Here is a 275000-nt window from a genome sequence, read left to right as displayed (position 1 = left end):
CCAGCTGGATGAGGGTCCTGAGGCTTCAGTGTGTTAGTAGAACAGGTTAGTGAACTCAGCCCCAGGACCAGCTGGATGAGGGTCCTGAGGCTTCAGTGTGTTAGTAGAACAGGTTAGTGAACTCAGCCCCAGGACCAGCTGGATGAGGGTCCTGAGGCTTCAGTGTGTTAGTAGAACAGGTTTGTGAACTCAGCCCCAGGACCAGCTGGATGAGGGTCCTGAGGCTTCAGTGTGTTAGTAGAACAGGTTAGTGAACTCAGCCCCAGGACCAGCTGGATGAGGGTCCTGAGGCTTCAGTGTGTTAGTAGAACAGGTTAGTGAACTCAGCCCCAGGACCAGCTGGATGAGGGTCCTGAGGCTTCAGTGTGTTAGTAGAACAGGTTTGTGAACTCAGCCCCAGGACCAGCTGGATGAGGGTCCTGAGGCTTCAGTGTGTTAGTAGAACAGGTTTGTGAACTCAGTCCCAGGACCAGCTGGATGAGGGGACTCTTTTCTTTGCTCAGCTCTTGGCATTGCAGGGCTTGGTAATGATATGAGAGGGGGTCACTGTATTTTAGATGTTTCCAAAACTTAATTGCTCTTTTTTGAGTTTTTATTATTAGTGGATATTGGCCTAATTCTGCCCTGCATGCATTGTTTGTAGTTTTCCTCTGGACACGTAGGAGAATCTTACAGAACTCTGCATGTAGGGTTTCAATGGGGTGTTTGTCCCATTTGATGAAATCTTGTTTTGCAAGTGGACCCCACACCTCGCTGCCATAAAGTGCAATTGATTCAATGACACATTCAATTAGTTTTAGCCAAATTTTAATAGGTATTGCACTTTGAAATAGTTTTTTAATGGCGTAGAATGCCCTGCGTGCTTTCTCTCTCAGTTCATTCACTGCCTCATTAAGGTGTCCAGTTGAGCTTATTTTTAAACCTAAGTAATTGTAGTGTGTACAGTACTCTATATATTTAAACCTCAGTAATTGTAGTGTGTACAGTACTCTATGTATTTAAACCTCAGTAATTGTAGTGTGTACAGTACTCTATATATTTAAACCTCAGTAATTGTAGTGTGTACAGTACTCTATATATTTAAACCTCAGTAATTGCAGTGTGTACAGTACTATATATATTTAAACCTCAGTAATTGTAGTGTGTACAGTACTATATATATTTAAACCTCAGTAATTTTAGTGTGTACAGTACTCTATATATTTTGTACCAATTGAGAACGTTGGTCTAATTCCCTGAGATCTGGATCTTCTCTGGAAAATCATCATTTTAGTATTTTGGGGTTTACTGCCAGGGCCCAGGTCTGACAGTACTGCTCTAGCAGGTCCAGGCTCTGCTGTAGGCCATGTGCTGTGGGGGTTTACTGCCAGGGCCCAGGTCTGGCAGTACTGCTCTAGCAGGTCCAGGCTCTGCTGCAGGCCATGTGCTGTGGGGGTTTACTGCCAGGGCCCAGGTCTGGCAGTACTGCTCTAGCAGGTCCAGGCTCTGCTGTAGGCCATGTGCTGTGGGGGTTTACTGCCAGGGCCCAGGTCTGGCAGTACTGCTCTAGCAGGTCCAGGCTCTGCTGTAGGCCAGGTGATGTGGGGGTTTACTGCCAGGGCCCAGGTCTGGCAGTACTGCTCTAGCAGGTCCAGGCTCTGCTGTAGGCCATGTGCTGTGGGGGTTTACTGCCAGGGCCCAGGTCTGGCAGTACTGCTCTAGCAGGTCCAGGCTCTGCTGTAGGCCAGGTGCTCTGGGTGACAGCAGGCATAGGTCATCTGCGAAGAGTAGGCATTTAACTTCTGAATTGTGGAGACTAACACCAGGGGCTGAGGATTTTTCTAGAATAGTGGCCAATTCGTTGATGTAAATATTGACTCAGATTGCAACCCTGGCAAAGGCCTTGTCCCTGGTTAAAGAATTATGTTATTTTCTTGCCAAGTTGATAAAGAAAGCGTACATTTTGGCATTAGTTTAGAACTCATTACATTGATAATACTACAGAAAACCTTCCCCAGGTTACTGTTCACACAAATGCCTCTGTAATTGTTAGGGTCAAATTTGTCTCCGTTCTTAAAGGTTGAGGTTATGAGTCCTTGATTCCAGATGACAGGGAAATAACCTACACTCAGGATCAAATCAAACAGCTTTAATAGTTTAACAGTTTAACAGTTTAACAGCTTTAATAGTTTAATATTTTAACAGTTTAATAGTTTAATAGTTTAATAGTTTAATAGTTTAATAGTTTAATAGTTTAATATTTTAACAGTTTAACAGTTTAATAGTTTAATAGTTTTAATAGTTTAATAGTTTTAATAGTTTAATAGTTTAATAGTTTAATATTTTAACAGTTTAATAGTTTAATAGTTTTAATAGTTTAATAGTTTAATAGTTTAATAGTTTAATAGTTTAATAGTGTAATAGTTTAATAGTTTAATAGTTTAATAGTTTAACAGTTTAATAGTTTAATAGTTTAATAGTTTAATAGTTTAACAGTTTAATAGTTTAATAGTTTAATAGTTTAATAGTGTAATAGTTTAATAGTTTAATAGTTTAATAGTTTAATAGTTTAACAGTTTAATAGTTTAATAGTGTAATAGTTTAACAGTTTAATAGTTTAATAGTTTAATAGTTTAATAGTTTTAATAGTTTAATATTTTAACAGTTTAATAGTTTAATAGTTTAATAGTTTAATAGTGTAATAGTTTAATAGTTTAATAGTTTTAATAGTTTAATAGTTTTAATAGTTTAATAGTTTTAATAGTTTAATAGTTTTAATAGTTTTAATAGTTTAATAGTTTAATAGTTTAATAGTTTAATAGTGTAATAGTTTAATAGTTTTAATAGTTTAATAGTTTAATAGTTTAATAGTGTAATAGTTTAATAGTTTTAATAGTTTAATAGTTTAATAGTTTAATAGTTTTAATAGTTTAATAGTTTTAATAGTTTTAATAGTTTAATAGTTTAATAGTTTAATAGTTTTAATAGTTTAGTTTTAATAGTTTAATAGTTTTAATAGTTTCGTTTTAATAGTTTAATAGTTTTAATAGTTTTAATAGTTTAATAGTTTAATAGTTTAATAGTTTAATAGTTTAATAGTGTAATAGTTTAATAGTTTTAATAGTTTAATAGTTTAATAGTTTAATAGTGTAATAGTTTAATAGTTTTAATAGTTTAATAGTTTAATAGTTTAATAGTTTAATAGTTTAATAGTGTAATAGTTTAATAGTTTTAATAGTTTAATAGTTTAATAGTTTAATAGTTTTAATAGTTTAATAGTTTTAATAGTTTTAATAGTTTAATAGTTTAATAGTTTAATAGTTTTAATAGTTTAGTTTTAATAGTTTAATAGTTTTAATAGTTTCGTTTTAATAGTTTAATAGTTTTAATAGTTTAATAGTTTTAATAGTTTAAGGTTAGCTAGCCAGCTATTTTCGTCCCCCACGACGCCATCTTCCAAACCTAGCCAACTATTACCGACGAGCAGCATTGTAGAAACTAAATACATTACAAAGGAACGTCGTGATTAGTGCTATGTTAGCTAGCTACATAGTTGCCTTTGTATCATGATAAGGTGTAGTACTGAAACTATCAAGGTTACCTAGCCAGCTACACTTTCAAACAAAGTCAACAACGCAGCCACTGCTAGCTAGCCTACTCCATCAGCCAGCAGTACTGTATCATTTGTCATTTTAGTCAATAAGATTTTTGCAACGTAAGCTTAACTTCCTGAACATTCGAGATGTGTAGTCCACTTGTCATTCCAATCTCCTTTGCATTAGCGTAGCCTCTTCTGTAGCCTGTCAACTATGTGTCTGTCTATCCCTGTTCTCTCCCCTCTGCACAGGCCATACAAACGCTTCGCACCGCGTGGCCGCTGCCACTCTAACCTGGTGGTCCCAGCGCGCACGACCCACGTGGAGTTCCAGGTCTCCAGCAGTCTCTGGAACTGCCGATCTGCGGCCAACAAGGCAGAGTTCATCTCAGCCTATGCTACCCTCCAGTCCCTCGACTTCTTGGCGCTGACAGAAACATGGATTACCACAGATAACACTGCTACTCCTACTGCTCTCTCCTCGTCTGCCCACGTGTTCTCGCATACCCCGAGAGCATCTGGCCAGCGGGGTGGTGGCACTGGAATCCTCATCTCTCCCAAGTGGACATTCTCTCTTTCTCCCCTGACCCATCTGTCTATCGCCTCCTTTGAATTCCATGCTGTCACAGTTACCAGCCCTTTCAAGCTTAACATCCTTATCATTTATCGCCCTCCAGGTTCCATTGGAGAGTTCATCAATGAGCTTGACGCCTTAATAAGTTCCTTTCCTGAGGATGGCTCACCTCTCACAGTTCTGGGTGACTTTACCCTCCCCACGTCTACCTTTGACTCATTCCTCTCTGCCTCCTTCTTTCCACTCCTCTCCTCTTTTGACCTCACCCTCTCACCGTCCCCCCCTACTCACAAGGCAGGCAATACGCTTGACCTCATCTTTACTAGATGCTGTTCTTCCACTAATCTCATTGCAACTCCCCTCCAAGTCTCCGACCACTACCTTGTATCCTTTTCCCTCTCGCTCTCCTCCAACACTTCTCACTCTGCCACTACTCGGATGGTATTGCGCCGTCGCAACCTTCGCTCTCTCTCTCCCGCTACTCTCTCCTCTTCCATCCTATCATCTCTTCCCTCTGCTCAAACCTTCTCCAACCTATCTCCTGATTCTGCCTCCTCAACCCTCCTCTCCTCCCTTTCTGCATCCTTTGACTCTCTATGTCCCCTATCCTCCAGGCCGGCTCGGTCCTCCCCTCCTGCTCCGTGGCTTGACGACTCATTGCGAGCTCACAGAACAGGGCTCCGGGCAGCCGAGCGGAAATGGAGGAAAACTCGCCTCCCTGCGGACCTGGCATCCTTTCACTCCCTCCTCTCTACATTTTCCTCTTCTGTTTCTGCTGCTAAAGCCACTTTCTACCACTCTAAATTCAAAGCATCTGCCTCTAACCCTAGGAAGCTCTTTGCCACCTTCTCCTCCCTCCTGAATCCTCCTCCCCCTCCCCCCCCCTCTGCGGATGACTTCGTCAACCATTTTGAAAAGAAGGTCGACGACATCCGATCCTCGTTTGTTAAGTCAAACGACACCGCTGGTCCTGCTCACACTGCCCTACCCTGTGCTTTGACCTCTTTCTACCCTCTCTCTCCAGATGAAATCTCGCGTCTTGTGACAGCCGGCCGCCCAACAACCTGCCCGCTTGACCCTATCCCCTCCTCTCTTCTCCAGACCATTTCCGGAGACCTTCTCCCTTACCTCACCTCGCTCATCAACTCATCCTTGACCGCTGGCTAAGTCCCTTCCGTCTTCAAGAGAGCAAGAGTTGCACCCCTTCTGAAAAAACCTACACTCGATCCCTCCGATGTCAACAACTACAGACCAGTATCCCTTCTTTCTTTTCTTTCCAAAACTCTTGAACGTGCCGTCCTTGGACAGCTCTCTTGCTATCTCTCTCAGAATGACCTTCTTGATCCAAATCAGTCAGGTTTCAAGACTGGTCATTCAACTGAGACTGCTCTTCTCTGTGTCACGGAGGCTCTCCGCACTGCTAAAGCTAACTCTCTCTCCTCTGCGCTCATCCTTCTAGACCTATCTGCTGCCTTTGATACTGTGAACCACCAGATCCTCCTCTCCACCCTCTCCGAGTTGGGCATCTCTGGCGCGGCCCACGCTTGGATTGCGTCCTACCTGACAGGTCGCTCCTACCAGGTGGCGTGGCGAGAATCTGTCTCCGCACCACGTGCTCTCACCACTGGTGTCCCCCAGGGCTCTATTCTAGGCCCTCTCCTATTCTCGCTATACACCAAGTCACTTGGCTCTGTCATATCCTCACATGGTCTCTCCTATCATTGCTATGCAGACGACACACAATTAATCTTCTCCTTTCCCCCTTCTGATAACCAGGTGGTGAATCGCATCTTTGCATGTCTGGCAGACATATCAGTGTGGATGACGGATCACCACCTCAAGCTGAACCTCGGCAAGACGAGCTGCTTTTCCTCCCGGGGAAGGACTGCCCGTTCCATGATCTCGCCATCACGGTTGACAACTACATTGTGTCCTCCTCCCAGAGTGCTAAGAACCTTGGCGTGACCCTGGACAACACCCTGTCGTTCTCCACTAACATCAAGGCGGTGACCCGATCCTGTAGGTTCATGAGTACGACCCTGCCTCACACAGGAAGCGGCGCAGGTCCTAATCCAGGCACTTGTCATCTCCCATCTGGATTACTGCAACTCGCTGTTGGCTGGGCTCCCTGCCTGTGCCATTATACCCCTACAACTCATCCAGAATGCCGCAGCCCGTCTGGTGTTCAACCTTCCCAAGTTCTCTCACGTCACCCCGCTCCTCCGCTCTCTCCACTGGCTTCCAGTTGAAGCTCGCATCCGCTACAAGACCATGGTGCTTGCCTACAGAGCCGTGAGGGGAACGGCACCTCCATACCTTCAGGCTCTGATCAGGCCCTACACCCAAACAAGGGCACTGCGTTCATCCACCTCTGGCCTGCTCGCCTCCCTACCTCTGAGGAAGCACAGTTCCCGCTCAGCCCAGTCAAAACTGTTCGCTGCTCTGGCACCCCTATGGTGGAACAAGCTCCCTCACGACGCCAGGACAGCGGAGTCAATCACCACCTTCCGGAGACACCTGAAACCCCACCTCTTTAAGGAATACCTAGGATAGGATAAAGTAATCCTTCTAACCCCCCCCCCCCCCTAAAGATTTAGATGCACTATTGTAAAGTGGTTGTTCCACTGGATATCATAAGGTGAATGCACCAATTTGTAAGTCGCTCTGGATAAGAGCGTCTGCTAAATGACTTAAATGTAAATGTCATATTTTTAATAGTGTAATAGTTTAATAGTTTAATAGTTTAAATAGTTTAATAGTTTAAATAGTTTAATAGTTTTAATAGTTTAATAGTGTAATAGTTTAATAGTTTAATAGTGTAATAGTTTAATAGTTTAATAGTTTAACAGTTTAATAGTTTAATAGTGTAATAGTTTAAATAGTTTAATAGTTTAATAGTTTAATAGTTTAACAGTTTAATAGTTTAACAGTTTAATAGTTTAATAGTTTAATAGTTTAATAGTTTAATAGTTTTAACAGTTTAATAGTTTAATAGTTTAATAGTTTAATAGTTTAATAGTTTCATAGTTTAATAGTTTAATAGTTTAATAGTTTTAATAGTTTAATAGTTTAATAGTGTAATAGTTTAATAGTTTAATAGTTTCATAGTTTAATAGTTTTAATAGTTTTAATAGTTTTAATAGTGTAATAGTTTAATAGTTTAATAGTTTAATAGTTTAATAGTTTAATAGTGTAATAGTTTAATAGTTTAATAGTTTAATAGTTTAATAGTTTAATAGTTTTAATAGTTTAATAGTTTTAATAGTGTAATAGTTTAATAGTTTAATAGTTTGAATAGTTTAATAGTTTTAATAGTGTAATAGTTTAATAGTTTAATAGTGTAATAGTGTAATAGTGTAATAGTGTAATAGTTTAATAGTTTTAATAGTGTAATAGTATAATAGTGTAATAGTCTTAATAGTTTAATAGTTTTAATAGTTTAATAGTTTAATAGTTTAATAGTGTAATAGTCTTAATATAGCCGATTGAAATGTTGCACTAGAGAGTTAGCTTTACATTTGAGGACCTGATGTTTCTTATAGAGCTCCTGCCTTCTTTACTGTGAGTGAATGTGGTATCCAGAAAGTTATCTAAGAGCGTTTGGATATTTTGGTGACAGGTTGCTTTCTGGTATTCTTCTGTGCTGTTTTGGGCCCATCTGTATGAATTTCTAATATTGTACAGCTTACTGGGCTGTGAATGTGTGGTTGTTTCCATGTCTGTTCTTTTGAGGAACAACGTAATTTGGCTGTGATCAGACAGAGGTGTTAGTGGCTTGACAGTGAATGAGCTGAGAGAGGAAGGGTCCATGTCTGTGATCATATAGTCTACTGTACTGTGGCCAAGAGGTGAGCAGTAGGTGAATCTCCCCAAAGAGTCCCCCCGTAATCTACCATTGACAAAGTACAGACCCAGGCTTCTACAGAGCTGCAAAAGATCCCTTCCGTTTTTGTTGACGGTGCTGTCACTGTTGTTTCTATGGGGGAGATTAAGACAGTTAGAAACAGTATGGCCTGTAATAAAGCTGTCCCCTCGTGTGCTCGTTAGATCAGGTAGTGTTCCTGTGCCGCATTTGTGTCCCCACAGATGAGCACATTTCCCTGGGCCTGGAAATGGCACGTCTCTTCCTGAAGGCTGGGGAATATCTCCTCTGAGTAATATGGGGATTCTGAGGGGGGGAAATATATTGCTCAAAGGAACACATCTTTTTCTGTCAGTACAAGTTCTTTTTTCAGTTATAACCAAATGTGATATTTACCAAATCTGAGGGAATCTATTAGTATCTGTAGTTTGGATTTGTAGCAAATGATCAATCCTCCAGAGTCTCTGCCTCTATTGACAGAGCTGTGTTTCTGTGACGGCACAATGACCTCTCTGTAGCCTGTGGGACAGTGAGTGACAACGTCAGCCTTACACCATGTCTCCTGCAGAATGATGACGTCAACATCTTTCAGATTTTTGTTGAACTCCAGTGTTAAACTCTTCAGTCTGAAGGTTGATGAGTTTAGACCCTGAATGTTCCACATGCTAACTGATAGGTTGATGAGTTTAGACCCTGAATGTTCCACATGCTAACTGATAGGTTGATGAGTTTAGACCCTAAATGTTCCACATGCTAACTGATAGTGATTTCATGTTGCAGAAAGAAAGAAATACAGTAACTATTAACTAATAAATTGTTAAGAGATAAACAGGATAACAGCAACAACAACAAAATCTGTTATATACACAACAGTTCAAAAGTGTGGGGTCATTTAGAAATGTCCTTGTTTTTGAAAGAAAAGCACATTTTTTGTCCATTAAAATAACATCAAATTGATCAGAAATACAGTGTAGACATTGTTCATGTTGTAAGTGACTATTGTAGCTGGAAACAGCAGATTTTTAATGGAATATCTACATAGGCGTACAGAGGCCCATTATCAGCAACCATCACTCCTGTGTTCCAATGGCACGTTGTGTTAGCTAATCCAAGTTGATCATTTTAAAAGGCTAATTGATCATTAGAAAACCCTTTTGCAATTATGTTAGCACAGCTGAAAACTGTTGTCCTGATTAAAGAAGCAATAAAACTCTCCTTCTTTAGACTAGTTGAGTATCAGGAGCATCAGCATTTGTGTGTTCAATTACAGGCTCAAAATGGCCAGAAACAAAGTCCTTTCTTCTGAAACTTGTCAGTCTATTCTTGTTCTGAGAAATGAAGGCTATTCCATGCGAGAAATTGCCAAGAAACTGAAGATCTCGTGCAACGCTGTGTACTACTCCCTTCACAGAACAGCACAAACTGGCTCTAACCAGAATTTAAAAGAGGAGTGGGAGGCCCCGGTGCACAACTGAGCAAGAGAACAAGTACATTAGAGTGTCTAGTTTGAGAAACAGATGCCTCACAAGTCCTCAACTGGCAGCTTCATTAAATAGTACCTGCAAAATACCAGCCTCAACGTCAACAGTGAAGAGGAGACTCCGGGCTACTCACTCAGTTTTGTGTTGGATTTCCAGGTTTCTTTTGCAGGTTTTGGATTGTCTTACAGACACAGAACCCTACTGCCTCTTCTCTGTCTCTCTCGATCAGGACAGAATGCTACGGTAGGTTTAGCATTGGAGTGCTCTCGATCAGGACAGAATGCTACGGTAGGTTTAGCATTAGAGTGCTCTCGATCAGGACAGAATGCTACGGTAGGTTTAGCATTGGAGTGCTCTCGATCAGGACAGAATGCTACGGTAGGTTTAGCATTGGAGTGCTCTCGATCAGGACAGAATGCTACGGTAGGTTTAGCATTAGAGTGCTCTCGATCAGGACAGAATGCTACGGTAGGTTTAGCATTGGAGTGCTCTCGATCAGGACAGAATGCTACGGTAGGTTTAGCATTGGAGTGCTCTCGATCAGGACAGAATGCTACGGTAGGTTTAGCATTGGAGTGCTCTCGATCAGGACAGAATGCTACGGTAGGTTTAGCATTGGAGTGCTCTCGATCAGGACAGAATGCTACGGTAGGTTTAGCATTGGAGTGCTCTCGATCAGGACAGAATGCTACGGTAGGTTTAGCATTGGAGTGCTCTCGATCAGGACAGAATGCTACGGTAGGTTTAGCATTGGAGTGCTCTCGATCAGGACAGAATGCTACGGTAGGTTTAGCATTGGAGTGCTCTCGATCAGGACAGAATGCTACGGTAGGTTTAGCATTGGAGTGCTCTCGATCAGGACAGAATGCTACGGTAGGTTTAGCATTGGAGTGCTCTCGATCAGGACAGAATGCTACGGTAGGTTTAGCATTGGAGTGCTCTCGATCAGGACAGAATGCTACGGTAGGTTTAGCATTGGAGTGCTCTCGATCAGGACAGAATGCTACGGTAGGTTTAGCATTGGAGTGCTCTCGATCAGGACAGAATGCTACGGTAGGTTTAGCATTGGAGTGCTCTCGATCAGGACAGAATGCTACGGTAGGTTTAGCATTGGAGTGCTCTCGATCAGGACAGAATGCTACGGTAGGTTTAGCATTGGAGTGCTCTCGATCAGGACAGAATGCTACGGTAGGTTTAGCATTGGAGTGCTCTCGATCAGGACAGAATGCTACGGTAGGTTTAGCATTGGAGTGCTCTCGATCAGGACAGAATGCTACGGTAGGTTTAGCATTGGAGTGCTCTCGATCAGGACAGAATGCTACGGTAGGTTTAGCATTGGAGTGCTCTCGATCAGGACAGAATGCTACGGTAGGTTTAGCATTGGAGTGCTCTCGATCAGGACAGAATGCTACGGTAGGTTTAGCATTGGAGTGCTCTCGATCAGGACAGAATGCTACGGTAGGTTTAGCATTGGAGTGCTCTCGATCAGGACAGAATGCTACGGTAGGTTTAGCATTGGAGTGCTCTCGATCAGGACAGAATGCTACGGTAGGTTTAGCATTGGAGTGCTCTCGATCAGGACAGAATGCTACGGTAGGTTTAGCATTGGAGTGCTCTCGATCAGGACAGAATGCTACGGTAGGTTTAGCATTGGAGTGCTCTCGATCAGGACAGAATGCTACGGTAGGTTTAGCATTGGAGTGCTCTCGATCAGGACAGAATGCTACGGTAGGTTTAGCATTGGAGTGCTCTCGATCAGGACAGAATGCTACGGTAGGTTTAGCATTGGAGTGCTCTCGATCAGGACAGAATGCTACGGTAGGTTTAGCATTGGAGTGCTCTCGATCAGGACAGAATGCTACGGTAGGTTTAGCATTGGAGTGCTCTCGATCAGGACAGAATGCTACGGTAGGTTTAGCATTGGAGTGCTCTCGATCAGGACAGAATGCTACGGTAGGTTTAGCATTGGAGTGCTCTCGATCAGGACAGAATGCTACGGTAGGTTTAGCATTGGAGTGCTCTCGATCAGGACAGAATGCTACGGTAGGTTTAGCATTAGAGTGTTCTCGATCAGGACAGAATGCTACGGTAGGTTTAGCATTGGAGAGCTCTCAATCAGGACAGAATGCTACGGTAGGTTTAGCATTGGAGTGCTCTCGATCAGGACAGAATGCTACGGTAGGTTTAGCATTGGAGTGCTCTCAATCAGGACAGAATGCCCACGGTAGGTTTAGCATTGGAGTGCTCTCAATCAGGACAGAATGCTACGGTAGGTTTAGCATTGGAGTGCTCTCGATCAGGACAGAATGCTACGGTAGGTTTAGCATTGGAGTGCTCTCGATCAGGACAGAATGCTACGGTAGGTTTAGCATTGGAGTGCTCTCGATCAGGACAGAATGCTACGGTAGGTTTAGCATTGGAGTGCTCTCGATCAGGACAGAATGCTACGGTAGGTTTAGCATTGGAGTGCTCTCGATCAGGACAGAATGCTACGGTAGGTTTAGCATTGGAGTGCTCTCGATCAGGACAGAATGCTACGGTAGGTTTAGCATTGGAGTGCTCTCGATCAGGACAGAATGCTACGGTAGGTTTAGCATTGGAGTGCTCTCGATCAGGACAGAATGCTACGGTAGGTTTAGCATTGGAGTGCTCTCGATCAGGACAGAATGCTACGGTAGGTTTAGCATTAGAGTGTTCTCGATCAGGACAGAATGCTACGGTAGGTTTAGCATTGGAGAGCTCTCAATCAGGACAGAATGCTACGGTAGGTTTAGCATTGGAGTGCTCTCGATCAGGACAGAATGCTACGGTAGGTTTAGCATTGGAGTGCTCTCAATCAGGACAGAATGCCCACGGTAGGTTTAGCATTGGAGTGCTCTCAATCAGGACAGAATGCTACGGTAGGTTTAGCATTGGAGTGCTCTCGATCAGGACAGAATGCTACGGTAGGTTTAGCATTGGAGTGCTCTCAATCAGGACAGAATGCTACGGTAGGTTTAGCATTGGAGTGCTCTCGATCAGGACAGAATGCTACGGTAGGTTTAGCATTGGAGTGCTCTCGATCAGGACAGAATGCTACGGTAGGTTTAGCATTGGAGTGTACTAGGCAGGTAGCCAAGTGGTTAGAGCGTTGGGCTAGTAACCGAAAGGTTTCTGGATCGAATCCCTGAACTGACAAGGTAAAAATCCAACTGACTAGGTATCCCCCCTTTCCAACTGACTAGGTATCCCCCCTTTCCCTGTACAACTGACTAGGTATCCCCCTTTCCAACTGACTAGGTATCCCCCTTTGCAACTGACAAGGTATCCCCCCTTTCCCTTTACAACTGACTAGGTATCCCCCCTTTCCCTCTGACTAGGTATCCCCTTTGCAACTGACTAAGTATCCCCCCTTTCCCTTTCCAACTGACTAGGTATCCCCCTTTCCAACTGACTAGGTATCCCCCCTTTCCCTTTACAACTGACTAGGTATCCCCCCTTTCCAACTGACTAGGTATCCCCCCTTTCCCTTTCCAACTGACTAGGTATCCCCCCTTTCCAACTGACTAGGTATCCCCCTTTCCTTTCCAACTGACTAGGTATCCCCCCTTTCCCTTTCCAACTGACTAGGTATCCCCCTTTCCCTTTCCAACTGACTAGGTATCCCCCTTTCCCTTTCCAACTGACTAGGTATCCCCCTTTCCCTTTCCAACTGACTAGGTATCCCCCCTTTCCCTTTCCAACTGACTAGGTATCCCCCTTTCCCTTTCCAACTGACTAGGTATCCCCCCTTTCCCTTTCCAACTGACTAGGTATCCCCCTTTCCCTTTCCAACTGACTAGGTATCCCCCCTTTCCCTTTCCAACTGACTAGGTATCCCCCTTTCCCTTTCCAACTGACTAGGTATCCCCCCTTTCCAACTGACTAGGTATCCCCCCTTTCCCTGTACAACTGACTAGGTATCCCCCTTTCCAACTGACTAGGTATCCCCCTTTCCCTGTACAACTGACTAGGTATCCCCCTTTCCAACTGACTAGGTATCCCCCTTTCCTTTCCAACTGACTAGGTATCCCCCCTTTCCCTGTACAACTGACTAGGTATCCCCCTTTCCAACTGACTAGGTATCCCCCCCTTTCCTTTCCAACTGACTAGGTATCCCCCTTTCCAACTGACTAGGTATCCCCCTTTCCAACTGACTAGGTATCCCCCCTTTCCCTTTCCAACTGACTAGGTATCCCCCTTTCCAACTGACTAGGTATCCCCCTCTTTCCTTTCCAACTGACTAGGTATCCCCCTTTCCAACTGACTAGGTATCCCCCCTTTCCCTTTCCAACTGACTAGGTATCCCCCTTTCCAACTGACTAGGTATCCCCCTTTCCCTTTCCAACTGACTAGGTATACCCCTTTCCCTGTACAACTGACTAGGTATCCCCCCTTTCCAACTGACTAGGTATCCCCCTTTCCAACTGACTAGGTATCCCCCTTTCCAACTGACTAGGTATCCCCCCTTTCCAACTGACTAGGTATCCCCCTTTCCCTTTCCAACTGACTAGGTATCCCCCCTTTCCAACTGACTAGGTATCCCCCCTTTCCCTTTCCAACTGACTAGGTATCCCCCTTTCCCTTTCCAACTGACTAGGTATCCCCCTTTCCAACTGACTAGGTATCCCCCTTTCCCTTTCCAACTGACTAGGTATCCCCCTTTCCAACTGACTAGGTATCCCCCTTTCCCTGTACAACTGACTAGGTATCCCCCCTTTCCAACTGACTAGGTATCCCCCCTTTCCCTTTCCAACTGACTAGGTATCCCCCCTTTCCAACTGACTAGGTATCCCTCTTTCCCTGTACAACTGACTAGGTATCCCCTTTTCCCTGTACAACTGACTAGGTATCCCCCCTTTCCCTGTACAACTGACTACGTATCCCCCCTTTCCCTTTCCAACTGACTAGGTATCCCCCCTTTCCAACTGACTAGGTATCCCCCCTTTCCAACTGACTAGGTATCCCCCCTTTCCCTTTCCAACTGACTAGGTATCCCCCCTTTCCAACTGACTAGGTATCCCCCCTTTCCCTGTACAACTGACTAGGTATCCCCCCTTTCCCTTTCCAACTGACTAGGTATCCCCCTTTCCAACTGACTAGGTATCCCCCTTTCCAACTGACTAGGTATCCCCCTTTCCCTTTCCAACTGACTAGATATCCCCCTTTCCAACTGACTAGGTATCCCCCCTTTCCCTTTCCAACTGACTAGGTATCCCCCTTTCCCTTTCCAACTGACTAGGTATCCCCCTTTCCCTGTACAACTGAGTAGGTATCCCCCCTTTCCAACTGACTAGGTATCCCCCCTTTCCAACTGACTAGGTATCCCCCTTTCCAACTGACTAGGTATCCCCCTTTCCAACTGACTAGGTATCCCCCCTTTCCCTGTACAACTGACTAGGTATCCCCCTTTCCAACTGACTAGGTATCCCCCCTTTCCCTTTCCAACTGACTAGGTATCCCCCTTTCCCTTTCCAACTGACTAGGTATCCCCCCTTTCCCTTTACAACTGACTAGGTATCCCCCTTTCCCTTTCCAACTGACTAGGTATCCCCCCTTTCCAACTGACTAGGTATCCCCCCTTTCCCTTTACAACTGACTAGGTATCCCCCCTTTCCCTTTCCAACTGACTAGGTATCCCCCCTTTCCAACTGACTAGGTATCCCCCCTTTCCCTTTCCAACTGACTAGGTATCCCCCCTTTCCCTTTCCAACTGACTAGGTATCCCCCCTTTCCCTTTCCAACTGACTAGGTATCCCCCTTTCCCTTTCCAACTGACTAGGTATCCCCCTTTCCCTTTCCAACTGACTAGATATCCCCCTTTCCAACTGACTAGATATCCCCCTTTCCAACTGACTAGGTATCCCCCCTTTCCCTTTCCAACTGACTAGGTATCCCCCTTTCCCTTTCCAACTGACTAGGTATCCCCCTTTCCCTGTACAACTGAGTAGGTATCCCCCCTTTCCAACTGACTAGGTATCCCCCCTTTCCAACTGACTAGGTATCCCCCTTTCCAACTGACTAGGTATCCCCCTTTCCAACTGACTAGGTATCCCCCCTTTCCCTGTACAACTGACTAGGTATCCCCCTTTCCAACTGACTAGGTATCCCCCCTTTCCCTTTCCAACTGACTAGGTATCCCCCTTTCCCTTTCCAACTGACTAGGTATCCCCCCTTTCCCTTTACAACTGACTAGGTATCCCACTTTCCCTTTCCAACTGACTAGGTATCCCCCTTTCCAACTGACTAGGTATCCCCCTTTCCCTTTCCAACTGACTAGGTATCCCCCCTTTCCAACTGACTAGGTATCCCCCCTTTCCCTTTACAACTGACTAGGTATCCCCCTTTCCCTTTCCAACTGACTAGGTATCCCCCCTTTCCAACTGACTAGGTATCCCCCCTTTCCCTTTCCAACTGACTAGGTATCCCCCCTTTCCCTTTCCAACTGACTAGGTATCCCCCTTTCCCTTTCCAACTGACTAGGTATCCCCCCTTTCCCTTTACAACTGACTAGGTATCCCCCCTTTCCAACTGACTAGGTATCCCCCCTTTCCCTTTCCAACTGACTAGGTATCCCCCCTTTCCAACTGACTAGGTATCCCCCTTTCCCTTTCCAACTGACTAGGTATCCCCCCTTTCCCTTTCCAACTGACTAGGTATCCCCCCTTTCCAACTGACTAGGTATCCCCCTTTCCCTTTCCAACTGACTAGGTATCCCCCCTTTCCAACTGACTAGGTATCCCCCTTTCCCTTTCCAACTGACTAGGTATCCCCCCTTTCCAACTGACTAGGTATCCCCCCCTTTCCAACTGACTAGGTATCCCCCGTTTCCAACTGACTAAGTATCCCCCGTTCCCTTTCCAACTGCCTAGGTATCCCCCGTTTCCCTTTCCAACTGACTAGGTATCCCCCCTTTCCAACTGACTAGATATCACCTTTCCCTTTACAACTGACTAGGTATCCCCCCTTTCCAACTGACTAGGCATCCCCCTTTCCAACTGACTAGGCATCCCCCTTTCCCTTCCCAACTGACTAGGTATCCCCCTTTCCCTTTCCAACTGACTAGGTATCCCCCCTTTCCCTTTCCAACTGACTAGGTATCCCCCCTTTCCCTTTCCAACTGACTAGGTATCCCCCCTTTCCCTTTCCAACTGACTAGGTATCCCCCTTTCCCTTTCCAACTGACTAGGTATCCCCCCTTTCCCTTTCCAACTGACTAGGTATCCCCCCTTTCCCTTTCCAACTGACTAGGTATCCCCCTTTCCCTTTCCAACTGACTAGGTATCCCCCCTTTCCCTTTCCAACTGACTAGGTATCACCCCTTTCCAACTGACTAGGTATCCCCCCTTTCCCTTTCCAACTGACTAGGTATCCCCCCTTGCTCTTTCCAACTGACTAGGTATCACCCCTTGCTCTTTCCAACTGACTAGGTATCCCCCCTTTCCAACTGACTAGGTATCCCCCTTTCCCTTTCCAACTGACTAGGTATCCCCCCTTTCCCTGTACAACTGACTAGGTATCCCCCTTTCCAACTGACTAGGTATCCCCTTTTCCCTTTCCAACTGACTAGGTATCCCCCGTTTCCAACTGACTAAGTATCCCCCGTTCCCTTTCCAACTGACTAGGTATCCCCCGTTTCCCTTTCCAACTGACTAGGTATCCCCCCTTTCCAACTGACTAGATATCCCCCTTTCCCTTTACAACTGACTAGGTATCCCCCCTTTCCAACTGACTAGGTATCCCCCCTTTCCAACTGACTAGATATCCCCCTTTCCCTTTCCAACTGACTAGGTATCCCCCCTTTCCAACTGACTAGGTATCCCCCTTTCCATTTACAACTGACTAGGTATCCCCCATTTCCAACTGACTAGGTATCCCCCCTTTCCAACTGACTAGGTATCCCCCTTTCCCTTTCCAACTGACTAGGTATCCCCCCTTTCCCTTTCCAACTGACTAGATATCCCCCTTTCCAACTGACTAGGTATCCCCCCTTTCCAACTGACTAGGTATCCCCCTTTCCCTTTCCAACTGACTAGGTATCACCCCTTTCCCTTTCCAACTGACTAGGTATCCCCCCTTTCCAACTGACTAGGTATCCCCCCTTTCCCTTTCCAACTGACTAGGTATCCCCCCTTTCCCTTTCCAACTGACTAGGTATCCCCCCTTTCCAACTGACTAGGTATCCCCCTTTCCCTTTTCAACTGACTAGGTATCCCCCCTTTCCCTTTCCAACTGACTAGGTATCCCCCCTTTCCAACTGACTAGGTATCCCCCCTTTCCAACTGACTAGGTATCCCCCTTTCCCTTTCCAACTGACTAGGTATCCCCCTTTCCAACTGACTAGGTATCCCCCCTTTCCAACTGACTAGGTATCCCCCTTTCCCTTTCCAACTGACTAGGTATCCCCCTTTCCCTTTCCAACTGACTAGGTATCCCCCTTTCCAACTGACTAGGTATCCCCCCTTTCCAACTGACTAGGTATCCCCCCTTTCCAACTGACTAGGTATCCCCCCTTTCCAACTGACTAGGTATCCCCCCTTTCCCTTTACAACTGACTAGGTATCCCCCTTTCCCTTTCAAACTGACTAGGTATCCCCCTTTCCCTGTACAACTGACTAGGTATCCCCCTTTCCCTGTACAACTGACTAGGTATCCCCCCTTTCCAACTGACTAGGTATCCCCCCTTTCCAACTGACTAGGTATCCCCCTTTCCAACTGACTAGGTATCCCCCCTTTCCAACTGACTAGGTATCCCCCCTTTCCCTTTACAACTGACTAGGTATCCCCCTTTCCCTTTCCAACTGACTAGGTATCCCCCCTTTCCCTTTCCAACTGACTAGGTATCCCCCTTTCCCTGTACAACTGACTAGGTATCCCCCTTTCCCTGTACAACTGACTAGGTATCCCCCCTTTCCAACTGACTAGGTATCCCCCCTTTCCAACTGACTAGGTATCCCCCCTTTCCCTTTCCTACTGACTAGGTATCCCCCTTTCCCTTTCCAACTGACTAGGTATCCCCCCTTTCCCTTTCCAACTGACTAGGTATCCCCCTTTCCCTTTCCAACTGACTAGGTATCCCCCCTTTCCCTTTCCAACTGACTAGGTATCCCCCTTTCCCTTTCCAACTGACTAGGTATCCCCCTTTCCCTTTCCAACTGACTAGGTATCCCCCCTTTCCAACTGACTAGGTATCCCCCCCTTTCCAACTGACTAGGGATCCCCCTTTCCAACTGACTAAGTATCCCCCGTTCCCTTTCCAACTGACTAGGTATCCCCCGTTTCCCTTTCCAACTGACTAGGTATCCCCCCTTTCCAACTGACTAGATATCCCCCTTTCCCTTTACAACTGACTAGGTATCCCCCCTTTCCAACTGACTAGGTATCCCCCCTTTCCAACTGACTAGATATCCCCCTTTCCCTTTCCAACTGACTAGGTATCCCCCCTTTCCAACTGACTAGGTATCCCCCTTTCCATTTACAACTGACTAGGTATCCCCCATTTCCAACTGACTAGGTATCCCCCCTTTCCAACTGACTAGGTATCCCCCTTTCCCTTTCCAACTGACTAGGTATCCCCCCTTTCCCTTTCCAACTGACTAGGTATCCCCCTTTCCAACTGACTAGGTATCCCCCCTTTCCCTTTCCAACTGACTAGGTATCCCCCCTTTCCAACTGACTAGGTATCCCCCTTTCCCTTTCCAACTGACTAGGTATCCCCCCTTTCCCTTTCCAACTGACTAGGTATCCCCCCTTTCCAACTGACTAGGTATCCCCCTTTCCCTTTTCAACTGACTAGGTATCCCCCCTTTCCCTTTCCAACTGACTAGGTATCCCCCCTTTCCAACTGACTAGGTATCCCCCCTTTCCAACTGACTAGGTATCCCCCTTTCCAACTGACTAGGTATCCCCCCTTTCCAACTGACTAGGTATCCCCCTTTCCCTTTCCAACTGACTAGGTATCCCCCTTTCCCTTTCCAACTGACTAGGTATCCCCCCTTTCCAACTGACTAGGTATCCCCCCTTTCCCCAACTGACTAGGTATCCCCCTTTCCCTTTACAACTGACTAGGTATCCCCCCTTTCCAACTGACTAGGTATCCCCCTTTCCCTTTCCAACTGACTAGGTATCCCCCCTTTCCCTTTACAACTGACTAGGTATCCCCCTTTCCCTTTCCAACTGACTAGGTATCCCCCCTTTCCCTTTACAACTGACTAGGTATCCCCCTTTCCCTGTACAACTGACTAGGTATCCCCCTTTCCCTGTACAACTGACTAGGTATCCCCCCTTTCCAACTGACTAGGTATCCCCCCTTTCCAACTGACTAGGTATCCCCCTTTCCAACTGACTAGGTATCCCCCTTTCCCTTTCCAACTGACTAGGTATCCCCCCTTTCCCTTTACAACTGACTAGGTATCCCCCTTTCCCTTTCCAACTGACTAGGTATCCCCCCTTTCCAACTGACTAGGTATCCCCCTTTCCAACTGACTAGGTATCCCCCTTTCCCTTTCCAACTGACTAGGTATCCCCCCTTTCCAACTGACTAGGTATCCCCCTTTCCCTTTACAACTGACTAGGTATCCCCCTTTCCCTTTCCAACTGACTAGGTATCCCCCCTTTCCAACTGACTAGGTATCCCCCCTTTCCCTTTCCAACTGACTAGGTATCCCCCCTTTCCCTTTCCAACTGACTAGGTATCCCCCCTTTCCAACTGACTAGGTATCCCCCCTTTCCCTTTCCAACTGACTAGGTATCCCCCTTTCCCTTTCCAACTGACTAGGTATCCCCCCTTTCCCTTTCCAACTGACTAGGTATCCCCCCTTTCCAACTGACTAGGTATCCCCCTTTCCCTTTCCAACTGACTAGGTATCCCCCTTTCCCTTTCCAACTGACTAGGTATCCCCCCTTTCCAACTGACTAGGTATCCCCCTTTCCCTTTCCAACTGACTAGGTATCCCCCCTTTCCCTTTCCAACTGACTAGGTATCCCCCTTTCCCTTTCCAACTGACTAGGTATCCCCCCTTTCCCTTTCCAACTGACTAGGTATCCCCCTTTCCCTTTCCAACTGACTAGGTATCCCCCCTTTCCCTTTCCAACTGACTAGGTATCCCCCCTTTCCCTTTCCAACTGACTAGGTATCCCCCTTTCCCTTTCCAACTGACTAGGTATCCCCCTTTCCCTTTCCAACTGACTAGGTATCCCCCCTTTCCAACTGACTAGGTATCCCCCTTTCCCTTTCCAACTGACTAGGTATCCCCCCTTTCCCTGTACAACTGACTAGGTATCCCCCTTTCCCTTTCCAACTGACTAGGTATCCCCCTTTCCCTGTACAACTGAGTAGGTATCCCCCCTTTCCAACTGACTAGGTATCCCCCCTTTCCAACTGACTAGGTATCCCCCCTTTCCCTGTACAACTGACTAGGTATCCCCCCTTTCCAACTGACTAGGTATCCCCCTTTCCCTTTCCAACTGACTAGGTATCCCCCTTTCCAACTGACTAGGTATCCCCCCTTTCCTTTCCAACTGACTAGGTATCCCCCCTTTCCAACTGACTAGGTATCCCCCCTTTCCAACTGACTAGGTATCCCCCCTTTCCAACTGACTAGGTATCCCCCCTTTCCCTTTACAACTGACTAGGTATCCCCCTTTCCCTTTCCAACTGACTAGGTATCCCCCTTTCCCTTTCCAACTGACTAGGTATCCCCCCTTTCCAACTGACTAGGTATCCCCCTTTCCAACTGACTAGGTATCCCCCTTTCCCTTTCCAACTGACTAGGTATCCCCCTCTTTCCAACTGACTAGGTATCCCCCCTTTCCCTTTCCAACTGACTAGGTATCCCCCCTTTCCAACTGACTAGGTATCCCCCCTTTCCAACTGACTAGGTATCCCCCCTTTCCCTTTCCAACTGACTAGGTATCCCCCCTTTCCCTTTCCAACTGACTAGGTATCCCCCCTTTCCAACTGACTAGGTATCCCCTTTCCCTTTCCAACTGACTAGGTATCCCCCCTTTCCCTTTCCAACTGACTAGGTATCCCCCCTTTCCCTTTCCAACTGACTAGGTATCCCCCCTTTCCAACTGACTAGGTATCCCCCTTTCCCTTTCCAACTGACTAGGTATCCCCCTTTCCCTTTCCAACTGACTAGGTATCCCCCCTTTCCAACTGACTAGGTATCCCCCTTTCCCTTTCCAACTGACTAGGTATCCCCCTTTCCCTTTCCAACTGACTAGGTATCCCCCCTTTCCCTTTCCAACTGACTAGGTATCCCCCCTTTCCCTTTCCAACTGACTAGGTATCCCCCTTTCCCTTTCCAACTGACTAGGTATCCCCCCTTTCCCTTTCCAACTGACTAGGTATCCCCATTTCCCTTTCCAACTGACTAGGTATCCCCCCTTTCCCTTTCCAACTGACTAGGTATCCCCCCTTTCCAACTGACTAGGTATCCCCCTTTCCCTTTCCAACTGACTAGGTATCCCCCCTTTCCCTGTACAACTGACTAGGTATCCCCCTTTCCCTTTCCAACTGACTAGGTATCCCCCTTTCCCTGTACAACTGAGTAGGTATCCCCCCTTTCCAACTGACTAGGTATCCCCCTTTCCCTTTCCAACTGACTAGGTATCCCCCTTTCCCTTTCCAACTGACTAGGTATCCCCCCTTTCCAACTGACTAGGTATCCCCCTTTCCCTTTCCAACTGACTAGGTATCCCCCCTTTCCCTTTCCAACTGACTAGGTATCCCCCTTTCCCTTTCCAACTGACTAGGTATCCCCCCTTTCCCTTTCCAACTGACTAGGTATCCCCCCTTTCCCTTTCCAACTGACTAGGTATCCCCCCTTTCCCTTTCCAACTGACTAGGTATCCCCCCTTTCCCTTTCCAACTGACTAGGTATCCCCCTTTCCCTTTCCAACTGACTAGGTATCCCCCCTTTCCCTTTCCAACTGACTAGGTATCCCCCCTTTCCAACTGACTAGGTATCCCCCTTTCCCTTTCCAACTGACTAGGTATCCCCCCTTTCCCTGTACAACTGACTAGGTATCCCCCTTTCCCTTTCCAACTGACTAGGTATCCCCCTTTCCCTGTACAACTGAGTAGGTATCCCCCCTTTCCAACTGACTAGGTATCCCCCCTTTCCAACTGACTAGGTATCCCCCCTTTCCCTGTACAACTGACTAGGTATCCCCCTTTCCAACTGACTAGGTATCCCCCCTTTCCCTTTCCAACTGACTAGGTATCCCCCCTTTCCAACTGACTAGGTATCCCCCCTTTCCAACTGACTAGGTATCCCCCCTTTCCAACTGACTAGGTATCCCCCCTTTCCCTTTACAACTGACTAGGTATCCCCCTTTCCCTTTCCAACTGACTAGGTATCCCCCTTTCCCTTTCCAACTGACTAGGTATCCCCCCTTTCCAACTGACTAGGTATCCCCCCTTTCCAACTGACTAGGTATCCCCCTTTCCAACTGACTAGGTATCCCCCCTTTCCAACTGACTAGGTATCCCCCCTTTCCCTTTACAACTGACTAGGTATCCCCCTTTCCCTTTCCAACTGACTAGGTATCCCCCCTTTCCCTTTCCAACTGACTAGGTATCCCCCTTTCCCTGTACAACTGACTAGGTATCCCCCTTTCCCTGTACAACTGACTAGGTATCCCCCCTTTCCAACTGACTAGGTATCCCCCCTTTCCAACTGACTAGGTATCCCCCCTTTCCCTTTCCTACTGACTAGGTATCCCCCTTTCCCTTTCCAACTGACTAGGTATCCCCCCTTTCCCTTTCCAACTGACTAGGTATCCCCCTTTCCCTTTCCAACTGACTAGGTATCCCCCCTTTCCCTTTCCAACTGACTAGGTATCCCCCTTTCCCTTTCCAACTGACTAGGTATCCCCCTTTCCCTTTCCAACTGACTAGGTATCCCCCCTTTCCAACTGACTAGGTATCCCCCCCTTTCCAACTGACTAGGGATCCCCCTTTCCAACTGACTAAGTATCCCCCGTTCCCTTTCCAACTGACTAGGTATCCCCCGTTTCCCTTTCCAACTGACTAGGTATCCCCCCTTTCCAACTGACTAGATATCCCCCTTTCCCTTTACAACTGACTAGGTATCCCCCCTTTCCAACTGACTAGGTATCCCCCCTTTCCAACTGACTAGATATCCCCCTTTCCCTTTCCAACTGACTAGGTATCCCCCCTTTCCAACTGACTAGGTATCCCCCTTTCCATTTACAACTGACTAGGTATCCCCCATTTCCAACTGACTAGGTATCCCCCCTTTCCAACTGACTAGGTATCCCCCTTTCCCTTTCCAACTGACTAGGTATCCCCCCTTTCCCTTTCCAACTGACTAGGTATCCCCCTTTCCAACTGACTAGGTATCCCCCCTTTCCCTTTCCAACTGACTAGGTATCCCCCCTTTCCAACTGACTAGGTATCCCCCTTTCCCTTTCCAACTGACTAGGTATCCCCCCTTTCCCTTTCCAACTGACTAGGTATCCCCCCTTTCCAACTGACTAGGTATCCCCCTTTCCCTTTTCAACTGACTAGGTATCCCCCCTTTCCCTTTCCAACTGACTAGGTATCCCCCCTTTCCAACTGACTAGGTATCCCCCCTTTCCAACTGACTAGGTATCCCCCTTTCCTTCAACTGACTAGGTATCCCCCCTTTCCAACTGACTAGGTATCCCCCTTTCCCTTTCCAACTGACTAGGTATCCCCCTTTCCCTTTCCAACTGACTAGGTATCCCCCTTTCCAACTGACTAGGTATCCCCCCTTTCCAACTGACTAGGTATCCCCCTTTCCCTTTACAACTGACTAGGTATCCCCCCTTTCCAACTGACTAGGTATCCCCCTTTCCCTTTCCAACTGACTAGGTATCCCCCCTTTCCCTTTACAACTGACTAGGTATCCCCCTTTCCCTTTCCAACTGACTAGGTATCCCCCCTTTCCCTTTACAACTGACTAGGTATCCCCCTTTCCCTGTACAACTGACTAGGTATCCCCCTTTCCCTGTACAACTGACTAGGTATCCCCCCTTTCCAACTGACTAGGTATCCCCCCTTTCCAACTGACTAGGTATCCCCCTTTCCAACTGACTAGGTATCCCCCTTTCCCTTTCCAACTGACTAGGTATCCCCCCTTTCCCTTTACAACTGACTAGGTATCCCCCTTTCCCTTTCCAACTGACTAGGTATCCCCCCTTTCCAACTGACTAGGTATCCCCCTTTCCAACTGACTAGGTATCCCCCTTTCCCTTTCCAACTGACTAGGTATCCCCCCTTTCCAACTGACTAGGTATCCCCCTTTCCCTTTACAACTGACTAGGTATCCCCCTTTCCCTTTCCAACTGACTAGGTATCCCCCCTTTCCAACTGACTAGGTATCCCCCCTTTCCCTTTCCAACTGACTAGGTATCCCCCCTTTCCCTTTCCAACTGACTAGGTATCCCCCCTTTCCAACTGACTAGGTATCCCCCCTTTCCCTTTCCAACTGACTAGGTATCCCCCCTTTCCCTTTCCAACTGACTAGGTATCCCCCCTTTCCCTTTCCAACTGACTAGGTATCCCCCCTTTCCAACTGACTAGGTATCCCCCCTTTCCCTTTCCAACTGACTAGGTATCCCCCTTTCCCTTTCCAACTGACTAGGTATCCCCCCTTTCCAACTGACTAGGTATCCCCCTTTCCCTTTCCAACTGACTAGGTATCCCCCCTTTCCCTTTCCAACTGACTAGGTATCCCCCTTTCCCTTTCCAACTGACTAGGTATCCCCCCTTTCCCTTTCCAACTGACTAGGTATCCCCCCTTTCCCTTTCCAACTGACTAGGTATCCCCCCTTTCCCTTTCCAACTGACTAGGTATCCCCCCTTTCCCTTTCCAACTGACTAGGTATCCCCCTTTCCCTTTCCAACTGACTAGGTATCCCCCCTTTCCCTTTCCAACTGACTAGGTATCCCCCCTTTCCAACTGACTAGGTATCCCCCTTTCCCTTTCCAACTGACTAGGTATCCCCCCTTTCCCTGTACAACTGACTAGGTATCCCCCTTTCCCTTTCCAACTGACTAGGTATCCCCCTTTCCCTGTACAACTGACTAGGTATCCCCCCTTTCCAACTGACTAGGTATCCCCCCTTTCCAACTGACTAGGTATCCCCCCTTTCCCTGTACAACTGACTAGGTATCCCCCTTTCCAACTGACTAGGTATCCCCCCTTTCCCTTTCCAACTGACTAGGTATCCCCCTTTCCAACTGACTAGGTATCCCCCCTTTCCTTTCCAACTGACTAGGTATCCCCCCTTTCCAACTGACTAGGTATCCCCCCTTTCCAACTGACTAGGTATCCCCCCTTTCCAACTGACTAGGTATCCCCCCTTTCCCTTTACAACTGACTAGGTATCCCCCTTTCCCTTTCCAACTGACTAGGTATCCCCCTTTCCCTTTCCAACTGACTAGGTATCCCCCCTTTCCAACTGACTAGGTATCCCCCTTTCCAACTGACTAGGTATCCCCCTTTCCCTTTCCAACTGACTAGGTATCCCCCCTTTCCAACTGACTAGGTATCCCCCCTTTCCCTTTACAACTGACTAGGTATCCCCCTTTCCAACTGACTAGGTATCCCCCCTTTCCAACTGACTAGGTATCCCCCCTTTCCCTTTCCAACTGACTAGGTATCCCCCCTTTCCCTTTCCAACTGACTAGGTATCCCCCCTTTCCAACTGACTAGGTATCCCCCCTTTCCCTTTCCAACTGACTAGGTATCCCCCCTTTCCCTTTCCAACTGACTAGGTATCCCCCCTTTCCCTTTCCAACTGACTAGGTATCCCCCCTTTCCAACTGACTAGGTATCCCCCTTTCCCTTTCCAACTGACTAGGTATCCCCCTTTCCCTTTCCAACTGACTAGGTATCCCCCCTTTCCAACTGACTAGGTATCCCCCTTTCCCTTTCCAACTGACTAGGTATCCCCCTTTCCCTTTCCAACTGACTAGGTATCCCCCCTTTCCCTTTCCAACTGACTAGGTATCCCCCCTTTCCCTTCAACTGACTAGGTATCCCCCCTTTCCCTTCAACTGACTAGGTATCCCCCTTTCCCTTTCCAACTGACTAGGTATCCCCTTTCCCTTTCCAACTGACTAGGTATCCCCCCTTTCCCTTTCCAACTGACTAGGTATCCCCCCTTTCCAACTGACTAGGTATCCCCCTTTCCCTTTCCAACTGACTAGGTATCCCCCCTTTCCCTGTACAACTGACTAGGTATCCCCCTTTCCCTTTCCAACTGACTAGGTATCCCCCTTTCCCTGTACAACTGACTAGGTATCCCCCCTTTCCAACTGACTAGGTATCCCCCCTTTCCCTTTCCAACTGACTAGGTATCCCCCTTTCCCTTTCCAACTGACTAGGTATCCCCCCTTTCCAACTGACTAGGTATCCCCCCTTTCCCTTTCCAACTGACTAGGTATCCCCCCTTTCCCTTTCCAACTGACTAGGTATCCCCCTTTCCCTTTCCAACTGACTAGGTATCCCCCCTTTCCCTTTCCAACTGACTAGGTATCCCCCCTTTCCCTTTCCAACTGACTAGGTATCCCCCCTTTCCCTTTCCAACTGACTAGGTATCCCCCCTTTCCCTTTCCAACTGACTAGGTATCCCCCTTTCCCTTTCCAACTGACTAGGTATCCCCCCTTTCCCTTTCCAACTGACTAGGTATCCCCCCTTTCCAACTGACTAGGTATCCCCCTTTCCCTTTCCAACTGACTAGGTATCCCCCCTTTCCCTTACAACTGACTAGGTATCCCCCTTTCCCTTTCCAACTGACTAGGTATCCCCCTTTCCCTGTACAACTGAGTAGGTATCCCCCCTTTCCAACTGACTAGGTATCCCCCCTTTCCAACTGACTAGGTATCCCCCCTTTCCCTGTACAACTGACTAGGTATCCCCCTTTCCAACTGACTAGGTATCCCCCCTTTCCCTTTCCAACTGACTAGGTATCCCCCTTTCCAACTGACTAGGTATCCCCCCTTTCCAACTGACTAGGTATCCCCCCTTTCCAACTGACTAGGTATCCCCCCTTTCCCTTTACAACTGACTAGGTATCCCCCTTTCCCTTTCCAACTGACTAGGTATCCCCCTTTCCCTTTCCAACTGACTAGGTATCCCCCCTTTCCAACTGACTAGGTATCCCCCCTTTCCCTTTACAACTGACTAGGTATCCCCCTTTCCCTTTCCAACTGACTAGGTATCCCCCCTTTCCAACTGACTAGGTATCCCCCCTTTCCCTTTCCAACTGACTAGGTATCCCCCCTTTCCCTTTCCAACTGACTAGGTATCCCCCCTTTCCAACTGACTAGGTATCCCCCCTTTCCCTTTCCAACTGACTAGGTATCCCCCCTTTCCCTTTCCAACTGACTAGGTATCCCCCCTTTCCCTTTCCAACTGACTAGGTATCCCCCCTTTCCAACTGACTAGGTATCCCCCTTTCCCTTTCCAACTGACTAGGTATCCCCCCTTTCCAACTGACTAGGTATCCCCCCTTTCCAACTGACTAGGTATCCCCCTTTCCCTTTCCAACTGACTAGGTATCCCCCCTTTCCCTTTCCAACTGACTAGGTATCCCCCTTTCCCTTTCCAACTGACTAGGTATCCCCCCTTTCCCTTTCCAACTGACTAGGTATCCCCCCTTTCCCTTTCCAACTGACTAGGTATCCCCCCTTTCCCTTTCCAACTGACTAGGTATCCCCCCTTTCCCTTTCCAACTGACTAGGTATCCCCCTTTCCCTTTCCAACTGACTAGGTATCCCCCCTTTCCCTTTCCAACTGACTAGGTATCCCCCCTTTCCAACTGACTAGGTATCCCCCTTTCCCTTTCCAACTGACTAGGTATCCCCCCTTTCCCTGTCCAACTGACTAGGTATCCCCCCTTTCCCTTTCCAACTGACTAGGTATCCCCCTTTCCCTGTACAACTGACTAGGTATCCCCCCTTTCCAACTGACTAGGTATCCCCCCTTTCCCTGTACAACTGACTAGGTATCCCCCTTTCCAACTGACTAGGTATCCCCCCTTTCCCTTTCCAACTGACTAGGTATCCCCCCTTTCCAACTGACTAGGTATCCCCCCTTTCCAACTGACTAGGTATCCCCCCTTTCCAACTGACTAGGTATCCCCCCTTTCCCTTTACAACTGACTAGGTATCCCCCTTTCCCTTTCCAACTGACTAGGTATCCCCCCTTTCCCTTTCCAACTGACTAGGTATCCCCCCCTTTCCAACTGACTAGGGATCCCCCGTTTCCAACTGACTAAGTATCCCCCGTTCCCTTTCCAACTGACTAGGTATCCCCCGTTTCCCTTTCCAACTGACTAGGTATCCCCCCTTTCCAACTGACTAGATATCCCCCTTTCCCTTTACAACTGACTAGGTATCCCCCCTTTCCAACTGACTAGGTATCCCCGTTTCCCTTCCCAACTGACTAGGTATCCCCCTTTCCCTTTCCAACTGACTAGGTATCCCCCCTTTCCCTTTCCAACTGACTAGGTATCCCCCCTTTCCCTTTCCAACTGACTAGGTATCCCCCTTTCCCTTTCCAACTGACTAGGTATCCCCCTTTCCCTTTCCAACTGACTAGGTATCCCCCCTTTCCCTTTCCAACTGACTAGGTATCCCCCCTTTCCAACTGACTAGGTATCCCCCCTTTCCAACTGACTAGGTATCCCCCCTTTCCAACTGACTAGGTATCCCCCTTTCCCTTTCCAACTGACTAGGTATCCCCCCTTTCCCTTTCCAACTGACTAGGTATCCCCCTTTCCCTTTCCAACTGACTAGGTATCCCCCCTTTCCCTTTCCAACTGACTAGGTATCCCCCTTTCCAACTGACTAGGTATCCCCCCTTTCCCTTTCCAACTGACTAGGTATCCCCCCTTTCCCTTTCCAACTGACTAGGTATCCCCCCTTTCCCTTTCCAACTGACTAGGTATCCCCCCTTTCCAACTGACTAGGTATCCCCCCTTGCCTTTCCAACTGACTAGGTATCCCCCCTTTCCAACTGACTAGGTATCCCCCTTTCCCTTTCCAACTGACTAGGTATCCCCCCTTTCCAACTGACTAGGTATCCCCCTTTCCCTTTCCAACTGACTAGGTATCCCCCCCTTTCCAACTGACTAGGTATCCCCCGTTTCCAACTGACTAGGTATCCCCCTTTCCAACTGACTAGGTATCCCCCCTTTCCAACTGACTAGGTATCCCCCCCTTTCCAACTGACTAGGTATCCCCCCGTTCCCTTTCCAACTGACTAGGTATCCCCCGTTTCCCTTTCCAACTGACTAGGTATCCCCCCTTTCCAACTGACTAGATATCCCCCTTTCCCTTTACAACTGACTAGGTATCCCCCCTTTCCAACTGACTAGGTATCCCCCCTTTCCAACTGACTAGGTATCCCCCTTTCCCTTTCCAACTGACTAGGTATCCCCCCTTTCCAACTGACTAGGTATCCCCCTTTCCATTTACAACTGACTAGGTATCCCCCCTTTCCAACTGACTAGGTATCCCCCTTTCCCTTTCCAACTGACTAGGTATCCCCCCTTTCCCTTTCCAACTGACTAGGTATCCCCCTTTCCAACTGACTAGGTATCCCCCCTTTCCAACTGACTAGGTATCCCCCTTTCCCTTTCCAACTGACTAGGTATCCCCCCTTTCCCTTTCCAACTGACTAGGTATCCCCCCTTTCCAACTGACTAGGTATCCCCCTTTCCCTTTTCAACTGACTAGGTATCCCCCCTTTCCCTTTCCAACTGACTAGGTATCCCCCCTTTCCAACTGACTAGGTATCCCCCCTTTCCAACTGACTAGGTATCCCCCTTTCCCTTTCCAACTGACTAGGTATCCCCCCTTTCCAACTGACTAGGTATCCCCCTTTCCAACTGACTAGGTATCCCCCTTTCCCTTTCCAACTGACTAGGTATCCCCCCTTTCCAACTGACTAGGTATCCCCCTTTCCCTTTCCAACTGACTAGGTATCCCCCTTTCCCTTTCCAACTGACTAGGTATCCCCCTTTCCAACTGACTAGGTATCCCCCCTTTCCAACTGACTAGGTATCCCCCTTTCCCTTTACAACTGACTAGGTATCCCCCCTTTCCAACTGACTAGGTATCCCCCCTTTCCCTTTCCAACTGACTAGGTATCCCCCTTTCCCTTTCCAACTGACTAGGTATCCCCCTTTCCCTTTCCAACTGACTAGGTATCCCCCCTTTCCAACTGACTAGGTATCCCCCTTTCCCTGTCCAACTGACTAGGTATCCCCCTTTCCCTTTACAACTGACTAGGTATCCCCCCTTTCCAACTGACTAGGTATCCCCCCTTTCCAACTGACTAGGTATCCCCCCTTTCCCTTTCCAACTGACTAGGTATCCCCCTTTCCAACTGACTAGGTATCCCCCCTTTCCAACTGACTAGGTATCCCCCTTTCCCTTTACAACTGACTAGGTATCCCCCCTTTCCAACTGACTAGGTATCCCCCCTTTCCAACTGACTAGGTATCCCCCCTTTCCAACTGACTAGGTATCCCCCCTTTCCAACTGACTAGGTATCCCCCTTTCCCTTTCCAACTGACTAGGTATCCCCCCTTTCCAACTGACTAGGTATCCCCCCTTTCCAACTGACTAGGTATCCCCCTTTCCCTGTACAACTGACTAGGTATCCCCCCTTTCCAACTGACTAGGTATCCCCCCTTTCCAACTGACTAGGTATCCCCCCTTTCCAACTGACTAGGTATCCCCCCTTTCCAACTGACTAGGTATCCCCCTTTCCAACTGACTAGGTATCCCCCCTTTCCAACTGACTAGGTATCCCCCCTTTCCCTTTCCAACTGACTAGGTATCCCCCCCTTTCCAACTGACTAGGTATCCCCCCTTTCCCTTTCCAACTGACTAGGTATCCCCCCTTTCCAACTGACTAGGTATCCCCCCTTTCCCTTTCCAACTGACTAGGTATCCCCCCTTTCCAACTGACTAGGTATCCCCCTTTCCCTTTCCAACTGACTAGGTATCCCCCCTTTCCAACTGACTAGGTATCCCCCTTTCCCTTTCCAACTGACTAGGTATCCCCCCTTTCCCTTTCCAACTGACTAGGTATCCCCCCTTTCCAACTGACTAGGTATCCCCCCTTTCCAACTGACTAGGTATCCCCCTTTCCCTTTCCAACTGACTAGGTATCCCCCCTTTCCAACTGACTAGGTATCCCCCCTTTCCAACTGACTAGGTATCCCCCCTTTCCCTTTCCAACTGACTAGGTATCCCCCTTTCCCTTTCCAACTGACTAGGTATCCCCCTTTCCCTTTCCAACTGACTAGGTATCCCCCTTTCCCTTTCCAACTGACTAGGTATCCCCCCTTTCCCTTTCCAACTGACTAGGTATCCACCCTTTCCAACTGACTAGGTATCCCCCCTTTCCAACTGACTAGGTATCCCCCCTTTCCAACTGACTAGGTATCCCCCCTTTCCAACTGACTAGGTATCCCCCTTTCCCTTTCCAACTGACTAGGTATCCCCCCTTGCCCTTTCCAACTGACTAGGTATCCCCCTTTCCCTTTCCAACTGACTAGGTATCCCCCCTTTCCAACTGACTAGGTATCCCCCCTTTCCAACTGACTAGGTATCCCCCTTTCCCTTTCCAACTGACTAGGTATCACCCCTTGCCCTTTCCAACTGACTAGGTATCCCCCCTTTCCCTTTCCAACTGACTAGGTATCCCCCCTTTCCAACTGACTAGGTATCCCCCCTTTCCAACTGACTAGGTATCCCCCCTTTCCAACTGACTAGGTATCCCCCCTTTCCAACTGACTAGATATCCCCCTTTCCCTTTCCAACTGACTAGGTATCCCCCCTTTCCAACTGACTAGGTATCCCCCTTTCCATTTACAACTGACTAGGTATCCCCCATTTCCAACTGACTAGGTATCCCCCCTTTCCAACTGACTAGGTATCCCCCTTTCCCTTTCCAACTGACTAGGTATCCCCCCTTTCCCTTTCCAACTGACTAGGTATCCCCCTTTCCAACTGACTAGGTATCCCCCCTTTCCAACTGACTAGGTATCCCCCTTTCCCTTTCCAACTGACTAGGTATCCCCCCTTTCCCTTTCCAACTGACTAGGTATCCCCCCTTTCCAACTGACTAGGTATCCCCCTTTCCCTTTTCAACTGACTAGGTATCCCCCCTTTCCCTTTCCAACTGACTAGGTATCCCCCCTTTCCAACTGACTAGGTATCCCCCCTTTCCTACTGACTAGGTATCCCCCTTTCCCTTTCCAACTGACTAGGTATCCCCCCTTTCCAACTGACTAGGTATACCCCTTTCCAACTGACTAGGTATCCCCCTTTCCCTTTCCAACTGACTAGGTATCCCCCCTTTCCAACTGACTAGGTATCCCCCTTTCCCTTTCCAACTGACTAGGTATCCCCCTTTCCCTTTCCAACTGACTAGGTATCCCCCCTTTCCAACTGACTAGGTATCCCCCCTTTCCAACTGACTAGGTATCCCCCCTTTCCCTTTCCAACTGACTAGGTATCCCCCCTTTCCAACTGACTAGGTATCCCCCTTTCCCTTTACAACTGACTAGGTATCCCCCCTTTCCAACTGACTAGGTATCCCCCCTTTCCCTTTACAACTGACTAGGTATCCCCCTTTCCCTTTCCAACTGACTAGGTATCCCCCTTTCCCTTTCCAGCTGACTAGGTATCCCCCCTTTCCAACTGACTAGGTATCCCCCTTTCCCTGTACAACTGACTAGGTATCCCCCTTTCCCTGTACAACTGACTAGGTATCCCCCCTGTCCAACTGACTAGGTATCCCCCTTTCCAACTGACTAGGTATCCCCCCTTTCCAACTGACTAGGTATCCCCCTTTCCCTTTCCAACTGACTAGGTATCCCCCCTTTCCCTTTCCAACTGACTAGGTATCCCCCTTTCCAACTGACTAGGTATCCCCCCTTTCCAACTGACTAGGTATCCCCCTTTCCCTGTACAACTGACTAGGTATCCCCCCTTTCCAACTGACTAGGTATCCCCCCTTTCCAACTGACTAGGTATCCCCCCTTTCCAACTGACTAGGTATCCCCCCTTTCCAACTGACTAGGTATCCCCCTTTCCCTTTCCAACTGACTAGGTATCCCCCTTTCCAACTGACTAGGTATCCCCCCTTTCCAACTGACTAGGTATCCCCCTTTCCCTGTACAACTGACTAGGTATCCCCCCTTTCCAACTGACTAGGTATCCCCCCTTTCCAACTGACTAGGTATCCCCCCTTTCCAACTGACTAGGTATCCCCCCTTTCCAACTGACTAGGTATCCCCCCTTTCCAACTGACTAGGTATCCCCCCTTTCCCTTTCCAACTGACTAGGTATCCCCCCTTTCCAACTGACTAGGTATCCCCCCTTTCCAACTGACTAGGTATCCCCCCTTTCCAACTGACTAGGTATCCCCCCTTTCCAACTGACTAGGTATCCCCCCTTTCCCTTTCCAACTGACTAGGTATCCCCCCTTTCCAACTGACTAGGTATCCCCCTTTCCCTTTCCAACTGACTAGGTATCCCCCCTTTCCAACTGACTAGGTATCCCCCTTTCCCTTTCCAACTGACTAGGTATCCCCCCTTTCCCTTTCCAACTGACTAGGTATCCCCCCTTTCCAACTGACTAGGTATCCCCCCTTTCCAACTGACTAGGTATCCCCCTTTCCCTTTCCAACTGACTAGGTATCCCCCCTTTCCAACTGACTAGGTATCCCCCCTTTCCAACTGACTAGGTATCCCCCCTTTCCAACTGACTAGGTATCCCCCCTTTCCAACTGACTAGGTATCCCCCTTTCCCTTTCCAACTGACTAGGTATCCCCCCTTTCCCTTTCCAACTGACTAGGTATCCCCCCTTTCCCTTTCCAACTGACTAGGTATCCCCCCTTTCCAACTGACTAGGTATCCCCCCTTTCCAACTGACTAGGTATCCCCCCTTTCCAACTGACTAGGTATCCCCCCTTTCCAACTGACTAGTTATCCCCCCTTTCCCTTTACTAATACCAGAAAGACAGTCACTACCCAGTCAGGCTCAACCAAACTCAGCAATGTAATCTGATTACTTTCAGAGGCATTAGAAGACAAAACATATCCTTTATTCATAGTGGTCTCTGATTGGTGTGTCACCATAGTGGTCTCTGATTGGTGTGTCATCATAGTGGTCTCTGATTGGTGTGTCACCATAGTGGTCTCTGATTGGTGTGTCATCATAGTGGTCTCTGATTGGTGTGTCATCATAGTGGTCTCTGATTGGTGTGTCATCATAGTGGTATGTCATCATAGTGGTCTCTGATTGGTGTGTCATCATAGTGGTCTCTGATTGGTGTGTCATCATAGTGGTCTCTGATTGGTGTGTCACCATAGTGGACTCTGATTGGTGTGTCATCATAGTGGACTCTGATTGAAGAGTCTTTACTGAAGACTCATCTCTTCAGTAGGTCCTATGATTGGGTATCCCCCTTTCCAACTGACTAGGTATCCCCCCTTTCCAACTGACTAGGTATCCCCCTTTCCCTTTCCAACTGACTAGGTATCCCCCCTTTCCCTTTCCAACTGACTAGGTATCCCCCTTTCCAACTGACTAGGTATCCCCCCTTTCCAACTGACTAGGTATCCCCCTTTCCCTGTACAACTGACTAGGTATCCCCCCTTTCCAACTGACTAGGTATCCCCCCTTTCCAACTGACTAGGTATCCCCCCTTTCCAACTGACTAGGTATCCCCCCTTTCCAACTGACTAGGTATCCCCCTTTCCCTTTCCAACTGACTAGGTATCCCCCTTTCCAACTGACTAGGTATCCCCCCTTTCCAACTGACTAGGTATCCCCCTTTCCCTGTACAACTGACTAGGTATCCCCCCTTTCCAACTGACTAGGTATCCCCCCTTTCCAACTGACTAGGTATCCCCCCTTTCCAACTGACTAGGTATCCCCCCTTTCCAACTGACTAGGTATCCCCCCTTTCCAACTGACTAGGTATCCCCCCTTTCCCTTTCCAACTGACTAGGTATCCCCCCTTTCCAACTGACTAGGTATCCCCCCTTTCCAACTGACTAGGTATCCCCCCTTTCCAACTGACTAGGTATCCCCCCTTTCCAACTGACTAGGTATCCCCCCTTTCCCTTTCCAACTGACTAGGTATCCCCCCTTTCCAACTGACTAGGTATCCCCCTTTCCCTTTCCAACTGACTAGGTATCCCCCCTTTCCAACTGACTAGGTATCCCCCTTTCCCTTTCCAACTGACTAGGTATCCCCCCTTTCCCTTTCCAACTGACTAGGTATCCCCCCTTTCCAACTGACTAGGTATCCCCCCTTTCCAACTGACTAGGTATCCCCCTTTCCCTTTCCAACTGACTAGGTATCCCCCCTTTCCAACTGACTAGGTATCCCCCCTTTCCAACTGACTAGGTATCCCCCCTTTCCAACTGACTAGGTATCCCCCCTTTCCAACTGACTAGGTATCCCCCTTTCCCTTTCCAACTGACTAGGTATCCCCCCTTTCCCTTTCCAACTGACTAGGTATCCCCCCTTTCCCTTTCCAACTGACTAGGTATCCCCCCTTTCCAACTGACTAGGTATCCCCCCTTTCCAACTGACTAGGTATCCCCCCTTTCCAACTGACTAGGTATCCCCCCTTTCCAACTGACTAGTTATCCCCCCTTTCCCTTTACTAATACCAGAAAGACAGTCACTACCCAGTCAGGCTCAACCAAACTCAGCAATGTAATCTGATTACTTTCAGAGGCATTAGAAGACAAAACATATCCTTTATTCATAGTGGTCTCTGATTGGTGTGTCACCATAGTGGTCTCTGATTGGTGTGTCATCATAGTGGTCTCTGATTGGTGTGTCACCATAGTGGTCTCTGATTGGTGTGTCATCATAGTGGTCTCTGATTGGTGTGTCATCATAGTGGTCTCTGATTGGTGTGTCATCATAGTGGTATGTCATCATAGTGGTCTCTGATTGGTGTGTCATCATAGTGGTCTCTGATTGGTGTGTCATCATAGTGGTCTCTGATTGGTGTGTCACCATAGTGGACTCTGATTGGTGTGTCATCATAGTGGACTCTGATTGAAGAGTCTTTACTGAAGACTCATCTCTTCAGTAGGTCCTATGATTGAGTGTAGTCTGACCCAGTGTTGTGAAGGTGAACGACAAGGCACTGGAGCGAGGAACTGCCCTTGCTGTCTCTGCCTGGCCGGTTCCCCCTCTCTCCACTGGGAGTCTCTGCCTCTGACCATATTACGGGGGCTGAGTCACTGGCTTACTAGTGCTCTTCCATGCCGTCCCTGGGAAGGGTGCATCACGTCATGCCAGGATTTGTTTTTCTTCCCGCTATACTTGACTTAAGTCACTGACGTGATCTTCCTGTCTGGTTTTGTGCCCCCTTGGGCTCATGCAGTGGAAGGAGATATTCGTGGACTATACTCAGCCTTGTATCAGGATAGTAAGATGGTGGTCTGTTGATATCCCTCTAGTGGTGTGGGGTCTATACTCAGCCTGGTCTGTTGATATCCCTCTAGTGGTGTGGGGTCTATACTCAGCCTGGTCTGTTGATATCCCTCTAGTGGTGTGGGGTCTATACTCAGCCTGGTCTGTTGATATCCCTCTAGTGGTGTGGGGTCTATACTCAGCCTGGTCTGTTGATATCCCTGTAGTGGTGTGGGGTCTATACTCAGCCTGGTCTGTTGATATCCCTCTAGTGGTGTGGGGTCTATACTCAGCCTGGTCTGTTGATATCCCTCTAGTGGTGTGGGGTCTATACTCAGCCTGGTCTGTTGATATCCCTCTAGTGGTGTGGGGTCTATACTCAGCCTGGTCTGTTGATATCCCTGTAGTGGTGTGGGGTCTATACTCAGCCTGGTCTGTTGATATCCCTGTAGTGGTGTGGGGTCTATACTCAGCCTGGTCTGTTGATATCCCTCTAGTGGTGTGGGGTCTATACTCAGCCTGGTCTGTTGATATCCCTCTAGTGGTGTGGGGTCTATACTCAGCCTGGTGGTCTGTTGATATCCCTCTAGTGGTGTGGGGTCTATACTCAGCCTGGTCTGTTGATATCCCTGTAGTGGTGTGGGGTCTATACTCAGCCTGGTCTGTTGATATCCCTCTAGTGGTGTGGGGGCTGTGCTTTGGCAAAGTGGGTGGGGTTATATCCTATCTGGTTGGCCCTGTCCAGGGTTATTGTCAGACGGGGCCATAGTGTCGTCGTCCCCCCCTCTCAGCCTCCAGTATCTATGCTGCATTAGTCTATGTGTCGGGGGGCTAGGGTCAGTCTGTTATATCTGGAGTAATTCTCCTGTCTTATCTGGTGTCCTGTGTGAACCTAAGTATGCTCCCTCTAATTCTCCCATCTCTCTCTCTCTCTCTCTCTCTCGCTCTGCAATTAGCATGCTGACTACATGAATGCCCACTTGAGCTGTTGAGAATGTAATGTTAATTTCTCTACCATAAGCCGCCTCCAACGTCATTTTAGAGAATTTGGCAGTACGTCGAACCGGACTCACAACCGAAGAACATGTGTAACCATGGCAGCCCAGGACCTTCACCTCCGTCTTCTTTACCTGCAGGATCGTCTGAGACCAGCCACCCGGATATCTGACGAAACTGTGGGTTTGCACAACCAAAGAATTTCTCCTCAAACTGTCAGAAGCCGTCTGAGGGAAGCTCATCTGCGTGCTCATCATCCTCACCAGGGTCTTGACCATACTGCAGTTCGGCGTCATTACCGACTTCAGTGGGAAAATGGTCACCTTCGATGGCCACGGTCTCGCTGGAGAAGCTCTTCACGGATGAATCCCAGTATCAATTGTACCGGGCAGATGGCAGACAGTGTGTATGGCGACGTGTGGGTTATGGTATGGACACACATAAGCTACGGACATGTCGCATGGATCTGTACACAATTCCTGGAAGCTGAAAATGTCCCAGTTCCTCCATGGCCTGCATACTTACCAGACATGTCACCCATTGAGCATGTTTGGGATGCTCTGGTTGCTTTGCATCGTCGTGTACGACAGCGTGTTCCAGTTCTCACAGCCATTGAAGAGGAGGTGGGACAACATTCCCACAGGCCACAACCAACAACCTGATCAACTCTATGCAAAGGAGATTTGTCTTTGCTACATGAGGCAAATTATGGTCACACCAGATACTGATTGGTATCTGTGATCAACAGATGTATATCTGTATTCCAATGTGAAATCCATAAATTAGGACGTAATTAATTTATTCAAATTGACTCATTTCAAATGGAACTGTAACTCAGTAAAATCTTTGATAATATTGCATGTTACATCTATATTTTCTGTTCAGTGTAATAAAAACATGTTGAAAAACAGCTGAAAAGTCAATGTAAATATTCAACCCCTTGAATAGTCAATGTAAGTATTCAACCCCTTTGTTATGGCCAACCTAGCAAGCTTAGTTCAGGAGTAAACACATGCTTAACAAGTAATAAGTTGCATGGACAGTTTCTAACATGCTTCTTCTGTATGAGGAGTCATCATTATTTCTGTACCCAACACATACAATTATCTGTTAGGTTCCTCAGTCGAGCAGTGAATTTCAAACACAGATTCAACCACAAAGACCAGGGAGGTTTTCCAATGCCTCGTGAAGAAGGGCACCTATGGGTAGATGGGTAAAAAAAAAAGCAGACATTTGAATATCCCTTTGAGCATGGTGAAGTTATTAATTACACTTTGGATGGTGTATCAATACACCCAGTCACTACAAAGATACAGGACTCCTTCCTAACTCAGTTGCCGGATCAGAAGGAAACAGCTCAGAGATTTCACCGTGAGGCCAATGGTGACTTTAAAACAGTTACAATGTTTAATGGCCGTGATTGGAGAAGACTGAGGATGGATCAACAACATTGTAGTTACACCACAATAGTAACCATAGTAAACAATAGTAACCTAATTGAAAGAACGAAAACAAGGCACTAACGTAGTACTGCAACAAATGTGGCAAAGCAATTCATTTTTTTGTCCTGAATACAAAGTGCTATGTTTGGGGCAAATCCAAGCTTTTACCACATTTTGTTACGTTACAGCCTAATTCTAAAATTGATTAATTCTACATATAATACCCCATAATGGCTAAGTGAAAACAGGTTTAGACATTTTTGCAAATGTATTAAAAACAAAAATGCCATATTTACTTAAGTATTCAGACCCGTTGCTATGAGACTGTAAATTGAGCTCAGGTGCATCCTGTTTCCATTGATCATCCTTGAAATGTTTCTACAACATGATTGGAGTCCACCTGTGGTAAATTCAATTGATTGGACATGATTTGGAAATGCACACACCTGTCTATGTAAGGTCCCACAGTTGACAGTACATGTCAGAGCAGAAACCAAGCCACAAGGTCGACTGAATTGTCAGTAGAGCTCCGAGACAGGATTGTGTCGAGGCACAGATCTGGGGAAGGGTACCAAAAAATGTCTGCAGCATTGAAGGTCCCCAAGAACACAGTGGCCTCCATCATTATTAAATGGAAGAAGTTTGGAACCACCAAGACTCTTCCTAGAGCTGGCAGCCCGGCCAAACTGAGCAGATAAGGGCCTTGGTCAGGAAGGTGACCAAGAACCCGATGGTCACTCTGACAGAGCGCCAGAGTTCCTCTGTGGAGATGGGAGAACCTTCCAGAAGGACAACCATCTCTGTAGAACTCCACCAATCAGGCCTTTACGGTAGAGAGGCCAGACGGAAGTCACTTCTCAGTAAAAGGCACATGACAGCCCGCTTGGAGTTTGCCAAAAGGCACCTAAAGACTCTCAGGCCATGAGAAACAAGATTCTCTGGTCTGATGAAACCAAGATTGAACTCTTTGGCCTGAAGCCTGGGGTGAAGGATCACCTTCCAACAGGACAACGACCCTAAACACACAGCCAAGAGAACGCAGGAGTGGCTTCGGGACAAGTCTGAATGTCCTTGAGTGGTCCAGCCAGAGCCCAGACTTTAACCCCTATCGAACATCTCTGGAGAGACCTGAAAATAGCTGTGCAGCAACGCTCCCCATCCAACCTGACAGAGCTTGAGAAGTTCTGCAGAGAAGAATGGGTGAAACTCCCCAAATACAAGTGTGCCAAGCTTGTAGTGTCGTACCCAAGAAGACTCAAGGCTGTAATCGCTGCCAAAGGTGCTTCAACAAAGTACTGAGTAAAGGGTCTGAATACTTATGTAAATTTAATATTTCAGTAAAAAAAAAAAAAAAAACATGTTTTTGCTTTGTCATTATGGGTGTAGATTGAGGTTAAAAAAAACGATTTAATCCATTTTAGAATAAGGCTGTAAAGTACTAAAATATGGAAAAAGTCAAGGGGCCTGAATACTTTCTGAATGCACTCTAGTGGTGGCTGTGAGATGAATTCACATTTCAGCAGAACATTAACCTACAACACAAGGCCAAATCTACACTGGAGTTGCTTACCAAGAAGACAGTGAATGTTCCTGAGTGGCCGAGTTACAGTTTTGACTTAAATCTGCTTGAAAATCTATGGCGAGACCTGGAAATGGTTGTCTAGCAATGATCAACAACCAATTTGACAGAGGTTGAATGTTGCACAATCAACGTGTGGAAAGCTCTTAGAGACACAGCTGTAAATCGCTGCCAAAGGTGCTTCTACAAAGTATTGACTCAGGGTTGTGAATAGTTAAGTAAATTAGATATTTCTGTATTTGCCAACATTTATAAAAACATGTTTTCACTTTGTCATTTTGAAGGGGTGTAGAGAGACATTTTTTTGATAAATGTTTTATGCTGTAACCCAACAAAATGTGGAATAATTCAAGTGGTATGAATACTTTCTGAAGGCTTCTACACACTGCTACATTATAGCCCTCTGCACTCATAACACACTTAGAAAGGCTAATCAGGTAAAAAACAGAAAGGTCTGGGAAGGCTTTACACTAGATGTTGGAGCATTGCTGTGGGGACTTCCTTCCATTCAGCCACAGGAACATTAGTGATGTCGGGCACTGATATTGGGCGATTAGGCCTGGCTCGCAGTCGGCGTTCCAATTCATCCCAAAGGTGTTTGATGGGGTTGAGGTCAGGGCTCTGTGCAGGCCAGTCAAGTTCTTCTACACCGATCTCGACAAACCATTTGAGTATGGACCTCACTTTGTGCACGGGGGCATTGTCATGCTGAAACAGGAAAGGGCCTTCCCCAAACTGTTGCCACAAAGTTGGAAGCACAGAATGGTCTAGAATGTCATTGTATGCTGTAGCGTTAAGATTTCCCTTCACTGGAACTAAGGGGCCCGGACCATGAAAAACAGCCCCAGACCATTATTCCTCCTCCACCAAACTTTACAGTTGGCACTATGCATTGGGGCAGGAAGCGTTCTCCTTGCATCCGCCAGTACCCAGATTCATACATCGGACTGCCAGATGGTGAAGCGTGATTCATCACTCCAGAGAACGTGTTTCCACTGCTCAGCCGATGCTTGGCATGGTGATCTTATGCTTGTGTGCTGCTGCACAGCCATGGAAAACCAAGCTGATGTTGCTTCCAGAGGCAGTTTGGAACTCAGTAGTGAGCGTTGCATCCGAGTTGTTGGTTGAGAGAATGTTTGCAAAGCTGTCATCAAGTTAACCTGTTAGGGCTAGGGGGCAGTATTGACACAGCCGGATAAAAAACGTACCCGATTTAATCTGGTTACTACTCCTGCCCAGTAACTAGAATATGCATATAATTATTGGCTTTGGATAGAAAACACCCTAAAGTTTCTAAACTGTTTGAATGGTGTCTGTGAGTATAACAGAACTCAAATGGCAGGCCAAAACCTGAGAAGATTCCATGCAGGAAGTGGCCTGTCTGACAAGGTGTGTTTTATCTTGGCTCTTTTTATTGAAGACTGAGGATCTTTGCAATAACGTGACACTTCCTACGGCTCCCATAGGCTCTCAGAGCCCGGTAAAAAGCTGAAGGATATCGAGGCAGGCTCTGGCTGAAACACTTTATCGCTTTTGGCAAGTGGCCGCTCAGAGTACTATGGGCTTAGGCGCGTGCCCGAGTCGACCGAATGCTTTCTTTTCTTTTGTCTGTTTACCTAAACGCAGATTCCCGGTCGGAATATTATCGCTTTTTTACGAGAAAAATTGCATAAAAATTGATTTTAAACAGCGGTTGACATGCTTCAAAGTACGGTAATGGAATATTTAGAAATCTTTTGTCACGAATTGCGCCATGCTCGTAACCCTTATTTACCCTTTCGGATAGTGTCTTGAACGCACGAACAAAACGCCGCTGTTTGGATATAACGATGGATTATTTTGGACCAAACCAACATTTGTTATTGAAGTAGAAGTCCTGGGAGTGCATTCTGACAAAGACAGCAAAGGTAATAACATTTTTCTTATAGTAAATCTGATTTTGATGAGTGCTAAACTTGCTGGGTGTCTAAATAGCTAGCCCTGTGATGCCGGGCTATCTACTGAGAATATTGCAAAATGTGCTTTCACCGAAAAGCTATTTTAAAATCTGACATAGCGAGTGCATAGAGGAGTTCTGTATCTATAATTCTTAAAATAATTGTTATGTTTTTTTTGTGAACGTTTATCGTGAGTAATTTAGTAAATTCACCGGCAGTGTTCGGTCGGAATGCTAGTCACATGCTAATGTAAAAAGCTGGTTTTTGATATAAATATGAACTTGATTGAACAAAACATGCATGTATTGTATAACATAATGTCCTAGGGTTGTCATCTGATGAAGATCATCAAAGGTTAGTGCTACATTTAGCTGTGGTTTGGCAAGCGTCCCACCTAGCCCATAGAGGTTAAAGGATGGCCACTTTGAAGAATCTAAAATATATTTGGATTTGTTTAACACTTTTTTGGTTACTACATGAATCCATATGTGTTATTTCATAGTTTCGATGTCTTCACTATTATTCTACAATGTAGAAAATAGTAAAAATAGTAAAAATAAAGAAAAACTATTGAATGAGTAGGTGTGTCCAAACTTTTGAATGGTACTGTATAGTGTATGAGACATTCTTCTTGGCAATACATTACTATGAAAAAACTATTTCTCATTTGGAAGAATGTATCAATATATACAGTAGTATATATATTTATGGTACTGTGTAGAATGTATAAATATACCGTTGAAGTTGGAAGTTTACCTTAGCATACACCTTAATAGTTTTGGCAAGTCGGTTAGGACATCTACTTTGTGCATGACACAAGTCATTTTTCCAACAATTGTTTACAGACGGATTATTTCAATTATAATTCACTGTACCACAATTCCAGTGGTTGACTGTGCCTTTAAACAGCTTGGAAAATTCCAGAAAATGATGTCATGTCTTTAGAAGCTTCTGATAGGCTAACTGACATCATTTGAGTCAATTGGAGGTGTACCTGTGGATGCATTTCAAGGCCTACCTTCAGTGAAGATGCTGGAGGAAACAGGTACAAAAGTATCTATATCCACAGTAAAACGAGTCCTATATCGACATTAGCTGAAAGGCCGCTCAGCAAGGAAGAAGCCACTGCTCCAACACCGCCATAAAAAAGCCAGACTACGGTTTGCAACTGCACATGGAGACAAAGATTGTACTTTTGGAGAGATGTCCTCTGGTCTGATGAAACAAAAATAGAACTGTTTGGCCAGAATGACCATCGTTATGTTTGGAGGAAAAAGGGGGAGGCTTGCAAGCCGAAGAACACCATCCCAACCGTGAAGCACGGGGGTGGCAGCATCATGTTGTGGGGGTGCTTTGATGCAGGAAGGACTGGTGCACTTCACAAAATAGATGGCATCATGAGGAGGAAAATTATGTGGATATATTGAAGCAACATCTCAAAACATCAGTCAGGAAGTTAAGGCTTGGTCGCAAATGGGTCTTCCAAATGGACAATGACCCCAAGCATACTTCCAAAGTTGCGGCAAAATGGCTTAAGGACAACAAAGTCAAGGTATTGGAGTGGCCATCACAAAGCTGTGACCTCAATCCTATAGAGAATGTGTGGGCATAACTGAAAAAGCGTGTGCGAGCAAGGGGGCCTACAAACCTGACTCAGTTACACCAGCTCTGTCAGGAGGAATGGGCCAAAATTCACCCAACTTATTGTGGGAAGCTTGTGGAAGGCTACCTGAAACGTTTGACCCAAGTTAAACAATTTAAAAGGCAATGCTACCAAATACTAATTAAGTGTATGTAAACTTCTGACCCACTGGGAATGTGATGAAATAAATAAAAGCTGAAATAAATCATTCTCTCTACTATTATTCTGACATTTCACATTCTTAAAATAAAGTGGTGATCCTAACTGACCTAAGACAGGGAATTTTTACACGGATTAAATGTCAGGAATTGTGAAAAACTGAGTTTAAATGTACTTGACTAAGGTGTATGTAAACTTCCGACTTCAACTGTATTTATGTTACTGTATAGAATGTATCAAAAACAGATAAATTGCCTAATTTCACCTTTTTTATTCAAATTATTGTAAATAACTATACATCCATATTTCTATCTGTAGTGTAGTTAATAAACGGTGTTCTATCTGTAGTGTAGTTAATAGACTGTGTTCTATCTGTAGTGTAGTTAATAAACTGTGTTCTATCTGTAGTGTAGTTAATAAACTGTGGAAGACGTGTGGAAATATGGATGTATAGTAATTTACAATAATTTGATTAAAAAAGGTGAAATTATGCAATTGATCTATTTCAACTGCTGACTTTCATACATTCTTCCAAATGAGAAACACAATGTAGACCAGTCCTGACCAGTCCTGACCAGTCCAGACCAGTTCAGACCAGTTCAGACCAGTTCAGACCAGTCCTGACCAGTCCTTACCAGTCCTGACCAGTGTTGGTGCTTGGTACAGGTAAACCTATTGACATAGCAGCTAAGAGAAACATTTTAACTCAGATTCTGCAAGTTACATGCTTTAATTTGATCAATAACATACCAGTGTTTTCATATGACCTTTCTCTGCCTACTATTTTCTAAACCAGCAGACCATATCAGACCAGACCAGACCAGACCAGACCAGATCAGATCAGACCATATCAGACCATATCAGACCAGACCAGACCAGACCAGACCATATCAGACCAGATCAGACCAGACCAGACCAGACCAGACCAGTTCAGACCAGTTCAGACCAGACCAGACCAGACCAGACCAGACCATATCAGACCAGATCAGACCAGACCAGACCAGATCAGACCAGACCAGTTCAGACCAGTTCAGACCAGACCAGACCAGACCAGACCATATCAGACCAGACCAGACCTCCTAATACATGGGTCCATTCAACTCTCCAGTCTGTCTGGGTCCATTCAACTCTCCAGTCTGTCTGGGTCCATTCAACTCTCCAGTCTGTCTGGGTCCATTCAACTCTCCAGTCTCTCTGGGTCCATTCAACTCTCCAGTCTGTCTGGGTCCATTCAACTCTCCAGTCTGTCTGGGTCCATTCAACTCTCCGGTCTCTCTGGGTCCATTCAACTCTCCAGTCTGTCTGGGTCCATTCAACTCTCCGGTCTGTCTGGGTCCATTCAACTCTCCAGTCTGTCTGGGTCCATTCAACTCTCCAGTCTGTCTGGGTCCATTCAACTCTCCAGTCTGTCTGGGTCCATTCAACTCTCCGGTCTGTCTGGGTCCATTCAACTCTCCAGTCTCTCTGGGTCCATTCAACTCTCCAGTCTGTCTGGGTCCATTCAACTCTCCGGTCTGTCTGGGTCCATTCAACTCTCCAGTCTGTCTGGGTCCATTCAACTCTCCAGTCTGTCTGGGTCCATTCAACTCTCCAGTCTGTCTGGGTCCATTCAACTCTCCGGTCTGTCTGGGTCCATTCAACTCTCCAGTCTGTCTGGGTCCATTCAACTCTCCAGTCTGTCTGGGTCCATTCAACTCTCCAGTCTGTCTGGGTCCATTCAACTCTCCAGTCTGTCTGGGTCCATTCAACTCTCCGGTCTGTCTGGGTCCATTCAACTCTCCAGTCTGTCTGGGTCCAGTCAACTCTCCAGTCTGTCTGGGTCCATTCAACTCTCCAGTCTGTCTGGGTCCATTCAACTCTCCAGTCTGTCTGGGTCCATTCAACTCTCCAGTCTGTCTGGGTCCATTCAACTCTCCAGTCTGTCTGGGTCCAGTCAACTCTCCAGTCTGTCTGGGTCCATTCAACTCTCCAGTCTGTCTGGGTCCAGTCAACTCTCCAGTCTGTCTGGGTCCAGTCAACTCTCCAGTCTGTCTGGGTCCATTCAACTCTCCAGTCTGTCTGGGTCCATTCAACTCTCCAGTCTGTCTGGGTCCATTCAACTCTCCAGTCTGTCTGGGTCCAGTCAACTCTCCAGTCTGTCTGGGTCCATTCAACTCTCCAGTCTGTCTGGGTCCAGTCAACTCTCCAGTCTGTCTGGGTCCAGTCAACTCTCCAGTCTGTCTGGGTCCAGTCAACTCTCCAGTCTCTCTGGGTCCATTCAACTCTCCAGTCTGTCTGGGTCCATTCAACTCTCCAGTCTGTCTGGGTCCATTCAACTCTCCGGTCTCTCTGGGTCCATTCAACTCTCCAGTCTGTCTGGGTCCATTCAACTCTCCGGTCTGTCTGGGTCCATTCAACTCTCCAGTCTGTCTGGGTCCATTCAACTCTCCAGTCTGTCTGGGTCCATTCAACTCTCCAGTCTGTCTGGGTCCATTCAACTCTCCAGTCTGTCTGGGTCCATTCAACTCTCCGGTCTGTCTGGGTCCATTCAACTCTCCAGTCTCTCTGGGTCCATTCAACTCTCCAGTCTGTCTGGGTCCATTCAACTCTCCGGTCTGTCTGGGTCCATTCAACTCTCCAGTCTGTCTGGGTCCATTCAACTCTCCAGTCTGTCTGGGTCCATTCAACTCTCCAGTCTGTCTGGGTCCATTCAACTCTCCGGTCTGTCTGGGTCCATTCAACTCTCCAGTCTGTCTGGGTCCATTCAACTCTCCAGTCTGTCTGGGTCCATTCAACTCTCCAGTCTGTCTGGGTCCATTCAACTCTCCGGTCTGTCTGGGTCCATTCAACTCTCCAGTCTGTCTGGGTCCAGTCAACTCTCCAGTCTGTCTGGGTCCATTCAACTCTCCAGTCTGTCTGGGTCCATTCAACTCTCCAGTCTGTCTGGGTCCATTCAACTCTCCAGTCTGTCTGGGTCCATTCAACTCTCCAGTCTGTCTGGGTCCAGTCAACTCTCCAGTCTGTCTGGGTCCATTCAACTCTCCAGTCTGTCTGGGTCCAGTCAACTCTCCAGTCTGTCTGGGTCCAGTCAACTCTCCAGTCTGTCTGGGTCCATTCAACTCTCCAGTCTGTCTGGGTCCATTCAACTCTCCAGTCTGTCTGGGTCCATTCAACTCTCCAGTCTGTCTGGGTCCAGTCAACTCTCCAGTCTGTCTGGGTCCATTCAACTCTCCAGTCTGTCTGGGTCCAGTCAACTCTCCAGTCTGTCTGGGTCCAGTCAACTCTCCAGTCTGTCTGGGTCCAGTCAACTCTCCAGTCTGTCTGGGTCCAGTCAACTCTCCAGTCTGTCTGGGTCCAGTCAACTCTCCAGTCTCTCTGGGTCCATTCAGCTGAAGGCACAGCTCATTTGACCTACAGATACACAGACCAGTCGTAGAACCATGACTGACACACATGACCTCTACTTTAACAACACAACAAAACCTCCCTCTCATACAACAACAAAACCTCCCTCTCATACAACAACACAACCTCCCTCTCATATAACAACACAACCTCCCTCTCATATAACAACACAACCTCCCTCTCATATAACACAACACAACCTCCCTCTCATATAACACAACACAACCTCCCTCTCATATAACAACACAACCTCCCTCTCATATAACACAACACAACCTCCCTCTCATATAACACAACACAACCTCCCTCTCATATAACAACACAACCTCCCTCTCATATAACAACACAACCTCCCTCTCATATAACAACACAACCTCCCTCTCATATAACACAACACAACCTCCCTCTCATATAACAACACAACCTCCCTCTCATATAACAACACAACCTCCCTCTCATATAACAACACAACACAACCTCCCTCTCATATAACAACACAACCTCCCTCTCATATAACACAACACAACCTCCCTCTCATATAACACAACACAACCTCCCTCTCAGATAACAACACAACCTCCCTCTCATATAACAACACAACCTCCCTCTCATATAACACAACACAACCTCCCTCTCATATAACAACACAACCTCCCTCTCAGATAACAACACAACCTCCCTCTCATATAACACAACACAACCTCCCTCTCATATAACAACACAACCTCCCTCTCATATAACAACACAACCTCCCTCTCATATAACAACACAACCTCCCTCTCATATAACAACACAACCTCCCTCTCATATAACACAACACAACCTCCCTCTCATATAACAACACAACCTCCCTCTCATATAACAACACAACCTCCCTCTCATATAACAACACAACCTCCCTCTCATATAACAACACAACCTCCCTCTCATATAACACAACACAACCTCCCTCTCATATAACAACACAACCTCCCTCTCATATAACAACACAACCTCCCTCTCATATAACAACACAACCTCCCTCTCATATAACACAACACAACCTCCCTCTCATATAACAACACAACCTCCCTCTCATATAACACAACACAACCTCCCTCTCATATAACAACACAACCTCCCTCTCATATAACAACACAACCTCCCTCTCATATAACAACACAACCTCCCTCTCATATAACAACACAACCTCCCTCTCAGATAACAACACAACCTCCCTCTCATATAACAACACAACCTCCCTCTCATATAACACAACCTCCCTCTCATATAACAACACAACCTCCCTCTCATATAACAACACAACCTCCCTCTCATATAACAACACAACCTCCCTCTCATACAACAACACAACCTCCCTCTCATATAACACAACCTCCCTCTCATAACACAACACAACCTCCCTCTCATACAACAACACAACCTCCCTCTCATATAACAACACAACCTCCCTCTCATATAACACAACCTCCCTCTCATAACACAACACAACCTCCCTCTCATACAACAACACAACCTCCCTCTCATATAACAACACAACCTCCCTCTCATATAACAACACAACCTCCCTCTCATACAACAACACAACCTCCCTCTCATATAACAACACAACCTCCCTCTCATATAACAACACAACCTCCCTCTCATACAACAACACAACCTCCCTCTCATATAACACAACACAACCTCCCTCTCATATAACACAACAGCCAGATGAAGAAAAGAGAACAGAGTTCTTCTCATCTTAGTCAGTCCCATTGTTTCAAACACCCTCTCATCTAAGGAGAACAGAGAGACTGTGGATAAAGGACCAGAAGTCTTCTCCTCTCCTCTCCAGACAGGCAATGTGTTCCATCGTAGACCACTGGCTGCTCAACACTCAAACACCTTCTTAGAGATGAACCTACACCACAGAGGACAGGATAGAGAGGAGACAGAACGGGGTGAGGGGGGATAGAGAGGAGACAGAACGGGGTGAGGAGGGATAGAGAGGAGACAGAACGGGGTGAGGAGGGATAGAGAGGAGACAGAACGGGGTGAGGGGGGATAGAGAGGAGACAGAACGGGGTGAGGGGGGATAGAGAGGAGACAGAACGGGGTGAGGGGGGATAGAGAGGAGACAGAACGGGGTGAGGTAGAGAGGAGACAGAACGGGGTGAAGGAGGGATAGAGAGGAGACAGAACGGGGTGAGGAGGGATAGAGAGGAGACAGAACGGGGTGAGGGGGGATAGAGAGGAGACAGAACGGGGTGAGGGGGGATAGAGAGGAGACAGAACGGGGTGAGGGGGGATAGAGAGGAGACAGAACGGGGTGAGGAGGGATAGAGAGGAGACAGAACGGGGTGAGGGGGGATAGAGAGGAGACAGAACGGGGTGAGGAGGGATAGAGAGGAGACAGAACGGGGTGAGGGGGGATAGAGAGGAGACAGAAAGGGGTGAGGAGGGATAGAGAGGAGACAGAACGGGGTGAGGGGGGATAGAGAGGAGACAGAACGGGGTGAGGGGGGATAGAGAGGAGACAGAACGGGGTGAGGTAGAGAGGAGACAGAACGGGGTGAGGGGGGATAGAGAGGAGACAGAACGGGGTGAGGGGGGATAGAGAGGAGACAGAACGGGGTGAGGTAGAGAGGAGACAGAACGGGGTGAGGGGGGATAGAGAGGAGACAGAACGGGGTGAGGGGGGATAGAGAGGAGACAGAACGGGGTGAGGGGGGATAGAGAGGAGACAGAACGGGGTAGGGGGTAGAGAGGAGACAGAACGGGGTGAGGAGGGATAGAGGAGACAGAACGGGGTGAGGTAGAGAGGAGACAGAACGGGGTGAGGGGGGATAGAGAGGAGACAGAACGGGGTGAAGGAGGGATAGAGAGGAGACAGAACGGGGTGAGGGGGGATAGAGAGGAGACAGAACGGGGTGAGGAGGGATAGAGAGGAGACAGAACGGGGGTAGGGGGGATAGAGAGGAGACAGAACGGGGTGAGGGGGGATAGAGAGGAGACAGAACGGGGTGAGGGGGGATAGAGAGGAGACAGAACGGGGTGTGGGTGTGTAGTATAGATGTGTGTAGTATAGATGTGTGGGTATAGATGTGTGTAGTATAGATGTGTGTAGTATAGATGTGTGTGGGTATAGATGTGTGTAGTATAGATGTGTGTGGGTATAGATGTGTGTAGTATAGATGTGTGTGGGTATAGATGTGTGTGGTATAGATGTGTGTAGTATAGATATGTGTAGTATAGATGTGTGTAGTATAGATGTGTGTGGGTATAGATGTGTGTAGTATAGATGTGTGTAGTATAGATGTGTGTGGGTATAGATGTGTGTAGTATAGATGTGTGTGGGTATAGATGTGTGTAGTATAGATGTGTGTGGTATAGATGTGTGTAGTATAGATGTGTGTAGTATAGATGTGTGTAGTATAGATGTGTGTGGGTATAGATGTGTGTAGTATAGATGTGTGTAGTATAGATGTGTGTAGTATAGATGTGTGTAGTATAGATGTGTGTGGGTATAGATGTGTGTAGTATAGATGTGTGTAGTATAGATGTGTGTAGTATAGATGTGTGTGGGTACAGATGTGTGTGGGTATAGATGTGTGTGGGTATAGATGTGTGTAGTATAGATGTGTGTAGTATAGATGTGTGTAGTATAGATGTGTGTGTGGGTATAGATGTGTGTGTGTATAGATGTGTGTAGTATAGATGTGTGTGTGGGTATAGATGTGTGTGTGTGTATAGATGTGTGTGTGTGTTTAGAAGTGTGTAGTATAGAAGTGTGTGTGTATAGAAGTGTGTAGTATAGATGTGTGTGTGTGTTTAGAAGTGTGTAGTATAGAAGTGTGTGTGTGTATAGAAGTGTGTAGTATAGAAGTGTGTGTGTGTATAGAAGTGTGTAGTATAGAAGTGTGTGTGTGTATAGAAGTGTGTAGTATAGAAGTGTGTGTGTGTGTGTGTGTACCTGGAGAAGGAGTTGTCGGAGATGAGTGTGTAGTATAGATGTGTGTGTGTATAGATGTGTGTGTGTGTGTATAGGTGTGTGTGTGTGATGAGATGAGTGTGTATTCTCCAGTGTTTCTGACCATCAGCTCTCCTGTCATGGTCTCTTTGTGGGAGTGACAGCGAGTCAGAGGGATCAGAACCTGGAATACAGAGACAGGACAGAATACCTTAACCTTAGAACAACAGATTATTAAACCTAAACCTAACCCATTATTAACCCTATAATTTAGAACACAATTAATCCTAACCATATACATTATAACACATTAATCCTAATCCTAACACTATACTTTAGAACACATTAATCCTAATCCTAACCCTATACTTTAGAACATATTAATCTTAATCCTATACCTGAGAACACATTAATCCTAACCCTATACCTTAGAACACATTAATCCTAACCCTATACCTTAGAACACATTAATCCTAATCCTAACCCTATACCTTAGAACACATTAAACCTAACCCTATACTTTAGAACATATTAAACTTAATCCTATACATTAGAACACATTAATCCTAATCCTAACCCTATACCTTAGAACATATTAATCTTAATCCTATACCTGAGAACACATTAATCCTAACCCTATACCTTAGAACACATGAATCCTAACCCTATACCTTAGAACACATTAAGTCTAATCCTATACATTAGAACACATTAATCCTAATCCTCACCCTATACTTTAGAACACATTAATCCTAATCCTAACCCTATACCTTAGAACACATTAAGACTAATCCTATACCTTAGAACACATTAATCCTAATCCTAACCCTATACCTTAGAACACATTAATCCTAATCCTCACCCTATGCCTTAGAACACATTAAACCTAATCCTCACCCTATGCCTTAGAACACATTAAACCTAATCCTATACTTTAGAACACATTAATCCTAACCCTATACCTTAGAACACATTAATCCTAACCCTAACCCTATACCTAAGAACACATTAAATGAGAACTAGTTCTCAACTTGCCTACTTGGTTAAATAAAGGTGAAATTAAAAATAAAACATTTAAAAAATTAAGCCTAATCCTAACCCTATACCTTAGAACACATTAATCCTAATCCTAACCCTATACTTTAGAACACATTAATCCTAATCCTAACCCTATACTTTAGAACACATTAATCCTAACCATATACCTTAGACAGAGATGGCCGCCTCGCTTCGCGTTCCTAGGAAACTATGCAGTATTTTTTTTTTTTATGTGTTATTTATTACATTGTTACCCCAGGAAATCTTAGGTTTTATTACATACAGTCGGGAGGAACTATTGGATATAAGAGCAACGTCATTTCACCAACATTACGACCAGGAATACGACTTTCCTGAAGCGGATCCTCTGTTTGGTCCACCACCCAGGACCATGGATCGGATCCCAGCCGGCAACCCAAAACAACGGCGCCGTATAAGGGGCAGACGGAGCGGTCTTCTGGCAGGCTCCGTAGACGGGCACATCGCCTACCGCTCCCGAGCATACTACTCGCCAATGTCCAGTCTCTTGACAACAAGGTAGACGAAATCCGAGCAAGAGTTGCCTTCCAGAGAGACATCAGAGACTTTAACGTTCTTTGTTTCACGGAAACATGGCTCACTCGAGACACGTTATCTGAGTCGGTACAGCCAGCTGGTTTCTTAACGCATCGCGCCGACAGAAACAAGCATCTCTCTGGTAAGAAGAAGGGCGGGGGTGTATGCCTTATGATTAACGAGACGTGGTGTGATCATAACAACATACAGGAACTCAAGTCCTTTTGTTCACCTGACCTAGAATTCCTCACAATTAAATGCCGACCGCATTATCTAAGCAGACACCTCGACTGTCACGTCCTGACCAGCAGATGGAGCTAGTGTTTTAGTTTTGGTCAGGACGTGGCATGTTTGTGTTGGGTATGTTTGTATTGTTGATTGGGACTTCCAATTGAAGGCAGGTGTGTTGAGTTGCCTTTGATTGGAAGTCCTATATAGGTGTGTGTGTTTTTCTTTGGGGTTGTGGGTGGTTGTTTTGCACTGCGTTTTTTAGCCTGCAAACTGTTGCTGCTGTCATGTTTATTGTTTCCTGTGGATGCTTTACTCCTTTTGTTGGGTAATTAAAAAATGAGTATTCACATACCTGCTGCGCCTTGGTTCATTTCAGAAGACAGCCGTTACAGAACCACCCACCAAAGGACCAAGCAGCAGAAGAGGAGGAAGCCACAGGAGAGGAAAATGGAGGAATGGACCTGGCAGGACGAAAGAAAATTCTGGGCGGACAAGTTAAGGGAGCTAAGGAAACCCGAGAGGCACCCCAAAGACATTTTTTTGGGGGGGCACACGGGTAGCTTGGCCAGGCCAGGTAAGAGCCGTAAGCCAGCTACCCGTGACTACAGGGAGGTGCAATTGAGGTGGAGGGCGCCATGTTACGCTGTGGTACGCACCATCTCGCCGATACGGACGCACAGCCCAGTTTGCCCAGTACCAGCGCCCCGCAGGTGCCAGGGCAAGGGGAGCATCGAGCCGGAAGGGGTGATGCCAACCCTACAATCAAGACCGGCAGCGCGCCCTTTCGGTCCGGTGTTTCCCGCCAGACGCACTAGCATGGAGGTGCATGTCTCCGGGCTGGCACGTCCTATACCAGCCCCACGCATCAGGAGTCTAGTGTGTCAACCCAGCCTCGCCAGTCAACAGTCACCAGAGCTGCCCGCCAGTCAACAGTCGTCAGAGCTGCCCGCCAGTCAACAGTCGTCAGAGCTGCCCGCCAGTCAACAGTCGCCAGAGCTGCCCGCCAGTCAACAGTTGTCAGAGCTGCCCGCCAGTCAACAGTCGTCAGAGCTGCCCGCCAGTCAACAGTCGTCAGAGCTGCCCGCCAGTCAACAGTCGTCAGAGCTGCCCGCCAGTCAACAGTCGCCAGAGCTGCCCGCCAGTCAACAGTCGCCAGAGCTGCCCGCCAGTCAACCATCAACAGAGCTGCCCGCCAGTCAACAGTCGCCAGAGCTGCCCGCCAGTCAACAGTCGTCAGAGCTGCCCGCCAGTCAACAGTCGTCAGAGCTGCCCGCCAGTCAACAGTCGCCAGAGATGCCCGCCAGTCAACAGTCGCCAGAGCTGCCCGCCAGTCAACCATCACCAGAGCTGCCCGCCAGTCAACAGTCGTCAGAGCTGCCCGCCAGTCAACAGTCGTCAGAGCTGCCCGCCAGTCAACAGTCGTCAGAGCTGCCCGCCAGTCAACAGTCGGCAGAGCTGCCCGCCAGTCAACAGTCGTCAGAGCTGCCCGCCAGTCAACAGTCGTCAGAGCTGCCCGCCAGTCAACAGTCGCCAGAGAGGTCAGACTGCGCTGAACTGCCGGAGTGGCCAGACTGCGCTGAACTGCCGGAGTGGCCAGACTGCGCTGAACTGCCGGAGTCGCCAGACTGCGCTGAACTGCCGGAGTCGCCAGACTGCGCTGAACTGCCAGAGTGGCCAGACTGCCCTGAACAGCCAGAGTGGCCAGACTGCCCTGACCTGCCGGAGTGGCCAGACTGCACTGAACTGCCGGAGTGGCCAGACTGCCCTGAACTGCCAGAGTGGCCAGACTGCCCTGAACTGCCGGAGTGGCCAGACTGCCCTGAACTGCCAGAGTGGCCAGACTGCCAGGTTCTGCCAGAGGTGCCCGCCTGCCCGGATCTGCCAGGGTGCCCTGCCTGTCCTCCGGCCCAGCCCGAGGGGTCCTCCTGTCCTCCGGCCCAGCCCGAGGGGTCCTCCTGCACTCCGGCCCAGCCCGAGGGGCCCTCCTGCCCTCCGGCCCAGCCCGAGTGGCCCTCCTGTCCTCCGGCCCAGCCCGAGGGGCCCTCCTGCCCTCCGGCCCAGCCCGAGGGGCCCTCCTGTCCTCCGGCCCAGCCCGAGGGGCCCTCCTGCCCTCCGGCCCAGCCCGAGTGGCCCTCCTGTCCTCCGGCCCAGCCCGAGGGGCCCTCCTGCCCTCCGGCACAGCCCGAGGGGCCCTCCTGTCCTCCGGCCCAGCCCGAGGGGCCCTCCTGCCCTCCGGCCCAGCCCGAGGGGCCCTCCTGTCCTCCGGCCCAGCCCGAGGGGCCCTCCTGCCCTCCGGCCCAGCCCGAGTGGCCCTCCTGTCCTCCGGCCCAGCCCGAGGGGCCCTCCTGCCCTCCGGCCCAGCCCGAGGGGCCCTCCTGTCCTCCGGCCCAGCCCGAGGGGCCCTCCTGCCCTCCGGCCCAGCCCGAGGGGCCCTCCTGCACTCCGGCCCAGCCCGAGGGGCCCTCCTGCCCTCCGGCCCAGCCCGAGGGGCCCTCCTGCACTCCGGCCCAGCCCGAGGGGCCCTCCTGCCCTCCGGCCCAGCCCGAGGGGCCCTCCTGTCCCCCGGCCCAGCCCGAGGGGCCCTCCTGTCCCCCGGCCCAGCCCGAGTGGTCCGTCTGCCAGGGTCAGCCCGAGTGGCCCGTCTGCCCGGCGCAGCTATCGGCGCCATCAAAGTGGGCGACGCCGAAGGTGGAGCGAGGTCCACGGCCTGCACCTGAGCCACCTCTAGGATAGGTGGGTTGGGGAGGGAGGGTGTAGCACAGTGCCGTCGGTGACGGCAGCCACCCTCCCTTCCCTCCCTTATTGTTTAACCTGTTAGGGCTAGGGGGCAGTATTGACACGGCTGGATAAAAAACATACCCGATTTAATCTGGTTACCACTCCTACCCAGTAACTAGAATATGCATATACTTATTACATATGGATAGAAAACACCCTAAAGTTTCTAAAACTGTTTGAATGGTGTCTGTGAGTATAACAGAACTCAAATGGCAGGTCAAAACCTGAGAGATTCCTTTACAGGAAGTGGCCTGTCTGACCATTTCTGGAACTTCTTTGCCATCTCTATCTTTTACTAAGGATCTCTGCTCTAACGTGACACTTCCTACGTCGTCCATAGGCGCTCAGAGCCCAGGAAAAACCTGAATGTCGTCATCCCAGCCCCAGGCTGAAACACATTATCGCCTTTCTCAAGTGGCCGATCAAGGGACTCTGGGCTTAGGCGCGTGACCCCGACCGCCCCCGCCTTTGGGATTTTTTCCTCTGTTTGCCGAAAAGGAGATTCCCTGTCGGAATATTATCACTTTTCTACGAGAAAAATTGCATAAAAATTGATTTTAAACAGCGGTTGACATGCTTCGAAGTACGGTAATGGAATATTTATAATTTTTTTGTCACGAATTGCGCCATGCACGCGACCCTTCTTTACCATTTCGGATAGTGTCTGGAACGCACGAACAAAACGCCGCTATTCGGATATAACGATGGATTATTTTGGACCAAACTAACATTTGTTATTGAAGTAGCAGTCCTGGGTGTGCATTCTGACGAAGACAACAAAAGGTAATCAAACTTTTATAATAGTAAATATGATTATGGTGAGTGCTAAACTTGCCGGGTGTCTAAATAGCTAGCCCGTGATGCCTGGGCTATGTACTTAGAATATTGCAAAATGTGCTTTCACCAAAAAGCTATTTTAAAATCGGACATATCGAGTGCATAGAGGAGGTCTGTATCTATAATTCTTAAAATAATTGTTATGCTTTTTGTGAACGTTTACCGTGAGTAATTTAGTAAAATGTTAGCGAATTCCCCAGAAGTTTGCGGGGGGTATGCTAGTTCTGAACGTCACATGCTAATGTAAAAAGCTGGTTTTTGATATAAATATGAACTTGATTGAACAAAACATGCATGTATTGTATAACATAATGTCCTAGGGTTGTCATCTGATGAAGATCATCAAAGGTTAGTGCTGCATTTAGCTGTCTTCTGGGTTTTTGTGACATTATATGCTAGCTTGAAAAATGGGTGTCTGATTATTTCTAGCTTGGTACTCTGCTGACATAATCTAATGTTTTGCTTTCGTTGTAAAGCCTTTTTGAAATCGGACAGTGTGGTTAGATTAAAACGAGAGTCTTGCCTTTAAATAGCTGTAAAATAGTCATATGTTTGAGAAATTGAAGTAATAGGATTTTTAAGGTTTTGAAAATCGCACCACAGGCTTCAAGTGGCTGTTACGTAGGTGGGACGAATTCGTCCCGCCTAGCCCAGAGAGGTTAACCTCTTGGGGCTAGGTGGGACGCTAGCGTGCCACCTGTGGTGCACTCCATCAACAGCAGGTGCATTTCAAGAGCGGCAAATTTGAATCCAAATAAATGTCAAAATTCAAATTTTTCAAAAATACAACTATGTTACACCATTTGAAAGATAAACATCTCCTTAATCTAACCACGTTTTACGATTTCAAAAAGGTTTTACGGCGAAAGCATAAATTTAGAGTATGTTAGGACAGTACATTTACAAGAGTTGTGTGTAATGTTTTGTCAAGTCAAAGACAGGGTCACCAAAACCATAAAACCAGCTAAAATGATACACTAACCTTTTACAATCTCCATCAGATGACACTCCTAGGACATTATGTTAGACAATGCATGCATTTTTAGTTCTATCAAGTTCATATTTATATACAAAAACAGCGTTTTACTATGGCATTGATGTTGAGGAAATCGTTTCCCTCCAATAACCGGCAGTCAAGTCAGCGTCACAAATTAAATAATTAAAATTAGAAAACATTGGTAAAATATTATATTGTCATTTAAAGAATTATAGATTTACATCTTTTGAACGCAATCAACTTGCCAGATTTAAAAATAACCTTACTGGGAAATCACACTTTGCAATAATCTGAGCACTGTGCCCAGAAAAATACGCGTTGCGATACAGACTAGACGTCATGTTGGGGAGATCTAAAATCGAAAATACTATGTAAATAATCCATTACCTTTGATTCTCTTCATCAGATGTCACTTCCAGGTATCACAGGTCCATAACGAATGTAGTTTTGTTCAAAAAAGCTCATCATTTATGTCCAAAAATCTCCGTCTCGTTAGCACATGATGTAAGCCAGCCGGACTTCTCGTCATGAACGAGGGGAAAAAATATATTTCCGTTCGTTCAAACTTGTCAAACGTTGTATAGCATAAATCATTAGGGCCTTTTTTAACCAGAACATGAATAATATTCAAGGTGGACGAATGCATAGCCTTTTATAACGTATTGGAACGAGGGTACCCAACATGAAGTAGCGCGCCAGGTGTCTAATGGGACATCACCGTTCCATGGCTCTTGTTCGGTCAGATCTCCCTCCAGAAGACTCAAAACACTTTGTAAAGGCTGGTGACATCTAGTGGAAGCAATAGGAAGTGCCGAAATATTCCTAAACCCCTGTGTTTTTCAATGGGATAGGTTTAAAGTCAATACAACACATCAGGTATCCACTTCCTGTCAGAAAATGTCTCAGGGTTTTGCCTGCCAAATGAGTTCTGTTATACTCACAGACACCATTCAAACAGTTTTGGAAACTTTAGAGTGTTTTCTATCCATATATAATAAGTATATGCATATTCTAGTTACTGGGTAGGATTAGTAACCAGATTAAATCGGGTACATTTTTTTTATCCAGACGTGCAAATGCTGCCCCCTAGACCCAACAGGTTAAGGGTTATTGTTTATGGGTTTTTTGTTGGTGTTTTTCTGTTGGTAGGTGCATTCCGGGGTCTGCACCTTGAGGGGGGGTACTGTCACGTCCTGACCAGCAGATGGAGCTAGTGTTTTAGTTTTGGTCAGGACGTGGCATGTTTGTGTTGGGTATGTTTGTATTGTTGATTGGGACTTCCAATTGAAGGCAGGTGTGTTGAGTTGCCTTTGATTGGAAGTCCTATATAGGGGTGTGTGTTTTTCTTTGGGGTTGTGGGTGGTTGTTTTGCACTGCGTTTTTTAGCCTGCAAACTGTTGCTGCTGTCATGTTTATTGTTTCCTGTGGATGCTTTACTCCTTTTGTTGGGTAATTAAAAAATGAGTATTCACATACCTGCTGCGCCTTGGTTCATTTCAGAAGACAGCCGTTACATCGACGGCCCTGAAAGAACTTCATTGGACTCTATGTAAACTGGAAACCACATATCCTGAGGCTGCATTTATTGTAGCTGGGGATTTTAACAAGGCTAATCTGAAAACAAGGCTCCTCAAAATCTATCAGCATATCGGTTGTGCTACCAGGGTTGGCAAAACCCTAGACCACTGTTATTCTAACTTCCGCGACGCATATAAGGCCCTCCCCCGCCCTCCCTTCGGAAAATCTGACCACGACTCCATTTTGTTGCTCCCAGCCTATAGACAGAGACTAAAACAGGGATCACCCGCCCTCAGGTCTGTTCAACGCTGGTCCGACCAATCGGATTCCACGCTTCCAGATTGCTTCGATCACGTGGACTGGGATATGTGCCGCATAACGTCGAACAACAACATTGATGAATACGCTGATTTGGTGAGCGAGTTTATTAGCAAGTACATCGGTGATGTTGTACCCACAGCGTCTATTAAAACATTCCCCAACCAGAAACCGTGGATTGATGGCAGCATTCGCGCAAAACTGAAAGCGAGAACCACTGCTTTAAATCAGGGCAAAGTGACAGGAAACATGACCGAATATAAACAGTGTAGCTATTCCCTCCGCAAGGCAATCAAACAAGCTAAGCGTCAGTACAGAGACAAAGTGGAGTCGCAATTCAACGGCTCAAACACGAGAGGTATGTGGCAGGGTCTACAGTCAATCACGGACTACAAAAGAAAAATCAGCCCCGTCACGGACCACGATGCCTTGCTCCCAGACAGACTGAACAACTTCTTTGCTTGCTTTGAGGACAATACAGTGCCACTAACACTGCCCGTTACCAAAACCTGCGAGCTCTCCTTCACTGCAGCCAACGTGAGTAAAACATTTAAACGTCTTAACCCTCGCAAGGCTGCAGGCCCAGACGGCATCCCCGGCCGCGTCCTCAGAGCATGCGCTAACCAGCTGGCTGGTGTGTTTACGGACATATTCAATCAATCCTTATCCCAGTCTGCTGTTCCCACATGCTTCAAGAGGGCCACCATTGTTCCTGTTCCCAAGAAAGCTAAGGTAAATGAGCTAAATGACTACCGCCCTGTAGCACTCACTTCCGTCATCATGAAGTGCTTTGAGAGCCTAGTCAAGGACCATATCACCTCCACCCTACCTGACACCCTAGACCCACTCCAATGTGCGTACCGCCACAATAGGTCCACAGATGACGCGATCGCCATCACACTGCACACTGCCCTAACCCATCTGGACAAGAGGAATAGCTATGTAAGAATGCTGTTCATCAATTACAGCTCAGCATTTAACACATTTTACATTTTAGTCATTTAGCAGACGCTGTTATCCAGAGCGACTTACAGTAGGGAATGCATACATTTCATAAATTTTTTCTCCATACTGGTCCCCCCGTGGAAATCAAACCCACAACCCTGGCATTGCAAACACCATGCTCTACCAACTGAGCCACACGGGACCAACACTATAGTACCCTCCAAACTCGTCATTAAGCTCAAGACCCTGGGTCTCGACCCCGCCCTGTGCAACTGGGTCCTGGACTTCCTGACGGGCCGCCCCCAGGTGGTGAGGGTAGGTAACAACATCTCCACCCCGTTGATCCTCAACACTGGGTCCCCACAAGGGTGCGTTCTCAGCCCTCTCCTGTACTCCCTGTTCACCCATGACTGCGTGGCCATGCACGCCTCCAACTCAATCATCAAGTCTGCAGACGACACTACAGTGGTAGGCTTGATTACCAACAACAACGAGACGGCCTACAGGGAGGAGGTGAGGGCTCTCGGGGTGTGGTGTCAGGAAAATAACCTCACACTCAACGTCAACAAAACAAAGGAGATGATCGTGGACTTCAGGAAACAGCAGAGGGAGCACCCCCTATCTACATCAACGGGACAGTAGTGGAGAAGGTGGAAAGTTTTAAGTTCCTCAGCGTACAGATCACGGACAAACTGAAATGGTCCACCCACACAGACAGCGTGGTGAAGAAGGCGCAGCAGAGCCTCTTCAACCTCAGGAGGCTGAAGAAATTCGGCTTGTCACCAAAAACACTCACAAACTTTTACAGATGCACATTCGAGAGCATCAGCTGCTCCGCCCATAACCGTAAGGCTCGCCAGAGGGTAGTGAGGTCTGCACAAGGCATCACCGGGTGCAAACTACCTGCCCTCCAGGACACCTACACCACCCGATGTAACAGGAAGGACAAAAAAATCATCAAGGACAACAACCACCCGAGCCACTGCCTGTTCACCCCGCTATCATCTAGAAGGCGAGGTCAGTACAGGTGCATCAAAGCTGGGACCGAGAAACTGAAAAACAGCTTCTATCTCAAGGCCGTCAGACTGTTAAACAGACATCACTAACATTGAGTTGCTGCTGCCAACATACTGACTCAAATCTAGCTACTTTAATAATTAAAAATTGATGTAATAAATGTATCACTAGCCACTTTAAACAATACCGCTTTATATAATGTTTACATACCCTACATTACTCATTTCTTATGTATATACTGTACTCTATACCATCTACTGCATCTTGCCATCTTGATGTAATGTATCACTAGCCACTTTAAACAATGCCACTTTATATAATGTTTCCATACCCTACATTACTCATCTCTTATGTAAATACTGTACTCCATACCATCTATTACATCTTGACTATGCTATTCGGCCATCACTCATCCATATATTTATATGTACATATTCTTATTAATTCCTTTACACTTGTGTGTATAAGGTAGTTGTTGGGGAATTGTTAGGTTATATTACTTGTTAGATATTACTGCACGGTCGGAACTAGAAGCACAAGCATTTCGCTACACTCGCATTAACATCTGCTAACCATGTGTATGTGACAAATAAAATTTGATTTGGATTTGAATTGATCCTAATCCTAACCCTATACCTTAGAACACATGAATCCTAATCCCAACCCTATACTTTAGAACACATTAATCCTAATCCTAACCCTATACATTAGAACACATTAATCCTAATCCTAACCCTATACCTTAGAACACATTAATCCTAACCCTATACCTTAGAACACATTAATCCTAATCCTAACCCTATAATTTAGAACACATTAATCCTAATCCTAACCCTATACCTTAGAAGACATTAATCCTAATCCTAACCCTATAGCTTAGAACACATTAATCCTAATCCTAACCCTATACATTATAACACATTAATCCTAATCCTAACCCTATACCTTAGAACACATTAATCCAAATCCTAACCCTATACCTTAGAACACATTAATCCTAATCCTAACCCTATACTTTAGAACACATTAATCCTAATCCTAACCCTATACTTTAGAACACATTAATCCTAATCCTAACCCTATACTTTAGAACACATTAATCCTAACCCTATACCTTAGAACACATTAATCCTAACCCTATACCTTAGGACACATTAATCCTAATCCGAACCCTATAATTTAGAACACATTAATCCTAATCCTAACCCTATACCTTAGAACACATTAATCCAAATCCTAACCCTATACTTTAGAACACATTAATTCTAATCCTAACCCTATACTTTAGAACACATTAATTCTAATCCTAACCCTATACATTAGAACACATGAATCCTAACCCTATACTTTAGAACACATTAAGACTAATCCTATACTTTAGAACACATTAATCCTAATCCTAACCCTATACCTTAGAACACATTAATCCTAATCCTAACCCTATACCTTAGAACACATTAAACCTAATCCTAACCCTATACATTAGAACACATTAAACCTAACCCTAACCCTATACTTTAGAACACATTAATCCTAACCCTAACCCTATACTTTAGAACACATTAATCCTAATCCTAACCCTATACTTCAGAATACATTAATCCTAATCCTAACCCTATACTTTAGAACACATTAATCCTAATCCTAACCCTATACTTTAGAACACATCAATCCTAATCCTAACCCTATACTTTAGAACACATTACCTGTTAGGGCTAGGGGGCAGTATTTACACGGCCGGATAAAAAACGTACCCGATTTAATCTGGTTACTACTCCTGCCCAGTAACTAGAATATGCATATAATTATTGGCTTTGGATAGAAAACACCCTAAAGTTTCTAAAACTGTTTGAATGGCGTCTGTGAGTATAACAGAACTCATATGGCAGGCAAAAACCTGAGAAGATTCTGTACAGGAAGTGCCCTCTCTGACCATTCCTTGGGCTTCTTGACTCTTTTTATTGAAAACTTAGGATCTTTGCTGTAACGTGACACTTCCTACGGCTCCCATAGGCTCTCAGAACCCGGGAAAAAGCTGAATGATGTCTTTGCAGCCCCTGGCTGAAAAACATTAGCGCCTTTGGTAAGTGGTCTATCAGAGGACAATGAGACTGAGGCGCGTGCACGAGGCGACCCCATGTTTTTATTTTCTCTCTCTTTGTACTAAAACACAGATTCCCGGTCGGAATATTATCGCTTTTTTACGAGAAAAATGGCATAAAAATTGATTTTAAACAGCGCTTGACATGCTTCGAAGTACGGTAATGGAATATTTAGAATTCTTTTGTCACGAAACGCGTCACCCTTCTTTACACTTCGGATAGTGTCTTGAACGCACGAACAAAACAGAGGATATTTGAACATAACTATGGATTATTTTGAACCAAACCAACATTTGTTATTGAAGTAGAAGTCCTGGGAGTGCATTCTGACGAAGAACAGCAAAGGTAATAACATTTTTCTTATAGTAAATCTGACTTTGGTGAGTGCCAAACTTGGTGGGTGTCTAAATAGCTAGCCCTGTGATGCCGGGCTATCTACTTAGAATATTGCAAAATGTGCTTTCACCGAAAAGCTATTTTAAAATCGGACATAGCGAGTGCATAGAGGAGTTCTGTATCTATAATTCTTAAAATAATTGTTATGTTTTTTGTGAACGTTTATCGTGAGTAATTTAGTAAATTCACCGGAAGTTTGCGGGGGGTATGCTAGTTCTGAACGTCACATGCTAATGTAAAAAGCTGGTTTTTGATATAAATATGAACTTGATTAAACAAAATATGCATGTATTGTATAACATAATGTCCTAGGTGTGTCATCTGATGAAGATCATCAAAGGTTAGTGCTGCATTTAGCTGTGGTTTGGGTTTATGTGACATTATATGCTAGCTTGAAAAATGGGTGTCTGATTATTTCTGGCTGGGTACTCTGCTGACATAATCTAATGTTTTGCTTTCGTTGTAAAGCCTTTTTGAAATCGGACAGTGTGGTTAGATTAACGAGAGTCTTGTCTTTAAAATGGTGTAAAATAGTCATATGTTTGAGAAATTGAAGTAATAGCATTTCTAAGGTATTTGAATAATGCGCCACAGGATTCCACTGGCTGTTACGTAGGTGGGACGATTTCGTCCCACCTTCCCTAGAGAGGTTAATCCTAATTCTAACCCTATACATTAGAACACATTATTTTAAACACTAATAACTGACCTGCTCCAGCAGTGTGTGTTAAATATACCTTAGAACACATTAACCTGTTGGGTCTAGGGGGCAGCATTTGCACGTCTGGATAAAAAAAATGTACCCGATTTAATCTGGTTACTAATCCTACCCAGTAACTAGAATATGCATATACTTATTATATATGGATAGAAAACACTCTAAAGTTTCCAAAACTGTTTGAATGGTGTCTGTGAGTATAACAGAACTCATTTGGCAGGCAAAACCCTGAGACATTTTCTGACAGGAAGTGGATACCTGATGTGTTGTATTGACTTTAAACCTATCCCATTGAAAAACACAGGGGTTTAGGAATATTTTGGCACTTCCTATTGCTTCCACTAGATGTCACCAGCCTTTACAAAGTGTTTTGAGTCTTCTGGAGGGAGATCTGACCGAACAAGAGCCATGGAACGGTGATGTCCCATTAGACACCTGGCGCGCTAGTTCATGTTGGGTACCCTCGTTCCAATACGTTATAAAAGAGTATGCATTCGTCCACCTTGAATATTATTCATGTTCTGGTTAAAAAAGGCCCTAATGATTTATGCTATACAACGTTTGACATGTTTGAACGAACGGAAATATATTTTTTCCCCTCGTTCATGACGAGAAGTCCGGCTGGCTTACATCATGTGCTAACGAGACGGAGATTTTTGGACATAAATGATGAGCTTTTTTGAACAAAACTACATTCGTTATGGACCTGTGATACCTGGAAGTGACATCTGATGAAGAGAATCAAAGGTAATGGATTATTTACATAGTATTTTCGATTTTAGATCTCCCCAACATGACGTCTAGTCTGTATCGCAACGCGTATTTTTCTGGGCGCAGTGCTCAGATTATTGCAAAGTGTGATTTCCCAGTAAGGTTATTTTTAAATCTGGCAAGTTGATTGCGTTCAAGAGATGTAAATCTATAATTCTTTAAATGACAATATAATATTTTACCAATGTTTTCTAATTTTAATTATTTAATTTCTGACGCTGACTTGACTGCCGGTTATTGGAGGGAAACGATTTCCTCAACATCAATGCCATAGTAAAACGCTGTTTTTGGATATAAAAATGAACTTGATAGAACTAAAAATGCATGCATTGTCTAACATAATGTCCTAGGAGTGTCATCTGATGGAGATTGTAAAAGGTTAGTGCATCATTTTAGCTGGTTTTATGGTTTTGGTGACCCTGTCTTTGACTTGACAAAACATTACACACAACTCTTGTAAATGTACTGTCCTAACATACTCTAAATTTATGCTTTCGCCGTAAAACCTTTTTGAAATCGTAAAACGTGGTTAGATTAAGGAGATGTTTATCTTTCAAATGGTGTAACATAGTTGTATTTTTGAAAAATTTGAATTTTGACATTTATTTGGATTCAAATTTGCCGCTCTTGAAATGCACCTGCTGTTGATGGAGTGCACCACGGGTGGCACGCTAGCGTCCCACCTAGCCCCAAGAGGTTAATGCTAATCCTAACCCTATACATTAGAACACATTAATCCTAATCCTAACCCTATACCTTAGAACACATTCATCCTAATCCTAACCCTATACTTTAGAACATCAGTGTGTGTTAAATATACCTTAGCCTCGTCCAGAGGTGTGTGCGTGTCCTCTCTGTACAGCACACTAAATGAGATGCTCTTGGGCTGTGAGGTGAACAGCCAGTGTATGGAAGCACCAAGGGTAGACCCAGTAATGGGGATGGAGCTGTAACAACCAGACCTGACGAACAGCTCCCTCAGATCGTCACCAAACACACTGATCTCCTCCACACTGAACGGAACACACAGCCTGGACGAGGACGACACACGCATCATAACAACAACACATTAATAACAAAACACCACAGACAGATTCACAGACAGATTCACAGACAGATTCACAGACAGATTAACAGCCAGTACATGCAGCCAGATTCACAGACAGATTCACAGACAGATTAACAGCCAGTACATGCAGCCAGAATCACAGACAGATTCACAGACAGATTAACAGCCAGTACATGCAGCCAGATTCACAGACAGATTCACAGACAGATTAACAGCCAGTACATGCAGCCAGATTCCCAGACAGATTAACAGCCAGTACATGCAGCCAGATTCACCGACAGATTAACAGCCAGTACATGCAGCCAGAATCACAGCCAGATTAACAGCCAGTACATGCAGCCAGAATCACAGCCAAATTAACCTCTTGACGGTCGCCTAGGATAGGGGGCGCCACAGCGCATTTTGAAAAAAATGTGTGCCCATTTTAAACGGCCTACTACTCAAACTCAGAAGCTAGGATATGCATATAATTAATATTTGTGGATAGAAAACACCCTAAAGTTTCTAAAACTGTTTGAATGGTGTCTGTGAGTATAACAGAACTCATATGGCAGTCAAAACCCCGAGACAGATCGAAACAGGAAGTGGAATTCTGAATTGCGGACTCAACTTCATCACGTTGCCAATTAATCACACCGTCAGCTATGGTTCATTGAGCACTTCCTATTGCTTCCACTAGATGTCCCCAGTCTTTACAAAGTGATTTGAGTCTCCTACTGTGAAAACTGACAGAATGACACGCTGTGGAACGTGGTCACACGGAGAGGGCCATCACCATTATGACGCCGGCGCCCCTGGCTACCCTCCCCTTTCGAAACGTTTAGAAAGACAATGCAATCGTCCCCCTTGAATCTTATTGGAGCTCTGGTTGAAAAAGGCCCTGAAGACTTATGTTATACAACGTTTGACATGTTTGAACGAACCTAAATAAGAAAAAAATGCATTTTGTTGAAAGAGTAGCCCCGCGCACGTCGGAACTTTTGGTGCAGCCTTCAGAACGCGCTAACAACAACAAGCTAATGGAACATAAAGGATGAACTTTTTCGAACGAAAATACATTTGTTGTGGACCTGGGATTCCTGGAAGTGCCTAAGGATGAAGATAATCAAAGGTAAGGGATTATTGACAATAGTATACAAGACTAGATGTGATATGCGATTGTTCCAAGATGGCGCTGACCTGTAACGGTAGTCTATTTTTCTGAGTATCGCATCCCCTTTTATCGCAAAGTGTGATTACCCAGTAAAGTTATTTTTAAATCTGGCATTACAGGTGCTTTCAAGAGATATTCATCTATAAATCTTAGAATGACAATATTACATTTTAAAAATGTTTTCGAATAGTAATTTAGTAAATTGTAGCGCTGTTTCATCGGATGCATTTGAGGGAAAATAGTTAGTCAACGTTACGCACCGATGTAAAATGCTGTTTTTATATATAAATATGAACTTTATCGAACAAAAGAATGCATGTATTGTGTAACATGATGTCCTAGGAGTGTCATCTGATGAAGATTGTCAAAGGTTAGTGCTGCATTTAGCTGTTTTTTGGTTATTTGTGATGCATGTGGTTGGTCGGAAAATGGCTATGTGGCTACTTTTACGATATACTCCTCTAACATAATCTAATGTTTTGCTTTTGCTGTAAAGCCTTTTTGAAATCGGACAACGTGGTTCGATTCAGGAGAGGTGTATCTATAAAACGATATCATTTGAAAAAAAAATTGAATTAATTTTTTTATCACATTTTGTTATGCTAATGGCGATAGGATTTTTCGCTGGATGTCCGTCCCGCATACGGGGACGGAGGCCGCACAGGGGTTAACAGCCAGTACATGCAGCCAGAATCACAGACAGATTAACAGCCAGTACATGCAGCCAGAATCCCAGCCAAATTAACAGCCAGTACATGCAGCCAGATTCCCAGCCAAATTAACAGCCAGTACATGCAGCCAGATTCCCAGCCAAATTAACAGCCAGTACATGCAGCCAGATTCCCAGCCAAATTAACAGCCAGTACATGCAGCCAGATTCCCAGCCAAATTAACAGCCAGTACATGCAGCCAGATTTCCAGACAGATTAACAGCCAGTACATGCAGCCAGAATCACAGACAGATTAACAGCCAGTACATGCAGCCAGATTCCCAGACAGATTAATAGCCAGTACATGCAGCCAGAATCGCAGCCAAATTAACAGCCAGTACATGCAGTCAGATTCCCAGCTAGATTCACAGCCAGAGGCAAAGATGAGAGAAAAAAAAGAAGCCGCAGAAAGATAACTCCAGGGAGAGCCAGAAAGATGGGCTTGTTTTCGTCTCAAATGACACTACGTCTTTCCCCTTCTTTTGACTAGATCTTTATGGGAGGTGGTTCTGGTCATACAGGGTAACCAAGTCAAATACCTCATTCACATTACCCATAAATCACTCTGTTACGTTGCGCCAGATGTCATTCACCTGAAACAGGAAGTTTCCAAACCACAGAAGATGAAAATGTGGTTTCGACGATCGGTTAATGGGGATAGCTGGCAACTTGTAAATAATTAGCCACTCCTATAAGTGAGTACTTTTTAATAATATGTTAAACATAATACACATTGCCTGCTAAGCAATGTTCCCTCTCCTCAGACTGCCACACAGAAGAGTCCCGTGTGGCTCAGTTGGTAGAGCATGGTGTTTGCAACGCCAGGGTTGTGGGTTCGATTCCCACGGGGGACCAGTACGGGGGAAAAAAAATAAAAAAAATAATGAAATGTATGCATTCACTACCGTAAGTCGCTCTGGATAAGAGCGTCTGCTAAATGACTAAAATGTAAATGAAATATCAGCCCATGCAGAGAAGCACGAGAATAAACTTCACTCAAGAGTCTACAGTTTTCTCCTTTGACAGTATCAACGTTTAGCTCTACTTTGGGAATTGTGCTCAAATCAACACAATATCAGCCACTTTTAATGTAACATAACAAACTACGCAAACTTAGTATACAAAACTAACTGTGCAAGAGATTTTCTTGTAGGCAGAGCACATTGGAGTCTATTGCATTGACAGGCAAAACAACACTACACAGACAGGTGCACCATAACCAATCAGAGCTGCAGCCTATATGCAAATAGCCATTGTTATATATGGATCTGTGCCATTAACTTTGAACTGGACTGCGTTTACAGTATGAGTGGTCGCGACTAGATGCGCTTGTTTGAGAACAAAGCGAGAGCTGCATGTAGCCACCTGTGCACATTTGTGACCGACCAGACCGATCTTTTGTAGCAAAATTTGAAATGTTTATTTTTTATTTTTTATACATTGGATAAAAGTAGACACTCCGAGCTAGAAAGTGGTATATCATACACTACAGTTAAGGAACAATGGGAAAGTAATAATGCTTTGACAGTTGATAAACTTGTAACCTCACTTTGAGAAAATGGCCTTTGAATGTTTTGGTACTACTACTGGAGACCTCTTCTTTGTCTACACCCATTCAGCATCGTTCACACCTTCCTAAGCTTTAGCCCCACCCATCTCTTTAAGGATTCAAACAAAGATTTCAAGACTAAAGGTTTATACTATGGGTGTGTTCGTAATTTGAATCTAGAGTGCCAGAATGTGCTCTAGTATAGTAGTATAAACCAGCCTTTAGTCTTGAAAGTACAATATAGCTATAGCCTAGCTACAGTGAGTGGAAAAAAAGTATTTGATCCCCTGCTGATTTTGTACGTTTGCCCACTGACAAAGAAATGGTCAGTCTATAATTTTAATGGTAGGTTTATTTGAACAGTGAGAGACAGAATAACAACAAAAAAATCCAGAAAAACGCATGTCAAAAATGTTATAAAATTATTTGCATTTTAATGAGGGAAATAACCAAACATAGAGAATAATAAGGATCTCTACGGTGGAGGTCACTAAGTACAGTATAGCCATAGCCTAGCTATGTACAGTACCAGTCAAAAGTTTGGACACACCTACTCATTCCAGGGTTTTTCTTTATTTTTACTATTTTCTACTTTGTAGAATAACGTAACGTTCGTCGTATGTGGTAGTTGAAGTGGACCAAGGCGCAGCGTGGTAAGTGTTCATGATTACTTTATTCATAAACACACTCAAACAAAAGCGAAAACGCACAGTTCCGTCAGGTACGGACACTAAACAGAAAACAACCTCCCACAAAACCAGGAAGAAAACAGGCTGCCTAAGTATGATTCCCAATCAGAGACAACGATAAACAGCTGCCTCTGATTGGGAACCACACTCGGCCCAAAAACATAGAAACAGAAAACATAGACTTCCCCACCCGAGTCACACCCTGACCTAACCAACCATAGAGAATAATAAGGATCTCTATGGTCAGGGCGTGACAGACACACCTACTCATTCCAGGGCTTTTCTTTATTTTTGTACTATTTTCTACATTGTAGAATAATAGTGAAGACATCAAAACTATGAAATAACACATATGGAATCATGTAGTAACTGTCATGCCCTGATCTGTTTCATCTGTCCTTGTGCTCGTCTCCACCCCCCTCCAGGTGTCGCCCATCTTCACTACTTATCCCCTGGGTATTTATACCTGTGTTTTCTGTCTGTCTGTGCCAGTTCGTCTTGTTTGTTCAAGTCAACCAGCGTTTTCTCAGCTCCTGTTTTTCTCCTCTTTTTCTCGTCCTCCTGGTTTTGACCCTTGCCTGTCCTGACTCTGAGCCCGCCTGCCTGACCACTCTGCCTGACCCTGAGCCTGCAGTCCTGTACCTTTGCTCCTACTCTGGATTATCGAACCCTGCCTGCCTTGACCTGTCGTTTGCCTGCCCCTGTTGTTGCAATAAACATTGTTACTTCAACACAGTCTGCACTTGGGTCTTACCTGAAACGTGATTGTAACCAAAAAAGTGTTAAACAAATCAAAATATATTTTAGATTCTTCAAAGTAGCCAACCTTCGCCTTGATGACAGCTTTGAACACTCTTGGCATTCTCTCAACCAGCTTCATGAGGTAGTCACCTGGAATGCATTTCAATTAACAGGTGTGCCTTGTTAAAGTCAATTTGTGGAATTTCTTTCCTTCTTAATGTGTTTGAGCCAGTCAGTTGTGTTGTGACAAGGTAGGGGTGGTATACAGAAGATAGCCCTATTTGGTAAAAGACCAAGTCCATATTATGGCAAGAACAGCTCAAATAAGCAAAGAGAAACGATAGTCCATCATTATTTAATTTATATTTTATTATTTCACTGTAGAGCCTCTAGTCCTGCTCAATATGACTTAACCAACCATGTTGTTCCACCTCCTACATATGCGATGACATCACCTGGTTTAAATCTAGAATCGGCTTCCTATATCGCAACAAAGCATCCTTCACTCATGCTGCCAAACATACCCTCGTAAAACTGACCATCCTACCGATCCTCGACTTCGGCGATGTCATTTACAAAATAGCCTCCAATACTCTACTCAGCAAATTGTATGCAGTCTTGTATGCAGTCTATCACTGTGCCATCCATTTCGTCACCAAAGCCCCATATACTATCCACCACTGCGACCTGTACGCTCTCGTTGGCTGGCCCTCGCTTCATACTCGTCGCCAAACCCACTGGCTCCAGGTCATCTACAAGACCCTGCTAGGTAAAGCCCCGCCTTATCTCAGCTCACTGGTCACCATAGCAGCACCCACTCGTAGCAGGTATATCTCACTGGTAACCCCCAAAGCCAATTCCTCCTTTGGTCGCCTTTCCTTCCAGTTCTCTGCTGCCAATGACTGGAACGAACTGCAAAAATCACTAAAGCTTCAGACTCATATCTCCCTCACTAGCTTTAACCTCTTACATCTAGACGTTCCGCTAGCGGAACACCTGCTCCAATATCCAATGATGGGCGTGGCGCGAAATACAAATTCCTCTAAAATCCGAAAACTTCTATTTTTCAAACATATGACTATTTTACAGCTATTTAAAGACAAGACTCTCATTAATCTAACCACACTGTCCGATTTCAAAAAGGCTTTACAGCGAAAGCAAAACATTAGATTATGTCAGCAGAGTACCAAGCCAGAAATAATCAGACACCCATTTTTCAAGCTAGCATATAATGTCACAAAAACCCAGAAGACAGCTAAATGCAGCACTAACCTTTGATGATCTTCATCAGATGACACACCTAGGACATTATGTTATACAATACATGCATGTTTTGTTCAATCAAGTTCATATTTATATCAAAAAACAGCTTTTTACATTAGCATGTGACGTTCAGAACTAGCATACCCCCCGCAAACTTCCGGGGAATTTACTAACAATTTACTAAATTACTCACGATAAACGTTCACAAAAAGCATAACAATTATTTTAAGATTTATAGATACAGAACTCCTCTATGCACTCGATATTTCCGATTTTAAAATAGCTTTTTGGTGAAAGCACATTTTGCAATATTCTAAGTACATAGCCCAGCCATCACGGGCTAGCTATTTAGACAGGGGGATACCTAGTCAGTTGTACAACTAAATGCCTTCAACTGAAATGTGTCTTCAGCATTTAACTCAACTCCTCTGAATCAGAGAGAAACCCCTACTAAAGGACACCAATAAGAAGAAGAGACTTGCTTGGGCCAAGAAACACGATCAATGGACATTAGAATGGTGGAAATCTGTCATTTGGTCTGATGAGTCCAAGTTTTAGATTTTTGGTTCCATCCGCCTTGTCGTTGTGAGACGCAGAGTAGGTGAATGGATGATCTCCTCATGTGTGGTTCCCACCGTGAAGCATGGAGGAGGAGGTGTGATGGTGCTTTGCTGGTGACACTGTCTGTGATTTATTTATAATTCAAGGCACACTTAACCAGCATGGCTACCACAGCATTCTGCAGTGATACGCCATCCCATCTGGTTTGCACTTAGTGGGACTATCATTTGTTTTCAACAGGACAATGACCCAACACACCTCCAGGCTGTTTAAGGGCTATTTGACTAAGAAGAAGAGTGATGGAATGCTGCATCAGATGACCTGGCCTCCACAATCACCTGACCTCAACCCAATTGAGATGGTTTGGGATGAGTTGGACCACAGAGTGAAGGAAAAGCTGCCAACAAGCGCTCAGTATATGTGGGAACTCCTTCAAGACTGTTGGAAAAGCATTCCAGGTGAAGCTGGTTGAGAATATGCCAAAAGTGTGCAAAGCAGTTATCAAGGCAAAGGGTGGCTACTTTGAAGAATCTTGTTTAACACTTTTTTGGTTACTACATGATTTCATATGTGTTATTTCATAATTTTGAGGTCTTCACTATTATTGTACAATGTAGAAAATAGTAAAAAAAAAACAAAAAAAAAACCTTTGAATGAGTAGTCTTGTCCAAACTTTTGACTGGTGCTGTAATTCTGGCCACGGTGGTCATGGTGAATGTTGGTCTGACTCACGTGAGTTCTCCACTCCTCAGCAGACAGATCTCTGCATCCTGAACTGCTCCAGTCTGGTCATGTAGGTCCTCTGGTGTGGTGTCTGCTGTACTGGCACCACCGTTACTGGGCAAAACAAACAAACAAACAAACAAACAAACAAACAAACAAACAAACAAACACAGTATCAAAAATAGCATCATGTGTTCTGAGTGTGTATGTCTGTATGTGTGTGTGTGTGTGTGTGTGTGTACTCACGGCTCTGCTGCCCCCTGGGGGTTGGTGTGAGGAGAGCAGGTAGTGAAGGAGAGAGAGTGACTGTTGGAAACACCAATTACTTCCTCTTCTGTTATGATGTCATACGCAGCGTCATCTGCCCTTGGCACTGCCGGGTCTGAGAGTGAGAGAGAAGGAACATAACATTAGACCAATTAGGATCTGGCTAAAAAAAAAATACTTCAGTTATAGAACCCATTGCCCTTTATGGTAGCGAGGTCCGGTCACCAACCAAGAATTCACAAAATGGGACAAACACCAAATTGAGACTCTGCATGCAGAATTCTGCAAAAATAATCCTCTGTGTACAACGTAAAACACCAAATAATGCATGCAGAGGAGAATTAGGACGATACCCGCAAATTATCAAAATCCAGTTAAAAGCCAATAAATTCTACAACCAACTAAAAGGAAGTGATTCCCAAACCTTCCATAACAAAGCCATCACCTACAGAGAGATGAACCTGGAGAAGAGTCCCCTAAGCAAGCTGGTCCTGGGGCTCAGTTCACAAACAGACCCCACAGAGCCCCAGGACAGCAACACAATTAGACACCAACCAAATCATGAGAAAACAAAAAGATAATTACTTGACATATTGGAAAGAATTTACAAAAAAACTGAGCAAACTAGAATGCTATTTGTCCCTAAACAGAGAACACAGTGGCAGAATACCTGACCACTGTGACTGACCCACACTTTTAAGGAAAGCTTTGACTATGTACAGACTCAGTGAGCATAGCCTTGCTATTGAGAAAGGCCGCCGTAGGCAGACCTGGCTTTTCAAGAGAAGACAGGCTATGTGCAACACTGCCCACAAAATGATGTGGAAACTGATCTGCATTTCCTAACCTCCTGCCAAATGTATGACCATATTAGAGACACATATTTCCCTCAGATTACACAGACTCACAAAGAATATCTATTGGGTGAAATAGATGTGTGACCTGTTGCCACAAGAAAAGGGCAACCAGTGAAGAACAAACACCATTGTAAATACAATCCATATTTATGTTGATTAATTTTCTCTTTTCTACTTTAACTATTTGCACATCGTTACAACACTGCATATGTCTTTATTCTTTTGGAACTTCTGTGAATGTAATGTTTACTGTTAATTTTTATTGTTTATTTCACTAAGTGTTAATTATCTATTTCACTAAACATATGTTTCCCATGCCAATAAAGCCCTTAAATTGAAATTGAAACGAGTGAGAGTGAGAGTGAGTGAGCGAGAGAGAGGAGAGAGAGAAGATAGAGGAGAGAGGGTAGAGAGAGGAGAGGAGATAGAGAGGAGAGAGAGAGAGAGAGGAGAGAGAGAGAGAGAGAGAGAGGAGAGAGAGAGAGAAAGAGAGGGGAGAGAGGAGAGAGAGAGAGGAGAGGAGAGGATAGGAGAGGAGAGGAGAGGAGAGGAGAGAGAGGAGAGAAGATAGAGAGGAGAGAGAAGATGGAGAGGAGAGGAGAGGAGAGGAGAGGAGAGGAGAGGAGAGGAGAGGAGAGGAGAGGGCGAAAGAAAGAAAGAAAGAATATGAGCAAAAGAGAGATATTGAGTGAGTATGAAATAATGTTTGTGTAACCATCCGTCTAATTTAAGAGTGTGTGTCTGAGTGTGTATGTGGTCTCACCTGTGTTGCTGGGTTGCATGGTTCTGCCAGGTTGGGGCAGAGGGTTGAAGGGTGTGTGTGGTGCAGTACAGGTATCTTCCTGAGGATAGCGCTCTACCACAGCAATGTGCTGGCTGTAGCAGACTGAGCAGCAGCGCTCTCTGGCGCCCCCCTCCATCAGGCTGACTGTGTTACTGCAGCAGTAGTAGCAGAACCCATGGCCACACAGTCTAGGGAGAATACAGAATACAGAGAGAGACAATGAGACAGTGAGAGTTACCTGCAGGTGTGTCTGTGAAGCCACCAGCTGAACGGACTGCTGCAGGAGAGACAGTGAGAGTTACCTGCAGGTGTGTCTGTGAAGCCACCAGCTGAACGGACTGCTGCAGGAGAGACAGTGAGAGGTACCTGCAGGTGTGTCTGTGAAGCCACCAGCTGAACGGACTGCTGCAGGAGAGACAGTGAGAGTTACCTGCAGGTGTGTCTGTGAAGCCACCAGCTGAACGGACTGCTGCAGGAGAGACAGTGAGAGTTACCTGCAGGTGTGTCTGTGAAGCCACCAGCTGAACGGACTGCTGCAGGAGAGACAGTGAGAGGTACCTGCAGGTGTGTCTGTGAAGCCACCAGCTGAACGGACTGCTGCAGGAGAGACAGTGAGAGTTACCTGCAGGTGTGTCTGTGAAGCCACCAGCTGAACGGACTGCTGCAGGAGAGACAGTGAGAGGTACCTGCAGGTGTGTCTGTGAAGCCACCAGCTGAACGGACTGCTGCAGGAGAGACAGTGAGAGTTACCTGCAGGTGTGTCTGTGAAGCCACCAGCTGAACGGACTGCTGCAGGAGAGACAGTGAGAGTTACCTGCAGGTGTGTCTGTGAAGCCACCAGCTGAACGGACTGCTGCAGGAGAGACAGTGAGAGTTACCTGCAGGTGTGTCTGTGAAGCCACCAGCTGAACGGACTGCTGCAGGAGAGACAGTGAGAGGTACCTGCAGGTGTGTCTGTGAAGCCACCAGCTGAACGGACTGCTGCAGGAGAGACAGTGAGAGTTACCTGCAGGTGTGTCTGTGAAGCCACCAGCTGAACGGACTGCTGCAGGAGAGACAGTGAGAGGTACCTGCAGGTGTGTCTGTGAAGCCACCAGCTGAACGGACTGCTGCAGGAGAGACAGTGAGAGGTACCTGCAGGTGTGTCTGTGAAGCCACCAGCTGAACGGACTGCTGCAGGAGAGACAGTGAGAGTTACCTGCAGGTGTGTCTGTGAAGCCACCAGCTGAACGGACTGCTGCAGGAGAGACAGTGAGAGGTACCTGCAGGTGTGTCTGTGAAGCCACCAGCTGAACGGACTGCTGCAGGAGAGACAGTGAGAGTTACCTGCAGGTGTGTCTGTGAAGCCACCAGCTGAACGGACTGCTGCAGGAGAGACAGTGAGAGTTACCTGCAGGTGTGTCTGTGAAGCCACCAGCTGAATGGACTGCTGCAGGAGAGACAGTGAGAGTTACCTGCAGGTGTGTCTGTGAAGCCACCAGCTGAACGGACTGCTGCAGGAGAGACAGTGAGAGGTATTGCTGCAGGTATCTCTCTCTGTCTGCTCTACCGCTCTCAACTTCTGCTCAAACTCCAGAGCATCAGACTTCTGCCACAAGGCATCCTTCTCCCTGGAAATACACACACAGTTTAATTCACACACACAGCCATACATGGATCTTCACGGGTCCTCCTGTACCCAAATACTCCAGACCCGATCCAGGACCCGACTGGGTCTGCATCCAAAATATTGTCACAGGTCTGGGTCGGATCTGATCTGATTGTCACAGGTCTCGGGTCTGGCTCATTTTAACTGACTTCTTCAGAAAGGCACGTACAGATCCGAACGCGACTGCTGCAGCAGAGAGAAACGTTATCATTGATGCTGCTGCTCTTGGCTTTTCATGAGAGAGGAGCGTGGCAAATGATTGGTGTTGGCCAATCATTTACCTTTATTTAACAAGGCAAGTCAGTTAAGAACAAAATCTTATTTTCAATGACGGCCTAGGAACAGTGGGTTAACTGCCTTGTTCAGGGGCAGAACGACAGATTTTTACCTTGTCAGCTCAGGGATTCGAACTTACAACCTTTCGGTTACTAGTCCAATGCTCTAACCACTAGGCTACCCTGCCGCCCCATGAGTCAAAGCTGCCGTAGGCTACAGTTCTACAGCCTCCGTGTGATAAAAGTTAGGAGAAATCTAATCAATGGAAGATTAGAAGCATTAAAAGTTAAAGGAGAAGGACAGGCTACAACCAAGAGCCAACAGGTCGGCATTATACTTTATATTCTGAATGGAGTTGTTGTTATCTGGAACTGTAGGATTAGTTAGCCTAGCTAGCTAACGGTAGCTAGCTTAACTAGCTTCTCCCGGTTGGATGCAGTCAAGACAAATACTTCGTAATCATATTTGATGATAAATAACCTAGCTATGGCAGCTACACTACATGGTCAAAAATATGTGGACACCCCTTTCAAATGAGTGGATTCAGCTATTTCAGCCACACCTGTTGCTGACAGGTGTATAAAATCAAGCACACAGCCATGCAATCTCTATGGACAAACATTGGCAGTAGAATGGTCTTACTGAAGAGCTCATTTACATTCAAAGTGGCACCATCATAGGATGCCACCTTTCCAACAACTCAGTTCATCAAATGTCTGCCCGGCTAGAGCTTCCCTGGTCAACTGTAAGTTCTGTTCTTGTGAAATGGAAACATCTAGGAGCAACAACGGCTCAGACGTGAAGTGGTAGGCCACACAAGCTCACAGAACGGGACCGCCGAGTGCTGTAGCATGTAAAAATCATCTGTCCTCGGTTGCAAAACTCACTACCGAGTTCCAAACTGTCTCTGGAAGCAACGTCAGAACAAGAACTGTTCATCGGGAGCTTCATGAAATGGGTTTCCATGGCCGAGCAGACGCACACAAGCCTTAGATCATACACAATGTCAAACGTCGGCCGCCATTGGACTCTGGAGCAGTGGAAACACGTTCTCTGGAGTGATGAATCACGCTTCACCATCTGGCAGTCCGATGTATGAATCTGGGTACTGGCGGATGCAAGGAGAACGCTACCTGCCCCAATGCATAGTGCCAACTGTAAAGTTTGGTGGAGGAGGAATAATGGTCTGGGGCTGTTTTTCATGGTTCGGGCCCCTTAGTTCCAGTGAAGGAAAATCTTAACACTACGACATACAATGACATTCTAGATGATTCTGTGCTTCCAACTTTGTGGCAACAGTTTGGGGAAGGCCCTTTCCTGTCTCAGCATGACAATGCCCCCATGCACAAAGCGAGGTCCACACAGAAATGGTTTGTCGAGATCGGTGTGGAAGAACTTGACTGGCCTGCACAGAACCCTGACCTCAACCCCATCAAACACCTTTGGGATGAATTGGAACGCCGACTGAGAGCCAGGCATAATCGCCCAACATCAGTGCCCGACCTCACTAACGCTCTTGTGGCTGAATGGAAGGAAGTCCCCACAGCAATGTTCCAACATCTAGTGTAAAGCCTTCCCAGAAGCGTGGAGGCTGTTATAGCAGCAATGTAGCAACATCTAGTGGAAAGCCTTCCCAGAAGAGTGGAGGCTGTTATAGCAGCAATGTTCCAACATCTAGTGGAAAGCCTTCCCAGAAGAGTGGAGACTGTTATAGCAGCAATGTTCCTACATCTAGTGGAAAGCCTTCCCAGAAGCGTGGAGGCTGTTATTGCAGCAATGTTCCAACATCTAGTGGAAAGCCTTCCCAGAAGAGTGGAGGCTGTTATAGCAGCAATGTTCCTACATCTAGTGGAAAGCGTTCCCAGAAGAGTGGAGGCTGTTATAGCAGCAATGTTCCAACATCTAGTGGAAAGCCTTCCCAGAAGAGTGGAGGCTGTTATAGCAGCAATGTTCCTACATCTAGTGGAAAGCGTTCCCAGAAGAGTGGAGGCTGTTATAGCAGCAATGTTCCTACATCTAGTGGAAAGCCTTCCCAGAAGAGTGGAGGCTGTTATAGCAGCAATGTTCCAACATCTAGTGGAAAGCCTTCCCAGAAGAGTGGAGACTGTTATAGCAGCAATGTTCCTACATCTAGTGGAAAGCCTTCCCAGAAGCGTGGAGGCTGTTATAGCAGCAATGTTCCTACATCTAGTGGAAAGCCTTCCCAGAAGAGTGGAGGCTGTTATAGCAGCAAAGGGGGACCAACTCCATATTAATGCTCATGATTTTGGAATGAGATGTTGGACCAGCAGGTGTCCACATACTTTTGGCCAGGTAGTGTATTTGTGTACTATAGTGTAAGTCAGCTTGGTTGGTTGTCTCTCATCTCTCTCTCCCCAGTATGGCCCCTCCCCTCCTGCTAGAGCAGTTTCATCTCTGGTTAGTAAAGCAGCTTCACCCAGAACAGAACAGGCTATAATAATCTATATGGAATTGTTTTAATAATCTATATGGAATTGTTTTAATAATCTATATGGAATTGTTTTAATAATCTATATGGAATTGTTTTAATAATCTATATGGAATTGTTTTAATAATCTATATGGAATTGTTTTAATAATCTATATGGAATTGTTTTAAGGTCATACCAAGGGTCATTTAGCTAGTTGAGTTTGAATTGTAAGACCCCTCGTAGTATAATATATATATATATATATATATATATATATATATATATATATACAACTTTTTTGACCCATGAAGACCTCTAAAACACACACACACACACACACACACACACACACACACACACACACACACACACACACACACACACACACACACACACACACACACACACAGGGGACGCCACACACCACAGTTACAAATAATTACTGATGATAGATCGAGATCGATTGATCAGCAAATCAGCTGACTGATTGATTGATTGATTTGTTGATTGACTGATTGATTTGTTGATTGATTGATTACCTGATGAGTTCTATGAGTCTTTCCTCCAGATTGAGCTTGGTGCGGTACAGGTCGTCCAGTTCAGCTGAGGTCCGAAGCTCATAGCTCTGTTTGTCCTGACAGGCTTTCCGTAGTCCCTCACCCAGCTCCTCACAGGACCTCTGAGACACAACCAGGCTCTCTTCACTCCTGATACCACAGAGACATTGATATAATACTACAACTATATAATACATGAGTATAATACAATCCTTACACCTAAAGACAGCACACACACAACAGAGACATACTGTATAATGTCTTCACTGTGACTGACAGGAAAAAGACTCACATGGTCACAAAAGACACACAGAACTATATTGACCGACCGCCTTGATTCAGTCTTATGTAGCAAAATTTGAAATTGTGATTTTTACATTGGATAAAAGCAAAGAGACAGAGCTACAAAATGGTATATCATATACTGCATTTAAGGAACAATGGGAAAGTAATTCTGCTTTGACAGTTGATAAACTTGTAACCTCACTTTTGAGAAAATGGCCTTTGAATGTTTTGGTACTACTACTGGAGAGCTCTTCTTTGTCTCCACCCATTCAGCATTGCCTACACTCTCTTAAGCTTTAGCCCCACCCATCTCTTTAAGGGTTGATCCGAGCGTTCTGTACTAACAAGAGCAGTCAAGCACCCAAGCTAACTTACTAGCGTCCGAGCGTTCGTAAATTCATCAGTTATTCTGCACTCTGGTAGTCAGACGAGAGAACAGAACTCAAATGGCAGGTCAAAACCTGAGAGATTCCTTTACAGGAAGTGGCCTGTCTGACCATTTGTTGAACTTCTTTTCCATCTCTATCATTTACTAAGGATCTCTGCTCTAACGTGACACTTCCCACGTCGTCCATAGGCTCTCAGAGCCCGGGAAAAAACAAAATGTCGTCATTCCAGCCCCAGGCTGAAACACATTATCGCCTTTCTCAAGTGGCCGATCAAGAGACACTGGCTTATGCGCGTGACCCCGACCGCCCCCGCCTTTGGGATTTTTTCCTCTGTTTGCCGAAAAGGAGATTCCCTGTCGGAATATTATCGCTTTTCTACGAGAAAAATGTCGTAAAAATTGATTTTAAACAGCGGTTGACATGCTTCGAAGTACGGTAATGGAATACTTAGAATTTTATTGTCACGAATTGCGCCATGCGCGTGACACTTCTTTACTATTTCGGATAGTGTCTGGAACGCACGAACAAAACGCTGCTATTCGGATATAACGATGGATTATTTTGGACCAAACCAACATTTGTTATTGAAGTAGCAGTCCTGGGTGTGTATTCTGACGAAGACAACAAAAGGTAATGAAACTTTTATAATAGTAAATATGATTATGGTGAGTGCTAAACTTGCCGGGTGTCTAAATAGCGAGCCCGTGATGCCTGGGCTATGTACTTAGAATATTGCAAAATGTGCTTTCACCAAAAAGCTATTTTAAAATCGGACATATCGAGTGCATAGAGGAGGTCTGTATCTATAATTCTTCAAATAATTGTTATGCTTTTTGTGAACGTTTATCGTGAGTAATTTAGTAAAATGTTAGCGAATTCCCCGGAAGTTTGCGGGGGGTATGCTAGTTCTGAACGTCACATGCTAATGTAAAAAGCTGGTTTTTGATATAAATATGAACTTGATTGAACAAAACATGCATGTATTGTATAACATAATGTCCTAGGGTTGTCATCTGATGAAGATCATCAAAGGTGAGTGCTGCATTTAGCTGTCTTCTGGGTTTTGGTGACATTATATGCTGGCTTGAAAAATGGGTGTCTGATTATTTCTGGCTTGGTACTCTGCTGACATAATCTAATGTTTTGCTTTCGTTGTAAAGCCTTTTTGAAATCGGACAGTGTGGTTAGATTAACGAGAGTCTTGTCTTTAAATGGCTGTAAAATAGTCATATGTTTGAGAAATTGAAGTAATAGGATTTTTAAGGTTTTGAAAATCGCGCCACAGGATAGCAGTGGCTGTTACGTAGGTGGGACGAATTCGTCCCGCCTAGCCTAGAGAGGATAAACAATCTCTAACTAAGACCACTGTTGTTAGAATAATAGATATGTGTTAGGATAATGACTTAAGTGTTCCACTCTGTTATTATAGAATAGGGGGAAAAGTTTGATAATTATGAGAAGATAAAACCAGGATGGGGGTAGATCTGGTAGTAGTGTAATACTATGATGTTATATTCTTTAGTAGGGATGTAAACATTTACATTTTAGTCATTTAGCAGACGGTCTTATCCAGAGCGACTTACAGTAGTGAATGCATACATTTCATTTCATGCATAATTTATTTATTATATATATATTATTTTTGTACTGGCCCCCCATGGGAATCGAACCCACAATCCTGGCGTTGCAAACACCATGCTCTACCAACTGAGCCACAGGGAAGCCAGTGTGAAGTTGCAGAGTAGATAATAGAAAAACATTAGAGGGTTTCAAACCAAGAGGGGAGGGGAGGTGAAAGCCTTGAAGAATGTGACAACTTTTATGGTTCTTTGTGGTTAGTGGAAAAGTACTGGTTGATTGAGAAGGTAGTGAAAAAAAACTCGCTTAAAAAAATGGACTTTGCATTAATCAAAAGAGAGTTTGGAAAAGGCTTGATTCTTAAACCAAACGGGATTGAATGGTATCTGGTATTACCGTCCATATAATCGAACATAGTGAAAGTCTAATTACAAAAGTATCTATGTTAGTGTTGGCGGCACTGGGTAACAGATGATTGAAAGGAGTTGAACGGAGACGGACGGGTCCGTAATGATTCGTAGTAGTTGAAGCCATTACTAAAAATAAACTACCCTGTGTTGAAAAAGTATTCAGGAAGAGGTATTAACACCTAAAACCTATGGGACAAAGGAGTACTATGAAAACGTAATATAGAAGGCGAAATATAAAGGAATAACGATCGAAAGTATAGTAGGAGGGAAACCTAAAATAGAGCGTGTGAGATATGGGATATTAATAACCGAGTCAAAAGTCATAAGAAGCGTGAAATCGTATGCGTTTAAGACCTAATAGTCGATTGTCTACAAGTAGAGATAGATATATTAATCAGCCAGACACATAAACGTTAATTCGCTCGCGCGTGAGACTAATATTCGATAAAAGATCACCTCTATAGATACGTTTCAATAAATTAGGTCAGAGACATAATGGTATGACTATAGATCGCCTATCGAAATACGTTTCAGGGAGATAGTCGAGATCTTCCGGAGGCACACAAATAGGTCTGACTATTCCGAGAGGGAGGAATTAAAGGTTAATGATTTGAGTAGGTCAGAGAGGTGAGACCTAATGTTCTATAAAAAGTCGTAAAAATAATTATTCTGAATTCCTAAGGGAAGTAAAAACGGGAAGAGTTAACTAATAATAGATAGTAAAACCTCCAAAGAGGTCCCGGAATTAACCGGGGATGAGAGATATAGAATCTGATATAGAATCTGAGAAAAAGGAAGTAGCCAAGAAAGAAGAAGGAAGTAGCCAAGAGTATCTAATGGCCACTCTAGGAGAGATAGCCGAGAAGGGTGGAGGGGAGAAAAGACAAAGGACCCATAAGAGAGATGTAGTAAGTGCTGTAGGGGGAATAGTACACCCAAAGACAGAAATAGAGGGGTTTAGGGGGGAAGGATTGGAAGGATGGAAGGATTGACCGAAAGTTTTAAACGAAATACCGGGGAGCTGGAACGAAAAGTTAGACAGATAGTGGGAAAAGATTGGGCAGCCGTGAAGGGAGACTGGACCCCAGGACAGGGGGACAGAGTTGTTCTGCAGTGGACTGCAGAGGGAAATTATCAAAATAAACTCAATCAGCTATGCAAAAATCTTAGGGATTATTATCACAGGTATGATGATTTTTTCAAAAATCCAGGAATGTGGACAGGGGGACAGTGAGACAGTTAGTCAATATTTGGAAAGATTGAGGGATGTGTTTAATACAAATAGTGGACTGATCCAACCTGGCCCTGGGAGAGGAAGAGATGGGCCATATCACCAACAGCTAAAAATAGCTTTCTTTAGTGGTATGAGACCTGAAATTTGCCGAGCAATAAAAAAAAGACTCTGGTTGGGTGGGGAACAGCTGCATTGGCCGAAGTAAAGAGGTATGCGATTCACCATGAACAGAATGAAAGGGAGAAGAAAAGGAAGAGAGACAAGAAAGGAGCAGAGTACCTTAAAGAAAATGGACAGGGTCTGATAATAGGTGTTATAATTGCGATAAAACAGGACATTTTGCGTGTGAGTGTAAGGGACCGTGTTCAAGATGTAATAAAAAGGGACATATCTCACGGGACTGTAAGGCACCTCCGAGAGAAGGAAGGCGAGAACAGAAAGAAGGAGAGCATCTGATAGTAACTCTCGAGATAATCGTAGATAAGCATAAAGGAGGCTTCAAGGAAAAGAAAAGTAAGAAAGAACAGACAGGAGCGGAATATTTGATCGCCACTCTTGGGGAAATTGCAGGAAAGAGCGGGAAGATTTTTAAAGAGAAAGGGGGAAACAAGGAGAGTAGAAAATGGATAGAACCAGACGATAGAAAATGTTACAATTGCAATAAGACAGGACATTTCGCCCGGGAGTGTAAGGCACCCTGTAAACACTGTGACCGAGCGATGAAACAACACAAAAATTGCAACCCTAAGCATTAGCATTGGTGGTTCAGAGGTAGAATTCACGCCTGCCATGCGGGAGGCCCGGGTTCGTTTCCCAGCTTATGCACCAGTGGATTAAAATTTGAGTTACTGATTGTCATTCAACTATTGGTATATTTTGCCTACTGGAAAGAATAGGTGAGTTAGTCGCGCGCGCTTGGCTATATATTGGCTGTAAAGCGATTCAGGTCTGGATAGTTGAATCTTAAAAGTTTTGTGATAGTTTTTGGTTATTGATTCTTGGATTGATTGTTTAGTAACACCGGTGAATTGAACAGGAAGTTAATGTTGTAAAGCAAGCTTGGGTCAAATTAGTCAAGTAGTATGTTAAATAGGGGAGTTTCAACGATTCGAAGTACAGTATAGTATCTAAGGGTAACACATGTTCAATTAAGTACACATAATCATTGAGGAAGTTTAAAACTAATGATTAATGATTTGAGGGGGTTACAGTGGAATTATTATTAGGTTTTGTTTATAGTCAACGTTTGGGTTTTTGAATCGGTGTAGTATAATGAAATGCTGACCAAGTGGTTGTTATTTTCTGGGAAAAGGTGTGCTTCATTGTCTCTCTTAGGAATGTTTCCTAGAGCCACGATATCTTAAAGGGGTATACACACATTGCATTTTAGAAGTTTTATTTTCTGAGTTTTAATATTTTGATAAGGGAATGTTCTGCGAACCTGGGATACAACATGTAGAAAATGTTTGACGGTTTTTCTTTAATTTGTCTAAAAAAGTAAGAAACACATTGTTAAAAGTGTGGTATGACTTTTGACCTCTATCATGGCATTCCTTTGTGGTCTGACCAGCCTCATGGGAGGGCCATTTTGATAGTGAATTTAAGGTCATTCGTGATACTGATTTTAAGGAAATTTGTATAACTGATAATTATGATGGAGTTTAACCTGTTAGGGCTAGGGGGCAGTATTTACACGGCCGGATAAAAAAACATACCCGATTTAATCTGGTTATTACTACTGCCCAGAAACTAGAATATGCATATAATTATTGGCTTTGGATAGAAAACACCCTAAAGTTTCTAAAACTGTTTGAATGGTGTCTGTGAGTATAACAGAACTCATATGGCAGGCAAAAACCTGAGAAGATTCTGTACAGGAAGTGCCCTCTCTGACCATTCCTTGGGCTTCTTGACTCTTTTTATTGAAAACTTCGGATCTTTGCTGTAACGTGACACTTCCTATGGCTCCCATAGGCTCTCAGAACCCGGGAAAAAGCTGAATGATGTCGAGATAGCCCCTGGCTGAAAAACATTAGCGCCTTTGGTAAGTGGTCTATCAGAGGACAATGACACTGAGGCGCGTGCACGAGGCGACCCCATGTTTTTATTTTCTCTCTCTTTCTACTAAAACACAGATTCCCGGTCGGAATAAATGAGGAAAAGATTTTGGTTGTTCCGCTTCCGGATATCCGACAGTGGAAAGACTGTCTGCTCCATTGGTTATGAAACATGAGATGTCAGGAGAACAGGCATGCATTCCAATCCTGAACTCCAGGTTATGTCTAGATAAGCTGTGGAATGATTCTGTTGAATGTAGTTGTCACCCCCACAGAAAGCTGAGGCCATAAAAGAGATTACTCCCACCTTTGAAGACTTGGTAGAGGGGGGTGTAATTAGAGAAAGTGATGCATAGTGCAATTCTCCAAGGTTTTGGCAAAGAGAGCAGCCCCAGATGGGAATTCTTGCACAAGAGGAATGGTAACTACTTCTGGTAAACCTATTACACATGCTCAGTTGATTTTGAACTTATTAGATGCTGTACTTTTACCAGAAAAGTTAGCTATTTGTAAGTGTGAGGTTCCTATTAAAGAGACGGATAAAATTAGCAATGGCAACAGAAAGGCAGATGAAGAAGAGAAAAAGACAAGCTTTAAACCACAGACACACACACAGCAATATTTGAAAGAGGAAGTAAACAGAAAAAACCCTACTAAAAGATAGTCAGTCTAAAGCACCAGTAAAGGAGATTTCTAAATGGGAAAATAATTAGGAGCGGTGAATAAAGATGATATTTGGTATCAGGGTAATTTACCGATATTACCAAAGTCTCTGTTTTGGTATGCAGCAATGTTGATACATGGGCAGAGCCATGTATCAACAGGGGGGATGATGGAAATAATTAGGAAACATTTCGTAGCATACGTGATAACAAATTACTTAAAAATTTTTTTTTTACAAAATGTGTTATTTGTATAGAATAATCATCAAGGTAGAGGAAGAGCACCACTGGGGGAATACCCCCAGGTAGAATATCCATTCCAACTATTGGAAATGGACTTCATTGATATATTTTATAACCTATCCTGAAGTGAGGGAAAGAAGTGGTGTTTAGCAATAATAGATAAGAAGTGTTCCCAACTTACTTGGTGGACATGATTATGGTAAGTAAAATATTAGGTCAAGATATTATCCCTAGAGTTGGTTTACTAGGATCTATTTATTTAAATAATGGAATACATTTTAGCTAATCAGGTAGAGCCTATAGAATGCCAGAGTTAGGGAGATTAGAACAAGCAGACATAGATGTTGAAGATATACTAGCAGAACACATGAGAAGACTGAACAACTGTGCATTAGATCACAAACTGTTCCTGTACATGTAGTTCAGTACTGACCTGTAGCCGTGCCTGTAGTTCAGTACTGGCCTGTAACTGTGTCTGTAGTTCAGTACTGGCCCGTACCTGTGTCTGTAGCTCAGTACTGCCCAGTACTGGCCTGTAACTGTGTCTGTAGTTTAGTACTGGCCCGTACCTGTGTCTGTAGCTCAGTACTGCCCAGTACTGGCCTGTAACTGTGTCTGTAGTTCAGCACTGGCCCGTATCTGTGTCTGTAGCTCAGTACTGCCCAGTACTGGCCTGTAACTGTGTCTGTAGTTCAGCACTGGCCCGTATCTGTGTCTGTAGCTCAGTACTGCCCAGTACTGGCCTGTAACTGTGTCTGTAGTTCAGTACTGGCCTGTAACTGTGTCTGTAGTTCAGTACTGGCCTGTAACTGTGTCTGTAGTTCAGTACTGGCCTGTAACTGTGTCTGTAGCTCAGTACTGCCCAGTACTGGCCTGTAACTGTGTCTATAGTTCAGTACTGGCCTGTAACTATGTCCGTAGTTCAGTACTGGCCTGTAACTGTGTCCGTAGTTCAGTACTGGCCTGTAACTGTGTCTGTAGTTCAGTACTGGCCTGTAACTGTGTCCGTAGTTCAGTACTGGCCTGTAACTGTGTCTGTAGTTCAGTACTGGCCTGTAACTGTGTCCGTAGTTCAGTACTGGCCTGTAACTGTGTCTGTAGTTCAGTACTGGCCTGTAACTGTGTCCGTAGTTCAGTACTGGCCTGTAACTGTGTCCGTAGTTCAGTACTGGCCTGTAACTGTGTCCGTAGTTCAGTACTGGCCTGTAACTGTGTCCGTAGTTCAGTAATGGCCTGTAACTGTGTCCGTAGTTCAGTACTGGCCTGTAACTGTGTCCGTAGTTCAGTACTGGCCTGTAACTGTGTCCGTAGTTCAGTACTGGCCTGTAACTGTGTCCGTAGTTCAGTACTGGCCTGTAACTGTGTCCGTAGTTCAGTACTGGCCTGTAACTGTGTCCGTAGTTCAGTACTGGCCTGTAACTGTGTCCGTAGTTCAGTACTGGCCTGTAACTGTGTCCGTAGTTCAGTACTGGCCTGTAACTGTGTCCGTAGTTCAGTACTGGCCTGTAACTGTGTCCGTAGTTCAGTACTGGCCTGTAACTGTGTCCGTAGTTCAGTACTGGCCTGTAACTGTGTCCGTAGTTCAGTACTGGCCTGTAACTGTGTCCGTAGTTCAGTACTGGCCTGTAACTGTGTCCGTAGTTCAGTACTGGCCTGTAACTGTGTCCGTAGTTCAGTACTGGCCTGTAACTGTGTCCGTAGTTCAGTACTGGCCTGTAACTGTGTCCGTAGTTCAGTACTGGCCTGTAACTGTGTCCGTAGTTCAGTACTGGCCTGTAACTGTGTCCGTAGTTCAGTACTGGCCTGTAACTGTGTCCGTAGTTCAGTACTGGCCTGTAACTGTGTCCGTAGTTCAGTACTGGCCTGTAACTGTGTCCGTAGTTCAGTACTGGCCTGTAACTGTGTCCGTAGTTCAGTACTGGCCTGTAACTGTGTCCGTAGTTCAGTACTGGCCTGTAACTGTGTCCGTAGTTCAGTACTGGCCTGTAACTGTGTCCGTAGTTCAGTACTGGCCTGTAACTGTGTCCGTAGTTCAGTACTGGCCTGTAACTGTGTCCGTAGTTCAGTACTGGCCTGTAACTGTGTCTATAGTTCAGTACTGGCCCGTATCTGTGTCTGTAGCTCAGTACTGGCCTGTAACTGTGTCCGTAGTTCAGTACTGGCCTGTAACTGTGTCTGTAGTTCAGTACTGGCCTGTAACTGTGTCTGTAGTTCAGTACTGGCCTGTAACTGTGTCCGTAGTTCAGTACTGGCCTGTAACTGTGTCTGTAGTTCAGTACTGGCCTGTAACTATGTCCGTAGTTCAGTACTGGCCTGTAACTGTGTCTGTAGTTCAGTACTGGCCTGTAACTATGTCCGTAGTTCAGTACTGGCCTGTAACTGTGTCCGTAGCTCAGTACTGGCCTGTAACTGTGTCTGTAGTTCAGTACTGGCCTGTAACTGTGTCTATAGTTCAGTACTGGCCCGTATCTGTGTCTGTAGTTCAGTACTGGCCTGTAACTGTGTCCGTAGTTCAGTACTGGCCTGTAACTGTGTCTGTAGTTCAGTACTGGCCTGTAACTGTGTCTGTAGTTCAGTACTGGCCTGTAACTGTGTCTGTAGCTCAGTACTGCCCAGTACTGGCCTGTAACTGTGTCCGTAGTTCAGTACTGGCCTGTAACTGTGTCTGTAGTTCAGTACTGGCCTGTAACTGTGTCTGTAGTTCAGTACTGGCCTGTAACTGTGTCCGTAGTTCAGTACTGGCCTGTAACTGTGTCTGTAGTTCAGTACTGGCCTGTAACTGTGTCTGTAGTTCAGTACTGGCCTGTAACTGTGTCTGTAGTTCAGTACTGGCCTGTAACTGTGTCTGTAGTTCAGTACTGGCCTGTAACTGTGTCTGTAGTTCAGTACTGGCCTGTAACTGTGTCTGTAGTTCAGTACTGGCCTGTAACTGTGTCTGTAGTTCAGTACTGGCCTGTAACTGTGTCTGTAGTTCAGTACTGGCCTGTAACTATGTCCGTAGTTCAGTACTGGCCTGTAACTGTGTCTGTAGCTCAGTACTGCCCAGTACTGGCCTGTAACTGTGTCTGTAGTTCAGTACTGGCCTGTAACTGTGTCTGGTGATTTATGGTCTGGTTGCTGAGCTGATAGCGGAGCGCCTGGATCTCCTGCTGTGCCTCCTTCTGAGCCCTGACCTCTCCTTGCTCTTCTTCCCCCAGCCTCACCTTCTCCTCCCGCGGTTTTCCTGCTGCAGGGAGGTCATGCTGGTGTTCAACTCCTCCTGAAACCTGGCGGACAGCGCCTCCCATCGCTCTCGCGCCGCCTCATTCTGGGCGGTGAGCCTGCAGATGTGGACCCCGAGCTCTGCTGTCTCTCTGTTGGCGTGGTCCAGGGCCTCCCGGATGTCTCCATGCTCCAGGGCCAGGCCCTCGTAGCGTCTCTTCAGGCTGTGGAGTTCCTCCCTGGCGGAGGCCAGCTCCAGGACTAGGCCTTGTGAAGCCTTAGCCTTGCGGCGCTGCTCCTGCCCCAGAGCCTCCTCCCTCTCCTGGGCCAGCAGCAGCACCTCTACCTGCTGTCTGTCGAGCCTCTCCACCTGACTCCTTATCTGCAGCTCTGCTCCCAGCTGCAGCCGGGCTCTCAGCTCCACAACCTCCCTCTGCAGCCGCAGCACTTCCCCCTGGCTCAGCTGCAGGGTCTGGGGACAGGGGGAGAGGTCCTGGGTCTGGGGACAGGGGGAGAGGTCCTGGGTCTGGGGCTCAGACTTAGAGGAAAGGTGCTGGTTCTTCTCCATAGACAGTCCCTCTGCAGAACCAGCCTTATGTAGATTACTATGAGAACACTCTGCAGTCTCTTTCTCTGTCCCTAGCTTCTCCTTCTCTCCATCCATCTCTCCCTTCTCTCTCTCCTGCCCCACCCCAGTCAGTCTGTCAGTGTTCTCCTCCTCCAATTGTCTGATCTTCTCTCTACTCTCCGTCAGTTCTCTGTCCCTGGACCTCAGCTGCTCCCTCAACTCCTGAAGCTGCTTCTCCATCGCCTTCCATTCCTGCACCTCCCTCTTCTCTCCCTTCCTTTTCTCCTCCCTCTCCGGCACCTCCCCCTTCCTCTCCTGTTCCTCCCTCTCCTCCTGCACCTCCCTCTTCTCCTTCCTCTCCTGTTCCTCCCTCTCCTCCTGCACCTCCCTCTTCTCCTTCCTCTCCTCTCCCTCCCTCTCCTCCTGCACCTCCCTCTTCTCCTTCCTCTCCTCTCCCTCCTTCTCATCCTGCACCTCCCCCTTCTCCTCCCTCTCCTCCTCCTCCTGCAGAACCTGGGTCTGTTGTAGCGCTGCTTCCCTCTCCTCCTCCTCCTCCTGCAGAACCTGGGTCTGTTGTAGCGCTGTGTCCCTCTCCTCCTGCAGAACCTGGGTCTGTTGTAGCGCTGCGTCCCTCTCCTCCTCCTGCAGAACCTGGGTCTGTTGTAGCGCTGCGTCCCTCTCCTCCTCCTCCTCCTGCAGAACCTGGGTCTGTTGTAGCGCTGCGTCCCTCTCCTCCTGCAGAACCTGGGTCTGTTGTAGCGCTGCGTTCCTCTCCTCCTCCTCCTGCAGAACCTGGGTCTGTTGTAGCGCTGCGTCCCTCTCCTCCTCCTGCAGAACCTGGGTCTGTTGTAGCGCTGCGTCCCTCTCCTCCTCCTGCAGAACCTGGGTCTGTTGTAGCGCTGCGTCCCTCTCCTCCTCCTGCAGAACCTGGGTCTGTTGTAGCGCTGCGTCCCTCTCCTCCTCCTGCAGAACCTGGGTCTGTTGTAGCGCTGCGTCCCTCTCCTCCTCCTCCTGCAGAACCTGGGTCTGTTGTAGCGCTGCGTCCCTCTCCTCCTCCTGCAGAACCTGGGTCTGTTGTAGCGCTGCGTCCCTCTCCTCCTGCAGAACCTGGGTCTGTTGTAGCGCTGCGTCCCTCTCCTCCTCCTCCTGCAGAACCTGGGTCTGTTGTAGCGCTGCGTCCCTCTCCTCCTCCTCCTGCAGAACCTGGGTCTGTTGTAGCGCTGCGTTCCTCTCCTCCTCCTCCTGCAGAACCTGGGTCTGTTGTAGCGCTGCGTTCCTCTCCTCCTCCTCCTGCAGAACCTGGGTCTGTTGTAGCGCTGCGTTCCTCTCCTCCTCCTCCTGCAGAACATGGGTCTGTTGTAGCGCTGCGTCCCTCTCCTCCTCCAGCCTCGCCTTCTCCTGCACATCAATATCAAAGTAACGTTCACTTTTTACACTTCGCATGTCACTAACATGAAATACAATACTAGGTGCATACAGCTCAAATGTATTAATAATGACCCATGTCCTAGTAGCAGACAAACGTTTGGTACCTGGCTGTCTAGTTTAGACAACAGATCCATGTCGTTGAGGTTGGCTGTCACAGCTTCCTGGTTGTGAGCCAATAGCTTCCCCTGCAGCTCTCTGACCTTGTCCCTCAGCCCCTCTGCCTCCTGGTCTAGCTCTCTGACTTGCTGTAGCAATTTCGCATGTCTCGCCTCTGATTGGTGCAGCAGCTCCTGCTGTCTGAGCTCTGAACGGTCAACCTGGATGCGTAGGTCGTCTGCTGCAGTGCAGGGTGTGGGGACTCCAAGTAGCTCCTCCCCCAGCTCCCCTAACTCCTCCCCCAGGTCAGCCAGCAAACTGGAACCGTATTCTTGAGCTTTGAACTCCTGCAACCAGAGAGACCGTCAATCAGTCAGTCAATCAATCAATCAATCAATCAATCAATCAATCAATCAATCAATCAATCAATCAATCAATCAATCAGTACGTACCCCTGAGTAGCTGACCAGGCTGTTGACACTGGAACAGCGAGTGGGAGGTTTCCAGAGGTGGGCGGAGTTAGACCCCAGAGTCCTCCTAGAGTTACAGACACAACAGAGTGAACTACAGTCATGTATATCACAACAGAGTGAACTATAGTCATCTATATCACAACAGAGTGAACTACAGTCATCTATATCACAACAGAGTGAACTACAGTCATGTATATCACAACAGAGTGAACTATAGTCATCTATATCACAACAGAGTGAACTACAGTCATCTATATCACAACAGAGTGAACTACAGTCATCTATATCACAACAGAGTGAACTATAGTCATCTATATCACAACAGAGTGAACTACAGTCATCTATATCACAACAGAGTGAACTACAGTCATCTATATCACAACAGAGTGAACTATAGTCATCTATATCACAACAGAGTGAACTACAGTCATCTATATCACAACAGAGTGAACTACAGTCATCTATATCACAACAGAGTGAACTATAGTCATCTATATCACAACAGAGTGAACTACAGTCATCTATATCACAACAGAGTGAACTACAGTCATCTATATCACAACAGAGTGAACTACAGTCATCTTTATCACAACAGAGTGAACTAAAGTCATGTATATCACAACAGTTAGACCCAGAGTCCTCCAATAGACAGAAAGACAAGATCAACTACAAGACAAACATACTGGATCACCAGTAGACAGACCCATACATCACCAAGGAGGTAATGGACTGGATCACCAGTAGACAGACCCATACATCACCAAGGAGGTAATGGACTGGATCACCAGTAGACAGACCCATACATCACCAAGGAGGTAACGGACTGGATCAGCAGTAGACAGACCCATACATCACCAAGGAGGTAATGGACTGGATCACCAGTAGACAGACCCATACATCACCAAGGAGGTAACGGACTGGATCAGCAGTAGACAGACCCATACATCACCAAGGAGGTAATGGACTGGATCACCAGTAGACAGACCCATACATCACCAAGGAGGTAATGGACTGGATCACCAGTAGACAGACCCATACATCACCAAGGAGGTAATGGACTGGATCACCAGTAGACAGACCCATACATCACCAAGGAGGTAACGGACTGGATCAGCAGTAGATAGACCCATACATCACCAAGGAGGTAATGGACTGGATCACCAGTAGACAGACCCATACATCACCAAGGAGGTAATGGACTGGATCACCAGTAGACAGACCCATACATCACCAAGGAGGTAACGGACTGGATCACCAGTAGACAGACCCATACATCACCAAGGAGGTAACGGACTGGATCACCAGTAGACAGACCCATACATCACCAAGGAGGTAACGGACTGGATCACCAGTAGATAGACCCATACATCACCAAGGAGGTAACGGACTGGATCAACCACAAGACAGACCCATACATCACCAAGGAGGTAACGGATCAACCACAAGAGGCAAGCATTCAAAAACCAGGACCAACAACAACTGAAATGTGTGTAAAATGAGCTCAACCAAAAGCTCAGGGAGGAAACAACACAAGGAATTAATGGAAGAGTTCCTTACAATGAACTGCAATGAACTGTGGGAGTCGATGAGAACAATCACCAACATGAACCCTGCAAAACATCCTTGCACACAAGATGAGCTGACCGAAGCCATTGAACAAATAGTTTTTTATGCAAGAGTTGATGTACGAGACTTCTGTGTTGAGTGGGATAATGTGATTGACTCCATTGTTATGGATGATTTTGTTCATAGGTTGGAAATCAACCCTATAGTATTCACTAGTGTCTTTAAACAACCTGTATGAATAAGGCATACGGTCCTGATGGCATCTCTGCTTTTCTTCAGAAAACATGTGCAGAGGAACTGACTCCGGCTTGGTGCCCTATCTTTCAGAGGAACTGACTCCGGCTTGGTGCCCTATCTTTCAGAGGAACTGACTCCGGCTTGGTGCCCTATCTTTCAGAGGAACTGACTCCGGCTTGGTGCCCTATCTTTCAGAGGAACTGACTCCGGCTTGGTGCCCTATCTTTCAGAGGAACTGACTCCAGCTTGGTGCCCTATCTTTCAGAGGAACTGACTCCAGCTTGGTGCCCTATCTTTCAGAGGAACTGACTCCGGCTTGGTGCCCTATCTTTCAGAGGAACTGACTCCGGTTTGGTGCCCTATCTTTCAGAGGAACTGACTCCGGCTTGGTGCCCTATCTTTCAGAGGAACTGACTCCGGCTTAGTGCCCTATCTTTCAGAGGAACTGACTCCGGCTTAGTGCCCTATCTTTCAGAGGAACTGACTCTGGCTTGGTGCCCTATCTTTCAGAGGAACTGACTCCGACATGGTGCCCTATCTTTCAGAGGAACTGACTCCGGTTTGGTGCCCTATCTTTCAGAGGAACTGACTCCGGCTTGGTGCCCTATCTTTCAGAGGAACTTTGGTGCCCAATCTTTCAGAGGAACTGACTCTGGCTTGGTGCCCTATCTTTCAGAGGAACTGACTCCAGCTTGGTGCCCTATCTTTCAGAGGAACTAACTCTGGCTTGGTGCCCAATCTTTCAGAGGAACTGACTCCAGCTTGGTGCCCTATCTTTCAGAGGAACTGACTCCGCCTTGGTGCCCTATCTTTCAGAGGAACTGACTCCGGCTTGGTGCCCTATCTTTCAGAGGAACTGACTCCGGCTTGGTGCCCTATCTTTCAGAGGAACTGACTCCGGCTTGGTGTCCTATCTTTCAGAGGAACTGACTCCGGCTTGGTGCCCTATCTTTCAGAGGAACTGACTCCGGCTTGGTGCCCTATCTTTCAGAGGAACTGACTCCGGCTTGGTGCCCTATCTTTCAGAGGAACTGACTCCGGCTTGGTGCCCTATCTTTCAGAGGAACTGACTCCGGTTTGGTGCCCTATCTTTCAGAGGAACTGACTCCGGTTTGGTGCCCTATCTTTCAGAGGAACTGACTCCAGCTTGGTGCCCTATCTTTCAGAGAAACTGACTCAGGCTTGGTGCCCTATCTTTCAGAGGAACTGACTCCAGCTTGGTGCCCTATCTTTCAGAGGAACTGACTCCGGTTTGGTGCCCTATCTTTCAGAGGAACTGACTCCAGCTTGGTGCCCTATCTTTCAGAGGAACTGACTCCGGTTTGGTGCCCTATAGCTGAAGGCTCCGGGCTGCAGACCGCCGCTGAAGGCTCCGGACTGGGGAGCTTCGCTGGAGGCTCCGGGCTGAGGAGCGTCGCTGGAGGCTCCGGCCTGAGGAGCGTCGCTGGAGGCTCCGGGCTGAGAAGCGTCGCTTGGAGGCTCCGGGCTGAGGACCTTCGCTGCAGGCTCCGTGCCATGGATCCTCACTATTGGTTCCGCGCCATGGACCATCACTGGAGGCTTTGTGCCATGGATCATCACTGGAGGCTCCGGGCCATGGATCATCCCTACAGGCTTCTTGCCATGGATCATCCCTACAGGCTCCGGGCCATGGATCATCACTGGAGGCTCCGGGCCATGGATCATCACTGGAGGATCCGGGCCATGGATCATCACTGGAGGCTCCGGGCCATGGATCATCACTGGAGGCTCCGGGCCATGGATTATCACTGGAGGCTCCGGGCCATGGATTATCACTGGAGGCTCCGGGCCATGGATCATCACTGGAGGCTTCGTGCCATGGATTATCACTACAGGCTCCAGGCCATGGACCATCACTGGAGGCTTCGTGCCATGGATTATCACTACAGGCTCCAGGCCATGGATTATCACTGGAGGCTTCAGACCATGGATCATCACTGGAGGCTTCGGGCCATGGATCATCACTACAGGCTCCGGGCCATGGATCATCACTGGAGGCTTCGTGCCATAGATTATCACTGGAGGCTTCAGACCATGGATCATCACGGGAGGCTTCGGGCCATGGATCATCACTACCAGCTCCGGGCCATGGATTATCACTGGAGGCTTCCTACGGGGAGCTGGAACCGGTCTCACCGGACTGGGGAGGCGCAATGAGGACCGAGTGATCAAAGCAGGCACCGACCGTACTGGGCTATGGAGGCGAACTGGAGGGAGAGTGGGAGGAGCAGGCACAGGACTTCCTGGATTCTGGAGGCATACTGGAGGGAGAGTGGGAGGGGCAGGCACAGGACTTCCTGGATTCTGGAGGCGTACTGGAGGGAGAGCGCGAGGAGCAGGCACTGGACGTACTGGATTATGGAGGCGTACTGGAGAGAGAGTGCGAGAGGCAGGCACATGCTCACCACAATAAGCACGGGGAGTTGGCTCAGGGCTCACTCCTGGCCCAGCCAAACTACCCGTGTGCCCCCCCCCCCCCCCCCTAAAAAAATATATTTTGGGGGCTGCCTCTCGTTCTTAGGCTCCAATATCTGTCAATGACTTGCCCCCAAGTCCAGTTTCTCCTGTCCATCCATTCCATGTGTGACCAGGTGTCCATCTCTGCCTGGGCACACCGCTTGATCCAGTCATGGTGGGTAGATCTGTAACGTTGGTCATAGAAAGGGGACCAAGGCGCGGCGTGTGAAGTGCTCATAATTTACTTTAATGAAAACACGAAATCAAAACAACAAAACCGACCGTCAACTGTTCCGTCAGGTTACAAGGAACAAAACAGAAAACAACTACCCACAAAACCCAAAGGAAAAACAGGCTGCCTAAGTATGGTTCCTAATCAGAGACAACGATAGACAGCTGCCTCTGGTTAGGAACCATACTCGGCCCAACACAAAGAAATACAACACATAGAATGGCCACCCCACACCCTGACCTAACCACATAGAGAAACAAACCCTCTCTCTCAGGTCAGGGCGTGACACTAGGGGCTTTTTCTTTGTATCATTTAGTAACCCAAATATCTACTATTTGTTATGTAATTCTGTGTGATTATTTAGTTAGTTAGTAAATAAATAATTATGCCAATTTGTATCGCTGATTCATGATTTAGGCTAGGGTACGTGCAGATATTCAAGGGTTTGCGACGTTCAGTAATGAGAACTGATGAGGTAATAATAATAATACATTAATGAAAATGACTAATCGATCAGCTATTAAAATATCTGAAGAGTTATATTCAGAAAATTATAACTGTGTAAATCTCAACATTTTCCGTGGTGCCCCCAACTTCCTAGTTAATTAATGTTTGCATGAATAGTTTAATCACGTAATAATTAAACCTAGAGAACTGATTTGATATAAATAAGTCTTCACATTTAATGGTAGACCAGACACGACACTTATAAGTAAGCATTTCACGGTAAGGTCTACCTACACCTGTTGTATTCGGCGCATGTGACAAATACAATGTCATTTGGATTAGATGTTTTGATGTACCTTTAGCTGGTACCATTCTATTGGAAACTAGGAAGTGATCACCAGGAGATACCGTGGGGTGATTACTGACCACTCCTATTAAGGGTAAACAAAAGTGTATTTACCTGGCGAATGTGGGCCAATCAGCATCGAGGTCGTGACCTCTGGATGCCACGTCAAACTGGACCTCGTTGAGAACATACAGGTGACTGATGATGTCACTGCTGAGGTGAGACTTCAGGAAGGGACTGCGAGAAAAGTACCACTCACTGGAACACACACACACACACACACACACACACACACACACACACACACACACACAAACACACACACACACACACACACACACACGCTATTAGAAAAGAAAGAGACTGACAAATGGGATGACATTTGTCTTTGGTGGGATATGAGAGAGGAAGACAGACTACAGTGTACTCTTACATTAAGGAAGTAAAACTAAACTAGAGGAAGGGAAACATCACAGTTATAAAATACTTTATATACACAATAATAAACTGGGTGGTTCGAGCCCTGAATGCTGATTGGCTGACAGCCATTGTATATCAGACCGTTATACCACGGGTATGACAAAACATTTATTTTTAGTGCTCTAATTAAGTTGGTAACCAGTTTTATAACGGCCACGGCTAAGGCACTCCGCGTAGCGTCGAGCGAGAACAGCCCTTAGCTGTGGTATATTGGACATATACTGCTTCAATACACTGTACTAGGTCATCTTTTTATCCAGCTGGGCAAGGGAGCCAGATGGTGTGTTTTTGTTTGCGTGTGTGTGTGTGTGTGTGTGTGTGTGTGTGTGTGTGTGTGTGTGTGTGTGTGTGTGTGTGTCTGTCTGTGTCCGTGCGGTGTGTGTGTGTGTGTGTGTGTGTACCTGGTAACCTTGTGGTTGAGTAGACACTGTTGTAGGGAATCAGCTAGACGCTGATGGACCAGAGAATAGCTGAGAAACGATCTACCTTTACCCAGGGACGTCTTTAACTGTAACACAACAGAAGACAGGATGGATTCATGATAAGAGTTCAAGTTCAAAGCTTATAGGAATTGTTTAGTACAGACATCAAACTCTGTCTCAGAACTGGAAGGTCCTACAATAGCACATCTATATACATATATACACATCCTGCCACCAGGCAGCCAGAACAGTCCAGTCATTTTTTATTTATTTTTTATTTCACCTTTATTGAACCAGCTAGGCTAGTTGAGAACAAGTCCTTTATTTAACCAGCTAGGCTAGTTGAGAACAAGTCCTTTATTTAACCAGCTAGGCTAGTTGAGAACAAGTCCTTTATTTAACCAGCTAGGCTAGTTGAGAACAAGTCCTTTATTTAACCAGCTAGGCTAGTTGAGAACAAGTCCTTTATTTAACCAGCTAGGCTAGTTGAGAACAAGTCCTTTATTGAACCAGGTAGGCTAGTTGAGAACAAGTCCTCATTTACAACTGCGACCTGGCCAAGATAAAGCAAAGCAGTTTGAAACATACAACAACACAGAGTTACACATGGAGTAAACAAAACATACAGTCAATAATACAGTAGAAAAAGTATATATACAGTGTATGCAAATGTAGTAAGATTAGGGAGGTAAGGCAATAAATAGGCCATGGTGGCGAAATAATTACAATTTAGCAATTAAACACTGGAGTGATAGATGTGCAGAAGATGAATGTGCAAGTAGAGATACTGGGGTGCAAAGGAGCAAGATAAATAAATAAATACAGTATGGGGATGAGGTAGATTGGATGGGCTGTTTACAGATGGGCTGTGTACAGGTGCAGTGATCTGTGAGCTGCTCTGACAGCTGGTGCTTAAAGCTAGTGAGGGAGATAAGTGTTTCCAGTTTCAGAGATTTTTATAGTTCGTTCCAGTCATTGGCAGCAGAGAACTGGAGAACTGGAGTCATGTGTAACCTAGTCAACATGTGATTCAGGTTCAATTCCCTTGAGCACCAGATGGACAGGAGGATTACACTGAGTGGACAGCATGCCTCTAACCTGGTCACAACATTACCACAACCTTAACGTAACCTGGTCACAACCTTAACCTGGTCACAACATTACCACAACCTTAACGTAACCTGGTCACAACCTTAACCTGGTCACAACATTACCACAACCTTAACATAACCTGGTCACAACCTTAACCTGGTCACAACATTACAACAACCTTAACATAACCTGGTCACAACATTACAACAACCTTAACATAACCTGGTCACAACCTTACCACAGCCTTAATATAACCTGGTCACAACCTTACCACAACCTTAATATAACCTGGTCACAACCTTAACCTGGTCACAACATTACAACAACCTTAACATAACCTGGTCACAACCTTAACCTGGTCACAACCTTACCAAAACCTTAATATAACCTGGTCAGAACATTACCACAACCTAGTCCAAATGTTAACATAACATGGTCACAACATTACAACAACCTTAACATAACCTGGTCACAACATTACCAAAACCTTAATATAACCTGGTCACAACATTACCACAACCTAGTCCAAATGTTAACATAACATGGTCACAACATTACCACAACCTTAACGTAACCTGGTCACAACATTACCACAACCTAGTCCAAATGTTAACATAACATGTTGAATAACCTATTCACTTCACAACATTAACCAAACTATGCACCTACTATACTAACCCTGGTAATATGACTGGTAAATAGACCAGGCTGGGAACCTGTAACCCTGGTAATATGACTGGTAAATAGACTGGGAACCTGTAACCCTGGTAATATGACTGGTAAATAGACCAGGCTGGGAACCTGTAACCCTGGTAATATGACTGGTAAATAGACCAGGCTGGGAACCTCTAACCCTGGTAATATGACTGGTAAATAGACCAGGCTGGGAACCTGTAACCCTGGTAATATGACTGGTAAATAGACTGGGAACCTGTAACCCTGGTAATATGACTGGTAAATAGACCAGGCTGGGAACCTGTAACCCTGGTAATATGACTGGTAAATAGACCAGGCTGGGAACCTGTAACCCTGGTAATATGACTGGTAAATAGACCAGGCTGGGAACCTGTAACCCTGGTAATATGACTGGTAAATAGACTGGGAACCTCTAACCCTGGTAATATGACTGGTAAATAGACCAGGCTGGGAACCTGTAACCCTGGTAATATGACTGGTAAATAGACCAGGCTGGGAACCTGTAACCCTGGTAATATGACTGGTAAATAGACCAGGCTGGGAACCTGTAACCCTGGTAATATGACTGGTAAATAGACCAGGCTGGGAACCTGTAACCCTGGTAATATGACTGGTAAATAGACCAGGCTGGGAACCTGTAACCCTGGTAATATGACTGGTGAATAGACTGGGAACCTGTAACCCTGGTAATATGACTGGTAAATAGACCAGGCTGGGAACCTCTAACCCTGGTAATATGACTGGTAAATAGACCAGGCTGGGAACCTGTAACCCTGGTAATATGACTGGTAAATAGAACAGGCTGGGAACCTGTAACCCTGGTAATATGACTGGTAAATAGACCAGGCTGGGAACCTGTAACCCTGGTAATATGACTGGTAAATAGAACAGGCTGGGAACCTCTAACCCTGGTAATATGACTGGTAAATAGACCAGGCTGGGAACCTGTAACCCTGGTAATATGACTGGTAAATAGACCAGGCTGGGAACCTGTAACCCTGGTAATATGACTGGTAAATAGACCAGGCTGGGAACCTGTAACCCTGGTAATATGACTGGTAAATAGACCAGGCTGGGAACCTGTAACCCTGGTAATATGACTGGTAAATAGACCAGGCTGGGAACCTGTAACCCTGGTAATATGACTGGTAAATAGACCAGGCTGGGAACCTGTAACCCTGGTAATATGACTGGTAAATAGACTGGGAACCTCTAACCCTGGTAATATGACTGGTAAATAGACCAGGCTGGGAACCTGTAACCCTGGTAATATGACTGGTAAATAGACCAGGCTGGGAACCTGTAACCCTGGTAATATGACTGGTAAATAGACTGGGAACCTCTAACCCTGGTAATATGACTGGTAAATAGACCAGGCTGGGAACCTGTAACCCTGGTAATATGACTGGTAAATAGACCAGGCTGGGAACCTGTAACCCTGGTAATATGACTGGTAAATAGACCAGGCTGGGAACCTCTAACCCTGGTAATATGACTGGTAAATAGACTGGGAACCTGTAACCCTGGTAATATGACTGGTAAATAGACTGGGAACCTGTAACCCTGGTAATATGACTGGTAAATAGGCTGGGAACCTGTAACCCTGGTAATATGACTGGTAAATAGACCAGGCTGGGAACCTGTAACCCTGGTAATATGACTGGTGAATAGAACAGGCTGGGAACCTGTAACCCTGGTAATATGACTGGTAAATAGACCAGGCTGGGAACCTGTAACCCTGGTAATATGACTGGTAAATAGACCAGGCTGGGAACCTGTAACCCTGGTAATATGACTGGTAAATAGACCAGGCTGGGAACCTGTAACCCTGGTAATATGACTGGTAAATAGACCAGGCTGGGAACCTGTAACCCTGGTAATATGACTGGTAAATAGACCAGGCTGGGAACCTGTAACCCTGGTAATATGACTGGTAAATAGACTGGGAACCTCTAACCCTGGTAATATGACTGGTAAATAGACCAGGCTGGGAACCTGTAACCCTGGTAATATGACTGGTAAATAGACCAGGCTGGGAACCTCTAACCCTGGTAATATGACTGGTAAATAGACCAGGCTGGGAACCTGTAACCCTGGTAATATGACTGGTAAATAGAACAGGCTGGGAACCTCTAACCCTGGTAATATGACTGGTAAATAGACCAGGCTGGGAACCTGTAACCCTGGTAATATGACTGGTAAATAGAACAGGCTGGGAACCTGTAACCCTGGTAATATGACTGGTAAATAGACCAGACTGGGAACCTCTAACCCTGGTAATATGACTGGTAAATAGACCAGGCTGGGAACCTGTAACCCTGGTAATATGACTGGTAAATAGACCAGGCTGGGAACCTCTAACCCTGGTAATATGACTGGTAAATAGACCAGGCTGGGAACCTGTAACCCTGGTAATATGACTGGTAAATAGACCAGGCTGGGAACCTCTAACCCTGGTAATATGACTGGTAAATAGAACAGGCTGGGAACCTGTAACCCTGGTAATATGACTGGTAAATAGACCAGGCTGGGAACCTGTAACCCTGGTAATATGACTGGTAAATAGACCAGGCTGGGAACCTGTAACCCTGGTAATATGACTGGTAAATAGACCAGGCTGGGAACCTGTAACCCTGGTAATATGACTGGTAAATAGACCAGGCTGGGAACCTCTAACCCTGGTAATATGACTGGTAAATAGACCAGGCTGGGAACCTGTAACCCTGGTAATATGACTGGTAAATAGACCAGGCTGGGAACCTCTAACCCTGGTAATATGACTGGTAAATAGACCAGGCTGGGAACCTCTAACCCTGGTAATATGACTGGTAAATAGACCAGGCTGGGAACCTGTAACCCTGGTAATATGACTGGTAAATAGGCTGGGAACCTGTAACCCTGGTAATATGACTGGTAAATAGACCAGGCTGGGAACCTCTAACCCTGGTAATATGACTGGTAAACAGACCAGGCTGGGAACCTGTAACCCTGGTAATATGACTGGTAAATAGACCAGGCTGGGAACCTCTAACCCTGGTAATATGACTGGTAAATAGACCAGGCTGGGAACCTGTAACCCTGGTAATATGACTGGTAAATAGAACAGGCTGGGAACCTCTAACCCTGGTAATATGACTGGTAAATAGACCAGGCTGGGAACCTGTAACCCTGGTAATATGACTGGTAAACAGACTGGGAACCTGTAACCCTGGTAATATGACTGGTAAATAGACCAGGCTGGGAACCTCTAACCCTGGTAATATGACTGGTAAATAGACCAGGCTGGGAACCTGTAACCCTGGTAATATGACTGGTAAATAGACCAGGCTGGGAACCTGTAACCCTGGTAATATGACTGGTAAATAGACCAGGCTGGGAACCTGTAACCCTGGTAATATGACTGGTAAATAGGCTGGGAACCTGTAACCCTGGTAATATGACTGGTGAATAGAACAGGCTGGGAACCTCTAACCCTGGTAATATGACTGGTAAATAGACCAGGCTGGGAACCTGTAACCCTGGTAATATGACTGGTAAATAGACCAGGCTGGGAACCTGTAACCCTGGTAATATGACTGGTAAATAGACCAGGCTGGGAACCTGTAACCCTGGTAATATGACTGGTAAATAGACCAGGCTGGGAACCTCTAACCCTGGTAATATGACTGGTAAATAGACCAGGCTGGGAACCTCTAACCCTGGTAATATGACTGGTAAATAGACCAGGCTGGGAACCTGTAACCCTGGTAATATGACTGGTAAATAGACCAGGCTGGGAACCTGTAACCCTGGTAATATGACTGGTAAATAGACTGGGAACCTGTAACCCTGGTAATATGACTGGTAAATAGACCAGGCTGGGAACCTGTAACCCTGGTAATATGACTGGTAAATAGAACAGGCTGGGAACCTCTAACCCTGGTAATATGACTGGTAAATAGACCAGGCTGGGAACCTCTAACCCTGGTAATATGACTGGTAAATAGACCAGGCTGGGAACCTGTAACCCTGGTAATATGACTGGTAAATAGACCAGGCTGGGAACCTGTAACCCTGGTAATATGACTGGTAAATAGACTGGGAACCTGTAACCCTGGTAATATGACTGGTAAATAGACCAGGCTGGGAACCTGTAACCCTGGTAATATGACTGGTAAATAGACCAGGCTGGGAACCTGTAACCCTGGTAATATGACTGGTAAATAGACCAGGCTGGGAACCTGTAACCCTGGTAATATGACTGGTAAATAGAACAGGCTGGGAACCTGTAACCCTGGTAATATGACTGGTAAATAGACCAGGCTGGGAACCTGTAACCCTGGTAATATGACTGGTAAATAGAACAGGCTGGGAACCTCTAACCCTGGTAATATGACTGGTAAATAGACCAGGCTGGGAACCTGTAACCCTGGTAATATGACTGGTAAATAGACCAGGCTGGGAACCTGTAACCCTGGTAATATGACTGGTAAATAGACCAGGCTGGGAACCTGTAACCCTGGTAATATGACTGGTAAATAGACTGGGAACCTCTAACCCTGGTAATATGACTGGTAAATAGACCAGGCTGGGAACCTGTAACCCTGGTAATATGACTGGTAAATAGACCAGGCTGGGAACCTGTAACCCTGGTAATATGACTGGTAAATAGACCAGGCTGGGAACCTCTAACCCTGGTAATATGACTGGTAAATAGACTGGGAACCTGTAACCCTGGTAATATGACTGGTAAATAGACTGGGAACCTGTAACCCTGGTAATATGACTGGTAAATAGGCTGGGAACCTGTAACCCTGGTAATATGACTGGTAAATAGACCAGGCTGGGAACCTGTAACCCTGGTAATATGACTGGTGAATAGAACAGGCTGGGAACCTGTAACCCTGGTAATATGACTGGTAAATAGACCAGGCTGGGAACCTGTAACCCTGGTAATATGACTGGTAAATAGACCAGGCTGGGAACCTGTAACCCTGGTAATATGACTGGTAAATAGACCAGGCTGGGAACCTGTAACCCTGGTAATATGACTGGTAAATAGACCAGGCTGGGAACCTGTAACCCTGGTAATATGACTGGTAAATAGACCAGGCTGGGAACCTGTAACCCTGGTAATATGACTGGTAAATAGACTGGGAACCTCTAACCCTGGTAATATGACTGGTAAATAGACCAGGCTGGGAACCTGTAACCCTGGTAATATGACTGGTAAATAGACCAGGCTGGGAACCTCTAACCCTGGTAATATGACTGGTAAATAGACCAGGCTGGGAACCTGTAACCCTGGTAATATGACTGGTAAATAGACCAGGCTGGGAACCTCTAACCCTGGTAATATGACTGGTAAATAGACCAGGCTGGGAACCTGTAACCCTGGTAATATGACTGGTAAATAGAACAGGCTGGGAACCTCTAACCCTGGTAATATGACTGGTAAATAGACCAGGCTGGGAACCTGTAACCCTGGTAATATGACTGGTAAATAGAACAGGCTGGGAACCTGTAACCCTGGTAATATGACTGGTAAATAGACCAGACTGGGAACCTCTAACCCTGGTAATATGACTGGTAAATAGACCAGGCTGGGAACCTGTAACCCTGGTAATATGACTGGTAAATAGACCAGGCTGGGAACCTCTAACCCTGGTAATATGACTGGTAAATAGACCAGGCTGGGAACCTGTAACCCTGGTAATATGACTGGTAAATAGACCAGGCTGGGAACCTCTAACCCTGGTAATATGACTGGTAAATAGAACAGGCTGGGAACCTCTAACCCTGGTAATATGACTGGTAAATAGACCAGGCTGGGAACCTGTAACCCTGGTAATATGACTGGTAAATAGACCAGGCTGGGAACCTCTAACCCTGGTAATATGACTGGTAAATAGACCAGGCTGGGAACCTCTAACCCTGGTAATATGACTGGTAAATAGACCAGGCTGGGAACCTGTAACCCTGGTAATATGACTGGTAAATAGGCTGGGAACCTGTAACCCTGGTAATATGACTGGTAAATAGACCAGGCTGGGAACCTCTAACCCTGGTAATATGACTGGTAAACAGACCAGGCTGGGAACCTGTAACCCTGGTAATATGACTGGTAAATAGACCAGGCTGGGAACCTCTAACCCTTGTAATATGACTGGTAAATAGACCAGGCTGGGAACCTGTAACCCTGGTAATATGACTGGTAAATAGAACAGGCTGGGAACCTCTAACCCTGGTAATATGACTGGTAAATAGACCAGGCTGGGAACCTGTAACCCTGGTAATATGACTGGTAAACAGACTGGGAACCTGTAACCCTGGTAATATGACTGGTAAATAGACCAGGCTGGGAACCTCTAACCCTGGTAATATGACTGGTAAATAGACCAGGCTGGGAACCTGTAACCCTGGTAATATGACTGGTAAATAGACCAGGCTGGGAACCTGTAACCCTGGTAATATGACTGGTAAATAGACCAGGCTGGGAACCTGTAACCCTGGTAATATGACTGGTAAATAGGCTGGGAACCTGTAACCCTGGTAATATGACTGGTGAATAGAACAGGCTGGGAACCTCTAACCCTGGTAATATGACTGGTAAATAGACCAGGCTGGGAACCTGTAACCCTGGTAATATGACTGGTAAATAGACCAGGCTGGGAACCTGTAACCCTGGTAATATGACTGGTAAATAGACCAGGCTGGGAACCTGTAACCCTGGTAATATGACTGGTAAATAGACCAGGCTGGGAACCTCTAACCCTGGTAATATGACTGGTAAATAGACCAGGCTGGGAACCTCTAACCCTGGTAATATGACTGGTAAATAGACCAGGCTGGGAACCTGTAACCCTGGTAATATGACTGGTAAATAGACCAGGCTGGGAACCTGTAACCCTGGTAATATGACTGGTAAATAGACTGGGAACCTGTAACCCTGGTAATATGACTGGTAAATAGACCAGGCTGGGAACCTGTAACCCTGGTAATATGACTGGTAAATAGAACAGGCTGGGAACCTCTAACCCTGGTAATATGACTGGTAAATAGACCAGGCTGGGAACCTCTAACCCTGGTAATATGACTGGTAAATAGACCAGGCTGGGAACCTGTAACCCTGGTAATATGACTGGTAAATAGACCAGGCTGGGAACCTGTAACCCTGGTAATATGACTGGTAAATAGACTGGGAACCTGTAACCCTGGTAATATGACTGGTAAATAGACCAGGCTGGGAACCTGTAACCCTGGTAATATGACTGGTAAATAGACCAGGCTGGGAACCTGTAACCCTGGTAATATGACTGGTAAATAGACCAGGCTGGGAACCTGTAACCCTGGTAATATGACTGGTAAATAGACCAGGCTGGGAACCTGTAACCCTGGTAATATGACTGGTAAATAGACCAGGCTGGGAACCTGTAACCCTGGTAATATGACTGGTAAATAGACCAGGCTGGGAACCTGTAACCCTGGTAATATGACTGGTAAATAGAACAGGCTGGGAACCTGTAACCCTGGTAATATGACTGGTAAATAGACCAGGCTGGGAACCTGTAACCCTGGTAATATGACTGGTAAATAGACCAGGCTGGGAACCTGTAACCCTGGTAATATGACTGGTAAACAATGGGCTGCCTGGTATTGTGATGCAATCATTTCCATGGTAATGTAGAATGTTCCTTTACATGATGTTAACTGATGTGGCTCATCCAATGGGATGTCTATTTTGTAATGTCAGTTGAGATGAATCTTATTTTAGCACATATTTCACTTCCTGCTTTGCTCCTATGTTTACACTTGCAATGGCCGCCAGTCCACACATTATGCCATCATTGACTTGAATGGGGACGGCTGTTTTATTCATTCTATTTTCTGACTGCAGCACATGCAGTCAGAAAATGTACAATAAAAAAATAAAACCTTCGAACAGCAATTTTTTTTTTATTATGTATTTAAAAAAAAATACAAATTGCTATTTGAATGGATATTACGGTGACCGTGGCAATTTTGCTGGACAATTGCCTTCATCGGTTTGTGTATGAGTGAGGATTACCTCTGGGATAGCCTTGACAAACCGCAGGCCATCGTTACCTCCTCTGGTCTTGGCAAGACACTCTCTGAAGTAATCCCAGTACTCCTTCCTGCTGCCTAGGAAATCCGCCTTCTCTTTCTGGTCAAACTGAAGTAAACACACAAAAAACAGCTCAGATTCACAGGTCTTGGAGGTTTTCCCAGGAAAACCTTGAGGTCCTATCTAGAATCATTGAGCTTTCCAGTATCCTAGCAGTTTATGAGAGAGAGAGAGAGAGAGAGAGAGAGAGAGAGAGAGAGAGAGAGAGAGAGCGAGAGAGAGAGAGAGAGAGAGAGAGAGAGAGAGAGAGAGAGAGCGAGAGAGAGAGCGAGAGAGAGAGAGAGCGAGAGAGAGAGAGAGCGAGAGCGAGAGCGAGAGCGAGAGAGAGAGAGAGAGAGAGAGAGAGACAGAGAGAGAGAGAGAGAGACAGAGAGAGACAGAGAGACAGAGAGAGAGAGAGAGACAGAGAGAGAGAGAGAGAGAGAGAGAGAGAGAGAGAGAGAGAGAGAGAGTTTCTGTGTGTATTACCTGTAGAAGGTACTCTAGTTTGTAGGACAGTTTATGCAGGTTGGGGCTGTCATCTGTGATTGGTTCACCCGTCTCTCTGTGTTCCTTACTCAGCTCAGTCACTGCTTCTACAAGGTTCAGATACAAAACACACACAAACGATAGCTCCATCACTCCAACCTTGCTGCACCACACACCTACACGGATGCACACAACATAAGGTAGGGGTCAAAATGACTGACACTCCTAAAAAGGTTCTTAGAAATAAAATAGTCAAAAGTTTAATATTCTATTACGTATTCCTAGCACGCAAACTTGTTGGATCCATTCGCTGTTTGTTTTGGCTGTGTTTCAGACGATTCTCTGCCCAATAGTAATCAAATCAAATTTGATTAGTCGCATACACATATTTAGAAGATTTTATTGCCGGTGTAGCGAAATGCTTGTGTTCCTAGCTCCATCAGTGCAGTAATACACTACAATACACCCAAATCTAAAAAGTAAATGGAATGGAATTTAGAAATATAGAAATATTAGGACGAGCAATGTCGGAGTTCGGAGTATAAATAAATATATATATATAATTAGTTTGGACTAATAAAGTTTGGACACACCGACTCATTGAAGGGTTTTTCTTTATTTTTACAATTTTCTACATTTTAAAATAATAGTGAAGACATCAAAACTATGAAATAACACAACTATGTACAGTGGTTCGTCCTTTAAAAGTTGCAGCGTACCGCGGTGCACCTGCGTGGTGCCGCAGAATTCTATGGCACGTTATTTAACTGTGAACCACTGGTACCATTAATGCTAGTTAGTGCTAGTTTGACCACTAGAGGGCATCTTTGAGAAGCATTTGATAGCCTTCAATAGTGGCTGTACTAGAGAATGCAAGCATGCGGGAGACCGGGGTTCAGTTCCCCAATGGGGAGGAAGGAGTAGGCTGTCCTTGTAAATAACAATTTGTTCTTAACTGATTCCATGTGTGTTATTTCATAGTTTTGATGTCTTCACTATTATTCTACAATGTAGAAAATAGTAAAAAAATAAAGAAAACCCTGGAATGAGTAGGAGTGTCCAAACATTTGACTGGTACTTGCTTAATTAATTTGATTAATATTATGGTATTTCTATTCCAAGAAAAATGAAAAACCCTCAGGGTTTCCGTTAGGGTGGAACGGAAAATATGGTGCTGTACAACGTGACGGTCGGGAGTAGGCTACAGTACTGGGCTATTTAGCTATAGAATCCCCGTGTCGTGCGGGCACGCAGGAGACCGGGGTTCAATTCCCCGACAGGGAGGAAGGAGTGGGCTGTCCTTGTAAATAATAATATGTTCTTAACTGACTTGCCAAAGGTTAAATAAAGGTTAAATAAAGGTTACACTGAGAGCATAACATTTCTACACCTTACTTTTCTAATTCTACTCTAACCAATACCCAAACGAAGATTCAGTCAAAATAAAAATCTCATTGATTTATCATGACCAGTCCCCATGCTTGTCTCAGAGCAGCGCGAAACGGTGCTAAAATAGTTGTAGTCTATTGCTTCAAATCCTATTATTTCTAACTTCAATATGCTCTTTAAATAAATAAGACCTACACCACTTTTAACAGCACATTACTCAACACTAGTGAGACTCATGTCGCCTATCGAACAATATGACGTGACTCTCCGCCAGTAATTACATATAGAGGACTGGAGGATATTTCTGTAATTCAGTGACATTTATTCGGATGGATCCATAACTAAATAAACAACGGCATTTTGAAAGAGTATTTTTATCACTATTTTATTAGCATAAAGATGCCATTATTAGTTACATTGTTTTAGTTTGAACGTGCAGTCTGGCACTATTAGTGCAATGCCCCTTAAAGTGTTGCTAGGTGCTACCCAGTGTGGCGGGGTGGGGGTCCACCCACCCTCCTCCTCCCTTCCTCATGGGCTAGGTCTGTCTTCTGTGCGAGGCTCTGAGGCCCATCCCGTGCCCCCTGCTCTCGTGCCTTGATCCTCACTCGCTTTCAGTGGATACAGCTGGAGAACTGAAATCCCATTGTGCTATCTCAGTGGATACAGCTGGAGAACTGAAATCCCATTGTGCTATCTCAGTGGATACAGCTGGAGAACTGAAATCCCATTGTGCGCCACTCGGGAGCCATGACCAATATGACCAATATACACTGCTCAAAAAAATAAAGGGAACACTAAAATAACACATCCTAGATATGAATGAATGAAATAATCTTATAAAATACTTTTTCTTTACATAGTTGAATGTTCTGACAACAAAATCACACAAAAAGAATCAATGGAAATCCAATGTATCAACCCATGGAGGCCTGGATTTGGAGTCACACTCAAAATTAAAGTGGAAAACCACACTACAGGCTGATCCAACTTTGATGTAATGTCCTTAAAACAAGTCAAAATGAGGCTCAGTAGTGTGAGTGGCCTCCGCGTGCCTGTATGACCTCCCTACAATGCCTGGGCATGCTCCTGATGAGGTGGCGGATGGTCTCCTGAGGGATCTCCTCCCAGACCTGGACTAAAGCATCCGCCAACTCCTGGACAGTCTGTGGTGCAACGTGGCGTTGGTGGATGGAGCGAGACATGATGTCCCAGATGTGCTCAATTGGATTCAGGTCTGGGGAACGGGCGGGCCAGTCCATAGCATCAATACCTTCCTCTTGCAGGAACTGCTGACACACTCCAGCCACATGAGGTCTAGCATTGTCTTGCATTAGGAGGAACCCAGGGCCAACCGCACCAGCATATGGTCTCACAAGGGGTCTGAGGATCTCATCTAGTTACCTAATGGCAGTCAGGCTACCTCTGGCGAGCACATGGAGGGCTGTGCGGCCCCCCAAAGAAATGCCACCCCACACCATGACTGACCCACCGCCAAACCGGTCATGCTGGAGGATGTTGCAGGCAGCAGAACGTTCTCCACGGCGTCTCCAGACTCTGTCACGTCTGTCACATGAGCTCAGTGTGAACCTGCTTTCATCTGTGAAGAGCACAGGGCGCCAGTGGCAAATTTTCCATCTTGGTGTTCTCTGGCAAATGCCAAACGTCCTGCACGGTGTTGGGCTGTAAGCACAACCCCCACCTGTGGACGTCGGGCCCTCATACCACCCTCATGGAGTCTGTTTCTGACCGTTTCAGCAGACACATGCACATTTGTGGCCTGCTGGAGGTCATTTTGCAGGGCTCTGGCAGTGCTTCTCCTGCTCCTCCTTGCACAAAGGCGGAGGTAGCGGTCCTGCTGCTGGATTGTTGCCCTCCTACGGCCTCCTCCACATCTCCTGATGTACTGGCCTGTCTCCTGGTAGCGCCTCCATGCTCTGGACACTATGCTGACAGACACAGCAAACATTCTTGCCACAGCTCGCATTGATGTGCCATCCTGGATGAGCTGCACTACCTGAGCCACTTGTGTGGGTTGTAGACTCCGTCTCATGCTACCACTAGAGTGAAAGCACCGCCGGCATTCAAAAGTGACCAAAACATCAGCCAGGAAGCATAGGAACTGAGAAGTGGTCTGTGGTCACCACCTGCAGAACCACTCCTTTATTGGCACAGAAAAAAAAAAAATGTATGAAATGAAATGTATGCATTCACTACTGTAAGTCGCTCTGGATAAGAGCGTCTGCTAAATGACTAAAATGTAAATGTAAATGTGTCTTGCTAATTGCCTATAATTTCCACCTGTTGTCTATTCCATTTGCACAACAGCATGTGAAATGTATTGTCAATCAGTGTTGCTTCCTAAGTGGACAGTTTGATTTCACAGAAGTGAGATTGACTTGGAGTTACATTGTGTTGTTTAAGTGTTCCCTTTATTTTTTTGAGCAGTGTAATAAAAACCTCAATGTAACAACAGGTTTAGTAATACTGAAGTCCTGCACATTTATCAGTTTCTATTTAGGTTCATGTCGCCCGTTCATTGTCAGTTAGAGACACAGTAGGACCCAAAAGCATAATCAGTGCTCTACCACAAATTACCTCTAAATCCCACAGCATAATCGCAAACATTTTTGTGGAGCAACCACTGTAGTAACCAAAAAAGTGTTAAACAAATCAAAATATATTTTATATTTGAGATTCTTTAAAGAAGCCACCCTTTGACTTAAAGACAGTTTTGCACTCTTGGAATTTTCTCAGCCAGCTTCATGAGGTAATCACCTGGAATGCAATTCAATTAACAGGTGTATCTAGTTAAAAGTTAATTTGTGGAATCTTGACTAGTCTCCCAGTCGCTGCCGCTGAAATACATCCCCACAGCGTGATGCTGCCACCACCATGCTTCACCATAGGGATGGTGCCAGGTTTCCTCCAGACGTAACACTTGGCATTCAGGCCAAAGAGTTCAATCTTGGTTTCATCAGACCAGAGAATCTTATTTCTCATGGTCTGAGAGTCCTTTAGGTGCCTTTTGGAAAACTCCAAGCGGGATGTCATCTGCCTTTTACTGAGAAGCGGCTTCCGTCTGGCCACTCTACCATAAAGGACTGATTGGTGAAGTGCTGCAGAGATGGTTGTCCTTCTGGAAGGTTCTCCCATCTCCACAGAGGAACTGGAGCTCTGTCAGAGTGACCATCGGGTTCTTGGTCACCTCCCTGACCAAGGCCCTTCTCCCCTGATTGCTCCGTTTGGCCGGGTGGCCAGCTCTAGGAAGAGTCTTGGTGGTTAAAAACTTCTTCCATTTAAACATGGAGGCCACTATTCTTGGGGACCTTCAATGCTGCAGAAATGTTTTGATACCCTTCCCCAGATCTGTGCCTCGACACAATCCTGTCTCGGAGCTCTACGGACAATTCCTTTGACCTCATGGCTTGGTTTTGGTTTTGACATGCACTGTCAACTGTGGGACCTTATATAGACAGGTGTGTTTCTTTCCAAATCATGTCCAATCAATTTAATTTACAACAGGTGAACTCCAATCAAGTTGTAGAAACATCTCAAGGTTGATCAATGGAAACAGGATGCACCTGAGCAAAATTTTGAGTCTCACAGCAACGGGTCTGAATACTTTTGTAAATAAGGTATTTCTGCTTTTATAAATTTGCAAAAATGTTTAAAACCTGTTTTTGCTTCGTCATTATGGGTGATTGTGTGTAGATTTATGAGGGAAAAACATATTTAATCCATTTTAGAATAAGGCTGTAATGTAACAAAATGTGAAAAAAGTACTGGGGTCTGAGAACTTTCCAAACACCATGTATGTACAGTTAACTGCCAAAATAAAGGAAACACCAAGATAAAGTGTCTTAATAGGGGTAATAGAGTGCCTTAATAGGGGTTAATAGGGGTTAATAGGGTGTATTAATAGGGGTTAATAGGGGCTAATAGGGGTTAATAGAGTGTATTAATAGGGGTTAATAGAGTGTCTTAATAGGGGTTAATAGAGTGCCTTAATAGGGGTTAATAGGGGTTAATAGGGTGCCTTAATAGGGGTTAATAGGGGTTAATAGGGTGTATTAATAGGGGTTAATAGAGTGCCTTAATAGGGGTTAATAGAGTGCCTTAATAGGGGTTAATAGAGTGTATTAATAGGGGTTAATAGGGGCTAATAGGGGTTAATAGGGTGTATTAATAGGGGTTAATAGAGTGTCTTAATAGGGGTTAATAGAGTGTATTAATAGGGGTTAATAGAGTGTATTAATAGGGGTTAATAGGGGTTAATAGGGGTTAATAGGGTGTATTAATAGGGGTGAATAGAGTGCCTTAATAGGGGTTAATAGAGTGCCTTAATAGGGGTTAATAGAGTGTATTAATAGGGGTTAATAGGGGCTAATAGGGGTTAATAGGGTGTATTAATAGGGGTTAATAGAGTGTCTTAATAGGGGTTAATAGAGTGTATTAATAGGGGTTAATAGGGGTTAATAGGGTGTATTAATAGGGGTTAATAGGGGCTAATAGGGGTTAATAGGGTGTATTAATAGGGGTTAATAGAGTGTCTTAATAGGGGTTAATAGAGTGTCTTAATAGGGGTTAATAGAGTGTATTAATAGGGGTTAATAGGGGTTAATAGGGGTTAATAGGGTGTATTAATAGGGGTTAATAGAGTGTCTTAATAGGGGTTAATAGAGTGCCTTAATAGGGGTTAATAGAGTGTATTAATAGGGGTTAATAGGGGCTAATAGGGATTAATAGGGGTTAATAGAGTGTCTTAATAGGGGTTAATAGAGTGTCTTAATAGGGGTTAATAGAGTGTATTAATAGGGGTTAATAGGGGTTAATAGGGGTTAATAGGGTGTATTAATAGGGGTTAATAGGGGTTAATAGAGTGTATTAATAGGGGTTAATAGAGTGTCTTAATAGGGGTTAATAGAGTGTATTAATAGGGGTTAATAGGGGTTAATAGGGTGTATTAATAGGGGTTAATAGGGGCTAATAGGGGTTAATAGGGTGTATTAATAGGGGTTAATAGAGTGTCTTAATAGGGGTTAATAGAGTGTCTTAATAGGGGTTAATAGAGTGTATTAATAGGGGTTAATAGGGGTTAATAGGGGTTAATAGGGTGTATTAATAGGGGTTAATAGAGTGTCTTAATAGGGGTTAATAGAGTGCCTTAATAGGGGTTAATAGAGTGTATTAATAGGGGTTAATAGGGGCTAATAGGGGTTAATAGGGTGTATTAATAGGGGTTAATAGAGTGTCTTAATAGGGGTTAATAGAGTGTCTTAATAGGGGTTAATAGAGTGTATTAATAGGGGTTAATAGGGGTTAATAGGGGTTAATAGGGTGTATTAATAGGGCTTAATAGGGGTTAATAGAGTGTATTAATAGGGGTTAATAGAGTGTCTTAATAGGGGTTAATAGAGTGTATTAATAGGGGTTAATAGAGTGTATTAATAGGGGTTAATAGAGTGTATTAATAGGGGTTAATAGAGTGTATTAATAGGGGTTAATAGAGTGTATTAATGGGGGTTAATATGGGTTAATAGAGTGTATTAATAGGGGTTAATAGAGTGTATTAATAGGGGTTAATAGAGTGTATTAATAGGGGTTAATAGAGTGTCTTAATAGGGGTTAATAGAGTGTCTTAATAGGGGTTAATAGAGTGTATTAATAGGGGTTAATAGGGATTAATAGGGTGTATTAATAGGGGTTAATAGAGTGTATTAATAGGGGTTAATAGAGTGTCTTAATAGGGGTTAATAGAGTGTATTAATAGGGGTTAATAGAGTGTATTAATAGGGGTTAATAGAGTGTATTAATAGGGGTTAATAGAGTGTATTAATAGGGGTTAATAGAGTGTATTAATAGGGGTTAATAGGGGTTAATAGAGTGTATTAATAGGGGTTAATAGAGTGTATTAATAGGGGTTAATAGAGTGTATTAATAGGGGTTAATATAGAGTGTATTAATAGGGGTTAATAGAGTGTATTAATAGGGGTTAATAGGGGTTAATAGGGATTAATAGAGTGTATTAATAGGGGTTAATAGAGTGTCTTAATAGGGGTTAATAGGGGTTAATATGGGTTAATAGAGTGTATTAATAGGGGTTAATAGAGGTTAATAGAGTGTATTAATAGGGGTTAATAGAGTGTATTAATAGGGGTTAATAGAGTGTATTAATAGGGGTTAATAGAGTGTATTAATAGGGGTTAATAGGGGTTAATAGAGTGTATTAATAGGGGTTAATAGAGTGTATTAATAGGGGTTAATAGGGGTTAATAGGGGTTAATAGAGTGTATTAATAGGGGTTCATTTTCATTCATTTTTAGTCATTTAGCAGACGCTCTTATCCAGAGCGACTTACAGTAGTGAATGCATACATTTCATACATTTTTTTTCTGTGCTGGCCCCCCGTGGGAATCGAACCCACAACCCTGGTGTTGCAAACACCATGCTCTACCAACTGAGCTACAGGGAAGGCTATAATAGGGGTTAATAGAGTGTATTAATAGGGGTTAATAGAGGTTAATAGAGTGTATTAATAGTGGTAATTAGGGGTTAATAGAGTGTATTAATAGGGGTTAATAGAGTGTATTAATAGGGGTTAATAGGGGTTAATAGAGTGTATTAATAGGGGTTAATAGAGGTTAATAGAGTGTATTAATAGGGGTTAATAGAGTGTATTAATAGGGGTTAATAGGGGTTAATAGAGTGTATTAATAGGGGTTAATAGAGGTTAATAGAGTGTATTAATAGTGGTTAATAGGGGTTAATAGAGTGTATTATTAGGGGTTAATAGAGTGTATTAATAGGGGTTAATAGGGGTTAATAGAGTGTATTAATAGGGGTTAATAGAGGTTAATAGAGTGTATTAATGTATTAATAGGGGTTAATAGAGTGTATTAATAGGGGTTAATAGGGGTTAATAGAGTGTATTAATAGGGGTTAATAGGGTGTATTAATAGGGGTTAATAGAGTGTATTAATAGGGGTTAATAGAGTGTATTAATAGGGGTTAATAGAGTGTATTAATAGGGGTTAATAGGGGTTAATAGAGTGTATTAATAGGGGTAATAGACTGTATTAATAGGGGTAATAGAGTGTATTAATAGGGGTTAATAGGGGTTAATAGAGTGTATTAATAGGGGTTAATAGAGTGTCTTTAAAAGGGGTTCCCGAGTGGGTCAGCGGTCTAAGGCACTGCATCTCAGTGCTAGAGGTGTCACTACAGACACCCTGGTTCGAATCCAGGCTGTATCACAACAAGCCGATCGGGAGACCAATAGGGTGGCACACAATTGACCCAGCGTCGTAGGACGTCATTGTAAATAAGAATTTGTTCTTAACTGACTTGCCAAGTTAATTAAAGGTTACATTTAAAAAAAAAAAAAAAATTAAATAGGGCGTCGGGCCACCACAATCCAGAACAGCTTCAATGCACCTCGGCATAGATTCTACAAGTGACTGGAACTCTACTGGACGGACGTGACGCCGTTGGTTTGTGTTTTGTTGATGGTGGTAGAAAACACTGTCAGGCGCCAATCCAGAATCTCCCAGAATTATTACATTGGATTATATCTGGTGACAGGCAGCCATGGCATATGGTTTACATCGTTTTCATGCTCATCAAACCACTCAGTGACTACTCGTGCCCTGTGGATATGGGTATTGTCCTGGTAGCCATAACAACGACCTGCCCAGCATTTTTATACATGAACCTAAGCTTGTTAATTACTTAATTAACTCAGAAACCACAACATGCTTTCAATATAAAAAAATAAATAAAATAAAGGAGGACCAAGGCATTCTTCATATAATTCATTAAAATGCCTTTATTTGTACGGTTCAAATAGAAACAAGGTTTTAAAATAAAAAAACGTGTTTCGGCTGCATGGCCTTCGTCATCTTTTACCAAACAGCACCTTCTGTTCAAAATGTACTGTACCTCAATAGCGCTTCCCTTCCTCCTCTTTCTACTATGCTTTCAATATACTTTGTATCCCTCATTTACTCAAGTGTTTTCATTATTTTGGCAGTGATTTATGCATCAGCGGAGGCTGTGGAAGGGAGGACTGGCTCATAGTAATGGCCGGAATGGAGTGAACGGAACGGCATCAACCACGTGTTTAACTCCGGGTCCATTGACTCCGGGTCCATTGACTCCGGTCCATTGACTCCGGGTCCATTGACTCCGGTCCATTGACTCCGGGTCCATTGACTCCGGTTCATTGACTCCGGGTCCATTGACTCCGGGTCCATTGACTCCGGTCCATTGACTCCGGTCCATTGACTCCGGGTCCATTGACTCCGGGTCCATTGACTCCGGTTCATTGACTCCGGGTCCATTGACTCCGGTCCATTGACTCCGGTCCATTGACTCCGGTCCATTGACTCCGGGTTCATTGACTCGGGTCCATTGACTCCGGTTCATTGACTCCGGTCCATTGACTCCGTTCCAGCCATTACTATGAGCCGTCCTCAGCAGCCTCCACTGATTTGGATCCACACAGACACATGTATCTAGTATAGAGAACTGCACAGCAGATACCGTGTAGATCTCTGATGATCCTCTGGAGTTGGTTCTCTCCTACTGATGTCGTGTTACACATGATGATGGTGGTGGTGAGATCAGTAGTAAGGATGGGGGGGGGGGGACGGTCAAGGAGTCTGCAACCAGCTACAAAGAATCACACAAAAAGAAGAGCATTGGCACAGTTTATAATGTAGACTACAATAACAACCTCTGTTAATAATCCTAAACATGATCCAGATCCCAGCATCCTCATCCTGTCACTACTACTGTTGTTTTCTCTATTCATGGGCCCTGCAACTAAACAAATACTTCCAAATCGATTGTACTCATCATCATCATCATCATCATCATATTGTAATGACCCGGCTGGGTCATAAAGGAAAAAGAGACGGACTCTAGGTGTGCAGGTCAGAACACAGGTTTATTCCTAAACTGGGCTATTGTTCAGGCCACAGCCCACGCCGCTAAATGCCGAATGTACACAACTATACCAAGTCTAATTAATGTTTACTCCCATAGGAACAGATCAAGGCCCCGAACAGAAAGAGCGAGAAGATGAGACAGTAATCCCTATTTATCATTTCCAAGTCCCGCGGGATTACCCATCATACCCCCCCAGCCTTTCCCTCTGTCCTGACATATTTAACCCCTGCTAGTAGCCATGAGAACCATAACACACCCACAAACACAGAACACAATACCGGGTCGTTACAATATCAACAGACAGACAGAAGAACAAAAACGGCGACAACAAAGTATTCAGTGATCCTCGTCTCCTAATAATGACGTCACATCACACAGCACTTTGGTACAACAAAATCACAAGTGTTTTAAAGCTCTTATCGTTGTTGGTATTTTGGACAACATTTCACTAAAGTGTCGTCGGGCTACGTTGCTAAATAAACAAGAGATATTAGACTTGAAACTTGTACCTGCTGTTCCCGAGGCTACAAGCTCTGGCAGCCAACAGCTGATACAAATATAACTAAAACGTCTTTCGGTTGTCAGTAATACAGACAAACTCGTTTATTAGATATAATCAGAAGTAGACGTACTTGTAGAGATTCTCAGGTAGTTCCGAGTTTACAGCAGGGGAGGTAACATGCTACCGTTAAGGCTGGGCGTTCATAATGATTGACACCTTCATTAGCCAATAGCTGCGCGCAATATCGTTCCAACCAGCATGGTTAGGTTGCAGAATATTAGGTAAATAAACCAGCGGACGGAAGTCATGTGACCTGTCACAACTCAACACAATTCAAACCAATAGAATGTCATTGAAAATCAGACACACCAATAAGATCAAATAATAATAGAGGATTAAAATGTATTGATAAAAATAAAAAATACATTTGTAAGAAAGGTACAAACAAAAATAAAACATTCAAAAGAGCTTGTAAACAATAAATTATGTAATAATTTTTGCATATAAAAAAAATATGTTTTATTGTCATTATCAAAAAAGCTGTTACTCTGTTATTTGTTGTCTCTGGTGACGTTACAACACACAGAAACAATAACAACATGCAAAAAAAAAAGATACTTGCAAATTGATTTAGCGGTTTTATAAGTGTTTCTTTATTTCCAGAGTAGATGCTGCTATTCAGTGTCCCACTCAGCCTGGAATAAAACAGGTTAATAAACCTACTACCTTCCTAACTCCACTCCACACTGTAATGACCAATCAGAAAAGCCAACTGACATTTCCTCATGAGGTGCTGACCTGTTGCATCCTCTACATGGAAAATCAGAGTAAAAAGTCTATTATTTATATTTTTTGAAAATGTAGTGAAGTAAAAGTCAAAGTTCTCAAAAATCGAAATAGTAAAGTAAACTACAGATACCCCCCCCCCCCAAAAAAAAAACGACTTAAGTAGTACTTTAAAGTATTTTTTACTTATTTACTTTGCACCACTGATTATAAGGCGTCAAAAAGGACGTATAAAGCATTACAGGTCTGAATATGAGAAAGAGTTAATAAACATTTTTGTTAGTTTATGTATATTTGCTCCTCTGTTCATGCATCTTGGTTATAGAGCAAAGTACCCTAGTTACAGTTTGAGGGGAAATCTGCTACTCTTAATGAACCTCAGAAAATACTGCCTGCAAAAAGATTCCCACCTGTTAGTCGGTGGTCTCTGAAGGCCTGTAGTTTTCCATAAAGTCTTCTTAACCTACAAGTTTCAAGGTGGGCATATAGCCTACATCAGGGTTTTGAAGTCAACTTCCGTTGTCCTCTAAAGTCTTGTTCACATTGGCATTTTGAAGTGATTTTTTTGTTGTTGTTGCATATCCGATTTGAATGTGTTCTTTATCCTGCAGTCCGAACGGCCAAAAAGCACATGGAATCTGATATTTCAAGCCACATTTCAAACCCCCTTTCGTAGGTGGTTTGAAATCAGATACAAATATGATTTCACGCCATGTGACTTGTGTCTGAATGGTTGAATATGATTTATTTGCCCTAAAGCGTTTTTTTTTTTTAGACTGTTATTTGGCATATCTTGTTGCTTGCTACTGTAGCTACTCTGTTGACAGTTTGACAAGAACATGTGGTAGCTAACTAGCACGCTAATTGACGAAGAACAGCAAAGGTAATCCAATTTTTCTTATAGTAAATCTGAGTTTGGTGAGTACCACACTTGGTGGGTGTCAAAATAGCTAGCCCGTGATGGCCGGGCTATCTACTCAGAATATTGCAAAATGTGCTTTCACCGAAAAGCTATTTTAAAATCGGACACCGCGATTGCATAAAGGAGTTCTGTATCTATAATTCTTAAAATAATTGTTATGTTTTTTGTGAACGTTTATCGTGAGTAATTTAGTAAATTCACCGGAAGTGTTCGGTGGGAATGCTAGTTCTGAACGTCACATGCTAATGTAAAAAGCTGTTTTTTGATATAAATATGAACTTGATTGAACAAAACATGCATGTATTGTATAACATAATGTCCTAGGAGTGTCATCTGATGAAGATCATCAAAGGTTAGTGATCCATCATGGCACCAAGATGATGTAACATAGCCGAATGTTCCTGGACATGCTCCTCGACTCCTCCAACCGGGGTACCTGCTCCTGCTGACTCCATAGTAGGGTGTGTAATTCTGTTAGGCATGTATATGGGAGGCGAAGTCAAGTGCAGGAGAGCGGAGTATATATAAACGGGGTATATATAAACAGGCGCACTTTAATACCGGTCAACAACGACAGCACATAAAACAGACTAGTGCCACAAACACGGTCAATAACAAAAGTGCAGCACCTGACAAAATGGCTAGAAAGCCGGTCTAGAGGACAGCCAGTGGTCAAGACATCTGTCTAGAGGACAGCCAGTGGTCAAGACATCTGTCTAGCCCCTTACATCTAGACGTTCTGCTAGCGGAACACCTGCTCCAATATCCAATGATGGGCGTGGCGCGAAATACAAAGTCCTCAAAAAATGCAAAAACTTCACATTTTCAAACATATGACTATTTTACACCATTTTAAAGACAAGACTCTCGTTAATCTAACCACACTGTCCGATTTCAAAAAGGCTTTACAACGAAAGAAAAACATTAGATTAAAACCCAAACCACAGCTAAATGTCGCACTAACCTTTGATGATCTTCATCAGATGACAACCCTAGGACATTATGTTATACAATGCATGCATGTTTTGTTCAATCAAGTTCATATTTATATCAAAAACCAGCTTTTTACATTAGCATGTGACTAGCATGTGACTAGCATTCCCACCGAACACTGCCGGTGAATTTACTAAATTACTCACGATAAACGTAAAAAAAAAACATAACAATTATTTTAAGAATTATAGATACAGAACTCCTCTATGCACTCGATATGTCCGATTTTAAAATTTTAAAATAGCTTTTCGGTGAAAGCACATTTTGCAATATTCTCAGTAGATAGCCCGGCATCACAGGGCTAGCTATTTAGACACCCAGCAAGTTTAGCACTCACCAAAGTCAGATTTACTATAAGAAAAAAAAAAGTTATTACCTTTGCTGTCTTTGCTGTCTTCGTCAGAATGCACTCCCAGGACTTCTACTTCAATAACAAATGTTGGTTTGGTTCAAAATAATCCATAGTTATATCCAAACAGCGGCGTTTTGTTCGTGCGTTCAAGACACTATCCGAAAGGGTAAATAAGGGTGACGAGCATGACGCAATTCGTGACAAAAATTTTTGAAATATTCCATTACCGTACTTCGAAGCATGTCAACCGCTGTTTAAAATCAATTTTAAACAGCGGTTGACACTACCAGACACTACCACTACTATAACCAGTCACCACCACTACTATAACCAGTCACTACCACTACTATAACCAGTCACTACCACTACTATAACCAGTCACTACCACTACTATAACCAGTCACTACCATTACTACTGTAGACACTACAACTACTATAACCAGTCACTACCACTACTATAACCAGTCACTACCACTACTATAACCAGTCACTACCACTACTATAACCAGACACTACCATTACTACTGTAGTCACTACCACTACTATAACCAGTCACTACCACTACTATAACCAGTCACTACCACTACTATAACCAGACACTACCACTACTATAACCAGTCACTACCACTACTATAACCAGTCACTACCACTACTACAACCAGTCACTACCACTACTATAACCAGTCACTACCACTACTATAACCAGTCACTACCACTACTATAACTATAACCAGTCACTACCATTACTATAACTATAACCAGTCACTACCACTACTATAACCAGTCACTACCACTACTATAACCAGTCACTACCACTACTATAACTAGTCACTACCACTACTATAACCAGACACTACCATTTCTATAACCAGTCACTACACTACTATAACCAGTCACTACCATTACTATAACCAGTCACTACAACTACTATAACCAGTCACTACCATTACTATAACCAGTCACTACCACTACTATAACCAGACACTACCACTACTATAACCAGTCACTACCACTACTATAACCAGTCACTACCACTACTATAACCAGTCACTACCACTACTATAACCAGTCACTACCACTACTATAACCAGTCACTACCATTACTATAACTATAACTATAACCAGTCACTACCATTACTATAACCAGTCACTACCATTACTATAACCAGTCACTACCACTACTATAACCAGTCACTACCACTACTATAACCAGTCACTACCACTACTATAACTATAACTATAACCAGTCACTACCACTACTATAACCAGTCACTACCACTACTATGACCAGTCACTACCACTACTATAACCAGATACTACCATTACTATAACTATAACCAGTCACTACCATTACTACTGTAGACACTACCAGTACTATAACCAGTCACTACCAGTACTATAACCAGTCACTACCACTACTACTGTAGACACTACCACTACTATAACCAGTCACTACCACTACTATAACCAGACACTACCACTACTATAACCAGTCACTACCATTACTATAACCAGACACTACCACTACTATAACCAGTCACTACCACTACTATAACCAGTCACTACCATTACTATAACCAGCCACTACCACTACTATAACCAGTCACTACCATTACTATAACCAGTCACTACCACTACTATAACCAGTCACTACCACTACTATAACCAGTCACTACCACTACTATGACCAGTCACTACCACTACTATATCCAGACACTACCACTACTATAACCAGTCACTACCACTACTATAACCAGACACTACCACTACTATAACCAGTCACTACCACTACTATAACCAGTCACTACCACTACTATAACCAGACACTACCACTACTACAACCAGTCACCACCAATACTATAACCAGTCACTACCACTACTATAACCAGACACTACCATTACTACTGTAGACCCTACCACTACTATAACCAGTCACTACCACTACTATAACTATAACCAGTCAATACCACTACTATAACCAGTCACTAGCACTACTATAACCAGACACTACCACTACTATAACCAGTCACTACCACTACTATAACCAGACACTACCACTACTATAACCAGACACTACCACTACTATAACCAGTCACTACCACTACTACAACCAGACACTACCACTACTATAACCAGTCACTACCACTACTATAACCAGACACTACCATTACTACTGTAGACACTACCACTACTATAACCAGTCACTACCAATACTACTGTAGACACTACCACTACTATAACCAGTCACTACCATTACTATAACCAGTCACTACCACTACTATAACCAGTCACTACCACTACTATAACCAGACACTACCACTACTACTGTAGACACTACCACTACTATAACCAGTCACTACCACTACTATAACATGTCACTACCATTACTATAACCAGTCACTACCACTACTATAACCAGTCACTACACCTACTATAACCAGTCACTACCACTACTATAACCAGTCACTACCACTACTATAACCAGTCACTACCACTACTATAACCAGTCACTACCACTACTATAACCAGACACTACCACTACTATAACCAGTCACCACCACTACTATAACCAGTCACAACCACTACTATAACCAGACACTACCACTACTATAACCAGTCACTACCACTACTATAACCAGTCACTACCACTACAATAACCAGTCACTACCATTACTATAACTATAACCAGTCAATACCACTACTATAACCAGTCACTACCATTACTATAACTATAACCAGTCACTACCACTACTATAACCAGCCACTACCACTGCTATAACCAGTCACTACCACTACTATAACCAGTCACTACCACTACTATAACCAGTCACTACCACTACTATAACCAGTCACTACCACTACTATAACCTGTCACTACCACTACTATAACCAGACACTACCACTACTATAACCAGTCACTACCACTACTATAACCAGTCACCACCACTACTATAACCAGTCACTACCACTACTATAACTATAACCAGTCACTACCATTACTATAACTATAACCAGTCACTACCATTACTATAACTATAACCAGTCACTACCACTACTATAACTATAACCAGTCACTACCATTACTATAACTATAACCAGTCACTACCACTAGTATAACCAGTCACTACCACTACTATAACCAGTCACTACCACTACTATAACCAGACACTACCATTACTACTGTAGACACTACCACTACTATAACCAGTCACTACCATTACTATAACCAGTCACTACCACTACTATAACCAGTCACTACCACTACTATAACCAGTCACTACCATTACTATAACCAGTCACTACCACTACTATAACCAGTCACTACCACTACTATAACCAGTCACTACCATTACTATAACCAGTCACTACCACTACTATAACCAGTCACTACCACTACTATAACCAGTCACTACCACTACTATAACCAGTCACTACCAATACTATAACCAGTCACTACCACTACTATAACCAGTCACTACCACTACTATAACCAGTCACTACCACTACTATAACCAGTCACTACCACTACTATAACCAGTCACTACCACTACTATAACCAGACACTACCACTACTATAACCAGTCACTACCACTACTATAACCAGACACTACCACTACTACTGTAGACACTACCACTACTATAACCAGTCACTACCACTACTATAACCAGTCACTACCACTACTATAACCAGTCACTACCACTACTATAACCAGTCACTACCACTACTACTGTCGACACTACCACTACTATAACCAGTCACCACCATTACTATAACCAGTCACTACCACTACTATAACCAGTCACTACCACTACTATAACCAGTCACTACCACTACTATAACCAGTCACTACCACTACTATAACCAGTCACTACCACTACTATAACCAGTCACTACCACTACTATAACCAGTCACTACCAATACTATAACCAGTCACTACCACTACTATAACCAGTCACTACCACTACTATAACCAGTCACTACCACTACTATAACCAGTCACTACCACTACTATAACCAGTCACTACCACTACTATAACCAGACACTACCACTACTATAACCAGTCACTACCACTACTATAACCAGACACTACCACTACTACTGTAGACACTACCACTACTATAACCAGTCACTACCACTACTATAACCAGTCACTACCACTACTATAACCAGTCACTACCACTACTATAACCAGTCACTACCACTACTACTGTCGACACTACCACTACTATAACCAGTCACCACCATTACTATAACCAGTCACTACCACTACTATAACCAGTCACTACTACTACTATAACCAGACACTACCATTACTATAACCAGTCACTACCACTACTATAACCAGACACTACCACTACTATAACCAGACACTACCACTACTATAACCAGACACTACCACTACTATAATCACTCACTACCACTACTACTGTAGACACTACCACTACTATAACCAGTCACCACCACTACTATAACCAGTCACTACCACTACTGTAACCAGACACTACCACTACTATAACCAGTCACTACCACTACTATAACCAGACACTACCACTACTATAACCAGTCACTACCACTACTATAACCAGACACTACCACTACTATAACCAGTCACTACCATTACTACTGTAGACACTACCACTACTATAACCAGTCACTACCATTACTATAACCAGTCACTACCACTACTATAACCAGTCACTACCACTACTATAACCAGACACTACCACTACTACTGTAGACACTACCACTACTATAACCAGTCACTACCACTACTATAACATGTCAATACCATTACTATAACCAGTCACTACCACTACTATAACCAGTCACTACCACTACTATAACCAGTCACTACCACTACTATAACCAGTCACTACCACTACTATAACCAGTCACTACCACTACTATAACCAGACACTACCACTACTATAACCAGTCACCACCACTACTATAACCAGTCACAACCACTACTATAACCAGACACTACCACTACTATAACCAGTCACTACCACTACTATAACCAGTCACTACCACTACTATAACCAGTCACTACCATTACTATAACTATAACCAGTCACTACCACTACTATAACCAGTCACTACCATTACTATAACTATAACCAGTCACTACCACTACTATAACCAGCCACTACCACTGCTATAACCAGTCACTACCACTACTATAATCAGTCACTACCACTACTATAACCAGTCACTACCACTACTATAACCAGTCACTACCACTACTATAACCAGTCACTACCACTACTATAACCAGTCACTACCATTACTATAACTATAACCAGTCACTACCACTACTATAACCAGTCACTACTACTACTATAACCAGACACTACCATTACTATAACCAGTCACTACCACTACTATAACCAGACACTACCACTACTATAACCAGACACTACCACTACTATAACCAGACACTACCACTACTATAATCAGTCACTACCACTACTACTGTAGACACTACCACTACTATAACCAGTCACCACCACTACTATAACCAGTCACTACCACTACTATAACCAGACACTACCACTACTATAACCAGTCACTACCACTACTATAACCAGACACTACCACTACTATAACCAGTCACTACCACTACTATAACCAGACACTACCACTACTATAACCAGTCACTACCATTACTACTGTAGACACTACCACTACTATAACCAGTCACTACCATTACTATAACCAGTCACTACCACTACTATAACCAGTCACTACCACTACTATAACCAGACACTACCACTACTACTGTAGACACTACCACTACTATAACCAGTCACTACCACTACTATAACATGTCAATACCATTACTATAACCAGTCACTACCACTACTATAACCAGTCACTACCACTACTATAACCAGTCACTACCACTACTATAACCAGTCACTACCACTACTATAACCAGTCACTACCACTACTATAACCAGACACTACCACTACTATAACCAGTCACCACCACTACTATAACCAGTCACAACCACTACTATAACCAGACACTACCACTACTATAACCAGTCACTACCACTACTATAACCAGTCACTACCATTACTATAACTATAACCAGTCACTACCACTACTATAACCAGTCACTACCATTACTATAACTATAACCAGTCACTACCACTACTATAACCAGCCACTACCACTGCTATAACCAGTCACTACCACTACTATAACCAGTCACTACCACTACTATAACCAGTCACTACCACTACTATAACCAGTCACTACCACTACTATAACCAGTCACTACCACTACTATAACCTGTCACTACCACTACTATAACCAGACACTACCACTACTATAACCAGTCACTACCACTACTATAACCAGTCACTACCACTACTATAACCAGTCACTACCATTACTATAACTATAACCAGTCACTACCACTACTATAACCAGTCACTACCACTACTATAACCAGTCACTACCATTACTATAACTATAACCAGTCACTACCATTACTATAACTATAACCAGTCACTACCACTACTAGAACTATAACCAGTCACTACCATTACTATAACTATAACCTGTCACTACCACTACTATAACCAGTCACTACCACTACTATAACCAGTCACTACCATTACTATAACTATAACCAGTCACTACCACTACTATAACTATAACCAGTCACTACCATTACTATAACTATAACCAGTCACTACCACTACTATAACCAGTCACTACCACTACTATAACCAGTCACTACCACTACTATAACCAGTCACTACCACTACTATAACTATAACCATTCACTACCATTACTATAACCAGTCACTACCACTACTATAACCAGTCACTACCACTACTATAACCAGTCACTACCACTACTATAACCAGTCACTACCACTACTATAACCAGTCACTACCATTACTATAACCAGTCACTACCACTACTATAACCAGTCACTACCACTACTATAACCAGTCACTACCACTACTATAACCAGTCACTACCATTACTACTGTAGACACTACCACTACTATAACCAGTCACTACCACTACTATAACCAGTCACTACGACTACTATAACCAGTCACTACCACTACTATAACCAGTCACTACCACTACTATAACCAGTCACTACCACTACTATAACTAGTCACTACCACTACTACTGTAGAGACTACCACTACTATAACCAGTCACTACCATTACTACTGTAGTCACTACCACTACTATAACCAGACACTACCACTACTATAACCAGTCACTACCACTACTATAACCAGTCACTACCACTGCTATAACCAGTCACTACCAATACTATAACCAGTCACTACCACTACTATAACTATAACTATAACCAGTCACTACCACTACTATAACCAGTCACTACCACTACTATAACCAGTCACTACCACTACTATAACCAGATTCTACCACTACTATAACCAGTCACTACCACTACTATAACCAGACACTACCACTACTATAACCAGTCACTACCATTACTATAACCAGACACTACCGCTACTATAACCAGTCACTACCACTACTACTGTAGACACTACCAGTACTATAACCATTCACTACCAGTACTATAACCAGTCACTACCACTACTACTGTAGACACTACCACTACTATAACCATTCACTACCACTACTATAACCAGACACTACCACTACTATAACCAGTCACTACCATTACTATAACCAGACGCTACCACTACTATAACCAGTCACTACCACTACTATAACCAGTCACTACCATTACTATAACCAGCCACTACCACTACTATAACCAGTCACTACCATTACTATAACCAGTCACTACCACTACTATAACCAGTCACTACCACTACTATAACCAGTCACTACCACTACTATAACCAGTCACTACCACTACTATAACCAGTCACTACCACTACTATAACCAGACACTACCATTACTACTGTAGACACTACCACTACTATAACCAGTCACTACCACTACTATAACTATAACCAGTCACTACCATTACTATAACCAGTCACTACCACTACTATAACCAGTCACTACCACTACTATAACCAGTCACTACCATTACTATAACCAGTCACTACCACTACTATAACCAGTCACTACCACTACTATAACCAGTCACTACCATTACTATAACCAGTCACTACCACTACTATAACCAGTCACTACCACTACTATAACCAGTCACTACCACTACTATAACCAGTCACTACCACTACTATAACCAGTCACTACCACTACTATAACCAGTCACTACCACTACTATAACCAGTCACTACCACTACTATAACCAGACACTACCACTACTATAACCAGACACTACCACTACTATAACCCGACACTACCACTACTATAACCAGTCACGACCACTACTATAACCAGTCACTACCATTACTACTGTAGACACTACCACTACTATAACCAGTCACTACCACTACTATAACCAGTCACTACCACTACTATAACCAGTCACTACCAATACTATAACCAGTCACTACCACTACTATAACCAGTCACTACCACTACTATAACTAGTCACCACCACTACTACTGTAGAGACTACCACTACTATAACCAATCACTACCATTACTACTGTAGTCACTACCACTACTATAACCAGTCACTACCACTACTATAACCAGACACTACCACTACTATAACCAGTCACTACCACTACTATAACCAGTCACTACCACTACTATAACCAGACACTACCACTACTATAACCAGTCACTACCACTACTATAACCAGTCACTACCACTACTATAACCAGTCACTACCACTACTATAACCAGTCACTACCACTACTATAACCAGTCACTACCACTACTATAACCAGTCACTACCACTACTATAACCAGACACTACCACTACTATAACCAGTCACTACCACTACTATAACCAGACACTACCACTACTACTGTAGACACTACCACTACTATAATCAGTCACTACCACTACTATAACCAGTCACTACCACTACTATAACCAGACACTACCACTACTATAACCAGTCACTACCACTACTATAACCAGTCACTACCACTACTATAACCAGTCACTACCACTACTATAACCAGTCACTACCACTACTATAACCAGTCACTACCACTACTATAACCAGACACTACCACTACTATAACCAGACACTACCACTACTATAACCCGACACTACCACTACTATAACCAGTCACGACCACTACTATAACCAGTCACTACCATTACTACTGTAGACACTACCACTACTATAACCAGTCACTACCACTACTATAACCAGTCACTACCACTACTATAACCAGTCACTACCACTACTATAACCAGTCACTACCACTACTATAACCAGTCACTACCACTACTATAACTAGTCACCACCACTACTACTGTAGAGACTACCACTACTATAACCAATCACTACCATTACTACTGTAGTCACTACCACTACTATAACCAGTCACTACCACTACTATAACTATAACCAGTCACTACCATTACTATAACCAGTCACTACCACTACAATAACCAGTCACTACCACTACTATAACCAGTCACTACCATTACTATAACCAGTCACTACCACTACTATAACCAGTCACTACCACTACTATAACCAGTCACTACCATTACTATAACCAGTCACTACCACTACTATAACCAGTCACTACCACTACTATAACCAGTCACTACCACTACTATAACCAGTCACTACCACTACTATAACCAGTCACTACCACTACTATAACCAGTCACTACCACTACTATAACCAGTCACTACCACTACTATAACCAGTCACTACCACTACTATAACCAGTCACTACCACTACTGTAACCAGACACTACCACTACTATAACCAGTCACTACCACTACTATAACCAGACACTACCACTACTACTGTAGACACTACCACTACTATAACCAGTCACTACCGCTACTATAACCAGTCACTACCACTACTATAACCAGTCACTACCACTACTATAACCAGTCACTACCACTACTACTGTCGACACTACCACTACTATAACCAGTCACCACCATTACTATAACCAGTCACTACCACTACTATAACCAGTCACTACTACTACTATAACCAGACACTACCATTACTATAACCAGTCACTACCACTACTATAACCAGACACTACCACTACTATAACCAGACACTACCACTACTATAACCAGACACTACCACTACTATAATCAGTCACTACCACTACTACTGTAGACACTACCACTACTATAACCAGTCACCACCACTACTATAACCAGTCACTACCACTACTATAACCAGACACTACCACTACTATAACCAGTCACTACCACTACTATAACCAGACACTACCACTACTATAACCAGTCACTACCACTACTATAACCAGACACTACCACTACTATAACCAGTCACTACCATTACTACTGTAGACACTACCACTACTATAACCAGTCACTACCATTACTTTAACCAGTCACTACCACTACTATAACCAGTCACTACCACTACTATAACCAGACACTACCACTACTACTGTAGACACTACCACTACTATAACCAGTCACTACCACTACTATAACATGTCAATACCATTACTATAACCAGTCACTACCACTACTATAACCAGTCACTACCACTACTATAACCAGTCACTACCACTACTATAACCAGTCACTACCACTACTATAACCAGTCACTACCACTACTATAACCAGACACTACCACTACTATAACCAGTCACTACCACTACTATAACTATAACCAGTCACTACCACTACTATAACCAGTCACTACCACTACTACTGTCGACACTACCACTACTATAACCAGTCACCACCATTACTATAACCAGTCACTACCACTACTATAACCAGTCACTACTACTACTATAACCAGACACTACCATTACTATAACCAGTCACTACCACTACTATAACCAGACACTACCACTACTATAACCAGACACTACCACTACTATAACCAGACACTACCACTACTATAATCAGTCACTACCACTACTACTGTAGACAGTCTTACACTAGCCCAAGCCAATGGATTGTACCAGATGCTCAGCAGGCTCTGCTCACACTTACTGGCCTGAGGCCGAACAACATAACTAACAACATTGGACCCTTTATTGAACACAAAGCCTTCACTATCTCATCCTGGAATATCCATGGCCTGAGTTCATCTGCCTTTGGCCTAAAGAGCAGGAACCTGGACTTCACCAAATAAATCAGGAATACAGGCATTGTCATCCTACAAGAAACATGGTATAGAGGAGACGGACCCACTGGTTGCCCTCTAGGTTACAGAGAGCTGGTAGTCCCATCCACCACACTACCAGGTGGGTGGTATAGAGGAGACAGACCCACTGGTTGCCCTCTAGGTTACAGAGAGCTGGTAGTCCCATCCACCACACTACCAGGTGTGAAACAGGGAAGAGACTCAGGAGGTATGCTAATTCGGTATAGAGCAGACCTTACGCACTCTATTAAATTAATAAAAAAGGAACATTTTGCATTTGGCAAGAAATTCAAAAGGAAATGATCTCAGCAGAGAAAAATGTCCTCCTGTGTGCTTCCTATATCCCTCCACTAGAATCCCCTACCTGGAGAGGGGATAGTCGACTTCGACTCCTACGGTAGGTACACCTACAGTGCCTTCGGGAAGTATTCAGACCATGTGACGTTTTTCACATTTTGTTACGTTACAGCCTCATTCTAAAATTCATTCAATTGTTTTTTTCCCTCCTCAATCGACACACAACACCCCATATCGACAAAGCAAAAACTGTTTTTTTTTATATTCTTTTGCTAATTTATAAAAAATCAAAAAAAATCTAATATCACGCTACATGCATGGCACACCTGTATTTGGGGAGTTTCTCCCATTCTTCTCTGCAGATCCTCTCAAGCTCTGTCAGGTTGGATGGGGAGCATCGCTGCACAGCTATTTTCAGGTCTCTCCAGAGATGTTTACTCGGGTTCAAGTCCGGATTCTGGGGCTGGGCCACTCAAGGACATTCAGAGACTCTTTCAGCAGGCCACTGTGATAACTGAAAAGACATTTCCAGGAGTCACTCTTTCAGCAGGCCACTGTGATAACTGAAAAGTGCATCAACTGTATTGTCACTGCTTCTTTTAGATCTGGATTCAATTTCAGCTTGATTATTGACATCTGATATTTGTTTTCTTTTTTGCACTTGATGACTCAGTTTCTGAAGGCCAGATGGCTGCAGCCAGAACAGTGACAGGTCAGCGTCTGTGGTTGTTGGTTCTGTGTTTGGATATCAAACCGCTTCTGTTTCTCGGTGGCAGATGTGAAATCTTCTGGTGGACTATGTCTGTGTATTGCGTCCTGCACTGAAACCATGCCAAATGAATAAGGTGTAGCTGTTATGATGGAGGCATCTAACGTCTGTAAAAATTCAGAACATGGCCTGTCTCCAACTGAACTTTGAGTCACATTTCTTCTGTTCACCATGTTCCTTAATTAGTACATTTCCCATTTCTCTATTGGACGTTGTCTTGTAGAACCCCCTGTTTATAAGGTCAGTCATGTTCATTGCGCAGCGGAAGTCTGCAACATTAGGCAATAAGCCTTCCACTTTGTCCATGGGCTCAATGGTATTTTTCAATTGCTGCATCTGCATTTTGTTTTGTCAAACTGATCACCTGTTAATGTCAACTTAAAAAGCTGGGTCTGAGAGGTCTTGCTATCTACATCTATGGAAGAATATGATACATAAAGTTCTTTAAGTAGTTTGATTGTCCTCATCATGTCTTTTGACTGTCTTTCGTCTTCATCCAGTAGACCTAAAGGAATTATATCTGATTTCCTTTCCATTACATCTAAGTATTTGTGAGGTAGGTGCCATTTAACATTAGACTTGTAGTGCTCAAATTGTGGTAACTGTCTCACAATGACACATCCGAAAAGCTCTTTGAATTAGTTCCTGAGGTATTGTTTGTCTTCAGTGTTTGGCAGAAATTGGGATATATGAATTTCAAGGAATGTTGTGGGAGGTGATGTGCTCCAAAAGGTTCCATTATGAATGTTGTGGGAGGTGATCTGCACCAAAAGGTTCCATTAGGAATGTTGTGGGAGGTGATCTGCACCAAAAGGTTCCATTAGGAATGTTGTGGGAGGTGATATGCTCCATAAGGTTCCATTAGGAATGTTGTGGGAGGTGATCTGCACCAAAAGGTTCCATTATGAATGTTGTGGGAGATGATCTGCACCAAAAGGTTCCATTAGGAATGTTGTGGGAATGGTGATCTGCACCTAAAGGTTCCAATATGAATGTTGTGGGAGGTGATCTGCACCTAAAGGTTCGTCAAAGGGCATATCGGGATTTCTTATAAGCTTCCGTGTTAGAGTCCAGCTCCTTGAAAGCGGCAGCTCTACTCTTTAGCTCAGTGCAAATGTTGCCTCTAATCCATGGCTTCTGGTTGGGGTATGTACGTACAGTCACGACGTCCCCAATGCACTTATTGATGAAGCCAGTGACTGATGTGGTGTTCTCCTTAATGCCATCGGAAGAATCCTGGAACATATTCCAGTCTGTGCTGCAAAACAGTCCTGTAGTTTAGCATCTGCTTCATCTGACCACTTTTTTATAGACCGAGTCACTGGTGCTTCCTGCTTTCATTTTTGCTTGTAAGCAGGAATCAGGAGGATAGAATTATGGTCAGATTTGCCAAATGGAGGGCGAGGGAGAGCTTTGTACGCGTCTCTGTGTCTGGAGTAAAGGTGGTATAGAATTGTTTTTCCTATGGTTGCACATTTAACATGCAGATAGAAATGAGGTAAAACTGAATTAAGTTTCCCTGCATTAAAGTCCCCGGCCACTAGGAGCGCCACCTCTGGATGAGCGTTTTCCTGTTTGCTTATGGCCGTATACAGCTCATTGAGCACGGTTTTAGTGCCAGCATCAGTCTGTGGTGATATGTAGACAGCGACGAAAAATACAGATAAACTCTCTAGGTAGATAATATGGTCTACAGCTTATCATGAGATACTCTACCTCAGGCGGACAAAACCTCGAGACTTCCTTAGATATCGTGCATCAGCTGTTGTTCACATATATGCACAGGCCCCCGCCCCGTGTCTTACCAGAAGCTGCTGTTCTGTCCTGCCGATAGAGTGTGTAACCCACCAGCTGTATGTTATTAATGTCGTCGTTCAGCCTCGACTCGGTGAAACATAAGATATTACAGTTTTTAATGTCCCGTTGGTAGGATATACCTGCTTTCAGCTCGTCCCATTTATTTTCCAGCGATTGAACATTAGCTAGCAGGATGGAAGGCAAGAGCAGATTAGCCACTCGTCACCTGATCCTTACAAGGCACCCTGATCTTTTTCCACAATATCTCCATTTCCTTCTCCAGCGAATCACGGGGATCTGGGCCTGGTCGGTTGCCTGTAGTAGTATATCCCTCCCATCCGACTCATTGAAGAACTTGGTCCAGTTTGAGGTCAGTAATCCCAGTTCTGATGTCCAGTAGCTCTTTTCGGTCATAAGAGACGGTAGCAGCAACATTATGTACAAAACAAGTTACGAACAACGCGAAAAAAACAAACAAAATAGCATGGTTGGTTCAGAGCCAATAAGACGGCAGCCTTTCCCCTCAGGCGCCAAGAACGAATACTCATACGTTAGACTAAATAATCTGTCCACTCATCCATTTTTGACTAAATGTGAAACTGAGGTGAAAATGAGGAACAACACAGTCTGTCCATTTATCCATGTTTGACTAAATGTGAAACTGAGGTGAAAATGAGGAACAACACATAGGGTTTCCACGCCACCCTAGAACAGTGGTTAACAGTTTTCTCACTAACAGCATCTTAACACTGAGAACCGGTTCACATGGTAGGTTGATGTTAACATTATTATGTTATTATAGAGAGGCTATCAATATGTGGCTATCTAAATCACCTCTATTCTCTGGGATCTGTACTGTAGTGGCTCTCTGTCATTCTGTAGTATAAATCTCCTCTATTCTCTGTGATCTGTACTGTAGTGGCTCTCTGTCATTCTGTAGTATAAATCTCCTCTATTCTCTGTGATCTGTACTGTAGTGGCTCTCTGTCATTCTGTAGTATAAATCACCTCTATTCTCTGTGATCTGTACTGTAGTGGCTCTCTGTCATTCTATAGTATAAATCACGTCGCAGAGATGAACCTGAGTGAGTCCTGGAAGATCATGGTGAATGAGACCAGCTCTGTGAATGACAGCGACTACACTTATGAAGAATATGGTGATAAACATTTAATCCTGCTGTGTGACGAGGTCGGAGGGTTAGAAGAGGTCACTGCTGGTTGCTTCCTGGTCATCTTCCTCCTCAGTGTCACAGGTAACATATCAGTCAATGCTTTCGGTCAACGGATGAAACCTAGTGAATACCACCTATTAAAACAAAACAATGTGTATTAATATCTTTATCCCACTAGGTAATGAACTGTTATTGTCCTGTGCTGTCTAGGTAACAGTATGTTCTGTGTTGTCTAGGTAATGAACTGTTATTGTCCTGTGTTGTCTAGGTAACGGTATGTTCTGTGTTGTCTAGGTAATGAACTGTTATTGTCCTGTGTTGTCTAGGTAATGAACTGTTATTGTTCTGTGTTGTCTAGGTAATGAACTGTTATTGTCCTGTGTTGTCTAGGTAATGAACTGTTATTGTTCTGTGTTGTCTAGGTAATGAACTGTTATTGTTCTGTGTTGTCTAGGTAACGGTATGTTCTGTGTTGTCTAGGTAATGAACTGTTATTGTTCTTTGTTGTCTAGGTAATGAACTGTTATTGTCCTGTGTTGTCTAGGTAATGAACTGTTATTGTCCTGTGTTGTCTAGGTAATGAACTGTTATTGTCCTGTGTTGTCTATGTAATGAACTGTTATTGTCCTGTGTTGTCTAGGTAATGAACTGTTATTGTTCTGTGTTGTCTAGGTAACGGTATGTTCTGTGTTGTCTAGGTAATGAACTGTTATTGTTCTGTGTTGTCTAGGTAATGAACTGTTATTGTCCTGTGTTGTCTAGGTAATGAACTCTTATTGTCCTGTGTTGTCTAGGTAATGAACTGTTATTGTTCTGTGTTGTCTAGGTAACGGTATGTTCTGTGTTGTCTAGGTAATGAACTGTTATTGTCTAGGTAATGGTATGTTTTGTGTTGTCTAGTTAACAGTATGTTCTGTGTTGTCTAGGTAACGGTGTGTTCTGTGTTGTCTAGTTAACGGTATGTTCTGTGTTGTCTAGTTAACGGTGTGTTGTCTAGTTAACGGTGTGTTGTCTAGTTAACGGTGTGTTGACTAGTTAACGGTGTGTTGTCTATTTAACGGTGTGTTCTGAAGTTAACAGTATGTTTTGTGTTGTCTAGGTAACGGATTGTTGCTGGTTGCCTTGTGTCGTTATGAGGACCTAAGGAGGGTCACCAACCTGTTCATCCTCAACCTGTTGTTCTCTGACCTCCTGTTTACCCTGACCCTGCCCTTCTGGGCCGTCTACCAAATCTCCCACTGGATGTTCGGTGACCTGGTGGGTATGACCAAACCTAACCTCTGACCTTTAACCTCTAACCCTAAACCTAACCTCTAACTCTTAAGGAACTTTAAGGAAATTAAACATTTGCCACTTTAATAATGTCTCCGTATCTTGCAATACTCATCAATCAAATGTATTTATAAAGCCCTTCTTACGCCAGCTGATGTCACAAAGTGCTGTACAGAAACCCAGCCTAAAACCCCAAACAGCAAGCAATGCAGGTGTAGAAGCACGGTGGCTAGGAAAAACTCCCTAGAAAGGCCAGAACCTAGGAAGAAACCTAGAGAGGAACCAGGCTATGAGGGGTGGCCAGTCCTCTTCTGGCTGTGCAGGGTGGATATTATAACAGAACATGGCCAAGATGTTCAAACGTTCATAGATGACCAGCAGGGTCAAATAATAATAATCACAGTGGTTGTAGAGGCTGCAACAGGTCAGCACCTCAGGAGTAAATGTCAGTTGGCTTTTCATAGCCGATCATCCTAACCTAACCTCATTCCAACCTAACCCCAACCTCTAACCCTAAACTCTGATCTCTAACCCTAACCTCTGACCTCTGATCTCTAACCCTAACCTCTGACCCTAACCCTAACCTCTGACTCATAACCCTAACCTCTAACCCCTAACCTCTGACCCTAACCCTAACCTCTGATCTCTAACCCTAACCTCTGACCTCTAACCCTAACCTCTGACCTCTAACCCTAACCTCTGACCCCTAACCCTAAACTTTAACCCTAACCTCTAACCCTAACCTCTGAGCTCTAACCCTAACCTCTGACCTCTAACCCTAACCTCTGACTTCTAACCCTAACCTCTGACCTCTAACCCTAACCTTTAACCCTAACCTCTAACCCTAACCTCTGATCTCTAACACAAACCTCTGAACCCTAACCCTAACCTCTGACCCCAGGCCTGTAAGCTGTTGACAGGGGCATACTTCACCGGTCTCTACAGCAGTATGATGCTGCTCACCTCCATGACGGTGTACCGCTGTGTAATAGTCGTCGCGTCCCGCTGGACCGCCGTTCCCCGGAGACGACTGAGGTACGCATTGGCCGCCTGCACGGCATCATGGGTAGTCAGCCTGGCCGCCTCCCTCAGTGATGTCATAGCCTCCCAGGTACAGGAAGTGGAAAACGGGACAAGAATATTCACCTGTGAGGTCTTACCTGGAACTACGGACGAGGAGGTGGGTTACAGTAACGTAGAACAAAAGAGAAATGTCCGCTCACTGTTTACTGCTCCTAGTAGGGATCTTTGTTTAAGCGTTCAGTGATACACATTTCCACTGACATGGTCTTTATATGTACTTTGTGTTTCAGTAAACAGTGAGCGGACATTCCTGTTTCTAATTGTGTCCAGCTCCTTTTCCAATGTTGGATATTTCATATATAACCCCTCTCTCTCTCTCTCTGTCCCCCAGAAGCTGGATACTCATATATAACCTCTCTCTCTCTCTCTCTCTCTCTCTCTCTCTCTCTCTCTCTCTCTCTCTCTCTCTCTCTCTCTCTCTCTCTCTCTGTGTCTCTGTGTCTCTGTCTCTCTCTCTCTCTCTGGATATTCATATATCTACCTCTCTCTGTTCCCCAGAAGCTGGATTTAATTTTTTATTATTTTTATGGGGCTTTGGTGACAAAACGGATGGCACTGTGATAGACTGCATCCATTTTGCTGAGTCGACTGTTGGAGGCTATTTTGTAAATGACATCACCGATGTCAAGGATCGGTAGGATAGTCAGTTTTACGAGGGTATGTTTGGCAGCGTGAGTGAAGGAGGCTTTGCTGCGAAATAGGAAGCCAATTCTAGATTTAATTTTGGATTGGAGATGCTTAATGTGAGTCTGGAAGGAGAGTTTACAGTCTAACCAGACACCTAGGTATTTATAGTTGTCCACATATTCTAAGTCAGAACTGTCCAGAGTAGTGATGCTAGTCGGGCCGGAGTGTCACCCCCTTTGACGAGGACCGTGGCCGCTTTCCAATCTTTAGAAATCTCAGACAATACGAAAGAGTCGTTGAACAGAGTAGTAATAGAGGTTGCAACAATGGCGGCAGATAATTTTGGGAAGAGAGGGTCCAGATTGTCTAGCCCGGCTGATTTGTAGGGGTCCAGATTTTGCAGCTCTGTGTCCCAGAACTTTTTGGAGTTTGTGCTACAGGATGCACATTTCTGTTTGAAAAGCTAGCCTTTGCATATATGAAGGGCACTCTTCGGCTTTTGCTGTATGATTGATGAGAAACTCCATATTGCAAATGTATGATCCCTTACTAGACGTCCGCGAATGTTTGTAAAATTTGCCGATGGCGACAGGCTGTGCACCGGGGCCAGATCTTCCGGGAAGTCATCGAACGGTCTCTCGAACATTCGGTTTCCGTTTTATAAAATGTTCACATTTTGGTCATTTTCCGCTGTCCCGGTAAATTCCAGCAGATGGAGAATGGAATCTTATTGCAAATGTACAAAACATCACCAATCATGACATGGCCATTTCTCCTAAATGGAAAAGACTTCAAAGACGAAACTTGGTGAGCGTAGGTTTGGCATAATGGGCAGTTAGCCCCGAACAAAATGGCATCGAGGCCTCAACGCTTTTTGAGTTAAGGCCATTTTTCTGGGATTAAAGGTCAAAAACGAAAATATAGCGCTAATTTGACCGCTTCATGTCAAAGTACATGAACCTACGGTGTCAGGAAAAAAGAACCAGACATTTATCTATCATCATTTAAGAGAAATCGTATAATGTACAATTGGTGATGCTCAAAGAAAAGTGTTTTTTTTTTTCAAAAAAGTTACAGATCCAGTTGCGGCATGTTCAGATTAATCCGTTAAGGTTGGTTTTGGGAACTCTACATGATTTCTGTGATTTTCTGAAATAACACTCAATCATTCAACCCTCTGTATATAAGTCAGTTCTTAACGTAAAGACTTAAAACTCAAAATTCTGTAAGAGCCTACCCCAAGAAGGATATGTGTTCACTTTCAGCTTCCTGTGTCAACCGGAAGTGCCTTAAATTGGGGTCATAGGGGCTGTTTTGAAAGGTTAAAAAGGTTACATCTTTCCAAAACTTCATATGTGTGATTAGGCAACCCTCATGAACTGTAAATCAGTCATTTCTCCCAACAGATGTCAAAGAAAAGCTCACACACAATCACAGCAAGGACGGAGTGACATAGTGTGGGGCTTACAGACACACAGAGCCTGCAATAGTTACCTTTGTTCAAACTATCAAAGAACCATCAGACCTAGAGCTCACAATCTTTAGAAACCTGTTCTAGACCTCAAGTCGGTAGTGCACGGTGAGTTATGTGGCTCTAGAAGGTTCTCCGACTGAGAAACAGCCTCGTACATTTGCAATAACTTCAATTCATTTTGACCATCACGAAAATGACAACATTTAGAAAAGTCCCAGAGTTGCAAGACTAGGTGCATTGAAACTGCCTTGGCCCATAGAGATGGACGTTTCTGTCCGATAGCTCATTCAAGGACCCCATAGCAATGCTGGGAAAATGTGGATTTTCAGCATCAATTAAGATCGCTGCTCGGGCTCCAAATGACCTATCGAGCCGAAACTTGGGATTCGGGGTCGCCTCAGCTAGGCCTACACATAATGTCAGAACTGGACCCACAACTAGAACGTAACTACGTGTTTTATGTTTTTATTATGGTTTAACCTGTCTGGGCTAGGCGGGACGAATTCGTCCCACCTACGCAACAGATTTTCAAATACATTAAAAATGCTATTACTTCAATTTCTCAAACATATGACTATTTTACAGCTATTTAAAGACAAGACTCTCGTTAATCTAACCACACTGTCCGATTTCAAAAAGGCTTTACAACGAAAGCAAAACATTAGATTATGTCAGCAGAGTACCCAGCCAGTAATAATCAGACACCCATTTTTCAAGCTAGCATATAATGTCACAAAAACCCAGAAGACAGCTAAATGCAGCACTAACCTTTGATGATCTTCATCAGATGACAACCCTAGGACATTATGTTATACAATACATGCATGTTTTGTTCAATCAAGTTCATATTTATATCAAAAACCAGCTTTTTACATTAGCATGTGACGTTCAGAACTAGCATACCCCCCGCAAACTTCCGGGGAATTGGCTAACATTTTACTAAATTACTCACGATAAACGTTCACAAAAAGCATAACAATTATTTTAAGAATTATAGATACAGAACTCCTCTATGCACTCGATATGTCCGATTTTAACCTGTTAGGGCTAGGGGGCAGCATTGACACGGCTGGATAAAAAACATACCCGATTTAATCTGGTTACCACTCCTACTCAGTAACTAGAATATGCATATACTTATTACATATGGATAGAAAACACCCTAAATTTTCTAAAACTGTTTGAATGGTGTCTGTGAGTATAACAGAACTCAAATGGCAGGTCAAAACCTGAGAGATTCCTTTACAGGAAGTGGCCTGTCTGACCATTTCTGGAACTTCTTTGCCATCTCTATCATTTACTAAGGATCTCTGCTCTAACGTGACACTTCCCACGTCGTCCATAGGCTCTCATAGCCCGGGAAAAAAGAGAATGTCGTCATTCCAGCCCCAGGCTGAAACACATTATCGCCTTTCTCAAGTGGCCCATCAAGAGACAGTAGCTTATGCGCGTGACCCCGACCGCCCCCGCCTTTGGGATTTTTTCCTCTGTTTGCCGAAAAGGAGATTCCCTGTCGGAATTTTACCGCTTTTCTACGAGAAAAATGACGTAAAAATTGATTTTAAACAGCGGTTGACATGCTTCGACGTACGGCAATTGAATACTTTGAATTTTATTGTCAGGAATTGCGCCAAGCGCGCGACACTTCTTTACTATTTCGGATAGTGTCTGGAACGCACGAACAAAACGTCGCTATTCGGATATAACGATGGATTATTTTGGACCAAACCAACATTTGTTATTGAAGTAGACGTCCTGGGTGTGCATTCTGACGAAGACAACAAAAGGTAATGACATTTTTATAATAGTAAATATGATTATGGTGAGTGCTAAACTTGCCGGGTGTCTAAATAGCGAGCCCGTGATGCCTGGGCTATATACTTAGAATATTGCAAAATGTGCTTTCACCAAAAAGCTATTTTAAAATCGGACATATCGAGTGCATAGAGGAGGTCTGTATCTATAATTCTTAAAATAATTGTTATGCTTTTTGTGAACGTTTATCGTGAGTAATTTAGTAAAATGTTAGCGAATTCCCCGTAAGTTTGCGGGGGGTATGCTAGTTCTGAACGTCACATGCTAATGTAAAAAGCTGGTTTTTGATATAAATATGAACTTGATTGAACAAAACATGCATGTATTGTATAACATAATGTCCTAGGGTTGTCATCTGATGAAGATCATCAAAGGTGAGTGCTGCATTTAGCTGTCTTCTGGGTTTTGGTGACATTATATGCTGGCTTGAAAAATGGGTCTGATTATTTCTGGCTTGGTACTCTGCTGACATAATCTAATGTTTTGCTTTCGTTGTAAAGCCTTTTTGAAATCGGACAGTGTGGTTAGATTAACGAGAGTCTTATCTTTAAATGGCTGTAAAATAGTCATATGTTTGAGAAATTGAAGTAATAGGATTTTGAAGATTTTGAAAATCGCGCCACAGGCTGGCAGTGGATGTTACGTAGGTGGGACGAATTCGTCCCGCCGGTCCCATAGAGGTTAAAATAGCTTTTTGGTGAAAGCACATTTTGCAATATTCTAAGTACATAGCCCAGGCATCACGGGCTCGCTATTTAGACACCCGGCAAGTTTAGCACTCACCATAATCATATTTACTATTATAAAAGTTTGATTACCTTTTGTTGTCTTCGTCAGAATGCACTCCCAGGACGTCTACTTCAATAACAAATGTTGGTTTGGTCCAAAATAATCCATCGTTATATCCGAATAGCGGCGTTTTGTTCATGCGTTCCAGACACTATCCGAAGTGGTAAAGAAGTGTCGCGCGCATGGCGCAATTCGTGACAATAAAATTCTAAATATTCCATTACCGTACTTCGAAGCATGTCAACCGCTGTTTAAAATCAATTTTTACGCCATTTTTCTCGTAGAAAAGCGATAATATTCCGACAGGGAATCTCCTTTTCGGCAAACAGAGGAAAAAATCACAAAGGCGGGGGCGGTCGGGTCACGCTCATAAGCCCAGAGTCCCTTGATCGGCCACTTGAGAAAGGCGATAATGTGTTTCAGCCTGGGGCTGGAATGACGACATTCTGTTTTTTCCCGGGCTCTGAGCGCCTATGGACGACGTAGGAAGTGTCACGTTAGAGCAGAGATCCTTAGTAAAAGATAGAGATGGAAAAGAAGTTCAAGAAATGGTCAGACAGGCCACTTCCTGTAAAGGAATCTCTCAGGTTTTGACCTGCCATTTGAGTTCTGTTATACTCACAGACACCATTCAAACAGTTTTAGAAACTTTAGGGTGTTTTCTATCCATATGTAATAAGTATATGCATATTCTAGTTACTGGGTAGGAGTGGTAACCAGATTAAATCGGGTACGTTTTTTATCCAGCCGTGAAAATACTGCCCCTAGCCCTAACAGGCTATTAGACAATGCATGCATTTTTAGTTCTATCAAGTTCATATTTATATCCAAAAACAGCGTTTTACTATGGCATTGATGTTGAGGAAATCGTTTCCCTCCAATAACCGGCAGTCAAGTCAGCACCACAAATTAAATAATTAAAATTAGAAAACATTGGTAAAATATTATATTGTCATTTAAAGAATTATAGATTTACATCTCTTGAACACAATCAACTTGCCAGATTTAAAAATAACCTTACTGGGAAATCACACTTTGCAATAATCTGAGCACTGCGCCCAGAAAACTATGCTTTGCTATACAGACAAACGGCCATGTTGGAGAGATCTAAAATCGAAAATACTATGTAAATAATCCATTACCTTTGATTCTCTTCATCAGATGTCACTTCCAGGAATCCCAGGTCCATAACGAATGTAGTTTTGTTCAAAAAAGCTCATCATTTATATCCAAAAAGATCCGTGTTGTTAGCACATGATCTAAGCCAGCCGGACTTCTCGTTATGAACGAGGGGAAAAAATATATTTACGTTCGTTCAAACATGTCAAACGTTGTATAGCATAAATCATTAGTGCCTTTTTTAACCAGAACATGAATAATATACAAGGTGGACGAATGCATTCTCTTTTATAACGTATTGGAACGAGGGTACCCAACATGAACTCGCGCGCCAGAGTCTAATCGGCCATCACCGTTCCATGGCTCTTGTTCGGTCAGATCTCACAGTAAAAGACTCAAAACACTTTGTAAAGGCTGGTGACATCTAGTGGAAGCAATAGGAAGTGCCAAAACATTAATCAACCCCTGTGTGTTTCAATGGCATAGGCTTAAAGGTAATTCAACACATCAGGTATCCACTTCCTGTCAGAAAATGTCTCAGGGTTTTGCCTGCCAAATGAGTTCTGTTATACTCACAGACACCATTCAAACAGTTTTAGAAACTTTAGGGTGTTTTCTATCCATATATAATAAGTATATGCATATTCTAGTTACTGGGTAGGATTAGTAACCAGATTAAATCGGGTACGTTTTTTTATCCAGCCGTGAAAATACTGCCCCCTAGCCCCAACAGGTTAAGCTCGGTGAGGTCTCTGCATGTGTGGGGGGTGGGACAAGGGGCTTTCTGAGACATGTTGAGCAGGACTTGGGGCTGCGCAGTATAATAAAACAATGAGAGCAGCCCTAAACAACAGTATACAAGGCATATTGACATTAGAGAGGCATAAAGCAATCACAGGTGTTGATTTTGAGAGCTAAGACAACAACGGGTAAGACAACAACGGGTAAATGGCGATGAATGGGCAGAGAGGGAAAGTTACCTACACATGGGGCATGAGTTCGAGAATGGGGCCTACAGATAAACAAAATTAAGTACCGATATTCTCTCTCTCTCTCTCTCTCTCTCTCTCTCTCTCTCTCTGTGTCCCCCAGAAGCTGGATACTCATATATAACCTCTCTCTCCCCCAACAGCTGGGCTACCACCTGCAGGTGTTCCTGCTCTTCGTCCTCCCTCTAATCATCATCATCCTCTGCTACAGTGCCATTCTCAGAACGGTCCTGGTAACTGCGACCAGGAGACGACACCGCACAGTGCTGGTGGTCTTCTGTATCGTGGTTGCGTTCTTCGTCTGCTGGGCGCCGTACAACCTATTCATGTTCGTCTCGTCCGTCTACACACCTGTAGACTGTGGGGTCAAGGAGCGGCTGCATGTCGTGTACGTTGTGTGTCATATTGTGGCCTACGCCCACTGCTTCCTGAACCCTGCTCTCTACATGCTGTCTCACTCCTTCAGACGACATCTCTGGTCGCTGTTGTGCTGTCTGATGGGGGAGGAGAGGGGAGGGCAGGGGGGAGGAGGGGAGAGGAGTGTGGGACACAGTTCATCCAATGTCACCTCTAGACCAAAAGGACCAGCTTTGGTGCTTCAGGACCCTAGAGAGAATAACTATACAGCTACATGGACGGAGCTAAGATCGGAGCAGGAATGAACTATGGAACTTCCTCAATGACCTTCTATTGACCTTCTATCCTGCCCTTTCTAATGGTTAAAAAAAAGGCCATGTTTAAAGGATCTGAGGAATGAGGAAGTGAGATTAGCCCAACCCTAACCCAAGCTACTATATTATCAATGGTGGATGTAAAACTGTAAAGAAATGCTATGTGTGGTTTGTGGTGGTATGCTGAGTAAATAAAAAGCTGTGTGTGCAGAAGCAGCAGATGTGTTTAATTTGCCTGTGGCTTGGGTTAGGGTTAGACTGGATCTGTCTAGATGCTGGCTTGGGTTAGGGTTAGGGTTAGACTGGATCTGTCTGGATGCTGGCTTGGGTTAGGGTTAGACTGGATCTGTCTAGATGCTGGCTTGGGTTAGGGTTAGACTGGATCTGTCTAGATGCTGGCTTGGGTTAGGGTTAGGGTTAGACTGGACCTGTCTAGATGCTGGCTTGGGTTAGGGTTAGGGTTAGACTGGGTCTGTCTAGATGCTGGCTTGGGTTAGGGTTAGGGTTAGACTGGATCTGTCTAGATGCTGGCTTGGGTTTGGGTTAGGGTTAGACTGGATCTGTCTAGATGCTGGCTTGGGTTAGGGTTAGGGTTAGACTGGATCTGTCTAGATGCTGGCTTGGGTTAGGGTTAGGGTTAGACTGGATCTGTCTAGATGCTGGCTTGGGTTAGGGTTAGGGTTAGACTGGATCTGTCTAGATGCTGGCTTGTGTTAGGGTTAGGGTTAGGGTTAGACTGGATCTGTCTGGATACTGGCTTGGGTTATGGTTACGGTTAGACTGGATCTGTCTAGATGCTGGCTTGGGTTAGGGTTAGGGTTAGACTGGATCTGTCTGGATGCTGGCTTGGGTTAAGGTTAGGGTTAGACTGGACCTGTCTAGATGCTGGCTTGGGTTAGGGTTAGACTGGATCTGTCTAGATGCTGTCTTGGGTTAGGGTTAGACTGGGTCTGTCTAGATCCTGGCTTGGGTTAGGGTTAGGGTTAGACTGGATCTGTCTGGATGCTGGCTTGGGTTAGGGTTAGGGTTAGACTAGACCTGTCTAGATGCTGGCTTGGGTTAGGGTTAGGGTTAGACTGGATCTGTCTAGATGCTGGCTTGGGTTACGGTTAGGGTTAGACTGGATCTGTCTAGATGCTGGCTTGGGTTAGGGTTAGGGTTAGACTAGACCTGTCTAGATGCTGGCTTGGGTTAGGTTTAGGGTTAGACTGGACCTGTCTAGATTCTGTCTCAGGTTTAGGGTTAGAGTGAACCTGTCTAGATTCTGGCTTGGATTAGGTTTAGGGTTACACTGGACCTGTCTAGATGCTGGCTTGTGTTAGGTTTAGGGTTAGACTAGACCTGTCTAGATGCTGGCTTGGGTTAGGTTTAGGGTTAGACTGGACCTGTCTGGATGCTGGCTTGGGTGAGGTTTAGGGTTAGGCTGGACCTGTCTGGATGCTGGCTTGGGTTAGGTTTAGGGTTAGACTAGACCTGTCTAGATGCTGGCTTGGGTTAGGTTTAGGGTCAGACTAGACCTTTCTAGATGCTGGCTTGGGCCATGTTTATAGCTTTGGATCTGAGGAATGAGGAAGTGAGATTAGCCAAAACAAAAACATTTGAATCCCTGATTATGATTCTGTGATACACAGAATGTGAACACTGTGTTCAGTCCAGAAATGATTCTGTGAATAAGTCTATGCTATCTTCATACAATATGAAGACAATAAAATAAATATTTTTAATGTTGAATATGTGAAATACTATATTATCAATGGTGGATGTAAAACTGTAAAGAAATGCTATGTGTGGTTTGTGGTGGTATGCTGACTAAATAAAAAGCTGTGTGTGCAGAAGTAGCAATGTGTTTTTTTGCCTTTGGCTTGGGTTAGGGTTAAACTGAATCTGTCTAGATGCTGGCTTGGGTTAGGGTTAGGGTTAGACTGGATCTGTGTAGATGCTGGCTTGGGTTAGGGTTAGACTGGGTCTGTCTGGATGCTGGCTTGGGTTAGGGTTAGACTGGATCTGTCTGGATGCTGGCTTGGGTTAGGGTTAGACTGGATCTGTCTAGATGCTGGCTTGGGTTAGGGTTAGACTGGATCTGTCTGGATGCTGGCTTGGGTTAGGGTTAGGGTTAGACTAGACCTGTCTGGATTCTGGCTTGGGTTAGGTTTAGGGTTAGACTAGACCTGTCTGGATGCTGGCTTGGGTTAGGTTTAAGGTTAGACTAGACCTGTCTAGATGCTGGCTTGGGTTAGGTTTAGGGTTAGACTAGACCTGTCTAGATGCTGGCTTGGGTTAGGTTTAGGGTTAGACTAGACCTGTCTAGATGCTGGCTTGGGTTAGGTTTAGGGTTAGGGTTAGAGTAGACCTGTCTGGATACTGGCTTGGGTTAGGTTTAGGGTTAGGCTGGACCTGTCTGGGTGCTGGCTTGGGTTAGGGTTAGGCTGGACCTGTCTGGATGCTGGCTTGGGTTAGGGTTAAGCTTGACCTGTCTGGACGCTGGCTTGGGTTAGGGTTAGGCTGGACTTGTCTGGACGCTGGCTCGGGTTAGGTTTAGGATTAGGCTGGACCTGTATGGACGCTGTCTTGGGTTAGGGTTAGGGTTAGGCTGGACCTGTATGGATACTGGCTTGGGTTAGGTTTAGGGTTAGGCTGGACCTATCTGGACGCTGGCTTGGGATAGGGTTAGGCTGGACCTGTCTGGATGCTGGCTTGGGTTAGGTTTAGGATTAGGCTGGACCTGTATGGACGCTGTCTTGGGTTAGGGTTAGGCTGGACCTGTCTGGATGCTGGCTTGGGTTAGACTGGACCTGTCTGGATGCTGGATTGAGTTAGGTTTAGGATTAGGCTGGACCTGTATGGACGCTGTCTTGGTTTAGGGTTAGGCTGGACCTGTCTGGATGCTGACTTGGGTTAGAGTAGACCTGCCTGGATGCTGGATTGGGTTAGGGTTAGGCTGGACCTGTCTGGATGCTGGCTTGGGTTAGGGTTAGGCTGGACCTGTCTGGATGCTGGCTTGGGTTAGGGTTAAGCTTGACCTGTCTGGACACTGTCTTGGGTTAGGGTTAGGCTGGACTTGTCTGGATGCTGGCTTGGGTTAGGGTTATGCTGGACCTGTCTGGGTGCTGGCTTGGGTTAGGGTTAGGCTGGACCTGTCTGGATGCTGGCTTGGGTTAGATTAGACCTGTCTGGGTGCTGGCTTGGGTTAGGGTTAGGCTGGACCTGTCTGGATGCTGGCTTGGGTTAGATTAGACCTGTCTGGATGCTGGCTTGGGTTAGGGTTAGGCTGGACCTGTCTGGATGCTGGCTTGGGTTAGGGTTAAGCTTGACCTGTCTGGACACTGTCTTGGGTTAGGGTTAGGCTGGACTTGTCTGGATGCTGGCTTGGGTTAGGGTTATGCTGGACCTGTCTGGGTGCTGGCTTGGGTTAGGGTTAGGCTGGACCTGTCTGGATGCTGGCTTGGGTTAGATTAGACCTGTCTGGGTGCTGGCTTGGGTTAGGGTTAGGCTGGACCTGTCTGGGTGCTGGCTTGGGTTAGGGTTAGGCTGGACCTGTCTGGATGCTGGCTTGGGTTAGATTAGACCTGTCTGGATACTGGATTGGGTTAGGGTTAGGCTGGACCTGTCTTGACGCTGGCTTGGGTTAGGGTTAGGCTTGACCTGTCTGGACACTGGATTTGGGTTAGATTTAGTGTTAGGCTGGACCTATCTGGATGCTGGCTTGGGTTAGGGTTATTTCTTTTTGATACTGTTGCAAAGCTAACTAAAAAGCAGCATTCCACAAGAAAGGATGGCTTTCACTTCAGCAGTGATAAATTCATGAACTTCTTTGACGAAAAGATCATGATCATTAGAAAGCAAATTACAGACTCCTCTTTAAATCTGCATATTTCTCCAAAGCTCAGTTGTCCTGAGTCTGCACAACACTGCCAGGACCACGGATCAAGGGACACACTCAAGTTTTTAATACTATATCTCTTGACACATTGATGAAAATAGTCTTGGCTTCTAAACCTTCAAGCTGCATACGGCACCCTATTCCAACTAAACTACTGAAAGAGCTGCTTCCTGTTCTTGGCCCTCCTATGTTGAACATAATAAACGGCTCCCTATCATCCGGATGTGTACCAAACTCACTAAAAGTGGCAGTAATAAAGCCTCTCTTGAAAAAGCCAAACCTTGATGCAGAAAATATAAAAAATGATCCGTGTATATCGAATCTCCCATTCCTCTCAACATTTTTTGAAAAAGCTGTTGTGCAGCAACTCACTGCCTTCCTGAAGACAAACAATGTATACGAAACACTTCAGTCTGGTTCTAGACCCCATCATAGCACTGAAACGGCACTTGTGAAGGTGGTAAATGACCTTTTAATGACGTCAGACCGAGGCTCTGCATCTGTCCTCGTGCTCCTCGATCTCAGTGCTGCTTTTAATACCATCGATCACTACATCCTTTTGGAGAGATTGGAAACCCAAATTGGTCTACACGGACAAGTTCTGGCCTGGTTTAGATCTTGTCTGTCGGAAAGATTTCAGTTTGTCTCTGTGGATGGTTTGTCTTCTGACAAATCAACTGTAAATTTCGGTGTTCCTCAAGGTTCTGTTTTAGGACCACTATTGTTTTCACTATATATTTTACCTCTTGGTGATGTCATTTGGAAACATAATGTTAACTTTCACTGCTATGCGGACGGTACACAGCTGTACATTTCGATGAAACATCATGAGGCCCCAAAATTGCCCTCCCTGAAAGCCTGTGTTTCAGATATAAGGAAGTGGATGGTGGCAAATGTTTTATTTATTTTTTAAACTTGAACAGAACAGAGATGATAGTTCTAGGTCCCAAGAAACAAAGAGATCTTCTGTTGGATCTGACAATTAATCTTGATGGTTGTACAGTCATCTCAAATAAAACTGTGAAGGACCTTGGCGTTACTCGGTGTTACTCGAATAGTCCCTGCGATATGCAACTTTTCAGGGAAATCAGGAACCAATACACGCAGTCAGTCAGGAAAGCAAAGGATAGCTTTTTCAAACAAAAATTTGCATCCTGTAGCTCTAACTCCAAAAAGTTTTGGGACACTGTAAAGTCCATGGAGAATAAGAGCACCTCCTCCCAGCTGCCCACTGCACTGAGGCTAGGTAACACTGTCACCACCAATAAATCCACGATAATCGAGAATTTCAATAAGCATTTCTCTACGACTGGCCATGCTTTCCTCCTGGCTACCCCTACCCCGGCAAAAAAGCTCCGCACCCCCCACAGCAACTTGCCCAAGCCTCCCCAGCTTCTCCTTCACCCAAATCCAGATAGCAGATGTTCTGAAAGAGCTGCAAAACCTGGACCCGTACAAATCATCTGGGCTAGACAATCTGGACCCTCTCTTTCTAAAATTGTCCTCCGCCATTGTTGCAACGCCTATTACAATTCTGTTCAACCTTTCTTTCGTATCATCAGAGATCCCTAAAGATTGGAAAGCTGCCGCGGTCATCCCCCTCTTCAAAGGGGGTGACACTCTAGACCCAAACTGTTATAGACCTACATCCATCCTGCCCTGACCTTCTAAAGTATTTGAAAGCCAAGTTAATAAACAGATCAGTGAACATTTTGAATCCCACTGCACCTTCTCCGCTGTGCAATCCGGTTTCCGAGCTGGTCACAGATGCACCTCAGCCATGCTGAAGGTACTAAACGATATCATAACCACCAATGATAAAAGACAGTACTGTGCAGCCGTCTTCATCGACCTTGCCAAGGCTTTCGACTCTGTCAATCACCGTATCCTTATCGGCAGACTCAACAACATTGGTTTCTCAAATGACTTCAGTGTTTCAATTCGGAGGTTGTCTGGACCTCTGGCAGTCTGTATTTATTTATTCATTTATTTCACCTTTATTTAACCAGGTAGGCAAGTTGAGAACAAGTTCTCATTTACAATTGCGACCTGGCCAAGATAAAGCTGTCACGTCCTGACCATAGAAAGCTTTTATTTTCTATGGTAGAGTAGGTCAGGGTGTGACAGGGGGTTTTGTCTAGTTTATGTATTTCTATGTTGGTTCTAGTTTATTTTTTCTATGTTGGGGTTTTGTCTAGTTTATGTATTTCTACGTTGGTTCTAGTTTCTTTTTTCTATGTTGTTTTTTTTGTATGATTCCCAATTAGAGGCAGCTGGTTATCGTTGTCTCTAATTGGGGATCATATTTTAGTGGTTGTTTTTCCCACCTGGTTGTTGTGGGAGATTATTTTGAGTAAGTGTATGTTGCACCCCTTCGTCACGGTTTGTTGTTTTGTTTATTAGTTTATTTGCATGTCTTGCATAGTTTCACAGTTTAAATAAAATGTGGAACGATACACACACTGTGCTTTGGTCTTCTTCATTATACGACAAACGTGACAAAAGCAAAGCAGTTCGACAACATACAACAACACAGAGTTACACATGGGGTAAAACAAACATACAGGTAATAATACAGTAGAAAAATAAGTCTATATAGAATGTGAGCAAATGAGGTGAGATAAGGGAGATAAAGGCAAAAAAAAGGCCATGGTGGCGAAGTAAATACAATTTAGCAAGTAAAACACTGGAATGGTAGATTTGCAGTGGAAGAATGTGCAATGTAGAAATAATGGGGAGCAAAGGAGCAAAATAAATAAATACTGTAGGGAATATTATTTATTTCACCTTTATTTAACCAGGTAGACTAGTTGAGAACAAGTCCTTTATTTAACCAGGTAGGCTAGTTGAGAACAAGTTCTCATTTGCAACTGTGACCTGGCCAAGATAAAGCGTAGCAATTCAACACATACAACAACACAGAGTTACACCTGGAATAAGCAAAACATACAGTCAATAATACAGTAGAACAAAAGAAAACAAAAAGTCTATATACAGTGAGTGCAAATGAGGTAAGTTAAGGCAATAAATAGGCCATGGTGGCGAAATAATTACAATATAGCAATTAAACACTGGAGTGATAGATGTGCAGAAGATGAATGTGCAAGTAGAGATACTGGGGTGCAAAGGAGCAAGATAAATAAATAAACACAGTATGGGGATGAGGTAGGTAGATAGATGGGCTGTTTTGTCACGTCCTGACCAGCAGAGGGCGTGGCAGGGGTGTGGCAGGGGTTTTGTGTGTGTGAATGGTTGTGTTGGTGATTGGGACACCCAATTAAAGGCAGGTGTGTTGAGTTGCCTTTGATTGGGAGTCCTATCTAGGAGTGTGTGTTTTTCTTTGGGGTTGTGGGTAGTTGTTTGTGAGCACTGCGTTTGTGAGCCTGCTACACTGGTGCCGTCGTGAGTATTGTTTATTGTTTTGCCTGTGGATGCTTTACTTAAGTTTATTAAAAGAAACTATAAGTATCCACATTCCCGCTGCGCCTTGGTCCATTCATGAAGACGGTTGTGACATGTTTACAGATGGGCTTTTTTTGAGTTAGTACTACAGGATGCACATTTCTGTTTGAAAAAGCTAGCCTTAGCTTTCCTAACTGCCTGTGTATATTTGTTCCTAACTTCCCTGAAAAGTTGCATATCACGGGGGCAATTCGATGCTAATGCAGAACGCCACAGGATGTTTTTGTGCTAGTCAAGGGCAGACAGGTCTGGAGTGAACCAAGGACTATATATATTCCTAGTTCTATATTTTTTGAGTGGGGCATGCTTATTTAAGATGGTGAGGAAGGCACTTTTAATGAATAACCAGGCATCCTCTACTGACGGCATGAGGTCAATGTCATTCCAGGATACCTGGGCCAGGTTGATTAGAAAGGCCTGCTCGCTGAAGTGTTTTAGGGAGCGTTTGACAGTGATGAGGGGTGGTCGTTTGACCGCAGACCCATTACGGACGCAGGCAATGAGGCAGTGATGGCTGAGATCTTGATTGAAAACAGCAGAGGTGTATTTGGAGGGCGAGTTAGTTAGGATGATATCTATGAGGGTGCCCGTGTTTATGGATTTGGGGTTGTACCTGGTAGGTTCATTGATAATTTGTGTGAGATTGAGGGCATCAAGCTTAGATTGTAGGATGGCCGGGGTGTTAAGCATGTCCCAGTTTAGGTCACCTAGTAGCACGAGCTCAGAAGATAGATGGGGGGCAATCAATTCACATATGGTATCGAGGGCACAGCTGGGGGCAGACGGAGGTCTATAGCAAGCGGCAACAGTGAGCTTCTTTCTGGAAAGGTGAATTTTTAGAAGTAGAAGCTCGAATTGTTTGGGTACAGACTTGGATAGTAATACAGAACTCTGCAGGCTATCTTTGCAGTAGATTGCAACACCGCCCCCTTTGGCAGTTCTATCTTGGCGGAAAATGGTACAGTTAGCGATGGAGATTTCAAGGTTTTTGGTGGTTTTCCTGAGCCAGGATTCAGACACGACTAAGACATCCGGGTTGGCAGAGTGTCCTAAAGCAGTGAGTTAAACACACTTGGGGAGTAGGCTTCTAATGTTAACATGCATGAAAAGAGGTAGTTGTTTGGGCTAAATTATAGATGGGCTATGTACAGGTGCCGTAATCTGTGAGCTGCTCTGACAGCTGGTGCTTAAAGCTAGTGAGGGAGATAAGTGTTTCTAGTTTCAGAGATTTTTGTAGTTCGTTCCAGTCATTGGCAGCAGAGAACTGGAAGGAGAGGCGGCCAAAGGAGGAATTGGCTTTGGGGGTGACCAGAGGTATTTATACCTGCTGGAGTGCGTGCTACACGTGGGTGCTACTATGGTGACCAGCGAGCTGAGATAAGGGGGGAATGGCGGAACCCATCCAACTTGAAGGAGCTTGAGCAGTTTTTCCTTGAAGAATGGGTGAAAATCCCAGTGGCTAGATGTGCCAAGCTTATAGCGACATACCCCAAGAGACTTGCAGCTGTAATTGTTGCAAAAGGTGACTCTACAAAGTATTGACTTTGGGGGGTGAATAGTTATGCACGCTCAAGTTCTGTTTTTTTGTCTTATTTCTTGTTTGTTTCACAATAAAAAATATTTTGCATCTTCAAAGTGGTAGGCATGTTGTTTAAATCAAATGATGCAAACCCCCCCCAAAAAATCCATTTTAATTCCAGGTTGTAAGGCAACAAAATAGGAAAAATGACAAGGGGGTGAATACTTTCTCAAGCCACTGTACACAGCGTTGCATGAGATCTTCAGTTTCTTTGAAATTTCTCGCATGGAATAGCCTTAATTTCTCAGAACAAGAGTAGACTGACGAGTTTCATAACAAAGTGCTTTGTTTCTGGCCATTTTGAGCCTGTAATCGAGCCCACAAATGCTGATGCTCCAGATACTCAACCAGTCTAAAGAAGGCCAGTTTTATTGCTTCTTTAATCAGAACAGTTTTCAGCTGTGCTAACATAATTGCAAAATGGTTTTCTAATGATCAATTAGGCTTTTAAAATGATAAACTTGGATTAGCTAACACAACGTGCCTTTGGAACACAGATGTGATGGTTGCTGATAATGGGCCTGTGCACGCCTATGTAGATATTCCATAAAAAATCTGCTGTTTCCAGCTACAATAGTCATTTACAACATTAACAATGTCTACAATGCATTTCTGATCAACTTGATGTTCTTTTAGTGGACAAAAAAATCTGCTTTTCTTTCAAAAACAAGGACATTTCTAAGCGACCCCAAACTGTTGAACGTTAGTGTAAGTATTCAGACCATTATTAAAACAATTAACACAGTACTTTGTTGAAGCACATTTGGCCGCGACAAGTCTCCCATTTCTCCCATTCTTCTCTGCAGATCCTCTCACCATCTGTCAGGTTGGATGTGGAGAGTCGCTGCACATCTATTTTCAGGTCACTCCAGAGCTGTTCGATCGGGTTCAAGTCTGGATTCTGGGGCTGGGCCACTCAAGGATATTCAGATATTCTCGAAGCTACTCCTGCGTTGTGTTGGCTGTGTGCTTATTGTCCTGTTTGAAGGTGAACCTTCTGAAAAACATCCCCACAGCATGATGCTGCCACCACCATGCTTCACCATAGGGATGGTGCCAGGTTTCGTCCAGACGTGACACTTGGCATTCAGGCCAAATAGTTCAATCTTGCTTTCATTAGACCAGATAATCTTGTTTCTCATGGTCTGAGTCTTCAGGTGCCTTTTGGCAAACTCCAAGGCCCTTCTCCCCCGATTGCTCAGTTTGGCTGGGCTGCCAGCTCTAGGAAGAGTATTGGTGGTTCCAAACTACTTCCACTTAAGAATGATGGAGGCCACTGTGTTCCTGGGGACCTTCAATGCTGCAGACATTTTTTGGTACACTTCCCCAGATCTGTGCCTCAACACAATTCTGTCTCTGAGCTCTACGACAATTCCATCGACCTCATGGCTTTTGCTCTAACCTGCAGTGTCAACTGTGGTACCTTATAGGGGCTCCCGAGTGGCGCAGCAGTCTAAGGCACTGCATCTCAGTGCTAGAGGCGTCACTACAGACCCTGGTTTGATTCCAGGCTATATCACAACCGGCCGTGATTGGGAGTCCCATAGGCCCAGTGTCGTCCGGGTTTGGTCGGGGTAGGAATTGTAAATAAGAATTTGTTCTTAACTGACTTGCCTAGTTAAATAAAGGATGAATAAAATAAATACAGACAGGTGTGTGCCTTTCCAAATCATGTCCAATCAATTGAATTTACCACAGGTGGACTCCAGTCAAGTTGTAGACACATCTCAAGGATGATCAATGGAAACAGGATGCACCTGGGCTCAATATCGAGTCTCATAGCAAAGGTAAATCATTTAATCCATTGTAGATTAAGGCTGTAACATAACAAAATGTGAACATGACAAGTGGTCTATATACTTTCATATGTTCTTGTTTTTAGGAAGTGGAATGGTTGGCGAGCTGCGGCCACTCCTACCAGTTCCACTTTCTGTATTGGCCGTCACAGCTACAGCTTCCAAGGCTACAAGGAAGAGCATGATGAAGCATCTGGGCATGCAGCAATATGTTGAACACTGGGCATGCACTGGGCATGCAGTAACGTGTAGAGGTGGTGAACACTGGGCATGCAGCAACGTGGTGAACACTGGGCATGCAGCAACGTGGTGAACACTGGGCATGCAGTAACGTGTTGAGATGGTGAACACTGGGCATGCAGCAACGTGTTGAGATGGTGAACACTGGGCATGCAGCAACGTGGCGGTGAACACTGGGCATGCAGTAACGTGGCGGTGAACACTGGGCATGCAGCAACGTGGCGGTAAACACTGGGCATGCAGCAACGTGTTGAGATGGTGAACACTGGGCATGCAGCAACGTGGCGGTGAACACTGGGCATGCAGTAACGTGGTGAACACTGGGCATGCAGCAACATGGCGGTAAACACTGGGCATGCAGCAACGTGTTGAGGTGGTGAACACTGGGCATGCAGTAACGTGTTGAAGTGGTGAACACTGGGCATGCAGCAATGTGGTGAACACTGGGCATGCAGTAACGTGTTGAGGCGGTGAACACTGGGCATGCAGTAACGTGGTGAACACTGGGCATGCAGTAACGTGTTGAGGCGGTGAACACTGGGCATGCAGCAACGTGGTGAACACTGGGCATGCAGCAACGTGGCGGTGAACAGTCCTGACAGGGACAACAGCAGATTGCCAGCGAAGAAGGTGTCGTCTGACCCTGTAGAGATGTTTTCATGCTCACAGAGTTGGAGTCAAAGGGGCCTAAGACCCCGAGGACTGTCACATACTTTAAGAGAACTGAAGACTCTTTGCTGTTCAACAAGATTTTTTTCAACATTTCCTTGGGGAGAAATCTGTGCATTCAGCAGGAGCAGAGGACACACTGGACATGTACCACTCAGACACACCGATACAACTGTACATTCATCGCAGTCTTGAAAGATGAGTCATCTAATCTCAGAGTTGTGATGGCTACTTCAGGAATGGGGGGGGTAGAACCCTAACCCCAACTATGGCCCACCTCAAGACCTTGAGTCCTACATGCAGGCATATGGCAGACCAGGAGCACAGATTCACTTATCCTGTACCATGGAAGACATCTTGTTGCATTTTCAGAGAAGATGAGACTGCATGAATCAAACGTTACCAGCTGGAGGTGGGTGAAACTGTTACATCTCTTTGAGGATGAGGTCATGCAACCAATATCACCCAAACATCATGCAACTGCAAAAATATATGTGAGGGCAATTCAAGTCTTATGTAGAGGCGTGAAAGGCAACAATTACAACCAAGACTGGCTGGTAAGTGAAGAGCATTGGCAATACCTGAGAGAGAAATTACCTGACAGCACTTGAGATGAAGCACACAGGTGATCAAAGGAGTGTCTCTCTTTATTGCACATCAGCCAATGAGGGTAACCCTGACAAAATCATCATCAACATTCATCAGCGCACTTCTGAAAGAGTCATCCTGGAAAGGAACTGTTTCAGTTGTTGGATTCGAAAATGTTGAACATTGAGATATTAAAAACATGATAGATCAGACGCATAGTATATTAATGTGGAGGACAGACGTTCTGCTAGCGGGACCCCTCGCCAACAGCCAATGGAATAGCAGGGCGCGAAATACAAAACAACAAAAATCTCATAATTCAATTCCTCAAACAATCAACTATTTTACACCGTTTTAAAGATAAACTTCTTGTTAATCCAACCACATTGTCCGATTTCAAAAAGGCTTTACGGCGAAAGCATAAAATTAGATTATGTAAAGGAATTACAAAAGTCAGAAATAGCGATAAAATGACTTACCTTTGATGATCTTCATATGATTGCAGTCACAAGAGTCCATGTTACACAATAAATGTTTGTTTTGTTCGATAAAGTCCCTCTTTATATCCCAAAAACTCAGTTTTGTTGGTGCGTTTTGTTCAGTAATCCAAATCAAATCAAATGTATTTATAAAGCCCTTCTTACATCAGCTGATATCTCAAAGTGCTGTACAAAAACCCAGCCTAAAACCCCAAACAGCAAGCAATGCAGGTGTAGAAGCACGGTGGCTAGGACAAACTCCCTAGAAAGGCCAAAACCTAGGAAGAAACCTAGAGAGGAACCAGGCTATGAGGGTTGGCCAGTCCTCTTCTGGCTGTGCCGGGTGGAGATTATAACAGCACATGGCCAAGATGTTCAAATGTTCATAAATGACCAGCATGGTCAAATAATAATAATAATCATAGTAGTTGTCGAGGGTGCAACAAGCACGTCCGGTGAACAGGTCAGGGTTCCATAGCCGCAGGCAGAACAGTTGAAACTGGAGAAGCAGCACGGCCAGGTGGACTGGGGACAGCAAGGAGTCATCATGCCAGGTAGTCCTGAGGCATGGTCCTAGGGCTCAGGTCCTCCGAGAGAGAGAAAGAGAGAATTAGCGAGAGCATATTTAAATTCACACAGGACACCGGATAAGACAAGAGAAATACTCCAGATGTAACAGACTGACCCTAGCCCCCCGACACATAAACTACTGCAGCATAAATACTGGAGGCTTAAACATATTTTGTAGGTGGTTTGACGCTTTATTCAGACAGTAATGACATGAGATGGGGAGACAGGCTATTACTAGAAACAGGTTGGAAGCAGGGATGATCCCTGTTTACTCAGGTGAAAAGTTGTATGCGACACAAGGCTCAGCACAGGAAACATTATCGGTTGGTGGCAGTGGGTAACCAAATCATAGATTGCAGTCTGCTTGTCCATAGACTGTATTTATTATGGATCCCCATTAGTTCCTGCCAAGGCAGCAGCTACTCTTCCTGGGGTTTATTATGGATCCCCATTAGTTCCTGTCAAGTTGTCGAGGGTGCAACAAGTCAGCAGCTCAAGAGTAAGTGTCAGTTGGCTTTTTCATAGCCGATCTTTGAGAGTATCTCTACCGCTCCTGCTGTCTCTAGAGATTTGAAAATAGCAGGTCTGGGACAGGTAGCACGTCCGGTGAACAGGTCAGGGTTCCAGCAGGTCTGGGACAGCAGGTCTGGGACAGGTAGCATGTCCGGTGAACAGGCTCAGGTCCTCCGAGAGAGAATCCACTGGCTCAAAGGCGGTCACGATATGCAAACAAAAACATCCTAATAGTACCTCTAAAGTTCATCGAAACATGTCAAACGATGTTTATAATTAATCCTCAGGTTGTCTGTTGTCTAAATAATTGATAATATTTCAACTGGACAATAACGTCTTCAATAGAAAAGAAAAACAACGAACGGCTCGCAATCGGTCACACGCTCAAAACAGCTCTGCTTCATTTAAAGTCCACTGAAAGAATGTTCTCATTCTTCCTCGTTTTTCAGAATACAAGCCTGAAACAATGTCTAAAGACTGTTGAAATCTAGTGGAAGCCATAGGAACTGCAATTTGGGTCCTATCCAAATACATACTGTATAGGCATTCAATAGAAAAGTACCCACATCAAAAATATCCCACTTCCTGGATGGATTTTCCTCAGGTTTTCGCCTGCCATATCAGTTCTGTTATACGCACAGACATTATTTAGAGTGTTTTCTATGCAATACTACCATGCATATGCATATCCTAGCTTCTGGGCCTGAGTAACAGGCAGTTTACTTTGGGCACGTTTGTCATCCAAACTTCAAAATACTGCCCCCTAGCCAAGAGAGGTTAATGCTAAACATGGCTGCTAGAAACTTGACTAGAACCAAAACATTACTCCAGTGCTAGCCTCTCTACACTGGCTTCCTGTTAAGGCTATGGCTGATTTCAAGGCTTTACTGCTAACCTACAAAGCATTATATGGTTATGTTCCTACCTATCTTTCTGATTTGTTCCTGCAATACATACCTTGCGTGCTGCTGCAGCATTCTGTGGCATGTCATTTAATTATCAGCCATTTTTTCTATTATTGCAAGTTATTGCTAGTTTGACCACCAGAGGGCATCTTTGAGAACATTTGATAGTATTCTGTATTGGCATTACCAGAGAATTTAAAACTTCTTTTGTAATGACATAGTATATGGGATTGATTTTAAGAAATTTGGCTTAATTAATTAGATTAATATTGTGGTGTTTCTGTTCAGAGAACAACGAAAAACGAAACCCTCAGGGTTTCCGTTAGGATGGAATGGAAAATATGGCGCTGTACAACATGACTGTCGGGAGTAGGCTACAGGATTGGAGGATTCTAAATTGTTTGCCTTCAATAGACAACTTTGTTCCAATATTTCTGTAAATCAGTGATATTTATTCCCATAGTAAGTCGTTATGGATCCATAACTAAATCAACATCTGCATTTTGAATGAGCATTTTTTTTATCATTATTTAACGAAATGTGTTTATTAGGCTACGGTGCAGTCTACAATACCTACTGTAGTAAACGTGGGAAAGTGCCTAATTCCTTACATAACCTGTTGGGGCTAGGGGGCAGCATTTGCACGTCTGGATAAAAAAAATGTACCCGATTTAATCTGGTTACTAATCCTACCCAGTAACTAGAATATGCATATACTTATTATATATGGATAGAAAACACTAAAGTTTCTAAAACTGTTTGAATGGTGTCTGTGAGTATAACAGAACTCATTTGGCAGGCAAAACCCTGAGACATTTTCTGACAGGAAGTGGATACCTGATGTGTTGTATTGACTTTAAACCTATCCCATTGAAAAACACAGGGGCTTAGGAATATTTTGGCACTTCCTATTGCTTCCACTAGATGTCACCAGCCTTTACAAAGTGTTTTGAGTCTTCTGGAGGGAGATCTGACCGAACAAGAGCCATGGAACGATGATGTCCCATTAGACACCTGGCGCGTGAGTTCATGTTGGGTACCCTCGTTCCAATACGTTATAAAAGAGTATGCATTCGTCCACCTTGAATATTATTCATGTTCTGGTTAAAAAAGGCCCTAATGATTTATGCTATACAACGTTTGACATGTTTGAACGAACGGAAATATATTTTTTCCCCTCGTTCATGACGAGAAGTCCGGCTGGCTTACATCATGTGCTAACGAGACGGAGATTTTTGGACATAAATGGTGAGCTTTTTTGAACAAAACTACATTCGTTATGGACCTGTGATACCTGGAAGTGACATCTGATGAAGAGAATCAAAGGTAATGGATTATTTACATAGTATTTTCGATTTTAGATCTCCCCAACATGACGTCTAGTCTGTATCGCAACGCGTATTTTTCTGGGCGCAGTGCTCAGATTATTGCAAAGTGTGATTTCCCAGTAAGGTTATTTTTAAATCTGGCAAGTTGATTGCGTTCAAGAGATGTAAATCTATAATTCTTTAAATGCCAATATAATATTTTACCAATGTTTTCTAATTTTAATTATTTAATTTGTGACGCTGACTTGACTGCCGGTTATTGGAGGGAAACGATTTCCTCAACATCAATGCCATAGTAAAACGCTGTTTTTGGATATAAATATGAACTTGATAGAACTAAAAATGCATGCATTGTCTAACATAATGTCCTAGGAGTGTCATCTGATGGAGATTGTAAAAGGTTAGTGCATCATTTTAGCTGGTTTTATGGTTTTGGTGACCCTGTCTTTGACTTGACAAAACATTACACACAACTCTTGTAAATGTACTGTCCTAACATACTCTAAATTTATGCTTTCGCCGTAAAACCTTTTTGAAATCGTAAAACGTGGTTAGATTAAGGAGATGTTTATCTTTCAAATGGTGTAAAATAGTTGTATTTTTGAAAAATGTGAATTTTGACATTTATTTGGATTCAAATTTGCCGCTCTTGAAATGCACCTGCTGTTGATGGAGTGCACCACGGGTGGCACGCTAGCGTCCCACCTAGCCCCAAGAGGATAAGGGAGAGCAGGCCATGTCTGTACTACAGAATGCGGGGCATGCGGGAGACCGGTGTTATTTCATAGTTGTGACGTCTTCACTATTATTCTACAATGTAGAAAATAGTAAAAATAAAGAAAAATCTTGGAATCAGTAGGTGTGTCCAAACTTTTGACTGGTAACGTTACTTGCTTCATTAATTTGATTAATATTATGGTTTCTATTCCATGAAAAATTAAAAACCTTCTGGGTTTCCATTAGGATGGACCAGAAAATGTGACGCTCATAAATTCAAAGCCAGATTGTCAGTTTGTAAATTCAGACCGTTTCGCTCTCGGAGCGCACACTTGAATTTCGGGCCAAGGAGTAGGGTTGATTTGAGCATTCTGGCCTTACAATGGCAATCAAGCACCCAAGCTGATGTTATCTAGCTACTTCCAGATACAAATGAGACCACTCTGACCATTTTACTCGCCCTAGCTGAGCTGGTAAGGCAGTTTTTGTGTTAACCAGAGCGTTGGTGACTGTAAAGGTGCTGTAGTAGTTGATATAGTTAATATACTGGCAAGTTTGATGTATAACTACTACTGGTACACACTGATGTAATGATATGCTATGTGGTTCGTAAGGACAGCATAGCTAACAAATTATCAGCCAACATAACGTGTAAGGTGACTTATTTAAAGTCATGACTTTATTACATTGAGTAGCAAGCTACCCCTTGGTCGTTAGGGCAAATCTGGTCTGTGATAGGAGGGTGGTTTTTCACACCTAGTTCGGCTATTAGACTATTCTTTAGTAAAGTTTGAATAGTCTATTGTTCAGCTATTAGCCCCCTCCCCAACTTGCAACAAATTGTTGTTGTTCCCGTCTCATTCCTTTCCCTCTTCCATGCTCTCTCTCTATCCTGTCTCACTTATTCAATTGTGTTCTGACCACTCCTTACATACACACGTGCTGAGTGCCCACACAAGCTCCAGTTAGTCCTAGAAATAAATGCCTATAAACTCTAGTTCATAATGAATGAAGCCCCGGCCTTCGTGATTAAGACAGTGGCCCTGTGAACTAAATTAGGTTCCATCGTAGATGAAGAAAAGACGCCGGGAAAGGCCGCAGATCCTTCTGAGAGTCCGAAGGCGAGCGAGTCAACTCCGACAGCCTTCCATTCTTCTTGCTAATGTGCAATCATTGGAAAATATAATTGATGACCTACAATTAAGATTATCCTACCAACGAGACATTAAAAGCTAACATCTTATGTTTCACCGAGACGTGGCTGAATGAAGATACGGACAATATAGAGCTAGAAGGATTTTCCATGCACCGGCAGAACAGAGACGCTACGTCTGGTAAGACGAGGGGTGGGGGTTTGTGTCTTTATGTCAATAACAGCTGGTGCGCGATGTCTAATATTAACCTCTTGGGGCTAGGTGGGACGCTAGCGTGCCACCCGTGGTGCACTCCATCAACAGCAGGTGCATTTCAAGAGCGGCAAATTTGAATCCAAATAAATGTCAAAATTCAAATTTTTCAAAAATACAACTATGTTACACCATTTGAAAGATAAACATCTCCTTAATCTAACCACGTTTTACGATTTCAAAAAGGTTTTACGGCGAAAGCATAAATTTAGAGTATGTTAGGACAGTACATTTACAAGAGTTGTGTGTAATGTTTTGTCAAGTCAAAGACAGGGTCACCAAAACCATAAAACCAGCTAAAATGATACACTAACCTTTTACAATCTCCATCAGATGACACTCCTAGGACATTATGTTAGACAATGCATGCATTTTTAGTTCTATCAAGTTCATATTTATATACAAAAACAGCGTTTTACTATGGCATTGATGTTGAGGAAATCGTTTCCCTCCAATAACCGGCAGTCAAGTCAGCGTCACAAATTAAATAATTAAAATTAGAAAACATTGGTAAAATATTATATTGTCATTTAAAGAATTATAGATTTACATCTTTTGAACGCAATCAACTTGCCAGATTTAAAAATAACCTTACTGGGAAATCACACTTTGCAATAATCTGAGCACTGTGCCCAGAAAAATACGCGTTGCGATACAGACTAGACGTCATGTTGGGGAGATCTAAAATCGAAAATACTATGTAAATAATCCATTACCTTTGATTCTCTTCATCAGATGTCACTTCCAGGTATCACAGGTCCATAACGAATGTAGTTTTGTTCAAAAAAGCTCATCATTTATGTCCAAAAATCTCCGTCTCGTTAGCACATGATGTAAGCCAGCCGGACTTCTCGTCATGAACGAGGGGAAAAAATATATTTCCGTTCGTTCAAACATGTCAAACGTTGTATAGCATAAATCATTAGGGCCTTTTTTAACCAGAACATGAATAATATTCAAGGTGGACGAATGCATAGCCTTTTATAACGTATTGGAACGAGGGTACCCAACATGAAGTAGCGCGCCAGGTGTCTAATGGGACATCACCGTTCCATGGCTCTTGTTCGGTCAGATCTCCCTCCAGAAGACTCAAAACACTTTGTAAAGGCTGGTGACATCTAGTGGAAGCAATAGGAAGTGCCAAAATATTCCTAAACCCCTGTGTTTTTCAATGGGATAGGTTTAAACTCAATACAACACATCAGGTATCCACTTCCTGTCAGAAAATGTCTCAGGGTTTTGCCTGCCAAATGAGTTCTGTTATACTCACAGACACCATTCAAACAGTTTTGGAAACTTTAGAGTGTTTTCTATCCATATATAATAAGTATATGCATATTCTAGTTACTGGGTAGGATTAGTAACCAGATTAAATCGGGTACATTTTTTTTATCCAGACGTGCAAATGCTGCCCCCTAGACCCAACAGGTTAAAGAAGTCTCAAGGTATTCCTCGCCTGAGGTAGAGTACCTTATGATAAGCTGTAGACCACACTATCTACCAAGAGTTCTCATCTGTATTATTCATAGCCGTATATTTAACACCACGAAGCGAAGCTGACACTAAGACCGCTCTCAACCAACTCTATATAAGGCCATAAGCGAATAAGAAAATGCTCACCCAGAAGTGACGTTTCCTAGTGGCCAGGGACTTTAATGCAGGCAAACATAAATCAGTTTACCAAATTTTTACCAGCATGTCACATGTGCAACCAGGGAAAAGAAACCACCTTTACTCCACACACAGAGATGCATACAAAGCTCTCCTTCACCCTCCATTTGGTAAATCTGACCATAATTATATCCTCCTGATTCCTGCTTACAAGCAAAAACTAAAGCAGGAAGTACCAGTGACTCTCTCAATACGGAAGTGGTCAGATGATGCGGATGCTACAGTACAGGACTGTTTTTCTAGCACAGACTGGAATATGTTCCGGGATTCATCCAATGGCATTGAGGAATACACCACCTCAGTCATCGGCTTCATCAATAAGTGCATCGACGACGTCCCCCCCACAGTGACAGTACGTACATATCCCAACCAGAAGCCATGGATTACAGGCAACATCCGCATCGAGTTAACCTCTATGGGACCGGCGGGACGAATTCGTCCCACCTACGTAACATCCACTGCCAGCCTGTGGCGCGATTTTCAAAATCTTCAAAATCCTATTACTTCAATTTCTCAAACATATGACTATTTTACAGCCATTTAAAGATAAGACTCTCGTTAATCTAACCACACTGTCCGATTTCAAAAAGGCTTTACAACGAAAGCAAAACATTAGATTATGTCAGCAGAGTACCAAGCCAGAAATAATCAGACACCCATTTTTCAAGCCAGCATATAATGTCACCAAAACCCAGAAGACAGCTAAATGCAGCACTCACCTTTGATGATCTTCATCAGATGACAACCCTAGGACATTATGTTATACAATACATGCATGTTTTGTTCAATCAAGTTCATATATATATCAAAAACCAGCTTTTTACATTAGCATGTGACGTTCAGAACTAGCATACCCCCCGCAAACTTACGGGGAATTCGCTAACATTTTACTAAATTACTCACGATAAACGTTCACAAAAAGCATAACAATTATTTTAAGAATTATAGATACAGACCTCCTCTATGCACTCGATATGTCCGATTTTAAAATAGCTTTTTGGTGAAAGCACATTTTGCAATATTCTAAGTACATAGCCCAGGCATCACGGGCTCGCTATTTAGACACCCGGCAAGTTTAGCACTCACCATAATCATATTTACTATTATAAAAATGTCATTACCTTTTGTTGTCTTCGTCAGAATGCACACCCAGGACGTCTACTTCAATAACAAATGTTGGTTTGGTCCAAAATAATCCATCGTTATATCCGAATAGCGGCGTTTTGTTCGTGCGTTCCAGACACTATCCGAAATAGTAAAGAAGTGTCGCGCGCTTGGCGCAATTCCTGACAATAAAATTCAAAGTATTCCATTGCCGTACGTCGAAGCATGTCAACCGCTGTTTAAAATCAATTTTTACGTCATTTTTCTCGTAGAAAAGCGATAAAATTCCGACAGGGAATCTCCTTTTCGGCAAACAGAGGAAAAAATCCCAAAGGCGGGGGCGGTCGGGGTCACGCGCATAAGCTAGTGTCTCTTGATGGGCCACTTGAGAAAGGCGATAATGTGTTTCAGCCTGGGGCTGGAATGACGACATTCTCTTTTTTCCCGGGCTATGAGAGCCTATGGACGACGTGGGAAGTGTCACGTTAGAGCAGAGATCCTTAGTAAATGATAGAGATGGCAAAGAAGTTCCAGAAATGGTCAGACAGGCCACTTCCTGTAAAGGAATCTCTCAGGTTTTGACCTGCCATTTGAGTTCTGTTATACTCAGACACCATTCAAACAGTTTTAGAAAATTTAGGGTGTTTTCTATCCATATGTAATAAGTATATGCATATTCTAGTTACTGAGTAGGAGTGGTAACCAGATTAAATCGGGTATGTTTTTTATCCAGCCGTGTCAATGCTGCCCCCTAGCCCTAACAGGTTAAAGGCTAGAGCTGCTGCTTTCAATGAGCGGGAGACTAATCCAGACGCTTATAAGAAATCCCGCTATGCCCTCAGACGAACCATCAAACAAGCAAAGCGTCAATACAGGATTAAGATTGAATCCTACTTCACCGGCTCTGATGCTCGTTGGATGTGGCAGGGCTTGAAAACTATTACGGACTACAAAGGGAAACCCAGCCGCGAGCTGCCCAGTGACGTGAGCCTACCAGACGAGCTAAATGCCTTTTATGCTCGCTTCGAGGCAAGCAACACTGAAGCATGCACGAGAGCACCAGCTGTTCTGGATGACTGTGTGATAACGCTCTCGGTAGCCGATGTGAACAAAACCTTTAAACAGGTCAACATTCACAAAGCCGCCGGGCCAGACAGATTACCAGGACGTGTACTCAAAGCATGCGTGGACCAACTGGCAAGTGTCTTCACTGACATTTTCAACCTCTCCCTGACCGAGTCTGTAATGCCTACATGTTTCAAGCAGACCACCATAGTCCCTGTGCCCAATGAAGAGATGGTAACCTGCCTGAATGATTACCATGCTTTGAAAGGCTGGTCATGGCTCACATCAACAGCATCCTCCCAGACACCCTAGACCCAATCCAATTCGCATACTGCCCCAACAGATCCACAGATGACGCAATCTCAATCGCACTCCACACTGCCCTTTTTCACCTGGACAAAAGGAACACCTATGTGAGAATGCTGTTCAGCGTTCAACACCTATGTGAGAATGCTGCTCAGCGTTCAACACCATAGTGCCCACAAAGCTCATCACTAAGCTATTGACTCTGGGACTAAACATCTCCCTCTGCAACTGGATCCTGGACTTCCTGACAGGTCACCCCCAGATGGTAAGAGTAGACAACAACATGTCTGCCACACTGATCCTTAACACTGGGGCCTCACAGGGGTGTGTACTTAGTCCCCTCCTGTATTCCTAGTTCACCCACGACTGCGTGGTCAAACACGACTCCAACACCATCATTAAGATTGCTGACAACAACAGTGGTAGCCCTGATCAACGATGAGACGGCATATAGGGAGGAGGTCAGAGAACTGGTAGTGTGGTGCCAGGACAACAACCTTTCGGGGTCAGAGGTTAGGGTTAGAGGTTTGTGTTAGTAATGTATACATTTCAATTCATGCATTTTTTTTTTTTGTACTGGCCCCCCGTGGGAATTGAACCCACAACCCTGGCGTTGCACACACCATGCTCTACCAACTGAGCCACAGGGAAACCTCTAGGTTTCTTCCTAGGTTCTGGCCTTTCTCGGGAGTTTTCCTAGCCACCGTGCTTCTACATCTGCATTGCTTGCTGTTTTGGGTTTTAGGCTCGGTTTCTGTACAGCACATTGTGACATCTGATGTAAAAAGGGCTTCGTAAATAAATTTGATTGATTGATTTTTCAGTGAGAAACAATTAAACTTTGCACTCATTCAGGAGAAAGGTTTTTACCAGTGATTGCTCTAATATTTAAAAGTGCCATATTCAATGAGTGTGGGCCAGTCTGCCCCTGGGGCATCTGCCAATTGAATAACAACTAAATAATTAACGTTACAACCATGTTTTCTGACAGTCTTCAAACTATCAGAATGGTAGAAGATGACAGTTTGTATAAAGTCACCAGAAGGCAAAGTTAAAGGAATATAAATTAGGTTACTCATTGTGAGAGCTTTCGAAGTCCTCTGTTGGTTATTCTGACAGGGAGGACCGGAGCACTACCGGACTCAGTCAGTCAGTCTCTAAAACAGTTTGATGTCGCTGGAAATAATCCTCAAAGCCCTGCGGTTAGGGTGAGTGCTGGTTGCTCCCACAGCAAATCAAAGTTGTCACAAAAGAGACATTCCTGTCATTGCATTTCTTCAGGTATTTGTTCAGGGCAAAGTTTTTTTTTATTGATGTATTTTTTATTTAACCTTTATTTAACCAGGTAGGCCAGTTGAGGACAAGTTCTCATTTACAACTGTGACCTGGCCAAGATAAAGCAAAGCAGTGCGACACAAACAACAACACAGAGTTACACATGGAATAAACAAACGTACAATCAATAACACAATCGAGAAAATAAATCTATATACAGTGTGTGCAAATGAGGTAAGATTAGGGAGGTAAGGCAATAAATAGGCCATAGTGGCGAAGTAATTACAATTTAGCAATTAAACACTGGTGTGATATATGTGCAGAAGATGAATGTGCAAGTAGAGATACTGGGGTGCAAAGGAGCAAAAATAAATAACAATATGGGGATGAGGTAGTTGGATGGGCTATTTACAGATTGGCTGAAATGTTCTGAACTTCTTCGGTAACACGGGAAGGGGCCAGAGATAATTGTCTGACCGGTGCTAGCGAGGGTGTACGTCGTTGAAACCTACGTGAGTGACGATGGTATCCATATTGGAGTAGTTCACCAGAACCGTGGACAGGAGGGAGTTGATGTTCCTGGATGACAGTGGACCTTGGTCGGTGCACACACCGTAGGCAGACCAATATCTCTCACCATCGAGCTGCCCACAATGATGGTGGTCGTGATGGAATCCGATGGGGAAGCGACCTGCTGAACTGTGGTGGCCATGAGGGAGGATGCCACTGGGCGGCCGCTGTCTGTTAGAAAACACCCAGGATTTGTGCTGACTCCCGGGGCTGGTAGGTCCGTCTCAAGTGGGGCAAAGCTGTTTGATAGCTGAATCTTCTCAGATAGATGAAGGGTGGCCAGACTGCCCTGATCTCCTACGCCTTGCAAGTGTCCAGTCTCCCATGGACCGCGGAGTTGAGCTGAACATCTTTCTGTTGGATTGGGACAGATCAACGCTGCCTCATCGACAGCTTTGCTATAGGAGGCATTGAAAACTGAGATTAGGATTTCCTTGATTACAGCAAGATCAGTGTACATAGAAAGCAGGTTATCCTTTTCTCACAGCCGAACTAACAGCCGGAGGATCTCTTCCCTGAGCTGCTTGACGGTGGTGCATTTAAGGCAGACAAATCCCTGTCCATTTTCCAGTTCCACTTTCTCTTCATCAAATCAAATTTTATTGGTCACATACACGTGTTTTGCAGATGTTATTGCGAGTGGAGCAAAATGCTTGTGCTTCTAGCCTCGACAGTGCAGTAATATCTATCAATTTTACAACAAATGCCTAATACACACAAATCTAAGTAGGGAATGGAATTAAAAATATATAAATATATGGATGAGCAATGCCAGAGCAGCATAGAGTAAGATCAAGTAGAATAGAATACAGTATATACATATGAGATGAGTAATGCAAAATATGTATTTAACAGTCTTATGGACTTGAGAAAGAAGCTGTTTTTCAGTCTCTCGGTCCCAGTTTTGATGCACCTGTACTGACCTCACCTTCTGGATGATAACGGGGTGAACAAGCAGTTGCTCGGGTGGTTGTTGTCCTTGATGATCTTTTTGTCCTTCCTGTGACATCGGGTGGTGTAGGTGTCCTGGAGGGCAGGTAGTTTGCCCCCGGTGATGCGTTGTGCAGACCGCACCACCCTCTGGAGAGCCCAAAGGTTGTGGGTGGTGCAGTTGCCGTACCAGGCGGTGATACAGCCCGACAGAATGTTCTCAATTGTGCAGCTGTAAAGGTTTGTGAGGGTTTTAGGTGGCAAGCCACATTTCTTCAGCCTCCTGAGGTTGAAGAGGCACTGTTGCGCCTTCTTCACCACACTGTCTGTGTGGGTGGACCATTGCAGTTTGTCCGTGATGTGTACGCCAAGGAACTTAAAGCTTTCCACCTTCGCCACTGCTGTCCCGTCGATGTGTATAGGGGGGTGCTCCCTCTGCTGTTTCTTGAAGTCCATGATCGTCTCCTTTGTTTTGTTGATGTTGAGTGAGAGGTTGTTTTCCTGACACCACACTCTGAGTCCCCTCACCTCCTCCCTATAGGCTGTCTCGTCGTTGTTGGTGATCAAGCCTACTACTGTTTTGCATCTGCAAACTTGATGATTGAGTTGGAGCTGCGCATGGCCACGCAGTCATGTGTGAACAAGGAGTAAAGGAGGGGGCTGAGCAAGTACCCTTGTGAGGCCCCAATGTTAAGGATCAGCTAAGTGGAGATGTTGTTTCCTACCTTCACCACCTGGGGGGTGGCCCGTCAGGAAGTCCAGGACCCAATTGCACAGGGCGGGGTTGAGACCCAGGGCCTCAAGCTTAATGATGAGCTTGGAGGGTACTATGGTGTTGAATGCTGAGCTATAGTCAAAGAACAGCATTCTTACATAGGTATTCCTCTTGTCCAGGGGATAGGGCTGTGTGCATTCTCCATCACACTGCAAATTGAAGTGGGTCTAGGGTGATAGGTAAGATGGAAGTGATATGATCCTTGACTAGTCTCTCAAAGCACTTCATGATGACAGAAGAGAGTGCTATGGAGCGATAGTTATTTAGTTCAGTTATCTTTGCCTTCTTGGGTACAGGAACAATGGTGGCCATCTTGAAGCATGTGGGGACAGCAGACTGGGATAGGGAGAGATTGAATATGTCTGTAAACACACCAGCCAGCTGGTCTGCGCATGCTCTGCAGATGTGGCTAGGGATGCCATCTGCGCCGGCAGCCTTGCGAGGGTTAACACGCTTAAATATCTTACTCACGTCGGCCACGGAGAAGGCGGGCCCACAGTCCTTGGTAGCGGGTCGTGTCGGTGGCACTGTATTGTCCTCAAATCGGGCAAAGAAGGCGTTTAATTTGTCTGGAAGGTGTCCGTGACATGGCTGGTTTCTTTTTGTCGTACATGATTATCTGTAGACCCTGCCACATACGTCTCGTGTTTGAGCCGTTGAATTGCAACTCCACTTTGTCTCTATACTGAGGTTTTGCCTGTTTGATTACCTTGGGCTAGCAGTGCTAGCATTAGCCTGCTCTGTTTTCATGCTGGTTAGCAGCTAACTGCTACACAAACTTGCGGTCCCAGCCCTAATGGCTGACCGCGTTGCGGAATCCATAGCAATACGAACTTTAGCTATAATTAAAAACTAGCTAATGAAAACTATTTCATAAAAACAACAAACTGAGTGCAGACGTTGTTCTTTTGCTCTGATGATGTCAGAACAGTCTAGGCTCCAGACAGGCCAGCGTCCAGACAGGTCCAGCCTAACCCAAACCAAACCCAGCATCCAGAGAGGTCCAGCCTAACCCTAAACCTAACCCAAGAAAGCGTCCAGACAGGTCCAGCCTAACCCTAAACCTAACCCAAGACAGCGTCCAGACAGGTCCAGCCTAACCCTAAACCTAACCCAAGCCAGCATCCAGACAGGTCCAGCCTGAACCTAACCCTAAACCTAACCCAAGCCAGCATCCAGACAGGTCCAGTCTAACCCTAACCCAAGCCAGCATCTAGACAGGTCCAGTCTAACCCTAAACCTAACCCAAGACAGCATCTAGACAGGTCCAGCCTAACCCTAACCCAAGCCAGCATCTAGACAGGTCTAGTCTAACCCTAAACCTAACCCAAGACAGCATCCAGACAAGTCCAGCCTAACCCTAAACCTAACCCAAGCCAGCATCCAGACAGGTCTAGTCTAACCCTAACCCAAGCCAGCATCTAGACAGGTCTAGTCTAACCCTAACCCTAACCCAAGCCAGCATCTAGACAGGTCTAGTCTAACCCAAGCCAGCATCTAGACAGGTCTAGTCTAACCCTAACCCTAACCCAAGCCAGCATCTACACAGATCCAGTCTAACCCTAACCCAAGCCAGCATCTAGACAGATCCAGTCTAACCCTAACCCAAGCCAAAGGCAAAAAAACACATTGCTACTTCTGCACACACAGCTTTTTATTTACTCAGCATACCACCACAAACCACACATAGCATTTCTTTACAGTTTTAGATCCACCATTGATAATATAGTATTTCACATATTCTACATTAAAAATATTTATTTTATTGTCTTCATATTGTATGAATATAGCATAGACTTATTCACAGAATCATTTCTGGACTGAACACAGCGTTCACATTCTGTGTATCACAGAATCATAATCAGGGATTCAAACGTTTTTGTTTTGGCTAATCTCACTTCCTCATTCTTCAGATCCAAAGCTTCAAACATGGCCTTTTCTAAGAATGGGCTGGAAAAACCCCATTGGCAAAGTTCCATAGTTCATTCCTGCTCCGATCTTAGCTCCGTCCATGTAGCTGTATAGTTATTCTCTCTAGGGTCCTGAAACACCAAAGCTGGTCCTTTTTGGTCTAGGGGTGATGTGGTGCATATTGTATCCCACACTCCTCTCCCCTCCTCCCGCCTGCCCTCCCCTCTCCTCCCCCATCAGACAGCACAACAGCGACCAGAGATGTCGTCTGAAGGAGTGAGACAGCATGTAGAGAGCAGGGTTCAGGAAGCAGTGGGCGTAGGCCACAATACGACACACAACGAGCACGACATGCAGCCGCTCCTTGACCCCACAGTCTACAGGTGTGTAGACGGACGAGACAAACATGAATAGGTTGTACGGCGCCCAGCAGACGAAGAACGCAACCACGATACAGAAGACCACCAGCACTGTGCGGTGTCGTCTCCTGGTCGCAGTTACCAGGACCGTTCTGAGAATGGCACTGTAGCAGAGGATGATGATGATTAGAGGGAGGATGAAGAGCAGGAACACCTGCAGGTAGTAGCCCAGCTGTTGGGGGACAGACAGACAGACAGACAGACAGACAGACAGACAGAGAGACAGAGAGAGAGACAGAGAGAGAGACAGAGAGAGAGAGAGAGAGAGAGAGAGAGAGAGAGAGAGAGAGAGAGAGAGAGAGAGAGAGAGAGAGAGAGAGAGAGAGAGAGAGAGAGAGAGAGAGAGAGAGAGAGAGAGAGAGAGAGAGAGAGAGAGAGAGAGAGAGAGAGAGAGAGAGAGAGAGAGAGAGAGAGAGAGAGAGAGAGAGAGAGAGAGAGAGAGAGAGAGGAGAGAGAGAGAGAGAGAGAGAGAGAGAGAGAGAGAGAGAGAGAGAGAGAGAGAGAGAGAGAGAGGAGAGAGAGAGAGAGAGAGAGAGAGAGGAGAGAGAGAGAGAGAGGAGAGAGAGAGAGAGAGAGAGAGAGAGAGGTGTTATATATGAAATATCAAACATTGGAAAAGGAGCTGGGCACAATTAGAAACAGGAATGTCCGCTCACTGTTTACTGAAACACAAAGTACATATAAAGACCATGTCAGTGGAAACGTGTATCACTGAAAGCTTAAACTAAGATCCCTACTAGGAGCAGTAAACAGTGAGCGGACATTTCTCTTTTGTTCTACGTTACTGTAACCCACCTCCTCGTCCGTAGTTCCAGGTAAGACCTCACAGGTGAATATTCTTGTCCCGTTTTCCACTTCCTGTACCTGGGAGGCTATGACATCACTGAGGGAAGCGGCCAGGCTGACTACCCATGATGCCGTGCATGCGGCCAATGCGTACCTCAGTCGTCTCCGGGGAACGGCGGTCCAGCGGGACGCGACGACTATTACACAGCGGTACACCGTCATGGAGGTGAGCAGCATTATACTGCTGTATAGACCGGTGAAGTATGCCCCCCGTCAACAGTTTACAGGCCCTGGGGTCAGAAGTTAGAGTTAGGGGTCAGAGGTTCGGGTTAGAGATCAGAGGTTAGGGTTAGGGTTAGAGGTTAGAGGTCAGAGTTAGGGTTCAGAGGTTAGGGTTTGGAGTCAGAGGTTAGGGGTTAGGGGTTAGGGGTTAGAGGTTAGAGGTTAGGGTTAGGGTTAGAGGTCAGAGGTTAGGGTTAGGGGTCAGAGGTTAGGGTTAGGAGTCAGAGGTTAGGGGTTATAGGTCAGAGGTTAGGGTTAGAGGTTAGGGTTAGAGGTTAGAGGTTCGGGTTAGAGATCAGAGGTTAGGGGTTAGAGGTTAGAGATCAGAGGTTGGGGTTAAAGGTCAGAGGTTAGGGTTGGTCATACCCACCAGGTCACCGAACATCCAGTGGGAGAGGTAGTAGACGGCCCAGAAGGGCAGGGTCAGGGGTAAACAGGAGGTCAGAGAACAACAGGTTGAGGATGAACAGGTTGGTGACCCTCCTTAGGTCCTCATAACGACACAAGGCAACCAGCAACAATCCGTTACCTAGACAACACAAAACATATCGTTAAGTAGACAACACAGGGGCCTCCAGAGTGACGCAGCGGTCTAAGGTACTGCACTGCTAGAGATCCTGGTTCGAGTCCAGGCTCTGTCGCAGCCGGCCTCGACCGGGAGACCCATGGGGGCGGCGCACAATTGGCCAAACGTCGTCCGAGTTAGCAGAGGGTTTGTCCGGCAGGGATGTTCTTGTTCCATCGCGCTCCAGCGATTCCTGTCGAGGGCCGGGCGCAATGCACGCTGACACGGTTGCCAGGTGTACAGTGTTTCCTCCGACACATTGGTGCGGCTGGCTTCCGGTTTAAGCGGGCATTGTGTCAAGGAGCAGTACAATACAGAGGACACTGTTCGTTACCTGGACAACACGGAACAGACCGTTAACTAGACAAAACAGAACAAACCGTTACCTAGACAACACAGAACGTACTGTTGACTAGACAACACAGAACACAATGTTACCTAGACAACACAGAACATACTGTTAACTAGACAACACAGTACATACTGAACCTGTTGGGGCTAGGGGGCAGTATTTGCACGGCCGGATAAAAAACGTACCCGATTTAAACTGGTTACTACTCTTGCCCAGAAATGAGAATATGCATATAATTAGTAGATTTGGATAGAAAACACTCTAAAGTTTCTAAAACTGTTTGAATGGTGTCTGTGAGTATAACAGAACTCATATGACAGGCCAAAACCTGAGAAGATTCCATACAGGAAGTGCCCTGTCTGACAATTTGTTCTCCTTCTGTGGCATCTCTATAAAAAAATACAGCATCTCTGCTGTAACGTGACATTTTCTAAGGCTTCCATTGGCTCTCAGAAGGCGCCAAAAAGTGGAATGATGTCTCTGCAGTCTCTGGGCGAAAAACAGCAGGAGTTTTTGTGAGTGGTCAGGCAGGGAACAATGAAGATGCGCGTCCACGAGACGACTCCATGTTTTTCTTTCAGTCTTTGAATGAATACAACGTCGCCCGGTTGGAATATTATCGCTATTTTACAAGAAATATAGCATAAAAATTGATTTTAAACAGCGTTTGACATGCTTCTAAGTACGGTAATGGATACTGACCTGAACGCACAAACAAAACGGAGCTATTTGAATATAACTATGGATTATTTGGAACCAAAACAACATTTGTTGTTGAAGTAGAAGTCCTGGGAGTGCATTCTGATGAAGAACAGCAAAGGTAATCCAATTTTTCTCATAGTAAATTGAGTTTGGTGAGGGCCAAACTTGGTGGGTGTCAAATTAGCTAGCCGTGATGGCTGGGCTATCTACTCAGAATATTGCAAAATGTGCTTTCGCCGAAAAGCTATTTTAAAACCTGACACCGCGATTGCATAAAGGAGTTCTGTATCTATAATTCTTAAAATAATTGTTATGTATTTTTGTGAACGTTAATCGTGAGTAATTTAGTAAATTCACCGGAAGTTTGCAGTGGGTATGCTAGTTCTGAACATCACATGCTAATGTAAAAAGCTGTTTTTTGATATAAATATGAACTTGATTGAACAAAACATGCATGTTTGTACATTATAACATAATGTCCTAGGAGTGTCATCTGATGAAGATCATCAAAGGTTAGTGCTGCATTTAGCTGTGGTTTTGGGTTTTTGTGACATATATGCTAGCTTTGAAAATGGCTGTGTGATTATTTTTGGCAGGGTACTCTCCTGACATAATCTAATGTTTTGCTTTCGCTGTAAAGCCTTTTTGAAATCAGACAATGTGGTTAGATTAACGAGAGTCTTGTCTTTAAAATGGTGTAAAATAGTCATATGTTTGAGAAATTGAAGTTATAGCATTTATGAGGTATTTGTATTTCGCGCCACGGGATTCCACTGGCCCAGGGAGGCAAGCGTCCCACCTTGCCCAGAGAGGTTAACTAGACAACACAGAACACACCGTTACCTAGACAACACAGAACACACCGTTACCTAGACAACACAGAACAAACCGTTACCTAGACAAAACAGAAAAGACAGTTACCAAGACAACACTGAATACACTGTTGATGCTGAAGAGCAAACAGGTTACCTGTGACACTGAGGAGGAAGATGACCAGGAAGCAACCAGCCGTGACCTCCTCTAACCCTCCGACCTTGTCACACAGCTTGACATGCTTTTCGTCATCATATCCTTCATCAGTGTAGTCGCTGTCATTCACAGAGCTGGTCTCATTCACCATGGTCTTCCAGGACTCACTCAGGTTCATCTCTGCGACGTGATTTATACTATAGAATGACAGAGAGCCACTACAGTACAGATCACAGAGAATAGAGGTGATTTATACTACAGAATGACAGAGGGCCACTACAGTACAGATCACAGAGAATAGAGGAGATTTATACTACAGAATGACAGAGAGCCACCAGTACAGATCACAGAGAATAGAGGTGATTTATACTACAGAATGACAGAGAGCCACCAGTACAGATCACAGAGAATATAATTACATAGCAGACTTATTACAACGTGTGAGACACTTTCCAAGATGTGGAAATGACATGAGTTCCATCAAATACTAAACAGCGTTTTGATCAATTTGACCACATATTGATAGCCTCTCTATAATAACATGATAATGTTAACATCAACCTACCATGTGAACTGGTTCTCAGTGTTAAGATGCTGTTAGTGAGAAAACTGTTAACCACTGTTCTAGGGTGGCGTGGACAGCCTATGTGTTGTTCCTCATTTTCACCTCAGTTTCACATTTAGTCAAACATGGATAAATGGACAGACTGTGTTGTTCCTCATTTTCACCTCAGTTTCACATTCAGTCAAAAATGGATGAGTGGACAGATTATTTAGTCTAACGTATGAGTATTCGTTCTTGGCGCCTGAGGGGAAAGGCTGCCGTCTTATTGGCTCTGAACCAATCATGCTATTTTTTTTTTTCCGCGTTGTTCGTAACTTGTTTTGTACATAATGTTGCTGCTACCATCTCTTATGACCGAAAAGAGCTTCTGGACATCAGAACTGGGATTACTGACCTCAAACTGGACCAAGTTCTTCAATGAGTCGGATGGGAGGGATATACTACTACAGGCAACCGACCAGGCCCAGATCCCCGTGATTCGCTGGAGAAGGAAATGGAGATTTTGTGGAAAAAGATCTGGGTGCCTTGTAAGGATCAGGCGACGAGTGGCTAATCTGCTCTTGCCTTCCATCCTGCTAGCTAATGTTCAATCGCTGGAAAATAAATGGGACGAGCTGAAAGCATCTATATCCTACCAAGGGACATTAAAAACTGTAATATCTTATGTTTCACCGAGTCGTGGCTGAACGACGACATGAATAACATACAGCTGGCTGGTTATACACTCTATCGGCAGGACAGAACAGCAGCTTCTGGTAAGACACGGGGCGGGGGCCTGTGCATATATGTGAACAACAGCTGATGCACGATATCTAAGGAAGTCTCGAGGTTTTGCCCGCCTGAGGTAGAGTATCTCATGATAAGCTGTAGACCACATTATCTACCTAGAGAGTTTATCTGTATTTTTCGTCGCTGTCTACATATCACCACAGACCGATGCTGGCACTAAAACCGTGCTCAATGAGCTGTATACCGCCATAAGCAAACAGGAAAACGCTCATCCAGAGGTGGCGCTCCTAGTGGCCGGGGACTTTAATGCAGGGAAACTTAAATCCGTTTTACCTCATTTCTATCTGCATGTTAAATGTGCAACCAGAGGGGGAAAAAATTCAATACCACCTTTACTCCACACACAGAGACGCGTACAAAGCTCTCCCTCGCCCTCCATTTGGCAAATCTGACCATAATTCTATCCTCCTGATTCCTGCTTACAAGCAAAAATGAAAGCAGGAAGTACCAGTGAATCAGTCTATAAAAAAGTGGACAGATGAAGCAGATGCTAAACTACAGGACTGCTTTGCTAGCACAGACTGGAATATGTTCCGGGATTCTTCCGATGGCATTAAGGAGTACACCACATCAGTTACTGGCTTTATCAATAAGTGCATCGGGGACGTTGTCCCCACAGGGACAGTACGTACATACCTGTAACGGCTGTCTGAAGAGAGAGTAGACCAAGGTGCAGCGGAGTTATTGTTCATCATAGAGGTTTAATTGACGAAAGAACACTATACAAAAAAACAGGAAAAACCGACAGCCAAACAGTACTGACAGGTAACACAATGAACAGAAACAATTACCCACAAAACTCAAAGGAAAAACATGCTCCTTATGTGTGACTCCCAATCAGCAACAACGAACTTCAGCTGTGCCTGATTGGGAGCCACACACGGCCCAAAACAAAGAAATACAAAAACATAGAAAAAGGAACATAGAACACCCAATGTAACACCCTGGCCTAACCAAAATAAACAACAAAAACCCCTCTCTATGGCCAAGCGTTACAGTACCTCCCCCCCCCCCCCCCCCCAAGGTGAGGACTCCGACCGCAAAACCTGACTCTGAAGGGGAGGGTCCGGGTGGGCCTTCTTACGGCGGTGGCTCAGGTGCGGGACGTGGCCTCTGCTCCACCCTCGGCTTCGCCCTCTTAGGTGGCGCACCTGGCTGCGCTGAAGGTCTGGTGGGCAACCCTGACTGTGCCCGGCTGGCGGGCGGCGATGGCTACGCCCGGCTGGCGGGCGGGTGACCCTGGTTGCGCCCGGCTGGCGGGCGGTGATGGTTGCGCCCGGCTGGCGGGCGACCCTGGTTGCACCCGGCTGGCGGGCGGTGATGGTTGCGCCCGGCTGGTGGGCGACCCTGGTTGCACCCGGCTGGCGGGTGGTGATGTTTGCGCCCGGCTGGAGGGCGGCGATGGCTGCGCACGGCTGGCGGGCGGCGATGGCTGCACCCGGCTGGCAGGCGGCGATGGCTGCGCCCGGCTGGCGGACGGCGATGGCTGCGCCCGGCTGGCGGACGGCGATGGCTGCGCCCGGCTGGCGGACGGCGATGGCTGCGCCCGGCTGGCGGACGGCGATGGCTGCGCCCGGCTGGCGGACGGCGATGGCTGCGCCCGGCTGGCAGGCGGCGATGGCTGCGCCCGGCTGGCGGGCGTCCCTGGCGGCTCCGGCGGCACTGACCCAGGATTTACCAGGCTGAGGAGACATGTAAGAGACCTGGCCCTAGGCGCAGGCAAACTATTGCAAACTATTACAGACTGCAAAGGGAAGCACAGCCGAGAGCTGCTCAGTGACACAAGCCTATTAGAAGAGCTAAATAACTTCTACGCGCACTTCGATGCAAGTAACACTGAAACATGGATGAGAGCATCAGCTGTTCCGGGCGACTGTGTGATCATGCTCTCCGCAGCCGATGTGAGTAAGACCTTCAAACAGGGCCAGACGGATTATCAGGACGTGTATTCCCGAGCATTCGCTGACCAACTGGCAAGTGTCTTCACATTTTCAACCTCTCCCTGTCTGAGTCTGTAATACCAACATGTTTCAAGCAGATCACCATAGTCCCTGTGCTCAAGAACACTAAGGTAACCTGCCTAAATGACTGCAGACCCGTAGCACTCACGTCTGTAGCCATGAAGTGCTTTGAAAGGCTGGTTATGGCTCACATCAACATCATCATCCCGGAAACCCTAGACCCCCTTCAATTTGCATACCGCCCCAACAGATCCACAGATGATGCAATCTCTATTGCACTCCACACTGCCCTTTCCCACCTGGACAAAATGAACACCTCTGTGAGAATGCTATTCATTGACTACAGCTCAGTGTACAACACCATTGTGCCCTCAAAAAGAGTTGGCATGGGTCCTCAGATCCTCAAAAGATTTTACAGCTGCACCAACGAGAGCATCCTGGCGGGTTGCACCACTACCTGGTATGGCAACTGCTCAGCCTTCGACTGCAAGGTACTACAGAGGGTAGTGCGTGCGGCCCAATATACCACCGTGGCCAAGCTTCCTGCCATTCAAGACCACTATACCAGGCGGTGTCAGAGGAAGGCCCTAAAAATTGTCATAGACTCCAGCCACCCTAGAAATAGACTGTTCTCTATGCTACCGCACGGCAAGCGGTACCGGAGCGCCTAGAGGCTTCTTAATAGCTTCGACCCCCAAGCCATAAGACTCCTGAACATCTAATCAAAGGGCTACCCAGACTATTTGCATTGCCCCCCTCCCCCCCCCCCCCGGAACGCTGCTGCTACTCTCTTTTATTATCTATGCATAGTCACTTTAATAACTCTACCTACATGTACATATTACCTCAATTACCTCAACTAACTAGTGACCCCGCACATTGACATTTTCACATTGACTCTGTACCGGTATATAGCCCCACTATTGTTATTTACTGCTTCTTTTTAATAATTTTTTATTCTTATCTCTTACTTTCTCGGGGTATTTTCTTACAACTGCATTGTTGGTTAAGGGGTTGTATTCAGCATTTCACTGTGAGGTCTACTACACCTGTTGTATTCAGCATTTCACTGTGAGGTCTACTACACCTGTTGTATTCAGCATTTCACTGTAAGGTCTACTACACCTGTTGTATTCAGCATTTCACTGTGAGGTCTACTACACCTGTTGTATTCAGCATTTCACTGTAAGGTCTACTACACCTGTTGTATTCAGCGTTTCACTGTGAGGTCTACACCTGTTGTATTCAGAAGACTTAAGAACATTAAACAATGATTAAATATTTACACAATTGTCAACATTTACAACATTTAAATGTTAACAATAAAAAAGATATACTGATTATATAAAATCCCAACAAGGGTTGAGACAGCATTGAGAGAGCGCCAACAGCCGAGTCACATGGAGTAGTCCAACTTGCTGCTGGCTCCTCACTCACCTCTTGTTGTGCCTGACTCAGCACTGCCAACACTGCAATCTTGTCTCTTGTACACCACCAGAGTCCTGAAGAAGATGAGTATTTTTATGGCGCCCAGCCCACAAAGAACACCAGGCCCAAGATCAGTCCTCTGAATCCTCCTGTCTCCTCCACTACTCTGGTGTCTAACTTTAGTCTTAGTCCCTGCTCTGGATCTCAGAAGTCTGGCTAGGATTTGTACGTAACAGACACACACCAGCAATAATGTCTGGTCAAAGACAATATTTTCCTGGTAGACGTATGCAACTTATGCTGGTCGCCACTAGCAGGGCGCTAAAGTCACTAGGCCCATCAGGGTTGTTAGGGTCAACAGGGTCTTTCAGATGGTTTGTGATGTGAAGATGAGAGCAGGTGGTCCAGCAGACTTGAGAATGGGAGGGACCTGAAACCAGGTGAGACAGGGGACGGATGAGGCGTCATGAGGATGAGGAAGAGACCACTGCTGTAGTAGCCAGCTTAGAACAGGAAGTTAACAGGTGATGTAACTGTAGCTACAGCCAATCAGATGATAGGAGAGACAGAAGGTAAAGACCAGGTCAGAGACAGCCAGGTTCATTGGTCAGCGACCTGGGAGAGAAACAACAGTGTTTTAATTCAACCCAAAACACACAGAAAAAACACAACACATCGCTATGGTATTAGCCACGTGGAGAACCAGTCTTCCTTAAAACAGGAAACATGGGGAAGTACAAAATCAGCTAAAAAAGGGTGGGAAACCAGTGCTTCATTCCATTGCTAGAGGACATCTGATATCTCCAAGAGTGATAAGTATCATTTTTGTCTTTGCGATCTAGTACTGTCTTTTTGGTAGCAAGGGTCATCTACTTTAAGCACTGTCTGTCTTCCCAGTAGCCTACTTGGTGTATGAACTGCTGACAACTTGCATTTGATTGTTGACACATCAACCAGGATCAAGGGGCAGGGCAATTTGTGACTTATTTTTGGTAATCAGCGGCTGTGTTGGAGGGGGAGTGGTTTCTCCTTTCCTAGGTAATCAGCAGGGAAGTGTGGTCTTCACCTCTGATAGGCAATTAGGGGGATACCTAGTCAGTTGTTCAACTGAAATGTGTCTTCCGCATTTAACCCAACCCCTCTGAATCAGAGAGCTGCGTTAATCAACATCCAAATCTTCAGCGCCTGGGGAACAGAGGGTTAACTCTAATTCTGCTCAGGGGCAGAATGACCGATTTTTTTACTTGTCAGCTCAGGATTATATCCAGCAACCTTTCGGTTACCTTCCCTTTAGGCCAACATGAAAATACAACCTGTAAGAGGTGCGTGACTGGCTGCAGGGAAGTCAGGCGCAGGAGAGCAGAACTGGGTAATAACCGGAGCAGTTTAATATGCAAAAACCAACGGCACCCAGAACAACAAAATATGGGTACAAATAACCCGTCGCGAACCAGTCAGAAGTGCACATACACTTTACAACAAACAGTTCCACACACAGACATGGGGGGGGGGGGACAGAGGGTTATATACACGACAAGTAATGAGGGAATGTAAACCAGGTGTGTGGGGAAACAAGACAAAACAAATGGAAAATGAATGGTGGATCGGCGATGGCTACAAGACCGGTGACGTCAACCGCCGAACGTCGCCCGAACAAGGACAGGAACCGACTTCGGCGGAAGTCGTGACACAACCACTGTATGTTTCAATATGAACATCTCCACAGGACCTATCTTCCCTATAGGCCTACATTAAAATACAACCACTGTTTCAATATGAACATCTCACCAGGACCTATCTTCCCTATAGGCCTACATTAAAACACAATCAACATTCAAACAATACAGTTCTAAAAATGTGATATGTTTTAGTTTCTTCACTGAGGCTGCGTGTCAGTTTGAATAATTTGTCATATTTCCCCCCTTTCACGGATATAACATTACAACTGTATAGCTAATAGGCTATGTGTTTGTAGATGGACTGAGTTACCGGATGCTGGAGTGAGTAGTTGTGCTGTTCTTCGCTCCGCGGGTAATATTACATTTCCTTACATTACAGCGGAACGATTTGATTAGTGTAATGTTAGCTAGTTAGCTACATAGTTGTCTTTGATTCAAGGATAAAGGTGTAGCTAAAGGTGTAGGTGTAGCTTTGAGAAACTAACTTTGAGAAACTAACAAGGTTAGCTAGCCAGCTGTATTCATTCGTTCGCGCCGTTTTCCAAACGGCGTCAACATCACAACACCACTGCCACTGCTAGCTAGCCAACTTTACCAACTAGCGGTACTGTAGAAACGAAATACATTACAACGGAACGATTTGATTAGTGTAATGTTAGCTAGTTAGCTACATAGTTGTCTTTGATTCAAGGATAAAGGTGTAGCTAAAGGTGTAGGTGTAGCTTTGAGAAACTAACTTTGAGAAACTAACAAGGTTAGCTAGCCAGCTGTATTCATTCGTTCGCGCCGTTTTCCAAACGGCGTCAACATCACAACACCACTGCCACTGCTAGCTAGCCAACTTTACCAACTAGCGGTACTGTAGAAACTAAATACATTACAACGGAATGATTTGATTAGTGTAATGTTAGCTAGCTACATAGTTGTCTTTGTATCAAAGATAAAGGTAAACGCAGCCACTGCTAGCTAGCCAACTCTACCAGCTACGAGCTAGCAGTACTGTAGCATTTTTAGTCAATAAGATTTTTGAAACGTAAGCTTTCGAGTTATGTAGTCCACTTGTGTAGCTAGCAGGACTGACTTTGTGTTAGCTAGCCAACATTTAATTACTTCTGTGTTATGAAAGGAACTAGACACGGACACAAATGATCCATTGGTAGTTTGTTGTAACCAAGTATTGGTGCTAACCGTGTGTTATTGGATGCTAGCCTGCTAGTTAGCTACGGCGTCATAGGACACGGTGCACTGGGTGGGTTTCACGGAAGAATACTGTACCAAGTTATCTAGCTGAATAAACTAAGTTTGAGCCTATTCCTGGAAACATTGAACCACTGTAGTTTACATCAATTATCATTTCTAAGTGGAAGTTGGAATAGTTATATTTGAGTGTTTCAGCGAATGGTTAGTGAGGGAGGCCCTGCTCTTTCGCTTCCCCAGTTGTTTAGTTAATTTTCATGCCAATCTCCTTTGCATTAGCGTAGCCTCTCCTGTAGCCTGTCAACTATGTGTCTGTCTATCCCTGTTCTCTCCTCTCTGCACAGGCCACACAAACGCTTCACACCGCATGGCCGCTGCCACTCTAACCTGGTGGTCCCAGCGCGCACGACCCATGTGGAGTTCCAGGTCTCCGGCAGCCTCTGGAACTGCCGGTCTGCGGCCAACAAGGCAGAGTTCATCTCAGCCTATGCTTCCCTCCAGTCCCTCGACTTCTTGGCGCTGACGGAAACATGGATTACCACAGAAAACACTGCTACTCCTACTGCTCTCTCCTCGTCTGACCACGTGTTCTCGCATACCCCGAGAGCATCTGGCCAGCGGGGTGGTGGCACTGGAATCCTCATCTCTCCCAAGTGGACATTCTCTCTTTCTCCCCTGACCCATCTGTCTATCTCCTCCTTTGAATTCCATGCTGTCACAATCACTAGCCCATTCAAGCTTAACATCCTTATCATTTATCGCCCTCCAGGTTCCCTTGGAGAGTTCATCAATGAGCTTGACGCCTTAATAAGTTCCTTTCCTGAGGATGGCTCACCTCTCACAGTTCTGGGTGACTTTAACCTGTTATGGCTAGGGGGCAGTATTTTCACGGCTGGATAAAAAACGTACCCGATTTAATCTGGTTACAACTCCTGCCCAGTAACTAGAATATGCATATAATTATTGGCTTTGGATAGAAAACACTGCAAAGTTTCTAAAACTGTTTGAATGGTGTCTGTGAGTATAACAGAACTCAAATGGCAGGTCAAAACCTGAGAGATTCCTTTACAGGAAGTGGCCTGTCTGACCATTTCTTGAACTTCTTTGCCATCTCTATCTTTTACAAAGGATCTCTGCTCTAACGTGACACTTCCTACGTCTTCCATGGGCGCTCAGAGCCCGGGAAAAACCTGAATGTCGTCATCCCAGCCCCAGGCTGGAACACATTATCGCCTTTCTCAAGTGGCCGATCAAGGGACTGTGGGCTTAGTACTCTGCTGACATAATCTAATGTTTTGCTTTCGTTGTAAAGCCTTTTTGAAATCGGACAGTGTGGTTAGATTAACGAGAGTCTTGTCTTTAAAATGGTGTAAAATAGTAATATGTTTGAAAAATTGAAGTTTTTGCATTTTTTAGGTTTTTGAATAACGCGCCACGGGATTACACTGGCTGTTACATAGGTGGGACGATTTGGTGCCACCTACCCTAGAGAGGTTAATGACTTGGAGAAGATCTGCAAAGAGGAGTGGGACAAAATCCCTCCTGAGATGTGTGCAAACCTGGTGGCCAACTACAAGAAACGTCTGACCTCTGTGATTGCCAACAAGGGTTTTGCCACCAAGTACTAAGTCATGTTTTACAGAGGGGTCAAATACACATAATGTCAGAGCTGGACCCGCAGCTAGAACGTAACTACGTGTTTTATGTTTTTTTATGGTTTAAACTGAAGGCGCTGTGAATTATGGGCCTGCTCTGTTATATGTGATAGTTGGCTTCTAAACGAGTTGGAAAAAGTGGATTTGGTGTCAGATGGTATCAGTTTGGTGTCAGAATGACATCTAATTGACTGATGGACGCTGACTTGCTGGGTGACGAGCGATGGAGAGGAATCACAGTCACAGCACGGCCATCCCGAGTTCATCGGGCCAGTCAATTATGCATTTCTGGAGTATTTATGAGCATGTCAAATTCGTGATGCTAAATGCCCATTGAAACATATTGCAAATGTAACGTGCATTTGCAATATGATTCAACAGTGAAAAAACATCACCAAATGGACATGATGAAATCAACACAACAAGCGATGGAGAGGAACCACAGTCACTGCCCGGCCATCCCGAGTTCATCGGGCCAGTCAATTATGCATTTCTGCAGTATTTTTGAGCATGTCAAAATCGTGATGTAAATGCCTCATGAAGCTGTCTTCAATGACAATCCATCAGGCTACTGTATGGTCTACCTGTGTCGATTCTAAGCTTCCTGGAGCAACCGGAAGTTGTTAAAAACACCCTAAAGGTGTTTTGATATAACCAACCTGCAGATTGTGAAAATCACTCTATTCAACCCGGTGTAAGTCAGTCAATTCTTAACGTAAAGACTTAAAACTCAGGATTCTGTGAAAGACTACCCGAATGAAAACGTGTGTTGATTCTAAGCTTCCTGTGCTAACCGGAAGTGCCTTAAATTGGGGTCACAGTAGCTGTTTTGAACGGTTAAAAAAGTAACATCTTTCCAAAACTTCATATGTGTGACTAGACAACCCTCATGAACTGTAAATCAGTCATTTATCCCATCAGATGTCCAAGAAAAGCTCACACACACACGCACACACACACACACACACACACACACACACACACACACACACACACACACACACACACACACACACACACACACACACACACACACACAGCAAGGATGGAGTGACAGAGTGCGGTACTTAAAGACACACAGAGCCTGCAATGGCATTACCATTATCTCTAGGCTGTGCCGAGTTCAACGAGATGCCCCGCTGTGACCGTGAGAAAAAGTAGGCCCAAAATGAAGCCTGGCCCTAAATTTCAAGTGTTTTTGGGTGACAGCGGCGGAACCGTTAGGGTTAGAAGCACAATTCGACCTTGGGAATGTTCCTGAGGTCCTCCCGATCTGTGGAAGTCTAACCTTGATCATGTGGCATTAACCCATAACAGTTAAAAGAAGGTGTTTACATCAAACAGTTTGCAATGACTTCTCTCCCCATAGGAATACATTGCCTATTCCCCTAAATTCAACCTGAAGCCTATGTGGGTTATGAATGCCTTATGAACCTGTCTTCGATGACATACAATCAAGCCACTATGAGGTCTACCTGTGTCGATTCTAAGCTTCCTAGAGCAACCGGAAGTGGTAAAAAACACCGTAAATGTGTTTTTCTATAACCAGCCTGCAGATTGTGAAATTCACTGCATTCAAACCTATGTAGATCAGTCAATTCTTAACGTAAAGACTTTAAACTCAGGATTCTGTAAGAGCATACCCGAATCAGGATATGTGTTTACTTATAGCTTCCTGTGCCAACCGGAAGTGCCTTAAATATGGGTCACAGGGGCTGTTTCGAAGGGTTAAAAAAGTCAGATCATTTCAAAACTTCATATGTGTGACTAGGTAACCCTCATGAACTGTAAATCAGTCATTTATCCCATCAGATTTGCAAAAAAACTAACACACACACACAGCTAGGACATAGTGACACAGTGTGGGGCTTAGAGACATACAATAGTTACCTTCGTTCAAACGATCAAAGAACCATCAGACCTAGAGCTCTGAAACTTTAGAAACCTGTTCTAGATCTCAAGTCGATATTGCACGGTGAGTTATGTGGCTCTAGACGTTTCTCAGACCGAGAAACAACCTCGTACATTTGCAATATGTTCAATTCATTTTGACATCACGAAAATGGCGACATTTAGAAATGTTCCAGAGTCGCAGGACTAGGTGCATTGAAACCGTCTCGGCCCATAGAGACTGACCCCAACGTTTCTGTCCGATAGCCCATTCAAGGACCCCGTAGCAACGCCCAGATTTTCAGGACCAATTAAGGTCATTGCTCGGGCACCGAATGACCTATCGAGCCGAAACCTGGGATTCGGGGTCGCCTCACATAGGCCTACACATAATGTCAGAGCTGGACCCGCAGCTAAAATGTAACTACGTGTTTTATGTTTTTTTATGGTTTAAACTGAAGGCGCTGTGAATTATGGGCCTGCTCTGATATATGTGATAGTTGGCTGCTAAACGAGTTGGAAAAAGTGGATTTGGTGTCAGATGGTATCAGTTTGGTGTCAGAATGACATCTAATTGACTGATGGACGCTGACTTGCTGGGTGACGAGCGATGGAGAGGAACCACAGTCACTGCATGGCCATCCCGAGTTCATCGCCCAGTCAATTATGCATTTCTGCAGTATTTTTGAGCATGTAAAATTTGTGATGATAATGGTCATTTTGGACGTTTTTCAAAAAATCATTAAAAAACAACAGAGTCCCACTTCTCCCTCATCATACATGACAAATATACCATCTAGGTTGATTCATGGCTTAACATAGGGCTATATATCATTTGGGCAGTATAAATGCCATTTGGACAAGGTTCACTGACTTTTGGGTTTGGAAACCGGCTTCCTATGATCGTACATGGCAAATGGACAAACATCCTGATTTGGCACATTCAATACTTTCATACATGTATAATTGACAAAAAAATAATTGGACATTTCATTTGGACATTTCTTATGGCATTTGGCAAAAAAATGAAAAAATGATGTCACTTTTGACCTCCTATGAAATCATATTGCAAATGGACAAAACATATGCCTTATGTAAAAGTAAGGCATAAAAAACGTTCATATTTTCAAAATTTTACTCTCGGGTTACATTTGTGTTACACTTGTGTTACATTTGCAATATGAAAATCCACGGTGGAGCGCGCTCGCCATCTATAGGATTCTTGGGGTGTGACACTTGGCATTTGCCATATGAAATTTGCAATATGATTTGGATGAATATGGACCAAATTGGGTGGTATTGTGCATCGTGTGTATGATCCGTACAGTGCCAATATGTTCCCATTCATTCTTGTCCATTTCATGGGGGTGTTCCCTTACTTCAGAGTGAAATGTTTGTATGCTTTTGTAAGCGGGGCGCTGTCCTCAGATAATCACATGGTATGCATTCACCGTAAAGCCTTTTTGAAATCTGACACAGCGGCTGGATTAACAAGAAGGTAATCTTTAAACCTTAACTTTAACACTTGTATATTTTATTAATGTTTATTATGAGTATTTCTGTATTTTGAATTTGGCGCTCTGCAATTTCACCGGATGTTGGCCAGGTGGGACGCTACTGTCCCCACCTGCCCATAAGAAGTTGACAGAATTTTATTTAGTGCTTTATTCGGGTAGCCGGAAAGTAGAGCATCGCAGTAGTGTAAACTAGAAGTGGATTAACTTTTCTGCATAATTTTTTAACAGAAAGTTTCGGATTTTTCAATGTTACGTAGATGGAAAAAACCTGTCCTTGAAACAGTCTTGATATGTTCGTCAAAAGAGAAATCAGGATCCAGAGTAACGCTGAGGTCCTGTACATTGACTGTACAACCATCAAGATGAATCGTCAGATCCAACAGAAGATCTCTTTGTTTCTTAAGACCTAGGACTAACATCTCTGTTTTGTCCAAGTTTAAAAGTAAAACATTTGGCGGCATCCACTTCCTATGTCTGAAACACAGGCTTCCAGGGAGGGCAATTTTGGGGTTTCATCAAAATGTACAGCTGTGTATCGTCCACATAGCAGTGAAAGTTAACATTATATTTCTGAATGACATCAACAAGAGGTAAAATATATAGTGAAAACAATAGTGGTCCTAAAACGGAACCTTGAGGAACACCGAACTTTACAGTTGATTTGGCAGAAGACAAACCATCCACAGAGACAAACTGAAATCTTTACGACAGATAAGATCTAAACCAGTCCAGAACTTGTCCGTGTAGACCAATTTGGGTTTCCAATCTCTCCAAAAGAATGTGGTGATCCATGGTATCAAAAGCAGCACTAAGGTCTAGGAGCACGAGGACAGATGCAGAGCCTCGGTCTGATGCCATTAAAATGCAATTTACCACCTTCAAGAGTGCAGTCTCAGTGCTATGATGGGGTCTAAAACCAGACTGAAGCGTTTTGTATACATTGTTTGTCTTCAGGAAGGCAGTGAGTTGCTGCGCAACAGCTTTTTCAAAACATTTTGAGAGGAATGAGAGATTCGATATAGGCCGATCATTTTTTATATTTTCTGCATCGAGGTTTGGCTTTTTCAAGAGAGGCTTTATTACTGCCACTTTTAGTGAGTTTGGTTCACATCCGGTGGATAGGGAGCCGTTTATTATGTTCAACATAGGAGGGCCAAGCACAGGAAGCAGCTCTTTCAGTAGTTTAGTTGGAATAGGGTCCAGTATGCAGCTTGAATGTTTAGAGACCATTACTATTTTCATCAATGTGGCAAGTGATATAGTATTAAAAACCTTGAGTGTCTCCCTTGATCCTAGTTCCTGGCAGAGTTGTGCAGACTCAGGACAACTGAGCTTTGGAGGAATACGCAGATTTAAAGAGGAGTCCGCAGTTTGCTTTCTAATGTTCATGATCTTTTCGTCAAAGAATTTCATGAATTCATCACTGCTGAAGTGAGAGCCATCTTCTCTTGGGGAATGCTGCTTTTTAGTTAGTTTTGCGACAGTATCAAAAATACATTTGAAATTGTTCTTATTCTCCTCATTTAAGTTGGAAAAATAGGATTGAGCAGCAGTGAGGGCTCTTCGATATGGCACGGTACTGTCTTTTCGAGCTAATCGGAAGACTTCCAGTTTGGTGTAGTGCCATTTCAATTCCAATTTTCTGGAAGCTTGCTTCAGAGCTTGGGTATTTTATGTGTACCAGGGAGCTAGTTTCTTATGAAAAAATGTTTTATGTTTTTTGGGGTGTGACTGCATCTAGGGCATTCCGAAAGGTTAAATTTAGTTCCTCAGGTGTTAACCGATTGTTGTACTCTGACGTCCTTGGGTAGGTGGAGGGAGTCTGGAAGGGCATCTAGGAATCTTTGGGTTGTCCGAGAATTTATAGCATGGCTTTTGATGATCCTTGGTTGGGGTCTGAGTACTTCTCATTAAATGGTGGTCTGATAGTCAGTGAGCAACGCTGTGTACGGCCCAGGAGGCCTGTAAACAGTCGCTATAAAAAGTGATTGAGTAGGCTGCATAGATGTCATGACTAGAAGCTCAAAAGATAAGAACGCAGTCATTTTTTTTTGTAAATTGAAATTTAGTATCGTAAATGATTGCAACACCTCCACCTTTGTAGCTTATTGATGAGCTTTGAGGGCAATATGGTGTTGAACGTTGAGCTGTTGTCAATGAATAGCATTCTCAAGTAGGTATTCCTTTTGTCCAGGTGGGAAAGGGCAGTGTGGAGTACAATTGAGATTGCATCACCAGCCTTTCAAAGCACTTCATGGTTATAGACGTGAGTGCTACGGGTCGGTAGTCATTTAGGCAGGTTACCTTGATGTTCTTGGGCACAGGGACTATGGTGATCTGCTTAAAACATGTTGGTATTACAGACTCGGTCAGGGAGAGGTTGAAAATGTCAGTGAAGACAGTAATATACTGGTCCAGTAATATAATATATCTCTATCAAATCAAAGTTTATTTGTCACGTGTGCCGAATACAACAGGCAAGCTTACAGTGAAATGTTTACTTACAGGATCTAACCAATAGTGCAAAATAAGTTATTAGGTGAACAATAGGTAAGTAAAGAAATAAAACAACAGTAAAAAGACAGGCTATATACAGTAGCGAGGCTATATAAAGTAGCGAGGCTATATACAGTAGAGAGGTTATATACAGTAGAGAGGCTATATACAGTAGAGAGGCTACATACAGACACCGGTTAGCCAGGCTGATTGAGGTAGTATGTACATGTAGATATGGTTAAAGTGACTATGCATATATGATGAACAGAGAGTAGCAGTAGCGTAAAAGAGGGGTTGGCGGGTGGTGGGACACAATGCAGATAGCCCGGTTAGCCAATGTGCGGGAGCACTGGTTGGTCGGGCCAATTGAGGTAGTATGTACATGAATGTATAGTTAAAGTGACTATGCATATAAGATAAACAGAGAGTAGCAGCAGCATAAAAGAGGGGTTGGGGGGGCACATAATGCAAATAGTCTGGGATTACCTGTTCAGGAGTCTTATGGCTTGGGGGTTAAATCTGTTGAAAACCCCTTTTGGTCCTAGATTTGGCATTCCGGTACTGCTTGCCATGCGGTAGTAGAGAGAACAGTCTATGGCTGGGGTCTTTAACAATTTAAGGGCCTTCCTCTGACAACACCTGGTGTAGAGATCCTGGATGGCAGGCAGCTTAGCCCCAGTGATGTACTGGGCCATACGCACTACCCTCTGTAGCGCCTTGCGGTCGGAGGCCAAGCAGTTGCCGTACCAGGCAGCGATGCAACCAGTCAGGATGCTCTCGATGTTGCAGCTGTAGAACCTTTTTAGGATCTCAGGATCCATGCTAAATCTTTTTAGTTAACTGAGGGGGAATAGGCTTTGTCGTACCCTCTTCACAACTGTCTTGGTGTGTTTGGACCATTCTAGTTTGTTATTGATGTGGACACCAAGGAACTTGAAGCTCTCAACCTGCTCCACTACAGCCCTGTCGATGAGAATGGGGGCGTGCTCGGTCCTCCTTTTCCTGTAGTCCACAATCATCTCCTTAGTCTTGGTTACGTTGAGGGATAGGTTGTTATTCTGGCACCACCCGGCCAGGTCTCTGACTTCCTCCCTATAGGCTGTCTCGTTGTTGTCTGTGATCAGGCCTACCACTGTTGTGTCATCTGCAAACTTAATGATGGTGTTGGACACATGCCTGGCCATGCAGTCGTGGGTGAACAGGGAGTACAGGAGGGGACAGAGCCCGCACCCCTGGGGGGCTCCAGTGTTGAGAATCAGGCAGATGTGTATCTACCTACCCTTACCACCTGGGGGCGGCCTGTCAGGAAGTCCAGGATCCAGTTGCAGAGGGAAGTGTTTAGTCCCAGGATCCTTAGCTTAGTGATGAGCTTTGAGGGCATTGTGGTGTTGAACGCTGAGCTGTAGTCAATGAATAGCATTCTCACATAGGTGTTCCTTTTGTCCAGGTGGGAAAGGACAGTGTGGAGTGTAATAGAGATTGTATCATCTGTGGATCTGTTTGGGCGATATGCAACTTGGAGTGGGTCTAGGGTTGCTGTGATAATGGTGTTGATGTGAGCCATTACCTGCCTTTCAAAGCACTTCATGGCTACGGATGTGAGTGTTATGGGTCTGTAGTCATTTAGGCAGGTTGCCTTGATGTTCTTGGGCACAGGGACTATGGTGGTCTGCTTGAAACATGTTGGTATTACAGACACAATCAGGGACATGTTGAAAATGTCAGTGAAGACACCTGCCAGTTGGTCAGCTCATGGCCGGAGTACACGTCCTGGTAATCCGTCTGGCCCCGCAGGCTTGTGTATGTTGACCTGTTTAAAGGTCTTACTCACGTCGGCTACGGTGAGCGTGATCACACAGTCGTCCGGAACAGCTAATGCTCTCATGCATGCCTGAGTGTTTCTTGCCTCGAAGCGAGCATAGAAGTGATTTAGCTCGTCTGGTAGGCTCTTGTCTCTGGGCAGCTCGCATAGTTAGATGGTTCAGTAGTATAATATATCTCTATAGTTAGCTGGCCTTCTAGGCAGAGTTCCTCTGTCCAGTCTCAACGTCAACAGTGAAGAGGCGACTCCGGGATGCTGGCCTTCTAGGCAGAGTTGCAAAGAAAAAGCCATATCTCAGACTGGCCAATAAAAAGAAAAGATTAAGATGGGCAAAAGAACACAGACACTGGACAGAGGAACTCTGCCTAGAAGGCCAGCATCCCGGAGTCGCCTCTTCACTGTTGAGACTGGACAGAGTGGGTTCTCAGGCAGGAGATCACTTCCTGTTGTAGATGAACAACCCAAAACTGTGTGAGTGGGTTCTCAGTCAGACAGGAGACCACTTCCTGCTGTAGATGGAACAACCCAGAACTGTGTGAGTGGGTCTCAGTGAGGCAGGAGACCACTTCCTGCTGTTGATGAGCAACCAAGAAATGTGTGAGTGGGTTCTCAGTCACACAGGAGACCACTTCCTGCTGTTGATGGGCAACCCAGAAATGTGTGAGTGGGTTCTCAGTCAGACAGGAGACCACTTCCTGTTGTAGATGAACAACCCAGAACTGTGTGAGTGGGTTCTCAGTGAGGCAGGAGACCACTTCCTGCTGTAGATGGAACAACCCAGAACTGTGTGAGTGGGTTCTCAGTGAGGCAGGAGACCACTTCCTGCTGTAGATGGAACAACCCAGAACTGTGTGAGTGGGTTCTCAGTGAGGCAGGAGACCACTTCCTGCTGTTGATGAACAACCCAGAACTGTGAGAATGGGTTTACCTCAAAAAGCATCTTGCTTCAATCAGTTAATTCCAGTTCAGAATAAAAATTACTTGTATTTTAACAGCAACAGTTTCAACCTAGACTAGTTTTCAACAATCATTTCTACAGTAAGATGTACAGTAGGCCTGATCATTTCTACAGTAAGATGTACAGTAGGCCTGATCATTTCTACAGTAAGATGTACAGTAGGCCTGATCATTTCTACAGTAAGATGTACAGTAGGCCTGATCATTTCTACAGTAAGATGTACAGTAGGCCTGATCATTTATACAGTAAGATGTACAGTAGGCCTGATCATTTCTACAGTGAGATGTACAGTAGGCCTGATCATTTTTACAGTAAGATGTACAGTAGGCCTGATCATTTCTACAGTGAGATGTACTGTAGGCCTGATCATTTATACAGTAAGATGTACAGTAGGCCTGATCATTTCTACAGTAAGATGTACAGTAGGCCTGATCATTTCTACAGTAAGATGTACAGTAGGCCTGATCATTTCTACAGTGAGATGTACAGTAGGCCTGATCATTTCTACAGTAAGATGTACAGTAGGCTTGATCATTTTTCATCTTCGTCTGTACTGTTACTAAGGGTTGCACGATCAGTAGCTAGCTAACTTGCTTTGGCTAGCGTTAGCTATTAGCTGTGTAACGTTACAAGGCCAGGGGATTGTTTGAAAGAGAAACTCACATCTACTACTATGAGAGTTAGTTAGTACTCCCTTATTTCTGCTTCTCATCACCTGTTATAAAATGACAACAATGCCTTGCTAGTTGACTTACTTTTCCACTGTCGAAGCCCTGTTTCCTGAAGCCCTGTTTCCTGAAGCATTCTGCCCTGTTCTGAAAGAACTCCCAGGGTTTACCGTCACGCTGTAGATGTTTGGTCCGGACGTGTTGTTTTATTAATTTCTTCGTTTTGAGAGACTCATTACTAAGCACTTCCCCACACCAAAACACATTGTGGGCGCTCCTCGTTACTTCTCAAAGTTTGTATGAAAGAGACAGAAACTCATCGCTGTATTTGCGTTTCATGACGATCGAGCTCAGTCAGAACTTGTGGCTGGCATGAGTCCATTTCATCACAGTGGTGAGTGATGGCGAGGCGGAATGACAAGTCAGTGGCGCATTTTAATAAGACAATTATTATTATATATATTATTTATATATACTTGTGTTCCCACATGTACTTCCTGTATTGATGTGTTGTTAATAAATAAAGACAAGTCGGTGGCGTCTAGTCTGCTGCTGAACAACAGTGCTGCAGTGTGTTGGTTGTGGAGTGATATTCAAGAATGGGCATCTCCCTCCACCTCTCCCACTGCGCAGCTGCCAAACTGAGCAGAGAGCGCAGTTACACTTGGCTAAATCAATTCCAGTAATTCATTAAATAATTATACATTTATGTTGCAACCCATACTGTAAGAAACGCTGTTAGAGCATTTTTTTTTGTATTTCTTCAAATTTTTCAAATTGTATTTTTATTTTAAATATTTCTTATGTATAGTTATATATATTTTATTATTATTAAACAGTAACATGCTAAACAGAACAGCCAGAGGGTTTCCACAAAGAAAGAAGAGAAGGAAAAGAATAAAACATATCAATTCAAATACAGATATGTAGCGGATACATTTCTTAGACATTTTGTTTATGTTTTAATGACTCTAAATAGTTTTCCAAATCAGATTTTTTTTAAATTAAGAAAAAGGGGCTTTTTCTTCATACATGTAGATTTGTGTATGAAACATTTTCCCAATAAAATAAAGAGATTTATGACATACGTTTAATTGTGGAATCAGTGTAGTAAAATAATGTCAAACTTAGATATTTCAATGGTTGTATGCATTTTGTTGCCAAGATATAGTTTTACATCAGTCCAGAACACTTCACTATATAAACAATTACAGAATAAGTGTTCAATAGATTCAGTTTCTAGTTCACAAAAACTGCATTCACTGGTAACATCAGGTAAATATTCAGAAATCAAACTATTACACGGATAGAATCTATGGATAGTCTTTAAAGGAGATCTCCTTTACTTTATTGGTCACCATAACTTTGTGTGGAGTGAACCAAGCACGGCGTCAGTTTACATCAAACGATGAAGCCCAACAAAATATCGCAGAGGGAATAGACTTCCTGTAGAAAATATCCCTTAATAAAACGATTGTTGAATTTCTTATCTAGTAGACCAATGCCATTCACCTGGATATCGCTTACAATAGGAGATATTCCAAAATATGCATTATTCTGAAGTAAAGTTTTTATCCCACTAGGTATAGCGTTAATAACAGTGTCATATTCCTTGCTTGAAACCTCAAAGTTGTATCTTTCCATAAATTCTCTCCGCGTAAATAGATTCCTTCTAATACTAATTGGCTGACAAGGACAATGTTTTTCGAGAACCAGTTACAGTAAAATAACATTTTGTTTCATTGTAATATTGACCCATTATTCCATATAAAACATTTATGAGGTGAAAAGTTGTGTTTATACAGCAAACCCCAGCACATTAAAGCCTGCTTGTGAAAAGCCGCCAATTTCACAGGAAGTTTACCCACAATATACGGGCATTGTAGTAAAAAATGAAGCCCTTCAAGCTTCTGAAAAACTAAATGAGTTATAATATTCCAGAAACAATTAGGATTTTTTTTATGTACCTTTTAACCCAGTTGATTTTTGATATCTGATTAAAGAGAGTGAAGTCTAAGACATTTAGACGGCCATCACAAACCCTGTTGGTGATAACATCTCGTTATCTTATGTGGCTTGTTGAATGTGGCTTGTTGTGGCTTGTTGAATGTGGCTTGTTTAATGTGGCTTGTTGTGGCTTGTTGTGGCTTGTTGAATGTGGCTTGTTGTGGCTTGTTGAATGTGGCTTGTTTAATGTGGCTTGTTGTGGCTTGTTGTGGCTTGTTGAATGTGGCTTGTTGAATGTGGCTTGTTGAATGTGGCTTGTTTAATGTGGCTTGTTGTGGCTTGTTGTGGCTTGTTGAATGTGGCTTGTTGAATGTGGCTTGTTGAATGTGGCTTGTTTAATGTGGCTTGTTGTGGCTTGTTGTGGCTTGTTGAATGTGGCTTGTTGAATGTGGCTTGCTGAATGTGGCTTGTTTAATGTGGCTTGTTGTGGCTTGTTGTGGCTTGTTTAATGTGGCTTGTTGAATGTGGTTTGTTGTGGCTTGTTTAATGTGGCTTGTTGAATGTGGCTTGTTGAATGTGGTTTGTTGTGGCTTGTTGAATGTGGCTTGTTGTGGCTTGTTGTGGCTTGTTTAATGTGGCTTGTTGGATGTGGCTTGTTGAATGTGGCTTGTTGTGGCTTGATGAATGTGGCTTGTTGAATGTGGCTTGTTGTGGCTTGTTTAATGTGGCTTGTTGAATGTGGCTTGTTGTGGCTTGTTGAATGTGGCTTGTTTAATGTGGCTTGTTGAATGTGGCTTGTTTAATGTGGCTTGTTGTGGCTTGATGAATGTGGCTTGTTGAATGTGGCTTGTTGAATGTGGCTTCTTTAATGCGGCTTCTTTAATGTGGCTTGTTGAATGTGGTTTGTTGTGGCTTGTTGAATGTGGCTTGTTGAATGTGGCTTGTTGAATGTGGCTTGTGGTTTGTTGCGGCTTGTTGAATGTGGCTTGTTGAATGTGGCTTGTTGTGGCTTGTTGTGGCTTGTTTAATGTGGCTTGTTGGATGTGGCTTGTTGAATGTGGCTTGTTGTGGCTTGTTTAATGTGGCTTGTTGAATGTGGTTTGTTGTGGCTTGTTTAATGTGGCTTGTTGAATGTGGCTTGTTGAATGTGGTTTGTTGTGGCTTGTTGAATGTGGCTTGTTGTGGCTTGTTGTGGCTTGTTTAATGTGGCTTGTTGGATGTGGCTTGTTGAATGTGGCTTGTTGTGGCTTGATGAATGTGGCTTGTTGAATGTGGCTTGTTGTGGCTTGTTTAATGTGGCTTGTTGAATGTGGCTTGTTGTGGCTTGTTGAATGTGGCTTGTTTAATGTGGCTTGTTGAATGTGGCTTGTTTAATGTGGCTTGTTGTGGCTTGATGAATGTGGCTTGTTGAATGTGGCTTGTTGAATGTGGCTTCTTTAATGCGGCTTCTTTAATGTGGCTTGTTGAATGTGGTTTGTTGTGGCTTGTTGAATGTGGCTTGTTGAATGTGGCTTGTTGAATGTGGCTTGTGGTTTGTTGCGGCTTGTTGAATGTGGCTTGTTGAATGTGGCTTGTTGAATGTGGCTTGTTGTGGCTTGTTGTGGCTTGTTGTGGCTTGTTTAATGTGGCTTGTTGAATGTGGTTTGTTGTGGCTTGTTTAATGTGGCTTGTTGAATGTGGCTTGGTGAATGTGGTTTGTTGTGGCTTGTTGAATGTGGCTTGTTGTGGCTTGTTGTGGCTTGTTTAATGTGGCTTGTTGAATGTGGTTTGTTGTGGCTTGTTTAATGTGGCTTGTTGAATGTGGCTTGGTGAATGTGGTTTGTTGTGGCTTGTTGAATGTGGCTTGTTGTGGCTTGTTGTGGCTTGTTTAATGTGGCTTGTTGAATGTGGCTTGTTGAATGTGGCTTGTTGTGGCTTGATGAATGTGGCTTGTTGAATGTGGCTTGTTGTGGCTTGTTTAATGTGGCTTGTTGAATGTGGCTTGTTGTGGCTTGTTGAATGTGGCTTGTTGAATGTGGCTTGTTTAATGTGGCTTGTTGAATGTGGCTTGTTTAATGTGGCTTGTTGTGGCTTGATGAATGTGGCTTGTTGAATGTGGCTTGTTGTGGCTTGTTTAATGTGGCTTGTTGAATGTGGCTTGTTTAATGTGGCTTGTTTAATGTGGCTTGTTGAATGTGGCTTGTTTAATGTGGCTTGTTGAATGTGGCTTGTTGTGGCTTGTTTAATGTGGCTTGTTGTGGCTTGTTGAATGTGGCTTGTTTAATGTGGCTTGTTGAATGTGGTTTGTTGAATGTGATTTGTTGTGGCTTGTTGAATGTGGCTTGTTGAATGTGGCTTGTTTAATGTGGCTTGTTGAATGTGGCTTGTTTAATGTGGCTTGTTGTGGCTTGATGAATGTGGCTTGTTGAATGTGGCTTGTTGTGGCTTGTTTAATGTGGCTTGTTGAATGTGGCTTGTTTAATGTGGCTTGTTTAATGTGGCTTGTTGAATGTGGCTTGTTTAATGTGGCTTGTTGAATGTGGCTTGTTGTGGCTTGTTTAATGTGGCTTGTTGTGGCTTGTTGAATGTGGCTTGTTTAATGTGGCTTGTTGAATGTGGTTTGTTGAATGTGGTTTGTTGTGGCTTGTTTAATGTGGCTTGTTTAATGTGGCTTGTTTAATGTGGCTTGTTGAATATGTTTTGTTGTAGCTTGTTTAATGTGGTTTGTTGTGGCTTGTTGAATGTGGCTTGTTGAATGTGGCTTGTTGTGCCTTGTTGAATGTGGCTTGTTGAATGTGGCTTGTTGTGGCTTGTTGAATGTGGCTTGTTTTTCTTATGTGGTATAGAGTATAGGCACACATTCAATATGTTGGTAACTAACCTCTGACTGCTTTACTTTGCTAGATTTAAACATAGATCCATATGTAGCTAATAAACTAAATCATTATAGGAATAATGCAACAATCATATGAATCCCCAGTTTAGATGATAAACATGATAAGAGATATATAGCTAATCCTCCTAATCAGAAAATCTATATTTACTAAGCTGTAGTATTCAGTGGGATATTATATGTGAAAGCACAGATAGACAAACAGTTCATCTTCCTGTCTTCAGAGGGAGAACATCAAATCATGAATCATTAAATGCTAAATAAATATAAATAAAAATAAATGCCCCAAAGCATTTCTCCTATCATATGATATCTCCACATATACAGCTTGGCAGAAGTTCAATATCATTATATTATTATAATAATAATAATAGACAGCAGTCACTTCTAGATCTTCTACTTCTAGATTATATTGTATATGGGTGTCTTATAGTCTTCAACACAGCCAACAAGTTACAACTGGCCATGTCTCAAATGGCATCATATTCTCTATATAATGCACTAGTTTTGTCCATGGCCCATAGACAATAGGGTGCCATTTGGGACACAAGTAATTGTTAATTGCCTAGTACTGTTCATTAAGGCACATTTTTAAAACAAACAACATTGTAATAATGGTGACACCACACCTAGAAAACAGACACAGACATTAAACCTATAGGAAGAAAGAGAGAAAGACATGGACGTCCAGAATAATACATTTTAGTACAGCTAAGCTATGAATGACACACAGGAAGTTCTAGTCAGTTACAGGTATAAAGGTGACTTAACGTCAGGACAGCTAAGCTCTGAACGACGCACAGGAAGTTCTAGTCAGTTACAGGTATAAAGGTGACTTAACGTCAGGACAGCTAAGCTCTGAACGACACACAGGAACACCAGGAATAACTAACTCTGTATAAACTGTACATACATGTGTAACATTGCATCACAAAGAAAGGTTTAAAGGTGTTATGTAAAGGATCAGATCAAATGCAAAACAGTATCTTCTATATATGAACAGTGGATAGACACATATTTGATCTGATTTGTTTCAAAAAAAATAGTCTCTAACCCTAGGCTAGTCAGGTACAGAGCAGCTCACAGACCACTACACCTGTACATAGCCCATCTATAATTTAGCCCATACAAATACCTCTTCCCCTACTGTATTTATTTATTTATTTTGCTCCTTTGCACCCCATTATTTATATTTCTACTTTGCACTTTCTTCCACTACAAATCTACCATTCCAGTGTTTTACTTGCTATATTGTATTTACTTCGCCACCATGGCCTATTTATTGCCTTTACCTCCCTTATCTCACCTCATTTGCTCACATTGTATATAGACTTATTTTTCTACTGTATTATTGACTGTAGGTTTGTTTTTACTCCATGTGTAACTCTGTGTTGTTGTTTGTGTCGAACTGCTTTGCTTTATCTTGGCCAGGTCGCAATTGTAAATGAGAACTAGTTCTCAACTAGCGTACCTGGTTAAATAAAGGACTTGTTCTCAACTTGCCTACCTGGTTAAATAAAGGACTTGTTCTCAACTTGCCTACCTGGTTAAATAAAGGACTTGTTCTCAACTTCCCTACCTGGTTAAATAAAGGTGAAATAAATGAAACAGGTGACTTAGCGTCGGTCCTCCAGTCTAGTCTAGTCAGGTAAAGGTATAAAGGTGACTTAGTGTCGATTCCCCAGGCTAGTCTAGTCAGGTAAAGGTGACTTAGTGTCGGTCCTCCAGGCTAGTCTAGTCAGGTATAAAGGTGACTTAGTGTTGGTTCCCCAGGCTAGTCTAGTTATGTAAAGGTATAAAGGTGACTTAGTGTCGGTCCTCCAGGCTAGTCTAGTCAGGTATAAAGGTGACTTAGCGTCGGTCCTCCAGTCTAGTCTAGTCAGGTAAAGGTATAAAGGTGACTTAGTGTCGATTCCCCAGGCTAGTCTAGTCAGGTATAAAGGTGACTTAGTGTTGGTTCCCCAGGCTAGTCTAGTTATGTAAAGGTATAAAGGTGACTTAGTGTCGGTCCTCCAGGCTAGTCTAGTCAGGTATAAAGGTGACTTAGTGTCGGTCCTCCAGGCTAGTCTAGTCAGGTATAAAGGTGACTTAGTGTTGGTTCCCCAGGCTAGTCTAGTTATGTACAGGTATAAAGGTGACTTAGTGTCGATTCCCCAGGCTAGTCTAGTCAGGTAAGGGTGACTTAGTATCGGTCCCCCAGGCTAGTCTAGTCAGGTACAGGTATAAAGGTGACTTAGTGTCGGTCCCCCAGGCTAGTCTAGTCAGGTATAAAGGTGACTTAGTGTCGGTTCCCCAGGCTAGTCTAGTCAGGTATAAAGGTGACTTAGTGTCGGTTCCCCAGGCTAGTCTAGTTATGTACAGGTATAAAGGTGACTTAGTGTTGGTTCCCCAGGCTAGTCTAGTCAGGTACAGGTGACTTAGTGTCTGTCCTCCAGTCTAGTCTAGTCAGGTACAGGTATAAAGGTGACTTAGTGTTGGTTCCCCAGGCTAGTCTAGTCAGGTAAAGGTGACTTAGTGTCGGTCCTCCAGGCTAGTCTAGTCATTTATAAAGGTGACTTAGTGTTGGTTCCCCAGGCTAGTCTAGTTATGTAAAGGTATAAAGGTGACTTAGTGTCGGTCCTCCAGGCTAGTCTAGTCAGGTATAAAGGTGACTTAGTGTCGGTCCTCCAGGCTAGTCTAGTCAGGTATAAAGGTGACTTAGTGTTGGTTCCCCAGGCTAGTCTAGTTATGTACAGGTATAAAGGTGACTTAGTGTCGATTCCCCAGGCTAGTCTAGTCAGGTAAGGGTGACTTAGTGTCGGTCCCCCAGGCTAGTCTAGTCAGGTACAGGTATAAAGGTGACTTAGTGTTGGTTCCCCAGGCTAGTCTAGTTATGTACAGGTATAAAGGTGACTTAGTGTTGGTTCCCCAGGCTAGTCTAGTCAGGTACAGGTGTAAAAGGTGACTTAGTGTCAGTCGCACAAGCTTGGCTGACGCTGTTCCTAACAGAAGGTGAGGTTAAAGGCTGTGACAGGTGCTAAAGGAATAGAGGAGTATTCCAGGTGAGTTACAGGTGAGTTACAGTTATGTAATTAACACATACAGTTGAAGTCGGAAGTTTACATCCACTTAGGTTGGAGTCATTAAAACTCGTTTATCAAACCACTCCACACATTTCTCGTTAACAAACTATAGTTTTGGCAAGTCGGTTCGGACATCTACCTTGTGCATGACACAAGTAATTTTCCCAACAATTGTTTACAGACAGATTATTTCAATTATAATTCACTATATCACAATTCCAGTGGGTCAGAATTTACATACACTAAGTTGACTGTGCCTTTAAACAGCTTGGAAAATCCAGAAAATGATGTCATGGCTTTAGAAACTTCTGATAGGTAATTGACATCATTTGAGTCAATTGGAGGTGTACCTGTGGATGTATTTCAAGGCCTACCTTCAAACTCAGTGCCTCTTCGCTTGATATCATTGGAAAATCCAAAGAAATCAGCCAAGACCTCAGAAAAAAATTGTAGACCTCCACAAGTCTGATTCATCCTTGGGAGCAATTTCCAAACGCCTGAAGGTACCACGTTCATCTGTACAAACAATAGTACGCAAGTATAAACACCACGGGACCAAGCAGCCATCATACCGCTCAGGAAGGAGACGCGTTCTGTCTCCTAGAAATTAACGTACTTTGGTGCGAAAAGTGCAAATCAATCCCAGAACAACAGCAAAGGACCTTGTGAAGATCCTGGAGAAAACAGGTACAAAAGTATCTATATCCACAGTAAAACAAGTCCTATATCAACATAACCTGAAAGGCCGCACAGCAAGGGAGAAGCCACTGCTCCAAAACCTCCATAAACAAGCCAGACTACGGTTTGCAACTGCACATGGGGACAAATATTGTACTTTTTGGAGAAATGTCCTCTGGTCTGATGAAACAACTGTGAAGCACGGGGGTGGCAGCATCATGTTGTGGGGGTGCTTTGCTGCAGGAGGGACTGGTGCACTTCACAAAATAGATGGCATCATGAGGAGGAAAATTATGTGGATATATTGAAGCAACATCTCAAGACATCAGTCAGGAACTTAAAGCTTGATCACAAATGAGTCTTCCAAATGGTCAATGACCCCAAGCATACTTCCAAAGTTGTGGCAAAATGGCTTAAGGACAACAAAGTCAAGGTGTTGGACTGGCCCTCACAAAGCCCTGACCTCAATCCCATAGAAAATGTGTGGGCAGAACTGAAAAAGTGTGTGCGAGCAAGGAGGCCTACAAACCTGACTCAGTTACACCAGCTCTGTCAGGAGGAATGGGCCAAAATTCACCCAACTTATTGTGGTAAGCTTGTGGAAGGCTACCCAAAACATTTGACCCAAGTTAAACAATTTAAAGGCAATGCTACCAAATACTAATTGAGTGTATGTAAACTTCTGACCCACTGAGAATGTAATGAAAGAAATAAAAGCTGAAATAAATCATTCCCTCTACTATTATTCTGACATTTCACATTCTTAAAATAAAGTGGTGATCTCAACTGACCTAAAACAGGGAATTTTTTACTAGGATTAAATGGCAGGAATTGTGAAAAACTGTTTAAATGTATTTGGCTAAGGTGTATGTAAACTTCCGACTTCAACTTCAAATACATCCAGTTGGGGGTGTCGGTGGATTGAATAATCTGTGAAGGCTCTTTACCCATAATGCACCTCAACAGTAAAAAACAATGTCAATCACAACATAGGAAAGGAAGAGTTTGGCTCAAATACCCTGCAGCCCAACTTAATGCAGTAAGCAACAGGGTTGGGTTCCATTACATTTCAATTCAGGAAGTTCTCAAGATCTGAAGTTCTGATTCGTTCACGTAGCTTCAAAAAGCTCTCATGTATAAAGTGCGATCCGTACTCTACATATGATAAGAAACAGCGGCTGGAGGGAGGATGGAGGGATGACGGAGGGATCACATATAATCGTCTCTGTCCAGTAGAGAGCGTTAGAGCTTCAGCTTCCTGGTCTGCTGCTTCATCCTAGTCCAGATCTATCGCTGAGGGAAATAACATAGTCCTTCATGTTACCTGTCAGCAGTTTGAGTTAGTGTTGATATCAGCAGAGGCTGGCTGTCTCTTACCTTCATGTTACCTGTCAGCAGAGGCTGGCTGTCTCTTACCTTCATGTTACCTGTCAGCAGAGGTTGGCTGTCTCTTACCTTCATGTTACCTGTCAGCAGAGGCTGGTGTCTCTTACCTTCAGGTGTTTTGGTCTTGTTCTGGTCACTCTGTGGAGACTCCGCCCCCTCTGACATAAGAGAAAATGTTCCCTGAAAAACCTGATTAATATACAGTATAATGACACCTACCGTTCTGTAATGGTGGGCTGGTGTCTGCTGCACTTCCAGTCTGTGTCCTCACTCCATCCCTCTCTCCTTCTCTCTCTCCGGTCTTCTCTGTGCGTCTGTCCTGGCGTAAGTTGAGCTCTTCTGGCACTTCACTCTCCTCTTCTCTCACTCCCTCCACCTCTTCTTCCTCTCCCTCTTCCTCTCCCTCCTGTGACTCTGTATCTCCCAGCTCTGTTTCAATTTCTCTCTCCTGGGGTTCCATAGTGTCTTCCTGCAACACTCTCTCCTCCTCAGCCTCCCTTCTGGCCTTCTCCTGTGTCTCTGGAGGAACACACACACACACACACACACACACACACACACACACACACACACACACACACACACACACACACACACACACACAAAAACACAAAAGTGTCAAGGGATATTGATTGGTTGGTTGGTTGGTTGGTTGATTGATTGGTCGATCGATCGATAAAACTACAGACAATACACCTTTAGTGGCCTGTGTCTTCCATCTCTCTCTGTTCTGATAAACCTCTTCATTCCACAGAGCCTTGAAGTTCTTCAGGTCCACAGCCAGTAGAGAGAAATGTCCAGCAGCACTGCTCTCTGACCCGGTGCTCTTTACACTGCCATGCTTAGCATCCTCACAGCTAATACTGTTTAGACTGGAGAGAGGAGAGGAGTAAAAACAAATCTACAGGGTTGACAGGGAGAAGAAGACTGTTGGTTAACTGAGACTGGAGCAGTAGAGGAGAGATGGTATCTACAGGGTTGACAGGGAGAAGAAGACTGTTGGTTAACTGAGACTGGAGCACTAGAGGAGAGATGGTATCTACAGGGTTGACAGGGAGAAGAAGACTGTTAGTTAACTGAGACTGGAGCAGTAGAGGAGAGATGGTATCTACAGGGTTGCCAGGGAGAAGACTGTGAAGTTGCCAACTCCCCTTTAAAGCACGGAGTGGAGGCCTGTGTTTGGGATAACAGCAGTGTTTAATCCTGCAGAGACTCAACCACACAGAGGGAGTAACAGGGTACAAAACGGTACAACAGGGTACAACAGGGTGTAAGAGGGTACAACAGGGAGTAACAGGGTACAATAGGGTACAAACAGGGTACAACAGGGAGTAACAGGGTACAACAGGGTGTAAGAGGGTACAACAGGGAGTAACAGGGTACAACAGGGAGTAACAGGGTACAACGGGGAGTAACAGGGTACAATAGGGTACAAACAGGGTACAACAGGGAGTAACAGGGTACAACAGGGTGTAAGAGGGTACAACAGGGAGTAACAGGGTACAATAGGGTACAAACAGGGTACAACAGGGAGTAACAGGGTACAATAGGGTACAAACAGGGTACAACAGGGAGTAACAGGGTACAACAGGGTGTAAGAGGGTACAACAGGGAGTAACAGGGTACAACAGGGAGTAACAGGGTACAATAGGGTACAAACAGGGTACAACAGGGAGTAACAGGGTACAACAGGGTGTAAGAGGGTACAACAGGGAGTAACAGGGTACAACAGGGAGTAACAGGGTACAATAGGGTACAAACAGGGTATAACAGGGAGTAACAGGGTACAACAGCATACAAACAGGGTACAACAGGGTACAACAGGGTACAACAGTGCAATCCTTCACAGGCCCTGAAACTCATTTTGACTTTCTCACAGGGTCTGAGGAGAAACAGTAGAAGTAGAAGCCGGTACCAGGAAATAGAAGCAGGAATTGTGGTACCTGCAGCGTCTGAACCCTGCCAGGCTGAGTGACGCCTCGTTGATGAGCGGAATGACAATCTTCTCCATCATTTCTGTCAACACGGTGAAGGTTGGAACCACAATGAAGTCTATAAACCCTGGAGACGGACACATAGAGAGGCCAGTGGTTATCAACCGTTTCTTTAACCGTGGCACAACTTGATGGGATAAACAATTCTACAGCACAACTAACATTTCTCTATTCATTTATTTACTGGTAATGACTTGTATTTTTATTTTTGTTATTTAGCGGAGCGTATCTGTCCCCCTGTGGGAATCGAACCCAAAAGCCATACAAATCATACATTTTTTTGTGACAAAAGTTTTTTGTAGATTAAATTGGGTTTTGGATATTTAAAAAAAAAAAATGTTTTGTCTAGAGACGAGTGGTTTTCTGCATTTTAAAGGTGCAACCACAGACACAAAGCCATACTCTGTTTGTTTCTATGGCAGAGGCTGTGGTATAGCTAAGACCAGAGACATACAGCACCAGAGGCTGTGGTATAGCTAAGACCAGAGACATACAGCACCAGAGGCTGTGGTTCAGCTAAGACCAGAGACATACAGTACCAGAGGCTGTGGTTCAGCTAAGACCAGAGACATACAGTACCAGAGGCTGTGGTATAGCTAAGACCAGAGACATACAGCACCAGAGGCTGTGGTTCAGCTAAGACCAGAGACATACAGTACCAGAGGCTGTGGTTCAGCTAAGACCAGAGACATACAGCACCAGAGGCTGTGGTTCAGCTAAGACCAGAGACATACAGCACCAGAGGCTGTGGTTCAGCTAAGACCAGAGACATACAGTACCAGAGGCTGTGGTTCAGCTAAGACCAGAGACATACAGCACCAGAGGCTGTTTTATAGCTAAGCCTATTCAGACTTGTTTGTGCTAATGCTTCTCACAAGCAAAGTGAAATTGCACAAATTCATTTGCTGATAATGCACGGCCCTCAAATGATATCGGGTTCAAGTCCAGGCTCTGGCTGGGCCACTCAAGGACATTCAGAGACTTGTACTGAAGTCACTCCTGCGTTGTCTTGGCTGTGTGCTTAGGGTCGTTGTCCTGTTGGAAGATGAACCTTCGCCCCAGTCTGAGGTCCTGAGTGCTCTGGAGCAGGTTTTCATCAAGGATCTCTCTGTACTTTGCTCCGTTCATCTTTCCCTTGATCATGACTTGTCTCCCAGTCCCTGCGGCTCAAAAAAATCCCCACAGCATGATGCTGCCACCACCATGCTTCACCGTAGGGATGGTGCCAGGTTTCCTCCAGACGTGACTCTTGGCATTCAGGCCAAAGAGTTCAATCTTGTTTCTCATGGTCTGAGAGTCTTTAGGTGCCTTTTGGCAAACTCCAAGCGGGCTGTCATGTGCCTTTTACTGAGGAGTGGCTTCCGTCTGGCCACTCTACCATAAAGGCCTGATTGGTGGAGTGCTGCAGAGATGGTTGTCCTTCTGGAAGGTTCTCCCATCTCCACAGAGGAACTCCGGAGCTCTGTCAGAGTGACAATTGGGTTCTTGGTGACCTCCCTGCCCAAGGCCCTTCTCCCCTGATTGCTCAATTTGGCCGGGCGGCCAGCTCTAAGAAGAGTCTTGGTGGTTCCAAACTGCTTCCATTTCAGAATGATGGAGGCCACTGTGTTCTTGAGGACCTTCATTGCTGCAGAAACTTGTTGGTACCCTTCCCCAGATCTGTGCCTTGACACAATCCTGTCTCGGAGCTCTACGGACATTTCTTTCAACCTCATTGCTTGGTTTTTGCTCTGACATGCACTGTCAACTGTGGGGCCTTTCTAAATCATGTCGAATCAATTGACTTTACCTCAGGTGGACTCCAATCAAGTTGTAGAAACATCTCAAGGTTGATCAATGGAAACAGGATGTACCTGAACTCAATTTAGAGTCTCATAGCAAAGGGTCTGAATACTTATGTAAATAAGGTATTTCTATAAAGATTTCTAAAAACCTGTTTATGGGGTATTGTGTCTCTTTTTAAAATCCATTTTAGAATAAGGCTGTAAAGTAACAAAATGTGGAAAAATTGAAGGGGTCTGAATAATTTCCAAACGGACTGTATAATCATAATGTATGATACTTACTTTACATGGACATGTATCACATATGTCAGAGTCTGGGACTGGGCCACCATGGTTGACTTGCTGTCAGGTTTGAGGTTATGTAACTCACCTATCTGGGACTGGGCCACCATGGTTGACTTGCTGTCAGGTTTGAGGTTATGTAACTCACCTATCTGGGACTGGGCCACCATGGTTGACTTGCTGTCAGGTTTGAGGTTATGTAACTCACCTATCTGGGACTGGGCCACCATGGTTGACTTGCTGTCAGGTTTGAGGTTATGTAACTCACCTATCTGGGACTGGGCCACCATGGTTGACTTGCTGTCAGGTTTGAGGTTATGTAACTCACCTATCTGGGACTGGGCCACCATGGTTGACTTGCGGTCAGGTTTGAGGTTATGTAACTCACCTATCTGGGACTGGGCCACCATGGTTGACTTGCTGTCAGGTTTGAGGTTATGTAACTCACCTATCTGGGACTGGGCCACCATGGTTGACTTGCGGTCAGGTTTGAGGTTATGTAACTCACCTATCTGGGACTGGGCCACCATGGTTGACTTGCGGTCACACAGAGGAGAGAAGGGCAGTCCTAGCTCCGCCTCTTTATCACCCTGGAGACACACAGCACATCATATGATCACATGACCAACATGATGACATCACACAGTCAATAAAACGATCCAAGACATGGCATATGGTAGTGTAGTGAGACACCCAATGGACTGGAAGATTCTCTTCTCAACACTGATCTTGAAAAAAACGTAAAAACTTGAAAATAAATAAATTCACCATCATTAACACAAAGGAAAAATATTATTATTTATTATCGAAAAATTGAAATACCATGGTTGACAGAGAAAAACACATTGGTACAATTTAAAGGCAAGTGGAAAACAATAATGCAGGCACCAGGCACTAGGGATGGAGGTGGGACCAGGTACTAGGGATGGAGGTGAGACCAGGTACTAGGGATGGAGGTGGGACCAGGTACTAGGGATGGAGGTGGGACCAGGTACTAGGGATGGAGGTGAGACCAGGTACAAGGGATGGAGGTGGGACCAGGTACTAGGGATGGAGGTGAGACCAGGCACTAGGGATGGAGGTGGGACCAGGTACTAGGGATGGAGGTGAGACCAGGTACTAGGGATGGAGGTGGGACCAGGTACTAGGGATGGAGGTGAGACCAGGTACTAGGGATGGAGGTGGGACCAGGTACTAGGGATGGAGGTGTGACCAGGTACCAGGGATGGAGGTGTGACCAGGTACTAGGGATGGAGGTGGGACCAGGTACTAGGGATGGAGGTGTGACCAGGTACTAGGGATGGAGGTGGGACCAGGTACTAGGAATGGAGGTGAGACCAGGTAATAAGGATGGAGGTGGGACCAGGCACTAGGGATGGAGGTGTGACCAGGCACTAGGGATGGAGGTGGAACCAGGCACTAGGGATGGAGGTGTGACCAGGTACTAGGGATGAAGGTGTGACCAGGTACTAGGGATGGAGGTGGGACCAGGTACTAGGGATGGAGGTGTGACCAGGTACTAGGGATGGAGGTGTGACTAGGGATGGAGGTGGGACCAGGCACTAGGGATGGAGGTGTGACCAGGTACTTGGGATGGAGGTGGGACCAGGCACTAGGGATGGAGGTGAGACCAAGTACTAGGGATGGAGGTGGGACCAGGCACTAGGGATGGAGGTGTGACCAGGCACTAGGGATGGAGGTGGGACCAGGCACTAGAGATGGAGGTGTGACCAGGTACTAGGGATGGAGGTGTGACGAGGTACTAGGGATGGAGGTGGGACCAGGTACTAGGGATGGAGGTGTGACTAGGGATGGAGGTGTGACCAGGTACTAGGGATGGAGGTGTGACTAGGGATGGAGGTGGGACCAGGTACTAGGGATGGAGGTGAGACCAGGTACTAGGGATGGAGGTGTGACTAGGGATGGAGGTGTGACCAGGTACTAGGGATGGAGGTGTGACTAGGGATGGAGGTGTGACCAGGTACTATGGATGGAGGTGGGACCAGGTACTAGGGATGGAGGTGTGACCAGGTACTAGGGATGGAGGTGTGACCAGGTACTAGGGATGGAGGTGTGACTAGGGATGGAGGTGGGACCAGGTACTAGGGATGGAGGTGTGACCAGGTACTAGGGATGGAGGTGTGACCAGGTACTAGGGATGGAGGTGTCACCAGGTACTAGGGATGGAGGTGTGACTAGGGATGGAGGTGTGACCAGGTACTAGGGATGGAGGTGTGACCAGGTACTAGGGATGGAGGTGTGACTAGGGATGGAGGTGTGACCAGGTACTAGGGATGGAGGTGTGACCAGGTACTAGGGATGGAGGTGTGACCAGGTACTAGGGATGGAGGTGGGACCAGGTACTAGGGATGGAGGTGAGATCAGGTACTAGGGATGGAGGTGTGACCAGGTACTAGGGATGGAGGTGTCACCAGGTACTAGGGATGGAGGTGGGACCAGGTACTAGGGATGGAGGTGGGACCAGGTACTAGTGATGGAGGTGTGACCAGGTACTAGGGATGGAGGTGTGACTAGGGATGGAGGTGTGACCAGGTACTAGGGATGGAGGTGGGACCAGGTACTAAGGATGGAGGTGAGACCAGGTACTAGGGATGGAGGTCGGACCAGGTACTAGTGATGGAGGTCGGACCAGGTACTAGGGATGGAGGTGAGACCAGGTACTAGGGATGGAGGTGGGACCAGGTACTAAGGATGGAGGTGAGACCAGGTACTAGGGATGGAGGTCGGACCAGGTACTAGGGATGGAGGTGGGACCAGGTACTAAGGATGGAGGTGAGACCAGATACTAGGGATGGAGGTGAGACCAGGTACTGGTGATGGAGGTGAGACCAGGTACTAGGGATGGAGGTGGGACCAGGTACTAGGGATGGAGGTGTGACCAGGTACTAGGGATGGAGGTGTGACCAGGTACTAGGGATGGAGGTGTGACCAGGTACTAGGGATGGAGGTATGACCAGGCACTAGGGATGGAGCTGTGACCAGGTACTAGGGATGGAGGTCGGACCAGGTACTAGTGATGGAGGTGTGACTAGGGATGGAGGTGTCACCAGGTACTAGGGATGGAGGTGTGACTAGGGATGGAGGTGGGACCAGGCACTAGGGATAGAGGTGTGACCAGGTACTAGGGATGGAGGTGTGACTAGGGATGGAGGTGGGACCAGGTACTAGGGATGTAGGTGTGACTAGGGATGGAGGTGGGACCAGGCACTAGGGATGGAGGTGTGACCAGGCACTAGGGATGGAGGTGAGACCTGGTACTAGGGATGGAGGTGTGGCCAGGTACTAGGGATGGCGGTGTGGCCAGGTACTAGGGATGGAGGTGTGACCAGGTAGTAGGGATGGAGGTGTGGCCAGGTACTAGGGATGGAGGTGTGGCCAGGTACTAGCGATGGAGGTGTGGCCAGGTACTAGGGATGGAGGTGTGACCAGGTACTAGGGATGGAGGTGGGACCAGGTACTAGGGATGGAGGTGTGGCCTAGTACTAGGGATGGAGGTGTGACTAGGGATGGATGTGTGACCAGGTACTAGGGATGGAGGTGGGACCAGGTACTAGGGATGGAGGTGTGGCTAGGGATGGAGGTGGGACCAGGTACTAGGGATGGAGGTGTGGCTAGGCACTAGGGATGGAGGTGTGACCAGGTACTAGGGATGGAGGTGGGACCATGCAGGTACTATACACACATACTTAGAACTGTAGATATGTGGTAGTGGTGGAGTAGGGGCCTGAGGGAACACAGTGTATTGTAGATATGTGGTAGTGGTGGAGTAGGGGCCTGAGGGAACACAGTGTATTGTAGATATGTGGTAGTAGAGTAGGGGCCTGAGGGAACACAGTGTATTGTAGATATGTGGTAGTGGTGGAGTAGGGGCCTGAGGGAACAGTGTATTGTGAAATCTGTGAATGTATTGTAATGTTTTTAAAATGGTATAAACTGCCTTAATTTTGCTGGACCCCAGGAAGGGCTGCCTTGGCAGCAGATACTGTGGTTCCATAATAAATACAAATGCAAAATATATAAATACACATACATACACTTAGATTGGAGTCATTAAAACTTGTTTTTCAATCACTCTGCAAATTTCTTGTTAACAAACTATATTGTTTTGGCAAGTCGGTTAGGACATCTACCTTGTGCATGACACAAGTAATTTTACCAACAATTGTTTACAGACAGATTATTTCACTTATATTTCACTGTATCACAATAACAGTGGGTCAGAAGTTTACATACACTAAGTTGACTGTGCCTTTAAACAGCTTGGAAAATTCCAGAAAATGATGTCATGGCTTTAGAAGCTTCTGATAGGCTAATTGGCATAATTTGAGTCAATTGGAGGTGTGCCTGTGGATGTATTTCAAGGCCTATCTTCAAACTCAGTGCCTCTTTGCTTGACATCATGGAAAATCAAAAGAAATCAGCCAAGACCTCAGAAAAAAATTGTAGACCTCCACAAGTCTGGTTCATCCTTAGGAGCAATATCCAAACGCCTGAAGGTACCACGTTCATCTGAACAAACAATAGTACACAAGTATAAACACCATGGGACCACGTAGCCGTCATACCGCTCAGGAAGGAGACGTGTTCTGTCTCCTAGAGATGAACGAACTTTGGTGTGAAAAGTGCAAATCAATCCCAGAACAACAACAAAGGACCTTGTGAAGATCCTGGAGGAAACAGGTACAAAAGTATCTATATCCACATTAAAACGAGTCCTATATTGACATAACCTGAAAGGCCGCTCAGCAAGGAAGAAGCCACTGCTCCAAAACCGCCATAAAAAAGCCAGACTGCGATTTGCAACTGCACATGGGGAAAAAGATCGTACTTTTTGGAGAAATGTCCTCTGGTCTGATGAAACAAAAATAGAACTGTTTGGCCAGAATGACCATCGTTATGTTTGGAGGAAAAAGGGGGACGCTTGCAAGCCGAAGAACACCGTCCCAACCGTGAAGCACGGGGGTGGCAGCATCATGTTGTGGGGGTGCTTTGCTGCAGGAGGGACTGGTGCACTTCACAAAATAGCTGACATCATGAGGAGGAAAATGATGTGGATATATTGAAGCAACATCTCAAGACATCTGTCAGGAAGTGAAAGCTTGGTCGCAAATGGGTCTTTCAAATGGACAATGACCCCAAGCATACTTCCAAAGTTGTGGCAAAATGGCTTCAGGACAACAAAGTCAAGGTATTGGAGTGGCCATCACAAAGCCCTGACCTCAATCCTATAGAAAATTTGTGGGCAGAACTGAAAAAGTGTGTGTGAGCAAGGAGGCCTACAAACCTGACTCAGTTACACCAGCTCTGTCAGGAGGAATGGGCCAAAATTCATCCAACTTATTGTGGGAAGCTTGTGGAAGGCTACCCAAAACGTTTGACCCAAGTTAAACAATTTAAAGGCAATGCTACCAAATGCTAATTGAGTGTATGTAAACTTCTGACCCACTGAGAATGTAATGAAAGAAATAAAAGCTGAAATAAATAAATAATTCTCTCTACTATTATTCTGACATTTCACATCCTTAAAATAAAGTGGTGATCCTAACTGAATGTCAGGAGTTGTGAAAACTGAGTTTAAATGTATTTAGTTAAGGTGTATGTACATTTCCGACTTCACTTTTCCTCATCAATCTACACACAATAACCCATAATGACAAATTGAAAACAGGTTTTTATACAGTACCAGTCAAAGGTTGGGACACTCCTATTCATTCAAGGGTTTCTCTTTATTTTGGCTATTTTCTACATTGTAGAATAATAGTGAAGACATCAAAACCATGAAATGACACATATGGAATCATGTAGTAACCAAACATTTTTTAACAAATCAAAATATATTTTATATTTGAGATTTTTCAAAGTAGCCACATTTTGCCTTGATGACAGCTTTGCACACTTTTGGCATTCTCTCAACCAGCTTCATGAGGTAGTCACCTGGAATACATTTCAATTAACAGGTGTGTCTTGTTAAAAGTACATTTTTGACATTTCTTTCCTTCTCAAAACCTCTAAAGGATCGGCCCCTTTTTTTCAATTTTCGCCTAAAATAACATACCCAAATCTAATAGCCTGTAGCTCAGGACCTGAAGCAAGGATATGCATATTCTTGGTACCATTTGGAAGGAAACACTTTGAAGTTTATGGAAATGTGAAAGGAATGTGGGAGAATACAACACAATAGATCTGGTAAAAGATAATACAAAGAAAAAAACAATAGTTTTCTGTATTTTTTTTGTACCATCGTCTTTGAAACGCAAGAGAAAGGCTATAATGTATTATTCCAGCCCAGGTGCAATTTAGATTTTGGCCACTAGATGGCAGCAGTGTATATGCCAAGTTTTACTTGATCCAATGAACCATTGCATTTCTGTTCAAAATGTTGTGTCAATACTGCCCAAATGTGCCTAATTTGTTTATTAATAACTTTTCATGTTCAAAACAGTGAACTCACCTCAAACAATAGCATGGTATTATTTCACTGTAATAGCTACTGTAAATTGGACAGTGCAGTTAGAATAACAAGAATTTAAGCTTTCTGCCAATATCAGATATGTCTATGTCCTGGGAAATGATCTTGTTACTTACAACCTCATGCTAATCACATTAGCTTACGTTATCTCAACCATCACGTGGAAGGGACACCAATCCCAAAGAAGTTGCATTTGAGCCAATCAGTTGTATTGTTTAGGTAGGGGTGGTATACAGAACTTAGCCCTATTTGGTAAAAGACCAAGTCCATATTAGGGCAGGAACAGCTCAAATAAGCAAAGAGAAATGACATTCCATCATTACTTTAAGACATGAAGGTCAGTCAATTAGTTTCTTCAAGTGCAGTCGCAAAAACCAGCGCTATGATGAAACTGGCTCTCATGAGGACCGCCACAGGAAAAGAAGACCCAGAGTTACCTCTGCTGCAGAGGATAAGTTCATTAGAGTTAACTAGACCTCAGACTTCATCCCAAATAAATACTTCACAGAGTTCAAGTAACAGACACATCTCAACATCAACTGTTCAGAGGAGACTGTGTGAATCAGGCCTTCATGGTCTAATTGCTGCAAAGAAACCACTATTAAAGGATAAGAAGAAGAGACTTTCTTGAGCCAAGAAACATTAGGACATTAGACCAGTGGAAATGTGATAATACCATAAGGCTATAAGGCCTGTCAACACAGAATAATGCACTAGAACCCCATAAGGCCTGTCAACACAGAATAATTAGAGGTCAAGGGTTAGAGGTTAGAGGTTACCTGTCTGAAGAACTCCTCCAGAAGGGATGCTGTCCAGCGGTGGTGTAGGGTTAGAGGTTAGAGGTTAGAGGTTACCTGTCTGAAGAACTCCTCCAGAAGGGATGCTGACCAGCGGTGGTGTAGGTTTAGAGGTTAGAGGTTACCTGTCTGAAGAACTCCTCCAGAAGGGATGCTGTCCAGCGGTGGTGTAGGGTTAGAGGTTAGAGGTTAGATGTTACCTGTCTGAAGAACTCCTCCAGATGGGATGCCGTCCAGCGGTGGTGTAGGGTTAGAGGTTAGAGGTTAGAGGTTACCTGTCTGAAGAACTCCTCCAGAAGGGATGCTGTCCAGCGGTGGTGTAGGGTTAGAGGTTAGAGGTTAGAGGTTACCTGTCTGAAGAACTCCTCCAGAAGGGATGCTGTCCAGCGGTGGTGTAGGGTTAGAGGTTAGAGGTTGCCTGTCTGAAGAACTCCTCCAGAAGGGATGCTGTCCAGCGGTGGTGTAGGGTTAGAGGTTAGAGGTTAGATGTTACCTGTCTGAAGAACTCCTCCAGATGGGATGCCGTCCAGCGGTGGTGTAGGGTTAGAGGTTAGAGGTTAGAGGTTACCTGTCTGAAGAACTCCTCCAGAAGGGATGCTGTCCAGCGGTGGTGTAGGGTTAGAGGTTAGAGGTTACCTGTCTGAAGAACTCCTCCAGAAGGGATGCCGTCCAGCGGTGGTGTAGGGTTAGAGGTTAGAGGTTAGAGGTTACCTGTCTGAAGAACTCCTCCAGATGGGATGCCGTCCAGCGGTGGTGTAGGGTTAGAGGTTAGAGGTTAGAGGTTACCTGTCTGAAGAACTCCTCCAGAAGGGATGCTGTCCAGCGGTGGTGTAGGGTTAGAGGTTAGAGGTTACCTGTCTGAAGAACTCCTCCAGAAGGGATGCTGTCCAGCGGTGGTGTAGGTCCCATGTCTTAGCTGGGTGGCTGATATCAGCTGTATGGAGCAGCAAAGACATGGCTTTGGGTTTATCGATCCTGGTGGACACACACACACACACACACACACACACACACACACACACACACACACACACACACACACACACACACGGTTAAATAGTTAGCAGCAGTGACAGGGCTTTTTTCTCAATATTGGAGTCACATAGAAGGGTAAATCCATGACATGACAGCAGTCAGTCTGAAGGGGTTGTAATAAGGTCAAGGTCAGAGTTCAACAGTCAGTCTGTAGGGGTTGTAACAAGGACAAGGTCAGAGTTCAGCAGTCAGTCTGTAGGGGCTGTTATAGACCCAGTCACTCTGACCCAGTCACTCTGACCCAGTCTTAATACAGTAGCTCAACACACATCATGTTGACTGATCGCTAGTCACTGCTGAAGGTTACAGGAACTAACAGAGGATCAGGACAGAGGAGAGGACAGGAACTAATAGAGGATCAGGACAGAGGAGAGGACAGGAACTAATAGAGGATCAGGACAGAGGAGACAGAGGAGAGGACAGGAACTAATAGAGGATCAGGACAGAGGAGACAGAGGAGAGGACAGGAACTAATAGAGGATAAGGACAGAGGAGACAGAGGAGAGGACAGGAACTAATAGAGGATCAGGACAGAGGAGACAGAGGAGAGGACAGGAACTAATAGAGGATCAGGACAGAGGAGACAGAGGAGAGGACAGGAACTAATAGAGGATCAGGACAGAGGAGAGGACAGGAACTAATAGAGGATCAGGACAGAGGAGACAGAGGAGAGGACAGGAAGTAATAGAGGATCAGGACATATAGATGTAGATATAGATATTGATGTAGATATAGATATAGATATAGATGTATAGAAGATCAGGACATATAGATGTAGATATAGATATAGATGTAGAAATAGATATAGATGTAGATATAGATATAGATGTAGATGTAGATATAGATATAGATGTAGATATAGATATATATGTAGATGTATAGATATAGATGTAGATGTATAGATATAGATGTCGATGTATAGATATAGATGTAGATATAGATATAGATGTATAGATATAGATATAGATGTATAGAAGATAAGGACATATAGTTGTAGATATAGATATAGATGTATAGATACTGATATAGATGTATAGATATAGATGTAGATGTATAGATATAGATGTAGATATAGATGTATAGATATAGATATAGATATATAGATATAGATATAGATGTAGATATAGATGTAGATATAGATATAGATGTATAGATATAGATGTATAGATATACATATAGATGTATAGATATAGATATAGATGTATAGAAGATCGGGACATATAGATGTATAGATATAGATGTATAGATATAGATATAGATGTATAGATATAGATATAGATGTATAGATATAGATATAGATGTATTGGAGATCGGGAGGCTGTTAAGTCTCACCCCTCCGGTTGCTGGAGAAAGTTCTTCATGTGTTTCAGCTGCTGGAAGTGACAGGACATGTCTGTAGCCAGGACCATCTCTACCACAAGGCTCCTCAGCTCTCTACAGACAGACAGACAGACAGACAGACAGACAGACAGACAGACAGACAGACAGGACAGGTTAGGGTTAGAGAGAGGAGCAGCATGTCTGTAGCCAGGACCATCTCTACCACCAGGCTCCTCAGCTCTCTACAGACAGACAGACAGACAGACAGACAGACAGGTTAGGGTTAGAGAGAGGAGCAGCATGTCTGTAGCCAGGACCATCTCTACCACCAGGCTCCTCAGCTCTCTACAGACAGACAGACAGACAGACAGACAGACAGGTTAGGGTTAGAGAGAGGAGCAGCATGTCTGTAGCCAGAACCATCTCTACCACCAAGCTCCTCAGCTCTCTGGGGAGACAGACAGACAGACAGACAGACAGACAGACAGACAGACAGACAGACAGACAGACAGACAGACAGACAGACAGACAGACAGACAGACAGGTTAGGGTTAGAGAGAGGAGCAGCATGTCTGTAGCCAGAACCATCTCTACCACCAAGCTCCTCAGCTCTCTACAGACAGACAGACAGACAGACAGACAGACAGACAGACAGACAGACAGACAGACAGACAGACAGACAGACAGACAGACAGACAGACAGGTTAGCTCTCTGGGGAGACAGACATAACCATCTGTCCTACCAGGCCCCTCAGCTCTCTGGGGAGACAGACATAACCATCTGTCCTACCAGGCCCCCTCAGCTCTCTGGGGAGACAGACAGAACCATCTCTACCACCAGGCCCCTCAGCTCTCTGGGGAGACAGACAGAACCATCTCTACCACCAGGCCCCTCAGCTCTCTGGGGAGACAGACAGAACCATCTCTACCACCAGGCCCCTCAGCTCTCTGGGGAGACAGACAGACATTGTCGAGAAGGAACCTGCAAGTAAGCATTTCATTGGACGTATTCCATGCATGTCCTTCACAACGAATAAAACTTGGAAGATGTTATTACATGTTATTATACTCCTATTACTCCTATTACATGTTATTACACTCCTATTACTCCTATTACATGTTATTACGTGTTATTACACTTCTATTACTCCTATTACATGTTATTACACTTCTATTACTCCTATTACATGTTATTACACTTCTATTACTCCTATTACATGTTATTACACTTCTATTACTCCTATTACATGTTATTACACTTCTATTACTCCTATTACATGTTATTACACTTCTATTACTCCTATTACATGTTATTACACTTCTATTACTCCTATTACATGTTATTACACTTCTATTACTCCTATTACATGTTATTACACTTCTATTACTCCTATTACATGTTATTACACCTATTAATCATATTACCTGTTATTACAATTCCTATTACATGTTATTACGTGTTATTACACTCCTATTACGCCTATTACATGTTATTACACTCCTATTACTCCTATTACATGTTATTACACCTATTAATCATATTACATGTTATTACACTTCTATTACTCCTATTACATGTTATTACACCTATTAATCATATTATCTGTTATTACACTCCTATTACATGTTATTACGTGTTATTACACTCCTATTACATGTTATTACATGTTATTACACTCATACTACTTATATTACATGTTATTACAGTCCTATTACTCCTATTACATGTTATTACAGTCCTATTACTCCTATTACATATTTATTACATTTTATGAATGTCTCACCTCCAGTCGTCTTTAGACAGGTTGTATAGTATGTTGATCTCATCGTCGTCCTGTAGGAGGCGGTATGCAGCGCTGACATGGTGGCTCTCCAGGACAGACCGGTCGTTGTACAGGATCGCTGTGTCTGATCTGGAGACACATTCATATTGTCACCTAACATATTTTCAGTCGTCTATTACCTGGTCTGGATCTGTTAGATCAGTCATCTATTACCTGGTCTGGATCTGTTACATCAGTCATCTATTACCTGGTCTGGATCTGTTAAATCAGTCATCTATTACCTGGTCTGGATCTGTTAGATCAGTAATCTATTACCTGGTCTGGATTTGTTATATCAGTCATCTATTACCTGGTCTGGATCTGTTAAATCAGTCATCTATTACCTGGTCTGGATCTGTTAGATCAGTCATCTATTACCTGGTCTGGATTTGTTATATCAGTCATCTATTACCTGGTCTGGATCTGTTAAATCAGTCATCTATTACCTGGTCTGGATCTGTTAGATCAGTCATCTATTACCTGGTCTGGATCTGTTAAATCAGTCATCTATTACCTGGTCTGGATCTGTTAGATCAGTCATCTATTACCTGGTCTGGATTTGTTATATCAGTCATCTATTACCTGGTCTGGATCTGTTAGATCAGTCATCTATTACCTGGTCTGGATCTGTTAGATCAGTCATCTATTACCTGGTCTGGATCTGTTAAATCAGTCATCTATTACCTGGTCTGGATCTGTTAAATCAGTCATCTATTACCTGGTCTGGATCTGTTACATCAGTCATCTATTACCTGGTTTGGATCTGTTAAATAAGTCATCTATTACCTGGTCTGGATCTGTTAGATCAGTCATCTATTACCTGGTCTGGATCTGTTTAATCAGTCATCTATTACCTGGTCTGGATCTGTTACATCAGTCATCTATTACCTGGTCTGGATCTGTTACATCAGTCATCTATTACCTGGTCTGGATCTGTTAGATCAGTCATCTATTACCTGGTCTGGATCTGTTACATCAGTCATCTATTACCTGGTCTGGATCTGTTATATCAGTCATCTATTACCTGGTCTGCATCTGTTACATCAGTCATCTATTACCTGGTCTGGATCTGTTAGATCAGTCATCTATTACCTGGTCTGGATCTGTTACATCAGTCATCTATTACCTGGTCTGGATCTGTTATATCAGTCATCTATTACCTGGTCTGCATCTGTTACATCAGTCATCTATTACCTGGTCTGGATCTGTTAGATCAGTCATCTATTACCTGGTCTGGATCTGTTACATCAGTCATCTATTACCTGGTCTGGATCTGTTATATCAGTCATCTATTACCTGGTCTGCATCTGTTACATCAGTCATCTATTACCTGGTCTGGATCTGTTAGATCAGTCATCTATTACCTGGTCTGGATCTGTTACATCAGTCATCTATTACCTGGTCTGGATCTGTTACATCAGTCATCTATTACCTGGTCTGGATCTGTTAGATCAGTCATCTATTACCTGGTCTGGATCTGTTACATCAGTCATCTATTACCTGGTCTGGATCTGTTACATCAGTCATCTATTACCTGGTCTGGATCTGTTAGATCAGTCATCTATTACCTGGTCTGGATCTGTTAGATCAGTCATCTATTACCTGGTCTGGATCTGTTACATCAGTCATCTATTACCTGGTCTGGATCTGTTACATCAGTCATCTATTACCTGGTCTGGATCTGTTAGATCAGTCATCTATTACCTGGTCTGGATCTGTTACATCAGTCATCTATTACCTGGTCTGGATCTGTTAGATCAGTCATCTATTACCTGGTCTGGATCTGTTAGATCAGTCATCTATTACCTGGTCTGGATCTGTTACATCAGTCATCTATTACCTGGTCTGGATCTGTTAGATCAGTCATCTATTACCTGGTCTGGATCTGTTAGATCAGTCATCTATTACCTGGTCTGGATCTGTTAAATCAGTCATCTATTACCTGGTCTGGATCTGTTAGATCAGTCATCTATTACCTGGTCTGGATCTGTTAGATCAGTCATCTATTACCTGGTCTGGATCTGTTAGATCAGTCATCTATTACCTGGTCTGGATCTGTTAGATCAGTCATCTATTACCTGGTCTGGATCTGTTACATCAGTCATCTATTACCTGGTCTGGATCTGTTAGATCAGTCATCTATTACCTGGTCTGGATCTGTTAGATAAGTCATCTATTACCTGGTCTGGATCTGTTAAATCAGTCATCTATTACCTGGTCTGGATCTGTTAGATCAGTCATCTATTACCTGGTCTGGATCTGTTAGATCAGTCATCTATTACCTGGTCTGGATCTGTTAGATCAGTCATCTATTACCTGGTCTGGATCTGTTAGATCAGTCATCTATTACCTGGTCTGGATCTGTTAGATCAGTCATCTATTACCTGGTCTGGATCTGTTAGATCAGTCATCTATTACCTGGTCTGGATCTGTTACATCAGTCATCTATTACCTGGTCTGCATCTGTTACATCAGTCATCTATTACCTGGTCTGGATCTGTTAGATCAGTCATCTATTACCTGGTCTGGATCTGTTAAATCAGTCATCTATTACCTGGTCTGGATCTGTTATATCAGTCATCTATTACCTGGTCTGCATCTGTTACATCAGTCATCTATTACCTGGTCTGGATCTGTTAGATCAGTCATCTATTACCTGGTCTGGATCTGTTACATCAGTCATCTATTACCTGGTCTGGATCTGTTATATCAGTCATCTATTACCTGGTCTGCATCTGTTACATCAGTCATCTATTACCTGGTCTGGATCTGTTAGATCAGTCATCTATTACCTGGTCTGGATCTGTTACATCAGTCATCTATTACCTGGTCTGGATCTGTTACATCAGTCATCTATTACCTGGTCTGGATCTGTTAGATCAGTCATCTATTACCTGGTCTGGATCTGTTACATCAGTCATCTATTACCTGGTCTGGATCTGTTACATCAGTCATCTATTACCTGGTCTGGATCTGTTAGATCAGTCATCTATTACCTGGTCTGGATCTGTTAGATCAGTCATCTATTACCTGGTCTGGATCTGTTACATCAGTCATCTATTACCTGGTCTGGATCTGTTACATCAGTCATCTATTACCTGGTCTGGATCTGTTAGATCAGTCATCTATTACCTGGTCTGGATCTGTTACATCAGTCATCTATTACCTGGTCTGGATCTGTTAGATCAGTCATCTATTACCTGGTCTGGATCTGTTAGATCAGTCATCTATTACCTGGTCTGGATCTGTTACATCAGTCATCTATTACCTGGTCTGGATCTGTTAGATCAGTCATCTATTACCTGGTCTGGATCTGTTAGATCAGTCATCTATTACCTGGTCTGGATCTGTTAAATCAGTCATCTATTACCTGGTCTGGATCTGTTAGATCAGTCATCTATTACCTGGTCTGGATCTGTTACATCAGTCATCTATTACCTGGTCTGGATCTGTTAGATCAGTCATCTATTACCTGGTCTGGATCTGTTAGATCAGTCATCTATTACCTGGTCTGGATCTGTTAGATCAGTCATCTATTACCTGGTCTGGATCTGTTACATCAGTCATCTATTACCTGGTCTGGATCTGTTAGATCAGTCATCTATTACCTGGTCTGGATCTGTTAGATCAGTCATCAATTACCTGGTCTGGATCTGTTAAATCAGTCATCTATTACCTGGTCTGGATCTGTTAGATCAGTCATCTATTACCTGGTCTGGATCTGTTAGATCAGTCATCTATTACCTGGTCTGGATCTGTTAGATCAGTCATCTATTACCTGGTCTGGATCTGTTAGATCAGTCATCTATTACCTGGTCTGGATCTGTTAGATCAGTCATCTATTACCTGGTCTGGATCTGTTAGATCAGTCATCTATTACCTGGTCTGGATCTGTTAGATCAGTCATCTATTACCTGGTCTGGATCTGTTAGATCAGTCATCTATTACCTGGTCTGGATCTGTTAGATCAGTCATCTATTACCTGGTCTGGATCTGTTAGATCAGTCATCTATTACCTGGTCTGGATCTGTTAGATCAGTAATCTATTACCTGGTCTGGATCTGTTAGATCAGTCATCTATTACCTGGTCTGGATCTGTTAGATCAGTCATCTATTACCTGGTCTGGATCTGTTAAATCAGTCATCTATTACCTGGTCTGGATCTGTTAGATCAGTCATCTATTACCTGGTCTGGATCTGTTAGATCAGTCATCTATTACCTGGTCTGGATCTGTTACATCAGTCATCTATTACCTGGTCTGGATCTGTTAAATCAGTCATCTATTACCTGGTCTGGATCTGTTAGATCAGTCATCTATTACCTGGTCTGGATCTGTTAAATCAGTCATCTATTACCTGGTCTGGATCTGTTACATCAGTCATCTATTACCTGGTCTGGATCTGTTAGATCAGTCATCTATTACCTGGTCTGGATCTGTTACATCAGTCATCTATTACCTGGTCTGGATCTGTTAGATCAGTCATCTATTACCTGGTCTGGATCTGTTACATCAGTCATCTATTACCTGGTCTGGATCTGTTAAATCAGTCATCTATTACCTGGTCTGGATCTGTTACATCAGTCATCTATTACCTGGTCTGGATCTGTTAGATCAGTCATCTATTACCTGGTCTGGATCTGTTAAATCAGTCATCTATTACCTGGTCTGGATCTGTTACATCAGTCATCTATTACCTGGTCTGGATCTGTTACATCAGTCATCTATTACCTGGTCTGGATGTGGAAATTGTTGGTGGTTCCAGTGTGTTCGTAGTCGTGAACCGCTGCTGCAAAGATCATCGCAAAGATCTCTAGCTCAGTCAACCAATGCTGCGTCCGACAGACCCCGTAGAGAGAGACCATACAGAAAGGAGAGAGAGAAGAGGGTGTGAAAATAACAAACGTAACAGTTGAACATTACATCCTGTTCTATCAGCCTCCTGTTCTATCAGCCTCCTGTTCTATCAGCCTCCTGTTCTATCAGTCTCCTGTTCTATCAGCCTCCTGTTCTATCAGCCTCCTGTTCTATCAGCCTCCTGTTCTATCAGCCTCCTGTTCTATCAGCCTCCTGTTCTATCAGTCTAATGTTCTATCAGCCTCCTGTTCTATCAGCCTCCTGTTCTATCAGCCTCCTGTTCTATCAGCCTCCTGTTCTTTCAGTCTCCTGTTCTATCAGCCTCCTGTTCTATCAGCCTCCTGTTCTATCAGCCTCCTGTTCTATCAGTCTCCTGTTCTATCAGTCTCCTGTTCTATCAGTCTAATGTTCTATCAGCCTCCTGTTCTATCAGCCTCGTGTTCTATCAGCCTCCTGTTCTATCAGCCTCCTGTTCTATCAGCCTCCTGTTCTATCAGCCTCCTGTTCTATCAGCCTCCTGTTCTATCAGTCTCCTGTTCTATCAGCCTCCTGTTCTATCAGCCTCCTGTTCTATCAGCCTCCTGTTCTATCAGTCTAATGTTCTATCAGTCTCCTGTTCTATCAGTCTCCTGTTCTATCAGCCTCCTGTTCTATCAGCCTCCTGTTCTATCAGCCTAATGTTCTATCAGTCTCCTGTTCTATCAGCCTCCTGTTCTATCAGTCTAATGTTCTATCAGCCTCGTGTTCTTTCAGTCTCCTGTTCTATCAGCCTCCTGTTCTATCAGCCTCCTGTTCTATCAGCCTCCTGTTCTATCAGTCTAATGTTCTATCAGCCTCCTGTTCTATCAGTCTAATGTTCTATCAGCCTCCTGTTCTATCAGCCTCCTGTTCTATCAGCCTCCTGTTCTATCAGCCTCCTGTTCTATCAGTCTAATGTTCTATCAGCCTCCTGTTCTATCAGCCTCCTGTTCTATCAGCCTCCTGTTCTATCAGCCTCCTGTTCTATCAGCCTCCTGTTCTATCAGTCTAATGTTCTATCAGTCTCCTGTTCTATCAGTCTAATGTTCTATCAGCCTCCTGTTCTATCAGTCTCCTGTTCTATCAGCCTCCTGTTCCATCAGTCTCCTGTTCTATCAGTCTAATGTTCTATCAGCCTCCTGTTCTATCAGCCTCCTGTTCTATCAGTCTAATGTTCTATCAGCCTCCTGTTCTATCAGTCTCCTGTTCTATCAGCCTCCTGTTCTATCAGTCTCCTGTTCTATAAGCCTCCTGTTCCATCAGCCTCCTGTTCCATCAGTCTAATGTTCTATCAGCCTCCTGTTCTATCAGCCTCCTGTTCTATCAGCCTCCTGTTCTATCAGCCTCCTGTTCTATCAGTCTAATGTTCTATCAGTCTAATGTTCTATCAGCCTCCTGTTCTATCAGTCTAATGTTCTATCAGTCTCCTGTTCTATCAGCCTCCTGTTCTATCAGCCTCCTGTTCTATCAGCCTCCTGTTCTTTCAGTCTCCTGTTCTATCAGCCTCCTGTTATTTCAGTCTCCTGTTCTATCAGCCTCCTGTTCTATCAGCCTCCTGTTCTATCAGTCTCCTGTTCTATCAGCCTCCTGTTCCATCAGTCTAATGTTCCATCAGTCTAATGTTCTATCAGCCTCCTGTTCTATCAGCCTCCTGTTCTATCAGCCTCCTGTTCTATCAGCCTCGTGTTCTATCAGCCTCCTGTTCTTTCAGTCTCCTGTTCTATCAGTCTCCTGTTCCATCAGCCTCCTGTTCTATCAGCCTCGTGTTCTATCAGCCTCCTGTTCTATCAGCCTCCTGTTCTATCAGCCTCCTGTTCCATCAGTCTCCTGTTCTATCAGTCTCCTGTTCTATCAGCCTCCTGTTCTATCAGCCTCCTGTTCTATCAGCCTCCTGTTCTATCAGTCTCCTGTTCTATCAGCCTCCTGTTCTATCAGTCTCCTGTTCCATCAGTCTAATGTTCTATCAGCCTCCTGTTCTATCAGCCTCCTGTTCTATCAGCCTCCTGTTCTATCAGTCTAATGTTGTATCAGTCTAATGTTCTATCAGCCTCCTGTTCTATCAGTCTCGTGTTCTTTCAGTCTCCTGTTCTATCAGTCTAATGTTCTATCAGCCTCCTGTTCCATCAGTCTAATGTTCTATCAGCCTCCTGTTCTATCAGCCTCCTGTTCTATCAGCCTCCTGTTCTATCAGCCTCGTGTTCTATCAGCCTCCTGTTCTTTCAGTCTCCTGTTCTATCAGTCTCCTGTTCCATCAGCCTCCTGTTCTATCAGCCTCGTGTTCTTTCAGTCTCCTGTTCTATCAGCCTCGTGTTCTTTCAGTCTCCTGTTCTATCAGCCTCGTGTTCTTTCAGTCTCCTGTTCTATCAGCCTCCTGTTCTATCAGTCTAATGTTCTATCAGCCTCCTGTTCTTTCAGTCTCATGTTCTATCAGCCTCCTGTTCTATCAGTCTAATGTTCTATCAGCCTCCTGTTCTATCAGCCTCCTGTTCTATCAGCCTCCTGTTCTATCAGCCTCCTGTTCTATCAGTCTAATGTTCTATCAGCCTCCTGTTCTATCAGCCTCCTGTTCTATCAGCCTCCTGTTCTATCAGCCTCCTGTTCTATCAGCCTCCTGTTCTATCAGTCTAATGTTCTATCAGTCTCCTGTTCTATCAGTCTAATGTTCTATCAGCCTCCTGTTCTATCAGTCTCCTGTTCTATCAGCCTCCTGTTCCATCAGTCTCCTGTTCTATCAGTCTAATGTTCTATCAGCCTCCTGTTCTATCAGCCTCCTGTTCTATCAGTCTAATGTTCTATCAGCCTCCTGTTCTATCAGTCTCCTGTTCTATCAGCCTCCTGTTCTATCAGTCTCCTGTTCTATAAGCCTCCTGTTCCATCAGCCTCCTGTTCCATCAGTCTAATGTTCTATCAGCCTCCTGTTCTATCAGCCTCCTGTTCTATCAGCCTCCTGTTCTATCAGCCTCCTGTTCTATCAGTCTAATGTTCTATCAGTCTAATGTTCTATCAGCCTCCTGTTCTATCAGTCTAATGTTCTATCAGTCTCCTGTTCTATCAGCCTCCTGTTCTATCAGCCTCCTGTTCTATCAGCCTCCTGTTCTTTCAGTCTCCTGTTCTATCAGCCTCCTGTTATTTCAGTCTCCTGTTCTATCAGCCTCCTGTTCCATCAGTCTAATGTTCCATCAGTCTAATGTTCTATCAGCCTCCTGTTCTATCAGCCTCCTGTTCTATCAACCTCCTGTTCTATCAGCCTCGTGTTCTATCAGCCTCCTGTTCTATCAGTCTCCTGTTCCATCAGCCTCCTGTTCTATCAGCCTCGTGTTCTATCAGCCTCCTGTTCTATCAGCCTCCTGTTCTATCAGCCTCCTGTTCCATCAGTCTCCTGTTCTATCAGTCTCCTGTTCTATCAGCCTCCTGTTCTATCAGCCTCCTGTTCTATCAGCCTCCTGTTCTATCAGTCTCCTGTTCTATCAGCCTCCTGTTCTATCAGTCTCCTGTTCCATCAGTCTAATGTTCTATCAGCCTCCTGTTCTATCAGCCTCCTGTTCTATCAGCCTCCTGTTCTATCAGTCTAATGTTGTATCAGTCTAATGTTCTATCAGCCTCCTGTTCTATCAGTCTCGTGTTCTTTCAGTCTCCTGTTCTATCAGTCTAATGTTCTATCAGCCTCCTGTTCCATCAGTCTAATGTTCTATCAGCCTCCTGTTCTATCAGCCTCCTGTTCTATCAGCCTCCTGTTCTATCAGCCTCGTGTTCTATCAGCCTCCTGTTCTTTCAGTCTCCTGTTCTATCAGTCTCCTGTTCCATCAGCCTCCTGTTCTATCAGCCTCGTGTTCTTTCAGTCTCCTGTTCTATCAGCCTCGTGTTCTTTCAGTCTCCTGTTCTATCAGCCTCCTGTTCTATCAGTCTAATGTTCTATCAGCCTCCTGTTCTTTCAGTCTCATGTTCTATCAGCCTCCTGTTCTATCAGTCTAATGTTCTATCAGCCTCCTGTTCTATCAGTCTAATGTTCTATCAGCCTCCTGTTCTATCAGCCTCCTGTTCTATCAGTCTCCTGTTCTATCAGCCTCCTGTTCTATCAGTCTCCTGTTCTATCAGCCTCCTGTTCTATCAGTCTCCTGTTCTATCAGCCTCCTGTTCTATCAGCCTCCTGTTCTATCAGCCTCCTGTTCTATCAGCCTCCTGTTCTATCAGCCTCCTGTTCTATCAGTCTCCTGTTCTATCAGTCTCCTGTTCTATCAGCCTCCTGTTCTATCAGCCTCCTGTTCTATCAGTCTCCTGTTCTATCAGTCTCCTGTTCTTTCAGTCTCCTGTTCTATCAGCCTCCTGTTCTATCAGTCTCCTGTTCTATCAGCCTCCTGTTCTATCAGCCTCCTGTTCTATCAGCCTCCTGTTCTATCAGTCTCCTGTTCTATCAGCCTCCTGTTCCATCAGTCTAATGTTCCATCAGTCTAATGTTCTATCAGCCTCCTGTTCTATCAGCCTCCTGTTCTATCAGCCTCCTGTTCTATCAGCCTAGTGTTCTATCAGCCTCCTGTTCTTTCAGTCTCCTGTTCTATCAGTCTCCTGTTCCATCAGCCTCCTGTTCTATCAGCCTCCTGTTCTATCAGCCTCCTGTTCTATCAGCCTCCTGTTCTATCAGCCTCCTGTTCTTTCAGTCTCCTGTTCTATCAGCCTCCTGTTCTATCAGTCTCCTGTTCTATCAGTCTCCTGTTCTATCAGTCTCGTGTTCTTTCAGTCTCCTGTTCTATCAGCCTCGTGTTCTTTCAGTCTCCTGTTCTATCAGCCTCCTGTTCTATCAGTCTAATGTTCTATCAGCCTCCTGTTCTTTCAGTCTCCTGTTCTATCAGCCTCCTGTTCTATCAGCCTCCTGTTCTATCAGTCTCCTGTTCTATCAGCCTCCTGTTCTATCAGTCTCCTGTTCTATCAGCCTCCTGTTCTATCAGTCTCCTGTTCTATCAGTCTCGTGTTCTTTCAGTCTCCTGTTCTATCAGCCTCGTGTTCTTTCAGTCTCCTGTTCTATCAGCCTCCTGTTCTATCAGTCTAATGTTCTATCAGCCTCCTGTTCTTTCAGCCTCCTGTTCTATCAGCCTCCTGTTCTATCAGTCTAATGTTCTATCAGCCTCCTGTTCTATCAGTCTCCTGTTCTATCAGCCTCCTGTTCTATCAGCCTCCTGTTCTATCAGCCTCCTGTTCTATCAGCCTCCTGTTCTATCAGCCTCCTGTTCTATCAGCCTCCTGTTCTATCAGCCTCCTGTTCTATCAGTCTCCTGTTCTATCAGCCTCCTGTTCTATCAGCCTCCTGTTCTTTCAGTCTCCTGTTCTATCAGCCTCCTGTTCTATCAGCCTCCTGTTCTATCAGTCTCCTGTTCTATAAGCCTCCTGTTCTATCAGCCTCCTGTTCTATCAGTCTCCTGTTCTATCAGCCTCCTGTTCTATCAGCCTCCTGTTCTATCAGCCTCGTGTTCTTTCAGCCTCCTGTTCTATCAGCCTCCTGTTCTATCAGCCTCCTGTTCTTTCAGTCTCCTGTTCTATCAGTCTCCTGTTCTATCAGCCTCCTGTTCTATCAGCCTCCTGTTCTATCAGTCTAATGTTCTATCAGTCTCCTGTTCTATCAGTCTCCTGTTCTATCAGTCTAATGTTCTATCAGCCTCCTGTTCTATCAGCCTCCTGTTCTATCAGCCTCGTGTTCTTTCAGCCTCCTGTTCTATCAGCCTCCTGTTCTATCAGTCTCCTGTTCTATCAGTCTCCTGTTCTATCAGCCTCCTGTTCTATCAGCCTCCTGTTCTATCAGCCTCCTGTTCTATCAGTCTCCTGTTCTATCAGTCTCCTGTTCTATCAGTCTCCTGTTCTATCAGTCTCCTGTTCTATCAGCCTCCTGTTCTATCAGTCTAATGTTCTATCAGTCTCCTGTTCTATCAGTCTCCTGTTCTATCAGTCTAATGTTCTATCAGCCTCCTGTTCTATCAGCCTCCTGTTCTATCAGCCTCGTGTTCTTTCAGCCTCCTGTTCTATCAGTCTCCTGTTCTATCAGTCTCCTGTTCTATCAGTCTAATGTTCTATCAGCCTCCTGTTCTATCAGCCTCGTGTTCTATCAGCCTCCTGTTCTATCAGCCTCCTGTTCTATCAGCCTCCTGTTCTATCAGCCTCCTGTTCTATCAGCCTCCTGTTCTATCAGTCTCCTGTTCTATCAGCCTCCTGTTCTATCAGCCTCCTGTTCTATCAGCCTCCTGTTCTATCAGCCTCCTGTTCTATCAGTCTAATGTTCTATCAGTCTCCTGTTCTATCAGTCTCCTGTTCTATCAGCCTCCTGTTCTATCAGCCTCCTGTTCTATCAGCCTAATGTTCTATCAGTCTCCTGTTCTATCAGCCTCCTGTTCTATCAGTCTAATGTTCTATCAGCCTCGTGTTCTTTCAGTCTCCTGTTCTATCAGCCTCCTGTTCTATCAGCCTCCTGTTCTATCAGCCTCCTGTTCTATCAGTCTAATGTTCTATCAGCCTCCTGTTCTATCAGTCTAATGTTCTATCAGCCTCCTGTTCTATCAGCCTCCTGTTCTATCAGCCTCCTGTTCTATCAGCCTCCTGTTCTATCAGTCTAATGTTCTATCAGCCTCCTGTTCTATCAGCCTCCTGTTCTATCAGCCTCCTGTTCTATCAGCCTCCTGTTCTATCAGCCTCCTGTTCTATCAGTCTAATGTTCTATCAGTCTCCTGTTCTATCAGTCTAATGTTCTATCAGCCTCCTGTTCTATCAGTCTCCTGTTCTATCAGCCTCCTGTTCCATCAGTCTCCTGTTCTATCAGTCTAATGTTCTATCAGCCTCCTGTTCTATCAGCCTCCTGTTCTATCAGTCTAATGTTCTATCAGCCTCCTGTTCTATCAGTCTCCTGTTCTATCAGCCTCCTGTTCTATCAGTCTCCTGTTCTATAAGCCTCCTGTTCCATCAGCCTCCTGTTCCATCAGTCTAATGTTCTATCAGCCTCCTGTTCTATCAGCCTCCTGTTCTATCAGCCTCCTGTTCTATCAGCCTCCTGTTCTATCAGTCTAATGTTCTATCAGTCTAATGTTCTATCAGCCTCCTGTTCTATCAGTCTAATGTTCTATCAGTCTCCTGTTCTATCAGCCTCCTGTTCTATCAGCCTCCTGTTCTATCAGCCTCCTGTTCTTTCAGTCTCCTGTTCTATCAGCCTCCTGTTATTTCAGTCTCCTGTTCTATCAGCCTCCTGTTCCATCAGTCTAATGTTCCATCAGTCTAATGTTCTATCAGCCTCCTGTTCTATCAGCCTCCTGTTCTATCAGCCTCCTGTTCTATCAGCCTCGTGTTCTATCAGCCTCCTGTTCTTTCAGTCTCCTGTTCTATCAGTCTCCTGTTCCATCAGCCTCCTGTTCTATCAGCCTCGTGTTCTATCAGCCTCCTGTTCTATCAGCCTCCTGTTCTATCAGCCTCCTGTTCCATCAGTCTCCTGTTCTATCAGTCTCCTGTTCTATCAGCCTCCTGTTCTATCAGCCTCCTGTTCTATCAGCCTCCTGTTCTATCAGTCTCCTGTTCTATCAGCCTCCTGTTCTATCAGTCTCCTGTTCCATCAGTCTAATGTTCTATCAGCCTCCTGTTCTATCAGCCTCCTGTTCTATCAGCCTCCTGTTCTATCAGTCTAATGTTGTATCAGTCTAATGTTCTATCAGCCTCCTGTTCTATCAGTCTCGTGTTCTTTCAGTCTCCTGTTCTATCAGTCTAATGTTCTATCAGCCTCCTGTTCCATCAGTCTAATGTTCTATCAGCCTCCTGTTCTATCAGCCTCCTGTTCTATCAGCCTCCTGTTCTATCAGCCTCGTGTTCTATCAGCCTCCTGTTCTTTCAGTCTCCTGTTCTATCAGTCTCCTGTTCCATCAGCCTCCTGTTCTATCAGCCTCGTGTTCTTTCAGTCTCCTGTTCTATCAGCCTCGTGTTCTTTCAGTCTCCTGTTCTATCAGCCTCGTGTTCTTTCAGTCTCCTGTTCTATCAGCCTCCTGTTCTATCAGTCTAATGTTCTATCAGCCTCCTGTTCTTTCAGTCTCATGTTCTATCAGCCTCCTGTTCTATCAGTCTAATGTTCTATCAGCCTCCTGTTCTATCAGCCTCCTGTTCTATCAGCCTCCTGTTCTATCAGCCTCCTGTTCTATCAGTCTAATGTTCTATCAGCCTCCTGTTCTATCAGCCTCCTGTTCTATCAGCCTCCTGTTCTATCAGCCTCCTGTTCTATCAGTCTAATGTTCTATCAGTCTCCTGTTCTATCAGTCTAATGTTCTATCAGCCTCCTGTTCTATCAGTCTCCTGTTCTATCAGCCTCCTGTTCCATCAGTCTCCTGTTCTATCAGTCTAATGTTCTATCAGCCTCCTGTTCTATCAGCCTCCTGTTCTATCAGTCTAATGTTCTATCAGCCTCCTGTTCTATCAGTCTCCTGTTCTATCAGCCTCCTGTTCTATCAGTCTCCTGTTCTATAAGCCTCCTGTTCCATCAGCCTCCTGTTCCATCAGTCTAATGTTCTATCAGCCTCCTGTTCTATCAGCCTCCTGTTCTATCAGCCTCCTGTTCTATCAGCCTCCTGTTCTATCAGTCTAATGTTCTATCAGTCTAATGTTCTATCAGCCTCCTGTTCTATCAGTCTAATGTTCTATCAGTCTCCTGTTCTATCAGCCTCCTGTTCTATCAGCCTCCTGTTCTATCAGCCTCCTGTTCTATCAGTCTAATGTTCTATCAGCCTCCTGTTCTATCAGCCTCCTGTTATTTCAGTCTCCTGTTCTATCAGCCTCCTGTTCCATCAGTCTAATGTTCCATCAGTCTAATGTTCTATCAGCCTCCTGTTCTATCAGCCTCCTGTTCTATCAACCTCCTGTTCTATCAGCCTCGTGTTCTATCAGCCTCCTGTTCTTTCAGTCTCCTGTTCTATCAGTCTCCTGTTCCATCAGCCTCCTGTTCTATCAGCCTCGTGTTCTATCAGCCTCCTGTTCTATCAGCCTCCTGTTCTATCAGCCTCCTGTTCCATCAGTCTCCTGTTCTATCAGTCTCCTGTTCTATCAGCCTCCTGTTCTATCAGCCTCCTGTTCTATCAGCCTCCTGTTCTATCAGTCTCCTGTTCTATCAGCCTCCTGTTCTATCAGTCTCCTGTTCCATCAGTCTAATGTTCTATCAGCCTCCTGTTCTATCAGCCTCCTGTTCTATCAGCCTCCTGTTCTATCAGTCTAATGTTGTATCAGTCTAATGTTCTATCAGCCTCCTGTTCTATCAGTCTCGTGTTCTTTCAGTCTCCTGTTCTATCAGTCTAATGTTCTATCAGCCTCCTGTTCCATCAGTCTAATGTTCTATCAGCCTCCTGTTCTATCAGCCTCCTGTTCTATCAGCCTCCTGTTCTATCAGCCTCGTGTTCTATCAGCCTCCTGTTCTTTCAGTCTCCTGTTCTATCAGTCTCCTGTTCCATCAGCCTCCTGTTCTATCAGCCTCGTGTTCTTTCAGTCTCCTGTTCTATCAGCCTCGTGTTCTTTCAGTCTCCTGTTCTATCAGCCTCGTGTTCTTTCAGTCTCCTGTTCTATCAGCCTCCTGTTCTATCAGTCTAATGTTCTATCAGCCTCCTGTTCTTTCAGTCTCATGTTCTATCAGCCTCCTGTTCTATCAGTCTAATGTTCTATCAGCCTCCTGTTCTATCAGTCTAATGTTCTATCAGCCTCCTGTTCTATCAGCCTCCTGTTCTATCAGTCTCCTGTTCTATCAGCCTCCTGTTCTATCAGTCTCCTGTTCTATCAGCCTCCTGTTCTATCAGTCTCCTGTTCTATCAGCCTCCTGTTCTATCAGCCTCCTGTTCTATCAGCCTCCTGTTCTATCAGCCTCCTGTTCTATCAGCCTCCTGTTCTATCAGTCTCCTGTTCTATCAGTCTCCTGTTCTATCAGCCTCCTGTTCTATCAGCCTCCTGTTCTATCAGTCTCCTGTTCTATCAGTCTCCTGTTCTTTCAGTCTCCTGTTCTATCAGCCTCCTGTTCTATCAGTCTCCTGTTCTATCAGCCTCCTGTTCTATCAGCCTCCTGTTCTATCAGCCTCCTGTTCTATCAGTCTCCTGTTCTATCAGCCTCCTGTTCCATCAGTCTAATGTTCCATCAGTCTAATGTTCTATCAGCCTCCTGTTCTATCAGCCTCCTGTTCTATCAGCCTCCTGTTCTATCAGCCTCGTGTTCTATCAGCCTCCTGTTCTTTCAGTCTCCTGTTCTATCAGTCTCCTGTTCCATCAGCCTCCTGTTCTATCAGCCTCCTGTTCTATCAGCCTCCTGTTCTATCAGCCTCCTGTTCTATCAGCCTCCTGTTCTTTCAGTCTCCTGTTCTATCAGCCTCCTGTTCTATCAGTCTCCTGTTCTATCAGTCTCCTGTTCTATCAGTCTCGTGTTCTTTCAGTCTCCTGTTCTATCAGCCTCGTGTTCTTTCAGTCTCCTGTTCTATCAGCCTCCTGTTCTATCAGTCTAATGTTCTATCAGCCTCCTGTTCTTTCAGTCTCCTGTTCTATCAGCCTCCTGTTCTATCAGCCTCCTGTTCTATCAGTCTCCTGTTCTATCAGCCTCCTGTTCTATCAGTCTCCTGTTCTATCAGCCTCCTGTTCTATCAGTCTCCTGTTCTATCAGTCTCGTGTTCTTTCAGTCTCCTGTTCTATCAGCCTCGTGTTCTTTCAGTCTCCTGTTCTATCAGCCTCCTGTTCTATCAGTCTAATGTTCTATCAGCCTCCTGTTCTTTCAGCCTCCTGTTCTATCAGCCTCCTGTTCTATCAGTCTAATGTTCTATCAGCCTCCTGTTCTATCAGTCTCCTGTTCTATCAGCCTCCTGTTCTATCAGCCTCCTGTTCTATCAGCCTCCTGTTCTATCAGCCTCCTGTTCTATCAGCCTCCTGTTCTATCAGCCTCCTGTTCTATCAGCCTCCTGTTCTATCAGTCTCCTGTTCTATCAGCCTCCTGTTCTATCAGCCTCCTGTTCTTTCAGTCTCCTGTTCTATCAGCCTCCTGTTCTATCAGCCTCCTGTTCTATCAGTCTCCTGTTCTATAAGCCTCCTGTTCTATCAGCCTCCTGTTCTATCAGTCTCCTGTTCTATCAGCCTCCTGTTCTATCAGCCTCCTGTTCTATCAGCCTCGTGTTCTTTCAGCCTCCTGTTCTATCAGCCTCCTGTTCTATCAGCCTCCTGTTCTTTCAGTCTCCTGTTCTATCAGTCTCCTGTTCTATCAGCCTCCTGTTCTATCAGCCTCCTGTTCTATCAGTCTAATGTTCTATCAGTCTCCTGTTCTATCAGTCTCCTGTTCTATCAGTCTAATGTTCTATCAGCCTCCTGTTCTATCAGCCTCCTGTTCTATCAGCCTCGTGTTCTTTCAGCCTCCTGTTCTATCAGCCTCCTGTTCTATCAGTCTCCAGTTCTATCAGTCTCCTGTTCTATCAGCCTCCTGTTCTATCAGCCTCCTGTTCTATCAGCCTCCTGTTCTATCAGCCTCCTGTTCTATCAGTCTCCTGTTCTATCAGTCTCCTGTTCTATCAGTCTCCTGTTCTATCAGTCTCCTGTTCTATCAGTCTCCTGTTCTATCAGTCTAATGTTCTATCAGCCTCCTGTTCTATCAGCCTCCTGTTCTATCAGCCTCGTGTTCTTTCAGCCTCCTGTTCTATCAGCCTCCTGTTCTATCAGCCTCCTGTTCTATCAGCCTCCTGTTCTATCAGCCTCCTGTTCTATCAGCCTCCTGTTCTACCAGCCTCCTGTTCTATCAGCCTCCTGTTCTATCAGCCTCCTGTTCTATCAGCCTCCTGTTCTATCAGCCTCCTGTTCTATCAGCCTCCTGTTCTATCAGCCTCCTGTTCTATCAGCCTCCTGTTCTATCAGCCTCGTGTTCTATCAGCCTCCTGTTCTATCAGCCTCCTGTTCTATCAGCCTCCTGTTCTATCAGCCTCGTGTTCTATCAGCCTCCTGTTCTATCAGCCTCCTGTTCTATCAGTCTCCTGTTCTATCAAGTTGAAGTTTTCCTCTGAGTCTGGTTGTTTCAATTCAGTATAATATCCTAACTTAGCCCACGTTGTAAGTAAAGGGTGGAACAATGGCGATGAGGATAACATTTGAAAATGATTTTTAATGTAAGATCTTAAAACAGGTCAACATTCACAAGGCCGCAGGGCCAGACGGATTACCAGGACGCGTACTCAGAGCATGAGCTGACCAACTGGCAAATGTCTTCACTGACGTTTACAACCTCTCCCTTACCAGGTCTGTAATACCAACATGTTTTAAGCAGACCACCATAGTCCCTGTGCCCAATAACACTAAGGTAACCTGCCTAAATGACGACCGACCCGTAGCACTCAGGTCTGTAGCCATGAAGTGCTTTGAAAGGCTGGTCATGGATCACATCAACACCATTATCCCAGAAACCTTAGACCCACTCCAATTTGCATACCACCCCAACAGATCCACAGATGATGCAATCTCTATTGCACTCCACGCTGCCTTTTCACACCTGGACAAAAGGAACACCTATGTGAGAATGCTGTTCATTGACTACAGCTCAGCGTTCAACACCATAGTGCCCTCAAAGCTCATCACTAAGCTAAGGACCCTGGGACTAAACACCTCCCTCTGCAACTGGATCCTGGACTTCCTGACGGGCCGCCCCCAGGTGGTGAGGGTAGGTAACAACACATCCGCCACGCTGATCCTCAACACAGGAGCCCCTCAGGGGTGCGTGCTCAGTCCCCTCCTGTACTCCCTGTTCACCCACGACTACATGGCCAGGCACGACTCCAACACCATCATTAAATTTGCCGATGACACAACAGTGCTAGGCCTGATCACCAATAACGACGAGACAGCCTATAGGGAGGAGGTCAGAGAGCTGGCCGGGTGGTGCCAGGACAACAACCTCTCCCTCAACATGATCAAGACAAAGGAGATGATCGTGGACTACAGGGAAAGGAGGACCGAGCACGCCCCCGTTCTCATCGACGGGGCTGTAGTTGAGCAGGTTGAGAGCTTCAAGTTCCTTGGTTTCCACATCACCAACAAACTATCATGGTCCAAACACACCAAGACAGTCGTGAAGAGGGTACAGCTGCACCATCGAGAGCATCCTGACCGGTTGCATCACCGCCTGGTATGGCAACTGCTCAGCCTCCGACCGTAAGGCGCTACAGAGGGTGGTGCGTACGGCCCAGTACATCACTGGGGCCAAGCTTCCTGCCATCCATGACCTCTATACCAGGCGGTGTCAGAGGAAGGCCCTAAAAATTGTCATAGACTCCAGCCACCCTAGTCACAGACTGTTCTCTCTGCTACCTCACGGCAAGCGGTACCGGAGCGCCAAGTCTAGGTCCAAGAGGCTTCTAAACAGCTTCTACCCCCAAGACATAAGACTCCTGAACATCTAGTTAAATGGCTACCCTGACTATTGTGTGTGTGTGTGTGTGTGTGTGTGTGTGTGTGTGTGTGTGTGTGTGTGTGTGTGTGTGTGTGTGTGTGTGTGTGTGTGTGTGTATCTCACCACGATGCCAGTCTTCAGCAGTAGGTAGTGAATTGTCTGTGTGACGTCCGCAGCGTGCATCAGGTTGTGGTAGGGGTTGTTGTGTTTACCGTAGCCCACCTCCAGAGCTTCTACGAACGAGACCACCGCTGAGACGGGGATCTGAAAAGAGGACACACACACACACACACGCACACGCACACACACACACACACACACACACACACACACACACTCACACACACACACACACACACACACACACACACACACACGCCATACACACACACACTCACACACACGCCATACATACACACACTCACACACACGCCACACACACACACGCACACACACACACACACACACACACTCATGTAGATGAGAAACAGTAGAGATGAAATGACATAATGTTGGAGCTCTGTAGGAATGAAGGAATGGGGGGACAAATCATTTGTTTAATTTAGGTCTGTCCGATGCAAGAGTACAGCGTTATTTACCTGTTTGTAGTTGGGTGAGTTAGAAAACAGAACCCCAGGCGACATTTTGAACAACCATTCATAACCTATATTATCCCATTCATAACGCGTATTATCCCATTCATAACCTATATTATACCATTCATAACGTATATTAACCCATTCATAACCTATATTATCCCATTCATAACGTATATTATCCCATTCATAACGCGTATTATCCCATTCATAACCTATATTATACCATTCATAACGTATATTAACCCATTCATAACCTATATTGTACCATTCATAACGTATATTAACCCATTCATAACCTATATTATCCCATTCGTAACGTATATTATCCCATTCATAACGCGTATTATCCCATTCATAACCTATATTATCCCATTCATAACCTATATTATCCAATTCATAACCTATATTAACCCATTCATAACCTATATTATCCCATTCATAACCTGTATTATCCCATTCATAATGTATATAATCCCATTCATAACCTGTTAACCCATTCATAACCTAAATTATCCCATTCATAACCTATATTATCCCATTCATAACCTGTATTTTTCCATTCATAACCTATATTATCCCATTCATAACCTATATTATCCCATTCATAACCTGTATTATCCCATTCATAACCTATATTATCCCATTCATAACGTATATCATCCCATTCATAACGTATATTATCCCATTCATAACGTATATTATCCCATTCATAACCTGTATTATCCCATTCATAACGTATATTAACCCATTCATAACCTGTATTAACCCATTCATAACGTGTATTAACCCATTCATAACGTATATTAACCCATTCATAACCTATATTATCCCATTCATAACGTATATTAACCCATTCATAACCTATATTAACCCATTCATAACCTGTATTAACCCATTCATAACCTATATTATCCCATTCATAACCTACATTATCCCATTCATAACGTATATTAACCCATTCATAACCTATATTATCCCATTCATAACGTATATTATCCCATTCATAAACTATATTAACCCATTCATAACGTATATTAACCCATTCATAACCTATATTAACCTATTCATAACCTGTATTAACCCATTCATAATGTATATTAACCCATTCATAACCTATATTAACCCATTGAAAACGTATATTAACCCATTCATAACGTATATTAACCCATTGAAAACGTATATTAACCCATTCATAACGTATATTAACCCATTCATAACCTATATCATCCCATTCATAATGTATATTAACCCATTCATAACCTATATTATCCCATTCATAAAGTATATTATCCCATTCATAACCTATATTAACCCATTCATAACCTATATTAACCCATTCATAACGTATATTATCCCATTCATAACCTGTATTATCCCATTCATAACCTGTATTATCCCATTCATAACATATATTATCCCATTCATAACCTATATTAACCCATTCATAACGTATATTATCCCATTCATAACCTGTATTATCCCATTCATAACCTGTATTATCCCATTCATAACGTATATTATCCCATTCATAACCTGTATTATCCCATTCATAACCTGTATTATCACATTCATAACATATATTATCCCATTTATTACGTATATTATCCCATTCATAACCTATATTAACCCATTCATAATGTATATTAACCCATTCATAACCTATATTATCCCATTCATAATGTATATTATCCCATTCATAACGTATATTAACCCATTCATAACCTGTATTAACCCATTCATAATGTATATTAACCCATTCATAACCTATATTAACCCATTCATAACCTATATTATACCATTCATAACGTATATTATCCCATTCATAACCTATATTATCCCATTCATAACCTAGATTATCCCATTCATAACGTATATCATCCCATTCATAACCTATATTATCCCATTCATAACGTATATTATCCCATTCATAACCTATATTAACCCATTCATAACCTGTATTAACCCATTCATAATGTATATTAACCCATTCATAACCTATATTAACCCATTCATAACCTATATTATCCCATTCATAACGTATATTATCCCATTCATAACGTATATTAACCCATTCATAACCTGTATTAACCCATTCATAATGTATATTAACCCATTCATAACCTATATTAACCCATTCATAACCTATATTATCCCATTCATAACCTATATTATCCCATTCATAATGTATATTAACCCTTTCATAACCTGTATTAACCCATTTATAACGTATATTAACCCATTCATAACGTATATTAACCCATTCATAACGTATATTAACCCATTCATAACCTATATTAACCCATTCATAACGTATATTAACCCATTCATAACGTATATTATCCCATTCATAAAGTATATTAACCCATTCATAACGTATATTAACCCATTCATAACCTATATTAACCCATTCATAACCTATATTATACCATTCATAACGTATATTATCCCATTCATAACCTATATTATCCCATTCATAACCTAGATTATCCCATTCATAACGTATATCATCCCATTCATAACCTATATTATCCCATTCATAACGTATATTATCCCATTCATAACCTGTATTAACCCATTCATAATGTATATTATCCCATTCATAACCTGTATTATCCCATTCATAACATATATTATCCCATTCATAACCTATATTATCCCATTCATAACCTATATTATCCCATTCATAACGTATATTATCCCATTCATAACGTATATTAACCCATTCATAACCTGTATTAACCCATTCATAATGTATATTAACCCATTCATAACCTATATTAACCCATTCATAATGTATATTAACCCATTCATAACCTATATTATCCCATTCATAATGTATATTATCCCATTCATAACGTATATTAACCCATTCATAACCTGTATTAACCCATTCATAATGTATATTAACCCATTCATAACCTATATTAACCCATTCATAACCTATATTATACCATTCATAACGTATATTATCCCATTCATAACCTATATTATCCCATTCATAACCTAGATTATCCCATTCATAACGTATATCATCCCATTCATAACCTATATTATCCCATTCATAACTTATATTATCCCATTCATAACCTATGTTAACCCATTCATAACCTGTATTATCCCATTCATAACGTATATTAACCCATTCATAACCTATATTAACCCATTCATAACCTATATTAACCCATTCATAACGTATATTATCGCATTCATAACCTGTATTATCCCATTCATAACCTGTATTATCCCATTCATAACGTATATTAACCCATTCATAACCTATATTAACCCATTCATAACGTATATTATCCCATTCATAACATATATTATCCCATTCATAACGTATATTAACCCATTCATAACCTGTATTAACCCATTCATAATGTATATTAACCCATTCATAACCTATATTAACCCATTCATAACCTATATTATCCCATTCATAACGTATATTATCCCATTCATAACGTATATTAACCCATTCATAACCTGTATTAACCCATTCATAATGTATATTATCCCATTCATAACCTATATTATCCCATTCATAACCTAGATTATCCCATTCATAACGTATATCATCCCATTCATAACCTATATTATCCCATTCATAACGTATATTATCCCATTCATAACCTATGTTAACCCATTCATAACCTGTATTATCCCATTCATAACGTATATTAACCCATTCAAAACCTATATTAACCCATTCATAACCTATATTAACCCATTCATAACGTATATTATCCCATTCATAACCTGTATTATCCCATTCATAACATATATTATCCCATTCATAACCTATATTATCCCATTCATAACGTATATTAACCCATTCATAACCTATATTAACCCATTCATAACCTATATTATCCCATTCATAACGTATATTATCCCATTCATAACGTATATTAACCCATTCATAACCTGTATTAACCCATTCATAATGTGTATTAACCCATTCATAACGTATATTAACCCATTCATAACCTATATTATCCCATTCATAAACTATATTATCCCATTCATAACGTATATTAACCCATTCATAACCTGTATTAACCCATTCATAATGTATACTAACCCATTCATAACCTATATTAACCCATTCATAACCTATATTATCCCATTCATAACCTATATTATCCCATTCATAACCTATATTATCCCATTCATAACGTATATCATCCCATTCATAACCTATATTATCCCATTCATAACGTATATTATCCCATTCATAACGTATATTAACCCATTCATAACCTGTATTAACCCATTCATAACCTATATTAACCCATTTATAACCTGTATTAACCCATTCATAACCTGTATTAACCCATTCATAACCTATATTAACCCAGGTGAGTTTCAGGTGAGTTCCAGGTGAGTTCCAAGGTAATCTATTGTACCTTGAATCTGTTGATGAGGTCGTATCTGGTGAGTAGTTCGAAGAAGATGAATTTGAGGGCGTGGTCTCCACTTGCCTCGTTCAGAGCAAACACATCAAACGACCACTTATCAACGTGCTGCAGGGAGCGTTAGACACAATATTAACAACACTAACTAACTGCCTTATTCAGCGCTAGACAGACAGACAGACAGACAGACAGACAGACAGACAGACAGACAGACAGACAGACAGACAGACAGACAGACAGACGAGACATATTAATGGTAATGTGTGGGGAGGAGACAGGACAGACAGACAGACAGACAGACAGACAGACAGACAGACAGACAGACAGACAGACAGACAGAGAACATATTAATGGTAATGTGTGGGGAGGAGACAGGACAGACAGAGAGTGGTTTGTTTTGTCTTTAAGACTAGTTCATGTCTCTTAATAGGCTCTGTTTAACATTCTGCACTGTGAATGTGTTACCTTCAGCACTGCTACAACTGTAGAAGGAGAGCTCAGTCCCACCATGCTAGAGGTACGTCTGTACATCCTGGGAGAGAGAGAAACACATCAACACAAACCTGACACACACACAGATCCCTGAGTGTCTGCCTTTTAACGGTGCTATGAAGTAAAGGACAAATAAACGGAACTGGTTCAGTCATTGGCTAGATAGAACAGATTGCAGTGGGTCTGGTTAGGCAACACTTCACCCAGACGGGCGCTGGAATGAGACTACTTCCAGTATATATGAACATTATGACGTCTGTGTGTGTGTGTGTGTGTGTGTGTGTGTGTGTGTGTGTGTGTGTGTGTGTGTGTGTGTGTGTGTGTGTGTGTGTGTGTGTGTGTGTGTGTGTGTTCTCCTGAGGGATGGTTCATATCCAGCCTCGTCAGGCTGTGATGAATGGACACACACACAGTACTGATATACAGCTGAGAGCTGGGTACACCCTGAGACAGTCTGAACACAGTACTGATATACAGCTGAGAGCTGGGTACACCCTGAGACAGTCTGAACACAGTACTGATATACAGCTGAGAGCTGGGTACACCCTGAGACAGTCTGAACACAGTACTGATATATAGCTGAGAGCTGGGTACACCCTGAGACAGTCTGAACACAGTACTGATATACAGCTGAGAGCTGGGTACACCCTGAGACAGTCTGAACACAGTACTGATATATAGCTGAGAGCTGGGTACACCCTGAGACAGTCTGAACACAGTACTGATATATAGCTGAGAGCTGGGTACACCCTGAGACAGTCTGAACACAGTACTATAGCTGAGAGCTGGGTACACCCTGAGACAGTCTGAACACAGTACTGATATATAGCTGAGAGCTGGGTACACCCTGAGACAGTCTGAACACAGTACTGATATATAGCTGAGAACTGGGTACACCCTGAGACAATCTTAACACAGTACTGATATATAGCTGAGAGCTGGGTACACCCTGAGACAGTCTGAACACACAGTATTGATATACAGCTGAGAGCTGGGTACACCCTGAGACAGTCTGAACACAGTACTATAGCTGAGAGCTGGGTACACCCTGAGACAGTCTGAACACAGTACTGATATATAGCTGAGAGCTGGGTACACCCTGAGACAGTCTGAACACAGTACTGATATATAGCTGAGAACTGGGTACACCCTGAGACAATCTTAACACAGTACTGATATATAGCTGAGAGCTGGGTACACCCTGAGACAGTCTGAACACACAGTATTGATATACAGCTGAGAGCTGGGTACACCCTGAGACAGTCTGAACACATTACTAATATACAGCTGAGAGCTGGGTACACCCTGAGACAGTCTGAACACAGTACTGATATACAGCTGAGAGCTGGGTACACCCTGAGACAGTCTGAAGAAAGTACTGATATATAGCTGAGAGCTGGGAACACCCTGAGACAGTCTGAACACAGCACTGATATATTGCTGAGAGCTGGGTACACCCTGAGACAGTCTGAACACACAGTACTGATATATAGCTGAGAGCTGGGTACACCCTGAGACAGTCTGAACACAGCACTGATATATAGCTGAGAGCTGGGTACACCCTGAGACAGTCTGAACACACAGTACTGATATATAGCTGAGAGCTGGGTACACCCTGAGACAGTCTGAACACAGTACTGATATATGGCTGAGAGCTGGGTACACCCTGAGACAGTCTGAACACAGTACTGATATATGGCTGAGAGCTGGGTACACCCTGAGACAGTCTGAACACACAGTACTGATATATAGCTGAGAGCTGGGTACACCCTGAGACAGTCTGAACACAGTACTGATATACAGCTGAGAGCTGGGTACACCCTGAGACAGTCTGAAGAAAGTACTGATATATAGCTGAGAGCTGGGTACACCCTGAGACAGTCTGAACACACAGTACTGATATACAGCTGAGAGCTGGGTACACCCTGAGACAGTCTGAACACAGTACTGATATATAGCTGAGAGCTGGGTACACCCTGAGACAGTCTGAACACAGTACTGATATACAGCTGAGAGCTGGGTACACCCTGAGACAGTCTGAACACAGTACTGATATACAGCTGAGAGCTGGGTACAACCTCAGACAGTCTGAACACAGTACTGATATACAGCTGAGAGCTGGGTACACCCTGAGACAGTCTGAACACAGCACTGATATATAGCTGAGAGCTGGGTACACCCTGAGACAGTCTGAACACAGTACTGATATATAGCTGAGAGCTGGGTACACCCTGAGACAGTCTGAACACAGTACTGATATACAGCTGAGAGCTGGGTACACCCTGAGACAGTCTGAACACAGTACTGATATACAGCTGAGAGCTGGGTACAACCTCAGACAGTCTGAACACAGTACTGATATACAGCTGAGAGCTGGGTACACCCTGAGACAGTCTGAACACAGCACTGATATATAGCTGAGAGCTGGGTACACCCTGAGACAGTCTGAACACAGTACTGATATACAGCTGAGAGCTGGGTACACCCTGAGACAGTCTGAACACAGTACTGATATATAGCTGAGAGCTGGGTACACCCTGAGACAGTCATAACACAGTACTATAGCTGAGAGCTGGGTACACCCTGAGACAGTCTGAACACAGTACTGATATATAGCTGAGAGCTGGGTACACCCTGAGACAGTCTGAACACTGTACTGATATATAGCTGAGAGCTGGGTACACCATGAGACAGTCTGAACACACAGTACTGATATACAGCTGACAGCTGGGTACACCCTGAGACAGTCTGAACACAGTACTGATATACAGCTGAGAGCTGGATACACCCTGAGACAGTCTGAACACAGTACTGATATATAGCTGAGAACTGGGTACACCCTGAGACAATCTTAACACAGTACTGATATATAGCTGAGAGCTGGGTACACCCTGAGACAGTCTGAACACACAGTATTGATATACAGCTGAGAGCTGGGTACACCCTGAGACAGTCTGAACACATTACTAATATACAGCTGAGAGCTGGGAACACCCTGAGACAGTCTGAACACAGCACTGATATATAGCTGAGAGCTGGGTACACCCTGAGACAGTCTGAACACACAGTACTGATATATAGCTGAGAGCTGGGTACACCCTGAGACAGTCTGAACACAGTACTGATATATAGCTGAGAGCTGGGTACACCCTGAGACAGTCTGAACACACAGTACTGATATATAGCTGAGAGCTGGGTACACCCTGAGACAGTCTGAACACAGCACTGATATATAGCTGAGAGCTGGGTACACCCTGAGACAGTCTGAACACACAGTACTGATATAGCTGAGAGTTGGGTACACCCTGAAACAGTCTGAGTACACAGTACTGATATATAGCTGAGAGCTGAGTACACCCTGAGACAGTCTGAACAAAGTACTGATATACAGCTGAGAGCTGGGTACACCCTGAGACAGTCTGAACACAGTACTGATATATGGCTGAGAGCTGGGTACACCCTGAGACAGTCTGAACACACAGTACTGATATACAGCTGAGAGCTGTGTACACCCTGAGACAGTCTGAACACAGTACTGATATATATCTGAGAGCTGGGTACACCCTGAGACAGTCTGAACACAGTACTGATATACAGCTGAGAGCTGGGTACACCCTGAGACAGTCTGAAGAAAGTACTGATATATAGCTGAGAGCTGGGTACACCCTGAGACAGTCTGAACACACAGTACTGATATACACCTGAGAGCTGGGTACACCCTGAGACAGTCTGAACACAGTACTGATATATAGCTGAGAGCTGGGTACACCCTGAGACAGTCTGAACACAGTACTGATATACAGCTGAGAGCTGGGTACACCCTGAGACAGTCTGAACACAGTACTGATATACAGCTGAGAGCTGGGTACAACCTCAGACAGTCTGAACACAGTACTGATATACAGCTGAGAGCTGGGTACACCCTGAGACAGTCTGAACACAGCACTGATATATAGCTGAGAGCTGGGTACACCCTGAGACAGTCTGAACACAGTACTGATATACAGCTGAGAGCTGGGTACACCCTGAGACAGTCTGAACACAGTACTGATATATAGCTGAGAGCTGGGTACACCCTGAGACAGTCATAACACAGTACTATAGCTGAGAGCTGGGTACACCCTGAGACAGTCTGAACACAGTACTGATATATAGCTGAGAGCTGGGTACACCCTGAGACAGTCTGAACACTGTACTGATATATAGCTGAGAGCTGGGTACACCCTGAGACAGTCTGAACACACAGTACTGATATACAGCTGAGAGCTGGGTACACCCTGAGACAGTCTGAACACAGTACTGATATACAGCTGAGAGCTGGGTACACCCTGAGACAGTCTGAACACAGTACTGATATACAGCTGAGAGCTGGGTACACCCTGAGACAGTCTGAACACAGTACTGATATATAGCTGAGAGCTGGGTACACCCTGAGACAGTCTGAACACAGTACTGATATATGGCTGAGAGCTGGGTACACCCTGAGACAGTCTGAACACAGCACTGATATACAGCTGAGAGCTGGGTACACCCTGAGACAGTCTGAACACAGTACTGATATACAGCTGAGAGCTGGGTACACCCTGAGACAGTCTGAACACAGTACTGATATATAGCTGAGAGCTGGGTACACCCTGAGACAGTCTGAACACAGTACTATAGCTGAGAGCTGGGTACACCCTGAGACAGTCTGAACACAGTACTGATATACAGCTGAGAGCTGGGTACACCCTGAGACAGTCTGAACACAGTACTGATATATAGCTGAGAGCTGGGTACACCCTGAGACAGTCTGAACACAGTACTATAGCTGAGAGCTGGGTACACCCTGAGACAGTCTGAACACAGTACTGATATATAGCTGAGAGCTGGGTACACCCTGAGACAGTCTGAACACAGTACTGATATATAGCTGAGAACTGGGTACACCCTGAGACAATCTTAACACAGTACTGATATATAGCTGAGAGCTGGGTACACCCTGAGACAGTCTGAACACACAGTATTGATATACAGCTGAGAGCTGGGTACACCCTGAGACAGTCTGAACACACAGTATTGATATATAGCTGAGAGCTGGGTACACCCTGAGACAGTCTGAACACATTACTAATATACAGCTGAGAGCTGGGTACACCCTGAGACAGTCTGAACACAGTACTATAGCTGAGAGCTGGGTACACCCTGAGACAGTCTGAACACAGTACTGATATATAGCTGAGAACTGGGTACACCCTGAGACAATCTTAACACAGTACTGATATATAGCTGAGAGCTGGGTACACCCTGATACAGTCTGAACACACAGTATTGATATACAGCTGAGAGCTGGGTACACCCTGAGACAGTCTGAACACAGTACTGATATATAGCTGAGAGCTGGGTACACCCTGAGACAGTCTGAACACACAGTACTGATATGTAGCTGAGAGCTGGGTACACCCTGAGACAGTCTGAACACAGTACTGATATACAGCTGAGAGCTGGGTACACCCTTAGACAGTCTGAACACAGTACTGATATATAGCTGAGAGCTGGGTACACCCTGAGACAGTCTGAACACAGTACTGATATACAGCTGAGAGCTGGGTACACCCTGAGACAGTCTGAACACAGTACTGATATATAGCTGAGAGCTGGGTACACCCTGAGACAGTCTGAACACAGTACTGATATACTGCTGAGAGCTGGGTACACCCTGAGACAGTCTGAACACAGTACTGATATATAGCTGAGAGCTGGGTACACCCTGAGACAGTCTGAACACAGTACTGATATATAGCTGATAGCTGGGTACACCCTGAGACAGTCATAACACAGTACTATAGCTGAGAGCTGGGTACACCCTGAGACAGTCTGAACACAGTACTGATATATAGCTGAGAGCTGGGTACACCCTGAGACAGTCTGAACACTGTACTGATATATAGCTGAGAGCTGGGTACACCCTGAGACAGTCTGAACACACAGTACTGATATACAGCTGAGAGCTGGGTACACCCTGAGACAGTCTGAACACAGTACTGATATACAGCTGAGAGCTGGGTACACCCTGAGACATTCTGAACACAGTACTGATATACAGCTGAGAGCTGGGTACACCCTGAGACAGTCTGAACACAGTACTGATATATAGCTGAGAGCTGGGTACACCCTGAGACAGTCTGAACACAGTACTGATATACAGCTGAGAGCTGGGTACACCCTGAGACAGTCTGAACACAGTACTGATATATAGCTGAGAGCTGGGTACACCCTGAGACAGTCTGAACACACAATACTGATATATAGCTGAGAGCTGGGTACACCCTGAGACAGTCTGAACACACAGTACTGATATACAGCTGAGAGCTGGGTACACCCTGAGACAGTCTGAACACAGTACTGATATACAGCTGAGAGCTGGGTACACCCTGAGACAGTCTGAACACAGTACTGATATACAGCTGAGAGCTGGGTACACCCTGAGACAGTCTGAACACAGTACTGATATACAGCTGAGAGCTGGGTACACCCTGAGACAGTCTGAATACAGTACTGATATATAGCTGAGAGCTGGGTACCCCTGAGACAGTCTGAACACAGTACTATAGCTGAGAGCTGGATACACCCTGAGACAGTCTGAACACAGTACTGATATATAGCTGAGAGCTGGGTACACCCTGAGACAGTCTGAACACACAGTACTGATATACAGCTGAGAGCTGGGTACACCCTGAGACAGTCTGAACACAGTACTGATATACAGCTGAGAGCTGGGTACACCCTGAGACAGTCTGAACACACAGTATTGATATACAGCTGAGAGCTGGGTACACCCTGAGACAGTCTGAACACACAGTATTGATATATAGCTGAGAGCTGGGTACACCCTGAGACAGTCTGAACACACAGTACTGATATATAGCTGAGAGCTGGGTACACCCTGAGACAGTCTGAACACACAGTATTGATATACAGCTGAGAGCTGGGTACACCCTGAGACAGTCTGAACACACAGTATTGATATATAGCTGAGAGCTGGGTACACCCTGAGACAGTCTGAACACACAGTACTGATATATAGCTGAGAGCTGGGTACACCCTGAGACAGTCTGAACACAGCACTGATATACAGCTGAGAGCTGGGTACACCCTGAGACAGTCTGAACACACAGTACTGATATATAGCTGAGAGCTGGGTACCCCTGAGACAGTCTGAACACAGTACTATAGCTGAGAGCTGGATACACCCTGAGACAGTCTGAACACAGTACTGATATATAGCTGAGAGCTGGGTACACCCTGAGACAGTCTGAACACAGTACTGATATATAGCTGAGAACTGGGTACACCCTGAGACAATCTTAACACAGTACTGATATATAGCTGAGAGCTGGGTACACCCTGAGACAGTCTGAACACACAGTATTGATATACAGCTGAGAGCTGGGTACACCCTGAGACAGTCTGAACACACTGTATTGATATATAGCTGAGAGCTGGGTACACCCTGAGACAGTCTGAACACACAGTACTGATATATAGCTGAGAGCTGGGTACACCCTGAGACAGTCTGAACACAGCACTGATATACAGCTGAGAGCTGGGTACACCCTGAGACAGTCTGAACACACAGTACTGATATATAGCTGAGAGCTGGGTACCCCTGAGACAGTCTGAACACAGTACTATAGCTGAGAGCTGGATACACCCTGAGACAGTCTGAACACAGTACTGATATATAGCTGAGAGCTGGGTACACCCTGAGACAGTCTGAACACAGTACTGATATATAGCTGAGAACTGGGTACACCCTGAGACAATCTTAACACAGTACTGATATATAGCTGAGAGCTGGGTACACCCTGAGACAGTCTGAACACACAGTATTGATATACAGCTGAGAGCTGGGTACACCCTGAGACAGTCTGAACACACAGTATTGATATACAGCTGAGAGCTGGGTACACCCTGAGACAGTCTGAACACAGTACTGATATATAGCTGAGAGCTGGGTACACCCTGAGACAGTCTGAACACAGTACTGATATACTGCTGAGAGCTGGGTACACCCTGAGACAGTCTGAACACAGTACTGATATATAGCTGAGAGCTGGGTACACCCTGAGACAGTCTGAACACAGTACTGATATATAGCTGAGAGCTGGGTACACCCTGAGACAGTCATAACACAGTACTATAGCTGAGAGCTGGGTACACCCTGAGACAGTCTGAACACAGTACTGATATATAGCTGAGAGCTGGGTACACCCTGAGACAGTCTGAACACTGTACTGATATATAGCTGAGAGCTGGGTACACCCTGAGACAGTCTGAACACACAGTACTGATATACAGCTGAGAGCTGGGTACACCCTGAGACAGTCTGAACACAGTACTGATATACAGCTGAGAGCTGGGTACACCCTGAGACAGTCTGAACACAGTACTGATATACAGCTGAGAGCTGGGTACACCCTGAGACAGTCTGAACACAGTACTGATATATAGCTGAGAGCTGGGTACACCCTGAGACAGTCTGAACACAGTACTGATATACAGCTGAGAGCTGGGTACACCCTGAGACAGTCTGAACACAGTACTGATATATAGCTGAGAGCTGGGTACACCCTGAGACAGTCTGAACACACAATACTGATATATAGCTGAGAGCTGGGTACACCCTGAGACAGTCTGAACACACAGTACTGATATACAGCTGAGAGCTGGGTACACCCTGAGACAGTCTGAACACAGTACTGATATACAGCTGAGAGCTGGGTACACCCTGAGACAGTCTGAACACAGTACTGATATACAGCTGAGAGCTGGGTACACCCTGAGACAGTCTGAACACAGTAGTGATATATAGCTGAGAGCTGGGTACACCCTGAGACAGTCTGAACACAGTACTGATATATGGCTGAGAGCTGGGTACACCCTGAGACAGTCTGAACACAGCACTGATATACAGCTGAGAGCTGGGTACACCCTGAGACAGTCTGAACACAGTACTGATATACAGCTGAGAGCTGGGTACACCCTGAGACAGTCTGAACACAGTACTGATATATAGCTGAGAGCTGGGTACACCCTGAGACAGTCTGAACACAGTACTATAGCTGAGAGCTGGGTACACCCTGAGACAGTCTGAACACAGTACTGATATATAGCTGAGAGCTGGGTACACCCTGAGACAGTCTGAACACAGTACTATAGCTGAGAGCTGGGTACACCCTGAGACAGTCTGAACACAGTACTGATATATAGCTGAGAGCTGGGTACACCCTGAGACAGTCTGAACACAGTACTGATATATAGCTGAGAACTGGGTACACCCTGAGACAATCTTAACACAGTACTGATATATAGCTGAGAGCTGGGTACACCCTGAGACAGTCTGAACACACAGTATTGATATACAGCTGAGAGCTGGGTACACCCTGAGACAGTCTGAACACACAGTATTGATATATAGCTGAGAGCTGGGTACACCCTGAGACAGTCTGAACACATTACTAATATACAGCTGAGAGCTGGGTACACCCTGAGACAGTCTGAACACAGTACTATAGCTGAGAGCTGGGTACACCCTGAGACAGTCTGAACACAGTACTGATATATAGCTGAGAACTGGGTACACCCTGAGACAATCTTAACACAGTACTGATATATAGCTGAGAGCTGGGTACACCCTGATACAGTCTGAACACACAGTATTGATATACAGCTGAGAGCTGGGTACACCCTGAGACAGTCTGAACACAGTACTGATATATAGCTGAGAGCTGGGTACACCCTGAGACAGTCTGAACACACAGTACTGATATGTAGCTGAGAGCTGGGTACACCCTGAGACAGTCTGAACACAGTACTGATATACAGCTGAGAGCTGGGTACACCCTTAGACAGTCTGAACACAGTACTGATATATAGCTGAGAGCTGGGTACACCCTGAGACAGTCTGAACACAGTACTGATATACAGCTGAGAGCTGGGTACACCCTGAGACAGTCTGAACACAGTACTGATATATAGCTGAGAGCTGGGTACACCCTGAGACAGTCTGAACACAGTACTGATATACTGCTGAGAGCTGGGTACACCCTGAGACAGTCTGAACACAGTACTGATATATAGCTGAGAGCTGGGTACACCCTGAGACAGTCTGAACACAGTACTGATATATAGCTGAGAGCTGGGTACACCCTGAGACAGTCATAACACAGTACTATAGCTGAGAGCTGGGTACACCCTGAGACAGTCTGAACACAGTACTGATATATAGCTGAGAGCTGGGTACACCCTGAGACAGTCTGAACACTGTACTGATATATAGCTGAGAGCTGGGTACACCCTGAGACAGTCTGAACACACAGTACTGATATACAGCTGAGAGCTGGGTACACCCTGAGACAGTCTGAACACAGTACTGATATACAGCTGAGAGCTGGGTACACCCTGAGACATTCTGAACACAGTACTGATATACAGCTGAGAGCTGGGTACACCCTGAGACAGTCTGAACACAGTACTGATATATAGCTGAGAGCTGGGTACACCCTGAGACAGTCTGAACACAGTACTGATATACAGCTGAGAGCTGGGTACACCCTGAGACAGTCTGAACACAGTACTGATATATAGCTGAGAGCTGGGTACACCCTGAGACAGTCTGAACACACAATACTGATATATAGCTGAGAGCTGGGTACACCCTGAGACAGTCTGAACACACAGTACTGATATACAGCTGAGAGCTGGGTACACCCTGAGACAGTCTGAACACAGTACTGATATACAGCTGAGAGCTGGGTACACCCTGAGACAGTCTGAACACAGTACTGATATACAGCTGAGAGCTGGGTACACCCTGAGACAGTCTGAACACAGTACTGATATACAGCTGAGAGCTGGGTACACCCTGAGACAGTCTGAATACAGTACTGATATATAGCTGAGAGCTGGGTACCCCTGAGACAGTCTGAACACAGTACTATAGCTGAGAGCTGGATACACCCTGAGACAGTCTGAACACAGTACTGATATATAGCTGAGAGCTGGGTACACCCTGAGACAGTCTGAACACACAGTACTGATATACAGCTGAGAGCTGGGTACACCCTGAGACAGTCTGAACACAGTACTGATATACAGCTGAGAGCTGGGTACACCCTGAGACAGTCTGAACACACAGTATTGATATACAGCTGAGAGCTGGGTACACCCTGAGACAGTCTGAACACACAGTATTGATATATAGCTGAGAGCTGGGTACACCCTGAGACAGTCTGAACACACAGTACTGATATATAGCTGAGAGCTGGGTACACCCTGAGACAGTCTGAACACAGCACTGATATACAGCTGAGAGCTGGGTACACCCTGAGACAGTCTGAACACACAGTACTGATATATAGCTGAGAGCTGGGTACCCCTGAGACAGTCTGAACACAGTACTATAGCTGAGAGCTGGATACACCCTGAGACAGTCTGAACACAGTACTGATATATAGCTGAGAGCTGGGTACACCCTGAGACAGTCTGAACACAGTACTGATATATAGCTGAGAACTGGGTACACCCTGAGACAATCTTAACACAGTACTGATATATAGCTGAGAGCTGGGTACACCCTGAGACAGTCTGAACACACAGTATTGATATACAGCTGAGAGCTGGGTACACCCTGAGACAGTCTGAACACACAGTATTGATATATAGCTGAGAGCTGGGTACACCCTGAGACAGTCTGAACACACAGTACTGATATATAGCTGAGAGCTGGGTACACCCTGAGACAGTCTGAACACAGCACTGATATACAGCTGAGAGCTGGGTACACCCTGAGACAGTCTGAACACACAGTACTGATATATAGCTGAGAGCTGGGTACCCCTGAGACAGTCTGAACACAGTACTATAGCTGAGAGCTGGATACACCCTGAGACAGTCTGAACACAGTACTGATATATAGCTGAGAGCTGGGTACACCCTGAGACAGTCTGAACACAGTACTGATATATAGCTGAGAACTGGGTACACCCTGAGACAATCTTAACACAGTACTGATATATAGCTGAGAGCTGGGTACACCCTGAGACAGTCTGAACACACAGTATTGATATACAGCTGAGAGCTGGGTACACCCTGAGACAGTCTGAACACACAGTATTGATATACAGCTGAGAGCTGGGTACACCCTGAGACAGTCTGAACACAGTACTGATATATAGCTGAGAGCTGGGTACACCCTGAGACAGTCTGAACACAGTACTGATATACTGCTGAGAGCTGGGTACACCCTGAGACAGTCTGAACACAGTACTGATATATAGCTGAGAGCTGGGTACACCCTGAGACAGTCTGAACACAGTACTGATATATAGCTGAGAGCTGGGTACACCCTGAGACAGTCATAACACAGTACTATAGCTGAGAGCTGGGTACACCCTGAGACAGTCTGAACACAGTACTGATATATAGCTGAGAGCTGGGTACACCCTGAGACAGTCTGAACACTGTACTGATATATAGCTGAGAGCTGGGTACACCCTGAGACAGTCTGAACACACAGTACTGATATACAGCTGAGAGCTGGGTACACCCTGAGACAGTCTGAACACAGTACTGATATACAGCTGAGAGCTGGGTACACCCTGAGACAGTCTGAACACAGTACTGATATACAGCTGAGAGCTGGGTACACCCTGAGACAGTCTGAACACAGTACTGATATATAGCTGAGAGCTGGGTACACCCTGAGACAGTCTGAACACAGTACTGATATATAGCTGAGAGCTGGGTACACCCTGAGACAGTCTGAACACACAATACTGATATATAGCTGAGAGCTGGGTACACCCTGAGACAGTCTGAACACACAGTACTGATATACAGCTGAGAGCTGGGTACACCCTGAGACAGTCTGAACACAGTACTGATATACAGCTGAGAGCTGGGTACACCCTGAGACAGTCTGAACACAGTACTGATATACAGCTGAGAGCTGGGTACACCCTGAGACAGTCTGAACACAGTACTGATATACAGCTGAGAGCTGGGTACACCATGAGACAGTCTGAATACAGTACTGATATATAGCTGAGAGCTGGGTACCCCTGAGACAGTCTGAACACAGTACTATAGCTGAGAGCTGGATACACCCTGAGACAGTCTGAACACAGTACTGATATATAGCTGAGAGCTGGGTACACCCTGAGACAGTCTGAACACAGTACTGATATATAGCTGAGAACTGGGTACACCCTGAGACAATCTTAACACAGTACTGATATATAGCTGAGAGCTGGGTACACCCTGAGACAGTCTGAACACACAGTATTGATATACAGCTGAGAGCTGGGTACACCCTGAGACAGTCTGAACACACAGTATTGATATATAGCTGAGAGCTGGGTACACCCTGAGACAGTCTGAACACACAGTACTGATATATAGCTGAGAGCTGGGTACACCCTGAGACAGTCTGAACACAGCACTGATATACAGCTGAGAGCTGGGTACACCCTGAGACAGTCTGAACACACAGTACTGATATATAGCTGAGAGCTGGGTACCCCTGAGACAGTCTGAACACAGTACTATAGCTGAGAGCTGGATACACCCTGAGACAGTCTGAACACAGTACTGATATATAGCTGAGAGCTGGGTACACCCTGAGACAGTCTGAACACAGTACTGATATATAGCTGAGAACTGGGTACACCCTGAGACAATCTTAACACAGTACTGATATATAGCTGAGAGCTGGGTACACCCTGAGACAGTCTGAACACACAGTATTGATATACAGCTGAGAGCTGGGTACACCCTGAGACAGTCTGAACACACAGTATTGATATATAGCTGAGAGCTGGGTACACCCTGAGACAGTCTGAACACACAGTACTGATATATAGCTGAGAGCTGGGTACACCCTGAGACAGTCTGAACACAGCACTGATATACAGCTGAGAGCTGGGTACACCCTGAGACAGTCTGAACACACAGTACTGATATATAGCTGAGAGCTGGGTACCCCTGAGACAGTCTGAACACAGTACTATAGCTGAGAGCTGGATACACCCTGAGACAGTCTGAACACAGTACTGATATATAGCTGAGAGCTGGGTACACCCTGAGACAGTCTGAACACAGTACTGATATATAGCTGAGAACTGGGTACACCCTGAGACAATCTTAACACAGTACTGATATATAGCTGAGAGCTGGGTACACCCTGAGACAGTCTGAACACACAGTATTGATATACAGCTGAGAGCTGGGTACACCCTGAGACAGTCTGAACACACAGTATTGATATACAGCTGAGAGCTGGGTACACCCTGAGACAGTCTGAACACAGTACTGATATATAGCTGAGAGCTGGGTACACCCTGAGACAGTCTGAACACAGTACTGATATACAGCTGAGAGCTGGGTACACCCTGAGACAGTCTGAACACAGTACTGATATACAGCTGAGAGCTGGGTACACCCTGAGACAGTCTGAATACAGTACTGATATATAGCTGAGAGCTGGGTACCCCTGAGACAGTCTGAACACAGTACTATAGCTGAGAGCTGGATACACCCTGAGACAGTCTGAACACAGTACTGATATATAGCTGAGAGCTGGGTACACCCTGAGACAGTCTGAACACAGTACTGATATATAGCTGAGAACTGGGTACACCCTGAGACAATCTTAACACAGTACTGATATATAGCTGAGAGCTGGGTACACCCTGAGACAGTCTGAACACACAGTATTGATATACAGCTGAGAGCTGGGTACACCCTGAGACAGTCTGAACACACAGTATTGATATATAGCTGAGAGCTGGGTACACCCTGAGACAGTCTGAACACACAGTACTGATATATAGCTGAGAGCTGGGTACACCCTGAGACAGTCTGAACACAGCACTGATATACAGCTGAGAGATGGGTACACCCTGAGACAGTCTGAACACACAGTACTGATATATAGCTGAGAGCTGGGTACCCCTGAGACAGTCTGAACACAGTACTATAGCTGAGAGCTGGATACACCCTGAGACAGTCTGAACACAGTACTGATATATAGCTGAGAGCTGGGTACACCCTGAGACAGTCTGAACACAGTACTGATATATAGCTGAGAACTGGGTACACCCTGAGACAATCTTAACACAGTACTGATATATAGCTGAGAGCTGGGTACACCCTGAGACAGTCTGAACACACAGTATTGATATACAGCTGAGAGCTGGGTACACCCTGAGACAGTCTGAACACACAGTATTGATATATAGCTGAGAGCTGGGTACACCCTGAGACAGTCTGAACACACAGTACTGATATATAGCTGAGAGCTGGGTACACCCTGAGACAGTCTGAACACAGCACTGATATACAGCTGAGAGCTGGGTACACCCTGAGACAGTCTGAACACACAGTACTGATATATAGCTGAGAGCTGGGTACCCCTGAGACAGTCTGAACACAGTACTATAGCTGAGAGCTGGATACACCCTGAGACAGTCTGAACACAGTACTGATATATAGCTGAGAGCTGGGTACACCCTGAGACAGTCTGAACACAGTACTGATATATAGCTGAGAACTGGGTACACCCTGAGGCAATCTTAACACAGTACTGATATATAGCTGAGAGCTGGGTACACCCTGAGACAGTCTGAACACACAGTATTGATATACAGCTGAGAGCTGGGTACACCCTGATACAGTCTGAACACAGTACTGATATACAGCTGAGAGCTGGGTACACCCTGAGACAGTCTGAACACAGTACTGATATACAGCTGAGAGCTGGGTACACCCTGAGACAGTCTGAACACAGTACTGATATACAGCTGAGAGCTGGGTACACCCTGAGACAGTCTGAATACAGTACTGATATATAGCTGAGAGCTGGGTACCCCTGAGACAGTCTGAACACAGTACTATAGCTGAGAGCTGGATACACCCTGAGACAGTCTGAACACAGTACTGATATATAGCTGAGAGCTGGGTACACCCTGAGACAGTCTGAACACAGTACTGATATATAGCTGAGAACTGGGTACACCCTGAGACAATCTTAACACAGTACTGATATATAGCTGAGAGCTGGGTACACCCTGAGACAGTCTGAACACACAGTATTGATATACAGCTGAGAGCTGGGTACACCCTGAGACAGTCTGAACACACAGTATTGATATATAGCTGAGAGCTGGGTACACCCTGAGACAGTCTGAACACACAGCACTGATATATAGCTGAGAGCTGGGTACACCCTGAGACAGTCTGAACACAGCACTGATATACAGCTGAGAGCTGGGTACACCCTGAGACAGTCTGAACACACAGTACTGATATATAGCTGAGAGCTGGGTACCCCTGAGACAGTCTGAACACAGTACTATAGCTGAGAGCTGGATACACCCTGAGACAGTCTGAACACAGTACTGATATATAGCTGAGAGCTGGGTACACCCTGAGACAGTCTGAACACAGTACTGATATATAGCTGAGAACTGGGTACACCCTGAGACAATCTTAACACAGTACTGATATATAGCTGAGAGCTGGGTACACCCTGAGACAGTCTGAACACACAGTATTGATATACAGCTGAGAGCTGGGTACACCCTGAGACAGTCTGAACACACAGTATTGATATATAGCTGAGAGCTGGGTACACCCTGAGACAGTCTGAACACACAGTACTGATATATAGCTGAGAGCTGGGTACACCCTGAGACAGTCTGAACACAGCACTGATATACAGCTGAGAGCTGGGTACACCCTGAGACAGTCTGAACACACAGTACTGATATATAGCTGAGAGCTGGGTACACCCTGAAACAGTCTGAGCACACAGTACTGATATATAGCTGAGAGCTGAGTACACCCTGAGACAGTCTGAACAAAGTACTGATATACAGCTGAGAGCTGGGTACACCCTGAGACAGTCTGAACACAGTACTGATATATGGCTGAGAGCTGGGTACACCCTGAGACAGTCTGAACACACAGTACTGATATACAGCTGAGAGCTGGGTACACCCTGAGACAGTCTGAACACAGTACTGATATACAGCTGAGAGCTGGGTACACCCTGAGACAGTCTGAAGAAAGTACTGATATATAGCTGAGAGCTGGGTACACCCTGAGACAGTCTGAACACACAGTACTGATATATAGCTGAGAGCTGGGTACACCCTGAGACAGTCTGAACACAGCACTGATATATAGCTGAGAGCTGGGTACACCCTGAGACAGTCTGAACACACAGTACTGATATATAGCTGAGAGCTGGGTACACTCTGAGACAGTCTGAACACAGTACTGATATATAGCTGAGAGCTGAGTACACCCTGAGACAGTCTGAACAAAGTACTGATATACAGCTGAGAGCTGGGTACACCCTGAGACAGTCTGAACACAGTACTGATATATGGCTGAGAGCTGGGTACACCCTGAGACAGTCTGAACACACAGTACTGATATACAGCTGAGAGCTGGGTACACCCTGAGACAGTCTGAACACAGTACTGATATATAGCTGAGAGCTGGGTACACCCTGTGACAGTCTGAACACACAGTACTGATATGTAGCTGAGAGCTGGGTACACCCTGAGAAAGTCTGAACACAGTACTGATATACAGCTGAGAGCTGGGTACACCCTTAGACAGTCTGAACACAGTACTGATATATAGCTGAGAGCTGGGTACACACTGAGACAGTCTGAACACAGTACTGATATACAGCTGAGAGCTGGGTACACCCTGAGACAGTCTGAACACAGCACTGATATATAGCTGAGAGCTGGGTACACCCTGAGACAGTCTGAACACACAGTACTGATATATAGCTGAGAGCTGGGTACACCCTGAAACAGTCTGAGCACACAGTACTGATATATAGCTGAGAGCTGAGTACACCCTGAGACAGTCTGAACAAAGTACTGATATACAGCTGAGAGCTGGGTACACCCTGAGACAGTCTGAACACAGTACTGATATATGGCTGAGAGCTGGGTACACCCTGAGACAGTCTGAACACACAGTACTGATATACAGCTGAGAGCTGGGTACACCCTGAGACAGTCTGAACACAGTACTGATATATAGCTGAGAGCTGGGTACACCCTGAGACAGTCTGAACACACAGTACTGATATGTAGCTGAGAGCTGGGTACACCCTGAGACAGTCTGAACACAGTACTGATATACAGCTGAGAGCTGGGTACACCCTTAGACAGTCTGAACACAGTACTGATATATAGCTGAGAGCTGGGTACACCCTGAGACAGTCTGAACACAGTACTGATATACAGCTGAGAGCTGGGTACACCCTGAGACAGTCTGAACACACAGTACTGATATACAGCTGAGAGCTGGGTACACCCTGAGACAGTCTGAACACAGTACTGATATACAGCTGAGAGCTGGCTACACCCTGAGACAGTCTGAACACAGTACTGATATATAGCTGAGAGCTGGGTACACCCTGAGACAGTCTGAACACACAGTATTGATATACAGCTGAGAGCTGGGTACACCCTGAGACAGTCTGAACACACAGTATTGATATATAGCTGAGAGCTGGATACACCCTGAGACAGTCTGAACACACAGTACTGATATATAGCTGAGAGCTGGGTACACCCTGAGACAGTCTGAACACAGCACTGATATACAGCTGAGAGCTGGGTACACCCTGAGACAGTCTGAACACACAGTACTGATATATAGCTGAGAGCTGGGTACACCCTGAAACAGTCTGAGCACACAGTACTGATATATAGCTGAGAGCTGAGTACACCCTGAGACAGTCTGAACAAAGTACTGATATACAGCTGAGAGCTGGGTACACCCTGAGACAGTCTGAACACAGTACTGATATATGGCTGAGAGCTGGGTACACCCTGAGACAGTCTGAACACACAGTACTGATATACAGCTGAGAGCTGGGTACACCCTGAGACAGTCTGAACACAGTACTGATATACAGCTGAGAGCTGGGTACACCCTGAGACAGTCTGAAGAAAGTACTGATATATAGCTGAGAGCTGGGTACACCCTGAGACAGTCTGAACACACAGTACTGATATATAGCTGAGAGCTGGGTACACCCTGAGACAGTCTGAACACAGTACTGATATATAGCTGAGAGCTGAGTACACCCTGAGACAGTCTGAACAAAGTACTGATATACAGCTGAGAGCTGGGTACACCCTGAGACAGTCTGAACACAGTACTGATATATGGCTGAGAGCTGGGTACACCCTGAGACAGTCTGAACACACAGTACTGATATACAGCTGAGAGCTGGGTACACCCTGAGACAGTCTGAACACAGTACTGATATATAGCTGAGAGCTGGGTACACCCTGAGACAGTCTGAACACACAGTACTGATATGTAGCTGAGAGCTGGGTACACCCTGAGAAAGTCTGAACACAGTACTGATATACAGCTGAGAGCTGGGTACACCCTTAGACAGTCTGAACACAGTACTGTTATATAGCTGAGAGCTGGGTACACCCTGAGACAGTCTGAACACAGTACTGATATACAGCTGAGAGCTGGGTACACCCTGAGACAGTCTGAACACAGCACTGATATATAGCTGAGAGCTGGGTACACCCTGAGACAGTCTGAACACACAGTACTGATATATAGCTGAGAGCTGGGTACACCCTGAAACAGTCTGAGCACACAGTACTGATATATAGCTGAGAGCTGAGTACACCCTGAGACAGTCTGAACAAAGTACTGATATACAGCTGAGAGCTGGGTACACCCTGAGACAGTCTGAACACAGTACTGATATATAGCTGAGAGCTGGGTACACCCTGAGACAGTCTGAACACACAGTACTGATATGTAGCTGAGAGCTGGGTACACCCTGAGACAGTCTGAACACAGTACTGATATACAGCTGAGAGCTGGGTACACCCTTAGACAGTCTGAACACAGTACTGATATATAGCTGAGAGCTGGGTACACCCTGAGACAGTCTGAACACAGTACTGATATACAGCTGAGAGCTGGGTACACCCTGAGACAGTCTGAACACACAGTACTGATATACAGCTGAGAGCTGGGTACACCCTGAGACAGTCTGAACACAGTACTGATATACAGCTGAGAGCTGGCTACACCCTGAGACAGTCTGAACACAGTACTGATATATAGCTGAGAGCTGGGTACACCCTGAGACAGTCTGAACACAGTACTGATATATAGCTGAGAGCTGGGTACACCCTGAGACAGTCATAACACAGTACTATAGCTGAGAGCTGGGTACACCCTGAGACAGTCTGAACACAGTACTGATATATAGCTGAGAGCTGGGTACACCCTGAGACAGTCTGAACACTGTACTGATATATAGCTGAGAGCTGGGTACACCCTGAGACAGTCTGAACACACAGTACTGATATACAGCTGAGAGCTGGGTACACCCTGAGACAGTCTGAACACAGTACTGATATACAGCTGAGAGCTGGGTACACCCTGAGACAGTCTGAACACAGTACTGATATACAGCTGAGAGCTGGGTACACCCTGAGACAGTCTGAACACAGTACTGATATATAGCTGAGAGCTGGGTACACCCTGAGACAGTCTGAACACAGTACTGATATACAGCTGAGAGCTGGGTACACCCTGAGACAGTCTGAACACAGTACTGATATATAGCTGAGAGCTTGGTACACCCTGAGACAGTCTGAACACACAATACTGATATATAGCTGAGAGCTGGGTACACCCTGAGACAGTCTGAACACACAGTACTGATATACAGCTGAGAGCTGGGTACACCCTGAGACAGTCTGAACACAGTACTGATATACAGCTGAGAGCTGGGTACACCCTGAGACAGTCTGAACACAGTACTGATATACAGCTGAGAGCTGGGTACAACCTCAGACAGTCTGAACACAGTACTGATATACAGCTGAGAGCTGGGTACACCCTGAGACAGTCTGAACACAGTACTGATATATAGCTGAGAGCTGGGTACACCCTGAGACAGTCTGAACACAGTACTGATATACAGCTGAGAGCTGGGTACACCCTGAGACAGTCTGAACACACAGTATTGATATACAGCTGAGAGCTGGGTACACCCTGAGACAGTCTGAACACACAGTATTGATATATAACTGAGAGCTGGGTACACCCTGAGACAGTCTGAACACATTACTAATATACAGCTGAGAGCTGGGTACACCCTGAGACAGTCTGAACACAGTACTGATATACAGCTGAGAGCTGGGTACACCCTGAGACAGTCTGAAGAAAGTACTGATATATAGCTGAGAGCTGGGTACACCCTGAGACAGTCTGAACACACAGTACTGATATATAGCTGAGAGCTGGGTACACCCTGAGACAGTCTGAACACAGCACTGATATACAGCTGAGAGCTGGGTACACCCTGAGACAGTCTGAACACACAGTACTGATATATAGCTGAGAGCTGGGTACACCCTGAAACAGTCTGAGCACACAGTACTGATATATAGCTGAGAGCTGAGTACACCCTGAGACAGTCTGAACAAAGTACTGATATACAGCTGAGAGCTGGGTACACCCTGAGACAGTCTGAACACAGTACTGATATATGGCTGAGAGCTGGGTACACCCTGAGACAGTCTGAACACACAGTACTGATATACAGCTGAGAGCTGGGTACACCCTGAGACAGTCTGAACACAGTACTGATATATAGCTGAGAGCTGGGTACACCCTGAGACAGTCTGAACACAGTACTGATATACAGCTGATAGCTGGGTACACCCTGAGACAGTCTGAAGAAAGTACTGATATATAACTGAGAGCTGGGTACACCCTGAGACAGTCTGAACACACAGTACTGATATATAGCTGAGAGCTGGGTACACCCTGAGACAGTCTGAACACAGCACTGATATATAGCTGAGAGCTGGGTACACCCTGAGACAGTCTGAACACACAGTACTGGCATATAGCTGAGAGCTGGGTACACCCTGAAACAGTCTGAGCACACAGTACTGATATATATCTGAGAGCTGAGTACACCCTGAGACAGTCTGATCAAAGTACTGATATACAGCTGAGAGCTGGGTACACCCTGAGACAGTCTGAACACAGTACTGATATATGGCTGAGAGCTGGGTACACCCTGAGACAGTCTGAACACACAGTACTGATATACAGCTGAGAGCTGGGTACACCCTGAGACAGTCTGAACACAGTACTGATATATAGCTGAGAGCTGGGTACACCCTGAGACAGTCTGAACACACAGTACTGATATGTAGCTGAGAGCTGGGTACACCCTGAGACAGTCTGAACACAGTACTGATATACAGCTGAGAGCTGGGTACACCCTTAGACAGTCTGAACACAGTACTGATATATAGCTGAGAGCTGGGTACACCCTGAGACAGTCTGAACACAGTACTGATATACAGCTGAGAGCTGGGTACACCCTGAGACAGTCTGAACACACAGTACTGATATACAGCTGAGAGCTGGGTACACCCTGAGACAGTCTGAACACAGTACTGATATACAGCTGAGAGCTGGCTACACCCTGAGACAGTCTGAACACAGTACTGATATATAGCTGAGAGCTGGGTACACCCTGAGACAGTCTGAACACAGTACTGATATATAGCTGAGAGCTGGGTACACCCTGAGACAGTCATAACACAGTACTATAGCTGAGAGCTGGGTACACCCTGAGACAGTCTGAACATAGTACTGATATATAGCTGAGAGCTGGGTACACCCTGAGACAGTCTGAACACTGTACTGATATATAGCTGAGAGCTGGGTACACCCTGAGACAGTCTGAACACACAGTACTGATATACAGCTGAGAGCTGGGTACACCCTGAGACAGTCTGAACACAGTACTGATATACAGCTGAGAGCTGGGTACACCCTGAGACAGTCTGAACACAGTACTGATATACAGCTGAGAGCTGGGTACACCCTGAGACAGTCTGAACACAGTACTGATATACAGCTGAGAGCTGGGTACACCCTGAGACAGTCTGAACACAGTACTGATATATAGCTGAGAGCTGGGTACACCCTGAGACAGTCTGAACACACAATACTGATATATAGCTGAGAGCTGGGTACACCCTGAGACAGTCTGAACACACAGTACTGATATACAGCTGAGAGCTGGGTACACCCTGAGACAGTCTGAACACAGTACTGATATACAGCTGAGAGCTGGGTACACCCTGAGACAGTCTGAACACAGTACTGATATACAGCTGAGAGCTGGGTACAACCTCAGACAGTCTGAACACAGTACTGATATACAGCTGAGAGCTGGGTACACCCTGAGACAGTCTGAACACAGTACTGATATATAGCTGAGAGCTGGGTACACCCTGAGACAGTCTGAACACAGTACTGACATACAGCTGAGAGCTGGGTACACCCTGAGACAGTCTGAACACACAGTATTGCTATACAGCTGAGAGCTGGGTACACCCTGAGACAGTCTGAACACACAGTATTGATATATAGCTGAGAGCTGGGTACACCCTGAGACAGTCTGAACACATTACTAATATACAGCTGAGAGCTGGGTACACCCTGAGTCAGTCTGAACACAGTACTGATATAGAGCTGAGAGCTGGGTACACCCTGAGACAGTCTGAAGAAAGTACTGATATATAGCTGAGAGCTGGGGACACCCTGAGACAGTCTGAACACACAGTACTGATATATAGCTGAGAGCTGGGTACACCCTGAGACAGTCTGAACACAGCACTGATATACAGCTGAGAGCTGGGTACACCCTGAGACAGTCTGAACACACAGTACTGATATATAGCTGAGAGCTGGGTACACCCTGAAACAGTCTGAGCACACAGTACTGATATATAGCTGAGAGCTGAGTACACCCTGAGACAGTCTGTACAATGTACTGATATACAGCTGAGAGCTGGGTACACCCTGAGACAGTCTGAACACAGTACTGATATATGGCTGAGAGCTGGGTACACCCTGAGACAGTCTGAACACACAGTACTGATATACAGCTGAGAGCTGGGTACACCCTGAGACAGTCTGAACACAGTACTGATATATAGCTGAGAGCTGGGTACACCCTGAGACAGTCTGAACACAGTACTGATATACAGCTGAGAGCTGGGTACACCCTGAGACAGTCTGAACACAGCACTGATATATAGCTGAGAGCTGGGTACACCCTGAGACAGTCTGAACACACAGTACTGATATATAGCTGAGAGCTGGGTACACCCTGAAACAGTCTGAGCACACAGTACTGATATATAGCTGAGAGCTGAGTACACCCTGAGACAGTCTGAACAAAGTACTGATATACAGCTGAGAGCTGGGTACACCCTGAGACAGTCTGAACACAGTACTGATATATGGCTGAGAGCTGGGTACACCCTGAGACAGTCTGAACACACAGTACTGATATACAGCTGAGAGCTGGGTACACCCTGAGACAGTCTGAACACAGTACTGATATATAGCTGAGAGCTGGGTACACCCTGAGACAGTCTGAACACACAGTACTGATATGTAGCTGAGAGCTGGGTACACCCTGAGACAGTCTGAACACAGTACTGATATACAGCTGAGAGCTGGGTACACCCTTAGACAGTCTGAACACAGTACTGATATATAGCTGAGAGTTGGGTACACCCTGAGACAGTCTGAACACAGTACTGATATACAGCTGAGAGCTGGGTACACCCTGAGACAGTCTGAACACACAGTACTGATATACAGCTGAGAGCTGGGTACACCCTGAGACAGTCTGAACACAGTACTGATATACAGCTGAGAGCTGGCTACACCCTGAGACAGTCTGAACACAGTACTGATATATAGCTGAGAGCTGGGTACACCCTGAGACAGTCTGAACACAGTACTGATATATAGCTGAGAGCTGGGTACACCCTGAGACAGTCATAACACAGTACTATAGCTGAGAGCTGGGTACACCCTGAGACAGTCTGAACACTGTACTGATATATAGCTGAGAGCTGGGTACACCCTGAGACAGTCTGAACACACAGTACTGATATACAGCTGAGAGCTGGGTACACCCTGAGACAGTCTGAACACACAGTACTGATATGTAGCTGAGAGCTGGGTACACCCTGAGACAGTCTGAACACAGTACTGATATACAGCTGAGAGCTGGGTACACCCTTAGACAGTCTGAACACAGTACTGATATATAGCTGAGAGTTGGGTACACCCTGAGACAGTCTGAACACAGTACTGATATACAGCTGAGAGCTGGGTACACCCTGAGACAGTCTGAACACACAGTACTGATATACAGCTGAGAGCTGGGTACACCCTGAGACAGTCTGAACACAGTACTGATATACAGCTGAGAGCTGGCTACACCCTGAGACAGTCTGAACACACAGTACTGATATACAGCTGAGAGCTGGGTACACCCTGAGACAGTCTGAACACAGTACTGATATACAGCTGAGAGCTGGGTACACCCTGA

The 275000-nt window shown here is 44.6% G+C and overlaps 3 protein-coding genes and 1 pseudogene across 4 annotated transcripts in view; 1 reads left to right on the top strand and 3 right to left on the bottom strand.

Moving 5' to 3' along the window:
* Nucleotides 1–66912: 66912 nt before the first annotated feature.
* On the bottom strand, nucleotides 66913–139318 carry LOC106597278 (uncharacterized). The gene is given in 18 exon segments (XM_082973018.1): nucleotides 66913–67361; nucleotides 74759–74863; nucleotides 74996–75131; nucleotides 76637–76845; nucleotides 78112–78267; nucleotides 81552–81719; nucleotides 88861–88981; nucleotides 89357–90476; nucleotides 91463–91708; nucleotides 91711–93594; nucleotides 93729–94067; nucleotides 94173–94257; nucleotides 99614–99757; nucleotides 100381–100487; nucleotides 110237–110362; nucleotides 110783–110889; nucleotides 120716–120844; nucleotides 136558–139318. Coding segments are annotated over 17 exon segments (5427 nt in total). The 5' UTR covers nucleotides 120777–120844; nucleotides 136558–139318; the 3' UTR covers nucleotides 66913–67048.
* Nucleotides 139319–139469: 151 nt separating this feature from the next.
* Nucleotides 139470–151790, top strand: LOC106597466 (chemokine XC receptor 1). The gene is made up of 5 exons (XM_045714365.2): nucleotides 139470–139565; nucleotides 139833–140050; nucleotides 141069–141226; nucleotides 142143–142421; nucleotides 149281–151790. The coding sequence occupies exons 2-5, from the start codon at nucleotides 139873–139875 to the stop codon at nucleotides 149797–149799; spliced, it is 1134 nt and encodes a 377-aa protein (XP_045570321.1). The 5' UTR covers nucleotides 139470–139565; nucleotides 139833–139872; the 3' UTR covers nucleotides 149800–151790.
* A 25491-nt stretch (nucleotides 151791–177281) lies between these two features.
* Nucleotides 177282–182270, bottom strand: LOC106596062 (chemokine XC receptor 1-like; annotated as a pseudogene). The gene is made up of 5 exons (XR_014391781.1): nucleotides 182188–182270; nucleotides 181623–181840; nucleotides 179405–179563; nucleotides 178762–179016; nucleotides 177282–178138 (listed from the first exon to the last, which is right to left on the bottom strand). The product of XR_014391781.1 is annotated as a chemokine XC receptor 1-like (transcript).
* A 4462-nt stretch (nucleotides 182271–186732) lies between these two features.
* The window catches only part of LOC106596054 (dual specificity calcium/calmodulin-dependent 3',5'-cyclic nucleotide phosphodiesterase 1A), a 97706-nt gene continuing 9438 nt past the window's right edge, over nucleotides 186733–275000 (bottom strand). Inside the window, exons 4-16 of the mRNA XM_045714332.1 lie at nucleotides 249470–249536; nucleotides 248996–249112; nucleotides 244111–244251; nucleotides 230448–230548; nucleotides 225679–225807; nucleotides 223907–224008; nucleotides 222394–222514; nucleotides 214761–214842; nucleotides 212136–212253; nucleotides 210887–211064; nucleotides 210412–210703; nucleotides 210184–210350; nucleotides 186733–186795 (exon numbers count right to left, since the gene is read on the bottom strand). Of these exons, the coding sequence (XP_045570288.1) occupies nucleotides 186733–186795; nucleotides 210184–210350; nucleotides 210412–210703; nucleotides 210887–211064; nucleotides 212136–212253; nucleotides 214761–214842; nucleotides 222394–222514; nucleotides 223907–224008; nucleotides 225679–225807; nucleotides 230448–230548; nucleotides 244111–244251; nucleotides 248996–249112; nucleotides 249470–249536 (1678 nt within the window). The remainder of the gene's footprint in view (nucleotides 186796–210183; nucleotides 210351–210411; nucleotides 210704–210886; nucleotides 211065–212135; nucleotides 212254–214760; nucleotides 214843–222393; nucleotides 222515–223906; nucleotides 224009–225678; nucleotides 225808–230447; nucleotides 230549–244110; nucleotides 244252–248995; nucleotides 249113–249469; nucleotides 249537–275000) is intronic.

This window comes from Salmo salar, chromosome 03 (genome assembly GCF_965601325.2).
Source record: "Salmo salar chromosome 03, fSalSal1, whole genome shotgun sequence".
In the NCBI taxonomy this organism is placed as follows: Eukaryota; Metazoa; Chordata; class Actinopteri; order Salmoniformes; family Salmonidae; genus Salmo; species Salmo salar.
This window is presented reverse-complemented; position numbering and strand designations above follow the sequence as displayed.

Bases quoted from the DNA above. Each gene is read 5' to 3' on its own strand.
- LOC106597466 (XM_045714365.2), top strand. From the start codon at position 139,873: ATGAACCTGAGTGAGTCCTGGAAGATCATGGTGAATGAGACCAGCTCT. The intron at 140,051-141,068 runs GTAACATATCAG...TGTGTTGTCTAG, and splicing joins CTTCCTCCTCAGTGTCACAG to GTAACGGATTGTTGCTGGTT. The intron at 141,227-142,142 runs GTGGGTATGACC...CTCTGACCCCAG, and splicing joins ACTGGATGTTCGGTGACCTG to GCCTGTAAGCTGTTGACAGG.